General features: G+C 46.1%; 1 protein-coding gene across 3 annotated transcripts; it reads left to right on the top strand.

Moving 5' to 3' along the window:
• Positions 1-98,970: 98,970 nt before the first annotated feature.
• MDGA1 (MAM domain containing glycosylphosphatidylinositol anchor 1) lies at positions 98,971-241,006 on the top strand. Of its 3 annotated transcripts, none has more exons than XR_005626423.1 (18): positions 98,971-99,553; positions 100,220-100,463; positions 148,244-148,383; positions 151,127-151,301; positions 156,088-156,284; positions 159,102-159,234; positions 163,939-164,208; positions 164,603-164,932; positions 168,194-168,487; positions 193,317-193,586; positions 196,868-197,019; positions 214,127-214,304; positions 215,334-215,357; positions 222,767-222,919; positions 224,109-224,243; positions 238,568-238,698; positions 239,293-239,474; positions 240,611-240,647. XR_005626423.1 is itself a non-coding variant. In XM_039698060.1 (18 exons), exons 2-18 carry the CDS (start codon positions 100,337-100,339, stop codon positions 240,700-240,702), a joined length of 2,910 nt encoding a protein of 969 aa, XP_039553994.1. In that variant the 5' UTR covers positions 98,971-99,553; positions 100,220-100,336; the 3' UTR covers positions 240,703-241,006. The 3 variants fall into 3 exon arrangements, 2 of the variants coding, with proteins under 2 accessions (XP_039553994.1, XP_039553995.1); XM_039698060.1 differs by having other exon boundaries at positions 239,366-239,474; positions 240,611-241,006; XM_039698061.1 differs by lacking the exon at positions 98,971-99,553 and adding an exon at positions 99,889-100,104 and having other exon boundaries at positions 239,366-239,474; positions 240,611-241,006.
• Positions 241,007-288,358: the final 47,352 nt, after the last annotated feature.

Raw genomic sequence — 288,358 nt, 5'->3', positions numbered from 1 at the left:
TAGATTCCTGCACAAGTAATATTTTTCTCTTTTCCAATGTAACATATCTTTGGTGTTTTGGCACTGGAATTTGGTTACCTGAGCCAGTCATCTGGTTGCCTAGGGTCTTTCTGAGTGTCATTATCATAATAATTCTTACTACTCACCCACCTAAAAATTTGTGGCTGGTGCATTTTTGCTATTTCAGTTCCAGTCCTTTCTAGATTGTTCATAAATACAAGCAAATTAAACAGTGTGGAATCCAGAGTGAAACCTTGAGGCATACAATGTTTTCCAGGGTGAAAATAGGCCATCTGATTTTTTACTTCTTTCCCTTTATTAAAGTTTCATCAAAATAATAGTTTTCTTCCTTCTCTGAATTCCTACAGTTTCTCTTTTTTGTGATGTTTGCTCAAAATCATTTTGACAGTCTCAGTAGGTCATGGCTTTGTTCTGACATGGCCAGAAAATTATGAGAGATTTGTGAAATACTTTTGACTTCTCTGGCTGTCATTTTAAACACCCTGTTACTATTTTCTTCTCATTCTTAATGTTACTTTCAAGAAAGGATGGCTAAAACATTTCAACCAAGTGTAGCTTATCAGACTGCAAAAATCTTTTTCTATTACCATCCTGACCACACCACCCCTCAGCACAACCAGGTTTTTAAATATGGAGATCAGTAGTAATGGGAAGAGCATGAAAAAGGGCAGATTTCAAGAGTTTCAGGCTTGATTTTCCAAACAGTTTGGTACTAATACCTGGGACTGGAGTTTCACAGACCTAACTCAGTGGGAACAAAACTGTGTTGGAAACCTGACCCAGAGCTGTGCTTTGGCCCCTCTTAACAAGCTGATGAGTCTTCAAGGCACAATGCAGCTCTGTGCAGGTAACAAACTCAGCTTCCAGAGATCCAGTAGACCTTTCATGGCCCAGAAAATTAGCCTTTCAGTGGAGCAAAGCAGCTTCACAGCTATTCGCCTTCCAGTCTGGATGATAATTAGAGCAGAATTAGCTTGATGGCCTTTGCCCTGTGTGTGGTTGTACTAAGAAGACAAGTTTATACTTTGGAAGTCCTTAGAAAGTGCCTGGGAGAGTGTATATGCTCATCCCCATCTCAGACAATGAGGAACCCTCTTTCTGCAACCACTTTTGCATGGAGTGAACCCAAAACCTATGGAGGTTGCTTCCCTGATATGGAGATACTGAGGAAGTGAACATGTCATTGCCTCAGACATTCATCAAAATTCCCCTCTAAGCCTCACAGTTCCTTCGAGACTAGGGGACCTCTGAGTGAGTCTGCTCATGTTCCTTCCCCCAAGGAAGTGTAGCCTGTCCAGTGGAATGTGTCCTTCACTGCAGCTGGTCCTTCAGGCTATCATGACTAACAAAGTAGCCCTTGACTGGCTCACGTGGGCACCCCTGGTGTTCTGTTATTGCCTAACTCTACTGAGAAGAAATGGGTGCTGCATTTGACGACTTAGCCTACTCAATGGACACAGTTCCTGGAAGAAAAACCTAAGCTAAACAAAACAAAACCCAAAGAAATCAAAGCAGTTGGGAAATGCTGCTCCATATAATCCCAGCTGTCCTATCCTGCTGCTAAGAGGAGCCATGTGGCTGGTACAGACACATGCAGGAAAACGATGTTCTTAGAGGCATCAGGTATTTGTTCAGCAGGCTGTGGGATGCAGCCATTCCATGGGCACTCCAGATGTATTTACAGTATTAAAAGGTCAAACAATCTTTTTATTTCCCTGTTTGCTTCAGAGGGTTTTGTTGAACATTCTCATTATTCGTTGTGGTATTTCTTTGATTTAAGAGATTTCTCTACACAGCTGTAGTTATTAGAATGCAGTGTGTGTGTGTGTGTGTGTGTGTGTGTGTGTGTGTGTGTGTGTGGTGAATGTGCTATTACAGTAACAAACTTCTCCTTGTAGTAGATATTTATTTTGAGAGCAAAACTTTTAGTTCCATTGTGCATATGGCAGTAAAGACAAGATGCACCAGGTAATTTGGGAAAAGAAAAATGAGTGAAATTGAAAAAGACACAAAATTGATAGTTTAGAGTGATGACTTCTGTCCCTGTCTTTGCTATGGCCTCTGTGCCAACTATTAACTTATTATTCATTACCTTTTTTGACAGACAGAAACCCTGTACAACAGCACAGAGACCCTGAGAATGGGAATTTTCAAATTTTTCTCTTCACATAATTTCTTTTAATTGCAGGCAGGGCTTTTGGCCCCATGAATTGCAGAAAGTCTCTGAATCCCAGAGCAGTTGTTAGGCATCCTTCATGATCTCCCTCCAGAACTTGCCTGCTGTTCCTTGACCACAACACCCTTCCTGAGGGGGGTGTCAGAGAGGGGGAAGAGGCAGTAGAAAAGGGGGTTGCTGGAGTGGGAAGCAGCTAAATACAGCACACAAACCCTCTGATTTAGTGAGAGAAGGTAGAGGCAGTAAGGATTATCTGCAGTTTTAGGAACAGTAGGAATGCTGGCATTATCATACACAGATAATTAAAGATACTATAATGAAGGCAGGGAGTCAAAGGCATTATGTCATTATTTCCACTCTATATTTGAAAATCCACAGCATATGGACTTGGATAAGGCTGATTACTTCCCAGAAGAAGTAACCGAAGAGTCTGCTAAACATTATCTATTAGGACAAAATATATCTAGGAGTCTTGAGAGGGTTGGCTCAGGAAACATCTGTTTTTAATGAGCCTAGGAGGGCTGGCAATATTGCAGATGACTGCAAAGGTCTTAAGTTTAGTCAGTATTTTGCCACCCCTTCAGAGGTGTGTAACAGGAGCAGTTAAGACAGTTATAAGCTGAACAACCTGAAATTAATATCTGGCAAAATAGTGCACAGGGAAATATGAGGTTCTAACTGGAAATATAATTAATATCAGGCAACTTAGCTTTCAGGGAGGTAGAGCCTATTAAATAGAACAACTTTCATTTCGTATGTGATTACAAATTCAGTTGTCAACAGAAACTGCAGAGAGATAATGTGCTTTTGCACTGTGTTCAGCATGCCCCAGCACAATATTTTGACTTGAGTCAAAAGAGGTAAGGAATGCTGACTGATGGGAGTGAGGCTTTTAGGAAATAGTCTGTGTCCAGTGTTATTTCCATTTCTCTATTGGTGATCTTGAAATAAATATAAAATTGCTGCTGATAAAATCTGAGGATGACACACAAACTGAAGGAGTAGCCAGTAATGATGGGGACCAAGTGGTTATGCAGAGAGATAGGATGGTGCAGTCTGCAGTGCCCATTTCAATAAAATGCTTTTTAATGTTGCCAAATGCCAAGTCATTCACCTGGATTGCAGGGAAACCAGTTTTGATACAGTCAGCTCTTATTCATGGCAGCCCTAGTACATTATTTGTTTCCTTTTCTTTCCTTTTTTTTTCCCATCTTGAAATATCTGTTAGGGTAATACATTTGGATCCCATCACTGACTGTTTTGAAAATGTTTTTTTGCCAGCACAGACTGTTTTTAGGTGGTTGCACATGTTAGTGTTAGTCTCCTACAGGTGAGGGTGACAGTGTTGTACCAGCAGTGAGTGAATCAGAGTTGGTGGAGGTGACTGTGGAGACCTACTCTGTGCTAAGCACATGTCACTCTGCTGATGACAGTACCCTTCTCCTTGTGTGCTTTTCCTACCCAGGAGCAAGCTGATTAAAGCAGCTCACATCATCCCTGAGCTTGGTGCTCTGCTTGTGACTACAGATTCATACATTGGCTGATAAATTACACCGAGTCAAATGTGCATTAAAGTTACTTGAAGCACTTTCTTGGACAACTGCCCTTCCCAGGTCATTATTTGGGCAGTCTCATACCATCTGTCCAAGCCATGAGCCCAGCTTACTGCAGCTGGGTCTTCATTAATAGACTCTCAAGGTTCGGTCGTCATGCTGCGAGGTTTGAAGAGTGATTAGCATCTCACACTGTCTTGCGCAGGGTAGGGAAAGTCACAGTAGTAGAATTTCTCCAGCTTGTGCTTCCTTTACAGCACCAAAACCTCGTATTTCTACAGAATAATGCAGAAGATGATACAGAGGGTGCCTATTTCCAGTTAATTATTAGGAATTTCTTGATTTCATGCAGAATCTCGAGTGAAAGTCAAAAATCTTAACAGAGAAGTTGCACATATGAAAATGGATCCACTGATAGATGCTCTACTTTAGTAGTTTTTTCCTCCTTGAAATCAAACATCACTCTAATGTAAGTCCACAAAGTCCTGTGGAAACTTTCATGGTCACAGATTTAGACTACATTTTCTCCACATCTCTTTTCATGGATCACTACACCAGGCAGATGTCAACAAGGGTGCTGGGCTTACATCCTGACTTGCAGGACTGGTCAGCTCTCCCCCATCACTTCAAGATATGCTCCTCTACATGCTCATGGCACCCCACTGAACACATTCAAAAAGCTCCTACCACTAAGCTTGTGAGAGGTGATGAGATCACAACCTGGGAAAACAGCTTTATTAAAATAGGGTGTTGAATATTGAACCAATTTCTCAAACGTGCTTCTCTTGTTGTTCACCCTGACAGATCAATGGATTTGAATTTCTTTTTCTAACGGGCTTAGCAGGCTTTGATAAAAAACAAATGTATGTATGAACTATTTTCTCTTTCTGTCCAGGAGACTGCTTCTTGATACATCCCCAGTTATAAACATTACAGTGATTGTTAAGGGTTTTTTCCCCCTGTGATGGTTTCACATTGAAAGAAATGAGATACTGTTAATTGTACTAATTATGCATCTTTCAGAACTTATTTAGTGGATTATATACTGTCACCTCCTCCCCCTGCTGAGTAATCAATGACATGGGCATGCTTGCCTTTGGACTCTTTTTTTAACCACCTGAACCTGCAGGTGGTTCCCTTCTTGCTGCACTAGAAGGGAAAGCTGTGATGTAAAATGAATTTTTGTGGTGCTAGCAACCAAGGAGTTAGTCCCCTTTCCCTAGAAGTCCCCAGCCTATGGATCTTGTTTCAGGTCTATTTACAGGAGTACTGATGACTACAACAAGAGTTATAAAGGAAACATGAACCTGCTTCATGTGGTGATGCGGTGAAAAATTAGATGCCTCTGGAGAGCTGGACGTGAACGGCTGTTCCAAGGTTAAGGGGGCTCCATTTTGCCACTGCCTTCACCAGCCTGTGAGAAAGAAACAGGTACAATCTCTTTAGCAGGGAAGAAGTCTTTCCAGTCTGTCACTTATTCCAGCTCTTTTTAGCAGATGTCAAGGAAATTGCATCTGACCATCAGTACAGAGCCTGGGCCACTTCCTACACTCCACTCCTTCTCTCTGAAGCTGATGATTGTGTGGATGACTACCTCTGCCCTCTTCTCCCTTGGGATAGATCTGCCTGACCTTCTACTTAGGGCTTCTCTGAGGGACCTCCTAGGCTTCCTTTGTCCCTAATGACCCCCATCAAAGAGTGGAACAGGAGTCTCTGGGTAATTTCATTTTGCTGGGGGTCTTTCATTTTGCTGAGTTCGTGTCAGAATCTGGGCTTGGGCAAGGGTAGGGGAGAGGAAAGTGCATGGCAGAGGGACATGAGGTTCAGGTGACAGGCACATGACAAGTGACTTTCAAATTTACTATGCCCCCTTCTCTGAATCTTCTTGGGGCTCTCATTTCCTGTGACCATCTTGTACCATTTCAACAGTTGACACCCAGGCTGGGCATGTGGTGCTTCTGCACCAAAGGGGACTTTGTGTGCAGACTTGGGGCAATGAGAAATGAAGGATTAATTTGGCTTGTCCCCACAGTGTTAGTTTTTAGGTTGCCTCTCTGTGATAGAGAAATTTCAACATCTGTAAATAATTCTGTCCTCCAGAGAAGTGATTGCCTGTATTGCATTATCTGTGAAAAATTCTTGCCCCAAAACCTTATTTGTGGCTCCATTAACCTAAAGAACTCGTCTGAATGCTCCATTTGCCTTTTAAATAAAGAACAAGTGATTGCTGAGGACTCACATCCCTATCATTTTGTGTTGCTTTCCTCATTATGAGAGGAACATAAGGGTCCCAGATCATTATTTCTGACTCTGTCATTAGCAAAGGTCTGGAAAGCGTGTTTTCACTCCATTAGCCTTCAGAAATAAAAAGAATGATTGCATAAGTCAAGAATAATTATTTCAACCAGCTCTTCTCAATGTATTGCTGTGGAACAGGCTGGGATCTAAACAGGAGCTGACAAATTAATTTATATTATTTCTATTTTCCAGAAAAACCACCATGTCCAGGACTGATTTAGAAATACAAACAGCTCTATTTGTGGTTTAATGTGCCTTTCTGATCACTTATGACAAACATCAGGAAGCTAATATTTTCCTTCATGATGTCTGTGAGGATTCCTGTGATTTACCCCCAGAAGAGTGGTAGAACAAAGATACCCAGATCTGTCATGGTCCTTTTGTTTCTCAGAAGTGTGTGGATACTTATGTTAATCAGGATGGACCTCCTTCTGTAATGCTACCCTTCTGTGATGATGTTGAAGTTCACAGTTATATGATGGCATCTGAGTCCAGGCATGGTCCAGATGATCTGAATAGGGGACTTTCTATGTTCAGAGCAATTTCATCTTTGCTTTGAGGAAATGATGGGATGCCCCCACCCTTCTTTCTTTAAAAGACAAAAATGCAGCCATTTTTCTTCTAGATACAGTATTAAAACTTGCTGGACCTCTGATGAGATCTGTAATTCCTCAGCAAGGCACGCTTGCCACCAAGAAGGGCTCATGCAGGACAGGCTCTTTCATGGTGTCTTCAAATGCGACAGCGAGAGTGCGTAGGAGTGGGCAGTGAGTCAGAGCACTGAGATGGAGTCCCTCTGTCCCACCACTGCTTGTTGTCAGCAGGGACAAGCTGCTTCGCTGCTTCACAGAAAAGGAAGGCAACAGACAGTAGGATGATATGATAACTCAGTCTTGGATAGACAGTACTGTAGAAGAAGCATAATTTGTTATTTTGACTGAAAATGTTCTTATACTGCTGCAGATAGTAAAGTTAATTACAACGCAGCTGAGAGCTTGTAGTGAAACTGGATTGAAGGAGATTATTTAGTCCCCTTTTCCAACTGAAATAGACTTTTAAACCTTTTCTTACAAATTACCAATAAGCCTGTTGTCATGAATGAAAGCATCTCCTATACACCTGTGCAGCTCCTTTCACCACAAGTTTCTCAACTGGAGTCTTTGGTGGAGGTAGGAAAGATCACATTCTCCCTGTCAGTGAAAAGTTGCGAGCTGTTGTATTAGCTTTTTTTTTTTTCCAACAGGTGTATGGTTGCCAAATGAGATGTGGATTGCAGCTTGAAAACATAGGTATTCTGTGCACAGATGCCATTCAATAAGAGACAAAGGTGATGAGCACAGAAAAAAAAACCCCAGGTGATACTATGAATCATGATACTGTGCCAGAATTTTATGTTAATTGCACACCTTGTTTTCCTCACCTCTGAGTGTGCTAGTTCCTAGGAGAGGAAAGAGTTCAAAAGCTTGACTCCAGCAAACCCACAGAAAGCCTGCAGTCATTCACACTTCACTATTAACGGAAATCATAACCTGAAAGACAAAGAAAGATGTCCTCTATCTGACAGTGTTGTAAAACAATTATCATGGTCCCTTTCTCCTCTGAACAGTCTTCATGGAAACCTAGCCAGAGCATCTAAGATAGAAGAGTCTTCTAACCAGTAGTGTAAAAAAGACAGCATCAATCCTAAGACAAGGAATTCATCTCAGTGACTGACCTGAACTTTAAAGGATCTGAGCCCAGGCATGCAAAGAATAACAATTGGTGTGTGCCACAGTGCCTTGTAAAAGCAGGCACTTTGGAAGCTGACATGACCAGCACTTTTGCTGGAAGATTCATGATACAGGCAAAGCCCCATAAAAATATCCCAGAGAAACAACGGGGTATGCTGGGGAGCTGTGAGATATGGCCCAAATCTATGTGAGATCTACACTCCAGAACTGTGACAGTGACACATAGGCTGAGGAGGCATTTGGGTGATAAGCCCCCAGAGCTTTTGAAGCATTTGGGTGATAAGCCCCCAGAACTCCTCACAGATATCAAGGCTAGAATTACTGCCAGATAAAGTAGAGTGGAAGTAAAAGTGGAAGATGAGATAAGGAACACCATGTTAAGGGTTTCTAGAAGGACTGTGACACAGACTGCAGGTTCTCATCTTCAGGTTGCAGGACACGTCCCTGTGAGCTTTCTCCACTGGGAAAGTCACACACTGGGGTGCTGAAACAGCTTGCTGAAATGTGGCTGTGTTGTAATTAATAAATACACTAATAGAGTCTTCATTGCATTATTAGGACATTTAGAATTTACTCTGGGAAACCTTTCAACTCCATTAAATCCACCTTTGTCACAAGATAAAGTGCCGCTCATAATAGGCTCATTAACATGCAGACTGCAGTTCAGCCCCATCCATTAACAGCTGGCAGGCAAGAGTTTCCAAAAAGACCCCAAGAAACATTTTCCCTGACCAGGGGCTGGCTTCTTAAGCATGCCTGTTAGTCCTGTGTGGGATGTTTCATGTCAGGGAGCTTTTATGCTACCTCCCTGTGGCATTTAAATGTGCTGTCAAGACCAGCTGTAATCAGTTAGGGATCTGGAAAAATCTGCCAGGAGTTCCCACCCTGCTGCTGGGGTCTTTATTTGACTCAAAACTGCCATGAGCAGAAGATGCCAGCCCCATGCAAGAGCCATGGGCATTTTCCATCTCTCTCCTGCTTGGCTGACTCATTTAGAGCCCAAGTGTCAACTGGTCTGATTAAGTGCATTAGAGCTAGGCGTGATGATTAACAGTGAATGATAACAATGGCATTTCAATGGTTGCTAATAGGCTTCCAAACTTAATCTCTCACGCTTTCACACAGATAAAGAATAGATAATTCTTCCAGCATCAATGACTACACAATAAAGTTTGCATTTGCTCTGTGCTCATGAGCTATGGTGCCTGGTTTCACCCACTGGCACTTTTGAGACCCCAGGGCTGGGGGTGGTGCCAGCTCAGGATTTTACGGATTTCCAATGTCTTGCAGGTCTGTCTCCTGGAGCAGGGAATTAATGTCTTTGTTCTTTCCTTCTTTCTAAAGCCCAGATCTCTAGACAGCAACTGATAGGGAAATACAGACTATGGAAAATTGAAGTTGTCCCTAAGTAATCTATTTGAGCTTACAGCTTTTGGACAAAACTCACAACTTTGGGGCACAATTTATTGATTTGAATTCTGAGGATTGTCATTCTGGGTCTGGCACATCCACAGAGAGGAGAGAGCTATAAAACTTGTCACTGGGCTAAGAGGCTCAGCAGAGAAGCTAGACTGGGCAGCAAGGATGACTTTCTAAATGCTGAGAGCAGCTTATCTGAATGAGATGAAAGCCTGTCAGTGACTGAGGTAAATGAGAAGCTTGACATGAAGATTTGAGACTTCAAGGTGCTGCTTTTCAGCAGCCTCAATGCCAGGACACTGAGACTTAACAGTCCATTCAAGCACAGATTCAGTGAGCAGCTGAGCTTCGATAGAAACTTTCTACTGAATAGGATCCATGGACCAAAGCACGCTGGGTTCAAGAGAGCAAAACTCCTGATGAAATTGTAAATGAAACATGGGCAGCCTGCTTGCTTTTAGGACAGTGCCTGCCATGAGAAAACCCTAATTCCCTCCAACCTGTCCATCATCCCATGGTGCCAACAGCAGTAAACTGTGGGCAAGGTGCTGTGTCACTGGAATGTATGAGTGTCCTACAGCCCTGTATTCCAGGAGTTACTGTTTGCTGCTAATTTCTTACAAAAGAAAAATTGTTCCTTTTTTTATGTCAGTCTAAGTGCTGCCTGTGCTGCTCTTGAACTGCCTGGCAGGAGATCAGCTCTTTCAAAGATGTTTCTCACATCCCTCTTGACCAGCCCCAAATTCAAGGTCTAGAACAAAAACTGTACAACCAAGAGGCAAATTCAGTGTGAAAGCTCTAGTTTCGGGGCAGGCAGGGCAGCAAAACAGAGAACACATCCCACTGCTAGAGAATAATGTGATTTAGTGGACAAACAGCAAGACATTATGGTTAGGTTTTACAGCTGCTAAATGTGTTAATCCTTAAACATCTAATGGGAATTTAGCCTTCATTATTTTGAAACATCAGGCTTCAGAGGACAGTAATTTTCTTATAACATCCAGCATTGTGTCTTCAGGATAAGGGATATTATTTTAAAAAGTGAAAACAGAGTTCATCCTGATGTATTAAGCTTCATTCAGTTTATATTTTTGCATTTTCCCCTGCACTGAATTCCACCTTCTTTGCACTCTGCCTCTGGTATCCCAGCTGTTCACATTTCCTTTACTCAGGTTTCATGAAATGAACCCAAGATGCAGTGAAACCAAGAAAATTTGCAATTAACTCCAGCTTTTTCAGAGAAAATATTATGTCTGTGTCTTGAACTAAGCTTTGTGTAGCAGCATGGCACAGCTCCTGTAATCATGTCCTACCAGTTTGTTGAGCCCCTATTTTTATATCAACTGTATCCCTATAGATCTCCCACAGAGGAAACAAAGATGCTCATTATAATCACAGTTGGGCTGTCCTGAACCCCTCTTTGAAAATCAAAGCAATTCAATTATTCTTTTTGCTCTTCATTTTTACCCATTTCTATATTGCTGGTTTTATCTGGGGTACAATATGGTCATCCAAATACAGATAAGGGCTGGGAATTACTCTAGGTTTATTTCTTGAAAATACTGAAACACTTCACTTTTGGCACTGTGTTATTCTCTCCAAAGAAATTTTTTTTTTTTCTTCCAGCTGTATCTAACATCTTCTTGCTTTGCAAGTATCATACCCTGAGTAGCTTTAACTCACTAGGATAGCAGAAACCACCCCAGAAATTAGGATCACATCCTCCCAGGCTAATGATTCATATAGCTCACGGAAGGGTTTCGTGGGCAACACAAATGGGCTCAAAGGGCCAGGAGAAGGAAAAGTTATCTCACAGGATGAGGGAAAGTGGAGAGGTACAGAAAGACAAGAGGGTGAGGAAGACAATCCCCTCCTTGAAGCAGAAAAGGCTGTATGGGCTCAGCTGACCATGTACCAAGACTTGGTTTCACCTATGACAGAGCAAGTTCAGTACCTCCTTCTGGACTCAAGGTTCATTTGGAAAAGCTATTTATTTTCCATGGGGAAAAGCTAATTTTTTAAATTTCTGAGATACTATTAGAGACAAACAGCAGTCCTACCTGCACACCCTTTTTCCCAACTCCCTTTGCAGAGTCAGAGGCTGTTCTTTTTTCCAGGTGGCATCTGAGAGAAGCCCTAAGGTCTGTGTGTAGAATCTGTTTAGTACATATAACTGCTCAGACTTTTCTTCACTCTAATTGATCTGCAATTCTTTTTTGTACAACGGGAATGCAAAATGCCTCTACCTCAATAAAACTCTGCTCCTCACACTCATTCCTCCAAGGTTTTAATTTATTGTCTGTACTTTGTTCCTGCCCAGGCTTGTCCTCAGCACCCCATGTTGTCTATTCCTGTGTATAAAAGTGATCTGAGTTGACACAGGACTGAGTGGGCACTTTGCATTATCAGGTCCAGCATTTGCCTTTGTGCTTTATTTCATGCAACAAAAGTGTAATTCACAGCAAGGTGATTTCCTGAAAGGTTTTCCACTGACAATTTGTCTAAAAAGAGATGCTGCTTGAGAACACAGAGAAATGTGTTTCTTCAACCCATTCAACAAAGTAACTGAGGAAATCACTCAAGGCTTTGATGTTACTGCTACGGCCTGAGGTGCATGTTGTTCCTGGGCTCCTGGTCCCACTGGTATTGCATGAAAGAAAATGAAATCTTGCTAATTCAATGAGTATTATTTTGGTCAGGTTTGGTCCACTTCACTGCACTTCATGTCATCCTACTCCATTTAATTGTTTTCACTTCATTTCAGAATATTTTTTCATTTCAATTGGCATTTATTTCATCATGACTCCTCTCCTGTGTGTTCTGTTCACTTCATTCCCTGATTTCAAGATTTTATCTCCTTTTGTGAAATGAAGAATTTTCATTTCATGAAAGGAAATGAAATCTTGCTATTTCTGTAAGTATTATTTCTGCAAGTTTCAGTACATTTCACTGCACTTCATATCATCACATTCCATTTAATTATTTTAATTACAGGAATATTTTTCTTCCTTTCTTTATTTTACATTGCATTTCATCATAACTTCTCCTCTGTCTGCTCGTTTTGCTTTGTTCCCCAATTCTGAGATTTCAATGAATGTCATTTCAGCAATATTTGGAACTTTTAACTGCACCTCATGATATCCCATTCCATTTATATGTTTTCACTTCATTTCAGAATTTTCTTTTTTTTTCTTTTTGATTGCATTTCATCGCAATTTCTGTCCTATGTGTTTGATTCAATTTGTTCCCTGATTTTGAGGTTTCATTTCCTTTCATGAAATCTTTATCATGAAAGAATCTTCATTTCATGAAAGGAAATGAAATCTCAAAATCAGGGAACAAACTGAAATGAACAGACTGGACATATGTTAGAAGGCAATGCAATTAACAAAGGAAATGAAATCTTGCAAATTCAATGAGTATCACTGTGGCAAGTTTTGGTCTGTTTCACTGCACCTCATATCATTCCATTCCATGTAATTGTTTTCACTTAATTTCAGAATTTTGGGGTGGTTTTTTAATTGCAATTTATGTCACCAAAATACATCTCCTGTGTGTTCATTTCACTTTGTTCCCTGATTTTGAGATTTCATTATGCATCATTTGGATAATTTATGGTCCTTTCATTTCAACTCATATAATCCCATTTCATTTAAACATTTTTACTTAATTTCAGATTTTTTAAAAATTGGAATTAATTTCATCATAATTCCTCCTCTGTCCGGTTATCTCACTTCATTCCCTGATTTTAAGATTTCATTTTTTTCCATGGATCATAACTGAGGCGGGGAACTACCCTTCTTTTCATGGTTCTGGGAGGTGTGGCAGTAAGCTGCAATGTTTCATCTGAGCTCTCTGAGATCACCACCACCAGTCTCTGACCTGCCCTGCCTTTCCTGCAGCCTACCTCCCACCTGTGCACACCAGGCTCGCTGGTCCTCACCAGCCCACGTCGTGCCACCCAAAGCAGGGACATGCTTGTTGTGCACTGCTCTCTCTTCTGCAGAAGCTGAGTTTTTCCACTGCTGGCTGAGCAGTTTTTAATTATCCTCCTTGGACTTTTGTGCACGATAATCAACAGTTAATTGCAAACAATCAGACAAATTGGTGATCTTGGGAAGAGTGACGGAGGGGAGCAGCGACTAAAGCAGGAGCCAACTCCAGTGAGGGGCATGGCTGATGGCAAACAGCTGTTTGGAGTAGAGGGGGCTCAGTGGAAGAGGGGCTGCCGTGAAAGCCAAAGCATCTCTTCTTTCCTCCGTCCCTGAAGCATCTTCACTTCGCAACTCACGTCTGGCACATCACCTCCTTTGTAAGACAATACAGCTTGGTTTTGCTGGCAGCATGGTTAGGTCCCACTAGTCTGTGGAAAAAAACAACACACTGGAGGATGGCAAACAAGGAGACTTAGAAGTCACAGCACCAAACCTTACAGAGTTCGAGAAGTGTTTGGACAATGCTCGCAGGCACATGGTGTGACTCTTGGGGCTGTCCTGTGTGGGGCCAGGAGCTGGACTTCAATAACACTTGTGGGTCCCTCCCAACTCAGAATAGTCTACGATTGTATTATAAGCTAGCAGCAACACTGCTATTTTCCCTGTAGTCATCCAGAGGTTCCCATCTTGGATTGTCCTGCCAGGCTGGAGGTAAGCTCCAGGAAGGTAAAGGCCTTGAGGAGGAGGCCCCAGCAAGCGGCGCAATCCCAGCCACAGAACAATCTTTCCAGGAGGATGAGACAAGCACAGGAAAGAGCTCCTGGGCCTAAAGCTGGTATTTTACCCCCAGTGCACAAGGGCTGCCATGTTTTAGGTTATTTACAGCTCCACGCTACCATTAGCAATGAAAGGCAACATGGGGGTTTGTGTCCGTTCAATTTGCATCACTTTCCGGTTGCCATGTTCTTGCGTGGGGTGGGTTAGTCCTTCTAATTAGTGAGGGAGGGCTCTCTTCTAAAATGACGGCGGCTTTTTCCAAGCACGGCGGCTCCGTTCCTGAGGGCGGCCTCTGGGGCCGGAGCTGCGGCGCCCTTGGGCCGGGCGGGCAGGGCGGCGGCGGGAGCGGCGCCGCGCCGGCAGGGGGCAGCACTGCCCGTCCCCGGGCCGCGCTCCGGGCGCTCCCTGAACGCCGGCCCCGCTCCCTGAATGAATTCCGGCCCCGCTCCCTGACTGCCGGCCCCGCTCCCTGAACGCCGGCCCCGCTCCTCGAACGCCGGTCTCGCTCCCTCAACGCCGGCCCCGCTCCCTGACTGCCAGCCCCGCTTCCTGATTGCCGGTCCCGCTCCCGCCGCCCGCCCTTGCGCTGCCTTCCCGGCGTCTGAAATATTAATTAAGGGAAAGGGAAAGGGGAAAAAAAACACCAACCAAACAAAAAAACCCCAACCAAACCCCAACCTTTTACAATGCGCCACTATATTAAACTTACAGCGCTATAAATCGGCGCCGTAAAACTGTAACCCAGGGGTTGGGTGTTAGACAAACCTGACACGGTGCTGGGGGAGCGGCAGAGATCTTAACAAACTGCATCGTATATAAGTTTCTGCAATGTACATAAAACTTACTATTTTGTACCCCTATTAGCTGGTTTTTACAACGTTTTCAGGGACCAAAAAAATAAAAATGGCAAGCAATAGAAACAAGCAAATCAATTCAGAAAAATAAAAGTTGACGTGAGCTTGCATCCAAGAAGTGAGTGACGGCTCAGCCTGTTTTATTTGTTTGTTTGCGTATCTTAGGTGGTTTGAGAAATCTGGGTTAATTTAAAAATATTTTCCTTTCAGTTTCTTTCATTGCTTTGCTTCCCGCAGGTCAGGATAGACACTGCTAGATAATGAGGGCACAGTAAAATTGGTTATTCTTGAATATATTTACAGTCTGATCTCCAGATTTCTACACCTCAAATGAAACTCAGCTGATTTGATCCCTGCTGCTTTTTCATGATCAAAGATTATCTCAAGGGGTGTATTCTCCTCATCTCTCACCCCTCCCTCAGTGGAAAAAAAATTCTTCTGGTTTGTCCGTTTGTTTTGACCTTCAAAGCCTTATCTCCTGTCTTTCTCCTCTTCACTAGAGAAACCCTGACAAGAACTTTTGAGACCATAAATAGTCATGTCATTGTAAAGCAGTAACATGGGCTGCAGCTCTCCTTCCTTGGGAAAGGTGAGCAAGGGCGTGCAGCTTGTTAGCTTCCTTTTCTGAGAGAGGGAAGGGAGAGCTGCACTTCATTTTGAAGTTTCATGCGACATCACAAATCAGGTTCCTTGGCAAAGAGGGGAAGCAAACACCAAATATGCTGAAGTGAGTAACTACCTTGAGTGAAGAGAATCCTTTAATGTGAGCACAGTGTAGGTAATGCAGTATTTATTTACCGCAGAAAAACTGTAAAGAGCACAGCATTGATTTCTTGGTTTTTCTTTTTCAGGTTGGTTTCATGGGGCTTGGTCTGTTGGGAGGATTTTCTGAGATGCATCTGAATATCTCATAGCTGGGTGGCTTCAGTTCTGACCCCCCGACCCGAGTGAGGTTTGCCACTCGCAGTATTCCTGGAATGACATAGGGGCTCTGGCTGGAGTCAGGCCAAGACATTAGATGAAACTGCTTTTGTGGCACTTTTGCATTTAATACCTAGAGGACAGATTTCCCACTGTATCTCTCTGCAGCATTTGACTCTGTTAACCATGAAACCCTTCATGTCCCTGCTGAGGAGAGGATTTGCAGTCTGGTGGTAATGGTTCAGTGGAACATACTCAGTTATTAGAGATGAAAACATGCACCACTACTACTAATGCCTGGATGTGGTGCTGTCCCACTAAGACCTATGCTTTTCCTCTTTTTTAGCTGCCCCAGCTGAACACAAAGTCATTGGGGTGTGGGAGATATTGCTGCAGTCTAGAACACTTCAATAGCTCATGCTGGTAGTGCCATTCCTTTCTCTCATGTTTTAAGATAATACATAGTCAAGTTCAAAGTCTCAGTCCTTGAGAGCCTTAGTAGTCTCGATCAAAGTATCTAAAAAAGTAACCTTATTAGCACCATCTGATTTATATGAGAGTCTTGCCATTTTCCATTGCAGGAAAAGGAAAGAAGTGGCCCTCTGATACCCTCCTCCAGTAGTTTTAAGCATTGCCCAGTGTCTCTCTGAAATGTGGGAAAAAATAACCTTACCTGAGACTGGCACTTACTTCTCTTACTGAGATTACCAACATGTACAGATTCCCTTGCACTTCACATGAACAGGGCATGTTCACTGCCTCTGGAACATGTGTCCCTCTAGACAAGCACAGGGCAACACAGTGTTTCACCAACAGAATGGCAACTGGCTCCTCAGAACAATGCCAGGAGCACAGGTTATCTGTGCAGTCTATAGTGTCTCTCCCTCAGCCTTTCCATGCACACACATTCCCCACATACATAATGCTTATCTTTAATTTTGTGTGCCCAAACCAGCCATACAATTTCTAAAGAGGGTTAAAAATATCAAATTAATTCAGAAGACAGAGGTGAAAAGGATGATTCTGATATATTCACAGGGTTGGTAGTAGTAACAAGAGAGACAGTTTCTGTCTTTTTTTGATATTGAAGTTAATTGCAGGCATCTAGGGTTTAAAGACTTCGTTATTGATGGGGGTGTGTTAGCAAAAGGAGGGACTCTAACATTAAACTGAAATTTAGAATGTACAGTAGGTTGTCAAGAGAAAAAAATAAGAACAAAGGAGACTGCTATTATCTTTTATTATTATCTTTTAATTCCCCCCCCATTTTCCTTCTGCATGCTCTCTCTCTGTCAGCCTTCTCTCTTTCAATAATTACAATAATCAACTTACAATGATAACAGAAATAATCTCCTGCAAGATAACTAAACAAACCACATGTTATCTGTACTGAACTGTGCTTACTTACAGTAGGTACATCACTTATGGAAAAGCCAATAAAATTTTAATTAAAAAAGCATGTATGTTGTCAGTTAAGATGCAAAGAGGGTGTGCAAACACATTCAAAGTGGTCCATAAATTCCTTGGTATTTGATAGACCAGGGAGGAGGGCAAACCCACCCCAAAGAGAACAAAACAAAACTAAAGCCCACCAGGTTTGAGGAGCTCTATTTATGTTGTTCTATACAGAGCACTGATTGCTTGGGAATTCAAAAGCAGGGGGAGGGGAGAATCCTCCCTTGAGCAACGATCACATCCACCCACCTCTACCAGTGCTGGGAGCGAGTGAGCAAAAGTTAATTAAAGATTTTGCATCTCCCCACTGCAGGGCTGTATTGATAGCTCTGGATCCTGAGATAAAGTGCAGCTCTCCCACACTGTATTGCTAATATGCCTTCAACCTTGCCCTGGAGCACCACCTCGGGGGGGATCAGATGTTTGGTTTCCCTGGTGAGGCTTGGCCTTTCTGCTAGGACTGAAACTAGGAGGACTGATGAATGCCAGCTGTAGGTAGGTGCATGTCGCAGAGGAGCTGGGCTGTAGGTAATTACCCAGTCATGAGTCACCGTGGCTTCAGAGGATTCCAGTCCTCTGTTAGTTGTTTGCTCTAAGCATAGGAAGACTGTTTCACATAAAGGCTACTTGGCATAGAAGAATTTCTGCAGAGGTACTGTGAATGCGAAACAGTTCTTGGGTGACTAAAGCAGAGGTTTGCTGGAGCCAATTATGACATGAAGGAAGTCCTCAGCACCACTCAATGCCCTAAGTTTGTCCTGCTCCTCCAAGTCGCTGTTTTTGTGGATCTGGTGTAAATGCTGGCAGTCTTTTCATGACCTCTGTGCTCCCATGGCAGGCTGGAAATGGTGGCTTCAGGGGTCCCTTTGAAGACAGAAGTGCATATCCTTCACCCAGATTTTTTTCTCTGAGCTGTTGCTGCAGGGCATCTCTGGGAGGAATTCTTGGTGGTGGTATGATCAGCATTGATCAACAGTTGTGCTTTGCACTGTTCTCACCGGGTGAGTAAGCAACCACTCCTGGGATTGCATTTACGGCCGAGAAGGCCAATTTGATACAGCATGATATGTGAGGATGTCCCAAGACAGTGTCTGAAATTCCTTCCTCTTGGTTCAACCTTCAGCTTCAGCTGTAATGGGCAGATATTGCTTGCACAGGCTTCCCAGGAGAGCCCTTGCATATAGAAAAAAGCAAGGCTGGGAGGTGGAAGGACCTATTTCCTTGGGGAACAGATTGCTGTGGTACACCCACTATTGCAGGACACTGAGTTTTGAGGCTATTACAGAGAGATAATGCTTATATTTAAAGAGATCTATGGGCTGTACCTAATTACAGAACCACAGCAGCCTGGTAAGGCAGGACAGCTAGAACCCACCTCCTTTTAAGCTAGAAAATAAGACAAAAGTATTAAAATGTATGACCAGGGTTAGAGAGATAAGGTCAGTAAGAAGGCCAAGGTTAAAACATCAGACTTACATATTCCCAGAGCTGTGCTTAACATGTGTCTCAGCCAAAGAAATTGATGTTAATGACGTACTAACCCCTTTCATCTGAAGATCTCAGTATGTTTTATGTCCCAATTTGCTTTCTCTATGCAGCTCTGTTGAAGACTGTTGGTCTTTCTTGGGGGAAAAGTGCAGGCTGCTGCATGCTGTACTATCTGTATTGCCTTCAGGTCCCTGCAGAGTGGAGATGGCTGGGGTTAGTCACCACACTCACTGGGAATGAGCTGGGTGATTGTGCTACAGGAAAGCAGATGCCATTGAGGGAAGGTGTGGGAAGATGGCTGGGTATGGGTTGAGATGATTTAGTGTAAGAGATGGTTCATGTGACAGGATAGAGTAGTACCTGGGATGCAATGGCATCCGTACAGGGAAGGGACAGCAGGAAACGAGGCTGATGGATTTGCCCGCTTTGGAGAGGGCTGGACAGACAAGCTGCTCAAGAAGAAAACCAAAGCTCTTCCTTGTTGGTTTCCTTGAGAGGGAACATTTTTAAATCACAGCTTTGTGCCAGGCAGTGAAGGAGAGGCAGCTGCTGGCTGGGCAGGATGAGGCCAGCCCAGTGTCCCACAGAACAGCCCATGAGAGGTCTGTGGGCTGGTGTGCCACAGTGCATATGGCCAGCTGCTGAGCAGGCTGAGCAGAGCACTCTGGCACCAGCATGGGTAAGGGTCCCTGGAGAGCTGACAAAAGCAAAGTGGGTTTGACTGTCTTAAATCTCATGTCTAGGGACTGAATACTGTGGAGGAGCTAGACTGTGGCAGAGACTGAGGGAGAGGATTAAAAATCACACGTGAGCTATAACATCTATGGCTCCACAGAGCCTGGAGGGGAAACTGAGGCATCGTGACTAGTACCCTAATGAGTCATGACCATGGGCCAGAGGGTCTTTGTCTCATTAGTGCTTTCTCTGACAATGAAGCAAGGCACCCTCTGGCATCCAGAATGTCATGGCCGTTAGCCACAAGTAGACAATTGTAAACTGTGCAGAACAATCTCCCAAAATGAAAATGGAGAGACATGTACAAGACTGAAACAACTGCTGACTGGCAAAGCAGGGAGGAGCATGGTACTGCCAGCTGCCACTGGGATTGCCATGGGCTCACTCTGAGTCCCACACAGGGGGTTTGCTTTGGGCATTCTCAGGGAAAACTCTACAACCTATGACCTTCCTGCAAGCTCTTGCATGAGGACACTCTATGAAGTGGGGGCAGTTTCCCCTGCAGCAGCCAGTGACTGGCAGCTCTGGCTTTTTTTTTTTCCCTCTCTCCATTTTTGATTAGAGAACTGCTCTGTTATTCTAGCAGGTCTGAAATTAGATACAGGTGCAAATTAACTAAGTCACAAGTGCATTACATTTCGTAATTTTTCTGTCAAGAGTCATGCTGAAGGGTTGCAGAGAATAGTAAGAGCAGCCGAGAGCCAAGTGGCTGGTCCAGGTGTGCCCGGCTGCTGAGTGTGCCTCCCTGGCAGTGGTTTGAGGCACGGGGTCTATTTTCACAACACAGGTTGTAAAATCACTGGCTTCCTGATAGTTTTCTACCTCTGATTTTTGTCTGCTATTCTTCTCCTCTTGAGCACTCAGCCTCCTGATTTCAGAGCTGCAGTTGTCATGGCTATGTTGTGGTCCTGGGATTTCAGAAAGACGGTAGAGCAAAAGCCTGGATCCTCTTCCTCCTCTTTTTTCTTATGGTGTAGGCCCTGTGTATTTTCCAGATGAAGGGAGAAAGTCTGTCAGTCTGCCCAGCTGTGACAGGTAGGTGGAGGAATCCAGCTCCATCTGCCACCAAAGAGGTGCACAAGCATCTGCTGCCCCTCGTCAACACCATGGCTGCCTCTCTGCAAGTTGCAAGAGTGGTTGTGGGGGCAGCTTCCAAGGAGCAGAGCTAATCCAACCAGTTGTCATAAGGCAACCTTCAGATGCTGTCTGAGGTGTGAGTATCTTGTGTAGAGCACAGCATAACTTGCTGAAGTGAGGTGGTTGGCAGAGGACAATAAAACAGTGAGAGAATGTGTTTTAAGTGTGTTATTCTGCTGTGGCTGCTCACAGTTGCAGAGTGCTCATTTTGTGGAGGGGCCATTTCTGGCTCCCTGTGACAACTTGCTAGTCATTTCAATTCCAAAGATGCCCAGATTTGAGCACAGGAACTGAGATGAGTCTCAGTACCAGCTGCACTCTGAAAACTTTCTGCCCTGATGCACAATAAAGGTCCAAGAGAGATTACGAGGTGCCTGAGCCAAGGAGCTGAGCTCCTTTCTACAACTCCTCAGATGAAGCTGTGCATTTATCTGTCAAATCGAGGTTGCAGTGTGCTGGCAGGTCAGCATGTGGATAAAGCTAGTCCTGCTGCTATCTCACAGATAAGTGGAGAGCTTCATTCACCAAGCAGTTATTCTGGAGGGTTTTCACTGGTGCAAAATCCATACTATTTATTTAAAGATTAAATGAATGGTTCTATGCAAAATTGCAAATTCGTTAATGACATAATTGCATCAAATGATAATATACTGCTGCACAAAGCTGGCATGAAACCATTTCAGGCCTGGATTTCCATTTGTTGTGGCATTCAGACAACTTCTCACCCAAGTGGAGCTGAGCTCTTTGCCTGTGATGGGGACATGCATGTGGCTGAGGCAGGGCTTCACCTCCCTCTCCCTTCCCTGAGGGCTGCTACATTACAAGGAATATTGCTTATAGCTGTACAGGGCATACTGTAAATGCCTTCCCCACTTGGCTCCTTAATTTGATATATGGGGAAATTGGCTTCAATTTTGGTCACTTTTTCTTCAAAAATTGTATGTTTTGTAACTGAAAAAATAGGTCAGCAGCTGCAGACCTAATTTCAGAAAGCTTTTCTTGGAAGTATCCAACGTAAACATGTGCTCTTAGTGCATGGTGACTGTGAACTGTTTATACAGTTTCCTTCTGTACTAAGATCTTCCCTTTCCAGCTTATGCAGTGAAAGCTGCCTTCCAGGAATGGATCAGGACACAACCATCCAACCAGCTGCTCTGGGTGAGACCCAAGAGCTATTTCACTCAGAATCCAGTATCTGGCAGCAGCAATGGCCTAGAGAAGAGTACCAGAAATAAACCACGAGACAATGAAGCTTCCCTGGTGTGCTCTGCTTGTCTGCCTGTGCACTGCAAGTTGTGTGACCTCCTGAGCCAGAGGTGGCCCTGAGGGGCAGTGACAGACTGGTTCCCATGCATATCCTATGTTATGCCCCATTTGTCTTTTGAAATAACTTTATTTTCTCCCTTTGCCCTTCCTAAAGCCTTTCTTATCCCAGTAGATTTTAGTAGATTTATGAAATATTCCCGCTTCTTTCTTCTTGGTGTTAAACTGCTCTCTAAAACATTTTAATTGTAGCACATGTGGGATATTGAAACTTGAGGATTTGAGAGCATTATAGGCAGCAGCTAGGCACCATTAATGCTGGGATCAACCCATAACTCCATGATGCAAAAAGAAATCACAATTCTCCTGTGTCTTTTAGAAATTAGAGCAGTAGCAGTCATCTTTCACGGGCTGAAGGGGTGTGCTTCGTAGGCACAGGAAGTTTGGCAAACAGTCACTGAACTTGGTTAGTCCATTACAGCTCCATATGGACATCCCAGCTAGTGCTCAGCTCTCCTGAGTGGTAAAACTGAAAAAGTTTCTAACTTCACCCCACTTTTGTTTGGAAAATAAAGGATAAAAGGGAGAAGGGGCAAGTGATACAGAGAGTGCTAAATCTGTGTAGTAAGGAAATAATAGCTACAAGCTTTTGCGTGGGTACACTCTAGGCTTGCTAATGCCTCTGGAATTGGTCCTTTTCCCACCATAGTTCTGTTTTCTGAATCAGTCTTACAGGGCCCCTCCTTCCCCCAGAGTCCCTTGGCCCCTGTTTATTAGCACAGAAACACTTCTGAGCAAACTAAACTCATTCTCTACCCAATGTCCTCGTTCCTGTCTTCAAAGCTGCAGCATTTCTCCTCTGTTTTCAATTCTGTCACTGATTCCACTGGGGCTCTTGGCTAATCACCCAAACTGTTCTGTAACCTTGCCAGCTCTGTCCATGCTGATAGCCTTGCAGCCCTCACTGACTTGTATCCACTTCTCACAGCCCTGGTTCAAAACTGAAAGATTAATCCTCCAAACCCTTCAGTGGTCACACCTCCTCTTGAGAAACACCTTTTCAGGCCATTCTCAACTGTACTATCACCGTGCTAGGAAGAATGTAGAGAGATGCCCTTTTAAGATAATGGCATTAAACCTTAGGTCTAAACTCATTTTACATGACACAGATTTTGTTACTGCTCTAGCAGAATTTTCCTATTGATTTTTCTGAAGCATCTCAAGGCATTCTTACAAAAAGATTTACGAAGGTGGAAGAATGGAAAGTTTTCTTGACCTTTCTGACCATTGCTCTCCTCTGAGCGTGCTCTCTCTAGGTAACTAGTCACTAGGACACACTCATCTGGACAAAAGGTCACTTAAATTGTGTACAGCACTTATACCATTCTAAATGATTGTGTTTTACCTGGGGACATGATCTACTTGAGCAGGAGTTTGGGTCACTGGCCTTTGTTGCAAACTGACAGTCTCAATGGCCTTGTTCCCAGTAAAGAGTGTCTTGCTGCTAAAGTGAATGGATTATAACCCCGTGACACTGCAATTACACAAATATTTAAACTACCTCTTATTCTAGAAAGAGAAACATTTACTACCTATCCATTCCCTTTTTATGACAATGTTTTCACAATTTTAATATAGCACCGATTAAATAAAACTGTTCTTTGGCTGTAGGCCAGTAATGAACTGGGTGTGTGTATGGAAGAATATTATAATACCTAAACATGTGTGTCAGAGACTCCCACAGCACAGCATCTTTTATCTGTCAAGAGTAAAAAAATGGACATTTCAGAAAATAGATAAGACCAGTATAAGTAGATAGTGATAGCTCCCCAAGTCTTCTCCAGCCTTCAGCCTCCTGTGGCTCAGCCTTTCTAGTGCCAGATGTGCTTTCTATATATTTGTTAGTTTTGGTAAACTGAAATTAATAGTACAGTCATTTCAAAAAGAGCTCTGAGACATTTCATAAAGGAATTTATTACTGTACTGGGGACTCTTTCTCAGCTGTCCATAGTGTCTGATTTACCTCAGTGGTAGAGAACTGAGTTTTTCTATGCAGAGCAGAGAAGACAGTGCTGGAATTTGAACCTGCTGCTGTGGGTAGCGTTGATGCTCAGCTGAGAAGTCACCTCCTTGACAGTGAATTAAAAAGCCGACCTGCAAATTAGCTATTCATCTTTGCTGTTAAGAGAATCATATTCATCTATGCAATGCAAGGAGATCTGGCAGGATCTTTACAGGTCACGTACAAAGTAAAGCTAGGATTGACTTTTTCTGTTTCTGAAGGTGTTTCAGGACAGAAACCAGAGGTCTGGAGGGGATAAAAGCACTGTATTTAACCTGTCCTCTGAAAAGACAAACCCAGCAAGTGCTCTTCTTAAACATAACCTCCCTTTCTGTTCACTTGCTTTTGGGAATATAATGTGAGCATTCAGTGGACTAAGGGAATGACCCACTATCCTGAAAAGCTGAATCTCTGTGCATATGTGACCTAAGCATTTTGAGAATACGTGTTTTCCTTTGAAATGTGCATATGCCCCAGAGTCTGGGCCACAGGTCTGCACTGATACAGCAATTTCCATGTTTCCCTTCCTGCTGTTTCCCCGTGTTCTTTTGGATTTTCACAAGGACCAAAGCAAGCCTGTCTTTAAAGTCTGTGTAGTTAGCAGTTCTCCCTGGCATCACAAATTTAACTCTGTATATAAGGAATGCAGGTTGCCTCTTCAAACAGGGTAAAGCTGCTGCATCTTTAATCTCATGTTACACAAATGCCCAGATCAAAATAAGTATGTGTTTCCCCCTGTTACTTCTCTTTCAAATTAGAGCATTAGGGGCCAGCAACAAGGTTAGATCTTGGGGAACTTTAAAAGCCCCCATTTCCTTGGAGAGGGCCCTTGATTTTACAAACTACAGGATTCACACAGCAGCTGTTTAATTTCTAAAGTGTTAACTGAAATTTACTACAAATGCAATTTTATGCCAACACATTTTTTGTTGTTGTTGTTACTAAGGCAGCTATTCCATAGTTACTATTTTGGTTCCCATGACGACTGCACTGCTATCCGAGTTGGAGATGATAAAATTGGTATGTTGACAGACTCTGATTGACTGTTGATACCAGTTGGCAGAAGAAACGAAGGCTTTCCAATAGGTTAATATGTATATTTTCAGGAAAAAAGAAAAAAGGCATAAATGATTTTTTGATACAGTTATGTTTTACTAGCAGAAAAAATTAAAGTTCATATTAAAAAATCCCTGGCAGCCCAGAGCCTGGGGAGGGGGGAGGGAAGAAGAAAAGAAAGAAGGGAAGGGAGGGTGAGATGATAGCTGAATTTCCAGAGACCTCTGCCTGTCGCCCACCAGGAAGGCGGAAGAATGGATTGAGCTGAATAGTGCAGAAAACCCCAGAACACTGGAGGATGATCTACTACCAACTTACTGGGAAAGTGCTGAACACCAGCCTTTGATACACTAGGAAGCCACAGAATATCACAGGGATCTGAATATTGGCTGGTAGCCACAGCAGTGGCTGTGTAAGGGACTGTGGAAATAGCAAGAGAAAGGAAACAAATCTTGGGTGGGAGGCTGAAGAGAAGCCGCTGTGGGATGGTGACTTTTGCTATGTGACATCTTTTTGGCTGCATTGCCACTGTGGGCCAAGCTGGTCCTCACTATGCTGGTTCTCTTGAAGGGATGCAGACAATGGGCAAGTGTGTTGAGGGAGTCTTTTGTGTCTGGAAGCTGTGATGAAGAAATTCTGGCAGTTTTCTGATGTACCCAATTGTTCTGGGAGCCCTGAGGAGGTTTGCAGTGGACAGCTGCACTCCCCAGGTAGACAGGAATGGTCCCATAGTGGAGACCACTCTGGTATTCTCAAAAAGCTCTCCAGGCACAATTTTATTGCACTTAGACATTGCTGTGACTGAAATTACTGTTCAGTAATTCAGGGATTGCCTGGATTGTGGCATTTTCCCCTTTTTTCCTCTCGAGTGTGATTATGGAAATGTACTTATTCCCACATCAGAGTGGCCAAGCACATGAGAGGTGCCTGGGCTATAAACTGAGCCAGAAGAAAGGAGGCAAAGCATGCTCTGTGAGATGTGACTTGCACAGGGAACTTGTCCCCTACTTTATGCTTACAACTAGCTGGTCTTCATCAGGACCAGGATGGTGCACGCAGGGAGCCTGCCTGTGAGCAGTAGCACACGCAGTGCACAAGCAAATATTTGAGTTATGAAAGAGCCCAGGTCCTCACAGCAGCATCAGTGCTGGAGCTAATGCCAAGGTCAGGGTCATTGTATTAACAGTCAAATGGAAAAGGATGGAAGGATGGTGGGGGGAAGGGGAAGGTGGAAAAGGTTGTTGTCTCCCTGAAAAACATCTTTCCATGCATACAGTGCCTGGTGCAGCCAAGTTTTTGGCTCTTGCCCAACATTCCTGTGTTCTACCACCTTAAAAAACAGTTGGGAAAAGGGCAGTCTATGCCTGTTCTTCATGATTCCTGTGTATGGTAACACAGGCTACTGCTGATCTGTCACTCAGAAAACTTGCTCAGTGTTAATGCCAGTGTTCACCAGCATTTGTCAGAGTTTGGAAATTACTATTCCAATGTGCATTCACTGCCTGGACTCCTTGTTCCTTACAATCCTTGATTATTGTTCTATTTTCTGGTTTTGGTAAATGCTACAGTGCTTTGCTGCCTGCCGCTTCCAATCTCTTCCTAACCTCCCTGCAATCTCCTTGGCAGTGACTGTAATTTACTGTGAATTAACCTAGTCACCAGGGAGCTCCTAATGGCCATTCTGCAGGTTCACAGATTATCTTAAGCAACTGATATTTAGTGAAGAAAGAAGGAAAACTTCTAAAAGATTTAGTAAATGAAAAGTCTATTACAGAGCTTGGGGCTTTTTTGTTTTTTCTTTCCCCCCTCAGTGCTTCTTGGCTTTTCCTGACTCAGGTAGAGGCCAGCCTAGGCATATAATGAATCCTTGTGGAGAAAGGAGCATGAAGGAAAAAATGGAGGGAAACAAGTGTGCCAGCACAGAGGAAAGATGCTAGTTCCTCTCTTGAACAGTGGCAGCACAAAGGGGAGGTATCTGTTGCCTGCTGAGGCTTCCCCTGCACAAAGATGCCTTGTTGTTCTTTATCTTCCTCATGTTACTTAACAGCAGGGCTGGTTTGTACAAACCCAGATTAGAGCAGATAAGAAAATGAAGCTCTGAATTATTCAGCAGAGGAGGGAGGAGAGGATGTGGCTGGGGTTACTGGATAAAGCTGTGGCCTCCAACAGAGCTCCCTGTCCCTTGGGTTTTATATCTAAATCTATTTGCTCTGCTTAAGCCTGGTTGTAGAAGAATTAAGACGATGATTTCTTTTATTTAGAAAGAGGCACCTTTGACAGGAACTGCAGAAAAGAGGAGTAAAAAGGAAGTAATGAGATCTGCTGGCCCATTCTCCTATCCCTGCAGGGTTGGTTAGAGCTGGGTCTCTCCCACCAGACATGTGCCCATACCAGAAACTCCCCAGGCAAGGTTAGCTGTGCCAACATGTCCCTCTGGTGTTTCCCCTTCAGAAGCTTGTGGCCCTGAGCCCGCTGTCAAAGCCTCCTTAAATTCTTTTCTCTTGGATCTCCCAGGCCTGCCAACCCCTGTTTTGGGAGCTCCTCTCGTTCAGGGAAAGCACTTGGTGCTCATCCCTTGGTTTAGTTACATTGGAGAGCATTTGTTCAGTACCTCTCAGAGCTGAGCTAGGCAGGCAGCAGAAAGGATGACATTTGGATACCGCTTGCCCAAGAGGGGACTCTTTCATCTGTTGTGTGTCTCTGCTGATGCTTTGCAAAGAGAGGTGGCAATGTAGAATAGATTGGGGGTTTCTCCTCTTTGCTTTGCTCTCTTTGCTCCCCTCCCAGCCACTGAAGGATAATCGCTGTTGTGGTGCTGAGCTCAGTGCTCTCTGCAGTAGCTCCACACAATAGCTGCACCAGCTCTGATGCTTCCTCTGAGGGCTGCTGCTCCACAAGTCTTCCCAAAGAGTAAGGACAACTTTTTCCACCTCCACATTTCTTAGACAACACACTGATTTCAGGTGTCCTGGTCCCCCAGAAAAGCGTCCCCTCTTCTTAGAACTGGGAACATCATTTACAGGTCCCATATAGCCACGGCAGACAAAGCTTTAAATTATTTTCTTATCTGCTGCTGTTTTATGTGGGATAGCTTGGACTGGCTGAATTGCTTCTACTATAACTACACCCATGTAGGGAGGAACAGAGACATCCAGAGACAACAGAAACCTGCTGCTGCTGTTCTTGCTGGTAGGGTGTAATTACATCATAAGTTTCCTTTACTCGGAAAGCTGACTCAAGAAATTTCTGCTCTTGTAACATGTTTTGCAGCCCCCTCAGTTGTCCTGACACTGATGATTATAGGGCTGTGTTCTGTGTTTTGATAAGAAGATCGAAGTTAGCTTCTCCAGTCCTTTTCTGGAAGTCTTATTTTTAACCTGTGTCTTTTTGTTTGTTGCTGAACATGCCACATTGTGCAACTCCCACTTGAATGGCAAGTGAGTCTATCCTGCTCCATTCAGAAGAAAGGACATTCTGTGTTTTGATGCCTCATCAGATGCTAGATGCTGGGCTGTCACCCCTGGTCAGAAACGCTGCACCAGGAAAAGAAAGGGAGAATCCTGATAGCCCATTTCTCAGCTCTGCTTTCCTCGGGTTGTGCACAAAGCTTATCAGCCATGTCAGGTTACCACCTTATCCACCCTGCCCAGCTGCACGATGACTGACTTAGCAGAGACCTGACCAAGAAACCCAGCTATGGAAATTTGAGGCTTTTTTCCAGGCAACCATAATGCTAATGCAACTTAGGATGTTCTCTTAGAGACATGGTTAAACATTACTTTTACACTCATTCATTGCTTTTGGATTCTTTAGGAGGATCAGTCCCACCTTCCTGGCATGCAGTGCTGTCTTACTCCACTGCACTTGTTTCCCTCCAGGACCAGCCACCCTTCCCTTCTCAGCACAGTGAGGCATTCCTGAACCCAGTTTTGTTGAAGTCCCTTTAGGATCAGAGGCAGTTGCACTGTCTGAAACTCCTGCTATTACAGAGTCAGTCCCCAGCAAAGCCTGATATTCCTCACACTTCCTCCAGTTCAAAGTTTACTGTACAGCCTCCAAACTCCTGTGCAAGAAAACTGCTCTCAGCACCATCATCTATCTCCTTTTTGACATTGAAAGTCAGGCCAGGGCTTAATGGGTTGAAACACAACTCCTGCTCTCCAGCATCAGCTCTTCAGGGCCTGTTAGAGCCCTCAATCCACACATTGGAAAAGCATTGGCTTTCACTGCTTTTTTTTCTCCCTCGTCAGACACAAATTAATGACCTTCAAGCAGTGCAGTGATACTCCTTGAGCCCGCTACTCAGCTGAGCCACTTTGCTCTCAGCTGCACAGTGCATTGGATACAAACATTTTCAAATTTCCTGGGGGGTATCACGTTTGCCAGGAGCAGGGCTGTGAGCTCTCTCCCCACACCCCTGCTGAATTACCCTGTTGATTAATAGTACAACTTGCAGTCCTCTTGCTTCTTGTAAACAGGAGCTCAAGCCCCTGCCATTTAACAGGGGCGTGGGATATGCGAAAACCTGAAATGTCACCACATCACAGCACCCATTAATCATAAAGCCGCTCTAACCAAAAAAAAAAAAAAAAAAAAAAAAAAAAAAAAGAAAAGAGATATGAAAAGGAAAGAAGAAAAAGGAATTATCAGAAATATCAAGGAGCCAATTTAATTGAAGCAAAGACATGCGTGGCAGCTGCTTTTTAACTTTACCTACATCTCAATTAGACAGGGTTGGAGTTCTCTTTGTTTCTGCTTTTGAAAAGTCTAAAACTCTGCAGGTTTGATCAATGGCAAGGGACAGAGAGGAAATGAGCAGGAGACGAAAGGGCCGAGTTTCCCTAGAAGCTGTCATGATAATTTATGGCCCTGGCTGATAAAACTTTTAACTAGTCAAATATGAGCTAGGAAATAGCAAAAGCAAAATGAGCCTTGAAGGAACAATGCCTGCCAGGTAAGTCTTCTGGGAAGCACCACCTGGGATGAACAGTTTCTTTCCTGGGAGCTTGGGAAAACTGTTCTTGACTCATGCTCATCCCTTGGCTTGCTGTGAACAAACCTTGCTCTGGAAGACCCAGTGGTTGTGATTTTTTCTTGGTCAGGTCTGATTCAAGTGGTGACAGCAATCTCTCTGCTTGAGATATGTTGGCCAAGGTGGCTGGAGGGTGGTGTGACCAATATCAGCAAGAAAAAGTTAGTGGAAGAAGACAAGCATATGATGTCCCTCAGGGCTCTGCTTCTGACCTGTGCTACAAAGTAAGCAGCACCAGGACGTGTCAGTGCCCCACTATGGGAAACTTAAATGCTGTGGGAAATGGCACTGGTGTTTTGCTGTGTTTGTGCTTGCAGGAAACAGCCGCTCTCTGCTATTTGAATCCATAAAAGAGTTAGCAAGGCTTGGATGAACAGTACAGCTAGTGATATCTTTAATCCCTGGCAAATGCCACAGCATTTCTTCCTAAGACAGAGTACCAGCATCCTGGACACATTCTAACCCACTCCGTTTAGCTGTTTTCAGATTTTCTGGCTGGGAAATGTGCAGTGCTTTCATAGCTGCTGTGCTGTGCTGTGCCTGACCTCTGTCTTTGATGGTGAGGAGCAATGTATGTTTGCAGAATGAGAAGACCACCAACTGGACATCTGCTTTCTCTATGGGGAGTCTCAAGCCAACCTGTCCTTTCGTTTTGAAGCAGAAATCCATAAGAGGAGCAAGTTAATGGGGTCTCCTGGTCTGTCACCCACACCACTGACATTCATGTCGTCCTGTCACCCCAAATGCTGTGTCACATAATGACAGTGTTAACTCCATGGTGCACACCATTGGCCAGTGTGTTTGCACTTTACTCACCTTTTTCACATATCTGAGACTTCAGACAAAGCCTCTTTTTTGGCTGAAGGCTGCCTTCTACAAACTTAATGACCCTTCACCTAGGTTGGGAAAATCCCTTCTTCCTTCCTTCCTTTCTCTTTCAGCATCCCAGAGTCCTGTACCTGTCTTTTTCATGATACTCCAAGGAGAGAGGCAGTCAGGTTTCAGAGTCCCCACAGAGAACTAGAAGGGCAAAAAATACCACAGGCAGAGGAAGGCAGAAGGGTCAGGAAGGTTGCCCTTTCAGTCCTCAAAGCAGCTCTGTGGGTGTCTTGGGACATGCCAACATTCTGGACCAGCCTGGTCCAGGTCCCAGGGTTCCGCTCAGCACAATTTATTCAAGGTAGAAAGTTTCTCTGGAGTTCAGTGAGGGTCCAAGGGATGGGACACGGTTACTCTCCTCTCTCCATACCAATTTCTTTAGAAGATGAATGCATCATCTTGGGAACCTTTGTGGATCTTGGTCATAAAACCAAAATTCCTCCTAGCTGTGCTGGCCTACCCATCAGCAGTGAGAGGAGAGACTGCACAGACACCCTGACAGAAAAAGATGGGCTTTGTGGAGGCTGAGTTGTTAGAGAAACCTCTTGCTGAGCAGCTGTTGTTCTCTGACTCTTGACCTCTGCACTGCCTTCTCCTCCTCCAAGCCCAGGGGTCACAAGTTTGCACCCACAGGCATGAGGTGCTCCAGAGGGGAGTGCTGCCCGTGGCTGTGGCTACCTGTATGTAAGCTGGCATACACCAAACCCACAGTCCTCCAGTTTTAAGAGTGGTGATTAGCCTTACTGCTAATTTTTCATTTTTCAGGGGTTAAGAAAGTACAACTATTCCATTGCTCACAGTCCTGTCCATCTTCCAGCATGTTCTCTTTTCAGTTGGAAAAACACCGGCCTCTCTCACCAAATTATCCAACATTTGAGCCAATGTTTGATCCAATGCAGTTAATACATAAATCCCAGCGTGACTGGCAGCTACAGATGGGTGAACCAAGAAATTGCTTGACATATTTGCTTACACTGCATATGAAACTGCTTATCTTTTACAGGAAGGATAACTCTAAATTATCAGTAATCCACTGGGTCTTTGTGGTAGTTGAAACAAATTTGAAAGTATTTGCCAAAACTCCGGGATATCCATGTGTGTAAGTATATAGATTTATACATAGACATACACACTGTCAGTGAAGGTGTCACCTGCATGGTGTCTATTTCTCTCATGAGCCCAGACTCACATTAATTCACCCATGTGTGAACAGCTTGAGCACTCTCATCCCTGAGGGCTATCCACAGCCATAAGCTGGTAGAGGGTTATTTCTCAAATGTGCCTATCAAGGTCACATTTGCCATCCTGCCCTGTTACTTCCCTCCCTTTTTGACCACGGAATTTCTCCTTCTGTTCCTCTTTCCAGGTGCCTTGCTCAAAGACTTGGACCAGTGCTGTTCTGTGCTGTAGGGGAACACTTTGGACCTGATTCTCATTTACACTATAGCAGGTTTTACAGCACTATGGCAGTGGAAAGAAACCATGAGATGAATATAGATCACTCCAATTTAAAGCTCCTTTATGTTATAAGGGAACACCATGAAAATGGAAATTGGGTCCCCTATTTTTAAAGCCTGTCGGCAGGTGCCTATAAAACAACGAAAGATACTTTCATTGCCTGGGCAATGGGAAATTACATCCTTCTCTGCATTCCTCTTGGTTGTGCTGTGGGCCAAGTAAGGAGCAGAGTGCCTCAGAAGAGATCTCTGAATGACAAATTGCAGGCCAAGCCTGGGTACTACCTACCTGTCAGAGGGTGGGATGCATGGGAAGTGAGCTTGCTCCCAATGCAAAGGGCAGGTGCAGTAGCCATGATTTGCATCCAGTGTCACTCTCTGTTCCTTCTACGTGGGCAGGGCCAGGCCAGGGAAAATGCTGATTCATTGCTACAGCTGATCACATCTTGGCTTTTCTGATCGCCCCCATCACCACTTCCCATCTCTGCTGACTAACACATGGTGCCAGTGGCCATGGCTACCCAGAAGTGAGGCATTTCCACCGAGCAATTCCCTCACTGGCAGCAATCCCCAGGGACCAGTGCACAAATGCTCTGCAGTGTGGTGGTGAGGATGGTGGAGCTGGCTGTGCTTTGCAGAACAGACGCCCTCCACTTAGCCTTGCTGTCCGTACTCTCCCTCTGAAACAGGACTTCTGCTGTCCCTGCTTGCTCATTGGCCTTTCCTCACTGTCCTCTGGATTTAATCAACCCAAGCACTCCCTCACTGGCAGCAATCCCCAGGGACCAGTGCACAAATGCTCTGCAATGAGGTGGTGAGGATGGTGGAGCTGGCTCTGCTTTGCAAGCAGACCCCCTCCACTCAGCCTTGCTGTCTTTACCCTCCCTCTGAAACAGAACTTCTGCTGTCCCTGCTTGCTCCTTGGCCTTTCCTGACTGTCTTCTGGATTTAATCAACCCAAGCATGGGAATGAACCTGGGAAAGCTGTGTGGCAGATGGGGCTTCCTTGTTGTTCCCCACAGGAACTTGATGTCACCCACGAGTATTGCTTCCCTCTTGGGCGAATGAAGATTTACTTTGTTCTTCATGTCTCCGGGAGTGGAAAGTCTGGGCTTGGAGGCTGATTTCCTGTAGCTCCTCAGCTGAAGATTTAGGGCAAACTGCAGGAGGAAGGACTGCATTAATCTTCTTCTAGCACTGCTCCCAGCAGCTGGTGTGGGTCTGTGTACTTGGGGCTCACTGAGGGACTGGTGGGCAATTCATGCTGTCCATAAACAGAGGGAGCTGACAGAAAATGTAAGTGGTGGACAGAAATGCAGGGGATGGAAAACTGCTAACCCAAACAAAGCCAAAAATCTGTTTCCTAAAAATGTGGGTGCCATCATGGGTGAGGAGCAAGGAGCGGTAATTTAAGCTGTTCAGTGACATTGCTGTGTCTTCACTTAAGGGAAGGAAAAATGAGCTTTCCAGTGCAGAGAACTCTATGAAACCCCTCCAGTATGCAGGAAGGTGGTGAAGCAAGGCATAGAACAGCTGGAAATGTGAGAGGAGATCAACTATGTGGTAATGCCATGATATTGTTAGATGGCTTGCTTTTACCTGCAATATTATACTCTGCCCTGGAGATCTGTCCATAAAAGGTGGAGAAGTAAAAGGAACTGGAAGTCAGGAAGAAAAAGGGTGGAAAATACTGGATTTTTTAAATCAAACACAGGACATAAAAAAACAAAGACATAGTAGACCAGAGTAAAACAATAGATGGGTTAGACAAAGTGTACTGGAGGCTCATAATTATTTTCTTTCTCAGAGATGATTCATTGTATTGAAAAGCTGCTCATAAAAAGCTAGGAAATTATTTTTGTGTAATACATAGCTCCAGGTCTGAAGGAACTCCTTGCTCTCAAAAATGAATATGTTCAAAAAACAGAATGGGACAAAAATATAAAGAAATATGCATGAATATGTATTATGGAAATACCCTTAATTCTCTGGATTTGCTCATTCCCAGCTGAATGTGGGACTCTGTACACACTGGCTGTGCAAGCAGAAGGTGTCTCCCAGTCATGCTGATCTGTAGCCACAGGTCCAATCACTTTGGCAACTCCAAGGTCATCCCTCTGCCATTAATGAGGTAGTTACTCATCACCTAGGACGTAACTGGTGGGCAGCACAAAGCAGGATTTGGCCTGGGTAATGTAACATTTATTCCACAGGCTTTCAGCTTCTGCAGCCCTTGTGGGGGCTACTGTAGGTGAATGTGGTGCCCTTTCTGTTATGCTGAGGCTGTCGAGAATCCACTCAAGCGATGTAGCCAAGTTTATTGGAAAATCATTGGAGGAAATCAGCTTGCAGGTTGTCTTTAAAGGCAGACGAGCCCCATTCCCCTTCTCCCTCTTCTGTTTTTGGAAATGAGAACTGGCAATGCCGGAGGCTGGGGCAAGGGTCCATTTCCCACTCCAGCTGCTGACTCGCAGGCAAGTCTGTCCTCCTGCCTCCCCCCAGGCTCACTGTCTGTGGAGCTGAGATTTTACTTAGTGGTGAGCACAGTTCTTCAGGCAAAAAAAAGCCATCGAGCTGCGGTTCTCATGTCCCTGATTCTGGGAGAGCAGGCAGGGGGCAGCTGGCCAGTAAACTTGCAGAGAGACCCTTTGAAGTGGCCCAGCCCAGCAGCCTCACAGGCTGCCGGCTGGAGTCTTCACAGCCCTTGACTGGAGATAAGGGGAGCCAAATTACTGTAACAGCTAGGACCAGCGTCAAGTGCAGTGTCTCAAAAACCTCTGCAGCTTCTTTTGGGAAGCTGCATGGGCAGAGCTGCCAGGTCCCCCCAAAGCACTTTGAGCTGGGGCACTTTGAGCTGGAGTTCACATCCACAGCCAGGACCTGACTTTCCAGTCCCAAGCTAGGGAGGAGCCTTGCTGGCCAAAGGCAGTGGCTGTGGCTCGCCCCTGCTCCTGCAGCAGCCTGACAGCGTTGTTCAGAGCTGCTCCTGATGTTCCCCCATCAGCACCGAGGGGGTCAGTGGGGCTCTTGGGGCGCTGCTCTCATCTGAGGGATCAAGGCAAGTGGCCAGGAGGCTTATAGTGTGCTGTGCCTGACCTGACCAGTGTCACTGCAGAGCGTGGGCAGCTGTTGTTCCATCACCTGGGCAGCTCCAGCTTGGTGGCTCATTAGCAGGTAGGATATATTAGTAACTGTTGAAGAACTGGAGAGCTACCTTGTTGGGTGAATGGATGAAAACATTTTAACTCCCACTAAAGAGGGAGAGGTGGTGATTAGCTGTGAAATGACAATATGAAATGTCAGAGGCACAGACAGTAAGCACAACTGTTCATTATTATATTAACAGCTTTAATTTTCTGCCTTTAAACACCAGTTTCCTGTCAGTGCAATTAGATTGTGTCTGTGTGTTTAATTTAGATCAATATACTCCTGTGTTTGTAGTTTTTCTCACGCATTCTCTGTGAGGTAAGAAGCAGGCTAGCCAGCAGGAGCATCTTTTCTTATGTCCTTGAGGTGAAAACCAGTTTGTGAAGAGGGTATTTAGGTGATGCATGTCCCCACGGCAGGTGAGTGTAAGCTGCAGTGATTTATGAAATTTCCACAGATTGGAGTGGGGAAGAGATGATGGTATAGGAACACCTTGAAGAGGCAGGCGGTACAAACAGCACATAGTAATATTTTTACTGAATTATCTTGTAGACCACAGAAAATAATGGGAGGAACAGGGGGAGGGGAACAGACTTTCATGCCAAAAAATTATTGAAGGTCTGATTCTGATTGTGGTCACACCACTCTAAGTCTGAAGTTCCTCAGATGATGTTAATGCTGCCTTGATGCCTGTAAAAGTGAGATCAGTGTTGGGCTAGATGCTAAGTGCCAGCAAACACTGCATTTGGAAATGGGATTTCCCTAATTTCTCCTGTTTGAACAAATACCAATATTTTTACCTGCTAGGCAAGAGGAAGGAAAGCCCAAGAGAGTACAGAGCTTCCTGCTGATTTCAACCTGGATTTTCTCAATGTCAAGGAATTTTCAATGTCAGTTGGACCTGGTGCCACATCCCTGTCTCTTCCTGCAGACACAAGGATGCCCTTTGTGCTCACCAGGGCAGGATGATACACAGCTTTCATTGACACTTTGTGCCTTGCTGAGTGCTTGTGACAGTGACACTGAAACAGAGACTCCTGTGCACTTTCCCCCTCTCTCAGCTTTGGCCCAGGATTTCTGTACATCATTTCTCTGTACATTACATAGGGTATTTTTCTCCTGCATGGGCTAATGCAGTATGACTCAAGGAGCTTTATTTTGAATAGCTAGTCACGTTCTTTTGCTTTATAGCACTGATCTCTGCTAGATCTTCTCTCATTTCACTGATACTCCTGGATCATCAAGTTTTCTCTGTCAGCTCAAATGTTTTACTTTGGTTTCTTATCTACTTTAGTCTGGCCTCCAGAAGCTTTGTTGCTCCATCCTCATCTTCTGGACTGGGAGGAAGCTTACTGCTGTGGGGAGACTGACCTCCAAGCTCTCTGTATCCAACCCAGCCTGCTGTCCTCATCGTGGAGAGAGAAATAAACCTCAGAGGATGGATTGCTTTCCCCTCCCTCCTGGAAAAGGCTTCCAGGCATAAGAGGAGATGGTGTCCTTTCGGTCTTGAATGTCCAAGAAGTCCAGCGTAGGAATAGCTGAACAAGGGATCCCAGACCTGAAGGGGTGAGAGCGGGTGATCCACTAACCTTGACAGGAAACGTGAGCAGCCCTGCTGCAGCACCATACCCAGCACACACCACATTCTGACAGGATGCCAGAAAGACTTTGCCTGCAATGGAGACAGGGAAAAATGGCACTGCTGGGTCCAGCACCCACCCAGCAACTCCAGGCAAATATAGCAAGGAGTACAAGCAGGAGCCCCAGCACTTTAGCCTGGGTACCAAAACCTGGCTGTTGGGCTTAGGATGAAAGCCTGGGGTCCCTGGGAATGCATCATACATTACAGAACACAGGACCTGTCATGTTAGATTAAACAAATGGTTCGTCTGTCTCAGAGCTAGGCTGCCTGGCAGTGGTCAGCAGCACAAATTCAGCATCTAGAAATGGCCAAAACAAAACACTGGACCAGGATCCAGAGCTGGGCAGGGATCTGATTTTCAGTTTCTGAATATTCGGTTGCTATTCAGATGTCATATATATAATCTAAAAAGCTCTTCCTTATTCCTATCTCCAGGATCTACCGTTCCTCCTCCTCCATTTTGCTGAGACATCAGCAATTATAAGAAAATGACGACATCTGAAGGCTGCATCAGAAGAAAGAGCCAAGTAGCTAATAATCCTTTCTGCCTAGGAGTGGTGTTTGGTCCCCGCTTTTACCTGGTATGTGGCAGAACTGACTTTCCTTACTATCCAGTTTAGGGAAATCTAGAGTTTAGGAAATCTGGGTTTAATCTCTGATCTCTTCTTCCTGTAACACAAGGTAAAACATTTTCCTGGATATCTAGGCATCCCTCCTGCCCCGCCCTGAACCTCTGGCTGGACAGTAAGCCTTACAAGGAGCTGGTCTCAGCATTTCTTCAATGGCAGGCTCCTCCCTTCCCTTTCAAAGTTAACAAAGTACTTGAGCCTGCTCCTGTTAATTTCCATCGGGAGCATGACCCTTTCCACTTCACAGGATGAAACATAAACATTACAAATGAAATCTCCAATGGGTAAAGAAGGAACAATCACTTTCTTAATTTTTTTTTAAAGGCACTTTAGGGCTTTTATCAGCAAAGCATTGTGTCCATTAAGAAACAAATTAAGTAATTCTGCAGGCAAGCTAAGTACTGTTCCCATGCCAGAACTAATACTGCCTGTTTCCACCAGGAATGTTTAAGGGTCCTCCCCCATGCCATGGGATTACAGCTGCTTTTAGTTCATAGATGGAGGATTAATCAGTGGAGCTCCTTTGCAGAGCTCCTAAAATAGAAATCACAAATCAGGGAGACTGGGAAGGAGTCTGTGAAGTGACAAATGTGAAATTATGTTGCACTTTGTTTGGCATCTGTGCAGGGAAGATGACTGTGGTGACTTAGATGTGCTTACCTCATGTGGGATGCCTCTGGTTGCTTTGGAAGGAGACGTAGAGTTTGGGAGATGGAAAAGCAGGGTGGGGAGGGTGGAGGGGTGGCTGATCCAAACAAGAATTTTTGAGACTTGACAGAACCATGTGTAGGAGAAGATAGTGAGAGGCAGTGATTGAAGCCAACTCATTATTCTCTGCCATCAGGAGTGGAGATCCTGATTCATGCTGGTGTGACACCAGAAGAAGCTGTAAGTTTCCCATTCTTTTGGGACATTCTTGACAGAGTATCTCAAATCAGACTCTTCTAGATTCCTTTTCCTGAAACCCACAGATGCTGTCAGTCTGTCCTGCTAAGTGCAAGACCAGAGTGTGAGGTGGTCTGCCTTGTTAGTATCACCTGCCTACGCCTGAACACATTTTAATTTATCAGAAGGGTTGCACTATTCCATCCCCAGTTCATCCCCTTGTGATGTTGCAGCTGTTTGCATGTGATACAGGTGTGCAGAGAAGGAAAAATTAATGCAGTTAATTTTCATGTAAGCAGTACCATTATAAGTCCCTTTATGCCAGTTAAAGTGTGACTGTGGAGAAGGAGGGAATACTACTTTAATTACATTGGCTTTGAAGCTAATATCATTAAGTCAGAATGAAAAATTATGCACAGACTATTCCTAAGGGTCTAAATTGAAACAATTCCTATTGAAGAGAAATTCTAATAGAGAAAATCATTGACAGAATGGTGTAAAGGGATAAACCTTCTCTCAGCTTCACACTCAGTACATTTTGCCCAACTAAAACTGCTGTATGTGGCTATGTTGTGGAGCTGAACTCTGATAGCTTAGCTGAAGGGAACACAACTTGACAGAGCCTATCTTGGACATTTATTTTGATTTTATTTTGGCATTTATTTTTATTTTATTTTTTATTCCCCTGGGGTATTACTTAAAGAAGGATGAGGTGAAAGCCTAATAGAAAAGATGCACTGCTACAAAGATGCCTGAGCTTGCTAATTGGGACTCATGATACTGTCAGGAAAGTCAAACAACTGCTGCTCTTGATCTTTTGTCCACCCTGTACTGGGCCACAGCATTTGTCCTATTACAGCATCAGAGGACTTTTTCATTACTTGTTGGGTTTCCCCACAAACTTTGTAGAATCATAGTATGTTTGTGGTTGGAAGGGACCTTAAAGATCATCACCTCCCATGAGACCAGCTTGCTCAAAGCCCTATCCAATCTGGCCTTGAACACTGCCAGGGATGAAACATCCAGAACTTGTTCCAGTGCCTCATGCATTTATGAACATCTCTCAGAAAATCCAGTAATGAAAATTTTCCAAAATTATTCTGTCCTCAGGGTTTTATCAGTGCGAAGAAGAAAAAAGAAAATTGGTAGGAATTGCCCTCAGTTTCTAACAGTCTAAACTGCTTATGTCAATGGATGCATTAATATAACCCCTTGTCTGGGGCAAGAAGGTATATTTGAAACATCTCCCTTCCCCCAGAGATGGTTTAGGCACAGAACCAAAACACCTCAGTGTGTGTGCTGATGGCCAGGCACAATTCCACCCTGGGTCTAAGTGCAGATGCCCCACCTAGCCTTGACTGCCAAGGAACTGGAGGCACTGTGATGTGCTCTGTCAGCTGCTTGGCACACGTGTCCATGCTGGGTCATGATGGGAGGCTGCAGCAGTCCCCATCACCCCCCTTTCCTGCAAAGGACAGTGGAATCTAGCTAGCAATGCCCAGTTTTGCATGGGGGAAGATGGCCTGCCTCTTCCTTCTCCCCAGAAGCTCCCCTTTTAAGTGCAGATATGAGACAGGGGCATGTCACCCCCAGCAGAGACTCTCTCGCACAAAAGTCATGGCACAAATGCAAAAGTTTTATTATTTTTCATGGGCTGACCCTCTTTAAGGCAGCTGAGGTGTTTTTTTTTAAACTGTGCACATTCAGGCCAGTAACTTCAGCACATCACTTCAGGGAGACCTGAATGCACCATGCCCCAGAGCTGCCTTGCTTTTGACCATGTTTTCCTTGCTGTGAGAGATGCTTTCCTGCAAGAGGAGCTTCAAAAAACATGTTCCCCTGTCTCTGAAGCAGTCAAATATAGGGACAGAAGGGGAGAGCTTTCTTTCTAGCCTATATGTGAAGATATTAAGCAGAGGGCTGGTCCCCTGCTGCCAGACCCACATGACTGTCCTCTTAGACTTCTTTCAATCTGTTAGACAGCTGCCATCCAACTCAGACCCCAAATATTTATCTTACTTCTGAGGTGTCATCCTCAAAGCAATCTGTTTTACTGACAAGAGCACTAGGGAAAACAGCCCCACACTGACATCAGACACCAAACTCTCCCACCCCAGCAAGCCAGCAACAGCATTTGACCTTTGAAGATTTGTTGCTTTTTTTCTTTGTAGCTGGAGACTTGGAGAAGGGTGTGAGTAGTGAAAGGGGGGCAGGGGAGTGGTGCTAGAGCTCAGCTCAGCTGGCTGCTCTGTGGAGCTGCTTTTATTTAGGAGCCCTGAAGTGCATTCCTGCCCTCTCTGGTGTGGGAATGTCCACCTGCCTTTGTAAATAGCTGAAGGAACAGTAAATATTTTTATTTGCTTTTTTTTTTTGCTAAGAATATGAAAAAAAATCTAGTTTGTTTGCTTCTTAAGAGGGTGTTGGAGAAGGGACCCTGTGGAAGTCAAATATAAAAACCATGAATTTCCAAAGGGGAAAACTGAGCTTAAACATCATGTTGTACCGACAAGAGGTGGCTTGTATGGTATGGAAGAGAGGTAGAGGGGCAAAGGAGGTGAAGGCTGTCTCACACAGATCACTCAGATCCCCATTATCTCTGCACCGTGTGCAGAGAAGGAAATGACCACACATAGAGGAGAAGGGAGCACCTCTGAAACATACAGCTGATCTGAGAGAATGGACAGTGTCCACCCCAATGGCTGGCACTAGCATGCCTTTGTACAGCAGCGACACCAAGCTGGGCACTGCCCGGCTCTTTCCAGAACACTCCTGAATTTCATCACAGAACTACAGCCTCCAAAGCAGCCTGACCATTTTGAGTATTGAATTTCAGGTGAAGGCTTAGTAATGCTTCCCATTTCTGACTCTGTTTCCTGATAAGTTTATGTTGCCTCTTCCTCCATTCCTTCCCCACATCCCTCTTTGCAGTGTTGGGAGGGTGCTACTATGGGTGGAGAGCTTTTGAAAGCTCCTTGGTGTTGCTATTCCTACCTGCTGAAGGAGGTAGAGAGGAAAATCCCAAGAGAGAATTATTTCTGAGGCCACAAGAAGCAGCATGTCCTTGTTGGCTCCACAGCCACAGCAATGAAGCATACCTGGGAGCACAGGACATGTTTATTACCCACTATGTGCACCATCTGGGAGATTTGTTCATGCCAAAACAAAAAGTGGGGTCAGGCCTAAGAGAATGGGAGCTGTGACCTATGGATGCATGCCCAGCTTCTGGGATTAAAGGATTCTTGTCCTCAGCAACTCTGAGCAAAGACTTCTCAAAGGCAGAGACAGGTGAGGCACTAAAGCAGCCACCCTCCATAGCGACTGGTTCAGTTTGGCTGACCCTGCAGGGAGTTTAAGGAGTCTCCTATCCAAATGTGCCAGAACAAAGGACCTGGGTTGGCTTGACCCTTGACTGGAGTTGACTGTTGACTGGTTCTCGTGAAGAGACTATTTTAATTTTTATAATGCTATAAATGTACACGATGCAATGCTATTTAAAAACATGGTTGAAGTTTCACAGTTTGAAGCAAAGGTTTCCAGGAACAGATCCCTGTTGCACAAGTGCTGATCCTCAAGGCCCAAAGCGAGTATGGCCTGGGCTGTGCCTGACAGCTTCCCAGGAGGGAAGGTTACACTTCGTAAGTAATACCCGTGATTTCTAAAGGAGCATTTGTTTGAGGACCAGCTGTACTGTGAATTGAAGTTGGAAAGAAGCAATATAGCAGCTGCAGTCTTGTGAAAGCAGTGCAGGCAAATAGTGTTAAGCGAGGTTATAGACCCAAGTTCTGGTTTACTGGTTCAGTGGTGGCCCCCTGGAGGTGTGAGAAGCCCAGGCACCTAGCAACCCCCACAGTCCTACATATCCTTGGCTAGGTAAAGGGGCCTCATCAGCTCGTTTTTCTGCTGGTTTTTTTTTTCACATTTCAAGAGCACCAAAGACTATGTTAAATAGTACAATCCCCTGGTAGTAAAACTTACTGTATCTCACTAATGGTGTTTAACCATAATGAAAATTGGTCATTTGTTCCTCTTGATTTTCTTTTGCTTTGCAGTTTTGCTCTAGTTTATGATGTTTCTTTGCCTCTAGCTACCTAATTTATGCAATTCTGTCTTAAGAAAGACTTTGTCAAAAGTTCTGTAGGAATCCAGTAGCCTGTAGCAACCAGCTCTCCGTTGCCTTTTTATCCAAAGTCCAATCAAACAATGAAACATGATTTTCCTGTGTTGAAAATTTGCTTGTTAGACCTTAACGTATCTCAATCAGTGGCACTGTAATTATGTTTTAAATTTTCATTACAAAAGTTGTTTATCAGAGTAAGATGTATTGATTTGCATGGAATGAGTAATCCTAGTGTTTCTGAAAATGGTAGACTTGGTGTTTCCTGTCTTTCAGCAAACTAATTTTATTAAGAGATTATGTATTTTCCTCCAAAATTTCTTTCTTAGGTGCCTTCAGAATTTTTTAATCTAGGCCATCAGAGAGTGGTGATTTACAGCTCTTTAATGTAGTGCATTTATTCTAACAATTTTTCTTTTGACACATCAGTTCCTGACAGTGCCTCATCTTTACGTGCAGGTTGTTAGACTCAAATATAATTAAGCTTGTCCAGCACTTCCCATCATAAGGTCTTACTTTTCAATATGTAAGACTGTTTCTGGGCAGAGATTTTTCATGGTTACTCACTCTTCCTTTTTGGGATACATATATTTGTTACATCCAAAATGATGTAACAGTTTGCAAGAACGAAGCCAGAAAATAATTATGCCTTTGTGCACATTAAGAAATAAAGGTGACCTTTTCCTTTAAAAGTTCTGTGTCCAGCATGCTGTGGAAACAAGACCTGAAATTGAGCACTTGGGTAGCCTCTGAGTCAGGAATGGCCCCTTTGTGAACCTGCTTCAAATGTGGTCCCCCAAAAACTACAATTTGCACATGTCTACTGGGAATTACTTGGACTGTAGAAGCATCATTTCCCCAAGAGTCCTTCTGTCCTGAGCCTGTTTGGTGCCTCAAGCTGTGCAGAATTTACTGTTCAAGGTCTGTAGCCTGCTTTTAGTGGCTGCTGGGGCAGCAGATTTTCACAGGAGCCTGGTGAGATTTGGAACTTCATCTGGGTAAGAGCAAGAGGGAGGGAGGGAAGCCAGGCTGGGATCTGGAGAAGGGTGAAAGACTGAGACACAACGAGCAAAGGGACTGGGCCTGGAAAATTATCTGTGTGAGGGAAGTGAGATCAAGGGGTCAGACTGGGACTGAGATTACAGAGGCTGAGACAGTGTCTAGGGGACTGTGTGCTCTCCCCCTCCTGGCCACCAGTGTGGCATTCGACTTGCACAGCTTTGCAGACTCTATTTCTGTTTACAGCCATTGGCACTCCTAGGGAACATTTCAACTGACCTATATTAAGTGCCTGCTTAGGATGAATCATGCCCCAGGACTGCTGTGTTTTCTCTGCCTTGACAACAAAAGGCTCACCAGATGATGACACCTCTGCATCTGATCAGATGGGGCCCAGGCTCACAGCCTGTGGGGGGACATCAGCTGCTGAGCCCTCCAGGTGATTTAAACCTTCCCAGGCTAATGGAAGATGGGGATCTGCCTGTATTGCAGAGCACTGGTCCCAGGCTGGCACGAAAACCCTCTGCAGGGTGTCTCTCCGTGTCACATCCCAACCCCTGCAGCCCCTGGATGCAATGCTGACTCCTTGCTCCTTCCCCTGGGATTGATGGGGACAGGAGGGGTAAGGGTTGTATGGGAGGCCAGTCCTCAGTGACCAAGGTTGTGTGGGTGGGGAGATAATAGAGGGACCCTACAGAGACAGCAGCAACCCTTGGAAAGGAGTTGAAGAGGATGGAGGGGAGCAGAGACAAATGTGACAGGATGTCTTGGAGGCACTGATGGGAAAGAGCAGCAAGACTTGGTGTTGTGCCTGTAGAGGGGCTCTGGACTGGAACACCAGCAAGGGAGGGGAACATGACTGGGAGCACAGGGACCGAGAAAGCAGAAAGGGGCACAGGAGATGAGGAACCCAACCGTGAAGGCAGCAGAGCAAACACCAAGGAGAAAGGAAATACTGAAATGCTATTTATTAAGTTTGTGCTGCCTACCTTGTGCAGTGAATGAAACAGGGCCCTGCGGGGAAAACACTGTGTAGCCACATAGTTAATGCATAAGGGAGCAAACTAATGGTTGCCTGAAGATCCCTGCCTTTTCCTAATTTTTCAGTGTTTGACTTTGTACTGTCATTTTAATAAGTTTTGTTATGTGTCAGATGTACATACTCTGCTATAATGTTTCTGGAATGAGTGATGTGCATCCTCATTTTCACCCTGTTGCATCTCACAATGTTTCTCTGTTAAATGCTTGGCCCAAAAAGCAGCTTACCCCTCCAGCCTTTTCCTGCTTTCCTACTAGCAGGTATGAGCTTGAAGGAAAATACAGACCTTCAATGCTGCTGCCTAAAGGCAGGAACATTGCCCACTGAATTTCACTGTCATTTAATGCCTTATCCTGGATGCAAATGCTCACGTGGTTTACAGAGTGTACACTAGAGCAATAAAAAACAGGCAAGGAAATCAAAGATGTATTTCTGTTCTGTTTTTGTGTTACTGGTTGTGTTTAATGCAGTGCACTTAAAGTGCCTCTAGAATACATTAGAGTGGTTTTGATGGTAAATTTAACTGCCAAACTATTGCCTGCCTCACTGGGATTCCTTCCCATCTTCAAATCCATATACTCCATGTCTCACTTCACTAATGGGAGAAGGGTGACATGTGCTGCCAGCCTAGCAAGAGCAAAGCCTGAGGAGTTTGGAATTGTTCCTGGGTTGTTCAATATCACCCAGGAGACAAGGCTCATGCCTGTGCAACGAACATCGCCAGGTTAACGCAGAAGAACTGACACTGACCTATTATTTTCTTCCTTGGCAGATCTCTCTGAATCACACGGCACAGAGGTGAACCTGGTGATTTGAGAATTAGCGGCTGTGATACCAAGCATGGCTGACCAGAAATGGAGATAAGAGGCTGTCAATACCTGTTCTTCCCTTCATGAACATAGAAAGCCTGTGATGAATGTTTTAGATTCACTGACTGTGGCCCAGGGGCCACCATTTTGAAGGAAGTTCCAAGGCTAGGGCTTAACCCTCAGTCCAGGTTTTTCTTGCCCAATAAATAACCCAGACCAATAAAAACATAACACAGCAATTCATTAAAAACTTCCCATGAAAGAAATGTTCTTAAAAACAAGGAAAAATCCCCTTTTGGAACTTGCAACACAAATGTAACTCTGTTAGTGCACAAAATTCAGAGTAAACCTGACTAGAAACTGAAGTGAAAGCCAGATGTCTGTTTCCATTGTCCATCAGAGAGAAATGCCAAGGGACAAGGAAACAGCAGAATGTAAAAAGCAAATTGGATTATAAAAAGCCTTGTAAGGATAAGCTTTTGGGGGATCCTCTACAAATCTGAGTACACAGTGTTTAGCATGCCAGCATCCATTCAGGTTAATTAGACTGGAGTCCTGTTCCACAAGCTGTGTGAATAATCTAAAATCACAACAAATGAGTGAGTGGTATCCACGCGTCATAGGAGAAAAAATACAAATGTGAGTGCAATGGGGCTGGTAAGGTTTGCACCTTCACAGAAAAGAAGGATGATATCTGCATGCAATGGTCACTTGATTTTGCAGGAAATGTTTCTCACATGTACAGCACTTTTAGGAGTCCCAGAGACCAACCTTTCAGGCTGTACTGGTCACTTTTTGCCTTTATTATTAACAGATGCATTAGGAATTGCAATGGAGAACTGTTCTGCCTGGGTAAAACATCTGTGAGTGGCAGGGAGAGCCTGTCTATGGCCATGCAGAAAGCAGGGTGTAATGCAATGCCTCTCTGAGTGCCAGAGAGAGCTGAGAAGTGGCAGGACTGGATACCAGGTCTTGAGGGACTCTGCCGGGCTGCCCAGAGATCTGAGGTGGTGGACTGGGTCTGCCACAGTAGAGGGGGAAGTCACATAACCCAAGGATCTTCAGAAGCAATTGTATTTTAGTTAGCAATGAGGAAAGGAATAATGTTTAAAGAAGTTACTGCCTTCATACAGTAAATAGAGTTTTAATCATCTTGGAAGTAAGGTGGACAGAAGGACTGGATAGCTCAAGGAAATGGTCTGAACTGAGTCAAGCTCAGCAATGATTAAAAGCTGCTACCACTTACAGCAGTTCAGGGGATATTTGAGATGAGCCGATAGATTTCACACCACAGGCATTCACATCTTTGCAGCAGCACCACCTAATTGGCTCCCATGTTGGCAGTCTCAGCAGTGATGCCGTAGTTTTTAAAGGGGTTGTGGGGAGTAAATCCACTGCTCTGGGTGGGGAACAACCTGGGGTGCTCTGGCAAAACAGGGCATGGAGGCATAGGTAAGCTTGTCATGCCACTGGCTTTTTTTTTATTGCTTTGAGGAGAAATAAAAGCTCCCAGCAATTCCAGCCATCAGCCCAGTACTGCTCAGAGAACTGAGATCTTTCCAATAAAGCAAGCCAACAGCAAGGCAAGAATTTGTAGCCCTGCTCCTCTAATTGCAAGGCTCTTCCCCAGCCCCATTAATTTCCTGTGAAACGGAGAAGTTTAGTCAGCATTAAATCTGGGAATGTTGCCTTCCACTGGGGCTCTCTGTTACACAGCAGACAGGCTTACATTTTTGCTGTGACAAATATTTTATTGACATTGATACAATATATACATTGCAAAAGAACATTCAGGATAAAGTATTTCTCTGTTTCAGTGGGGAGACATGTTTCGTATACAGATGGCTGGAATAAATCTGGCCTCACAATTAAAATCTGTTTAGAGTTTGTAGTGAAGTGACTGATGGATTTGGCTCAGTGCTCCATCAATCCCCCCTCCCCATGTCTCTCGGTAGAACAACATTGATGGCAGGTCATAAATAGCCATTTGTACAAAGTGCAGGAACTCTTTAAGTATCATTTTATAGCTGGTATATATATTCCAAGTGGCTGGCAAAATGCAAAATGGTTGGGGTCTTTAAGTAGCAAAGGCAACAGACCGTGGGTGGACAGCAATACCTTTCTATTTGTATACCAAGGGTGCCTATTTGAACCTTATATTTGTGCCCACTGTGGGAATGAGGATGTTGTTAATATTCTGGTAAATTCTTTATTTGCTGCATACACAAAATTCAGGTCCTTTTCTAAAGAGAGAGAGGTACTAAACAGGGTTTTCCTGTCCACATTGAGGCCTGTCTAAGTATACGATTGTTAAATCTCCCCAACACTTCAGATTAATGCAGATTTTCATTTTGCTTTTTGTCCTATATTCTTGCATAATTTTAGTGGACACCACAAACAGCCACTTTTTTTCTTCTCCACAAGTTTTTTGTCCCAAGGCTGGAGGAAAATCAGGCCCTGTTGGAAGGTTCTACCAATTATGAATTATTTCAGTGGTGCTTAACACTGTGATGGAAGGGTCCAGTTGATCATCAAACAATGTGAAAACTAAAAGCTGTATAAAAATGTAAAATACTAAGGTAAAAGCTCTCTGCAGTAATGGTAGCCACATGTCATGGATGGGGGGTGGTAGCAGAGGCATGGAGCAGAACCGTGATGCAGCCTCTTGTCTCACCAAGCAGAGGAGCATCTTGAGCAGCCCTGAGCAGGGAGAGTTGGCCTGGGCACCTCCCTTGCTGCAGCAGGACTGCTGTGTGTTCTCACAGGTGCCCCTCTAATTATCCTGTTCCTAAAGGCAATCTTAGGCAGGAAGGCATCTTGGCAGTGCCCCCGTAGCATGGCAACTTCAAGCACAGGACCACGGGCTACTGCTGTGCTAAAGATGGGTGCTAGCAGTGCGTGTGTCTCCCCTGGTGGAACACAAGCCAGGTTCCTGAGCTGAACATCTTCTGTCCTGCTGTACAGAGACCATGGAGAGTGCCCTCAGCTGCCAGAGAGAAGCCTGCAACAGAGGAGGTCGAGTACTCTGGAAACCTCTCCTTCCAGAGTTCGCTGTGCAGTGGCAATGTTCACATGGATAGGAAATGTCCTTGCACTCACCTGAGATGTGAAGCCAAGAGTAAACTTGTGGTGATCAGAGCCTGAACAGAAGGGAAGGAGCTTTTCGAAAGTACCTATGAAGGAAGAGGGCTGTGGGTACCAGCAGCTTCTGTTTCCAGCATGATAGAGGAAAGGAGAGCTTCAGAAGGAGGTTGTGGTTTGGATCTCATGGCTTTGGTGAGGCAATGATCTTCTGTAGAACACCCCCTCACTCACTAACTCCTCCATGCTTCTTCATGGAAACTTATGGGTTCAGCTCACAAGCTCATTGCTTCCAGGCACATTGTTTCTGCATTTGCCCCAAAAGCTAACAGTGACCTTAACAGGTTCCCCATTGGGTAACTACTGAGGGGTCTGAGGTAAGAGAAAACCTCAGGGAAGTTATGAAGATTTTCATGGCTTATAAAGTAGTAATGATATTCCAATCATTTGTAGTTAAGAGACAGAAATTAAAAAATACTAAATTAAAAAGGGAGGAAAACATCCTTTTCCTGGAGGAGAAGGAGTCCTGCCATTTATTAATTTTCTGTAACAGTGAGTATTATTTTCTTTGAGGCAGAGAGAGAAATTTTCTTCCCTGACCTGTTATGGCCTGACAACAGCAGCAAAACTTAGCTGAGGAATAAACAAGGAATTACTTATTTGTTCTTCATTCAATTAATTCCTGGCTTGGAATTTCAGTGCAGAAATCAGGCTATTTTCACATGTCCATTGTAGTAAAATGGTGTCAGGCTGAGCCATTCCTGGCAGTACCTAATGCCTGAAAATTAGGAGGGAACCACTGTATTTGGAAATAGACAGAATCCTGTTATGGCACTGCAAAATACATTCCGCTTACAACAGGATGCAGAAGACTCCAACAGTCAAAAGCCTGGGAAACCTGATGCCAGGAAAACCCATCTGCTTTCCTAGGATTCCAGTCCAAGGCATAATCATGGCTGAGGTTAAAAACATATCTGCAGAAAAACATGGAAACTGAGTTTTAGGTCCTGTCACTTTTAATAATTTTAGCCAAGCTCAGCTGCTCAGAAACACCCTGAAATCTGTCTCCAACAAATGCAACTCTTTTTTAATTTGAATATTTTTATTTTAAAAGGATCACTCTTTTTATTGGTAGATGAACAATTCAAACACAGATGTGGGTGATCTCCTCCTTACACACCTCGTTACAGAGAAAGCTTTAGGGATGATACCCATGTGTGCAAATGTCTGCTGGCAAATACCTTTCTCGTATGAGGAGGAGGATGGTGAGCAGAGGGCTCCATTGCTCCAGTGATGGCTTTCAATTACAGGTGCTTTTGCACCAAGAACCTGGATTTACTGTTTTTCCTTGATGTGAGAGTGAAAATCAGATTGCTGGTTTTTTATCCTACCAGAGTCAGCTGCATTTTAGTGAGAGGAAGAAGTAGGGAAAAAGAAGGCGGGTCATGAAGGGACCAAGTATGAGGAAAGACTCGTATAAGGACAGGCTGGGAAGCCTTCCAAGCAAAAGTACAGATGTATAGGATGCACACTCACCTGCTGCTTTGGTTAACAGACAGAAAGCACTTAGTCAGATGCTGGTCACCTTTAATTCTGCTCCCAAAGCATAGAGCAAAGAAAAGGCTATGTGACACTGACCTGAGCACTTCCAGCTATTGTAGTGAGCTGTCTTAATGAGACCTGGTAGCAAAATGGTCTCAAACACTAGAAGTTTTGGAAGTTCACATAAAAAACAAGCATCCTAAACAGCCCCTTAGGTTCATCTTAGCTAAAACAAAACAAAACAAAACAAAACAAAACAAAACAAAACAAAACAAAACAAAAAAAAACCACAACACATTAAAAATGCTGGCAACTCTGGATCTGTGCGTTCTGGATGGGTCACTTGTCCATTGCTATCACTGAGGTAGCCAAACCCATCTTAGAAACAGTGGCAAATTTGGGTCAAAAAGGCTTTGGACAGTATTTGCCACTAGGTATGTTGCTTCATTTTTTTTCAGCTGATAGACACTGCAGGGACCAGGGCAAGGCTCACAATGTTGCTGCTGCTGCTGTTCCTTTCAGGCTATTAGCATGAACAGCAACAGCCATTTCATGCTGATGCCACAAGATTTTCAGCCATCTGTAGCATTTAAGCCTTTCTCAATCCACTATGAAAAATAGCTCAGGGAAGACAGGTAGGGGAACAAATCCTTCGGCTCATCATAACAGCTAGGAAAAGGTGATAAGGCTTGGAAGGAAGGACTGCAAATGCTCATCTCTCCTGTAATGCTTCACTTCTACCAACCCACTGGGGCAGAAATCCAACTGAAAACCCCTCTAACATTCACAGTTTTTAGAAAAAAGGTCATCTTTCCATCTTGTCAATTCCCAAGAGACAGAGCTCCAAGGGATGAAGGACCCTTTATTTTGTGTACTTGGGTAGAGGAGGAAATGACTCTGACTATTTCCATTTTTATGGATTCCCTACTCATAGTGCTCTTTCTGACAGGGCAATAAACCACCATTACCTGGGATAATAGATTTGTAAGATAAAGAAATATTGATTTTCAGTTGCAGAAAACATTTGTGTTTGGGGGTAACAATTAACTGCCCACTCACCATGTCTCCCTGGACGCAGGTAACAGGATAGAACTGCTTCTAACGTGGAGCATATCGTGTTTACTCATGTCTTGCTCCTCACCTGGGAGTACCAAACCCTTGATTTCATCGATCTCAGTCCTTGCTTGGCTAAGCACTTTTAGCTTTCATCCTCTAAGTTTTTGCTGCAGAAGATATAAATCAAGGAATTCAGTGAGCCAACAGAGATGGAAAGCTTGACAATGACAGCTGTTAGACTGTAAGGTGAAAGTTGATGGTCAGGGCACTGTTAAAGCAGAAATGACTCAGGTAAATCCTCTCTGTATGAATGCTAACTGGAGTGAATAATTAGCTGGATTAACTTTCAGACAGCAAAGGCAGGTTATTCTGTGGGAACCTGGCTGGTATGCCTAGTCATGAATGGAATGTGGGAGTTCGCTGTCCAGAAGCCCTGAGGACATCTTCATCAGTGTACAAGAAAGTAATTTGATGAGTTGACTCTGTCATTAGGGATCCTGCAAAACTGGGGGTTGAAGTCTCTGCTGTACTGGTACTCTTGATTTTCCTCAGATTGTGCGTGTGTTCTTTCTCTAAATAAGATTTTTGCTCTTCAAGAGCTAGTGTCAAGGGCCAGAACTTTAACTTTATGATCACTAGGATTGCAGTGAAAAACTGGCTTCTTTTGGAGGTGCAGATTCACCACCAGAAGGAGGAAGAGGGCCTAGTGCCAGGCAAGCACTGGCCGGCAGCAATGGTTTCCTCCTTTTAGCAAAAGATCCCAGAAGGTGTGACGTGAGGAGCTTTTGTCTGGCCTCCAGGGCTGAAATTCTGGCCAGTCTCTCAACACTTGATATTACACATGGTCAGAAAACATCGCTGAAAATGTAGGAAATCTTGCTTTTTATTACCCTGCTGTTTTTGGTAACAACTGTGCAGTAGCCCTGGACAGAGACATGTGGTTTACAGTAGAAAATCCATCTAAATAGATTTTTCTTTTTTCCGTGATTATTTATCATATTTGTCCTTTTTTTTAGCAGCACAACCATCAGTTGTAAGCAATGTAAAGGAGCAGGTAATAAAGTGCCAAGTGCTATGCTCTTGTCTTGCCAGCATCAGGACTGCTAATGGGACCATCTGGCTCCAGGGCCCTGTTTATTGCACTAGACACCAAGGGACACCTCGGGATGAAGGTTAAAATCCCCAGTAATGGACAAGTGTGAAACAGCAGGGCTGAGGAAGGATGGTGGCATTCCTGCCCCAAGCCCTCCAGGCTCAGAGGTGTGATATTACAGAAGAAGTCACTGATCTGTTCTCCCCTTCTGCCCTTCAAAGACTTCCACACAGCATCTCTAAAGGTTGATATCATCCACAATTCTGGTAGTTTATCATTCAGACACTGCACATTGCCGTTAGAAATCCCAAGGCAAGGTATCTCAAAACAAGCCCATTTTTTCCACCTTCTACTGCTCATTTAGTGGTTCTTCTATCCCAATTTTAAAAGGTCACATGATCTTTCTGCTTCTTCTCCACCATTGTCCAATTCTTCAGTGAGGAGGTCTCTTCCATTCATCCACACTTTACTGGTCAGCTGACAAGCTTCATGGCTCCCAAGTCTTAGCTCCATGGCTCACCAGATTACAGGAAACCATCTCTGCTGCCCTCATACCTGTCTGTTTCCCCTAGGAAACTAACTGCATTTCTAGGAGTCTGCTTTTTATGCAAGAAGATAAGGAGAAAAGAAGGAAAGAAGGAAAGAAAGAGAGAAAGAAGGAAAGAAAGAGAAAAAGAAAGAGAGAAAGAAAGAGAGAAAGAACCTCAGTCTGTGTGTGACAGAAAGGCTAGTGGTACTTTTCAGGGCTACAATACCAAAAACAGAAGAAAGAAGTTAGATCCATATTTGTTTGTTGTTTATTTTTTCCACAGTTTTTTCCAAATCTCTTGGGAGACTTTCTGTAGATATGGCATTATCCTGGTGACCTCTGGATTTTGGTGTCTTTAACACCTGTTGTTCTTAGAGCTCTTCTGCTTTCTTGTGTGTCCACACCTAGACTTTCCTACTCATCCTCCAGTCAGGCCAGTCTTACTGCCACAGTTCTCTACACTGCAGCCACTGCACCATTTTCCCCCCAGCATCACCGGGGCCATGTCCTGTTATTCATGTCCTGGAGCAACCTCAGCCAGTAGCACAGCACTTTCTACCACTTCAGTCTGTGGCTTCCAGGCATTCCTGGAGATGCATCCTTGCTACTGCCTGTCCCGATTCTCTGCTGCTCAGCCCTGAATCTTTCTAGAGTAGAGATTGCCACCATGATGGTTTATCTGGTGTCCATTAGCAGTGGTTGAGATGAGACCTGGCTCTGGCCAGGACCCATGTATGCAGAAGCAAAAGACATTAACCTCTCCTGGCCATGAGCTGACTCTCATTGCAGGCTTGGTTAGAGTTGCTACAATGTCAGGAGGTGAACTGTCAGTTTGCTTCCCAGCTTCCTCTTGATCCCCAGCTGCAATTTGCTGTTTGTTCAGAAGGACAAAAGGAACCAATAAACAGACTGATATGAGAAGAGGCAAAACCCCAAAACACTATACAGCCTGCCTGAAAATAAAATTGTGGGTAATTAAATTGGACTCTGGGAGAAACACAGAGACCCAAGATGAAAAAAGTAAAACCAACTGAAAACAAAGGTAGAAGACTGCAGGAAACATTGAGATAATAGGGGGGAAAAAACTCCACACAAACCAAAATGAACCCTGGAAGCTGGAAAGGAAGGGAGAGTGCAAACTCTTTGATTCTGAAGATGCTTCTGAAGATAAGGCTTATATTTGCTGTGCTTGTAAGGTCACTTCCCAGCTTTCTTTCTAAGCGTTCAGTTTTGTCCATTGATGTTTCTCTGTGGAACATCAGTTGCGAGACCAAGAGGAACATTTGATCATAGTTGTGGTGTTGGTAGTGCAAGCATAAGAGAGAGTATCTCCAGGAAGTTTGGGAGAATTGCTCTGGCTTTACATCCTTACAAGTAAGAGTAAAATCTTGCAGATGGAGACTTCATACAACAAATGGTTCCATCTGTGAGTCAGATGCTAGGCAGGAGGCAGGTGTGACATACATCTGAGCAGTGGCAGACAGCCAGTCTTTAGGGGGAGAGGGTTTATCTGCCAACAAGGGAAGAGAGAAGACCAGAGTTCATTTTAGAGATCTAAGAAATTTCTGGGAATGGGGATGAGCTGGGGTAAGCCCCAAAAGAGAGAAAGAGGAAGACTTGAAAAAAGTTAGTCCGGGAAATCTGGGTGGGAGAATACTGAGAGAAACTAATTCTAGAAAAACAACATTTTTATGATATTTTATTTACCCTTAACTGACATCCCAAAAATCTGTTGGAAAGCACCTTGTTGTGACATCTCTCATGCAGTATCACATGAATGCACTTGTGTTTCAAAACTGGGCTGAGTTATAAGCAGGTCTAGACTTGCACCAAGCTGAAGGATATTTAGCTGATTTGGCTGCAGATGCAAGTAAGGGAGGAACACATTCATCACTGTACCTATTGCTCCTTGAAGAAGTGAATGAAGTCCTGGAGGCTTGGCTGCTAAAAGATCTGTGTCCTTTTTTTTGTGTGTACAGAAACCTTGTTAGACAGCGCTGGTGGGAGGAAACCACTCTTGACTAGAAACAGGCTTTCTTTCAGGGTAGTAAAGTGAGATGTTTGTTAGCTGGAACTTCTGTTTTCCTCCTCCTGAGAGTCTCCTCTCCTCCATGCAACGTTGGTAAGGGAGGAAGCTGTTTTGTCATTTAAAAGAAAGAAACAGATGGAATATGTGGCAGTGTTAAAAAGCTCCAGCTTGTTGCCACGGTAACTGAGGGGGATATATTTTATAATTATTATTTAAAATTCTTCATTGTCTTCATTAAAGGTAACAACGATAGCAGAGAATAAACAAAGTGATGCCCTGCTGTGCAAATCAGTCCTGCAATAAATAAAATTAAAGGAGTGCTTTGCATTGCAAATGCTGATACAGTCACCAGAAGGGTGGAAGGACTGCAGGTTATCTGAGGATGATGAATTATACATGCTGGCACATTAAGGACACAGCAGGGTCATTTGGTACCTCTACCCTTTAACTTCTGTTGTGTGGGTTTGGACAAGTCTTCTGGAGCACTGGACAGAGACTCAGCCAGCTTGCATCATGGAATTGACTGATCAGCTTCAGGAACCCCCAGACATTTACTATATTGCCCCAGCAGGCAGATGCAGTAGCTGTAAGGTCCTTGTGAGCCCTTAAGCACTGGCACTGTGGGATGGAGGATGTCTGACATCCTGAATTCATTGTCTAAGGAGCTGTGTTTCAGTGAATGATGAGTATCTTCCACCCAAGATGTCTAACAAACTTCACCAACTTATTACCTACATTCAGGTGGCATTCTGCCCACACTGTGGTCTAGTCACAGCCTTGCTGTGAACTACAGCAGTTGCCTTTCAGTTCTTAGATACACATCAGTTAAGAGTATGAAGGAACGAGTTACTCTTGGCCCTCTAAGACAATAGGATAAATCCAGCATGGACTGCAATGCTTCTGAATTGGTATCTGGTTCAGGCACAGAAGTAACAAGATAGTAATCAGACTCAACAGTGGTTTTTATGGGACATCTCACATTAAAAGACAGCATCTCGTGTTGCTTTGACCTTACTTGTTGACTCAGAGAGAGTAAGGCATCAACAGATTAAAGAGGTAAAGGGCAAAGTGTTTAGGTGGCTGATTAAAGGACACAGCTGTGACCAGCCAACTTTGAAAGAAAATTTTGTTCTCTTGATGAGCCCAAGGTCAGTAAAGAGAATGTGTGAACACAGCTCTAATTTGATCGAGAGATTACATTTCATGATAACAAGTTCATACACAGCAAAATCCCTGTTATTACTTCTTCTGGCCGTGTTTGTTATTGCTGATGGAACAGATTAAAAATACATCCAAGCCTGAGGAGGTTCTCCCTGGGGATGAGATTGCACAGAGGTCCTCCAGCTTTTCTGCCTTTGCCCCCAGTTCTTTCCCAGACTTTCTGTGTGCCCAAGCACCCAAGCGTGAGAGAGACAGCTCAGATGTGGAATCCGGGGCACAGGCAGCTGCTCACTCTTCCTTCAGACAGCAGAAATGAACGTCGTCTAAATTTAACACTGCTTCTGCTCCCTGTGTTTGCAGTGAAGTCTGAGTCTCCTGGGGCTGTGGAGTTGCCACCAGCAGGGACAGGACAGCAGCCCCAGCTCTCCCCAGTCTGGGTTTGCCCAGCAGCTCGAGGCAGAAATTCTCTTAGTTAAATAAATGGACAAGGGAGGCCATGACCTTCTGTATTTGCATCCCCACTGGGATGAGAGTGAGTAAACATCAGTGGATTATCATCTCTTCCCCTCTGCAGATTATCTTTATACTGGCAGGACCAGGTCAATTATAAGGGCAGAAACAGTCTTTGGAAGATGATAGCTATTTCTGAAATAATGAAAACGAGAATGAATCTCATAGTTTTTACTGGCTTTACTAGTGAGTGACCTGGCTTTTCCAAGTACAAGAAGGAGACAGAGATGTCCAAGGCTCCTCTTCAGCCACTCTCTGGGTCCTACTGTATTCACCCCTATAAGTGGCCACTACCCTTTAAGCAGAGAGAAAGCATCTCTAAGCTGCTCTCCTTCCTCCAGGGACAGAAATGAGGAGGGATCTGTCTGCTCGGTTTCTCATGACTACAAATGCATCAGCCAGCCAGACCATATCACTCTGGGAGTCTTCCTGTCGCAAGGGGAATAGTATTATCCATTTTGTTAGCTGTTCACATGTCATTTAATCCTGACTCTTTTAGTAAGTCTAAGTATAGTATTAAGCATAAGAGAAAGTAGGAAATATTATACAATAATCATTAGGAAAGGAATATGATAGGAGTATAGGTAGTAGTTTTGCACGTATGAGTACCCATTACCAAGACAGCTTTTGTCAGCTCAGCATTAGGCAGGCTAAGTGGAAGTTAAATGTCCAGGAAACATTGGAGGTGCAAGACAAATGATTTGAGGCTTTCCACAAGCAAAAGGTCAGAAGGAATGGCCTCATTGCCAAGAAGCAATTTTTCACTAAAGTTATAAGTGAGGACATAGTTTAGATAAAGATAAGATGGTCTGATTGTAATTCTATCCCATTGTTCCTGATTTACTTGTGGTATCACATTGTAAGATTGATAAATATATTTCTTTACATGAATTACAGGAAATCCTGGTTTCATAGAGGAATTTCTTTCACCCCTTTGCTGCTGATATCTGTGGGGTCACACAATGTAGCTGGATCCAGCTCTTCTGAATGTAGTGACTGTCCTCACACACAATCTGCTCCTCTCCTCCCCTCTCCTCTCCTCTCCTCTCCTCTCCTCTCCTCTCCTCTCCTCTCCTCTCCTCTCCTCTCCTCAATTTGATTTTCACCTTCTACCTTGTAGTTTTTGAGAACTAGCTCAAGGAGTGGATTCAGCTTGTATCCTCCTCTCCTCTCCTCTCCTCTCCCTCATTTGATTTTCACCTTATACCTTGTGGTTTTTGAGAACTGGCTCAAGGAGTGGATTCAGCTTGTATCTGTGATGATCAGGTCATGGTTGCTGTGGGGCTCATCCCGCAGCTACTGATGTGCCCATTGCAGATGTCACAGCTTCTGGAGGTAGGTGATCCAGCTGTCAGAAAATGGTATCTCATCCTCCCGGCACCTTCAGGATTTTGGAAATACCCCTGCTTCATGGGAGAAAAAGAACAAAAAGGAAAACTTCCATTCTATCAAGCATTTTTGGTGAGAGCTACAGACTGGGAGTGGACACTCAAAATAGCTCATGTTCAAGACACTACAGCACTGACCAGAGATGAGTAAGACTCAGGTCCCGGTTTTCAAAGTCAATTGGAAAAGCCATGGTTTTGACAACTGGCCCTTCCCATTGAGTGCTATCTTGTGCTGAGCATTCTGAGCATTGCATATATTCACTTGTACTGTTCCTCTCACAGAATACTTCCTCTTGGAAATGTTCCATTTAGAAGTCTCACCCAGGTGACAAGAGTCTGCTTCTGAACCTGGGATGTTCTCCTGGACAGATTCAGTTTTTGAGAATTAATAATTTGTTACAAAAAAATTTGGAGTTGCATTTATTCATCCCTCCAAAGGCTGATTTGAACTTTGATACTGCTTTAGGAATTGGTCTTAACTCCTGCAGGGTGGAAAAGATCACATCTTTTTCTTTCTCTGAAGCTAGCTTTATTGTTTATCTTATGCATACATGTTTAACACGTCTAAGACGTATGAAACACACATTATAGAAAAATATAGTACATATCTAAAAAAACCCCTATTTATATACATGTACAGTAAATATGTATAAACACACGGAGTCCACACTGAGATTGCCCCGAAAAGATCACATCTTTTTCTTTCTCTGAAGCTAGCTTTATTGTTTATCTTATGCATACATGTTTAACACGTCTAAGACGTATGAAACACACATTATAGAAAAATATAGTATATATCTAAAAAACCCCTATTTATATACGTGTACAGTAAATATGTATAAACACACAGAGTCCACACTGAGATTGCCCTTCCCTGAGATCAGCATACGGTCCTCAGGTTTCAGCATTCCCCTGGAGCAGTGGAATAAGCTCTAGGGACAGAGATGGATTAGTCTTGATGTAAATATTTTTCCTGGTCTTCATTTCCTGGAAGGCCCATCCTGTGCCTCCATCTGCCCTGTGAGCTTGAAATTTTCCGTGTGGATTCATTTCCCAGGTTCTTCCAGAATGGTGCTTACAGGGAAGTGCGAATGAGTGAGCTGAGAGAAGAGAATGCATTTTTGATCTCTTTTTTCCCCTGGCCAATTTCAATGAAAGAGCAGTTTTTGGAGGGTGGAGCATCTGACCTGTCTAATTTTATCTGTAGGCATGCAGATCCATCTTTTCAAAGCTGTTTTCAAAGTGACTCTGATAACAGGACTGCCTACAGATAGGGCTGCAATGATTATTCAGAACATTAATCAGGGAAAAAAATTATGCCAGTTACTGATTAACTAATTACTGCAATCAAATATTCTCTTCTCTCTTTGGAACGTTGGGCACGGCACTGGGAAAAGGCAACAACAACAACAAAGCCCCTCAACACAGAAAATAGTTTCTTTATTCTTTTGTGAGCTGAGGGGAGAGTTCCAGCTGCAGGAGACAGGGGGGTCCCAGAAGACCCCAGAGGGGCCCAGCTGGGGCCCCTCTTTCCCTGTTTCCATTCCAGTGCATCTTTGCCTGCTCCAGCTTGTGATTTAATGAAACACCAGGAAGGAACAGCCAGCGTTTCATTAAGGGAGAAGCATTTGAAAGTGACCTCTGATGATGGCCATGAATTAAGATTCAGCAACACCACTCAGCTCCCTGCTTCTGCCTCCTGGAAGCCACAGCAGGGCCTGCATCATCCCCCTGCTCTTGCAGGGAGGAAACTTTCCAGGAATCTTCTTTTGTCCAGATTTCCCGCTGTGCCCTCTGGAGGGTAATGTGGAATAAAGCAGGAGTAGAGGGTAAAGGACAACCAGCTGGAGTCTGTGTCACTCTCTGAAGGCATTGCCAACACCCCAGCTTGCTTCAGAGGAGGTTTGGAAAGTACACTTGGAGGTAATACGTGAAAGAGGGGCAGACTGTGGTTTCCTTGGAGCAGGCAGTAGCTGCTCTTGGTCTATTTGCATCACTTGCTTGGTGAGGTTAATGCATTTTAGGATCAAGTGGGCTGTGGTACTGCTTCCTCTTCAGGAGCAAAACTTCCATCAGTCCTCCAGCAGCAGCACTTTCTATTAAACAGAGGTTAATAGTGGAGTGTTTTGTCTATTCCAAAGCTTTCATATCTTGCTGAATACCAGTCCAACAGCTGCTCTGCAGGCGGTGTATCCGTTCCACACACATCACTGCAATAGTTTTCAGTCTGAGATCTGTAGATTCCTGGAAGTTCACAGACTGCTCCCACAGGATGTTCAGATGATAACAAAGAAACATGAATGCAGACTTACATTTGTTCTACAGGAAATAAATAACACTTACACTGGATTTTTTTTTAAGGAGCTCATAAACTGAAAAGAATGGTTTAATTCACTGATGTGGATGTTTCATCTCATGTTCAAGGCTTTTTTTTCTAATTGTAAATGTTAGACATACTGACTGAAGACATTAAGGGAAGAAGATGGGTCAGAAAGGATTTTCTAGTGAAAGGAAAATATACCAACTGAGAATTAGGGGGTTTTTAATTTGATAACTACATTTTCATTGGTTTTCTGTGTTATGTCTCTTACATCACTATCACAGACCTGGAAGGGTAACCTGAAGCTCCAGCTCTCCATACTGCATTTTCACCACATTATCTCCATCCTGCATTTTCACACTTTCCAGTCTTGGTTGGGGCATCCCACATCTGCTGCTTCAGGCACAATTTTGAGACTTAGCATATGCTCTTGTATCACTGTCAGTGAGCCACAGAGAGTAGAGTTGTACCACTGGCAGTAGAACATGGTCTGCAAAACTTTGCTATGGGTCTTATTGTACAAACAAGGGGATAAAAAGTCTAAACTTGACAGTGAGGCACTAGAATGAAAAGCTGAAATACAAATCAGCTGCATGTCAGTACAAGATTTGGCCATGAATTAAGATTCAGCAACACCACTCAGCTCCCTGCTTCTGCCTCCTGGAAGCCACAGCAGGGCCTGCATCATCCCCCTGCTCTTGCAGGGAGGAAACTTTCCAGGAATCTTCTTTTGTCCAGATTTCCCGCTGTGCCCTCTGGAGGGTAATGTGGAATAAAGCAGGAGTAGAGGGTAAAGGACAACCAGCTGGAGTCTGTGTCACTCTCTGAAGGCATTGCCAACACCCCAGCTTGCTTCAGAGGAGGTTTGGAAAGTACACTTGGAGGTAATACGTGAAAGAGGGGCAGACTGTGGTTTCCTTGGAGCAGGCAGTAGCTGCTCTTGGTCTATTTGCATCACTTGCTTGGTGAGGTTAATGCATTTTAGGATCAAGTGGGCTGTGGTACTGCTTCCTCTTCAGGAGCAAAACTTCCATCAGTCCTCCAGCAGCAGCACTTTCTATTAAACAGAGGTTAATAGTGGAGTGTTTTGTCTATTCCAAAGCTTTCATATCTTGCTGAATACCAGTCCAACAGCTGCTCTGCAGGCGGTGTATCCGTTCCACACACATCACTGCAATAGTTTTCAGTCTGAGATCTGTAGATTCCTGGAAGTTCACAGACTGCTCCCACAGGATGTTCAGATGATAACAAAGAAACATGAATGCAGACTTACATTTGTTCTACAGGAAATAAATAACACTTACACTGGATTTTTTTTTAAGGAGCTCATAAACTGAAAAGAATGGTTTAATTCACTGATGTGGATGTTTCATCTCATGTTCAAGGCTTTTTTTTCTAATTGTAAATGTTAGACATACTGACTGAAGACATTAAGGGAAGAAGATGGGTCAGAAAGGATTTTCTAGTGAAAGGAAAATATACCAACTGAGAATTAGGGGGTTTTTAATTTGATAACTACATTTTCATTGGTTTTCTGTGTTATGTCTCTTACATCACTATCACAGACCTGGAAGGGTAACCTGAAGCTCCAGCTCTCCATACTTCATCTCCACCTTGCATTTTCACACTTTCCAGTCTTGGTGGGGGCATCCCACATCTGCTGCTTCAGGCATAATTTGGAGACTTATCATATGCTCTTGTATCACTGTCAGTGAGCCACAGAGAGTAGAGTTGTACCACTGGCAGTAGAACATGGTCTGCAAAACTTTGCTATGGGTCTTTTTGTACAAACAAGGGGATAAAAACCTCTAAACTTGACAGTGAGGCACTAGAATGAAAAGCTGAAATACAAATCAGCTGCATGTCAGTACAAGATTTGCAGGCATTTGACACTGCAATGAATGACAACCCACAAGTGGTCAGCGCTTGTCAGTCCAGGAAGATAAAGCAAAATCTCAAAGCTGGATAATGTGCTTTGGATTTTTTTTTCATTAGTGGTGATGTAGAGATCTTGACATTCTCTTCAGAGGTATTTGAATTTCAGAATGGCTGAAGTTTGTCAGTTATCCAGAAGTTGGGAGGCAAGAAAAAGAAATTAAAAGAAATAGAAAAGCCTTAGATGTTAATTGCTATTTATTCAAAATGTAATAGCTGCAGAGCCTGAAATTCATACCAGATTCAGAAATGAGAACATGCTTCGTAGTAATTGCTATTTCATACTGCTTGATCCTTAATGTTTTTTATTTTAAAAAGCAGTAAGAATTCCTTTCTAGTGTTACTGACACCCACTCAGCCTCCTACTCACATCCCACAAGCATACACACACAATTGGCCCTTAAATTTTACTGGACATTTGAAAGCTCTTCCCTTTTTGTAGCTTTCACACATTAATTATTTCAAGTATTTTAATTTTTTTTATTAAAGGGAATTTTATCTGACACTCAGCAGTAAGTTTTTCCTTTTCTAACATGCATGCAGTGCATAGTGCGGAGCTGCAGAGGACACATCCATGGTGTGCATTTATTAGGGGCAGATCTGGGAAGCTGAGCTGACTATCAAAGTGGGGGAAGGGATTAGTCCCTCTATTTGGCACTCATGAGGACATACCTAGTGTCCAGTGCCCAGTATGAGATTGCTCTATGAAAGAAGGAGCTTGGCTAACTGGAGGGAGCCCAGTGCAGGGCTGCCAGGGTGGTTGGAAGCTGCAGCACACAGTGCAGAGAGAGAGGCTGAGGGAAACTCAGCTTAGTCTTAAGCAGGGAAGACAAAAAGGAGATCTAACTGCTGTCTGCTACTTCCTAAAGGTATTGATAGTGAAAATGACTCTTCCCAGAGGCCAAAAGGCACAAGGCAGTCATCACACATGAATGGCAGCACACAGCATTCCAGCTGAAATAAGGAAGACATTTTTCACCAGGAAGTGAAAAGAAGGAAGATCATGACGTGATAGTGAAAATGCTCTTCCCAGAGGCCAAAAGGCACAAGGCAGTCATCACACATGAATTGCAGCACACAGCATTCCAGCTGAACATAAGGAAGACATTTTTCACCAGGAAGGTGATCATGACAGGTGCCCAGCAAGGTTGTGGGAACCCCATCCTTGAAGATATTCTAAATTCACCTGCACAAGGCCTTGTATAACCCAACTCAGCTTTGAAGTTAGCAGGAGTTAGAAGGTCACTTCCAGCCTGGATTATTCAGCAATTCTTTATTTTGCTCCTTTCTCCATCCAAGGTTGCCACTACACAGTGCTGTGCTCATGGTTACATGGAAACTGCTGGAAAGATGCCTTTCTGAAATGCCATCCTGTCTTCATCTTGGGAGGCAGGACCTGAGACTGAGTTGTATAAAACCACCTTGAGACCACCTTACAAAGTGGGTGCTTTCTCCATACGCATGGTTGATTTTGCAGAAAATTGAAAAAGGTTATATAATCCAGAGAATTTATGAAGAGAATGTGGTTCCTTTGTCCAAGTCCCTGGAAGCTAACACAATCCCCAATAAGCCTATCAGATCCCAGAGTGAGATTTATCTGAATCCATCCTTTGCAATTGGGATTTCTTTTTTCCCAAATACACTCAAGTACTCTCAGAAGCAGAGATGCAGCATGTTGGTAACTTCTTCCCTCTCCTGCCAGTTGCTTGCAGCTAGCTTTTGACTACTAAGAAGGAAAATAGAGCAGGTTTGCTTTTAGAGAGGGAAGAAGGCTGCAGATGCTCTGCAGGTGGCCCATTCCCTGGTATATATATCTATGTGTCACCTTTTGTTCACAGATATTACCTGCCCAGTAGGAGAATGCTTGTTAATTTTGATTATAATCACAACTGTTCATCAGACAAGGGGAAAAAGTTTGAAAATCAGACAGTTGAAATCCTGCCCTTTCTCCACACGCAAAGACAAAATGTTCCCACTCCAAAATATCCAGCACATATCCCAGGTGCTGGCTCCAGCATCCTCCACTAGGAACACACAGCTCCTCTGCTTGTCCTTCCCTCCCTCTGGCCATTCCAATCAACCAGCAATATGTCTGTCCTTTCCCACTGTCTTCAATTCCCCTTGACCCAGCCTGGACATCAGTATTTTTCATACCAGCACTGGTATGTGCTGGGAATTCCTGAGTGGAGCCTGACACCTGAAAATGCCTGGGCAAGAGGAGGACAGAGAAATTGTCTGCGTAATGCAGAGGTTTCTTGAAGGGAAGCTGTGATCAGTGCACCCTCTTTCCTCAAGAAGAGTAACTTGCTGAGCCCCAGACAGACAAGGACAAGAACTGTGTTGCAAAAAATGTGAACTGGTTTTTTTTTTTTCAATTTTACTGTATTCTAAATCCATAATCTCTGCATGATCCTGCCTGTGCAGTCAAGGGGAGTAAGAATAGGAAATATAGCCACAGGTACGGCTTAAGCAGAAGATGTCCTTCAACAGAACTCTATGGGGTTACAGCTGTGGCTGCCTCTGACAGGACTCCCTCATGTCCTGGGTCTAGCAGCACTCTTCCCATCCCACTAGGGAAAAGGAAGGATCTTGGCTTGTTGGAGCCACATCTTGCATCTGCCCTTTATGCACTGCTCCCTTTTGAAAGGCACTGTAGAAACATTAGGGATTATTAGAGAGGATGAAACTGCACGAGGGAGTATTAAATATTTATTTCCTTGTATTCTTCATTTGGATTATTTGAGAATTCTTTCCCTAATTGTCTTATTCTGCTCTCAAAAGTAGGGCTATGCTGCTGGCTGTGGCTCCCTCTTTACTATTGTTCTTCCTGGTCTCTCCTGTAGAGCAAGGCCTTGGTCAGAGCTGGGGCAGGCTGCACAGGAGACCCTGTAGATACAAATAAGAAGACACTGTCCTTTTGCTGCTGCTACAACTGAGACTATAAAAACAAACAGATGGAGCATGGCAAAAGGGGTCACAATGTACAATCAATGTGATCAGAGCTGTTGCTGGCAGCCACAGGGGCAGCATAGTCATAGGCTCCTTTTGCTTTTTTTTCCCCCCCTAAAGATACATTTCCATTATTTCCATTGCCCACCATTTGGAGTGTTTGCCTGTATTGGTCAGAGATGGAGAAGGATGTACAGGGACACTTGGAAGGACAACAGCAGACAGAGGAGATGGCAGGAGCAGGGAGCAATGGTCAGGATGAGGTGACCAGCAAATGGACAGAGCCAAGGAGAAATAAGGCCATGTTCCTGCTGCTGAGATGGGTGAGGCAGCTGAGGGAGTGGTGTTGCTGGGCCTGCAAAGGCTGAGAAAAGCTGCCAGGTTCAGTAGTCATTCTAATGGACTTCAAAGTCCTGGAGTCTCCATTTCATGATCCAAAGCTTTTGGCCAGAAACAAGTGTGAATGTGTGAGCATTCTATAGAACAGCTACCTGCATACAGCTTCTTCTTGACTCCTGGCCCAGGATTATCAAGCACAGTGACACAAGCCCATGAGACTGCCTCCAGTTGTGTCAGAATGTGCAGGAGCACCACAGTCTTCAAGCACAGTGCTGTGCATGGGACAACATAGACACAGGGGGATGAAATAGAAGGGAGTAAGGAAGGAATAAACTTGGCATTAACCCAGGTGAAAGCAAACATCTGAAGGAAGGAGGTAAAAGGGCATAGAGAAATCACACTGAGGTGAATGGGAAGGCTCTGCACTCTCACCCCAGCTGGGAAAGACTGGCAAAGTCCAGTGGCCAGGAGCTGAAGAGGACAGTGAGTGGGAAGCATGAAAAAAGCTGGAGAGGCAGAAGCTTACTGCAGTAATAAAGAGGAAAATGACAGATGAAAAATAAAGCCCTAGAGAGGGATGAACAAGTTCTTTAACTAATCAGCTTGTCCAGATGAGCAGGAGGGTTAATCCAGCTATGATGGAGTGAAAAAGCTAAATACATGGGGCAGGGCTAGCCTGGCTGGAGAAGCACTGTTTAATTCCCCTCCAAGGGAGAAGATAGTGGGGAAGGCAGAGCCAAGGTAGGGCTGTGAACAGCTCAAAGACCAGAAGCTGGGGGTCTTCTTCTGCACTCTGAGGAGCATGTGGCTGCACCGTCACTGTGTGGCTATGGTCCTCCCTGCCTGAGCAGCAGACAATGCAGAACTTTTCTTCACAGCTCGGAGAAGGTGTTCCTCTTCTGGGCTCTCTTGTAGCTGCTTTTCTGGGTTTGTTCCTGGGCAAAACAGAAGTTACACCTTCTAAAATCCACCTCATGTATTATAGGGTAAATGATGTATTTGCCCAGGATATCTGGGCGGTGCAGCTGACAGAGCCCTTAATTCTCTGTGGTAGCTGGAGGTAGCTGCCCATGGGCTGGGCTACCATCCCAGCTGCTTGTACAGGCATGGCAGTGCTCAGGTAACTCCAGGACATCTCAGTTTGGTGGTTTCTCATTTTAAGCACCTAGGACATGTAACCTGGCAGAAGGGGAAAAGAGGGATAGGTTAGAGTAGTTAACAGTGGATAAAATAATAATTGTTCTCACAAATGATAATGGGTTTGGTTTGGTTATTCTCCTTTACAGAGATCCCCTTCATTTCCCCAGAGAAAAGTTCAAGGACATAACCTCAAGCTGCACCAGGGGAGGTTCAGATTGGACATCAGAAGGAATTTCTTCACAGAAAAGGTTCTTAAGTATTGGAATGGACTACCCAGGGACCTGGTGGAATCACCATCTCTGGGGTGCTTAAGGAAAGACTATACACGGAATGCAGTGCCATGGTCTAGTTGACAAGGTGGCATTTGATCATAGGTTGGACTCAATGATCTCTGAGGTATTTTCCAACCTAAATGATTCTGTGATTCTGTGAAGCTAAAGGGGTCCTATATCAATCACCCTGTTATCACTTCATATTGACTTTAGATTGGCATGAGGGCTTGGCTGCTTCTGCCAAGTGGAACAAAAACCAAAGGTAAGAGCACAGGAAGGAGGAGTCTCACAAGACAGAATGGAGAAGGGAAAAGGCACTGCCTTTGGAAGGCCAGTTGCCAAAGAAGAAATCTGACAGCCAGTCAGTCTGCTATTTCTCTGGCTCTGCAACAACCACAAGGAAGAAATCCTCCAGCAGGGAATGGGGAAGGAATGGTTATAATTTTGTTGGTCTTTTGTTTTTTCTTTTTTCTCTGATACCTATTATCAGCTGTGTTGAAAAGGCAAAATTTACAATCCTGACTCAGGATATGGGCTGCATCCAGGTCCATAACTATTCCTAATGCTGAAAGGTAAGATGTAGGAGATATAATTATTTTGTATTATGGTATTTTTTTGCATTTGCTGCAGGAGATGTGTCAGACAACTGGAAGGCTGAATTCTGCTTTCTCTCCCCCTGGAATATATCCATCAATTCCCAGCAAGACTGCTGCCCATCTGCACCACGTTAGCAGGAGCAGCTCGTTGGTACACAGCATTATGGCTGGAATGAGATGGGCAGAACGACACAGTGAAGGAGAGGAAACACTGTCTGCAGCAGCTTGAAACAAAGTGCTGGATCTTGGTGACCCGAGGCTGCACCCCCTGTGTGCACAGAGGACAGGGCCCCGTGGGTGACTTTTAACACGCCAGTCACTCACCAGTAGATAATGCACAATTTTCTAATAATGGAGCCAGAAGCCATACACAGAAATGTTTCTGAGCACAATGGCATGCTTCTGTAGTTGCAGCCCAGGAGGCATGAAGCAGTGAATTAGGATGAGAATCTCAGCAAGAAATTCTCTCTCTGGAAGGCAGGCTGCAAGAGAGACAGATCCTCTTATTGCTGTTATTACAGCCTCTGAAAGGTTATCAGACCTGCTGCATGCTGTTGTCCTGCCAGAGGGGATGGGTACCTGACTGATGAGGAGTTCCTCACACCCAGCTGGCACAGGTCTCATGTATTAAGTCGTCAACCCCAGACCATCCCTGGCACTGAGCATATGAGGGATATAGGAAAAGTGGGAAGTCATTGTAGTTTCACTGTTCCCTGCAGGTGGATAATCCCTAAGGGATTAGATAAATTTGCCATTGTTAGTGATCCCCAGGATTTTTTTTTCTCTGCTCCAGGACTACAACCAGTGAAAACTTGGTTAGAGAATTACTATGGTTTAGCCTCTCTTTCACTGTTTGAGTTGTCAGAGCTCATCTGCAAACCTGGGTCAATACATTACCTGTCCTTCCTTCAAAGTCTCTGTAGAGATGATACAAGCGATGCCATCCTTTTCTTACAAAGGGAAAAACAAAGGGCACACTCTGTGTTTTGTCTGATGTCAGCTGGGAAGCTGGTGACAGGGCTGGGAAACAAATTTCGCAGTCTGGATACAACTTCACCATCCTCATGACATGGTCCTTGCACTTCAATTAGACATGGCAGACAGCAGGTAAGAGGAATGAAAGCCACAGGGATTTCAAAGGAAAAGCTCCCTGTCTTTGCATTTGGTCTTCAAGATTTTTGTGACAGTTAAGAACAACACAGAGGTAAAAATGCCTGGACCAGCAGGACTGTGCTGCACATGGATCTCTGTCAGTTTTGTAGGCATAAAGAGGTTTAGAAGAGTACAAGTATGGGATGGCAGGAGATGGGTCACAGGTTGGCAGTGGAAGCTGCATGGCTATAAACCACTCACCGACAGCCAGTTAAGAAATGCAGCTGGACAGGTGTTCTGGAGCTGCCCAAAACCAGTAATCTTGGGTAACTAAGAGAACAAGGAACAAGTATCTATCCATACATAATACATTTGGATGTAATGTGGGGGGCAGACCAGTGAAAAAAGATATAGAAACAGATATATAAAATAGACCCCAACAGGACCCTAGAGTGAGGAAGAAGGAACCATCAACATTAACATCACATTTTTCTGATGAAGCACTCCAGATGTTGAAGACACACCATGACAAATCCTGGCGCCTCCCACCAGAGAGAAGCCACCACCATCAAGACCTGGAAGAACAGTGAAAAGGGGAGCACAGGAGCAGGAAAAGGGGTGCCAACTCTGAAGTTTTAAAGTGCTATTACTATTATTGAGAGCATTTTTCTGTACAGAAGTATGCTTCCTTTTTGTGTTGCAGTCAGATCTGGAGTGTTATTCTTGGATTACACTGTTAAGACTTCGATTATACTAGCAACGGATTCTTGGGTTTAAATACATATATAAAAATACATGTACATGTGCTCGCATTTCCGTTGTGCCTATAAACAAGAACTTGCATGTAATATTTGATTTAAATTTCCTGCAGATGGAAGATTTTTCTGGAATTTAAATTTAGTCTGTTTGCTACAGTCTAACTAATGCATTCAGCCCACAGGAAAATCCAAAGAGATATTACATCACTAAAAGAAGAAAGCTGGAAACTGGAAAGAACTTAAAAGGTAAACTTTAACTGCTCCCTTTTTTTTTAAGATAATTGAATAGAAAGTGCGTTTCAGAGTGACCCCTGCACTTTCGCTGAAAAAAACATGGCTAGATCTAGGTGAACAAGAGCAAAAATCATCTGCATAAGAGCTCAAATGGAATAGTCTCCAGCCTTGTGCAAATTGAAACATATGCCATTTAGCCAAAATAAATTCCCTAATACTCCTTAGTTATTTTGACATTTAAATCCCCTATCTCATGCTTCTGAGAGTTCTTCTATCTGGTGCTGGGAAGAGCCCAGCTACATTTGAGCAAGATATGCCAGAGTCTGCAGTGGGTTTTCCAGGACAAAAGTGTCTTATATAAAGATTTTGCTCTGTTGCATTTCAGTGACTGAGTAAGGGTCTGTTTTTGAATAAAGGAGGCATAACTACAAACACATCCAAACACCAGTGCTTCATTTAAGATTGTTCTTCTAGATTACCTCATGAGTGGAGCATCCTTACTGCCTTGCAGGAGGCTATTCCCTAACTCAGCTCTCTCCCAAATCTCCGTGGTTCATGAAGTCTGGATGGATTTCAGTGCTGTGTAAACTGACTGCAGTGAAGGCAGCGACTCAGGGCAGGTGCACTTTTGTTTCTCCAGACTCTCTCCTTCTCGAGCTGTCTGCCGAGGAGGCAAGGGCTGTGGGGGTAATCAGATCTGTTTGCCCTCCATCCTCCGCTCCGCTCCTCCTTGCTCTTTCCCTGGCTGTGCCCTTGGGCACGCTGCAGCCCTGCCGCCCCTGTGTGCGGAGGTGCCCGGGGGTCTCTGGACGTGCTGGGTGCCCGCTCCGCCGCTCCCCTCTCCCGCCGGGAAGCGCCAGCCGGGCGTTCCAAGCGCGCACCCTGTCACCGCAGCTGTGTGTGGGAGCGGGGCAGAGGCAGCACACAGAGTGCTGGGGCTTATCCGAGACACTCGGTGCGGTAGCAGTTGGAAGGACAGCGTTTGTACACAGAGTGAGCACGCACGCGTTGCGCTGTGTGCATGAACCACGGGAGCAGGGGCATCCCAGGGGCTGCTGGATACCGGCTCGCTCTCCTGGAGAGCTGCTCTGCCTCTTCCTTTTGAAGCGTGTGGTGGGAGGCTGTGGTGCTTGGTGGCCAACAGAGCCAGGCAGCAGGGGAGAGTCAGACTCTTCCCTTAGCCCAGCTGCTGACTCGCTGAGTGACTTGGGGCACTCACCTGCTCAAGAGCATCCCTCAGTCATCCAACTGCATCGTTTTGGGGGGCTGGCTACATGGAACCCCGGTGCTTCCCGGGTCTCCTTCCTTTCATACTGGACAGCCACTGCAGCAGAACCTGGGCTTTTTAAAATAAGCCTTTCTCTGTGTGCCACAGTGTATCACTTGTGAGCCAGCTTGAGAGGGAATGAGCACTTTTCAGCACAAAGTGCCTTCCTGGCAGCTTGAGTGCATGTGTGCATGTGCACAGGAAGAGCTGCTAGGCAGTAGCTTACACTACTCAAAAGAGAAGCCATGAGCTACCTCAGAAAGGTCTCCTTAAATCTCTAGGTAAATAAAGACTCTAATGCCTGTTATCAGACTTCACAGCCTTTCAGTTTCATTAAGTTAATAGCCTCCATCAAGGGGCCAGCCCGGATGCTTGCAGTTGATTTAAAATGTGTGAATTCATCAATCTTAAATTGCACTTCAAGCAAAGTCAGTGTACTACACCCTGGGGAGACATGGAAACCCTAATGCTCAGTGCAGGACTTTGATACCAGCACAACAGGGACCAGATAACCAGGGTCCTTTGTGCAATCTTTAGTTGGGCTTCTTCAGCTGAGAACTTCCCTTGCTGTGCTGGTTGGCCACGTTTTCCTGGTAGACAGTGGGGTGTTTTGTCTTTGCAGGCAACATGCTAAGCAGACATTCATGAGGGGGCTGTGCTTGGAGACAACTACTTTGGGAAGCATGAGCAGAGGTGAACAGGTCTGGAAGATGGGTCAGGTAAGCATTTTCTGAGTCAGCTTTTCAGTTTAGATCTGTCCAAATTAGCTTTGTGTCTGACAAATATAATGTTTTCTTCTCTCACCACATAAAGAAGGCTAAGGCACCATTGTATTCTGTACAAGCTTTGAGAAATTATTCCTGTACAGATAGCAGTGTGACTCCTTGTCATAGGATTTCTATGGAGATGCAATTGCTGGGACCTTGGACAAGGGACAACAAGGATCCTAGAGAAACCTTGGAAAGACTGTTATTCCTGGTTTAGCTAGACATACCAACAACACAAACTACATGACCTTTGGATAAAGCTCTGTACTTTTAGATCTGGACCAGCAGGTGAGGCCACAGCTAGATTGTGGTGACCCACAGACACCAATATCTTGTCAGGAGATCACAAAAACAATTGGCATTACAAATCCCTTTCTTAGCTCATGGCGAGGACTATTAGAAGAGAAGGCAGGCTTATGTATGGATACATAGGGTAAAACATTGATTATAACTGACCCTACTTATTTCAGTTCAATGAAGATGATAGGTTTCTGCTGACAAGCCTTGTCCTAACTTGACTGAGACTTAACATTTTTCACCCCTTCACTTCTGTATGTGCACACGTCCTTCTGACCAACTGGATGATTGAGACCTAGAAGAGAGGTAATTGCAGTCTCAAAAATCAAAAAGCAGAGGTCCCCCCTGTTGACACTGAGGCATTTTGCTACTTGTACATGAAGCTCATACTGCCCTATCAATGCTAGGGCTATAAAAGTAATCATTGCTTTGTCCAGATCCTTTCAGGATCTATCTCTTTTGTAGAAATTCTCTGCTTTCAGTCCCACTTCACTGCATGGATTCAGAGGCTCAGTCTGGGTTTCTGGATGCACTGCAGAAAAAGAGTCAAACTGCAGACAGAGCAGAAGCTCTGGAGTGACTTTAATCCTGGGTCCCTTGGGCTATTGATATTGCATCTTTCAACAGGAACAGTGAAACAAAATCTGAATTGGAAGAAGAAGGAGATAGAGAAAGGGAGGGAAGGGGTGAGAGACCACTAATTTTGTATCAATCCATGTGCAAAGCTCATTATTTGGGCTACAGACAGTTTCTGAATATGTCCAGGCAGAGGAGAAAGAAAGAGTGGTATGTGCCTATGTTTTTACCCCAGCTCTTTCTAACTTGTCATTTGTAATGGTACATTTTTTATTCTTGGATGCTTTCCCTCCTTGTGGAGTCCTTGGTATTGCCTGCATTTCATAGCAAGGTCCTCATCACATCAAGAATTCATAATCATCTAAAAATATTCAATAGGAATATAAAATATTTACATGTGAAAGACTGTAAGACAGAATGAGTCACTTGTGTTACTCTTTTGGATATCGTTCACTTAGAGAGGGCATGAATTTTGCCAGGGCACAAGACAGTGCGACTCTGGATGAGCACTGTGGGTGTGGTGTGGATGAGACCCCAGGGTGGTCCTTGCAGCTCCAGTGCTTGGCTGCTCTGTGGTGCGTGAGGGTGGCTGGGAGCCAGGCCCAGCATCTCTTCCAGGATGGGGCAGGCTCCAGGTGTCTTTGCACAGCGAGCCAGACCTTGTTCTGCTGAGCGCAAAGTAACACTATGAGACAGAAGGAGGCCAGGTGGCCAGGCTTGAGTCAGATATCTGACACAACCCGTATTTGCCACCCAGATTCTCACCTTCTTTAAAGTGCCTTGCTGATTCTTTTGCAGCATAGGTTCACTTCCAATATCCTTCATTTCTTTGATGAATCTGGCCCATGCATGTACCTTTCTCCTGCAGAGTGAAATCCCAACAGAAGCTGTCCCAGTCTTAGTCCCTTTTTAAGCTCTATTCATGCCCTCTCTTGAGCCAGCCCTTCTCCTGTGAAGGCTCCTCAAGATTGTTGCATCCTCTTGTAATCACCCTCTTTTTCGATAACATCTGGATGCTGCAGTGTTGTCATGGCATGAGCTGGGAGGAATAAAATGGCTTTGGCAAGTGACCTGAGGGCAAGTCCACACTGCAGAGTGCACTGCTGTGCTGAAGCGCTGAGCGAGCCCAACAGCAGGGAGTGGCATGGAAACATTAGGTCAGGTCATGGAAGTGGCATAGCAATGCCAGCAGACTGCTCCCAGCAGGACTAGCTCCCTGGAGCCAGCACCACACAGTGAAGCTCCAGTGCCTTTGAAACCAAAGTAAACTCATGACGTGCAAGCCTGGAAATTTCCGCATGAGATGCACTGCGTGATGGACATATGCTCTGTAGTGTGAGAGCAGAAGATGCCCTCTGTTTTTGGGCACGCAGTCTAGGATCCATCCATGTGCACTATCACAGCAATAAATAAATCAGTTGTAATTCCCTGACTGAACACACTTGGTTACTGCTTGACACTGGCCAGCTAAGATCCTTTTATAAACCAGATGTATACAGTTAAATGGCAGGAACCCAAATGCTAATCAAACTGGGTCATGTCTGGGACAGTAGTCTTGGCCATTTTATATACTGGTAATGCTCTTCTGAAGCTAAGGGTGTTCAGAGTGGCTCTCTGGAGGAAGCTATCTAGCACAGGTCTGTTCCAGTACAATAACTGGTAGTCTGAAAGGAGTCTGATAAGAAAGGGTGTATGGTAATTGCTGCTGACTATTGGAATTATTTGTAAAGAGATTATTTCAAAACAGAAAGAAAATGCATATCTATAAACTGGTCATCTCTAGTGTAGTTCCTGCTCCCACTCCCATTCACATACTACATAGTGCAAGGGTGGTGAGGCAGCAGAACAGGTTGCCTAGGAAAGCTGTGGATGTCCCAACCCTGGAAGTGTTCAAGACCAGGTTGGATGGGGCTCTGAGCAATCTGTTCTAGTGGAAGGTTGCCCATGACAGGGAGGCTGGAACTAGATGGTCTTTAAGGTCCTTTCCAACCCAAGCCATTCTGTGAGTCTATGACTGTACAAAGGGAAACAGCTGTCACAGTTCTTCTCATGAGGCCATGCAGGCTCCTGTTTTCATCTGTTGGTTTGACTTTGACAGAGAGAAGGATGTATTCTGGAATAAATACCCTCATGTTACAATGTGGAGGCAATGAATCCCATCGACATGCAGGGGGAGAAGGGGCTAAGAGGAGATCAGAATTCCCAGAAATCCATGCTATGCGGGATTTGAAGGACTCCTCTGTTCCTACTGCCCTGGTATGGGACCAGTATCCTGTCATGGACAAAAATTCATCAATAGTTGAATTTTACTCAACCAGTCTCCAGGGAGGGTTTAAGGGCTTGGTCTTGAAAGGAGGAGACTCATTTCTCCCACTGTAAACTTGGGCAAGTCGCTTAATCCCCCTGTGCCTCAATTCTCACCGTTTTAACAAATACAAAGTTGCTGTGATAAGTTTTAAGGGTGGTCTGCTGGTAAAAAGGTGGTGATAATTCAGACACTGTCTGTACTGCATTAGCATCAGAGCAAAGTAAAGAATGTTGTTTTTCAGGATGCTTCTAGAAGGAAAGTCATTGTTCCACAGAAATTGCTATCTGATATTTTCTCAGCATCTTCCCTGAAGATTTCAAACTTTCTTGTTGCCCTTTCTCTAATGAAGTCTGGGAGCCTGGAAGATGCACATGCATATCTTCATACTCACACACATAGGGGGTTTTTCCTACAATGTCAGTAAAGAAGAGACTGTGCAGCAAAATGGAAAAGACCTAGGGATTTATATTTAAGAGCAGCAGAAAAATAGGGGTGGTGGAAATCACTCAAGAATATATTATAACGAACAATCCTGTGTTGACAGAGGGATGAACTAGGTGACCTAATAAAATCTGTTGTTACAGATTTTTTCACTTCTGTCACATAATAGAGGACTTCAGCCTCCACAGCTGTCAATCCAACAGCTTTCACTGGCAGAAGTATTCACTCAAAAATAATCCCGGTGAAAGGAGAGAACCTCAGTTAACTGCTTGCCTGGGGCAAGTAGAATGCAGCCAGGAGGCTTGTTCGGCAAGTAATTATAAATGCACTTTTGCTGCCCAGGTGTAGGAAGCACAGCTTAAGCTTTTACTCATTAACATCATTAAAATTTCCATTTCAGCTGTTGCTCTGGCATTGACAGTGTTTGCAAAATTGTGACCAAGTCAAGTCAAAATTGGCAGTGAGGCTGATGCTGGGCACCATGAGTTCAATTGCTTAAAAGAGCCAAAAAGCCACTGACAGAAATGTTAAATGATTCAACTGCACCTCCATGCACTTTAGATGACAGGAAGGTTGGCCTTGATGACAGAAAGAAATAGAGGAAAAGAAGGTTCAAGAACACAGGAAATGCCACGTCTGATCTGAAAAATTATTCTTTTTTTTTGGTATTTTGTCTTTGATATTGATGAGTACCAGAAGTTACAAAGGAAGGCTCACAGAATCTCATGCTGAACAGTTAAGGATAACCATTGCTTAGGGAAATAGCTTTCCTAGCACCCTCATTAGTGGTTGTCTGACATGCTGTAGTGTGAAGCTGTGAAGCTTTTATGTTCATCATTTGTATCTTAACTTCTATTGTAAATCTGGAAAATTTCAATATCCACAAATATCTCTGTCTTATTTGAATCCTTCCACACCCAGCACCTCAGAGATATCTTGTAGAAGAGATTTCCACAGGTGAATGAGGACGCCTGAGGAAAAGTATTCCCTTTGATGGAATACTTTCCCTATCTCTCAGTTTAATGAGATGTGCCTTTGGTGCTAGAGTGTGAAAGACAAGGTAAATAGGAACATTGAATTTTCTTTTCTACATAATTTATTTTAACTATTTTGAATGCCTCTTTTATTAATAAGATTTCTAAAATAAATACACCTGTGATTTAATTTGCTTTGTACATGGAAGTCATGCTATTCCTTGAAACAATTGTGTTGACTATTTCTGGATCCTGTTGATTTCTGCTATAATTTTCTTTGAATGCAGAACTGAACACAGCATTCTGGACATAATGCTCTTTCATACCGAACTCACACCATTTTCAGTAAGAAACTCCACCCTATTCTCTATGCATGCCCCAACAAATGGAGAGCACTGCTTGACCCCAGAGGAGCATGGTGCTACAAGGATGTAAACTGCAGCATTGGAGGACTTCAGATCCTTCTGATTTTGAACCTAGGAACAGATATGAATACTTCAAATGGATCCTTCCAATGTGCATTTGTTACCAGGAAACTCTGTACCATTATGTGGTTGATTACTCACATCTTTCTCTAGGCTTGACAAAGAATATTTACCATTTGCAAGTATCTCCACCTTACTGACTTTGCCATTACCACATTGTCCATTAATCTACAAACCAACAGAGATATTTCTCAGAGATAGATGCATGCTGCTACTAGTATTCTTCTGCAGTGGAAATGGCAAACTTTATGCTAAATTACAAAGTTGTTTTTTTGGATGCTTAGCCAGCTTGTCTGTTTGCCACGGCATGATGTCCTCATTAATAGAGTACCTGATTGCCTACTCTCTTGTTTGGATCCTGTTGAGAATGCTTTGAAAATCCAAGTGAAAACAGTCAGACAATTATAATTTGTCCCATGTTTGCTGACACACTCAAAGAGTGCTAATAGATTGAAGTGGTTTTGCAAATGCCCTTCCAGAGTCCCTGTTATATCTGCAACTTTCAGATATGTTGTCATTCGTCTTGTTTTCATCACAGGTAACTAACACTTCCTGCTCTGCTTTCCCAAACACCTATTTCAGAGGGCTGCTGCAACATCTGCCAGCCCCTGATTCTCCTTAGAGCTGCTATCAGACAGGCTGCATACTTTCTGCAGCAACTTAGCAGCTTCCTTCGTAAATTCATTCAGACCATTGGATATACTGCTTGACTCTTGTCAAATTGTTTAACTATTCTGTCTTGCTCTTTCCCCTCCTTCCCCTTTGTATAACAAGGGACAAGCAGTTATCTCCCTGACAGTGGGTTGGAAAAAGTTCCTTCATTCATTTCTGTAAAGTTCTTTGAGTTCTCCAGAAGGAAGTACTTTGCTACAATAGTGCAAAGTACTATTATTCAAGGACTTACACTGTATTCCTAAAAATATGTATTTATGTATACATATTGGAACATTTCAGTCCACCTTTAGAAATGCGAGTGAGTTCTATATGAAATTATTCTGATCAGCTCTGTTTCCAATGCATTCGCATAATACTATGCTTAGGAAAGAATTGCCTCTATTTGGATGGATGCTCTAGATTAATTGTTTTATCCTATCCTTTCCCTGCAAACATCCCTTACATATTAATATGTAATAACAAAGGGATTATGATCTCAGGCCAACAGCAACCTCTGGGTTCAAATTTTTTTAAAAGATATAATCTTTTCCTCTTGTTTAGGGTTTTTGGTTGGTTTGGGTTTTTTGCTGTTTTTTTTTTTTTTAATTCAATTTTTAATGCCTTTCCTTTTCTGTTATTTTCTGCTGCTGGGTAGATTATGTGTTTTCCCCTCTGAATTTCCAGGGAAGATGAAACAAGAATATGATTTTTGCATTTGCTTATGCCTAAACTTTCAGAGCAGCATCCATGACAGTGTTCAGGGAACAGGGTTTACTCTGCCACTGTGCACATTGGTTCCTGAAAGTTACTCTAGCCCTAATCAACATCCCTCCTGCAGAACCTCCTCATATTATTCTTCTGTTGCTAATGGCATGTTCCAATAATCCCTCCTTTGTATTTACACATTGCCAAACAACTACTTTTTAACCCCAGGAGAAATTTCTTTTCTGTTGTCATCTCTACTTCTCTGATAATTGCTGTGGTAATTTTTCCTGAGACACCCTCTTGCTATGTAGTAGAGACACTGATGACCATCAGGTCACATCCCTGAAAACATACGGCTCATTAATCAGATGAGTAGGCCTGTTGCCATTCTCTGAGTCTCAGACAGATGTCCAGCCAGTATAGATGATCTTCCATCCAGCTACACCCATCTCTGGGGCTTCTTCCAGAAGCCATTTCTCAGCTGAAGGCTCTTAAAACTGGAAAAGAACTGGCTTGTTTGCCCTGCAGTCCCCTCACTCTGTCTGGGCTATTGTCCCCAGCAGCCACGATTAACTGTGATTAACAAATCGCATTGGCACTGCCCATGTCACAGCACTGCCCAAGACCAGACTGCACTTTAAGAAGTTTGTTCCACCCTCAAGGTTTAGCTTGGTCCTTGCTCCACAATAGCTTAGCACTTTGATTTTCCTCCAGTGCTCTGCAGCAACTTTCCAGACCACATGTTTTTTTCCTGTTGCTTGAGAGGGGAAGTTCCAGTTGTTGCATCGAGAGCTTATGTGCTCAGATGCTCTGGGCTGGCTGCAGGGAGACCCTCTGCTCCTGAGGTCCCTCTGCCACATGCTCTCCTTTTCACACCCAGCCAAGCCACACAATCCTCAGGGACTGGCCAGCATCAGCTTAGCAGTTGCCTTTTATAACTTTTTTGTGATAACTCAGTTAATAATATCTTCATCCAAGCTCCTTGAAGAAATGTTTCCTGATCCATCTATGCCTCTTGCAAGTGGGATAGATGGAAGCAGGAAAAGCCAGGTGCCTGTGCCACCACGAGGCAATCTGTGAACTGTATTTTGTCTGTTTACTTGAAAGCACAAAATTTGTCACTTGTGTGAGTAATTTACTGCTAATTATGAGCTTACAATCTGCAGATAGAAAAATCAGAGCCAATGAGCATTTTCAGAGGAAAAGGAAAATTACCCCAAGTACTATGTAATTATGCACTTAGCTGGGACTTGCTCCTGAGCCTTTGTAGAACATTGGTTTTCAACTGGAGCAAGCTTACATATAATTGCAGTAACATGTATGTGGGAAGGGAGGGTAGCATATGCCAGAGAGAGCGAAAACCCAGAAGACTAAAGGCAGAGAACACAGAAAGATGAAGCCCATGGTGGTAAGCAGTTAAAATTTCATTCTCAAAGCCCAGCAGAGCAGTAATTCTTGGCTGAGATCAAGCACCACTGTGCACCACTGCTGTACATCCTGCAACCCATTCACCTTTTGCTATTCCAGCCCTTAACTCCTCACTGCACAAGTCTTCCCCCTCCTCTGGCCCATGCCATAGCCTGTTTCTTCCCATCCCAAGGTCATGAATGCACTCTGCTAAACTCAGCCCCATGTGTTGTACCTAGCCTGTGAACACAAACAATAGAAAGTAAAACCTCATTTTCATTCCTGCATTCATTTAATGCAGCATTGAACTGGGGTCATCAGAGCTGACAGACCAGCGGGCTAATCTCCTGCAGCACACAGCTGTGCAGTCAGCAGCTGGGCCCTGCTCATGCCCTAAACTACAGCTGCATTTTGTGTCTCCTTTGCAAGAAAGAGAGAATCCAAAATGTTTCAGTGGATTAAGTCACACGCCTACTGAGTTAATGGTGTGAGGGCAAAGAAGTGGGAGCCAGAGAGGCAAGAGATGTTTTCAGCTGAGATTTGAAATGGGATGAAGAGTCAGTGAGGCAGGGAGCTACAGGAAGGAAAATGTTAAATACTTAATTGAATTTGTGTGAATGATTCCTTAATGATAAACTAGTGAGAGTCGAGATAGGAAAGGAGAGAAAATAGAGATGGAAAAGACTTACTAGGTCCTCTACCCCCATAAAACAGTTCAGATAAAATAGCAGATAAAATTTCCTGCTCTCACATACCCACACTGTGATTCATTATTGCTCATTGACCAGTTTGTCTACATATATGAATACCCTAGATTTCACTTGCATTTCAAACCTAATGGAAATATTTTCAGAGGTTTATATTATTTATAATTTTTCTTTAAATAAAGAGAATTTTGTGCAAAATTAATTAGCATCCTTGGAGATGGGCGTTCTTTGCTTATTCTTACTACCAGAGCAGAAGCAACATTATTTGTGTCTCCTTGGCTGTCTGTCCCTTCTGCTGCAAAACAGCTTTCCCTGGATGTGGAGTGGAGACTGAACTGAGCAGGAGCCCCGAGGCTGCCTGTTGAGATCCCTGGCTTGGCAGGCATCTCAGTGCCAAACAGGGCTTCTGTTTTTGCTACACAGACATTTATCTACCTGGAAATGGGCAGACAACCCAGACAAAAATCATTAGGCACAGGCCTCTAAGAGCCATAAAATAATCAGGATTAAGGCTTCCTGCTGAGTCAGTCACAGGAATGGTTTCTGGGCACCAGAGCTCTGTTGTTACGCAGGGATCATCATCCTTAGACCCACGTACAGCTCTTGCCAACAGCTCCAGCCACTCAGAGAAATCTGGTTAACTTTTGCAGAGGTTTTATCTGGGAGCCTGTGGGAAGGGCTGTGCCAATTCTCCTGGGCATCTTTCATGAGCCAGAGTCTAGCTGGGAGGCTCTGGGTCTGCACAGCAGAGCACATATGTTTGGGCACTTAGCAGAATCTACAGGGATATTATTGTTTTTCCCAAGACAATAATCACCCTCTGGATAAAGCATCATCTGCCAGGTTTCACTGCAGAAATATGAATGACTTAAACAGTTCTTCTCCTTCCCACTCCTCAGAAGGGCAGTTTGGAACAATGCCAGCTTCCCTGGGGACAAGCTAACACAATAAGCAAATTTTTCATTAACAATGGTCTGAAATTTTTAATGAATCTGTTTCATTCATGTTCACTCTAGTTTTGCCTTCTACTTTGTACCCATGCAGGGTAAGTGGGGTAAGCTGCCAGGTCTACCTGGGCAAGAAGAGATTTTAAGCAATTATTGCTGAAGGATTATGAGATGTTAAATTTAGATTCATAGAAAAAATACTTGCGGAATTAGACTGATATCAGAAGCCCTCTGGGAGATGGCCTCCCCATCCAAACCTGCTCCCATTTTGTGCAGTGTCTTCTTTCAAAAAACTGTCCACGCAAGGGGGACTATGGACCAGATTTATTCCAGTAACTTCAAACTGTAAGTGCATTTGAGAAAAGAACAATCTGCCCATTAATGGCCTGAAAGAAAGGACAAATTAATTGAATGAATGATTGATTATGAATTATTCTCCAGTCCTTCAAATCTCCAAATGCAGTGTGAGTCCTTTCTAACCCAATCTCCTCATCAAATCCTCTCCCCTTTAAAAAGCTGTTGTATTATTTGTCTAAATTATTCATGTGCTGAAATAAACGTGCCAGTTATGGAGTTTCCCATCTCCCTTTCCTTCTGCTGAAAATATTATTTAACTTTAAGGTGACAGTTATATAATTTAACCCTTGCCTTTCATTATTAATGAATTTTAACATGAAATATGTAGGCTTTTTCCCTATTCTGCCATATAGAACACTGGCCGTAATTATGTCAGACAGAATTTTTTCTCTTTTTTTTTTTTTTTTGACGAAGTACCTATTAGAAACTGTCCTCCATGGTGCTGACAGAGGAAGTTTAAATGCATGAGTTATTCTGCCCCCTTATTTTTAGCCTTCTTGTTGGCCATTTTCAATAACAGACCTTTCCGGTGCCTTATGGCTTGTTGGCTTCAGTCCTACTGCTCTTTCTGGGGTGATGGATCTCTGCCCCTGCAATCTGCCCCAGTGTGCAGACACAACAGTGAAGGTGAGTTTGGCCAGACCCTTTCCTGAGTTCCCTCATTAATTTTCTTACTTGAGACAAGGCTGTGGTCCATGCTTTGCATGTCTGAAATGGAGCATGGGAAAAGGATGCGCACACTCACAGTGCTAGCAACAGCACCTAGGATTTCTTGTGACCAGGCCCCCTCTCCTCATGAGACCACCCTCCTTTTCCCAGCTGTCAGTCCTCCCAAGACCTGGAACCTCCCCCACTGATTATCCTTTCCACCCCTGGTGCCTGTGTGCTGCCAGACTTTTCCTCTGCTTTCTAATGTGATTATTCTCACTCCTGTTTGCACACATAGATGGAGCTCAATGGATCCCTAATAGCGTCATTTACTTAATTAACATGCAATTAGCTTAATGAATATTTTAACCTCATTATGTAGTTAGTAATTTTTATCTGTTGTGGATAAGTCTAGTGCCCAGCTCTGGACTGTTTATAAGGACAAACCAAATTAGTCCAGTTCTCCAATTATATTCAAGGGGCCTCTTCATACAGTCCTTTCTCCCTCCATTTACATACCACATCTATGATGGAAGGGCATGAAAGCAGAACATGTCTTTTTCTTCATCTTCCCCTGAAGAAATTTCCTTAGAAATGAGACAGAAGCAGAGGGTGGTGATATTGAATCTTTTTGAGTGGGCACATGGTGTTTCTGCTGACTTGGTCTGGATGAAAGCTCTTCCTATGGGACAGGCTTTTCCGGCAGAGACATTTCCCAAATGTGTGTCTTTCTGTTTTCAGGCTGCTGGATGGTGTAGTGCTGTGGTGCTCACTTCACAGCTGGCAAATGCCCTTCTCCATCACATTCCCCACACTCAGGAGTTGTACCTTGGCAGAAGCATTATCTATGCCATGCAGTTTTGGGATTGATGCCTAGAGAGACTGACCCAGAACAGAGGCTAGACAGAGTTCAAGCAATAAAGTAGGTATTTATTAAAAGGCCTTCAAAGGATACACCTTGGGCAGTGCAAGAGCCTGGCCAGGGCTCTGCCCCAGGTGGACCCAAGATGAACACAAGATGCACGACCAGTCACAGAGTCTCACACTTTTATAAGTTTTGGTGTATGTACATATTGAGGTTAATTGTTCCAATTACAGCTTCAGGTTATGAAGTCCCATCCTCCCAGACTGCTCTCCTCAATTTGCCCACTTTTTGGGCCCAAAGATGCGACAAAGGTGTCCTTGGTTCTCAGGCTGGAAAAGGATTGTTTTGCCTAACTAAACTGTGAAGAGAACTTGCTAACACCCCACATGAAGTTCAGAGTTACACACCAAGGCAGTACAGAATCTGAAAAATACAAAAGCTAAAACTTAAGGCATCAAGATATTTGTCTGTCAAGCCACTGACCAGCATGTGGAAGCATGCCTGAGGTTGGCAAGGAAAACACAGTCCTTTGGGCTCAGACGAGGGAGGAGATAGACTCTTGTCCAGAAGTTCTGTAGCAGGAATGGAATGGAAGGGTGCCTGCCTTACCTCCAGTGATCTTGTTGACACATTTCACCCTATTCATCCAGGCAGGTATCTTGGCAGAGTTTGACAGGAGCCTGCTTTAATGTGAAGTTCCTATCACTTCCTTCTCCAGGCAATGAGTTTGTAACTGCAGCTAGGGGTGAGGGGAAACAGGTGTGGGTGGGGAAAGAAAATGTGCTTGAGTCAAGAGTGACCTTTTGAGTTGACTGCAAAGCAATATGAAAAAGAGACTTGTTCAGTCTTACTGGATGGGCAGAGCAATATCCTAATAGATGATGTCGTCCTTTCCTAACTGGGACATGTGAGGGAAGATCTCACTCCCACCATCTTCTGGGAAGAAAACAAAACACATCTCTGTGTTCACTTGTTTACTGCTGTCAGCTCAGCAGCCCCCTCATTGATTCTTCCTTCTTGTTATCACCTGGGGAAGGCAGCCATGCTTCCTACCCCATGGAGGCCTGGGGAAGCAGACTGGGAAGTCATTTGGTCTCATGGGAATCCACACAGAAAGAGAGGAATGGACTTCAAAGGTCTTAGCAAAAAGAAAATATCTCTGGGAAAATGCTATTGGAAAGTTAAGAAAGCACTGAGCACTATTTCCTTCAGGCTATGCTTTTTGTTGTTTTGAGTCAGCAAGGTTAACCAGAGAAATAGAGCAGAAAGTTGAGATTATTGGGAACGGCTACAGTCGAGTTTTCAAAGCCTTCCCACATACTTTAAAGAAAAACAACAAGCTTCATTCAAGCAATGCATACTCCTCCCTTCTTAACCCAAAACGGGCTGTGCAGAGCAGAAGAGAAGTGAAATACTAAGGAGGTGATACCAAAGAACAAGAACAGAAATAATGAGAGATGTCTTAATGAGCTCCTCCATAATGCCAAGGGTCCTGTCCGTCAGGGCTGTCATGTTCTTCTTGAGGCTGCATCTTTTGACAGGATGTACCTTCCTGCCAAGGCAGGCCCCGAGCTCTCAGTCAGCTCTTTCCATGTCTGACTTGGCATGTCATGTTCGAATTCTGTCGAGGTATCACCAGGCTCCTGTCCTCACAGAGCAGCAGCCGTGTTCAATGAGGTAATGAGCTGAGAAGATTTGTGGGTGTGCATATTGCAGCAGGGTCAGCCCATGCAATCCATGTAAAGAGCACTAAGTCTGCATTATTTGTCTTAATCTGGTGCTCTTACAGAAGCAGCTGTTACGGAGCCTGAATATTTTATCGAAAGGACAAACACAGCTAGAACAGGCATCCATCCCAAAGTCAAGTGGACAGACTCCTATTGCTGTGACTGCTGAAGCCTGAGAATCAGGTTAACATTTGTTTGTCCTCATCCTTTGGCTTGACTGAAGCAGCCTTGTGTTGCAGGATTAATTCAGTCCCCACTTCATCCTGTAGCTGCTGTGAACAGTTCCCTGCTCTTCCCCAGAATTAGGGAGGGGAAGGCACTCTGTGCCCTCACTCAAGGTGAAAGAAAAATATCTTTCCAGAGACAGAAGTGGTAAGTGATAAGAACCATGTGTTGCAAAATTTGAAGACCATGATCTCTTCTTGTCATTGACTCCTACATGGGGCTTCCCAAAATGTTCCTGCTAATGTGGTGTACCTGAGACAAATTCTCAGCCAGGGTAAACTGAAGTAGAACAGTCAAGTGGCTGACTCCAGTGGACTTGAGACGCTTTAGTTCCAGGCAAATATTTTTTAACTTAAGATACAAGGCAGGACAGCCTGCTACAGTTGGGAAAAGGACAAAGTGTGTTGCTGCTGGAGACTGGGCTGTATCCAGCTGGAAATATTTGTGCATGTGCCAAAGGGAGCAAATACCTCCACTCTTCTAAATCAAGAGAGTAAAGGCCTTCATTTTGGGTTTGAAGATCCCACCATGAAAAGTGTTTCATGATCCTTGGGTGTGACTCCAGAACCAGCTAGGTGATAGAACCCTTGTGCATGCAGCACACGTGAATCTGACCCAACAGACTTGCTGCCTTTTTAAGTGATTTTAGGTTGTCTTTGTAGAAATTTCACAGGGATTCCACATTCATAGCTCCTCTATACATCAGCTGGCAGGCTCAGAAGTTGATGAGGGCTGGCATCCTCACTGCTGGCCCTGGCTGGGGAATAATGCCAGAGCCCTGTGTGAGAAGCTGTTCTTCTCCTACCCTCTTGACAGAGAGATGATGAGATTATTTTATTCACCAGGGTTGTCAATCTAACACCTTTCAGCAGCAGGAATTCTGTTTAGAATAAAACAATAGACCCAAAGTTGATAATCAGATGCAAATTATGTACCAGTATGCAGAAGATAAAGATAAGATTTGCATAAAATGTTTGTGTGACAGCAGCTAAGTACCCCTAATTTTTTCCCAGAAGGTATCAAAGAACAGAAAACAATAATTCCTCATCCAGTTTATCTCCTCTCCTTTACCACAGCCCTCAGCCTGCAGTCCTTCATTTGAAGGCAGACACCTTTATCAGAGAGGTGCCCCCTTTCCTTCCCAGCTGCTGAAGGGAGCAGCCTGCTGCAAGGAAGCTCAGGTCAGGCTTGGTGGTAGAGATTGTTCGTTTCTTTCCTTAGGAATCTCTTTTCCAGAAGGGGAAGCCATTAGCTAAGAAGGCGAAATGAATTTGCTACTGCTCTTCTGTATTTACAGAGCTTGTTCAACAACTGCTCTCTGTGGAGCAGCTTAAAATAGTCTTTTGAGGATAGGAAACATCTCAGCTTCAATCCAACATCTATGTCTTCTGTAACAAAAAGCAATCCAGGGTGCCAGTGCTGGCATAGTTTCTCTTTTGCAAGCAGGCAAGAGCTTCTCACGCTGTGGATGCTCTTTGGATGCTCTCACACTGTGGATGCCGTGGATGTTCTTTGGCCAGTCTCCAGCTCAAAACACTCTCCTGCTTCCACTGTTTTGTTGAAGTTTTGGGCCAGGGTTGCTCAGGGTCTGCAGTGTCTCCCAGAGCCAAAGCGGACTATTCACCAGTGCTAACAGGTAACCTACAGGTTTCAGTGTGTTAGCCAAATCCTGAGGCTCTGCACTGCAGATCCTTGGGTGCAGGTCTTCCCGAGGAGAGCAATCAAGATGGCTCCAGCGTGGGTGTCCTCAATGGCTCCCTCTCTGCATCCCGGCTTCTGCTGAGGAGTTCTGGTGCACCACTCTGAGGATGCCAATATCACCCTTGACTGGAGACTGTAGAGGTCCCTCCTGCATGATGCCAGCCAGCCACACGGTGCAGGTCAGGGCTGGCCACACCTTGGACGCTGGGAGGAGTGCAAAGGAAAGGGTGTTCTTAGGATGTAGGGGCTGTGAGACTCTTCTCAAACCCTGAAGCAGTGTCACACAAACGAAAGGGAAAAACTGGGGTTCTCCAGAGATGCCTGTGCACACACGAGTCTGACTCATCTGTGGCTGCCCAGGGGCCCCTCTGTCAGATGGAAAAGAGCTGAACTGTGGCAGTTGCAGCAGCGGCTGCAGCAGCAGCAGTGCCCTATTCTCGTAATTCATCGCCATCTGCTTCTCCCAGTCAGAATCCATAGCTATTTTCCCCCCACCAGACGGCTAAAACCATGCCCTGATTTTTATCTTCCATGCAGTATTTTATTTTTGATAGTTCTGTGTTTTGATAGTTCTATCTTAATTATAGTTCACTAAGGGAATTGTAGAGCAGTCACACCTTCTCCAGGTCTAGCTCCACGTAATTTTCTTCTGGCAATTATAGATATGTGTAGATGTAGCCTCTCTCTTCCCCTCCCTTTTTTTTTTTTTCCTTTCTCTCTCTCCCACTAGATGTGTGTATATATGTGAACCAGGGAAAGCAACAAAAAAGCTGATGCTTGAAACAGATTAGTTTGCATTACACAGCTGACCGGCTGTCTTAGCAAAGGCTGGATACTGGGAATTCAGCATTTCCCCTTTGATTGATTGTCTCTGTGTCTTGGAAGATTAGAATTTGGCATTTTGAGTCACTCATGACAAGTCTAAAAGTAACAAAAATGCACCTCTGACATAAAATCAGGCCTAAGATAACTTATCCTTTCCTCCCTTGGCTTCATAAATGTGCCTCTGTCATTTGCATTGCTGTTTACTTATGTAAGGCAGACAGGGATTGTGGCATTTTTCATCACAAAGCATTTGATAAAGTACTTTACAAGAGGTAATGCAGCGGTTTCCGAGGATGGACAGTGTGGCCAAGACTACAAAACTTCCATTAACTGACACTGTCTTCCAACAACTCCACTGACAATGATTTTGTATTCTTTCTGCCACACAAAATATTTTTAGATTGGTATTAACCTCTCTGTGCTTGTGTGGGTGGATGCATGTGTATGTGTATATTATTACCCTTGGTATTAACAGCTGCAAAATGCACCTGCTTGTTTTGCTTTATAAACAAGCAGAATGTACTGAACATCAGTGAGCTCTGTGCTGAACACAGGACAGGCTCTGTACCTGTGAGGAACGAGGAATCCCAGCTATGAGGAATGTGTAGTCATGCATTCATGCTACTGCTTTGAAAATGTAAGAATGAGGTTACAATCTGTTTCTCTTTTAAAGGCCCATTTCAGTCCCTCTACAATTTTGTCTTGTGAAATGTGTTTGGCTTGAAAAAGACCAGGCTGGCTCTGAAAACAAGCGAGAATATTTGTGCAACATCTGAAGGAGAGCTTATCAAACAATATTGGAACAGTAGTTTATTAAAGATTTAACCCCTTTGACATTTTCATTTTTGTTTATTGTTTGTTCACGTCCTGCTAGCTCAAGGATATACTGTTTATTGTCCTTCAGATTTTCCGTATCATTAATTCTGGCTGGAGGCTCCAGCAACAGCTGTATTTGAAGAAACTAGATTATAATGGAGAGAAATTATTAATGATTGTGTTGATGCCCTCTTACTTTCTTATTGATTTCACTGGAAATCATCATAATAGTATTCCCATGGAGCTCAAATGGAAAGGGGTCATATGTGTGACTGTCATGATCTCCTGGAGTTTAGCTGTGTGTGCCAAGGGCACAGAAGTCCTCTCCTGCTCGGGGTGAGCAAGCCACCCCCAATTCCCAAGACTCCCCTTTCCACCCTGGCACATTGAGATCACATCACATGTACTGACTGCATTTTATAGGGCAGAAGAATTTGTTTTCTACAAGATAGCCCAACTATCTGCATCCTTCCATTGAAGTGGGAGGCTCCATTTGCAGCTATAAGATAATGATTCCAGACTCAGCTGTGAAGATATGAGTTTCTCTACCTTATTACAGCCAGGGCTGGTTTCAAGCATGGGCAAAGCTGTTGGCTGCCCAAGGCAGGAGCCTGCCATGGGCTACCAGCAGCCTAGTTTGCTTGGCTGGAGGAGGTGGGGACGGCTGTGGCTGCAGCAGGCATGACCCCACTGTCCAGCCTTTCCCCTCCAAGCTGCGTGCTATAAAGAGGATGGAAAAGAAGAAGCACATCTAGGGAGGGACCCACTCTGCTGCTGCCAGGGAGTTGACTTGCTTGCCCAAGGGTGAAGTGAAAAATCTTTGGGCTGCAAAATTAAATTTTACCTACCCTGCTGATAAGCCTTGAGCCAACTCTGATTAGAGGTATCTTCACCTTCTTCTATCTGACTACAACGAGAGGCTTATTTGATTCTGATCCCTGTTAAGAAAAAAAATAAAGGAGGAAGACAACAAAATTCTTCTTGCTTCAAGATTTTAGAGTTAAGTCTTACTGGCAATACAATATTTTCTGAAAGTGTTACTTGAGGAGGAATATTTTGAATCTAAAATAATTTATATTACCTCCACTGCAATACGTTCACCACTTTTTCGTGAGCCTCTCTGAGTCCAACATAAACACATTATCCTGCAAAATCTTAAATAAAGGTAGGTTAGACATTGTTTCCGCAAGAGGCAATTTGCTAAATCAGGGATGATAAATGTAGAACTGCAGTTTGAAAATGAAATGTGATCCTCTAGCCAGACAAACAAGGGGGAGAAAAGTGCTCATATGAGAAATTTTTATTGGTAATTTCTTGATTAACCAATGCTTATTTTCCAGAGAGAAAGGCATCTATTGGTTCCTGTAAAATATTTTTTCTCAGACATCTTTTATCAATATGTCTGCTATTTTCAGGGACTCAGAGGTACATGGGGAATACAGAAGAGTATTTAACGTGAGACAACTCACACAGGATGTTTGGAGCAGGGATGAGCTCATCCCCTGTCAGCTGCAATGACCCGGCTCCATGTTACTCCCATGACCAGGTGTGCCCAGGACAACTGGACTGGATCTTCAGGCACAAGGAAACACTTTCCACCTTATTCTTTCCTGACTCCCCCTTCATATCAGCCCTTCCAGCTCCACTGGCTTCATTGCAAAGTCAGGACTGTAAGGGAATTAAGGCAGGGTGTGAGGGAAGTGGCAGGGTGCACAAAGGTGGAAAGGAGAAAAATAAGGGCTATCTGGGCAGAAAGAAGGGGCAGAGCTGCCAGGTCCTGGGGACCCTGCCCAGCCTCCCCCAGCAAGCCTCCCCTTGCCATACCCACGGCCCAGGACCACAATTCAGCCCAACCAGGGGCCACCAGTTCCTGCCCCAGGAAGCAGTGCCTTCTTCATTCCAGCTTTCCCCAAGCTTCAGTTGTCTACTTGCTCCCAGCATCTTTCCAGCAGTCCTTGTTTCTCCTTCCATGCTTCAAGCAGCCCCAGTGCCCCTCTTTCATCTCTCCCCCAGGCCATATTTCAGCCCCTCCTTTCTCTGTCTACCCCATTAATTTCTGAGTCAGTGCTGCCTGACTTCCCGCTAGCTCCTCCCTCTCACCTGGATTTTGCTGGCTCTTCCAGTCCTCCCTGAAGCTGGGTGGAGTGTGCACCTGTCTCCCTCATTCTTCACACCAAAAACCAGGAAAAATCAGACTGGGAAAATCAGATACATCAATTCTTCAGTGCCAGCATCACATGCCACGAAACCTTCCAGCAAGTCAGATATTGTGGTCTACCTGCAAACCTGAGGGCTGCTGAAGGGCTGTAAATCTGACTCCAAATGGGTTTTATTCCTTCACAATACTGGTTTGTGCATCCTGGTGGAATATGGCACTGCTCTGTGTGAACTAGAAATGAATGGTATATTATTGGCTTATCAGAAATCAGTACTGGAGGTTGTTCCTCACAATGCACTTTGATTAGAACAGGAGATCAGCAGTGTTTCCTTCTGTCTCTGTAATCTAAATTATTTGGTCCATCTGAAAATTATGCAATTTCCCACTAATTTTACTGATTGACATAGCTAATAGGGAAGTCTGTTGCTGCTGCTCAAATCCTTTGACTGATCTGCCTGGGGAAGTTGGGATGCAGGGGCTGGTTCAGCAGGGAGAAGCGCCTCACCCTTCAGCAGAGGGCAGCCACCTGGGGAGCTGCATGGACAGACTTCTTTGGAAACCCAGAGGGTGAGTGTGCAACACTTCAGACATGAATTGGTATGCCTTAAAACACTGCAGTGACTGATGAGCCCCTAGAGGGAGGTTACAACAGAAGGGATTATGTTTTTAAGCTTTAGGAAAGGGTCACCTAAACAACAGGTAAGTCAAGCCCTGCCTTGGCTCCAGTAGCCCTGTATTTGGCTTTATCTCAGGCTGGCACTCAGTATGGTAGTCCTCCCCATCTGTGAGGTACCAAGCAGTGGTTTGTGGTAAGGCTGGCTGCTCCCAACACCTTCAAGGCTCAGTACAAGATCACCCATGTGCCCAGCACATCACTTGGGAAACAGCAATAGCAACAGCCAACAAAGTCCCTGACTTTAGTATCAGGCTAGCATGATTAGCTCTTTTCCTCTTTCTTCTGAGGACTAGATGTAACTGAGAAATCAATTAAACTTCAACCTCTGACAGCCTATGAAGGGTGCAGAAGGTGGAGGCTCCTAGCAGGTTGTATGATCTAGCATTTCTCAGGTCTGAAAGGCAGGAAGAGGAGAAATGTCTTTGTTCCACATTCCCAATAACTTTCTTGGCATAATGAGCTAGCCAGCTAATAAGCAAGTAATTATACATTGGAATACACAGTTCAGTGGCAATGCTGTCTGTCTGCAGCCATGCTGAGAAATGAGGCAAGAAAGTACTCTGTTCCAGCTCTGCTCATCTCTCTGCCTCGCTGTCTGAGTTTGGGTGAGTCACACCTTGGCTCTGTGCTTCAGCCCCTCCTCACACAGGGGAGTGCTCCTTCATGCCCGCTTTTGATCAGAGTTGCAACTCCTGGCTGAGACAGCCATGCCAGCAGAAGGCCTCTGTGTGAGTGCAAGTTCCCTGGTTGTGTTGATTGGAAGCAGTGAGGAGCTGGGTGATCCTGGCAAGAGCAGCTCCGCTGGTAAGCTGCCTCCCCAGGAGCAGTGTTGCAGTGCTACACAGAACTCACACACCTGTCTTGTGTCCCCATGTAGCTCCAGCCACAGCCCCAGCTTCTCTAAAATGATCAGAGCAACTCCAATGAAAAATATGTTGGTAAATGGGGTTGGTTTTTCTATAATTTCCTCTCAGTAGGGTTTTTCTGTTAATTCCTTGCATGTAGCATCTAGTGTTACTTAGTTTTACAGTAATGGTTCTTCTAACTCTGAATTGCTGTACAGTTGTATTACAAACATGTGAAGTTTAAACAGGGTATTTCACCATGGATTTACTAAAATGGATCCATCTACAGAGGGAAAACAAGGATGCTGCTGTGCCTAAAGGTTGTGAGAATATTTAAGCATAGAGGCAACATGGAATTGTGTTTCAGACTCACCCAAAGGTAAAGAGGGAGCAGCAATCCTTGGTGCATATGTGTGTGTGTTGTGTTTTACAGCCTTTCAGCAGTTCTGAACATTTTCTCTTCTTTCAACATTTCTTTTGCAACTTCTGGATTTGTGCAATGAATTTTAAAGATATTTTCACTTCAACAGGCAGTTTGTTAAAAATGTAGCTGCAGTGTATCACTGGATAGAAGGGAAAAGGATGTGTGTGTGTGTGTGTGTGTGTACATAGCAGCTAACACAAAAAAAAAAAGAAAAAAAATCAGTGGATCCTTGAGTCAAGTACTGCAGCAGAGGCAAACAACACCTGAAAATGAAGAGGCAATAGCAACATTTAAGGGTAGCTCATAGACTATGTGTAATATCCGACAAGGAAACTACTTCTGCGCAAGTTAACTGTAGGGGTTTTATTCTCAAACTCATTTAAAGCAGCTGAGCCTTCTGTGCTGCTTTTACACTATGGGCTAGATTTGGGTCATGAGAAGGGAGTGGCTTTTAGATTAAGTCAGAGGGGCCAACTACCCATGACTTTCTTTGTGTTCTACATTTCTCAAAGCACCTGGACTTCAGGCATTCAAGTTTTCATAATGTAATATGGGGTCAAAACACTGAGATTAAATAATATTTTTATACAAGTGATGTATGTGCAGAGACTGCTGAGGAGCACAAATGAGAGCTGAGAGACCTTGTCCTCGCAGATGAGCTCAGAGTATCCTCTCTCATGGAAGTAAGATTTGCAGCCCTCTATCCCTCTAGACCTCATCAGCTAACAGAGCCAAAGCAAGGAAGTTCAGTGGCACTGAGACATGCATTGCCCAGTAAGGCAGCTCTTTGCATTCTCTCCTTAAGCCTGGAAACCCTCTGATGTATTCACCTGCCACCCTGAGCTATAGGTACGAGCAGAGCAAGGAATGACAGTGAAACAGGCCATATAAGTCATTTTGAATTAAAACATAAGTGTCCACATCCATCTCTGAGTGCCTCTGGAAGAGATAAGTATACAGGGACCACTATATTTCCAACAAGAACTCTGGCCTCAGGATTTCCAAAACTCAGGTCAAAGCCGTGTTTATTTATAACACTCCTGGAAGGAGTTTGGGCAGAGGGAAGATGGGTCAGGCTTGGATAGTGGATTTGTGGTAGTGAAGAAAAATAGCAATTGGCTGGAGAGCTGCCAAAAAAAGAGTAGGACGCAGCCTCCATCAGGCACTGGGCTGACTCGGGTATCTCCTGTCAAAACAGCCAGTGATGGGGACTGCACACCCATTCTCCTGGTGCAACAAAGCCCATCCCAGCAGAAGTCTGACTGCCCAAGCTGCACATTGGCTTTGACAGCTACAGATTTCAATTCTTTTTTCATTGTTGTGTTGCAGTGAGAGGCTGGTGGAGAGCTGTACCTCTGAACAGCAGGGTATGGTCCCCCAGGAAGCAGTGGGGCTCCTTCAGGGATTGAATGGGATGTTCTTCTCTGCAGCCTGCCTGGCACACTGTTGGATCTTTCTGCAACCAGCTCTGCCAGCTTTTGTGGTCTGGGATGGATAGTGAAGAGGGATTCTGGCAGAAAATTAGTTTACTCTGCAGTTATCTTTTAATCACCAAAATACAAATGCTCAATTCTTGAAGTGAGGGTGGCTCTCTCTAAGGACAAAAAGGGACTGAGGAGCTTCTTATGTGTTATTTTAAGTCACTCTATGCTGATAGGATCAGCTTCCCACAAATGAGTGTGGCCACTGGGCAGCTGAAGTGAGAACACCAGCTGGAGTGTTTTCTCACCAACTAGAGGTGTCAGGACATGCGAGCCACAGCCTTACCTGAGTGCTTCCACAGAAGTGACTCTGCAGGATGGCTTCCTCCTCTCATCAGGGAGACATGGTGTGCTGTCTGTGGCCAAAGGCTGCCTCCACCAAGGCCTAAACAGGAAGGTGCCACCCAAGAGTTGTATGAGCCAATAAACCGTCCCCATGCTGTGAGTGGTTTTTAAGACCCCTCAGGGGAAATTCAAATAGCACTTTCTCCTGGGAGTGCTGACAACTGGTTCAAACACAGCCCTCTGGATGGACGCATCTACTTCAGGAGTAGCTCCTTTACTGTCACCTGCACCACCACCTCCACCTCAGGGCAGGGATCGCATGTTTTGGATCAGCTGCCTGGCACTGACAAAAGCTGCAATCGATGCACCTTTTGGTTGTAGTGGCAGAGGGCATGAACACGGGACAATCATGCTTGAACCCTTTGTCTCTGCTCTTTGTGAAAAAGTATCCCTCTCCAGCGCAGTCTGGGAGATGTGGACTAGGAGAGGGCACCGAGGCAATAAAAGGAAGTGGAAGAAAGGAAGAACAGGTTCCTTTGACCAGCACCAGCTTGACATTTTCTCAACTTGCTTTTTACACATGAAAGGGAGGGTGGGAAAGAAGAAGAAAGCATGAATGTAGAAGGAGAAGCAGGCAGAAGAGAAAAAAGATCAAAGAAAAGGTGAAACAAGAAAAGATGTTCCCAGTGATGCTGAGACACTTGTCTGCGCCCCTATACCAGCCCAAATCTGTCCTAAAGCATAAGAGGAAAAAAATCCAACCCAGCAGGATCTCTGTCAGACTAGATATATAGGCTAAGAAGCATAGAGATTGGTAGCAAATATTGTGTTAAAAGCCTCTGGGTTTAGTGCACAAGCAGGGAGGGGGGAAGCGGGGAGAGCATGGGGTGAGCACTTGAGCTAGGGAAAGAAGAGTGGCCACACATTGAGATCACAGGGGCAAGGGATTGCAATGGCTTTCAAATAAGCTTTAACCAGGAAAGAGAAGTGAGTCAAAGTACAGCTGGGTGAAGGCAGGAGGCTGGAATAGCAGAATCCGATACAATAGCAACCAGCTGCCAGAAATCCCGGCACAGCCCCGTGACTGACAGCATCTGGGAAGTGCAGGGAGGAAGGGCCGTGAAGCTCAGGTAGGATGAACACCTTGGGTGAAGAATAGAGATGGACTCCCTCTCCATCACTCCTTTCAGTACCAAACACTATCTGTGCCGAGAAGAGATAATCAAAAATGCAGAGAATATACAAGAGGCTCAGAGGTACCACTAGTGGTGTAAAATGCATCTGGGAAGAAAGTGAGCACAGCATAGGTCTATTCCCTGGAGTGGAGATGAGGAGAACTGAGGACAGCAAAGCAGAACCCTTGGGATTTATAGCCCTATCTTGGCATGCTTCATACTGAAAGCAGGAGATACCCAGGAGAATCTAGGACTGCAGCAGCACCAGCTTGGTGTTATGAATAATGGGAAACACTGCTCTAGGCCAGGGGAATGTTTTTGCACAGAGATTCTGATTCCAGCACTTCAGAATGGCAAACCAGGATTTTTTTTAATGCATTTTTTACCGTTTTCTTGGGAAGAATTAAACAGAAAGAAAACGGACAGCAGGTAGCTCAGCTGCATCCTGTCGTCATTGTAGCTTTGCCCAGCTTCTCATCTTCCTGGAGTTTGCGTGTTGCAGAGTACTTGGTGCTGCTGTGTCTAGTTTGTTTGCAGCAGTTTGAGGGGGCTCCCCTTCCTCACACACACTGGCTTTCCCTAGCCTTTCCCAGTTCCCCCTCTTTGGCTCCTTTGCTGCCCGATTTCGCTGCCTCAGGTCAGACAGTTGCCCTGTTCCACACTGCTGCAGAACCTGCTCCAGCTCAGAAGCAGCACAGGAACAACTCTGTATGCTCAGCTCCTTGATGCAGACCTACAATGCAGTTAGAATCCCCTTGTTTTCCCATCTCCCTGCTAACACCTCTGCTGCAGCACTAGAGTCCTCCAGCTTTCCCCTTCCCAACTCTCATTTCTCCTGCAACATTTGGAGTCACCCTGGCTTTGCCCATTGCCTCTAAGGTGCTCCATTATGTTCCTTTTGTATTCCTACTTTCTATTTCTACTCCCTTTCAGTAGGCATAGCAAGGGAAATGTTGCAGTAAAGCTTCCATATTCGTGTGGAAGGAGGGAGAGGAGGAAGAGATCAAACTTCATAGATCCTGGAGACAATCTTGGATGGGTTGCTGCGAAGAAAATGAACAGGAAAGAGGTGATAGAAATGTCAGGCCACAAGCTGAAGAGATCACCGGGGTCCAGAGACAGTTACATCATCCCAGGAAAGAATGAAATGACAGACTGCACCAGAGTACAGCATGAAAACATTGACACAGAGATAATTAATGTTCGTGCAACTGGACCTTGGCCTCACATGGTTCTTCAATCGCTTCCTGCCTGGTGTCATGCTTTATGTGATTTGCTCTCTTTGAACACAGCAGCTGTCCCAGAGACTGTCTACCTCTTAACAGAGCTGTGAAATATAGGTGATGGAGTGTGTATAAATATTTCAGAGACAGGACTCATTTGACAAGTGGGGTCTTGAGAAGTGACCGGAGACACTGACTCCCAGATGGAAAGATGGGACAAATATGTTCCATGGAAACAGTCAGGGGGGAGGAAAGGCATCCTTCATCTTTGCTTTCTGACAAGTAGAATCACTACAGGGTATGGTTTCCCCATAACAAGTAGCTTGCTTAGCAAGTGTGCATGGGAGTGCTGCCTTGCTGTCACCCATTGGAAACGCCATAATTATGAATGCTATGATTTATTAGGCCTCAAGCAATAATTATTAATTACCTTATTTAGCAAATGCAGTTATGTTCTTGGGTTTTGGCAGTATTTTTTCCTACTCAGAATGTACTTTGGCAGTTTACTTTGAAATTCATCTTTCATAAGCATTTGTGCCAGTGAAACATGAGCATGTGCATTGAATAGTAACACAAAAAAAGGGGGTGCAAAGCATACATTTTTTGGATTTTTTTGACTCATTAGTCAGATACGTAATTCATACTCATTCAAACACTGAGAACTATTCCATCATTTAATGAGAATCCCTGAAAAAAAATAATGGAAGGGCTACAAAATGCCACATAAATATCCTTATTTCAAGATTATGCATAGAAAAGAACAAGACTCATGTCTCCACAGTTTTATTTTATCACCACGAAGCTTCCTGGATCTGCAAACATCTCTTCATCTCGTTTTCCTTGGGTTGCCTTCAGCCTCCTTTGTGGAGATGTAGACAATTTTATTTTGTCTCATTATCATCAGCTCCTGCTTCTTCTCATGCCCAGGAGAGGATCCACCTGTCCTTCTGGTGCTGGCTGCCTCCTTCTACCCATGCACCCTTTACTAACATTGCAACCACCCACTGCAGGAAGGATTAAATCCTTCTCAGATAAGGGTTTATTGTATTAAAGAATAAATTTGCTCACATCAGGTGCTTTCACAGGTGCCCTGCTCTATGCCATCAGCTATGGAAAAGGCACGGAGCCTTTGTGAAAATAACAGTTTGTGAAAATAACAGTTTCTTGGCGAATTTTCCCTTAGTTGTAGCAAAAAGAAATACAAAGGGGAAAAAAAAATCCTAAACCACCACAAAAACAAACAAGGCAGTTTTATACTGGTGGTACCCTGATAAGTGATAGAGTCCAGTGGGAAATTGCCTGCCATGGCATCCTGCATGGATGCCGGGCCCTGGGGGGACGCTGGGCTCTGGGCTGATGCTGTCCTGTATCGCTGCTCTCTGCCTGGGGCATGCTTGTGCTTTTCTCTTTCTGACTGAGCACCGTTTACAATAGGAATAACTACTTGCTAATTAGGGGCTATATCTATTAATTGCTTGTTTGTTATAGAGCAGGACTGAGCAGCCAGCCGCTCTTTGGGCCATATCTTTTGACTTATTTTTTTTTAATTACATTTTCCTCCAGGCAGTGACCTGTTCACATGACAACTCCCGCACCCCTGGCCAGCTGCGGCGGGCGTGGATGCAGCGCCGGGACCCCCGGGGGCAGCGCGCCCAGCCCACGCGTGGCCCAGGCGGGGGGCCAGCCCCGAGGAAAAGCCGGAGAGGACTCGCTGTCGCTAAGGGACACCCGCATCAGCCCGTGCCCGGGAGCCCCGGCTGAGGCAGCGGAGCCCGGCTCCCGGGAGCAGAACGCGCCGCTGAGAGCGTTTCCACGGCGCTGGCTCCGCTTTACGGTCTGGCTCATCGCTATGGACCCGGGACACGCACGGGTGGGCTCGCCAGCTCGGCGGCGAGCAGTCTAGGCTTCCCAGAAGCAGCGTTTTATCTCCCTAGCAAAGCAGACGGAGACAGGGATGGTGAAGCAGGGCCCCGCGTGGCCCGCGCTGCCGCTGGTGATGCTCGGGGCTCGCTCAGCATCCTCCTCCTCCTCCTCCCGGCCTCTCCCGGGCCCTGAGCATGCACAGCTTCCCCGCTCCGGGTTTCACGTGGGAGCATGGCCAGGGCCGGGCCGGGCCCCGCACGGCACCCCCGCCCCGCCGCTCCCCAGCAGCATGCACAGGGCAGCCCCGCCAGCCTGCCACCTACCTGGGGGGGCCCAAAAACTTTGCTGGCACCTGCGAGCACCAGCACGGGAGACACCCCGGAAACCTGCGCTGTCCCCCATCCCTTGGCATCTCACGTCCCAGCCGGGAGAAGCCGACCTTGCCGCGCGGGTCCTGAGGATGAGAGCACCCCGGACTGACAATCGGTCTCCCGCCCGAAGCAAGTCCCTCTTTCTCCCATTCCTGCGGTCCTGTCCATGACTGGGCCGGGGCGAGGCGTGGGGAAGCTCGCAGAATTGGGCAGGAGGCAGGGCTCTCCCCGGCACGCCCGCTTTAATTGGCTTTTTTTTTTTTTTTTTTTTATGCCAAGGGTAATGAAATGGTGAAGAGGGTAGGGGGAAAACCTGGAAAGCCAAGCGAGTAGGAAATCAGGCGCGGCGGCAGAGGCGGCAGGCAGGCAGGATCCAGGGCCGGGCCGGACGCCCCGTCGGGGGCGGTGAGCGCGGAGCCCCGGGGCCGCCGGGGCAGCGGCGGCGTTCCCGGCAACTTGTGCGGGAGATTGTGGCGCTTCAGGAAACAGCGGTGGGGTACAGACCTCCCAAGCGGTTTCCAGCTGGCGTCTGACGGCAGTAGCTCAACTTGGTCCGTCTTCCTGTCCCTCATTGCCGGCTACCTTCCAGCTGCAGCCCCTTAGTTCCCACCAGGAGCTCCGGCAGCCGTCCCGGGCAGAGACACGGGCTCCTGGACAGCTGCAAATCCTCTGCGAGGCGGGCGGAGCAGGCAAGCACAGAGGCGACGCACCCACCCGAGGCTGGCACACAACATCAGGGAAAGTTTTGACGGGCGAAGGACCTGGCAGGCTGGGGAGGAGGCGAGGAGAGCCGGGCTGAGCTGCAGGCGCTGCGAGGGTGCGTGTTCTGTCTGCTCCTCGGCTGCTTCTCCCTTCAGGCTGGTTGGGGCGGTGCAGTGCAGCTGGGGGAGCTCTTGGGAGCCGCTTAAAAAAAAATTTAAAAAAAAATCCTTCTGGATTTGATTAATTACAACAATCCCCTCCTCAGAAGATCTGGAAAAAGAGGAGCGAGAATCACCTATCCCTTCCTCCGCCTTTCAGCAGCTGGCTCCTACCCCCCACCCTCGCTTCCCCCCTTTTTCTCCACCTCCTTCTCCTTCTCCCCGTCCGCTCCAGGGGCTGCGGCCAGAGCCTCGTCAGGAGGAGGGAGGGTGAGGACTCACTCAAGTTGGCCCCAGTTGGCAGCACTTCGGGCAGCGCGGGACTTGGGGCAGCGCTCGGCAGCTCCCGCGGAACAAAGGAGCCCGGGCTGGCCCGGGTCCTGCTCCTGCCCGGCCCGGTGCCGGCCCGGTGCCCCCGGGCTGGCCTTTCCCCGCACCCCGAGTGCGGGTGCGGCTGCCTGTTCGCCTGGAGATCCTCGAGCAACCTGGAGAGGGGAAGCGGGAAGCGGTACTCCGCGTTTCTGCCCTCCCTGCCTCCTTCTCTCGCTCTCTCCCTCCTTTCTCTCTTTTTTTTCCTTTTTCTTTTTTTTTTTTTCCCCCTAAATTTTAAATTTTACCCCCAGGTGGCCCCTGTGTGGGGGTCCCTTCCTCCGCCCGAGGGGCGCCGGTGCCCGGCGCGGAGCGGGGCGCATGGGGCGGCGTTTCAGGAGGCTCTCGGCTGCTCCTTGCTCCCCCGCCGGATGCTGCCTGAGCTGTTTTGGCTGTTTTTCTTCGCCGGCGATGAAGGCTCTGCCTTGAAGATGGACATGATCTGTTTTTTATTCCTGTCTCTGGTGCCGGTGTACAGCAGGGGACAAGGGGTGTACGGTAAGAGACGCTGTCGCTCTTTGCCACGGAGGGGTGGGGGGCGAGGGCGCAGGCGGCGGCGGGGGGATCAAAGTTAAAAAGCACCTGCAGGAGAAAGTAAATGATGCCGCCGAACCTCGGCTCAGCCTGAGCGGAGAGACTGACGCAGCAATAGGGCTTCCAGCGCCCGTAGCTACTTCATAATTTCTGGCCGTAACCTCTGGCCGCCTCCCGTGTCCGAGTCCGCCGAGCTGGCGCGGAGGGGCCGCGGGCGGGACTGCGGCCGGGGGAGCGGCTGGAGCCCCGGCCCTGCCGGCCCGCTCCCCACCCGCCCCGCCTGGGGACGCCGCGCTGGTGTCGGCGGGGGCGGCTCTGGCAGCACCTCCGAGTTGCATTTTCTTTGGGGCGGGGGGAGGACGGAGGATCCCTTCTCGGCGATGCGCTTGCGGGTTTCCTTGCTCTCAGGACCACCGGCACGGGGAAGCGGGGAGAAGAGAAGGGCGTGCGGGCTGCCCGGTCTCTCCCTGCGTGCCGGGGGCTGCCCGCTCCCGCCGCCGGCACGGCTCCACCCGGCACGGCTCCGCCCGGCTCGGCTCCCCACGGCCAGCCCCGCCGGGCTGCCCGGGGGGGCGAGGCGAGGCTGGTTTTGCCCTGTGGAACTTCGCGGCTGATTTTCTTCTTAAGGTGATGGAGATGGGTGGGTGGTGGTCTGTGGCAGAGATGATGCCGAGCTGCTTGATTTTATTTTTTTTTCCTTTTTTAATATTATTATTTTTGCATTTACGGAGCTTACTTCCTCTCCTTGTTTGCAGGCAGGGTGGCAAATGGCGAGCTCGGGTGGTCTCCTCATGAGAGGTCTGGCTTCCGCAGCCCCCCAGTGCGAGGGCAGAGGCGGGGGATGCCACCCCGTGCTGCCGAGCACAAGCCCCGGGCTGAGAGAACACCCGGGGTTTACTTTAGCCAGACGTGCAGCCCCCCTTTCCCTCTCCCAGCCCCCTCTGAATTCTTGCTTTACAAGATCTGCATTTCCAATACACTGGGAAAAAATAAATAAAAGCAACCCACAAGACTTGTCTCTCATAACAAGCCGGCTTTATCTTGGCTTACAACTCAGTTGTGCGTTGCTGTTAAGTCCTTCTGGAAGGCATGCCACTGCCTCTAACAAGCCAAGCTCTCTGAGCTCTGAAGAGAGACCCCAGTGAGAGAGTCCAGCCCCCCCTCTCCCTCTTTTTTAACAGCACGCAGCCAGTCTCTTGTGTGAGCTCTGGCAAAGATCAGTTCAGTCTCACTGACTATGGGTAAGTCTTTGTAGGTCACTTTTTAATGATGTATTTCTTTAATGGAAACAATTCCTCCTTTCTCCTTGAGGATTGGGATGTTAATTTGAGTTTGGGTCTGTTCTGTAAAATAACCGTTTTAAACAGAGGGTGTTTAGCTTCCTTTATTTTTTTCTTTCTTCTTCTCAGTCTATGTGCTTTCTCACAGTCTGCATATCCAGACGAAAATTGTATGACCCTTGAAAGGCTGGAAGGATGAGTAGTAGAATGAGTTTGTGGTACAGAAACCTGGTCAGGGCATATAATTTAATCTTTTAAAACAGGTGATCTGCTTCTAGCTGAACTTTTATTGTTTCACTTCAGTGTTTTTGCTGCTGAATAGCTAGCTGTCAGTTGCTGTAGAATGGACTCACTGCTTAGAATTGTAGCAAGAGGGACAGAGCTTAAAACCAGGTTTGCTTGAATGTGCTTTAGAGGGTAGCCTGTTGTATTTTTTCATACACTTCAGTGAACTTGCATTTGACAGAGTTGCTGCTATTAGATCTTCAGAATAACTTACTGATGTTTTTGTCTTTTTCTCTCAGAGAGAGATTGAAGACGCTGTGTACAAAAGAAAGCACAGATGCACACATACACTAAGATGAAGGCATCCTTTTAAGCCAAAATCGTCCACTACTTCTATCTGTTCTCTTACTTAACTACACAAAGGGGAAATCTAGTGTCTTCCTTCCTCTTTCCACCCCTACCTCTTCAAACTATCGAACAACAGGAGCCTTAATAGGCAGTTGTCGCTGAGTGCAGCCCAGAGCAGTGTCTCGTGGAATCAGCACGCTGCAAACTTGGACGGTGACTAATAGTTTTCATATTGTCCTTACCAATTCTGCCTTCAGTCCACTACCCTGGGCTGATTTCATGCCTTCTGCAGCCAGCACTGTTTCTTTGGATGTGAGGTTGCTGTTACTGATGGCTCAAGCAGAGCTGGATTAATATTGTTATATGTGTAAGGATAAATAAAAAGCAGGGTTAGAAATTAGTCCCACTGCCCCCCCCTCCACTTGGGTTTTTCCTCTGTATTGGTCTCTTGCCATAGCTTCAAGCTGTACTTCAGCATTCTGTGTTGTGAATGTCAATCTCATGTGGCACCTAATGTAAAAATTATGGGCACTCATGTGTCACGGTTCAGATCTCTTTTCCTGCCTTTGCATATTGGCAGTGGAGACTGGGGAAGGCATCTGTATGGGTCTATAAATATATTTTACTTTAGCAAATCTCCTGAGATTAAATCAGATTAAACAAGATAAAGTATCCATGTGATGTACCCTTTAAATAATACACCCACATGGATGTGCACAAAAGACCTCTGTCTGGGAGAGCAGAGTCGTTGGAGAGGTTTATTGAGATGAATGGTATAAATAAAATGTGGATAAGGGGGGTTCTGGGAAAGAAGCATTTGCAATTGAGGTGCAATTTAATTAGGAGTCAAGGTGCTTTTTGCCTACTACCTGAAGAGGCTTGTTATATAAATTGGCATTTGTTGTAATGACTGAAGTGTGTCTGAAACCCTCTTCTCATTAGCTGATCCCATTCTTTCAGCCTTGTTTGTTGCAGTGAGACAAGGCTGGCCTGATGGGGAAGGCAATTCAGCAGGCTGCCAAGAGGCAACTTTTATCAGCCTTTTGTGGTAGCCTATTTCCCAGACTGCATGTGCTTTTCAGTCCTGGTGTGTTAATGCTGCTGGTCAAGATGAGAAGCCAACTATAATAGATCTCTAGAAAATGTCAGAATTGAGGAGGAGGAAGGAAGAGGTAAGGAGACAGGGGACTTGCCCTTCAAGGCTTGTAGTTATCAACATTTAAAGACTGTAAGTTTTAGACTGAGAGGGGAGGATTGGGGCGTGGTGGTGGCATTCAAAGGGAAAAGCATGCCTCTTTACTCCTACTCTGCTTTCTGGATTCCAGGACTTGGGTAGCTCTGGTTTGGTGTGCACAGTGCTGCTGCTGTGCTTGCTCCATGTGCACTGTATAATTAACATTTCTGGGTTGTCTTGCAATTAGCACAGTCCCAATGATCAGCAGCAGCCTTTCGGGCAGAATAAGAAAGTGAGATGTTTTGTTCCCTGCCTCTCCTGATTCAACTGCAGAAAAGACATTGCAGGAATGGGCATCACTGTGTGTGGTGAGGGTGATGGAAATGTTTGGGCTGGGCAGCCAGGAAAGCTGCCTGGCACCATGATCAGAGGGACTGGATGGGCTGCACTTGAAACTGGCAGGGTGAAGCACTTGGAGCATTGGGTGGTCCTGCCCGGGCCTTGCAAGTGGGGAATAAATGACCTGTAAAGACTCTTTGTTTTAAGAGACACCATCACATTGAATCATCCCTGAGATGCCACTACAGACAACAACAAAAAAAAAACACCCCAAACTAGTGGAAGGCTGTTTTCTTGTGTCTGTGATGGAGGAGTGTCATAGTAAAACATATCCGGTGTTTAGGCTATAAACATCCACACTTTTTCATTTCATGTACACATGACATGATTTGTTTCCTGCTCCTTTTGCCCGTTTTTTGTGTTTGTTTTGAGGTTTTTTGTTTGTTTGTTTGTTTTTGTTAGGTTGTTTTTTGTTTTTTAAGTAAAAAAAAAACCACTTTTCCTAGAGTTTTTTTCATGTAGACTGCCTCACACCCTCCTCACACCCATATGCATATAGGTTGGATATGCAACCTATATGCATCCATATCTTCTGCTGACAGGGGCACAGACACTCTAATGTCACCTGGAGCCTGCTGATCTGAATCCATCCCTCTCATGCCTATGCCTAGAACTATTTTGCCAGCAGTATCAGGGGGCCAAGACATGGAGCTCTTCAAGTACCTTGCTGTCATCTCAGTGTACCCTGTGTCTTCAGAAATGGCTGAAGAGATTGCTAGCTAAAGGAATGATGAAGCTGGCTCCTGTGAGCCACTTCTTGGCAGTACTTGAGCACAGTGGCCCTCAAAACTAAATATGTGTGTTTGTGTGTGTGTGTGTGTGTGTGTACACATATATACATGGATGTACACACATCCTTTGTGCTCAGTAATTTCTCTTTGCTGTCCAGCTCTTAAATCTGTGTTGGCCTAGGCTGTATAGTCCTTTGAGGAATGAGTTTTCTAACTGGAGTGCCATAGGACTAGTTTCACCAATGGACTGGGTTGGTTCAAGATTTGCATAGTTCTTGATCGGCTCTTATATGTCAAGGCATTAAATCTCTCCAGCTTCAGAATACCTTGCTGTTCTTCAGTTGTAATGTGTCACATTCACTCTTCTGTGACACTAGAGCCTCTGGTTTTAGGTCAGGTCAGTAGCTTCACACACCAGATAAGCCCTCAATTGACTTTAATATGCGGTACTAGAAAACTGACATTATCCTCTTGACAGGTTGTTTGCAACTTGCTGGGTGAAGTCAAAATATTTCACTATAGGTGTCATCAGAAACCACCATCCTATGCTAATTTTTGTGGGAACATGAAGACAGATGTTGAATAATTTGACATGAGCAGCACAGCTTTTAAAATTATCACCGTGTCAGGTTCACACCAGAGTTTCTGAAATATATATATATATATGATTTAAGATGAGTTTGAAAGAGGGGGGAGGTGGGTGTAGTAAGTGACTCCCCATAAGTGGAAGGTGCAGCAGAAGATGGCCCTGGAGGTTCAAGACAGTAATTCAGTAGTGGCAGTAAGGGGTGCTGTGCTGCTGAGGCTGCTGTTCTTATTTTGAAGTAAAGATAAAAATGATTTCCATGCTGGTAACTCAGTGATCTTGTGACACTTCCCATCAACCAGAAGCCCTACAGTTTTGCCTGTGTTTTGATGAGTTACTGCTATTCTGCTTGCTTGAATAGTGCGGTTTCAGGCTTCCCGTCCCTCCCTCCATACACACTGTGCTCTCTTGGTTCATTAAGCATAGTCTATTAGCATTAAGCTAAGAACCATGCCTGCATGGCTATGGCTTGTTATCAGGAGGGCAGAGGTGGGGGGGGAGTGGGGGAAAACTGCCTTCTGCCCAGTGCCAGTGTGCGGATAAAAGCAGTAGAGAGAGGTGCATTTCTGCTAGTGAAAGACAGCTTGGGGTGGGAGGTGTTTCTTACTCCATTAATAGAAATGTCCCAAACCCTGCCTGCAAAAGGCTTCTTTAGGTGGCATAAGGGAAGTCCACAGGCAACGGGTTTGCGTGTGTAGCTCTGGGGAGACAGTTCACTGGTGGAGTTCTCCTCAGGTGAGATGCTGGTATTTTTTTTGTGCAGAGGGGTTGCTGCGTTGTGTTGTCAGAAGGGCTGTGCTTTGCTGTGGGGAAGATGAGCCCTCTAGACAAGAGACAGTGGATAATGTTGGTTTGTTCTTGGAAAGGCAGTGGGTGCCCACATCTGGCAATACAAGATGTGTTTCTTTAGGCCATACCTGGTAGCCCAGATCTTAGGTATGCTGAAACTGTTAAGAAAACTTTGAGACCATTTCTGCTCTCAGGCAGTCAAGGTGAACACACCACGTGCCTGTGTCCCAGTCACTTTCTGCTGATCATCATCCTCTGGTGTGGTGCAGGTTTAAATTCAAAGGGGAAAAATGTGCCAGTGTGCCCTGAGCTTGTGGAGGAAAGGGGAGAGCTATGGCATTGACACCACACAGAAGAATGCCGATCTGGGAAGGCCTTCAGGATCTACCAGAGAGAGTGATGTGTTGAGAAGTGGAGAAGGAGAATTTGTGTATTTAATGTCTCTGTGCCCATGTTTAACTGGTGAGATCTCTTGTAGAATCCAAACTACTTGGATCTGAAAAGGAAAAGAGCTCTTATCTGCCCCTCATTTGCGGAAGGTGATTGAAGAAACAACAACAAAAATTTGTTTCTTATAGCTAAGCACTTGCCTACTGCTTAAAAGAAGAAATTAAATGTGTGAACATCCATGGAGCTGAGACTCAAAAGTGCTGCATTAAAGAGCTAGGAAAGAGCTGGAGAAGTGGAGGAGGAAAAGGAGATCCTGGGCTACAGCTGATCTGGTCTCAACGAAATTCAGGCAGGAGAAGGGCTGTCACCACCAGGTCAGCTGGGACAGCACATGCTGCGAGGCCGAGAGCCTTTGTGCCCAGTGTCAGGTGTTCCCCGGAGCAAGGTTTAGACTCCCGCTTATTTTCTGTGACTTCTGCCCACGCAGCAAGCGCCGCCGCAGGCGGTTCCTGCTGCTTCCCCTCCCACCCGAGGAAAAGGCTGCCCGTCCTTCCCGCCCTGCCGGCGGCCGCTCTCCAGCTGTGGCTGCGGAGCACATCTGGGCGGCGGGGCCGCGCCTCCGCCGCTGCCCGGCAGAGGGAGGCGTTGCGCGGCCCCGCGGGGGCCCGGCCAGCGCCCCTTTCCCGGGAGAGGGCGCCGGGATTTCCCCGGGACACGCTCCCGGGATGTCCCCGGCCGGACACGCGTGGGGCGGGCTGGGCGCGGCCCCGGGGCCGGGCTGAGCGCAGCTCTTCCCGTGGCCGCCTCGGCGACTTCGGGCGGGACCCCGCTGTCATTCCCGGCGTCTTCGGGGAGGCTGTGTGGGAGCGAGTGCCCGGGATGGATGGAGCTGCCGCCTCCGGGTTTTGGGGCTGGCTGCCTGCGTGTGGCTTTGCATCTGTCCCGGGTTTGTTTTAGGATCTGGAGCTCTGTCAAACTGTACCCAAGCACTACATAACTACCCCACTCCCCGTTTTGTTTTGTTTTGTTTCGTTTTTTAATAATTTTCTCTTTTCTATTTGTTTCCCACTCTCTCCTGGATTATGAATGTGCTATTCTTCCACACCTTCTTGTCCATTTCCAAACAAAGATTTTTCAAAAAAGTGAGTGCAGGCCTCATAAATCCTTAATTAGGTTTTCCCTCGTTCCTCTCCCTCTCCCTCTCCCTCTCCCTCTCCTCTTTTTTCCCCTTAACATATCTGTCTAGTTGTTGATTGGGGATTTGTGTTTTGTTTTGGTTTGTTTGTTTACACTTTGGTTGGTTTTGGTTCTCAAAAAGGTAGGATTAAAGAAATTTGAATGGATAGGAGGGAAGAGGGATATTCACGCATGGCCTTGCTCTGGGAGAGGAAGAAAAGACACAAGGTGATGTCTGACTATCGGTCTTTAAAACTCTCAGTTGAGGTCATTAGTGCTGTGATATTTCTGTAGCCTTGGTTCTGTGGCACAGCAGAGTCTGAGTGGCCCACAGCAGAGGTATAGGATTGATGCTGGTTCTTTGGCCCCTGGAAAACATGGCTTATAGGAACCTTAGCCTAGGGCAACATTGTCTTCTGAGCATTGTGGCTACGTGCAGGGAGTTCTTTGCACCACTGTATTTGCCACGCTGTATCCAAGGCCAGCTTCTGACTACTGAAGTTTTCATTTTAATACCCAATACTATGGCCCATGGCTGGCAAAAGGAGACACCCAAAGTTAACCAGGGAAGTAGAGAGGCAGCTGAATAGAAATAATTAGTTCTTGAAATTTTCCATTTGTTCTTCTAGACTAGGCAATGTGGTTACTCCAGTGTGTGCTTGTGACTGTATTCCCAAAGTGAAGAGAGAGCTTTATGGTTCTGGTAATGCTTGAACTCCTCTGAGAAGGATGCTCCTTCTGCAAAGCACTCAGTGTTCTCAGTACTGTGCTAGCAAGGAACAGCTGTGTAGACACAGTTATGCATTTCAGTGGTTGTGGATGGAGCAGGACAGCCCACTGGGGACAGCCATTGTGCTGGAGTGGCCTGGTGATGTGCAGTCACCGGTGCTGCTCTGCGGGCAGGTCACGGCCCTGTGCTGGGCTGCAGAGCTCCAGGGAGAGGGTGCATCGAGGCGGCAAGCAAGGACCTCAAGCAGCTTTTATTGCTCTAGCCAGCCCCTTGCTTTCCTGTGGCTCCTTTTTCACTCCTGCTGCAAATCACTGATGGCTGTTACCCTTTGCTTCAGCTTGCATAAGGGAGACACCGCCAGTGTAACTAAAAATCCTCCTGGCTGTGATCTGCTGGCTTGTGGTTTCTCTCCACTGTGAGCTGTAGCATAGGACAAATGGCATCCAGATACTTTTGCTGGGCTCCTTTAAATGGAAGTGGCAGGGTGAGGATAGCAATTGACAAAGGTGCAGTAAGAACGGCAGTTTCTGAAGACAAATAAGCAAATGTTGCCTAGAGAAGAACTGACAAAACATTGAAAGCTGAAGTCAAGCTGTGAGAAAAGCTTTAGGATGTCTGCAGGTGGACATTTAATACAAGAGTAACTGCTTGCTATTGCTGCTCCTGTTTCCGAAGGAAATGGTCCTTCACTAATTAGCGTAAATTGTTTTAAAATAAATGTGGATGAGAATCTTGTGCATCTCTTGTGTGCCTTTGTGATGAAATAAAAAGGAAAAACAAAGATGTGATTCAGACAGATGTTTGCAAAACGTGTCAAAATGGGTTTTGCTTACAAATACTGTTTCACCTTCTGGTGCTTGTTGCATACCTTGCATAGCAGAAAAAAGGCGTTTGTAGATTTAGAGTGAAGAATGATTGTCTTTTCCTAAGTTTAATAAATGGATTATTCTAACTTGGAGCATTCCTCAAAATAGCAGAACAGTGAGAACTTGAGGCTCGTAAAAGTAACCTGAGCAGCAAGAGCCAGCTGGCGATGGGAGACTGAATTCCTCTGCCAGTCATGGGAATCCAGCTGGGGTGTTCAGAATATTTAAATGGTAGGGGCATCTACAGTTGATAGACCCTGAAAATCCCTCTCATGGTGTACATGTAGGATTTCTTGTGGGCTTATGTGTCTCCCATCCCTTTAATATCTATGAGCTTCCACCTTTACAATGCTTCTGTTTCTTGGTTATTCCACTCTGCGTGTGGGGAAATGAGATGGAGATAAAGTGATTTGCCGATGGCAGAATGGAGAATCGAACATCAGCAAAGTTTTAACCATCCTTTTCTCTCTGGTAAAATGCAGTTGGTATTAAGTGCAATCCCTGTGGCTGATAGATCCAAGGTAAATACATCCTAGAAAAGAAGGCACAAGACATTGAAAATAGGCTCTGATCCAGTTATCACCAAATCAGGCTTTTTTAGTAAGAAAGCAAAACCATGTTTTGTCGTTCACTACTAATTTAGCTCATCTTTGGCATGGGTTCGAATTTATTTTAGGACACCCTTTGGAGCTCTTCTAGAAGTTAAGCACCAGAGAGGCAGAAATGTTTCAGTTGTGGGTACACACGTGGCTTTGCTGTGTTTGGAGTTGCAGGAGGATCAGTTTTGGAAACTGTTGACTCACTGCAACAATTTAAATTATTTTGCACTTGATCAAAGAAGCAGTATTTCTTGCTATGGAAAACTTCTGTCATGAATGGACGAGGTTAAATGAATATTGATGGTACCTAGTAGAAAGACAGAAAGGATTTGTTTGCCATGAAGGAGCAAAGTTTTGGGATGGTTAGAAAAGCAGGTACATGATTAGGGACAGTGCCTAGGACAAAGGAGAAGCTGTGATATCAAGTGCTATGACTCTAAAATATGGCTGGGTGCCAGAGCAGAGCACAGCTTTTGAAGAAGCAAAAGGGATATATGAATATTCCAACACATTTTTGTCATTTTAGGTATGTGCTAAACTGTATTCTTAGTTTTCTTTCAAGTGTGAAGACAGGGAGAAATTTCTAGTGTTTGTTTCCCAAATGCTAATGAAGACCAAAAGGACTTGGTGTCAGTGGTATTTGTTTGACAATTTGACTTACAGTGCAAAAACACTAATGCCTACAGAGAAGTAGGACTGTGACTTGTGGTTGCACTCTTGAGCTAGCTTTAAATTCACAATTTTGGTTACTGATGTCAGTGCAGCAGTAAAGCTCAGCCTGGCCTGTGCTCCAGCCACTCGTGCAACATCCTGAGTGATCCTGTGGTGTGTGCTGAGCCCCTGTGCCTGGGGTCACCCAGCAGTGACATACTGCACTTGACCTCTCAATAAATAAACTCTGGGGCACCTACACCAGGTCTGTGCTTCCTTTTGGGTTGCAGTGCAAACAAGTAGAGTCGACTCAACTCCTGCTTGTGCCACTGCATGAGAATCCTGTAAATCCAGCTGGCTGGCTTATTGTGGGGTGCAGTTGGAAGTTTGATGGCTGCAGCAGCTTAGCTGCTGCAATCCCACAGCTGCAAACTCCAGCAAGACAAATACCAGTGTTCTTCTTGATCTGTGGTGTCTTTCAAGCAAGCATAGATGCAGGAGTGTAAATTGGCTTAATGCAGTTTGCTGCATTAAATGGTGAAAGAGAACCTCTGAACAGCAGATCTGGAATTAATCTTTAATTTTGAAAAGCTATTTCTGAATAACTCCTTGCATAGACAAGCCCTGCATTTAGCTGTGATTAAGTTTCTAAATTGTTTTTTTAAAATAGGATAGTCAAGCTTCTGTACCATGTCACTGCATCTGAAGATGTTACCCATAGAAACTAAGCCCCAGCTTTGGTTAAAATAGCACAATAATAGTTTGTATTCTGGCTGGTCAAACGATAAGCAGCTCAGCACTTTCATCCTTATTTCAGCAGAAAAATGCAATTGACAGTAGAGAATGACTGTTTACTATGATGTGCATGATTAATACCATAAATCTTTCATGTTGGAATGTTGGGTGAGAGGCATGAATATCACCACAACAAATTGAAAGAAGCAATTTGTTATGTATTTACGGTTGGTAATCAGGCTTGGAACTCCATGTAGAAGAAGAAATTAGCCAAAGTGAATGTTAGTTACTGAAACCAGAAACCACTCTGGCATTTGCTAAGCCTTGGCAAAGATGCCATGCTGATTTTTGCAGATCACAATGAGCATATGTACCTACTTGTGGCTGATGGTTATTCCAAGTGGCCAGCAGTAGTGTGTGTGCTACTTGACAAACAGTTCTGCTTCTTGGATTATTATGGAGACATTTCAAAGTATGTTTGCAGCATATGGCTTGCTTAAGGAGATGGTTTTAGATAGGAGACGTTGGGTAAAAGACAGTAGATCAGCTGCTTATCACTCAGCTTCAGTTGGGTCAGCAGGGCATTTTGTACAGACACTTAAAAGAGCAGCAGAGAAAAATGAGGAACCAGCCCCACGCTACAGTATCGCAAACTTTGTTTCCTTGCATAGAACAGTGTGCTGTAAAGCTCCAGCAGAACTGATACTTAATAGATAGAGGTTAATTTAAGAATTACATTTGATTGTCTCAAAGCAAGTCTAGAGGAAGCAGAAAGTGAGGATGTTGGGGGAAGGAAACCATGCTTATGAGCTTTTTGCTTGCTAGCCCTAAATCAAAACTTTGCAGAAGGAGGAAATGGGAAAATGCCAAAAAGTACAAAAGTAGTAGGATCTGTGATGTGCTTGGTGAGGTGGAAAAGGAAATGAGAAGGAATTGTTTCTAGCTATTGTTGGATGAAAAAAAAAGAAAATAAAAGAAAATAAATAAATGGATGCTGTTGACGGTGTGTAAGTTTGAGGGGAAAAGGAAATGAGAAGGAATTGTTTCTAGCTATTGTTGGATGAAAAAAAAAAAAGAAAATAAAAGAAAAGAAAGAAATGGATGCTGTTGATGGTGTGTAAGTTTGAGAAATGTGAATTTTGCTTTCTTTCATTGATCTCATGATAATACCCATGATATTGTTGCTGTTGAAAATGAAGGATTGGAAGAGCAAGTGAGAACTGCCATCCCCATCTGCAGAAGCCTTCCCTAAACAGGATTGCACATCTGCCAGAAAGCAATAGCTGTAAGTTCAGGGTCATATAAAAGGGGTATTATCCTAGCACCTCCATTGCAAGAAAACGGAGAGTAAATGTAGCATTTGCATATGTACCTCTAGACACTTTTTTTTAGGGTCCCAGATGCCCTGTGAGCATTGCTATTGTCTGTGGGTAAACACAAGTAGGTGACACCAAGGCTGGAGCCCAAATCCCAGGGTGGTGTTAAACGGGTGATAGTTTGTAATTAAGGGGATCAGTTGCTGAACTAACTGATTTTTCCTGCATTGTTTTTCTCCCTCTTTGTCTGATCCAGTGAGTCATTGTAGTTAGTTTTTGATGCATGTTTGGCTGATTGGATTTTTGTTGATATCTTAGCTCTCATTTGTGGTTTGTCACACCTGCTCACCTTGATGACACGGGTGACTTTTTATTTGTTAGCCCAGAAGTGAAGCTGCTACGGCGGTGTGAGCAGGCAGCCCTTGTGCCTGTGATCTGTCAGCAAAAGCTGCTCTCCAAACTCTGACTCAAGCCTCTGCTACTGCCTGACCAGGAGAAATGCTTGAGTTTCCTCAGATCCTCAGGGAAAAAAGAAGTTAGAAGCAGGGTCGAGGAAATCTTAGAGGATTCACTTTCCTGGATACAATTTTTGGCTCTGCTATGCTACTCCTGTAGATAACGTTTTAATTCTAAGACAAGGGAGTTAAATCCAACTGAGCTGTTCCTCTCCTAAAAATGCTGGCCTAAAATGCTGCACATAATGACTTGGATCCTGTTACTGTCAGTCTTTCTTTATGACATTTTTATTTTAAAGACTTCAGTGTAAGCCAAGTAGAAGAAAATCCCAAAACATAACAACTGGCAACAAATAAACAAACATTACACCACAACAAAAAGTTAAAATCTGTTGTTTCTTCTGCCCTTCTGCTTGTGTGAATGGAAGGTGGTGTGCCACTTGTGTGCCTCAGACAGCGATTTTGGAGATGAAGTTGGTGATTTCAGTGAGGTGATTTCATCAGGATGTGAAGGGAGGGGGAATAGACAGGGCAACCACAGTTTTTGTGTGGTGTCCTGCCATAGTAGTTTACAGTTTTCATGGACATCTGTTTGTTTGTGTTTTTTCACCCTACCCCATCACCATTAAATTTTCACTCAAGACATTTTTAGTTTTAAACTTCAGTTTAGTTTCCACTTGGCTGCACTGGTGAGCATCTTTTCATCACTGCCTGGTTGCTGTGGTCACTGCTCTGCTGTCACTCAGGCACTCCCTGAGCTGCCTTTGGTGAGCTGCTGCTGGAGAACCTGACCACAGATCTGTCATCAGAGCTCAGAGCATCCTGGAGTGTGATCTCCCTTCAGAAAGTGCTGGCTTTGTCTAACCAGGGTGCAGTGCCTCGAGACTTAGCTTGCCAGGTAATGTGCTGCCAGAGAGGCCAAGTGCTGTAGTCAATGGTTTTTGGATCTGCTTTCTGAGATGGTCATTTCTGCAGGGAGATTTATTGTTTCTCTTGGCTTGAAAAGTGTCTGGGCACTTGGCTTTCAAACACCACTACTCTGGAGGACTTGGATTGTTCTTTTGATTATTCCAGAACAGGATGATCCTTATACTTGATCTACAGAGCTTAACTCTCTGCAAGTCATGCCCCCACAACCATTGGCCAATAATAGGAAAAGCAGTCTTTCCTACCCCAAGAGTATTTTGGCTCTTTTATCTGATATGTGATGCCACTCAAATATCCTTTTATAGTGACTGCAAGCCTATCTCTCCTTGATGCTTTGAAGTGAATTGGAAGTAGCTGACAAGACTTATTTGGATTTTTTTTTTATTTTCTCCATCCTTTGCTTTCCCACAGGATTGTTATGCCAGAACAAGAGGAAATTTTCCTTTCTGTTGCTTAATTTCACTACAGTTGTTGAAGTTTTTTCTTCTTGCCTTTGTCACTTACATTTGTTCCCTAACTTTTCTGTTGTCCTTTAAAATGCAGGTAGAAGGAAGGGACATAAATAGAGCCAGTGTTCAGGATCTCACTTTGTTTTAGAGATAAGGGCCTGCTGGGGGGAATCTTTGTCCCATTGTCACTGCTGTCTTCCCATTTGCCTTCTCTCTTTCCTCAGTTCCTGTTGCTTCACCTTCGGAATTCTTCCTGAATTCACTGTGCTTAAAATAATACTTGTTTGAACAATAAAAACTGTATTAACGGGGTACATTATTTTAAATACACATATTGGCTCTGTGAGAGAGGAGTTTGCAAAGGAAGGGACTGTATGCTTTTGCACATAAAGCGAGTACGTCAACAAAATCCTGAAAGAGGTCTGCAACTGAAGAAAACCCTTTTCCCTTGCTTCCTGCATGCTAATTCCAGATACAATGGAAATTCCTACAGCTGAAGCAGCAGCAAAGAAAACTTAAGTGATGCCTTTATACTGAGTTGCAACACTGAAGGCAAGCAGCAGCTGGAAGCTTGGTTTGATCTTTTTGTATGAAGAAGATTAAATAGCGGGCATGGTGCTCATGAGGGGTATTTTCCTGACCCTCTTCCACAAAGCTTTTGAACACTTGTGGAGAAGCACAGAGTGTCTTCAGCACCTGCTAAAGGAATGGTGACTAGAAAGCTCAGCACAGCAGAGAAACAGCTGAAAAAACCTAGGTATAATGTGTTTAGATTGCCCTGCTGACCAGAGTGGATGGACTTCTCAACTGTGTCCATGTCTCTCCTTTTCTTTCTGTTAATGTTTTTGTATTTGTTTGTACACTTTTGACATTAAATGTCTCATCTCACTGGGGTGAGAACCTGGCTTGGTGCTCGTGAGGGAGCTGGGGGTCTGGGCTTAAGGGCCCCTGGGTCTCTTGGGGACTGTGTGTGAGATCAGATGTGATCTGAGGCAGGGCTGAAGTCTTCCAGGGCTGCTTTTGTAGCCCCAGCAGCAATCTCTGCTGTAGTGTTTGCTGCTGTGAGCTTTCATCACTGCTTCCATTTTAGAGTAAGAGAGAGAGCAAACTTACTGTCAGCTGCTTTGGGTTGTTTTTGGTTTTTTTCTGTCAAATAGCTTTTCAGATTCCCAGTGCTCCCTTATTCTGCCTTCCTTCCTAGAGACTTCTTTCCAGCTTCACCTTCTTCCTTGTCCAAATAAATGGGTTGATTTATGTGCACAAATTCAGGTCATGATATTCCTAACACAGGCAATTATTGCTGCTGTTGCCTTTATTTTGTTTTTAAAATGTTATTATTGCCTCTTTCTTGAGCAGATACATTCCCCTATCACTTTTCCATCATCTCCAAGAAGAAAAAGAAGAAGTGTGGGCTCTAGGTCTGTGAGTGCTTCTGGAGCTGGTGTGTCCCCTGTAGCCATGCCCTGCCTGGTGGGGCTCAGCTGGGCCAGGTTACCTCTCAGCCCAGTGCTGATGCTGGAACAAAGCCAAAACTCAACTTCCACATGTTCCAGGACAGAATAACCCCCAGACACTAAACTTCTCTAGGTAGAGAAAGAAGCTGTCTCCTCAAGATGCTTTTGTGCTCTTAATGTTCGTGGTGGCTGGATCAGTGTATTGTTGTTTCTTGGGTAAGCAGTGAGCAGAACATCCAGATCTGCAGCTCTTCTGCAGCACCTGGGGATGGTTGGGCTGAGTAGCGATAAGTGCAGTCCTTTTCGCTGAGGAACAGAATTGCATGAGGCTCTCACCTACTTCAATCACAGAATGGCCTTCCTTTTTTGTCTTTCAGGAGTCTCAGGGATGTTACTTTTCCCCTTTCATAGCTGGTCTGTTCTTCCTCCCCAGTATTTGGAGGCTCTCTCCCGGGAGCGTGCGGCCCCTCGGATGGCAGCGGCCGGCTGCCTTGGGTGAGCAGTGCAGTTGTAGGCACTGCGGCAAAGGCATCACTCATCCATTTGGGAATAACTGCTTTTGTCTCTGATAATCTGCTAGGTTTCTCTAGAATCCCTGCCTGGGGAAAGCTGTGACATTTTGTGTTGTGTTGGGAGCTCTGTGGCCACCTTCCCAGAAGCTCTGTCTGGGTTTTATGGTCCTCAAGGAGAGATATGGTAGAGTAACTTCCTACTGGGGGAAATCAAGACTGTAAACAGAGCAGAGAGGGAAATATATGTTTGTTTTTAAAGGAAAAAAAGTTCTGTTTCATTGGGACTGAGCTTGCAGCTAGTTAATGGCAATTTTCCATTCCTCTTCAGTTTTTCTGGGAGATAGCAAGGTCCAGAGATTTAAATCTCTGGAGATTTACATCTCCACCAAAGTAATGGTAATTGAGGCCTCAGTCTGAATCTCAGTGAAAGGACTGACAAAAATTCCTACTGCCTGAATTGCAGCCTGGTTTAGAGGACCTAAACCATAAAAACATGTGTTAATTTCTGATAGCATCTGGAATAATGGAACAAATCTTAAAAATCAACCAAACCAAACCAAGTGAGTCAGAAAACATGTATGCTAACAAGTCTGATGTCCATGATAGTCCTGCTTTGTGGTTTTGGTGTTTACCTTTTTTGATACATCGCCAAGTTTACACCTGTTTTGTATGTGGTTACTTCATGGAATGATTGAGGTTGGCAGGGACCTCTGAAAGTCACCTGGTCCAGCCCTCTGCTCAAAGCTGAGCTATTTTGGTGTTAGAAGTTAAGGCAGGATGTTAAATACCTCATCCAGGTGAACTTGATCTTCCCTGAGGAGGGAGGGTGTGCATGATTTCTGGGCCCCCTTCTGGTGTTTGACCAGCTGTATGGTGAAATAGATTCTGTCTTTAGAAATGCAAATTTCCTGTGTTGTGTCTGGTGGGTTTTGCCTTTCCTTTACCGTGCACCACTGAGGAGAGTCTGACTCTGCATCCATCTTCCCTCCATCCAACCCTCTCCAGTTAAGCAATACCAGTAAGTTCTGCCTTGTCTTTTTTTAAGACTCAGGAAAAAAAACCCAACAAACCAGCCAACCAAAGAAACCCACCCACATTTTTCTCAGCTTTTCTTTGTATACCATATGCTCCACCTGCCTGGCCATTTTGGTGGTCCTTCACTGGACTTGATCCACTATCACATGCTGTAAGTGCTGCTTTCTGAAAAAATGTCTTTTCTGTTTTCTTTCGTTGAGGTTGTCTTTGCTCACTTGGTATTTATGGCCTATCCTCCTCTTCAGAGTTCCTTGATTAGCATGCTGTAATTAGCAAACTCCTGCTGTAGTCTGCCACAGACAAAGAGGGAAACTGAAGATGCGCTGGTAGACATTTGTACATATTCCATTATGTGCAGCATAATGTGTGGTGACAGCTTACTTAGTAGTCTTCTATGAGTGTAACGTAAAGATGAAACAAATATGGGGTTAGAGACAGTGGGGAGGGGTATTAAACCCCTTGACCACATATCACAGTGAGTAAAATAGCTCTGTGTGTATGTATATATGCACTTGCATGTGTATTTTGCACGTATATATATATATATATATATATATATATATACTTATTGGACACACAAGTGATTATGCAAAGTTGCCCTTGGGATACCCAGTGTGTTTAATTGAACAGAAATTAGGGAATGTCCAGCAGATGCCCTGTGCTGTTTGCCAAGTCAAAAGGAGAGGGTCCTGTCCCCAGTGTGTAGCAGTAAGTGTCTGGCTAGGAAGAAAGACATGCAGTTTCTCAGGGAAGCTTTATAAAGAGGATGGTGTGAGGTTCTGCTCAAACTGTTTAGTTCGAAGCCGCTTGTGGTGCGTTAATGTAACAGGGGGACCTCCTCTCACGTTGGATGCTCCAGGGTTTCTTTGCACTTGGAGCTCTCCATGGGTGCCCGGCTGGTGGCTTTGCTTCACAGCATGATGTGCAGGAGCAGGAAGCTGCAGATTGAGTCGTGCTTTCTCTCTTCATTTGACACAGTTGTGGGTGGCACGAAGAGTGGGATGCTGGGGTAGGAAGTAGAAGGAATTATTTTACTCCCACTGAATTTTATCTGGGCAACATGCCCTATCTGAACAGTTGGTTTGGCAGCTTTTTTTCTTCAATGTGCTTAGTATCTGTGATCTGTTTCTCTGTCTCTCCCCTTCTTGTAGGGCCATTCCCAGATTAAAATGAAACAGGCTCTAAACCGGCAAGAAAGGATTAGGAAGTTGGAATGGTTCATGTGTTCAGCTGTCAGAAACACAGCACTGAATCTCTGTGAAAGGCAGCATTTTGCTTGTCCCTTTGCTGGTGGAGTCTTTCAAACAACAGGATGACTTCTGGTGTCTGTGTAGCTCTCTCTGCATCTGAAATATAGCCCAGGTGTGGTTACACATCCCCGTTGCCACCAACACCAAATAAAAGGAGTGAGCTGTTGTTAATGTTGTTGTTGTTGTTGTTACTATTATTATGTTAAATTTCTGGCACTGAAACCTTGCTACTGACCTCGTGGGTTTTCTGAGAGGGAGTGTGCAGCTGAGTCTCCATCCTACTTTGAAGATTTTTATTTTTTTTAATTGTTTGCATATGGCTTTTTTGAGGGGGATGTATAGAAATCTTGCTGTTGCTCCTGAACTATTCTCCTCTGAGGGAGTGGTAGCGCTGCAGTGTCACTAGAAAATATTAATGCATGTAAACATTCTTCAAAAGGCATTACATCTTCCTGCACGTACTTTATTATATTCCCACAAATCTGACTAGATTTGATAGATAGGTAACCAGGGAGCAAGGATGGGGGAAGCATGCTAGAGAGGGAAGGAGGGAAGAGGGAGTGAAATAAACACAAACCTGCTGTAATTCAAAACAAGGTAAAATCAGATTGTGTGCTTTGGCTAATTTTCTTATTCAGGTATCGATCCAGTGGCTGCTCCAGAGTCTATTAGCAGTCAGCCAGTGAAAATATTTCCCATCGGGGGCTCTGACCTGAGACGGGGGTGAATCTATAGCAATTTGTTCAAACAGAGGAAAGCTTTTTCCTCTGATTTGTATTCCAATTTGCACAGCCTACAGAGGGGGGCCCCATCGTGGGGGTTTCCAGGGTGGTGTTTCTCAAGTGGGAATCAAGCTTGAGCCAGGTAACTGGCTGGGGAAAAAGTCTGGATAAACTCTGAGCTGGGCACCCTCCGTGTGTCTCCCTGGGCTGTGTGGGGGCTGCAGCAGGCTTGCCTGAGAGGACAGTGGGACAGCTTGCTGTATCCCCCCAGCACGGGGCACACAGGCCTGGCACATCAAAGCTGCCCTGGAAAGGAGAAGGCTGCCCTTCCTGCAGCCTTTTAAAGAGATGGGGAGAGAGGGCAAAAGTGGTTTCTGCCTCATGCCTGTCCTTCCCTCCACGTGTGGCCAGGAACAGGTTTCCTGTGAGGATGGCTGGATGGCTCTCTGCACAGCTGGGTTTCAGCCTGGTTCAGCTGTGCTCTGTGAGTGGTTTGACCCCAATCTTCTCCTCCTGGGGAGGGCCAGTGTGAGTGGTGCTTCTCAAGTTAAGAGCCTGCTACAAGGGTTGCTGGATCCCAATGCTTTCTTGGAGTCTGACAGAAGCTGCCTGCTAACAAGAAGCTTGAGGTCTCAGCTTTCACCCAAAGCTGTGCTGAAGGTGCCATAGAGTCATGGAGCTCCCCTTCTGACTCCTCCCTGTTGGCTGCCTGTTCCATGATTGCTTTAGAAGTAAGCCAGACAAGGAAACGCAGTCTCAGTGTCCCTTGAATCCAGATGTTGCGGCTGTCAAGAGCTTCCAGAAACCTTAGTGGTGAAAAAAGCTGAGGTTAGGAAGAGTCATGGCTTCCAGTGCCTTTTGGGTCTGCAGCAGGCCTGATGCCAAGTGCTTCCTGCCAGCCCCATGCCAGCTTGGATATCTCCAGGCTTGGTTTCCCCTGTCTGTTGTGGCATCGAGGCAGTTATAGAGTTGTGGTTGGAGGGATGTGCAGATGTTTTGGAAAGACCTTTTATGTGCATACAAGCATCCACTCTGCCTCTGAGAAGGTCAGAAGCATCAGTGTTGTGTCTTGAAATACATAAGAAGTGTTTTTCACTTCTCAACTTAGCTCTCTGACCAAGCTCACAGTCCTTAAGTCTGTATTGGGCTTCCACATTAATGTGTGACACCACGCTGCCTGTTTTCCATTAACTGCCCAAATGTGGGAGCATGAGTTGGAAAATCTGTTTAGTAAAGGTGGGAAGAGAGGGAAACCATTCTTTGTATAAAATATGAGGATAAGAGTAGGAGGGAGTAACGGGGTGGCAGAGATGTTGCTTTTAGCTTTCAAAATTAGCTGGAATTCTCCTCAGTCTTGTTTATACTTGCTTTAATTTAGTGTTGGTCACAGAAACACTTAGAGGGAGGAAGAAAGCAGGAAGGCAGAAATAAATAATGACTTTAAATCTTAGATCTGTGCAAATTTTAAACCACAAATTTATTTTTGACTTCGCCATAACTTTCAGGGAACCAGCCTGAGTACCAGGGAGAGCAGTAACTCCAGCTTTGAGAAAGAATGGGAAAGTTTATGAGATTTTAAAGCAGTCAGGAAGAGATCCCTGCAGTTGATGGCATGAGGGGAATGTGCATGGGGACAATGACAGCAGCATTTTGTAATATTTAGGAGAGTATTTGACAGTATTTGGGCTGTGGAATGAGCTGATGCTGCTTAGCAGAAGGCTTGTTACAATGCTGGAGGGGAGGGTTGGCAGGGAACAGGCTCCTCTGCCCAGCTGGCAAGGGTGCTGGCTGCTGCAGAAGGGCTTCCAGTCTCATTCCCAAGGGAAGCAGAGCCCTGTTCCTCCAGCTTGTGTCATGGACAACAGGCAAAGCAACTGCTGTGCCAGCTTTTTGAGCAGGCTACAGGGAGACAATTAAAATCCAAGGTACCACTTGCTTGACATGCACCAGTGATTGGCTCCCATTAGGTGCTGGATTTTATGCCTTTCATGCCAGCTAATTGGTCCAATGCCTGCCCCAAGCATGACCAGTGCCCCAGGCTTCAGCAGAAAGGGGAATGACTCATGAAACAGAGCTCTCAAACTACAGGTCCTTGGCCTTGCTTTGAATGTGTTGCCCTTTCATTCCACTGTCTCCTTCCTCCTGGGCTGTGGCACGGGCTGTAGGAGGGAACTGAACTGTCTCTGTTAACTGTTAATTTTGCAGTTTTGGTTCCTGTGGCAAAGCAAGCAAGCTGTGCTTTGGTAGGGTGCTGAGGAGATGAACTCAGCTGGTATCAGGTTGTCTGCCTGCTCCCATGGGGGGATGTGGCACACAGCACCAAGCAGCAGCCTGACAGGAGAGGACGCTGGGACAGCACCAGGCAGGAAGGTGCCTGGGGGCTGCCTTGCCTTGGCTGTAGGGAGAAAATGCTGGGAGTGACCCTTGCTGAAGGAAGGGGGCTAGGGAGGGGTAGTGCTCACAAGTTATCATAAGGACTTAGGGAAACTTTTCTTCAATTAATATTTAAAGTTTTGTAGCATATATTGTGGTGTATGGCTTGGAAATGACTACTGGGAAAGTAATATGGGGTGTGTATAGAAGTCAAGTGTGTTCCTGGAATGCACAGCACAGTTTGTGACAGGTCCCCAAAATAACACCCTCTTGGTGTTCCTGCTGTTGTGTAAGACAGATTCATTATATTTCTCCTAGAAAGGGTGTCAGGCTCTGTCTGGTTCAGTACTACAGCAAACAGCACCTGCTTCCTCCATCACCCCTGCAGATGTCTATTCATGTGTTCCTTTTAATGTCTTGTATGGTGTATTTCTTTTTTACGAGGTGACACCACTGGCAGGGTTATTTCCCCAGGAACAGGAGAGGAAGTCTTCCTTACAGGCTCCACTTACATCTGCCTATTTATGTGCTTGCCTGCCCACATTGCTGGGGGTTGGTGTGACTCGGGGAGGGCACTGCACGACTCAAAGTCTCTTCCAGTTCTGAGTCTCACGCTGCACAACGTATGTATACACATGTGGGGCTGCATCTCCCCCCTGCCTGGGTCTGATGCCATGGCACCAGGGTGATCAACTCCCTTCAATGGCCCTTGCTCCTGACCCTGTGCCATGATTTAATCCCAGCCTACAACTAAGCACCATAAAACCACTCACTCACTCCTGCCGTGTGGGGAGGTAAAGAGAGCTGGAAGAATAAAGGGGAGGAAACTCATGGATTGAGTTAAAGGCGGTTTAACAGGGACATTAAAAACTGTGCATGCAAGCAAAGCAAAACAAGGAAATCATTCAGTGTTTCCCATGGGCAGTCAGGTGCTCAGCCATCCCCAGGAAAGGAGGGCTCCATGTGCACAGTGGTGCCTTGGGAAGGTGAAACACAGCAACTCCAAATGTCCCCACTTCCTCCTTCTTCCCCCAGCTTTATATACTGAGCACGATGCTGCATGGTGGGGAATGTCCCTTTGGTCAGTTGGGGTCAGCTGTCCTGGCTGTGTCCCCATCCAGCTTTGTACACACCCCCAGCCCCATTGCTGATGATGAACAGGGAGGACCTTGATGTTGTGCACTGATAAGCAATGAAGAAAACATCCCTGTGTTATCAATGCTGTTTCCAGACAAACCCAAAACAGGTCATACTAGCTGTTATGAAGACAATTAACTCTATCCCAGTCAAACCCAGAACATTCTTCATCCCTTAAAGGTACTGTTTGTTGTGCTCAGGTCCCATACCATCCAATGCACCCCCTTCCTGTCTTTTGGTATATTTCACAGTATCCATTCCCATAAGTGAAGGACCAGCCCCGTGAAAGGTCTGCAGAATGTCCATAAATATCTACTAAATGTCCATTGAGTTCATTCAATCCATGACTTCTGGCTCCATCTGTTACAGTGGTCACTTGGGACAGGAGATGTGCTGTGTTGCATGGACTTAGTGGGCAACAAAGCCAGCTCAGGTCATGGCACTGCTTCATTTGCCCTGCTCCTTGAAAGGCTTGTCTTCCATTAGTTCAGGTGGTTCTTGCTGTAGTAATTCCTCTAACATACAGCTAGAATAAAGTTACCTTTAAATCATCGTAACCCATTGTATTTCCATTACAATCCCCACCAGAGCTTTTTGCTCCCAGCTTGGATGCCTCCTGCTTCTTCACCAGCCTTGTATCTGCATGAGAGGCATGATTTAGTTATGGAAGGGATTGCGGGCATGGAGGGAAGAAAAAGATTTGAGAAATGTAATCCAAAGAAACTTAAGGCAATTCTCATGCTACAGGATGAAACTTGCTCTTTATACCACAGCTATTCTTGTCTTAGATACAGAGCACAGAACTGAGTTTTAACTATTCTCTTGTCTTTCAACAAAATATCATCCCCCTGGTGAGCAGACTTGCTTTTCCCCAGGCAGGTCTGATGCTGCTCCCTGTTGTTCTCTCTCTGAGAGTAACCTTAATTCTCTCCAAACAACTGAAGCAGGCTATTCTTTTTTTTTTTTCCCTACTCTTTGCTGAAACTACCCACTCATTTTCCAGCCTCATTTGGGCTTGGCAGCCAGCGGCATTAGGCAGGAAGGTATTGGAAGGAAAGCAGCATGTATGCCTTCAGCCAGATGAACCTGGAATTTCTACTTGTCATGGTGCCCTGAGAAATCTATTTACAGACCTGAGGCTAGTCCTTCCCAGAGCACTCACACACCCCAGGAGAATTAACAGCCTAGGATGGGGCTGTGTCTGGGCTAAAATTCCCCACTGGCTCCCATCCTCCTCAACCCCTGACACCATCCCTCCCTTAAAGCTATGGAAAATGTGCCTTCCCTGGGTCTCTAACTCATGTCTTTTATGGGGGAACTAGTGTCATGGTATCTGCCCAGCAGCACGACTGCCATGGGTGCGTAGGTGAGGACACTCAGAGCCTTTAGCCATTAGCTGCCAGGTTGGTTTTTTCACCCTTTCTTTTTTCAGCTGTATGAATTAGAACAGGAGATACAGCAGAAAATCTCTGGTTTGGGAGAAGATGGAAGCATCTTCCAGTGCTTTGGTAGCACCAGTGGGCAGTGAATGGTGAAATGCTGTCTTGCTCTCTGTGTTGGTGTGACTGTCCAGCACTGCACTAGTCTTTTGGCATGCCTGGTTACCTAGAGATTAAAAAAATACAAAAATCCCTCAATGGGTTTATGTTCTGCTCTAGGCTTTATTTTTTATGACTACAGAAGGATTTTCATTTCTGATGTGAGATAATATTTAATGTTCCTCCTTCTCCTGCCGTATTCAAGTGGTGTTTGGTACTGCAACAGATCATTAAACTGTGTCTGGGCTCTGCCCCCACATGGATGCATTTCTGTGGCAAGTGGGCTGATTTGGGTGAGACAGACCATGAAACAGTCTACAAGTGTCCAATTGTTCAAGGAAGAAGGGAGCTTGGAAAGGGAGAAGCAATAAAGGTGAACAAACAAGGTTCAGTCTCCAGTTTGAACCTGGCTCAAGCAGTGAACAGGAGAAGATCGCAGGTTGCACGTTCCGTAGCCTGAAGCCCGTTGTTGAAGAAGTTGTGTGGGAGACCTTGTGCTCTCCCTGATGAAGGATGCAGCTACTGTAATGAGTATTATTGGGTTACTGGAAGGGCAGTGCTCGTGTTTGCTGTGGGGCATGGCAATCCCAGCAAGTTCTCATGGCTGGGCTGACCATGTGTAGGTAGGTAGCTCCTGCATCTCCAGCTGCCCTTTCCCCTTGTGTCCTTCCTCCCTGCCCCTGGGTGTTTCAGACAGTGCAGCCCTTCCTGGCAGGCAGCATGGCCTGCAGAGCTGTGGGGATGTGAGGCAGGGCTCAAGGAGACTGAGGGGCTCCATGTGTTTGGGCAATTTGGAAGTGAAAAACCTGCAGCCAGGTGAGCTCCCACCTGGCATTCCTGCAGGAATCAGGGGTTTGCACCAAGAGTGCTGCCTTCTGCCTCAGGGCAGTGCTTTACTGCTTAAATGCCACCACTGCTGAGGAGGTGACTAGCAGGCACTATTTTAATAAACACCAAGGCTTTCTGTCTCAGTCTCCTACTGCCTGCTCATCACTTCTCTCCCTTGTGTTATTCCTCAGGGGCTGGATTTCTCCAGCAACAAATCAGGTTGCTTATGAGTGGAGTAACCCCCCCATCTCGTAGCACCTCTTTTTCTGGGCCTTGGGGTGTTTTGGGGTGTGAGCTGTTGCAGTGAGCGTTACCATAGGAATGCACCAGGCAGCCTTTGCTAACCTGTGTTGGATACCAAACAGAAAACAGACCCTGAGGGCCCTGTTTTTTCCTATACTGTGATTCCCTTTGTGGAAGGCTGGTAAACGTGTGACTGGGCTGTTGGACTGGAAATTGCGAGGATGAGCACCAAAGTGGCTGTTCCGTGCTGTTTGTTGCTGAAAACTGCCATAGCTGTGGGAGCAAATAAATACAGTGAGCTCCTGGACTGAACAGCTGACTCCCTGAATATCCCCATCACAATCCTTAATCTCTCTGTGCACAGTTCCTTTACTCGTGCAGCTGCTGACCAGCCTGCCAGGGGGGCATAAGCATCTGTCCCTTTCCAAAGGACAAGGGACATCTGTCCCTTTCCAAAGCCTGTAAAAGGCTGAGAGGAAAGGCAGTGATCTGAATCCCTCCGGTCTAAGCACTTGCCCTCCAGAGAGGAGAGGTGATGTGCCTGTTTCCCTTTTATCCTACATTCCTTTCTCCAGGTGTGACACAGGCTCCCATGAGGTGCCAAAGTACCTCTTTCAGTAGCTCCTCTTTTGGAGAGGAGCAGTAGGTTGGGAGCAGGGTTTTCTCTCTGGAAGCTGCATCCACTCTTGTCCCAATAGGCCACCATCACTGTGGCCAAGAGCCAACAAAATAATGCACAATGATGCAGTTTGTGACCAGAGTGCTGCTAAACAGTGTCATTTCTGTGCAGCAGGAACAGTGTTGTACAAGGTCCATAGGGTCCCCTGGGGTGGAGTTACTGCAAATGGACATGGGATGCTGAACTGAATGCAGTTAACACTCCCTGAGTGCTCCTAAGGGAGGAGGAGAGAGAGGCTGTGTTCTGAGAGGGAACAGGAATTGCAAGAGTGTTCTTGCTTGAACACTCTTAATTCATCTTTAGGACTCTAGGACAGCCTTTAGGTCTGGAACAGGCATTGCCATGGGATTGCACTGCTAAGTGAGTCCTGCTGAGCTCCCAGACTGTTGGTCAGTGTGGCTCCAATTTCAGCTCCCCACTGGTGCTATGGGGATGCCTCGTGCTCTTCCAGCATGCTGAGTCTTTCCATCACACAGAAAAGAACAAGTATTTCAGGAGAAAGTGTGTAGATGCTTGTCCTCATGCCTCAGGTTTTTTTTTGCTCTCTCTATCGAACTCTCTCAGCTGCCAGGCACCCGCTGGCTCCAGCAGCAGCAGCCTCTTGCCTTTGACTCGTGCTCAGAAGCTCAGCAAGGGGAGTGCAAAGAGAACACAAAGGGGAGCAAAGCTGAGGAGTCTTCCCATTTCCCAGGAGTACTTTGATCAAGGTGCCAGGATCAACTAGTGAAGTGTATCTCTGTGACCTTTTGTAGCCCCCGTCAGGCACTTCACAGCCCTCAGTGTGGCACCGACCAAGCTGCCGAGCCATGTCTCAGCAGGTGACAGCTGCTCCTGCTGCCTGGCTCTCTCTTTCTGTCTGGTAACGGGATCTCCTTCCACACACCGGTGCGTTTTCACTGTGACGAGCAAAGCTTGCACTCTAAAGTCAAACAGCTTGATGGGAAGCTTGGGCTCAACTCTTACATGGAAGTTGTAGCTCTGTGTACACATAATGTCTTTTGCATTTTGCCCAGGAGCAATACAGTAGCGATAAAAATATCCCTTAGGTGGCAATTCTCATGACGTTAGTCCCTAACCTGCCTGGAAACGTCCTGATCTGCAATGCTTCTGGCCCAAGGTAATTTAGCAGAAGCTTGTGATTGCACTGAGCTCCAAGCACATCCGAGCTTTGCTCAGCGGAGCAGTGTTTGCGGAATCTCAGACTTCATTATCTTGGGGTTTGCTGGATTTTTATCTGAAGTTATGTCAGCTGGAAATCTTGCAGGTCCAGGCACGTGGGATCACAAAAATCAATCTGTCTGTCTATTAAATAGGTGCAATTCCCATCAACTGCAGTGAAAGTTACCATTTTGCAGCAGAAGATGGAATTGTATCCATGCATATTTGACACGGAAAACCCATCATTAACTTCCACTGGGCCTTTTTCCAAGGTCGGTGCACTTTCTAAGTGTCTGTGATCAGTGTTTCACTCAGTCTACAGTGGACAGTGTCTCCCACCACCCTGCTTTACCATGAAGTGTGACAGGGTGGAGAGTAAAGGCTACTGCCAATTTATTTTGTTCCTTTGTTTCTACATGGGTTTTCAGTGTTAAATGTTTTAGTTTCTGGCAGTTTCCATTCTGTGAAGGCTTTGAGGTTTTTTTTTTTTTAAATTTTTTTCTGGATTATATTAAGCATTAAAACTGTTGAAATTAATTCCTCCTGGCAGACCTCCCTATCCCCCCCCAAGCTAGCTTCAATCCCACCTGCTCTGTCTTTTACTTCAGAAAAGAGCAGCAATGTTGTCAAAGCTTTGTGACTGCTGCTGAACAGCAGAGATGGTGTTGGTGTCCTTCCTGTCCCCTTGTAATCCTTCTAGTAGAGGACTAATCTTCAAGCCCACATTGGCATGGCACTTGCACTGGCTCTAGCTTGCAGCATCCCCCAATTTCCCAGGGCTTAAACCTGGTGCTGGGTCATCTGGCTGTGGGCACCTTGCAGCAGTAAATCATGGGCATGAATTTCTTTGCAGATCAATCAGCCTAAATGCTCCATCAGCCCAGCATTAGCTCTGTCCTTGCTGTGTAAGAGTGAGACAAGGCTGACATTGAGGAGTGGATGAAACAGGCACTTGGCTGGGGCAGGTAGGAATGATGAGGGCTGTGGCCTTTGTGCTCTCTTCATGCCTATCAAAGCTCTCAAAGTTAGGGCTGGCACTGGCTGCTGTGGGAAAAACCCTCTCTTCAGGGGATCAGGAGAAGTGGGCTTTGTTCTCCAGGGCCTTCTGTACTCTCCAGCTTATTCCTGCCGTGTCTGCAACAGGAATAGCGAAGGCTTCGTCAGAGCTGTGTTTCTGGGTAGGCTGAAGCAGGGGGACCAGCCTTGTCTTTACTTGTTCACAGATACTTGTAATGTTGGAGGTGGAAAAGGAGCAGTCTGGCACTGCTGACAGCTTTTTCCAAGCACTGTTTTAGCTATGACCTGTCCCATATGTGGACTTCATGTGAGCTGCAGGCAGCTGTGCAGTGTTTCAGACCTGTGTGGGAGTCTGTTCTGTAAAACAGACCGGGTTTGGCTTGGATCCTTCTCACAATTTGTAAAATACCAGGGAAGCTTCAAAGTAGCCATGTGCCAGAGCTAATGAGAGTGAAATCTTTCCTGCCTTGATAATGCACACTTTTCTGGTCTCATCTGACTGTACCTTAGGACTGCTAGGACCTGTACCAGCATTGCTTTGGGGATTTGGGGTTTGAGTGAGCCTTTTGCCACCAAGACCTTCAGCCAGGGCACAAGCCTGGCCAGTGCCACTGTCCTGTGCCGTGTACCCAGAGCTGTGCAGCTGACACCTGGCCTTAGGAAACCTGCTGTTCTTGCATGGGTGCTTTGTGAAAAGCGTTTTGGTGACAGATACGGAATATTCTGAAAAGCATTTGGCTGCAGTAGGTTGTTAGTGTGTATTTGACTTACTGAAGATTTCCTGGAGGATTTCAAACATAGTGAAGTTCAAGGATTGAAAATCTGCGCATTCCAAAAACTGAGGTCAGCTGTGCAGTGTGAAACACTGTGTCCTCTATAGCATAGTGTCACAACGTAATCAACAGCTATATTGGTATGAAGCCAGTGCATTTTTCCTAACCTCAAAGCTGCTTCTTAAAGAGCATTGTTAGTGTGAACAAAATCAAATGCATACCTGCACCACTCTGGAAAGGAATGGAACACCAAGTTGCAATTTGTTTGGGTTCGTGAAAGACCAGAATCACTTTTTTTTTTCTATTTCCCATGAGTCATGGCCAGATTCCAACTTAGGTTATTATATTCTGTTCCCTAATTCCCTCTGAAGCTTCAAATCAGTTTAGATTGCTTTTCCCTTTCTAGCCTGAGCAATTAGATAATGTTCCTGAGCCCTGTAACCAGCTGTGTTCCACCTCAGAGGAAGCTGTGTTCTGTTTCTCATGAAAGCGGCCCCTCTTCCCCAACCTGTGCACATATGAACTATTTTTGATATGACAAATGATAGGGAAATGTGAGGCAAAGTGACCACTTCTCACAGCTGGGGTGTCAGGCATCTCCACACTGCTAGGGCCGAGCTGCAGAAGGTGCTGAATTCTCTCATGGCACCAGCTGCCCGGGGTGGTTTTGATCAGAGTAACAGGCTCTGTAGCAGTGCGATGGGAAAGTGGGGGACGTTGTGTTTCTGGGGTGGAAATGGCATTTGGGGTAACAGGATGCAGAGGAGACAAGAGATAAAGGCACTACTGAAGGGGAGTGCAGTGCTCATGACATGGGAATTATGAGCTGCAATATGGGGAGGGGGAGGTGCTTGAGGCAGTTCTTCCTAATGGCTCCACACTGCATATATGCATCTAATTTTCCTGGTTGCACGTTCCAGCAGAGCAGCTGGTGATGCTAATCCTTTGCCCTTATTGCTCATGTATAGCAAGGATTAGGAGAGCTTCCTGCAATGAAGCACACCCCCTCCAACTTCTCCCCTGTAAAACCAAAGATGGTGAAGGGACCTTTGGCTTGATCCTTTGCACAGGGCACGGAGAGGAGGTGTGTTGCACTGCTCTGTAGCACCAGATGTTTTGGATTCCTTTTGAGCCTCAAGTGAGTCAGTTAGTGGCTTCTCAGGATTTAACAGTGAGTAATGAGTGAAGTCCCACAGGTGAGGAGGGGTGTTTGTTTAGTTTCTTACGCTCCCACCCCCTCCCATGAACTCCTGAGTGGCTGCTGTCTTTCTTGCTGTGGTGCAATTTGCTTCCCATCATCACTTGATGCCCTCGAGAGAAAGGATGCCTGTCTTGCTTGCTGTGGTGGTGTATGAGACTACCAAGGTTATTGGTGTAATCACACCTATTGCTCTAATACCTGATGTGAGCTCAGATCCCCTTGCTGTGTGCCTTCAGGTGATAAGCAGAAAAGATGTCTCCTACATGACAGGTGCTTTGGGTGCTGTTGTTTCAGCCTGTCTTAATCTTCCCTCTGTAGGGACAATTGGGGCTGAATGCCACAACAAGTTCCTGATGCAAATGTGAAAGCAGCTGTGGAGATGCTTCTCTGGAGACATTTTAAAGCTTGGTCAAGCTGAACACTGTGGAGCAGCCTGTGGGGAAGGCTTGCAGATGACCTGGCAGTATGGTGGGACTCTGTCTGAAATATGTGTGGTTCCTTGAGCTCTTTCTGTAGCTTCTCTGAGTTTTACTGCTGGCCCATTTGCCTGTGGAAAGTGTTGGCATATCTGTATGCACATATTCAGGGGAAAACCAGTATTGCTTTTGTCCCTTTGGCATTAACCAAAGAGAATTGGCACCAGAAGCCTGTGGCATGTGGGCAAATGCAGTAAATAAGAGCGAAGCCTGATGAACAGTTGCACAAAAAAAATCTGCAGTGCTTGGACATCCTGTTGATTTTGGAGTCTGCCAGGGAGCTACTGTTGCAAGCTGTGTGTGTAAAGGCAGGATAGCCCATATCATTTTATAGAGTATATACATAGTGCGTGTACAGTATATAAATAGTACCTATACCATCCCAAATACAAGGATGTGTGATGTGAACTCAGTCACGTGAAATACCTGGAGGGCTGTTACCATGTATGGAGACACTGGGAGGGAGATGCTCAGGCTGCATCTGCTGTGCTGGGGAGAAAGTTGGTACTCCAGCAGTTACAGCAATTGCCAGCAATTTTTCCTTCTCTGGTGGTAATTGTTCTTCAAGAGACTTTCCAAGTGCTTCTCCATCTATGTGCACTTGGAAGTAGCTGTACTGCAGAACACTTCAGCAGCCACATTTCTCATGCTGAAGAAATTTGAGAGTATTTTTGCAGAGCCACTGAGCTTCTGGCTCTCCATGCATAGGACTGGTAGCTGCCGGTGCTGCAGGGGACTTGAGTCCTGCACAGCCTCAGGAGTGAAATTTCTCTACACCTCCAAGCTAGTGACTGGAAACCAGAACTTTGGGTGTATGGGAGTGGGACCCTGGGGGTTTGCAGCTTTCTTTCAGCTCTCTTCTAGGTCTCCGAGCATATCTCACCTGGTTGCTGTCTACCCCAGGCAGCAGTTCCTGTGTAAAAATTGTGGGGTCAGAGCTGTGCTGTTTAGATGTGTTTGCTATTTCTTTGAAAGTGTTTCTGAGTTGCTAAGAGTTCTGGTTACCTAAAATCAGCCTTAAATTGAATGGTTATCACCAGACACAAGAAGATACTTGGCAGTGTCTTGGAGACAGATGATTTTGGGCTTAATTAAAGGAGAGCAGTCTGTCCTCACATGCATCTGTCTCTGCTTCCTCATCCTTCCTATCGGTATCAGCTTAGGTTTGTTTTTAATTATTTTTTAAGTGTTGCACAGAACAGTAAAACCCACGTCAGATTACTGAGGATATTAATCCTTCACACTTCTCTAGCACATTACACTTCATCCGATAACAGAGATTTGCTTTACAAACATTAATTACAAAGCTTCATAACCCCCCTGTGAGGAAGGTAATAATCACAATAAGACTTAACATTTATGTGATTTTTGCATCTTCAAAACATTGTACAAACACTAAGCCTTAAAGTACCCTGCATGACATGGTAGTGCAGTTGTTCAAATAACGTGTGGTGAGACAAAGATGCACCAAAAAGGGGAGAACCTGCTTGCCCAAGTCACACATCAAGGCAATTACAAAGTACACATTATAGATTATTCTTGGTTTTGGGGTTTCTTTCTCTCTGTCTTCCTTGGTGTCATGGCTGAGCAGGGATATATGAGGGTGATAGTGAAGACCATAATCTGAACACCATTAGGATCATGGAAGTGAGCAAAAATACAGGTTGCCCTGTCTCCTGGATGGAGTTGGGAAGGCTGAGATAGTTTGAGATTAATAGGGTCCTGTAGAGGGTGAGGGTGAAGACCATAATCTGAACACCATTAGGATCATGGAAATGAGCAAAAATACAGGATGCCCTGTCTCCTGGATGGAGTTGGGATAGTTTGAGATTAATAGGGTCCTGAAGTGCTCACATCAGTGCTCGATGGTGACTGCTGGTTTGGAACATTGCTGCTGCAAATGAAATCCTTTGAAGTGCATTGAGCAGCTCCCCAGCTACCTCGGATGACTTTCTGCCTCCTCTGTGGCAGGCATCAACACAGAAAGCACACAGCTGATAACAGCCTGCTGTTCCCCACATGTGTTAGGATATGATCAAACAGGGAGAGAAATCTGAAAGCATGGTGGTGGTAAGATGTGACAGAGTGGCTCATTTTTGGGTGTTCAGCAGCATGTGTGCTTGTTGCTCTGTGGAAAGAGCAGAATTCCTGGTTGTACCCACTTCAGGAGCAAGACATGACTTGTTTTTTTCTGCCCTAGTCATTTTCCTAAGTTTGTCCAGGCCAACTTCTGTCCCTCCAGATGAGGATTAGCAAAAGTGATTTGCAAGACTCAAAATGGTTCTTGGTCATTTCCCCAAAATTTATACCAAGCAAACTTTCATCATGTCAGGCTTTGAAATGCCCTAAGACAGGCTTGCTGTCCATCTCAGTGAAACCCACTGGTGGTGCCTTGGTGGTTGGTGACATGTCTTGAGGGACAAACTCTGGGATGTAGCTTCACAGTCCCTGTCGGCCATCAGTTTGGTGGACTGCTGGAGAGGTGTGCTCCTCTGGGGCATGACCAGATCCAGAGTCTTTACCCTCAGTGCAGAATTGGAGTAGACTGATACTGGGGGAAAAACTAGAGTTCAGAAAGTAAACCAATTCTTTGCCTGATGGGCAGCACCCAAAAAAGGATTTGCTCATCTAGGGGATGGAAATTCCAGTAAATACACGTTTTCAGAAGCTGTGCATCCTTTCCTCTGCAGACATTTAGTCTTTTAAATGGGAAGCCCACTCCCTAGTTTTGTGTTCATTTGTCCCAGCGTGTTCTGCAGTAGGCTGGGTTGGTTGAGGTCTTCTAGGAAAGGAGGCTGGTTGCAAGACTTTGTTCTCTGTGTGGGTTTGCTTTTCTCCTGTCCCCTTCAGAGACCAAGGGACCATTTTGTTCTCCAAGGGGTGGATGACTCTGTGTCCACATGCAGCTGAAGGACCAGAAGTGTTTTAAATGAAGTGAAATGTCTTACTAATATCAAGAAAGTATCAAATGGAGCTGAAGATAAGTGATTTCAAAATATACTGAGGTCTTAGCCTGCCCTTGGCCTCACCTAAGTAGGCCAAAGCTTTTTCCCTTGCAGAAGAGAGCTTGAGAACAAAAGTCTTTAAAGAGCTTTCCTCTTCAGAGATGCTTTGGCTTTGAGGCTGGTGCCTGTCAGCATTTTAGTCTCTCATAGCTTTATTTCCTTCGTGTCAAAGATCATCTTGCTTCCTTTGCAAAGCTGTCAGCCAGACCCTGGCTGCTTTGATACGGCTGCATTAGTCCCCGAGTCCCCTGTTGAACAAGCTGCTCAACAATGTTTGCACAAATGCATGATCTTGGGTAGAGAATTAATCCCTGTTCTTACCCCCTGTGCAGTCAGCCAGCTGAGAAATTATTTTAAACACCATCCCATGTGGATTAGTGGTTTCCCAATTTCCTCTGCAAGTCACTGGTGTTTCAGACGATCTTTTGACTCTGCACAGACGCAAAGTAATAAATTCATAACCTTGCTTTGTGGAACTTTTTTTCCTAAGTTCATTGCTGTTGGTCTCTCACTGGGGAACAGCCAAGCCTTCATCAGCCTGCCTCACTTCTCCTTCCCTGTGTTAAAGCCGTAATCAGATTTTTTTTTTTTTGCAAAACTCTTTGCTAATCTGTTTTCATTTTCCCTTTTTCCCCCCTCTTCTTCCCCCAGTCTGATTGTCTGAGCTGCTGCAGCTGTTTATCAGAATGAATGCCATCAATATAGCCAGGATGTGGCACTGCCAGAGTTACCCTTATTTTGCAGGCTTTGGGGGATGCTCCTGAGGCCAACATCTGGCACTTGGGTTTGAGGAGAGCTCTTTATAGTAACAACCCAAAGTTCATCCCATCTGCTGGAACAGCCTTCCAGTAGTGTGTTAGTTAATCACAGTAGCTGCAGTTAATTAATCACATGTATATCGAGGGTGTGGCCCCATCTCACTGGGAATAGCTGCAGGTGGAAGGGAGACTACTGTTATGATCCCACTTTTCACATGAAAATAATGTTATGATACAGCAAAATAGTGTCAGCTTCTGATTATTAAAAGATGCCTCTGCCCAGATTAAGTTGCAAAAGGGACTATATGCCAAAGTCAATAGTATGGGTTTTATTTAACTGTAAGTGTGAGGTACAGAGAGAGAGGAAGGGGTGTGGGGAGGGTGTTAGAGATAGACACATTGTAGTCACCACCACATGGGTTCCTGCTGGTCTTTTCTGTGGTGGCTTCCCCAGGTTCTGGATGTACCACTTCTGTGCAGTCCAGGTCACAGGTATCCAAGAGGTGTATGTGCCACAACTTGGCATGGCATGTCTGAAAGCGGCTGCATCCTTTTCTCACAGTTTGCCATGATGGGAATTTTTGTCTGGCTAGGGTACCCAGATCCACCTTATCAGGCCTGGCATCTTTGTGTTGTTGCCATCTGCACTTTCACCCCAGTATGCATGGTGGAATTTTGTCCATTGTGCCAATTCCAAACGTTTCACATCCATGCAGGCCTGAAATTAACACCCTCCTGTTTCCCATCTTGGCCAGTTGTGGTGGCTTATCCTAAGGAAACTTCCTTATTTGACAGTGCTCTGAGACAAGTTAACTGCATTCTCTGCGTCCTGACAACTGCACAGGGCCAGAAGTGGTAGCTCAGAACTGAATAGGCTGCAAATGAACTTGTGTTTTATCACCTCTGAGAATGCCCTGGGCATTTGCTCCCTTATCACCTCCTAAGCCTCCTGAGCAACAATAAACAGAAAACTGGAGTAAGGAGTGCCTGCCCAGGAGAGGCAGTGAGCCAGATGTGCTGCACAGCTGGAGTAGGTGGATATTCTGTTAAAGGGAAACAATGCAAACTGTTGTTACAGTGTCAAGAGTATTTCAGTGCATGAGCTGCATGTGGTGGATGTGGAGTGATGGAAAATGCTCCCTGTGCAGAGCCTTACAGAGGCAAGGGGTGGTTCCCCATGTTCTGCCAAAGCAGTGGGCACGAGGTAACCAGAGTCCAAGGGGCTGTAAAAGACCTTCTGCTAGATTTTGTGTGCAAGGGGAGATAAAGTAGCAGCTCCTGCAGCCAAATTTCACCATCTTAAATCATTCATAATGGTGTAATGGGCTGAGTCTCAGACGTGCACCGCTGCCCTCTCCTGCGTGCAGGGGGGATGCTGGGTGTGAGCGAGGCTGGGTGTGCTGCACACCCCTGTCACTTCTGGACAGGAGGACCAGTGCCCTGCCCTCTCCCATGATCCTGGAGTCCTTGGGTGCCTTTGCATGTGAGGACATCCTTTGACACGATGTCCTGCCTGGCAGCTTCAGAACAGTGACTCAGTGTTTTGTGGAAATTCCCCTAGCAGATCTGGTGGTAAGGATAAACTCAATTTTGCACATAAACTGGGAGTTTGATATTTTTGTTACATGTGAAAATGCAGCTTACCCTCTACAGATTTACAATGCATAGTCCTCCCTCAAAGAATGAATTTGCACAGAATTTGCAAGTCAATATATTAATTGACTTGAATTAAGATTAATTTTTTTAAGTATTCTCAGTAAGGAATTTAGTGTTTGTCAGTCTGTTTCTTTGTCTGGAATTAATAATGTAATAACACAGGCTCTTCAAACATGGCATGTAATTAGAATTCATTGAAATCTTATGTCTAGGCTAAATTTGAAGAAAATAGGTTGTAATTAAACTAAGTTATTAACAGTTTCTATATCTAATTATTGTAACTATGTGGTTCTCCTCTGGGTTAGGTGGGAAATCATTATCCCAAACTCAAACCGACTGAGGACTTCAAGTGAGCACTAATTCAGAGAGGAGGTATGCACAGTTAAAACATCCCAAATAATAACAAGTCTTTTCAGTTATGGTGATTCACACCAGCAACATTATGACTAAGATGTATTACTGCCATCAGCTCCAGCTGAGATGGAACTGAGGTTTAAAGATACCATGTATTTTCCCTCTTATGCTGAACCTTTGGCATAATGAGCAGAAGAGAAATGAGTGCTCCCTTACCCTGCTATATATGGGATTTTTTTTTACCAGCGTAATATTCAATTAATTTTCTGAATAAGCTATTCTTGCCCCAGGGAATAATTGCAAGATTTCTGTGCTGTTTGTAATTCTTCAAATAGCTTTGTGCACTGCTACCTTTCAGCTCTGTTTTCACCTGGATGCAGGTCTTGCAATGATGTATCAGAAGGCTTCTGCATCCACATCTACAACATGTTGCGTGGATTCTAGCACTTCTTATGGGGAAGGATTTTCATTCTACCCTATGCCCCTCCTTCCATTCCCCTCTGTCTTTATTGGGAGAAGAGGGGAAGGCAGAGAAAACGAAGAGTTGACAGAGATGAATATGCTCTATGAATCAAAGCTTCTGGAAGTGGTTCTGCAGGTTACTTACCTTCCTGGTGAGAGTAGGAGACTTGTACAAAATTTCGTTGAACTATTCTTTTCCATCCCTAGAAAAATGCCAAAGAACTTGGACAAGAGTATTTTAAATGGCGTCTATCTAGCACTCCTTTGTTGCCTATTTTGTTACAGCTAATTAAAAGAGAAAAGCCTTTTAATATTTAAGCACCATTAACTCGGCTGAATTATTAAATGTCAATTTGCATTATATGCATAAAAGGATCAATAAACAAAGAGAATAAAGCAATGGAGGTGGCTGGGGCTAGAGAGATGTCAGCTCCTCTTATCGGAAGCAGAGGGAATTGCTCGCCTGTCTGCCAGTTTGTGGTTGTTAATTATTGGTTCTCCAGAGGGAAAGTACCAGGGACTTTCTAGGACTCAGCTCACCAAAGGCACCGCAGGGACGTAAAAGATGCTGTCAAGATAAAACATTACTTGGCTTGATTTCCAGGGGTGTCACTCAGCCTCTGTTGCCTCGGTTCTGTTGACAATTTGCTGGCATTTGCTTTTGATGCTCTCTCCCTTCCTTTCGGGTGGAGCTTGGCCTTTGCATTGCAGACTGGAATTAGGTATGGATTGATCCTGGCTGTGCTTTGGGCTGCCTGCCCAAGGATGGCAGAGCACAGTAGCAGCCCCCCCTGCCTGGGGGATAAAAGCTTCGGTGCTTTGTGAGCGCCTCCTTTGGAACTCGTTCAAGCACAAAGGCTTCTTCCCACTGAGGGGCTGTGTCACAGGCAGCCTCCATGTATCATCAGCAGCGTCTCCAATCCTTGATCCTGCTGGGAGCAGATGGGTACCCGGCAGAGGAGTGCCAAGTCTCTGTGGTGCCCTGGTCCTGGGCACCTCTGCCAGGCTTGCCAGTGAGTGGTTGTGCTGGGGTTGGTGCCACGGCTGCCTGTCCTGTCCCATCAAGTGGCTTGGAGCTGAGAGGGGATATTGTGCTTTGATCTCCTGGGAGGCGACTTTGCTGCAGGGGACCTGGGGTGTATGTGGGATGGGCACCACTGTTCCTAGAGCTTTGAAGAGAGACAAGTCCCTGCTGCCCACCATTTTTCAGTAGTAAAATTGGGCTTTAGTCAATTTAATTAAGGGGGTAGGGTTTGTACTTCCATATCTTTCTATGTTTTGTTCTAAACAGGCTTTCAGTGGAATTTTATTTCAGTGGCTTTTTCTTGTGCCTCTTACCACTCTCTCCTGCTCTCATTCCCCTGTCCCCCCTCCTGCCCTCTGTTTCACAGTTGAAATAGCCTTTTGCTTTCTGTGGAAGATGGGGATAGCAGTAGGTAAACATGGCCATTTGTTGAATCTTTTATCTCCTGTGTGAAGAGAATGTTTGCACTGCCATCATGGCATGATTTCCCTCACATCCCCAGCTCACTCTGAGCCGTCTGGATGGGGTCCTGGAAGCAGTGGAGCTGTGACAGGTGAGGATTTAGCATTGATTCAGTGCTTGAGTATTTACCCAGCTTCACAGATGGGCTTTGTGGTCTGCACAGAGCTCTGTGCCTCTGCAGAAACTCTCCTGGCAGTGCTGGAGCTGCTTTGGTCATGTACACGGGGAGGTCTTTGGGAGAGTTGGGGCACCAGGTAGTCAGTGCCTTGCTTTGCTGTCACATGTCTGCCCCTCTCTGGGGCTAGCAGCCCTGAGTGTACATCATCCCCTTTGGCTCTCCACGCAGAGAGAAGTCCTCTCCTCTGAGAGCTCTTTGCCAGTCCTCCTCCTGCCCACTAGCCTCCAGTTTCCACCTCAATACTGAAGAATTTGCACCTCAGGGTTTAGCATTTTGAACAGCATCAGCTGGAAATGCTACTATTCTTATGCATTTTATGGTAGTGTACTTTGACTGCTTACTGGTTTGGTTTTTGTTCTGTTTCTTCTGTTTTGTTTTTTTTTGTTTTGTTTGGTTGGTTTTGGGTTTTTTGGGGTTTTTTTGTTGGTTTGTTTTTGGGTTTTTTTTGGTATACCTGGAGCTTGACTTTGTTTTTCTTCCTGTGTTTCCAGAGTGGATTTTAGCATGTGGGTGTGACTCTGGCGGAGTTGTCACCAGCAAAGTCTGGAGCATTCCCCCTGTATCCCACTAGCCAGGGAATCCAGTTTGAAGCTACTACCTCTGCTTTGCCTTATTTTTCATGATTCAGGAACAACAGCTGTCATCTGATATTTTTTTCTGGTTTTGATATGAAAAGGAGCCTGTAGTTATTCATTGATTGGAGTTCATGCACCTTTGCTTCTAATCTAGTTGACATATGATTAGCAAATTGACTTTTTTCCCCCTGTTTTGAAGGACTGAAGTGTCTGTGTTGTGCTCTCCTTTTATGTCCTATGTCAAATGATCCAGCCATGAAACAACAGATGAGTTTCAAAGTACTCTGGTTTAAAGATCTGTGCACATGGACCTCTTTGTTGAAGAGTCACTGTTGTACCAAAGGGGTTCAAAGTATAAAAAGGGAGAAAAAGCTGAAGAAGCAGCACCAGTGGTGCTTTGGAAATGAGCTAATCTTGAATTCAGGGGAGAGAGTAAAGCCCTTGGGACCATTCAAACAAAGCCCATTTGCCTGCACAAGTTATTAGCAGCAGATGGTGGGGACATCATCTGTTGGACTTTGCTACCCGTGTTGGCAAGCTGCAGCATGGCTCTGAAAGGCATTTCTCCTGTGTGAGTGGAGATATGCAGCTTCAGTGGCTCCTGCATGCCGTGACAGAGGCAGAAAAGGGGGAGCAGAAGTGTGAGTTGCACCTCCATCTGAGCATCTTGGCTCTCTGGTGAGCCAGCTACTTGGAGGCCCTTGGGGATGGGTGCAGTGAAAGCTAAAACCAAAGGCCAGAGGGTCTGCATTCCTTCTGGTATGCCTGTAGCTGTTCATGGCCCATCAGAAGGGTGGTGAGTACATGGAGCAGCTGGAGATTGGCTCAGGGGACTGGAGACCTGGCATGATTTTACATAAAGGAAACAAATGATCAAACCTACCAAGGAGCCTGGTGCTCACCTGTCCTGCAGTACTCACCTCTTCCTGCAGCACAGGGGTCAGATAAACAAGTGTCTGTGCTACCCATGTCCAGTTGAGTTCCTTTCTTTGTAGCCCTTCTTTCTCTGACTGGACTGTTTCATTTTTGGGTATTTTACCAGCTGACAAACAAGTCATTCTGTTAGTGGTCTACATCTTCTAGATTAGAGGATTTCTCCCCCAGGCTGCTTGCCTGATTTGTGTTTTCCCCTAAAATGAATGCTCAGGAAATTTAAGTGTCAACCAGAGAAGAAATGTGCAATATTTTGAGCAATCAGCTTGGCAGCATCACCTCACCCAAGTGTGGCTCTGTGGCTCATTAGGTTTTGCACCAAGATTTAGAGATACACGTCAGGTTCTGTAGCTGGCACAGCAGGAAGTGGGTTGGGAGGGATGATAAAGTCTCTTTTAGGGCCATTATGAGACAGGTATGCTGTTTTCATTTCCCAACCAAAGCTGGAATCTTCCAGGACAGTGTTGCTGAGGTGCAGGCTCTGACTGCCACTGTACCCGGATCCCCTAAAGACTGGAAGACAAGCTGCTTCATATTGCTGGCATTGAGTTGTCTACAGAAATTCCACTCAGGCATAAGAGTTAGGCAGTAATGTAGAGTTTATGCCGCCATAATTCTCTGTGTGTGTAACCTTTGTCACTTGATTTTTATCAAAGAAAGTTGCTGATCAATTTTGCTGTAAGTATACCACTCTTAAATTTACATGGACCTATATTTTGGAATATAAGGAAAATAAGAATGTTTTGGGAACATCTAGGAAAGCTAGTGAGCTGCTGCAGACAGTGGAGTTGGGGATTGAGGTGATCAGTGATGATCTGGTAACTGATACTTTAGTAAAGCACATAATCCTGCTTTGGTTTAAAGTTGAACAGTGGTCTCAGAAGCAGGTGTTGCAGTCACTGGGGGGTGTACCTGCTATTCATGACATCTCACATGATTTTGTTGCTGGCATTTTTCTAAAATAAACAAAATTATAGAGGTGCTTCAAGGAAGTGACATTGATTAAGCAAAAAGTTATTTTAAGGCTGTGGAAATCATCTAGCTGAGCTTTACAAAAAGAAACTTGGTTTCTGGAGATGCAATCAGACAGAGATGTAAAGACACAGTCTTGGTCTCTTCCAAGTGAAAAAAAATCCCATGCTATTTCAAGTAGCCAAGTGTCATGCTCTGTGATTACTTTCCACACTTCTGTCATTTCTCTGTGCACTTCTCATTGAAAATTTAATTTTTTTTCTTCTTACTCAAGAGAAGCTGTGAAGTGTTGTGTGGGGTTAGACATGGTTCTTTGCATATCTTGTGAGTAGATGGGTTTTTATGTGGGTGAATTTATATTTGTTTTTTCATAATGATCAGTATACAAACACCAAAGGAGTCAGTCACATTTTGCTACTGAAATATGATGTGTTTCCTGCACCAAATTTAGGCTAGGTGTACGGTAAGCAGATTTCTTTTTTGCTTTAGAGCATATGTGGCTTGGGCTACAGTGAAAACACTGAGGCATGAGAGCTAAGGAGCCTCAGTGGAGATCTGCCTTGTTTGGGGCTGTACCCCTTAGTGTCAGTAGGTGGGAGGGCTTCCTGGTGTCTCTCAGTACTGTGGTAGCACAGAGCTGCCCCGGCAGCACAAGACGTTGGAAGAGTCAACAGGAGGAGCTTGGACAAGACAGAAGTCCAAGGAGTGGGAGGAGACCCAGGACTGTGGATGTGCTTTGATCCTCAGCTGTCCCTGGGCCTTCTGCACTGCCTCTCTCTGTGCTGCGGGACCAGCCTGGCCGTGTGTTAGAAGTTGGAGTTGAAGCAGACCGAGCCCTGTAAAGCACCTCCTGTGGGGGAAGTTCCCTCCCTGCAGGGACTCAGCTCCCTTTGCATCTCGCTGGGCAAAGAGGCTGCGAGGGGCTGAGGTGAGGAGGAGGCCCCTGAGCAAGCACCAGGGAATGTGTTTGGAAAATGGTGGCGGCACTTGGTTTGGAAAGTGGGCTCCCCTGGGCAGGCTGCACAAAGACATCCAACGCCTGAGCTCGATTACACCCACCCACTGCCACCTCCCCTCCCTCTGCTCTTGTGCTGGTCTTAACTGCTGACTGATGGGTATGGCTGGTTTTTCTTCAGCCATTAATACAGTATTGATCCACAGCCCTGCTGACAGCGTTAATGGACACTGATTGTGTATTATTATTTCCATAATTGTCCTCAAGCTGGAGTGAATTCTCCTTTTCAAATGGCCCATCGATATCGTGCCCTGCATTGTGGGCTGCATCTGGCCTGGTTAATTTGTTTCGTCTAAAGTTTCAGAAAAGCCTGTGGTCTTCATCCCTGGTGGAGCAATCAATGAGACCAGCAAAGCAGTGCTGGAGCGCACATCAAGGCAGTTCCCATCCCCTTCCAGAGCAGGGTGTTTTGTTTGGCCCTGCAGACCCTTCCCATTCTCCTAGGCCTTCCTTGCTGCTGCCAAGTGTTGCCAGACATCTCTTCCCTTTACGCGTGCGCTGCCTTTCCTCTGTGCTCTGCTGAGGGGACACGACCCCTTCCTCGTAGGTCTCCATGTTGGCGTGTCCCTGCTCTCCAGGCAGATGTGTGCATTGCTGAACAGACGGGATGAAGCGCTACCTCCAGCAGTGACTCCAGGCCCGAGCTGCCCTCCGGGTGTTGTGCCGTGCGTGGTCCGTAGCTAACAGCGCTGCAGGGCAGTTCCTGGACAGGCAGACACTGACAGGGTCTCTTCAGCAAGAAATTCCATGTGTGGATTTCCTTAGCAAAATGCTTATTCAACCCCACCGTGGTCTATAAATACCATGTATTTTCCCATTTCTGGGAACTCCCTTCAAGATGCATCTGTTACTTGCCACTTGGTCAGCATGGGAAAGGTGAGGAAAGGAGACAGACAGGTTCTTGAGAGGTTTAGGCTGCAGATTAGCAGCTGATGCGCTCCTTGTTTGAGTGTAACTAAGCAGTGTGAGTCCGGGAAGCTTGTGAGCAGGAATGGGAAGGACCTTGGCTTTTTTGCCTAGGGTATGTGCAGAAGAGGCTGAATGATATCTGCACCAGATGCATGAAGATAAGTTCTTGCCTTGCAAGGAGGGGGGGCAGATTCAGGCTGAGGTTCAGCTCTAGGTGCAGCTTCCCTCTCTCCCCACCCTGGAGAAGGATGGTAGCAGAGGTGGGTGGATTCAGTGTCCCTGTGCTTTCAGCTGCAGGTTTTGGTCCAGCAGCTTTGGGGATAAATGTTCTCCATCCTTGAGGCAGTCAGCAGGACACGCAGATGGCAGGGGTAGTGGTGGGACAGAGTCAAACATGATGGCTGCTCTTAGAGTGCTGAGAGGGCAGCAGAGAAGTGCGGTAGGTGCTGTGCTGCAAAACGGGGGAGCAGCTGCCCCAGTGGGTGCTGACAGTGACTGAGGGAGTGTCACTGTCACTCACCATCCTCTCTGTGAAGGAGCTCTCATCGATGTAATTTTACTGATGAAATCTGAGGTTCAATAAGATGGATGGCTAGACCTGTAAACCAAATACAGATGACTCAGTCCTTTCCAAAAGACCATTTCTCTCTCCTTTTCTACATTTTCATGGTATTAGCAACCTCTAAGCACCAAGAGTCTCATAAAATTTTGAGGTTATGGTAATAATAACATTGTACAGTACACTGCACTGGGAATAAAGTTATTTTATTCACTTCAATTTCCTTTTGTTTTAATGTGTAAATATATCAAGTGAAAACATAGTAGAAAGTCTTGGTGCAGAGGCCAAATGCATTACAGGCCAGCCATTTTCTGAGCAAGGGCCTAATGCTGCATGTTCACAGTCTGATTTTTTTTCCCTTCTAAAGCATCTGACACTCAATATGTGACTGGCCCAGTTTCTCTGGAGGACTTTGTATTGAGAGCCTTCTCTAAATTGATCTCTTACCTGAAAGTTGAATAAAAGTGATGGTACCTCTATCCCACAAAGTTTCTGGGAACAATCTGTCCCTTCTTCCCCCAGAGAGGCCATTAGAGGTCTTTCTTGGACCTCTGCTTTGGGGTTGGCTGGCCTGAGGTGAGGGATTCTGCCCCAGAAGGACTTGACAGGGGAAGTTGTCTCTGTTCAAGAGTTGTTCTGTGTGGAGTCCTGCTGAGAATGGCTGTAGTTACTGCTTCATCTCAAGCCTTTCTTTGACTTCCTAAGGGCCTTCTGTGAAGCTGTTCCTCTGACAGGCATGGTCCTGCCATCCTGTTGTGCTGGCAGTGTGCAAGCTGTCTGGATGCTGGAATCCTCCAGGAGACATGGGATGGTGTCAAACAATAATGTATTCTTTCTGTTCAAGCACACTAAAAGTGCAATTAATCCTCGCAGTCTCTCTGCCCATCTGTAATACAGCATGGGGTGACTTTCCCAGCCTTTGTGTGCTGTGGCAGGCTGAGCTTGAAACAGAGGCCTTCCCAAGGCTCATCTTAATGCAGTCCCCAAAGAGCTGGGTTTGTTCATTGCTCAGCCCCTAGCTACTAATGTCAACATATAACCAAACCAGAGGCAGTGTCTCAGCTCCTGTGCCATCTACCTGAGTGCTTTTCTTTCCAAGACAACCCCAAGCTTTCTGAGTTCCCTTTTGAGACATCTGGGTTCACATGGGGTTTAAGACATGACAGCATGGTGGTTGTTCTGCTGAGGACCTGGTGCTGTTATTGCCAGAGAAATGTTGCAGCTTAAGCAGTGGAGGTTCCCTTAAAGTGGCGTCCCTTTCCAGTGGTTTAGCTGAAAGGTGTTAGGATGGTGACACAAGGAAGTTCAGGCACCCGCGAACAAAGCCAGATGTGTCTACCCTTGCTTGTCAGCTTCATTACAGCTCAGTGTATCCAGGGAGAATTTGGGAGAAGAGGACAAAATTATGACCCAGGGCTGCTACTTTGTTGTAGTCTAATGCCTTATAAGGATTAGTTTAAATAATGTTTCTCTCAAACTCAGGGACATGCCAGCAAATCACACTGAGGTATATTGGCACCAGAATAGTTGCACAAAAGCCTTGTAATCCTGTACCACTCTACCCAATGATTTTGCTGTGGAAGTTCCTCATTTGGAAATGCCTCTCGACAAGTGGCACAAAAGGGTTGCACAACACAGGTGAAATAATGGAAGTGGAATAGACAAAGGGAAGAGTGAAAGTTGCAATGCTTACTTTGTATACCATGTGGGGTACAGCAGAACAACTCAAGAGAAACATTAACTGGGAGCTAGAGCTGCAGATAAATATTCTGATTGTCCATGGGGTGTCTGGAAATTAGTTTTTACAGCAAGATCATGTTTGCAAAGGGAAAATAGAGCCACCAGCTGGCAAATGCAGCCCAGCGACTGTCAAGAGAGTTACCAGAGCTTTGCTGCTTCAGGGTGCCAGGACCCTGCTGAAATGCAGGCAGCACAGTTTGGGAACTGGGGGAACGTGGCATAGGATGGGAAGGGACGGAGTCTCTCTTTTAATCAGCAGAGATCTGTCAGCATCACAGCCTGTGTCTCAGCCCTATAAGCAGTGCTCTGCAGTACAGTGGGGCTAAAGGTGTTGTGGCAGATCTGCAGAAAACTGATCTGAGGGCTGAAACAGCACAAGGGACTGTAATTTGGATTAAGGTGTATTAGCAAAGGTTATGTAGGCTTCTGAATTCCTCTCCTGTCATTGGCTTGAAAAGCATTCATGATGTCTTTTCCTGATAAATCACTATTTTAATTAATGTATTTACATATCTGCATGTATGTCCACACATGTATGTGTGTACACACACACAGATGTGTGTAAGCACATATTCAGGTTTGTACTTTCTCCTGGATTTAACAAGACTCTCTGCCGTCCAAGCAGGGGAAGGTCACTCCCCTGCTCAGTCGCTTCAGTGAAGTTTTAACAAATTTGGCATTCCATGATGCCTGAGTGATGGCAGGCATCCTGATTTAACAAGACTCTCTGCCGTCCAAGCAGGGGAAGGCCACTCCTCTGCTCAGCCATATCAGTGAAGTTTTAACAGTCAGTTTTGGCATTCCATGATGCCTGAGTGAGGGCAGGCATCCTGGAGGCCTGCAGAAGGGGAAGATGGTAGAGGCTGAGTGATTTATCCATGTTTGTGCCATCATATTATTCAAATATATATGGGCATCCTGGGAGGCCTGCAGAAGGGGAAGATGGTAGAGGCTGAGGGATTTATCCATGTTCATATTATCAGATCATATTATTCAGCATCATATTATTCAGCATCATATTATTCAAATATATATATTGCTTCTGTTTGTCAACAATTTGGAGAGTAATAATAATTTTTAAAAAGTGCCACCATGCTGGAAAGATGGAAGAGATGGAAAATGAGAGATTAGCTTGAGTGGTGCTGCCTGGATGTTGGGTGGCCATGGCAGGCTGTAAAGCCCCAGCAGCAAGGGTGGTTTCTCACTAGCTCTGTGTCCACTCTCATATCCGTGCAGCTTGGTCAGGTGCATTGTGGTGACACCAGTTTATAAAGGCTGACCTCAAAGGCAGATCTTCTCCACTGCCTGAGCCAGCCTGCCCTGCTGTCTGTACTGCTGGTGGATTAAACCAGCAAAAACCTGAGCCCAGGTGATTTGTTCTAGGGGATTGAAAATAATTTTTAAAAAGGCAGTCGGATTAAACCAGCAAAAACCTGAGCCCAGGTGATTTGTTCTAGAGTATTTTGGTCATGCCAAGGGAGTGAAAATAATTTTTAAAAAGGCAGTTTTTGAAGCTCAACTTACCTTCAGGAAAAAGTGGGTGCTTGGCTCAGCTTTAACAGGTTGTGCAAAATTTATTCTTGCTTAGGAAGGCTCATTGCTTTAAACCCTTTGATCATCTCCTCTGTGGCTTGTTCATTTTTGTTGTATTTCACTAATGGGAGCTAGAGCTGTGACTCCAGAGTAATCTGAAAGCATTCTTGCAATCTGGGTAAGTATCCCAGGGGACTGTCAGTGAGACACCAACTCTTAGACATGTTTGTGGGTTTCTCTGTATCTTGAAGTGCAACTGGAGTTTCCCCCTCAAACAAGCACAGGTGTGCAGCTGGGCTGCACAGTCACCTTCAATGCAGCTCAGCCACTTCTCTGATCACACAAACGCTTTGGAGTAGGGAGCCAAAGGCTGTTTGCACAGAATTTCAGAGCTGAGGCTTTTTTCTTAATAAAACCCTGTTCTACTAGAGCTCATCTCTTCCTGCTTCCCATCTGGGCTGTTGTGGGATATAGGTGCTGTTTGGGGTTGTTGGACATTTTATAACTTTTTTGGGAACTTTCTGCCTATGTACTTTTCCACTGCACTGGTCTTCGCCTATTTTCCTGGCTGGACTGGCAGTAATTGGTCTCCATTAGCAGCCGTAGGTGGAGAAATCTGTACAGATTATGGGGTTCTCTTGTCCTGCAGAGGCTGCTTCCTTTGGCTTAGGGCTGAGACAGGCTGCTATTTAATATGGGAAAGGCTTGTTTTTCCTGCAGTGGTTGCTTTGCCTGTTCTAGGGATATGTGCTAATAGCTGTACAGAGCTTCAGGGCCCTTTCTTACTCTGCTCAGTAGTTATCCCAGCCCCCTGCAAGGTAAATCATAGTAATCAGGCTTATTTTAGACAGGCATGGAGCAATTGTGATTTGACCAGGTCCCTGCTATAGCTGCTTGCACATACTCCTTTCTGGGAGAGACGACAGCAGGAAACTTTTAGTCCTCAACCCATGCAGGAGGGTCCGCCCCAAAAAGGTGCCATATTCTGCTTTTCAGTGTCTAGAGCTGCTCATCCCTGTAGAACCAATGGTTTTAAAATAGTAGTTTATATTAGTCACTCAGGAAATGGGGAAAATTGCTTAATAATACATCTCCTAAAACCTCTGTGATTCATTCCCAGAACTGCCTGGCTCTTCCCCTCTGTGGTTTATGAGGGGGGAAGCCACCTTGGGCAGTGGGCATAAGGAGATGGGCTACTGCCCGTTTCCATCTTTACCTCTTCTTTCCTTTCTACAGCTCCTGCTCAGGCTCTCTGTGATTCATTCCCAGAACTGCCTGGCTCTTCCCCTCTGTGGTTATGAAGAGGGGGGAAGCCACCCTGGGCGGTGGGCATAAGGAGATGGGCTAATGCCCATTTCCATCTTTACCTCTTCTTTCCTTTCTCCAGCTCCTGCTCAGGCCCAAATCATCCATGCTGGGCAGGCATGTGTGGTGAAGGAAGACAACATCAGCGAACGTGTTTACACAATTCGGGAGGGGGACACGCTGGTCCTGCAGTGCCTGGTCACAGGACACCCCCGGCCACAGGTAAGCCTTCAGCCTTGCCTGGCACCTGTGCTCCTCCATGGTGCTTGTTTGTATCTCCACACAGAGAACTGTGGGTGGTGGGGTGTCCAGCTTTCCCCTACACGTTGGACTTGGGCAGGAGTGCCCCATTTTGCAAGCACTTAGCTTGTGAAGCTATGAAGCTTGCTTTCATGAAAAACAGTCCACAAAGCTTTGCAGAAGCTTACAAAGACCTTCCAGTTGTCTTCGGTATGTGAAGTCCCTCCAAAAACCTAAAGTCCAAACTGAAATCTCAAATTTTTAACACTCTTGCAAAACAGGAACGTTCTAGAAGACTCTTCCCATATGTGCTTACCTTAGAAGTTGGTCCTTCATGGTCCATCCATTTCTCAGCTTCTCTGGATGTACAGCCAAGGGGATGCTGCTTGGGGGAGTTCAGGAAGTTGTTGGTAGTGCACCTCACTGAGCCCCACACAGAACCTGCTGTTCATTGCTTTGTGGCCACCAAGCAGAGGCAAAGGCAGAGTCAGACTTGCAGCACTGGACACATCCGTGCTGTGGTCAGAGACACAGTCCACTGGGGAGGTGCAAAGCTGAGCTTGGCTGACGGCTGCAGTCCTTACTTGGGGTGCCCAGAGGTTTGCACAGCTTCAGGCCCGTGCAGCCACCTCAGCACCCCTCAGATACTCAAGCTGAGCAGTTCAGTGTTGGTGTGGAGGTGTCTGTAGAGGTACTGGCCTAGGGCATGGGTCTGCCAGCTCTGGGACAGAGCGTGGTAGGAGTGGAAGCTGGTGCACACTGTGAGGCTGGGTGTGCCAGAATACACTCAGGGGAGCCACCTGTGGTATGTGCCTCAGCCCTGTTCCTCAGTCCTGCCAGAGATACTTGTGGCAAGAAGCCATGCATCTTCTCATGCCAGTTAATGCCTCTGGGGACTTGCTTGTGAGGAGCTGCTTGGCAGCGAGGTGATGACAAAGGTGAGGATTTGAAATGGTTTTCCCATCAAAATATCCTGGAAACAATAAAAAGAAAATTACCTGAGCCAAGTCAGTAAAAACAACCAGCCTAGGCCTGCGACAGTGATAGGCAAATGATATCTGTGTGCATCAGAAATGGGGAATTTGGTAGCAGTGGCCTTGCCTAAGGTTGTTGAATGCATGGAAAGGTCATGGCAGGTCGTAGGGATTTGAGCCTGAGTAGCTAGAGAGATTTCTGGAGCAGAGCCTGTTGCAGACAGCATGCTAATGGGCAATACTCTGGTTTGTCATTTGTCCCCCTGCACAGGGGACACCAGAGCCTAGAACCAGGCATGGCCATGGAGACTGGAACCTGCACATATAAAATGTGACGTGGATCCTATTTCTGCCCTCTCTCCTAATGGATTGATTTCTTCCCCAGCTAAGCTCTTATCCTAACCTTTTTTTAATCTTCTCTTTCCCTTTCTATCAGCCAGTCATTAAAGCATGAAAATGTGGCCAAAATACTAAAATGAGATTGTGATTGGGAAGATTAAAGAGCTTGCTGAAGTGTCCTTCAAAGCAGGAGACTCCAAAAGTCTTGGGGCTCTCAGACAATTTCACAATGGCTGAATAAATCCATGGTCAATAGCTCCAAATATCTGCTCAGCCTGGTGCTCTGGGATGGGATATAGACACCCCTGCTCCTTCTAGAGCATCAGCACCAATCAGGTGATGTCAGTGAGTTTTGGGCAAAGTCTGGAAGAGTAGCCAAGGTATTTGGTCTGTCTTATCTATGGCCAATGCTGAATAAAAGTGTCTCTTCTTTCTTCTGGTTGATCTTGCTGGATCTCAGTTCCAGAGTCTAAATTGTCCCAGTGTAGGAGGCCAGCAGTCAGCAGCCTTTACAAGGGAGGTTGCAGATATAGAAAACCAATGGGCTGAGAAAAGCCATCTTTCTCTTTCATTGTGTGGAGTGCACAAACAGGGGGGAAGCTTGTACTTCTGCTGTGAGGGCTGTATCTCATTCCAGACAAAAGAGAAACCCTTCAGTCTTTGGGATTGCTGTCATCTTGCCACCATTCACCATGAAATGTCATGCAGCTCTGTTGCCCCTTCAAGCCAGGATCTTGAGACATGTAACATAAGGACAAACAAATGAAAAGGTGGCTTGAAATCTGAAGGAATTTTCTTTTTTTTTTTTTCTGTATCTTTAAAAACAGAGGAAAATCTTGTGTGCTGCGAAAGAATGACTTACAAAAATAAAACACAAAGGGGCTCCCAATGGGAGAGGGGAAAGAGTCAAATAGCAGCTGCCTTTTCTCACTCGTGGAAAAGCAAAAAGTAGAAATAGCCTTCCTGTCCAGAAGAAGATGAGTGTGGACTGCAGTAAAAGCTCTGTAGCTGTGAGCCAATGTCTGCTGTAGTGTCGTGGCCTACCAGCCACATGGGGTCTCAAGGCTGAACACTGAAAGTCCTGTGCTGTGCAAATGGTGGCATAAAACTGAGCAAGCTGCTGGGTTTGCAGGATCAGAGCAGGAGTGGCAAACATGCAGTGTGTGTCTGGGTGAATTGAGGAGTTACCCTGGCTCTTGGACATGGGGATTGGCAGTGGACCAGAATCAGCGGCTGGGCTTCTGAGACATACTGAGATCAGCACCTGAGCTTTGGCAAGTCTGGCAGTGCTGAAGGACCTCTTTATGGAAGTAGCTAGGGAAGAGGGGGAAGAGCAACAAAGGGAGTTCTGCTGAATCTTGGGATCTCTGTTTTGTGTCCCTGATTTCATTTCTTTTGTTTTTGTTATGCAGGTGAGATGGACCAAAACTGCTGGCAGCGCGTCGGACAAATTCCAAGAGACGTCAGTGCTTAACGAGACCCTTCGGATTGAGAAGATCCAAAGGCTGCAGGGGGGCCGCTATTACTGTAAAGCAGAAAATGGGGTTGGGGTCCCTGCCATCAAGTCCATTCGAGTAGATGTGCAGTGTAAGTCGTTTAGCGGCAGCCCCGACCTTCCCACAGTTCTACTGCATGTCTCTGCCTCGCTGCGGGGCCAGCAGGGAGCTGCATTGCCCTAGGACCATGTGCACCTGCTTCGGGAGCAGAGGGACTGGTGTGGTCTCCCCAGTGTCTGTTTTGAGTAGGAGATTAGATCCATCCCTGCAAAATACAGCTCTGCTGTCGTTGTGATTCATTCTTATCTAGGTGTTGTGATGTCTGACAACAGTGACAGCACTTGTCCGGGATGTAGCACTGGGAGTGGCTTCTGCTTTCATCTTCATTTTGAAGCTGACAGAGCTTGAAGAAAGCAATGTTTCTTGAAGCTGGTAGTGCCCCGGATGTTGGGGGCATTCCTGAAACCAGTGTCCTGTTCCCAGCATTGCTACTTCTGTAGCATGATGGAAACAGAGCTGAAAACTCTGGAATGCAGCTGATAAGGGTGAATGTGAAGGTGACTCAACATTTCTCTGCTTGGTACCCATCCTTCTTGAGTCCTGGAGATGCTGCTAGTGGTTTTCCACCTTGGCCTTCAAGTTTTGAGGGTTTCTCTTAATGTTTGTTTCTTGGACTTAGTGTTTATTCTTGGGTTGCTGTGATCAAAAGGGAGGGAAACTAAACTTGCTCCATAAGGCCCAAATGGGAGAAATAAAAGACTTAATGCCTAGGCAACTTGTTTTGCCCTCTTGGAGAAGGTTACCATTACATTGTCCTTGACTATCCACTATTCCAGTTTTCTCCAGCCCAACTAACAACAACATCCCTCTCCTCACTCATATTGTTTGAGAAGGCAAGAGGTTGATGCTAAAAAAAGTTGTAAAAAGCAGCTGAATCTGTCCCTGAATCTGTCATGAGCTGTTCTACATTCCTTCTAGATGTTCTCCTTCCTTCTGAGCTTAGGGGCACTGTGGTTGTCTGTCAGTGGAACAACCTCCAAAACCCCAGTACGTGCCTGGAGTCTGGGCAGACCTTTTTGCTGACAGCAGCTGCTGCCCGACTGCTTCTTTTAGTCCTGCTGTCCAGCCCAGCTGTGATGTGGCTCTCACAAAATGTGCCACAGACTTGGGCGTCCTTAGCTTTTGGCAGGTTCATGATCCACTGACGTACTGTATGGCTGGGAGTAGCTCCCATCTGTTCCTTCCTTGCCCTACCCTTTATTGGAGTAGTGTAGTGTGGGCACTATCCTATCTAGGCTGTGGAAATAGATTGCTTCAACAGCAGCCACTGTGGATAGGATGAGTGTTTTTTCATTGGCATTGCATCACTGTGTTTAGAAAAGTTCTGGCACCCACCCTAGATCTGCTTGGCTTCTCTGCCTGTTTCTTCTCCTACACGTAGTGGAGGCGTATGATAACCCTCCACTGCAAAGGATACTTGGTTTTCTCAAGGCTCAGTGTGATACCTTGCCAGGGCCAGCATCTCTAGGAACAGGACTGTGCCATGAAATCTCTTCATGCCCTGAGGGTGCTCCCGCGGTGCAGGCTGGAGCTAGAGTGATGTAGTGTCCTGTTGTCCCTCATGCAGCTCTGACCTGTAGAACTGTGGGGCTAGTGGGGTGGCCAAGGGCTTTCTCATACTAACATCTACTCTGCAGATGGACTTGGTACTGCACCTCTGTTCTGCTCACTTGGTTTTTGGAGAGGAGAGACTATTTTCTGCTAGTATTTGCAGTAGGTACAAGGGAACACATGGGAAAAGCCACAGTTTTTGTTGAACGCTCACCCAGGCAACCCTCAGCTGAATGAAGCAGAATTTGAAAACAAACCCCTTCTTTTCCTGCATCCCATTTTGTAGTTAGAGGTAAGTAATCACTCTCATGTGTACCTTGGTGTCCTTGACAGCTGCTGCTAGTCCTCAGTCATACTTTTAGTGTTTGGCAGTGAAGTTGTGCAGAGTCCATCGTTAGTGCCAAGAGGATATTAAACTGGAAACACTAACCCATGTGGCATAACATTCCTCTGCCCCGAGTGGGCATCAGTGAGGCTTAAAAGTATTGGTTGGGTACTGGCAGAGGGGCAGCTGCTCTTCTGAGGATTTCCATGTGGGAGAGAGAGAGAAGGTAAGGAAAAGAAAAGAGTGAGTGTTTACAAGCTTTTATTGTGCATGAAACATCCCATGTGATCATCTCCATGAACAGCCTTGGGCCAAATTTATCATTGGAGCAGCTCACTGACATCAGTGGCGATACTCATACATCAAGGACATACACATTGTCGTAGGTCTTGTTTTAGCTTTTCTCAGGAGGGCTAGACCTAGAGCTGACTTTTACAAAAGAGGGCTGAAGAATTCAAAGGAGGAAAGTTTTAGCAAGAAACAGAAAGAAGGTGTTGTTTTCTGTGTAGGGAGTAGCTGGGAGCCAGGAGACTGGAACAGTGAGCTGCTTTTTCACTTAGTAAGGCAAGTGTTTTACCTGCTGAGAAACAGTCTCAGAAGGATGGTAGCTACAGTCACTCATGTGAAGTTTGACCAAATAAAGTAAGGTTAAAGACAAAGAAGGAGGAAAAGAGGAGAGGTTGTACTCGAAGAATTCAAAGGAGGAAAGTTTTAGCAACCAAAAAGAAGGTGTTGTTTTCAGTGTGGAGAGTAGCTGGGAGCCAGGAGACTGGAACAGTGAGCTGCTTTTTCACTTAGTAAGGCAAGTGTTTTACCTGCTGAGAAACAGTCTCAGAAGGATGGTAGCTACAGTCACTCATGTGAAGTTTGACCAAATAAAGTAAGGTTAAAGACAAAGAATGAGGAAAGGAGGAGAGGTTGTACTCTGGTCCAAAAGGTCGTGGTCCAAAAGAATTTGATGTTCAGTCATCCTGTGGCCACATGAAGACAGCACTGTATGGAGAGGAGACTTTTTTCCATCTGCATATGTTTTCTCTTCAGCTGTGATTGTTTTTTAGTTGGTGGAGGTTTTTTGCTGGGATATATTTTGTTCTTGTCATTATTCCATTAACAGCTCTACTCATATCTCTGAGCTATGGTCAGTCAGACAAATTTCAGGTCGCATAACAATTGCTGTCTGCAGAGCATACAGCTCGTTAAAAGATGCAAACCCACAAGTTGATACTTGTGATTCAGCAGAGAGCATACGTTGTTTGGATGACATGTTAGCAGAAACTCATCCCTGCTTCCCTCTTCCTTTCTGGAAGTCAGATCTCCAAACTTACAAATCTGTAAAATAAAATACTGTCAAAAGTAGGTGGCATGGGAGGGCAGGAGGTGATGAACGTGTTAAGCATGTGCAGAGGATCATGCTGGCAGCACAAGAGGGTACTGGGTACAAGTACCTTGGTTTTCTTGCAGCTGGAAATGGGGTCATAATGCTCCTGAAAATATAGAATTGCTTCAGCTTGAGCTCAAAAGGTGCCTTATAGACATACTTGAAGACACGGAGACTGACTTCCATTTTACAGTGCCAGTTCTTGTCAAAAGGGATCTTCACATTTAAACTCAGTCTCAGAGTGGTTTTATGAGGAGAAAGATCCACTGCCTGGAGACTGACTTCCATTTTACAGTGCCAGTTCTTGTCAAAAGGGATCTTTACATTTAAACACAGTCTCAGTGGTTTTGTGAGGAGAACGATCCACTGCCTCTGAGGTGTCACCCATGCTACCTTGATGTTCAAACATTGATATCTGCTGTAACTTCCGAGAAAATCATCCCTTTTTAACAGGTGGGCAGTTGTAGGGGGGCAGTATGCTCTGTGTGCATGGAGAAAATCCTCTTCCTGCCAGGCTATTGCTTCTGTCCTTGCAAATGTGTCCACTGATAACCATTGATTCAGCCTTGATGTTCAAACATTGATATCTGCTGCAACTTCTGAGAAAATCATCCCTTGGGCAGCTGTAGGGGGGCAGTATGCTCTGTGTGGATGGAGAAAATCCTCTTCCTGCAGGGCTATTGCTTCTGTCCTTGCAAATGTAGCCACTGATAACCATTGATTCAGTCATGGTGGCTGCATGTCTGGTGCAGGTACAATAAGAGAATTGAAAGGAGCATCTTCTGTAAAAAAAGAGAACAAAATAATCTAATCAGTTTAGGGAGTGGTAATGGTGTTGCAGTGACTGGAAGCTGCCAAAGGACAGTTGATACAGACTTTGAAGAAAATACATGGAGGATATTTAATAGGAAGAGAGAGAAATTACGCATACCTATTACAGTGTTTTGCATCTCACGTTACTGTGATTCCTCATGAGATTTGCTCTGTCTAAATGACTTTCCAACTCAGCTCCTTGATCTTGTTCTGATTTTTTGTTTCATTCCTTGTCTTGAAGGTTTGTCATGTCATTTGTATGGACATCTCACAGCCCTGGGCTTAGTCCCATGATTGCAGGAGCGATTTGGAAACTAGAAGATGGAGAAATTATGATGGAACAGAACTTACTGGGATCCTCTCACTGAAGTAGAAAGTAGTGATTTTCTGTAGGGGGCTACCATTGAGGAATATGAGGCAGCCCACTGCTCTGAGACACATGTGGCAGGCAGGTGGGGTTTTTTTGAGGACTGCATGGGGCTCTGCAAAACAGAGACTGCTTTCTATTCTCTGAAGGTTTGTGTGGTGAGCGGGAGAATTCCAGCTTCTCCTGTGTGTTCCCTTTATATGTTGGTTGTACTACCTGCCCTCAGGTAGTAAAACTCTCTTAAATCAGCAGTTGCCATCAGCCAGATGTGTGGGACCTTCCCCTCTCCTCAGTGGTACCTGGAGCATCATCTGCTCTGCAGGCTGTACACGCAGACCAAGCTTTGCTAACAATGGCTGCGACCCTCCTTACCTCCCTTGCAGATCTAGATGAACCTGTTCTCACCGTTCACCAGACCATCAGTGATGTACGTGGCAGCTTCTACCAGGAGAAGACCGTCTTCCTCCGCTGCACAGTCAACTCCAACCCCCCAGCTCGCTTCATCTGGAAACGGGGAGCTGAGACACTTTCTCACAGTCAGGACAATGGTGTGGACATCTACGAACCCCTTTACACACAGGTGAAAATAAGCAAACCTCTGCCAACTTGTGTTGAGTGTCTTGCTGATGCAGGGCACTGTGGTGGGTGGTGTTTCCTTCCCTGCATGGATTATGATGCTGGGGAGAGGCTGCAGGCCACTCTAAGGAGTGCTGCTTCCAGAAGGGCAGGTGGACCTTCCTTCTCATGCAAATTCCCAGGGTACAAGAGGAGCAGAGCAGAACGAAGGAGTGTGGCTTAGGAGGACCTTTCCCTTTTTATCACCGTTCCTGAGAGCAGTGACACAGCTCTCCTACTGAGGTTATGCAGCTGTTGGATGGCTGAGACTAAGATCCAAAAAATCACAAGATTGGATTTTCTCTATCTCCCATCACTAATTTTTTTTCTTAACTGAGTGCCCAGGCTCCATATATTAGGGAAGGGCTTCCTCTTTAGCAGTGTGAGCAAATGGCAGGCATTGCTGTGGGATCCATGAGTTCTTCTAGTGGCCACAAGTAATGGGGAGCCCAATGCCTGGGCACTTCCTGACTTGTCCTAGGACAAGGTGTCCATGTCTTTTCACCTTCTCCTGCTCACCTGTGTTGGACTTGCCCTGCACAACAGGTTTTCCCTGTAAACACCACTTTCTTCACAGTAATTAGCCAGCCAATGCAATGGGGGATGGAAGGGAATTTTTCTTTTGCCGGGGCACTCTGAGCATGCTATCCTAAGCTGAGCTCAGGAGCTGAATGTACTTTAGATGCTAATCAGCCCCAGTACTTCCAGCAAGGCTGCTAGGGAGCACATGGCAGGGATGGGTGGGAAGGGAGGGCTGAAAGGGCAGCTCCCCAGGGCTCCTGTTTCATCCCAAGCACCTTCCTGCATTCCCAAAGCTGGGCCCAGAGCACATTCTGGCTGAGTTTGATTTCTGAGTAATGCCCCAGGCAACCTTTAAGTTAATGTAGTCATGTTCATATTTTATTGAAACACGCCATCTCTGTAGGTCGTGGAAATGGGCATCCAAATGGAAATATTCAGGGGGATGAGGAGGGAGGGAGGAGAGAGCTGCTGGTTAGTGGCAGATTTGCAGAAACACTGTAGGTCAGCGCTGCTGTTTGGCCCTGAAGACAGCTTTGTCTGTGTGCTATGTGGCTCCCAACTAGGACATCCCTGGCCTTGGAGGAAGCCACCATGGGCTCTTCCAGTTTTCACTAGGCTCAGTGTAATTAACGGGAGACATTGCCTAATGAGAGGATGTCTTAGGACTTGGGATATTTTCTCTAGCTAAACAAGGCATCTGGCAAAAATTCACCATGTTGCAGCATTAATGTTTAAATGACCCAGCACACTGCAGCTCCTGTCAGGCAATGCTCCTGACATGATGGGTCATTCCCAGCTCTGAAAGAGGGTGTTGGGACTGCTGTGCTCAGACAGGCATGCCCTTGTGGTCCTCTCCTTAACACCAGCACAAGCCTGTAAGTTTGGGTTGGTAAGAGTTGAAGTTAACAAAAACACACCTCTGCAGCACTGTTGGAAGGGGAAAATCTGGCTGGAATGTTTAACAAAGTACCCTTCACTGGAGTTTGCAGTGTTGTCTTAGAGATAAACCTCTATCAGTGTCAGGTTTGAATAGGCTTTTACATTAAAAACAAGATGAAGATTTCACTGTTTAAGCTTTTTAAAACTTACTTACACTGGTGGTTTATACCCATATACCTAAATTCACTAATCAATAAACAGGAGATACATATGACCCTGTAAGTTTGGAGATGAAGTGCATATTGTAAATGCCATAATTTGTGTGGCATAACAGCAATTCTCAGTGGACAGGACTCTCTTGTGTTATCGGTGCCCTAGGTTTTATCATTCTAATTTACTCACTCCACATCCTTGTTCTCTGCATATTAGCATTCCTGAGCTCATTGTCCAGTCCCTTGAGGTTGTCCTCAGGAAGATTTGTCATGCTGACACCTCCTCACACTTGCAGGCAGTTATGGAATGGTTTCTTCAAAAGAGATTTAGACAAATTCAAGGAGAACAACAGCAACAAGCTGTCAGCAGAAGACGTACGAGTTGCAGGGTGTGCAAACCATAGGATGATTCTCAGAGCTTTCTGCATTCCATAAATAAAAGTCTACAGAACACGTCTGTCGTTAATGTAACGAGTTGATTCTGTTTCTGTAACAAGCCAGTAACTAATGGAGTGCAGGCAGTGATTTTATTTGTTACCTTAGAATGAGAAAAGGCTATCAAAGTCTCTGCAGTCACTCTGGATTTACATCAGCATAAATGAGATTAGAATCTGGAGAAGAGGCATCAGAAAGTTTTGGAAGTTCTTTGAGTATTTCTCTGATTTTTTTTTTCCCTCCTGTACTGTAGATTTCTAGAGCATAACTGTTGAACTTGTCATATTTAGGCCAGTATTAGTGCCTCAATCTGCTCTGATTTACTTTGGTATGGCAATGTTGAGTCCCCAGTGACTTCCTTTGGGTTCCTACTGACATATCCGAGTTAGATCTCAGGGTCTGTTCTGCGATGGTTGAGGTTTGTCATGTTCTACAAGATGTTTCTGGCAGTAGTTAATGAGAAATTATGCCCAGACCTGTTTGGCAGTGCTGTCAGGTCATGTCGGTCAGTTGCTGGGTGTTTTGTGAAACCCTAGAGGTGAAATGACCACTGCAAACATTTTGTGTCTCCTTTGTATAGAGCTGAGGGGGACTTGAAATCTGCACAGTTCCCTAAGGCTTTCATGAGAGCTGCTGGTAATCTGTAAAGTTTGGGACAGGATATGGGCTTGGAATGATGATCTGTGCTTTGGACACTTGTGTCTTTTCTTGCCCCTATTTTTCCCAAATCCCAGGGTGAAACCAAAGTCCTGAAGCTGAAGAACCTTCGACCTCAGGATTATGCCAGCTACACGTGCCAGGTGTCTGTCCGCAATGTCTGCAGCATCCCTGACAAATCCATCACCTTCCAGCTCACAAACACCACAGGTAAGAGGGGACAGGAAGGGTCCCTGCAGCCCCCTGACCCTTCACCTCCTCAACAGCCATTACTCCCCCAGGAGGATAACACAGCACTCTGTCCAGGGCCTGCAGCACCTCGACCTTGTTTACGTGGCTGCTGGGATTACAAATCCTTCACATGGAAGTCTTGTGGCCAGGGCTGCTCTGGTTTCTTGTAGCGCTGCATGTGGCCAGGCCTGCCATGAGATCATTAAAACAGACTACGTGTAGGTGTTGAGGCACTATGTAGCTTCTAATTCATACACTGTTTTATTTATTTATAATTCTAAGTGACTTTAAAAATAGATTTCATGCAGTCTGGAGTGGGGCAGTGCTGCAGGAGTTCTTACAAATAATTCATCCATGTGTAACTCCAAGCCTGGTTTGCCAGGCTGTGCTCTAAGCACCTCCCAGGTAACGGGCTCTGCTGGTGCCAGTGTTTGTGGAAAGCACACATCTCCAGTGCCTTCCCAAAAAATACATTTTACACTCATATTTATACTGGCAGTGCTTGAGGGCACCTCCAGCTGTGAGCAGATTCACTTTGGTGCCGCCTGCTTGACGTGCAGTAAGTGAACGATAACTGAGTGTCATGTATCAAATACTGGCAAGCACTTGATTGCAACCTGTCCATTAAAGAAACCCAAATCAAAATCACACACACAATAAAAAATCCCCACCTGTAAAGCTCCCAAGTGTGTTGAATATTTGCAAATAATAAGTAAATGTCAGGAAATTGCTTCCAGCCCTGGAGTATTCTATGATCAGAGAGAAAGGCATTGCAGCTGTTTGAATTATTCACCTCTCTAATGTAACACAAAGCAGTTTGCATCCCTTGTGTCATCTTTGTGCAGTGGAAACAGAACTTTTTTTGATGTTGTTAACTGTTGACAGGATACTGTTGATACCATTTAAATTATGTTTATTGATCTGAGTGGAGTTCCAAGGTGCTGAACAATAGTTGCCTCATTTTATATAGGAAGAAGAAAAATAATGAGCTTAAGAAAGTGAATTTTAGATAATGTCAGAAAAAAAGTATTCTCTTTGTAGTAAGATTTCTAAACATGTCTCAAACAATTCACCCTATTAGCTGAATTTCTCTCAGGATGAGAGTGTAGCAAATGTTGAAATATTTCCTTTAAAAACTTATCTTCTGTTCATGATGAAGAAAGGGATCTTATACAGCTCTTCTTCCATGTGTACCTTTACCTTTGAAGAGTTAGAAAATCAAATTTTTCTTTATATCCATTCCCCCTGCCAGCCCAAGCACAGGGAAACTACTCCTCATTTCAATCCAGGCCCTGTACTAAGTGAATGGGGAAAATGTATTCTCAGATTGTACTTGCTGACAAGTCAGTGATATGACTCAATTTACACCAGCTTCTTAAGCACATCTATGTAGGGTTTTTTTCTCCTGTTTTTTAAATTATAAATGCATATTTATACATAGTTACAGTGGAGCCTGGTACTACAAGCTCAAAGGGCCATGGAAAATGTGTTCTTAGCAAATTGTATTAAAAGTTGGCAGAGAAAATGAAGCTGGCATTGCAGTGTGAGCAGGGTTTATGTTAAATAGCATGGCTTTATTTAACATGAAATATTATATGGGTTACTTGCCCTGTAGGTAGTATTGTGCATAGGTGAGGAAATATTTAAATGAAATTCTTTAATTCTCTCCTATTTTGCCTATGTCTTTTCTGTTCCCCTTGCTCTTGTGCTTTCACAGTTTCTCTAGACCTGGCTGTGCCCAGAATCCTGAGCAGCTTCATTCAGGATGCCTTTGCCTTTATAACTGAGAGGGGCCCAAAGGGTGCTGAAATGCTTGGAAATTTCTCTCTCTTAAATATTTATAGTCCAGGCACTGCAGACCTTGAGGTGAATTGGTGGGTCAGGTCAGGTCGGGCCAGGGGGATCTCCTCAGCTCACTTGTTGTTCCTCAGCTGGCTCCTCACTGTCCTTCGGGCAGATCATAGTCTCTGGTAAGGAGATGGACTTGTCCCAAGCTCTGCTCATCAGCTTGGGCCTTGCAGCAGGGCACGGGTTCTTTGTCTGCAACCTTAGTGGGAAGGAGATGTCCCTGCTCCCTCTCTGTTCTGCTGCTGTTGCCTGGCTCCAGAGCAGCAGTCTGGGTCCACAGAGCCACAGGTCCAGCTCACCACCAGGCTGCCATCTCCTGCTCCAGCAGGGTCAGCCTGACTTTTCCCCCTGCCTCAATTTCTGCAAAATTAAGCAGCCCAGCTGGTTAATTCTCCTGCAGTTTTACTGCAGCAAATTGGACTTCAAAGGGAATTGAAAGCGATTCTTTGTTTTTAATGGTCCCCTCGCTGCTCGGCAGACTCCGCCAGCAGGTTTTCTGAGCCAAGAACAAAAGGAATTGCCACAGGTTACAAATAAATGAGAATCATCTCCTGCATAACAATGTCTGCAGTCTGTTAACCTCTGTCTGCTGACGAGAGTGGGAGTGGGGAGTGGTAGCCCACGCAGGCTGCCACAGCCAGGGCTCCATTCTGGAGCATGTCGTGGGAGCGTGCTGCCTGGAGCTGTGGCAGGTGGCAGATCTGCAGTTTCCCTGCCTCATTCATGTGTGCACACACAGCCTGCCCTCATGCAGTGCTTGCACCAACATGTCACTTTTTCAACATGTTGCCAGAGCTGGGCAAGATGAGTGTGGGCCAGATATTTGCATCTCCAACCCTAAACCTGCAAAAACCCTAAATCTTAACCAGAGTCTGCAGGACCTCTGGTTTGTGCTGCCCAGCTCTGACACCTTCTCTCTGGACATGGGCTGGTCTCAGGCTTTCTCTGTCTCTGACAGGGATGGATGGAGATTCCCAGGCAAGATGCTGCATCTGCCAGTTTGTCTGTGCACTGTGAACCTCAGACCAGTTCAATGTCCGAGGGCAGGAACAGCTATTTGGTGTCAGCTGCACTGAGTTAGTGACAGGAATGTGTCCTGCCCAACCACGGTGAGTTGAGCTATTGTGTTTCTGGGCTACATAGTGTCTCATGAAACCATCTGGAGCTTGGTGAGGATGTACAAATCCTTCCTTTGCTATTTAATAAGCATTAACCCTTGCACACTATTTACAAGACTCCTGCAAAGAGATCTGACAAAGTCTCTTTGAGTTCAGGCTGTGGCCTTCCAAAATTCAAAGGCTCCAGCCACTGGCTTCAAAATGGCCAGAGGAGGTAGCAGAAGAGCCACCTTCTTCCTTAGGCATAGCTGGCCCCCTCTGACACAAATGGCATGTGCAGTGGCCAGGGAGGAGATTATATTCAGTACACCAAAGCAATATCCCAGTATGGCAGTAGTTGTGCTACTAAATTATGGCACCGGTGCTGAGGAGAGGAGAGTCCTCCTTGCCTTGTTTGTGTGGGCTGTAATTCAGAGATCCAACACAAATCCAGCACAGCTCATTAACACAGGGTCCAGGGAGAGAAGAGGCAGAAATAATGATGCTGTTAAATCAGGCTTCATGAATATGGAACAATGTCTTATTTTGCATTATTATGGCTGTTACTTAAAACATACTCCCTGTTTTTTTGCTGGGGACTGCTACTTTCTCAGCTCTGTCTAGATGGAGCCAGTCATAGTGCTCATAGAGGCTTTGAAAGACTTTTCATGGAATGAAAGGGAGAACACAAGGGGAAGGATTTTGGATCAGTTCCTGGAGGGGGCTGTAGTGAGAAGGGTGCAGAAATAAAATAAAACAAAACCAAAAAACAGGTACTAGGGCATTTAAAGGAGAGGTTGTGTAGATGCTTTGAATCAGTCTCAACTCAGCTGAATGTGAATTGCTCTGATTGTGATGGCCCCCGGGTGTACAGAAAAGCATATTAAACCCCTGAGGAGGTGAAGGAGATGAAGAGCCGGTTCAGAGCTGCTGTTAATGGTCTGTTAGGGTGCAGACAGACCCTGGTCCTCCATATCAGTCTCCAAGCTGCAAGGACTATCTGCTTGGCAAAGCCTTTGCCTCTCAAAGACATCTAGTTGGGTGTGAGAGATAGAGAGGCATATCATGGGATAGCAGAGGAAAGCTTTTTTAAATTCTAGACTTTCCCCAAAGCTTGCTTCTTGGGATGGGAACTCTGAGTGAGAGGAGTGGTTTAATGCCAGCTGTCCTTGAGCACAAGCAGTGCTTGGGCTCAAGCAGGCTCCTTTGAGGCTGTCCTTTCTCCTTCACTTCTACATCAAGGCTACAAAGGTTTCCATTGCCCTTACACCTGGCTGCAGTTGTTCAGTGGCCTGAAACTTCAGGCCTTGGGTTTTTCACTGCCAAATTTTGTCTGTTTGCCACCCCTATATGTGCAGAGTGGGTTTATCAGGCTTTTCTTTTGACCTGCATCCTAAAGCCATAGAGAACCTGCACTGAGCACTGATAAAATGTCATAGCTGCTTTGTGCTCCAATCCTAAGCACTACTGGCAGAGTGCTTTCTGGGGCAGTGTGAGGTCCTGCCTGCTCTGCTTCCTAGCCATAAAAGAGCAGAGTGTTCTCATTCAAAGATATGATAATGATCATACTTTAGATGCACAAACACCTCATATTCGTAATCAATTAATAGATCTTTCCAGCTGTCCCTACTCAAACCAGCCATCAACAAGAACAAATCATACAAAGTATGAAGCTGTGCACAGGCAAGTGGATGAGTCTTTCTCAACCTCTGAAGTGTCCCTCTTTGTGCTTTTCCAGCCCCACCTGCTCTGAAGCTGTCTGTCAATGAGACTCTGGTGGTCAACCCTGGTGACAACATCACCATGCAGTGCTCTCTGACGGGCGGTGACCCACAGCCAGAAGTGGTTTGGTCCCACTCTCCTGGCCCAATGCCTCCCAACAGCCTTGTGCAAGGAGGCAACCTCACCATCTGGAGGATCCGCGTGGAGGACTCGGGCTACTACAACTGCACGGCCATCAACAATGTGGGGAACCCGGCAAAGAAGATTGTGAACCTGCTGGTGCGGTGTAAGTTGCTGTTTCTCTCTGAGCATGTGTTTTCAGGGACTGGGGGAATTGCATTCCTCCTGGCTGTTCTTGTACAGCTGAGGGCGGATGTGATATTTAGTAGTAATTAATATTCTGGAGAAGTGCCTGTGCAAGTTTCTCTGCTCCCAGACCAACGGCTGTGCAAGCACCGTTAGCAGCTTCATCCTGGGCTGTAGTGTTGTCCTGAATTGGATGATCCCAGAGTGCCAAATGTGAGGTCCCTTGGGGCATTTTGTGGGAACATAAGTGGGAGAGGTCTTTGGGCAGATTTTGCATGAAAATGTTGCCTTCCTGAGGAGCAAAGAACAGTTTTCCTGTCCCACATGAGGTACTTTGATATCCCTAACTAGTTTTGCACTTCTGTTCATCTCAGCCATGAAGAATGCCACATTCCAAATCACTCCTGATGTGATCAAAGAGAGCGAGACCATCCAGTTAGGGCAGGACTTGAAGCTCTCATGCCATGTAGATGCTGTCCCCCAGGAGAAGGTTGTCTATTCATGGTACAAGAATGGAAAACCAGCCAGGTTCTCAGACCGCTTGCTCATCACCCGCAACGACCCCGAGCTCCCACCTGTGACCTGCAGCTTGGAGATTATTGACCTGAGATTCAGTGACTATGGCACCTACCTGTGTGTGGCTACCTTCCAGGGAGCACCCATTCCTGACCTCAGTGTGGAGGTGAACATCTCCTCAGAGACAGGTGAGCTCCCTCTGGCAGATGGGGATCCCAGAAGAGTGTTTGGCATCACTGGCTGCCCCACAGCCCTGTGCTACTGGCTTCTTTGAAGAACTTCACGTGCATATCTTGAATGCTAGTGGAGAAAGGTCTTACATCCTTAGGCAAGCACTTGGCTCAGATTGGAGATGGGTAATAGTTACAACTTATCTGTCAGATGTATTATGTACCAAGTAGATCTTCCTTTATGTTTTCTCCCTATGAAAAGTCCAAAGTGCACTCCAGCTACAGAGGCAGATTTACAGTGTGATTGTTCAAACAAACCTCCACACTGTGAAGGAAGGAAGAAGTGGTGGTATTTCAGCAAATTTCGAGTGTCCCTTTGCTTAGAAGAGAGTAAAAGAGAAAGAAAGCTGCTCTTTCTTTTCTTTGGCATTGTGTCCAGGATACAATTTTTGTGAAGATTTTTAATGTTTACTGGATTGAAAATGCAGTCTGTCTTGGGCCCTCTCTGTAGGATTGTCAGTGTTATAAATGCCTCCCCCCTAAAATCAGGGTCAGAGCTTCACCCCATGGCCCTGTGAGGACTGGACAAATATGTCAGTGTTTGTCAGTCATGCTGGGGACTAAAATATAGAGTCTCAGGGCTGTCTTTCTGTTTCTGCGGAAGTGGTGGGTCCAGCTGTGCTCTCCATTTCATCCATGTCATTGTGCTGCCTTTCCAGGACCATGAGGGTGCAGTACAAAAAACACTGCATTAGTAATCTGACGGAAGACTCCTCAGAGGAGTCAGCTGCCAACAGATTTTGACCTCACCTTCACAGAAGGTGACCTGCACCTTTTCAGTCCCTGGTTGTGCTGGATCACAGGCCAGGCTGAGCTCACTCTTAATTCTGGATGCTATTCACTTCAGCTCTCCAGAAAAAAGTGCTGCAAATAATCTTGATGCTTTGGGAAGCCCTTGTCTCCCATTAGAAATACTGGGGCCAGCCTGCTCCCAATAGGATTGCATCCAGTTCTTGTTGGCAGCCTGGAGACTGAGCCCTGACAGTGCCGTGGATCCACTCAACATTGAAGAATGGTCCTTCCTTTCTGAGGACAGCCATGGAAGGTAGGACCTCTCCATGCCAGCCAACACCAACCCTGTTATACCAACAGGGAACACAACTCACCAATCCTGGTGCAAAATTGGCTTTCCCAAACTGGTACGGCTGATACCACCTCGAACAATTCTTTTTGCCCGAGATCACTAGATGGCAGAGTGCAGTTGTGTTTAAGACTGCAAGGGTGGGAGGCTGTGAAGAGCTGGGAGACCCAGGATGATTCCACCAGGGGGCTTGGCAGTGTCTGACAGTGCAGGTGTTGGTCCAAGCACCAGCCAGTTGCTGTCTTAAAGGAGGTGTCTGTGGTGACAGCTTGCCCTGTGCCTGTCTGGAAGAGAGTGAGTCCCATGTGCCTGTGTGGATGCTGCCAATGAGGAAGGGAAGGAGGGCAGCCTGGGGCATTTTGAAGCCTCTCTTTGGCAGCCTGGGCCAGCAGGACCACTTTGTGTCCCAGGGAATGAAAACAGCCATCCCCACTGGAGCAGCCCTCCATGCAGCAGCCAAGGCTGTCCAACATGCAACATCCCCATAATCAGCAACAAGCCACCTCCAACATGTGATTCCCATATAAAACACCTTGCTCCACAGGATCAGAGCAAGAGGACAGCAGCACTGGATCCATGTTTCCCAATGAGCAAAACCTGAGCTCATCAAAGTGACTGCCTCCACTGAGCAGCTCCAAGGTGATAGCTTTAATTAAAAAAAAAAAAAAAGCTTCAAATGCAATTTGCAACTTTACCTGTGGAGAAAATTGCTGCTCACCAGGTGAGCGGCTGCTGGCAGCGTTAGCGCTGAAAGTGCTGCCGTCCTTTCACGCCGTGCAGGACAGGGTGTGATGAGATTCCCCAGCCCACGGGAGACCTGCAAATTGAAAATGTAGCCTCCGTGTTGCATAGGAAGGTCACTGCAGAGGGAGATTAGGCTGTATCCATCCTAAATTTGTTCATAAAGAGCTGCAGGCTGTAACATGTACAATTACCATAGCACACTCTCCTTGCTGGAGCTGAATTGATCTAATGTTGGTCAGACCAGCTTGTTACAGCTTCTGTAGTCCTATATTTTGATTTAAATGGAAACAAAGTACGTGGCCCTTGCAGTTATGGAAGTGTCAATCCAAGTGTTGCCACTGTCAGCAGGAAGGGCTGAAAAAGGAGCTTTCAGAATAGATTGTGACCATATTTACCTCAGCTGAACTGTTGACTCTAAAGTCTAGCACAAATAAATTGTCAATATTACATGTGGTTTAGCACAAAAATCCCCTTCCTGGGTTCTTGGTGGAATTGGGGATGTGAACAGTCAGCCTCTTCCCACTGACATCTCTGTACCCTGTATTCACTGGATTTCTCTTCAGCTTTGTTTATCAGCAAAGTTTTGGTTGTCAGTTGATAGCTGGATATTTCTTTTGAATGTTACTGTGCCTCCAACTCTAGCCTCAGCTTGGCATCATTCTGCTGGGTGAGCTCTTCCCAACCTCAAAGGGATGCCAGGAGTGATTCTTGCTGGGACCCATCTCTCATTCAGATAAGCAGAGGTTTATTGGTGTGAGAAATTCACAGTGCATTCACCAATAAAAACAAAATAAATAATAAAAGTAGAATATGCAATAAAAGTAAAATAAGCAAAGACACTTAAAAAGAGCTGACTCCTTGCTGTGGTTTAGGAACAAACAGGGATCTTGGACCTCTGAGAGGGCAGGAGATGGGATCTACAAGCACTTATCCTTTAAGTCTTGGTTTGGATAAGGTGTCTAGATACCTTGGCAGATATGACTTCTGTTTTTGGCCAAAAACCTGCAGTTCCACTTGAGAAATTCACTGATGAGAAATTGAGAAATGGATCAAAGAGTCTTTTGCCTTTGTGTTCCTTGATGCTATCCCTGCAGCTGGATAGCATTTTGCGAACAGAGGGATGGGAGCTGGAGTCTGCCCCAATACAACTGGCCCTTGGCATTGATATTGGGACACACTGTTGGAAAGGCTGGAATCCTCCTTGGCACCCTGAAGCTCCAGACCCTGCAGGATAACTTGCATGGACTGTGTGTTCATAGAGGAGTTGCACTGTGTTGAGTGGAAACCTCTGGAGTTCAAGGCTGTTGGTGTGACTCAATCAGAAGCATCTCGAGACTATTCCTTACTTTCTGAAAACACAGTGTAAAATGTTTGCCTTCTTGTCTCTCTTTTAGTGCCACCAACAATCAGTGTCCCTAAGGGTCAGTCTGCCATCACCGTGCGGGAAGGCTCCAGGGCCGAGCTGCAGTGCGAGGTTCGGGGAAAGCCGAAGCCGCCCATCATCTGGTCCCGGGTAGACAAGGAAGCCCCCATGCCTTCAGGGACAATGACAATGGAGACATATGATGGGAAGCTGCACCTGGAGAGTGTGAGCCGAGAAATGAGCGGGACCTATAAGTGTCAGACAGCCAGGTACAATGGATTTAACATCAGACCCCGGGAAGCCCTGGTGCAGCTCAACGTGCAGTGTGAGTACAGCCATACAGTGCTGGAGTGCCTGCCTGAATGCCTGTGTACACAAAAGCCTGGGGGCTAGACAGGGTTGACCTTTCTTACTGGGCTGAGCAGACACATCTCTTTTGTCTGGGGACCTTTGAACAGTTTATATTTAATTGGTCAGGCTACACGAGGCTAAGGGCAGGGTACACCATATGGCAAGCATGCTGCAAGTGGAAGGGAGAGGCTTTGTCTGGGGACCTTTGAACAGTTTATATTTAATTGGTCAGGCTACACGAGGCTAAGGGCAGGGTACCATATGGCAAGCATGTTGCAAGTGGAAGGAAGAGGTGTTGGATGTATTTGTGGACAATGGTTTCTATTTCGGTGTCTGGGGATGAGTGCAACTTTAGCAGGTGTGTTTATGTGCATTACATGTGTGTAAAATACCTTCAGGATATGTTAGTAAGTTTGTAAAGTCAAGAACTCAAAAGGTGGAAAATGAATGTTGTTTAGATCATTTCCACACCACAACACTTTCAACTTAGTTACCCCTGGATATGCCTGAATCATTTTGCCTGAAAAGCAGTGATAGGTAACAGGGAATGTATACTCCCAAATGGTTTTCATACAGCCAGGCTGTGAGTAACAGGAAGCTGATACTTAGCAGGTGTATGGGGTGATTTCAGCTATGGGTGGTTCTCCCAGCCCCACTTGAAGGCAGTATCTGTACACAGAGGTGAACACAGAGGGAGGGATGCTGCATTGGGTGACATCTCCATCCTTTCCCTGCAGTGATTTCTCCCTCCAGAGGAATGAGTGATTTCAGCTATGGGTGGTTCTCCCAGCCCCACTTGAAGGCAGTATCTGTACACAGAGGGCGGGATGCTGCATTGGTGACATCTCCATCCTTTCCCTGCAGAGGTTTCTCCCTCCAGAGGAGTGAATGCCTGCTCAGCTCCCACAGCTGTTGAGGTGTGTTTTGGCATGCAGCAGTCTGTGCTCTCTCTCTTACAAGACTTCAAATCAGACTGGGGGAAGGCAGCCAGATAGAATGCCGTGGCTCTCCCTGCAGCTCTTGTCCCATTAGTGCAGTGCAATTGCTGAACACTGGCAGAGTACTCTGAGCAGCGCAGATCTGGCAGGTGTGGGGCAGGCAGGGAACAGGTTAATTTACACCTGGGCATGCTGCCTGTGGGCTGTGACTGACAAGCCTCCAGACACAGCACAGCAGCACTCATTAGACATGCTGCCACACTTCTCCCAGGCTCGCTCCCCAGGAACAAGAGAAGTGAGACCAGAGCAGACAACCTGGCTGAAACCAACCAGACAAACTGCTCACAGATGTGAGCTGCTGGGAGCACAGCAATAACAGAGGTGTGTGAAATCCTGAAGGCACTTTGAGTATTTGAAGAGTCCCTTTTAAAATTATCTCTGTCTATCCAGGAGCGTGGAGGGCTTAGATGACAGGATGAGATAGGGAAATGTGTGAAGATTTCCATGCGGTAAGTATGTGTGGAGAAGCTTCCCTTAAGCAGGGTGAAAATGTGTGTCTTGGTTTGAGCCGTTGATGAAGACAGCCTGGTTCAGGCATACGGGACTTGGAAGGACATGGCAGGGAAGGTGACTCTTGATCACATCAAGAGACAATGACAGATACAGCAAAATTTCACTTGGGAGCAAAGAACCACGAGACTGGCTGGTGTCCCCGGTTTGGTGTTGCCTTTTGAAAGCTATGTGGACCCCGCCTGACCCTCACTGCCCCTGCAGAGGGAGCAGCAGTGCTGAGCTTGGATGAATTCAGTCATATTAGGTGGTCTGGAGTGGGATCACAGACCTGAATCTTGGGCTGAAGGGAGAGGACATGATTCCCCACACGAGAAAGATGGCAGGTAAAGATGGCCAGAAGCTGTCTGGGGCAGGCACTATGATGTGACCCTCAAGAAAGCAAAGATGTGATGAACTTCTGTGTAAAGGGTAGATGAACATGCTCTTCCTATAGCTCATCCCATGGCCAAGCAATGCTTTATTATGATTTTGCTCAGGTAATATAGTCCAAATGCCAGCCCACCCAAACAGCCCCCTTCCCTTGTCAATCAGTTCTGTGTACCCTTAAAGGAAACTGGGTGCATACTGAGTGTTTGTGTGCCTGAGCTGTCTCCTCCTGCCTGGAAAACGTGGAAGGCCTTCATGGTGGCACTGCCTGGTCTGTGCCTCAGCAGGCAGCTTTGGTTTCAGTGCTGTTGATTGCTCCTTCCATTAGTATGAAAAAGAAACTGCAAACCAAGAAAGCAGGGCAAGAATTGCTCTCGTCCCTTTTACAGCCTCCTCCCTTTCCCTTCATGCAGAAAACAGACCCAGAAGCAGCGCAGTCCCTGTTTATCCCTCTCCTCCTTGTTCACACTGGGGGAAGGATGTGGGTGCGGCAGGGGCTGCTGTGGTTAATTGAAACACAGCTTTCCAGCGTGGGCAGCTCATTAGTTCGGTGGCTTGCTCTGGAATTCTCATCTGGTGGGAGATGGGGATCGTGCGGCTGCTGCAGCCCCGGTGATGAGCGCTTCCCTGGCCGCGGCCGCGCGTGTGCGCGCATGCAGGCCGCCTGCTTGTGCGGGCTGCCCGTGCGCCGCTCCTCCGACTTGCTCCAGAGCCGGAGCTGCAAAATCAATACAGCAGATCTGATTAGATGTCAGAACCTGTTTCTGTGCTTCCCCTCTCCCTTGGTTTTCTCCCTTCATCCTCATGCATACGGTGCTGTGTTGTAACAAACTAGTCGAGAAATAGGCTTTTCCAACTGCACTGCAATAGTGGAAAGAGAATAAGAAGGCAAAAAGAAGAAGTCAGCTGTCAAAAAAGGTGTTTCAACATTTTAGGTTTTTTTTTTTGTATTTAGAAAGCAGAAAAAGCTGCTTTTCTTTTTGTATTTAGAAAGCAGAAGAAATTGCTTTTCTTTTAGCTTATGAGCTGAAATTATCTATCATCAGCTCTCTGACAGGATGGATGATCTGTTCCCTGGACTTCTTAGTCTGTAGTGTAGAGCTTTGAAAGATTAATAAGTTTATGAAAGTCTGTGCAGCCTTATATCTCTGTGTTTAAGATGAAGAAATGTTGTATAATGGTTATAGTGAGAGACTGGGCTTGTCAGAACTCCTGGGAATCTAAGTTGGATTGGCAATGTCTTGTCATTTTTTCCTGTACCTTCAAAACAGGAATAAAACTGACCCATCTAATCAAAGATTTGTGGAGCATAATAAACATAGCTCTTTGAAGTCTTGAAATAAAAATACTAATAGAGTGGCAGAGTGCTGTTAATAATATCAATGTTATCACTGATGCTGTTATCAAGGGTTTTTTTCAGGACCAGGTACTTGTAGAAAATCCCATCAGAAAAATGAATCCTCTGCAGAGGTATGTTTAAAATTAGGGCTGGGCCACCCTGTGTAGGGTAACTAGTCCAAGGCTGTGAAACACCGGGCTTGAAAATGTGCAGCAGTCTGGGCTTTGGAACTCAGTAGTGTCATTTGAGCTGCTGTGCATGAAAAGAGGAAAGAAAGCATGCTTGTGTGCATCAGTGAAAAGGATGCTACTTAGATACTAATTTAGCAAGTATGTAACAAAAAACTGAAAGACACGTGTTAGCCATGGAACCTAAAAGATTGCTCAAAGCAGTATTTGCAGGAATTACAAAGGTTAGTAGTGACTTTAAGCTCTGGCTGTTGCTAGAGGTAGCCCTTGAGATTATTGTCTTGCCATGGAGAATATGACATTTGCTCTGTTAGAGCCTCATAAAACAGTATGGTGAAAATTTCAATCTTACTACATTTTGCTGCTTGAATAATATTATGTCAGCTCTGATGCTTTGTCAGTCCTGAACAACATCTCATAAACTACTGCACGGCTCCATCCAAGTCCAGCTCAGCCCTGCACTCTCATCCCACCTGATCCTCAGTACATCTATTCCCATATTTTCCTGCAGATGGGTTTATCCTCCTTCACAGCACTCACTACTTGCTGTCTCAGGCCCACGCTTCACCATCTGAATGGCTTCTCCCTCTTTAGATAACCATCAAAGCCTGGTAGAAGAGCACCTGTGTCCTCTGTTAATTACTTCACCAGGTTCTGAAGATGAGATAAGCAGAGTTTTGCTGCTGCCAGTTTTGTCTTTTGCAGAGGTTTTGGTGTCTCTGGGTGCCCAATGAAAGAAGAGTAGGAGGAAAGGGTGATAATTATATAGGGCTGGCTGACTTTGTTTTCAATAGTCAAGTCTGAAAGTTGGCCCTGTTTCCCTTGTTGATATCACAGAGCAGGTAAAATCTTTGCAGGAAGAAAGACTAGAAAAGGAATTCACCTGAGTATTTCCTTCTTTGCAATAACATGGCCTGTGAATTTACCTCATCTGGATCTAAAGTAATAGCCCACAATAATCTGTGACTGATTTCTAAAGGATTACGCTTACTGCCCTTAGATAAAGTTCTGCCACATTAGGCAGCAGGTGGGTTATTGTGCTTTATCTTCAAAGCATAGTGAATGTTAGGAGTAATCAGGAAAGCAGACTAGCATTCCCTTTGGAGGGATGGTTATCAGGACTTCAGGAGCCATTTATAGTCCTAGACACAGGCATTGCTATAGGGCTGGTGGCTAGCAGGGCTGGCTCTGCCCTGACCTGGAAGACTGCCAGAGCACATCCTGCTGGGGCATCTGTTGCCACTGTCGCTTTGACTAATGCTCAGGTGGGCACAGATATGTTTTCCTATTCAAGCTCACACGCTGGCAAATGTTATTCCTGGTCACACACTGTTGACTCATTCCTCTTTAAAATCCTGCTGAAGCCATCGGCAGTGCTGTACATCAGGCAGGCGATAGTCAGCATCAATTTCCCACGTTATCTATGTAGCAAACACAAGAGCGGGGAGCAGGGGAGGGGGTGATACTGTAAATAAGTAAGAAACATTGCTGGCTCCATGCAACTGGAAATGGAAATGCATTAAACTGTTTCGATCAGCTGTTGAAGCCATAGCTCAATGTCAGTGCGTCTTGCTGGTGCCCTGCCCCCTCCTGAAATATAAGCTTGGATATTAACTGCTCTCTTAAAAGTGCTCTTGAGACGTGTTTTGGGCATGGAGATGTTTTTGCAGAGTGGCTAAGACAGAGCTTTTGGCTCCTAAGAGCTCCCTGCAGCTCTCCCTGCTATGAAGGGAGTCTAAGAGAAATGAGGCTGTCAGGGGCCAGAGCTGACCCCTCTGTCTGTGGCTGAGCTGGTTTATCTGTCGTGCTGCTTGGCCGTGTGAGCTGCACTACGGAGCCATCTGCTAAGAATTTTAGACCTGGTTGGTTTAATTTCTGAATGTATTTATTTATAGTGACTGTTTTTTCTTAATAATTTTCATTGGTGAAATTCATCCTGATACCCTCCTGCAAGCTGAGGAGCACAGTTCAGGGGCTAACTTGGGGGCAGAAGATGGTTTTTCTGCTCTTGTAGTGGCTGAAGCTTTCCTACTCTTTCATTCATGTTTCATTATTGATGTTCTCCACGGTACACATGTTGCTGGCAAGAGAGGGAAACCTTGGGCTTTCCTGCCAGCTAGAACTCTGGTGTGTTCTGGTTCATTTTACACCATCAAAGGTTTAAGAATGACCTGATGCTCTGGGGCAAGTGTGTCTGTATTCAAAGCCAAAGGAAAACTGTGCCTTCTGGAAGTTCAGTGTTTGCAAACTTAGAGACTTTAATTGGTAGAAAGAATAAAATAATTCATAGCAATGGGCATGATATTGAACCAGCAGTCTGAACAAAGCCTGACCTGGTAGTTAGGTTTCACTTTGACAGAAATCCTCCCTGCTTATCCCCAAATAAGTTGTATAGAGGTTTGTGTGACAGAACTGAAAGTATACATGTAATTTCTGCATTTTTGTCAGTACACAGCACCCCTCTGCTTCCCTTGTTAAGAGCAGAGGCTTTCATTCCTGATTGTCAACACACTTTTTTCTTGCAGTATCGTGTTTGGGATTAAGCTCCTTAGAGCTCGTGTTTGTGCACGAGCCCTGTCCTAGGTGATATGGCATTAGGATTGCTCACTCTGCTTCCCCATGCCCAGGCTGCTAACAACTAATTAGAGTTGTCAGTCTCAGGACAGGCTGAAGTTTTACTCTGTCATGACTGTAAACCCAAATGGCCACAGTTCAAAGCAAAGTAATAATCACAGACACTTACAGCTGGCCTCAGATTTGTCATAACAATTACCATGTATTGGTCCTGGGGCCTGATAGATGGAGGCTGTGACAGTGCTTACATCAGTTTAGGATTGGGTCCTCACAGGGGCTTGTGCCAAAAGTTACTGTGTAGGACTCATTGGTCCTGCCCTCCTGCCAGCCTCATGGATTTATGTCTGGCAGGCTAAGGATGCTTAGCCAAAGCCTTTTTCTTTGGAATGCCTTTATTTTCATGCAGCAAAGCCCCAGGACTCCCAGTGCTGGGTTGTTTTTTGGTTTTTTGGGAGTTTTTTGGGTTTTTTTGTAGCATTTGTTATATCCAGCTTGAAACAAAAAAACCCCAAAAACCCAAAAACAAACAAACAAACAAAAAAACTCAACAAAAAAGCCCAACCAACAACAACAACAAAAAAAAACCCAACAAAAAAACCCAACCCATATACCACAGGGTAAAGCAGTTGTATGAATTTTGGCTGTTCTTAATTTGGGTCTTACCGTGCAAGAGCTGTGCCCTCTTCTCTGCTTGCTGCCTTGTGGGCAAGGTTCCCATGTGCTGCCACTCACTCAGATTTCTCAGGGCACAGGGAAGCCTCCCTTGTGCCCTGAGAGCTTTTCTGATTTACCTCTTTGATTGAAATTGGTCTGACAGAGCATGTCTGCACCCTGTGGTGGCCAGGAGATGCAAGAGACTTGAGACATGAAGCAAAAGGCCCAGATGGCAGGGGGATCTCGGAGGCCGTGGAGCAGATTTTGCAAAGCTGGCGTGTCCAGTCTGTGGCACCACACGTCAGATGCAAAGTACAGTGAGGCCTCCTCGCTGTGCCCTGTGTGAAAGACCATGAAAGGAGAGAGGAAAATCCCCAGATATGCACATCAGGAAGGTGGGAGCCCGCCTTAAAGCTGGAACCTGGGTCTGCTATGTGAGATTGCAGCCCACCTGCTCTGCCATTCAGCTTCTGTGCAGCTCATTGCTCATCTCTCAGCACCTCTGTGGCTGCAATAATAGGCTGAGTAAAAGCTTGTGTGAGAGCTCATCGCCTAGAGAGATGAATTTGTTTGTTCAGAAGAGAACTGGTTTAAATCGGTTAATCCATTTCTCAGATATTGTTGGGAGAAACAAATACACGTTCCATAATCTGCCATTATCCTGGTTTTTGGCCAGACTCTGCAGGAAGAGCAACTTAATTTTATTGAGAGAGACAAATTCAAGCTGTACAGTTTTGTCAGGGAGGGAGAGACAAGAGCTGTATAGACACAGTGGATGGCAGACAATCTTGGTCATCTCTCTGTAAATATTTGCTCACCTGCGGCCCTTTCAGGGCTGAGTACCAAATCTCACAATGTTCTAATGCAGACATTCCTTCTAAGGTTTTCCTGCCATGGCAGCTATTTTCCCTGTAGGACCTAGGTATATATCAACTTGTTGGGATAAGAAACAGCTCCAGAATCCTCTCAAATGCTTTGTGCTGAGCATCCTGCAAGGCTGTGCATGTTTGGGTCTCACCCACACATGTGCTTCTCTTTAAGTCACAGGAGCATGTGTGCAGAGGACTGTCAGACACTTTCCCAGTGCTTCCCATCTTGCCTTTCTGAGGAAACTGCTTTGCTTTTGAGTCCTGTTGTTATCTAGGCTTGGACCATGGGTAAAACCACCTGTGTCAAAGTTCTCCAAAGTGCAATACAGCTGGTGATTCCCAGATTGCATCAAGACAGCCTAGCTGGAGGAAGAGGTAGTCCTGGCTCTGCTTCTGTTTGCACAGGGATGTAACATACACTGTGAGTACTTCTGCCATGTGCTTTTCTCCAGTCAGTAGGTCAGAGACAGAGTCTGGCACTGCAGCTGTTGCCTCCTCTTTGGCCTGTGCAGCACCAGTACAGGTCCAAGAGACATGGGAACCTGGCCAAGGCAGAGAAAGCTTTGTGGATCCTGGAATGTGAGCTTTTGGGATGTTCTCTGCTAAGGGTGATAGATAGGACTGCTATCTGAGTTCAGAGGGAATCTCTTAGGGATGGAAGGAAGAGCCAAAAAAAAAAAAAAAAAGGGTAAAACTTGTGGAATAAGGTAGGAACAATTTAGTGATTGAAATAAAGTATTATATTAGGAGTAGTGATAGTAATGTAAAGGAGAGATGGGAAAAAAAAAAAAGGAGTAAAGCTCAAGAAAAATAAGTGAAACACAGTACAATTACTTACAGCTCGCTGACCAATGCCCAGCCCATCCCCAGGCAACAATTGGTGCCTCTCAGCCATCCCCCCCCAGTTCATACACTGGGCATGACATTCTATGGTGTGGAATATTCCTTTGGTTTGTTCAGGTCAGCTGTCCTGGCCATGCTCCCTCCCAACTCCTTGTGCACCTGCTCACTGGCAGACCATGAGACAGCGAAAAGTCCATGAGTTAAAGCACTGCTTACCAATAACTAGGACATCAGTGCATGATCAAAATTATTCTCATCCTAAGTACATCACTGTACCTAAATAAAAAACAGAGCACCATACCAGACACTGTGAAGAAAATTAACTTTTTGCCAGCTGAAACAAGAACACACTGGCTTCAGCAGTCATGAGGTAAGGGAAGTGGAAGATGGAGCAAATTAGAAACCTGCTATCAGCTCTCATGTTTTGAGCCTGGGGTCACAGGACAGGAAAAGAAGAAATGGCTTGTCCCTATCAAGTTCTGCCTCTTCACGGTGGAGAGAGAGAGAGAGATGTCACGGACCAGAACTCGCTAGGAAAACCAGGAAGTCACCAAGCAAACAAAAATGGTGATTCATTTTCTCATTTTAACTCTCAGCCTCTGCACAAGGGCCTGAGGCACAGAGAAGTGAAAACAGCTGTGCACACCTGCAGGGTAGCATAGGCCATCAGACCTGACACAGGACCTGTGCCACGGAAGCAGAGATCCTTTTCCCCCAGCCTCTTTTCCAGAGAGAGCTGTATGGTGCTATGGCATTGTGCATGTGCCTTTGCTTTTCTATCAGTATTTTTGGGCTGTGAACCATGTCATGCAGTACCTATGACTGTGCAGGAGCAGAATCCCATGCTACCCTTCACATGCTCTCTGGATTCTGGCATTGGAGCAGAGCCATTTCCTCAGGCCCAGGAGGACTGGAGTATTGTGGCAGCCATGTGGAAGCAATGCACAGAATAGTGGTGCCACTTTTGAGGAGGGGACTTATGCAGGGAAGCCCCTGAGACATTCCTGGTATGAACAGAAGCCCCAGTAGAAAACTGAGCATCCTGGATGTATTTTGAATTAGCTGTGACCATCCTGACCCCAAGCTCTGGAACAGCACTAATTACATTCACCCCTACAGGGAAACTGCTTAAATGAGAATTAAACTTCAGAGGTGCTCAGGCTTCTCTACATCCCAGTGAGTCTCCCTGTTTCCAGTTCTGTGCTAGGACACTTTACAGTGACGCTTAGGGCTCTGTTTACAGGGAGGCTGAGGTCATAGAACTTTTTGGAGCTTTCTGTGGAGCTGCTCAGTGACTAGTTTTGGGCTTTTCCACTTGGGCCAGTTTCTGAGCAAGAAACTGTTTTTTCTTTGAAGCCAGGAAATAGTGTTTTCTCAAGGAGCAGAAATCATATTTCCAACACTCACCCCTTTCACCCTATTTCACTTCATATAGTTCCTGATTTCCATTCTTCTTTGCATCTCTATTGCAAACACAAATAAGCACAAGTGTGCACACACTCCTTCCTTATGTCAGCTGTTATTTCTGATTCAAATATAATTGGCCTCCATTACTCGAGGTAGAACAGTTGGTTTTCTTTCATGATCCCAGTAATGAACCTGCAAATCCATTATTGGTGCCAGGAATTTACAGACATGCCTACATTTCCTATTTGAATGCCTACCTGTTGTATTTTGTTTAATTTTGGAGTCCTTGTTTCTAGGGTCACGTGGTCACAGGAAACCATGGAAACTTTTGTTGCTGTTTACTGGGAAGAAGCTGACTTCTGAGACTGTTCATTTAGAATCGTAAGATTGGAAAAGACCTTCAAGATCACCTCTGGTCTAATACCACCATGGCCACAAACCATATCACAAAGTGCCACATGCAATTATTTTTGGAACACTTTCAGGGATGGTGAATCCACCACTTCTTTGGGTAGTCTGTTCCAATCTTGACCACCCTTTAGGTGAAGAAATTTTTCTTAATATGCAACCCAAACCTCCCCTGACACAACCTGAGGCTGTTTCATCTTGTCCTATCACTACATGCCTGGAGAAGAGACTGACCCTCATGTTGCCACAGTCTCCTTTCAGATAATTGTAGGGCTTTCAGGATTCAGGATTTCACCTGAGCCTTCTTTTCTCCAGACTGGACAATCCCAGCTCACTCAGTCACTCCTTGGAGGACTTATGTCCTGGGCCCTTCACCAGCTCTGTTGCCCTTTTTGGACACTCTCCAGTGCCTCAATGTCCTTCTTGCAGTGAGGGGCCCAGAACTGAGCACTGGATTCAAGGTGAGGCCTCACCAGTGCCGAGTACAGGGGGACAGTCCCTGTCCTGCTCCTGCTGGCCACACTGATGCTGGTCCAGGCCAGGATGCCATCAGCCTTCCTGGTCCCCTGGGCGGACACTGGCTCATGTCCAGCTGCTGTCAATCCCAGGCCCTTTCCTGCTGGGCACTTTTCCAGCCACTCTGCCCCAGCCTGTGGTGCTGCAAGGGGTTGTTGTGACCCAAGGGCAGGATCCAGCACTTCATGTTGTTGACCCTCCTACAGTTGGTCTCAGCCCATTGATCCAGCCCGTCCAGATCCCTCTGCAGGGCTTTCCTATGCTCCAGCAGATTGATACTCCAGCCCAAACTGGTGTGTCTGCAAACTGACTGAGGGTGCCCCCAGTTTTCTCATCCAGATAATTGATAAAGATTAAACAGAGCTGTCTTCGACACTGGGCACTCGGGAACACCACTTGTGACTGGGGTTTTTTTGATTCCTGGAAATGCAGGCTTTCCAGCTCCAGTATCCCTGGACCTGTAGGCATTTTTTTTCTTTGAACCCTACCACTGATTACAGCTTTGGACAGAGCCTAAGGTCACCAGTACCATGGGTGACACAGATTAAGAAAGATCAATGTTGGTGCAGTGTTGTGCTCTACTTGGCGTGCCTTTTCCAGTCCCAGTATCCCTGCAGCTGTAGCCTTCACGGTTCTCTGAACCCTAAACCTACTGCTAGACCAAAATGGCAATTTTGGATTGAGACTGAGATCTCAAATTCTACAGGTAGCCCAGATTGGAAAGAGATGGAAGGAAAAATAAGACTGTTGATCTGTTGTGACCTGCTCTCACAGGTGATGAAACCGGTGCTGCAAATCTCATGCAAATATGCTACAACTCTGGGGCAAATTCAGCCAAGCATTTCACAGGAGGAATTGTTGGGAGTGCCAAAACTAATAGAGGTTCCCAACAGTGGCTGTGCTTGAGGTCACGAGAAGAATGAATGACAGTAAGATTTGCACTGAACAGGGATTTGCCTTACAAAGTGCTGATGGCAAAGACATACTCCGCTGTCCTAATCACAAGCTAGAATACAGTATCTAATAACTGAATGCAATATAGATGAGCTTAATAGTGCTAAGTCTGCTGGGATTTTCTGAGCAGTTCATCGTTTATGCATAATACAGGCCCTTCAGCCAACATTCTGGTATGCTGTAAAATAGAGAAATGGGGCTTGAGGGAAAGTGAGCAGCCCTCCATCTAAGATGGGTTGCTGGAGAGACTATAGTAGATCTGAAGGGATAATAAAATGGCAGCAGCTGGCTTGATCAGAGAAAAACAGAGCAACTCAAAATAGGGTTTTGTGATTTGGAAATCTTTATTTTCTGCTTTGGCTGCTAGTAATGAGGCTCTGCAAAAGTCCAAACTTATGCATGGAAGTGGCTTAGTTTTCATACTAATTCACTTTCTAGGAACAAACTTACATGTATAAATGAAAAAAATGCAAATGAAATTATTTTAAAGAAAGGAGGAAAGAGTTGGGTTTTGTGTTGGGATTTTTTTGGGAAAAATAAGCTTTAGGGAAGCTTATGTGCTCCAATCTGCTTATCCAAAATGCCATGACTCCAGCTTCCCAATCATTATGAGAAAACAAGAGCTCTTTGAATCTCTTTCTAACCATTTTGTGTTGTTTGTCTGGATAGGAGACTTATTTATATGCCAGGCATAGTCCCTATTACTGATGGAGCTGAGGAACAAGGAGAGTACACCTTTGTGCATCTAAATTTGGATTATTTGTACATTTTCAGTGCAGCATCTCCTCATACCCTGAAGTGACAGAGAATTCAGTGTGTTGCTCAGTAAGTTGTTTCAGTGTTTTTTTTACTCTCATGGTTCTGTTGTCATTACTTAATCTAAGCCTGTCTCATTTCAGTTTCCAGCTACAAGCTCTTTTTATGCCTTTGTCTTCCCACATAACGAGCTATATGTTATCAGCAGTCTCTTCCTCATGTAGTCTCAGACACCAGAACAAGTAATCTCTTAGCCTTTTCAGTATGCAATCCAGAAAGAGTCTCTTTAGCCATTCACCACAAGGCATGTTTTCCAGCCCTATATTTATTTTTATAGCCCTCTTCTCATTTTTTCTCAGCATCATTCTGTCAGCATGGCCACATGTATTGAACAGGCTTTCAAAAATTATCTCACCAGTGCAGATGTGATGCCCATCTCACAATATGCTTAGTGAGCTTTGGCTTAATCATCCAAGGATTTGGACATATTTGGACCACAGAATTAAGCTGAAAGCTGATGTTAATAGGTTACATTAACTCAGGCTCCTCTTGAGGTCATTGTCTCTTTCCTTGTAAGAGCCACGCATTCTTTCCTCAACAGTTTTCTTTCAAGAACCTTTACATTATAGCCTTTAAAGGTCCCTACCACCCCAAATTTTTCTATGGATTTGCAAATGTCCAGGACAAATTGAATGAAGTTCCCAAAAGACTATTCCATCAGGCAAGCTGAATTGTCCTGCAAGAGGTACTTCTTTAGTTTGTCATTTACTGCTTGTAATGATACATGTTTTGTATCATCTAGAAATGTTGGTTCTCATATTGACACAGGCACTTAGGGATGGTGATTGTCAGCTATCACTGCCTTTGTGTGGGAGGGAGGGAAGCACAGCCCAAGCCACATGCCACACATGTGCCAAAGTGTGCACCCAGCCACACCAGCTGCAAACAGATGTGAGGTCAGTCAGACACTAAAGGTGGTTATGTGTGATGTTGGCTACACAGCCTGAACAGGGTGCTTTAGAATTGAGATATATATATATATACTTTAGCTTTGCCAAGCTGCTCTCTGGACCTTGATGGAGATGTGAAATAGTATCAGTTTAAGAGGTTCATGTGGGTTCCTCCTAGAGATGTCTTCCTAGAATAGGCGTTCCCTCTCACTAGAGAGATCCCAATGGTGCGTGCAGCCATTTAAAATTTCTTTTTGAACTCTTTCAGTTAATGTGTTTTTAATCTGCTTAATGTGGGCTGCATTTGAGTAGTATTACATCTTCAATTAGTCTGTCGTGTGGAAGCAAGCCAGGTTCTTTCCAAAGCCTGAGGATGTTATGACAAGAGAGTTACTTTTCTTGTTGCTTTCTCAAACACTACCCGGTTTGTCTGCCAAGACCCATAAAACTATATTAATCATCATTCATTTTTAACCTGGTTGCATCCCACATTCATCTTCCATGAGTTTTTTTACGGAATCAGTGAGGAATAAAAAGGTTTATTGCTGTTTGTTCTGAGGTTTCATCTGCTTAGGTTGACCCAAGGATTTGGTTCGTACCTCCATAGGCAGTGCTTGCATGGAGGGTACAGAATAATTTTATCTCCTTTGGTGTTCACAAGATGCTATCACAAACTTCCCCTCAATGTCCCAGCTGGATGAAGTTTTCCCTTTTCTACAGAAAAGATCCCTTTTCTACAGAAAGTAGACATTTTACTGCTTTCTGTATAATTTTAAAGATTTTCGTGCTCTGCTATTGGTCTGCCATTTTTGCACTGATGAATTCAGATCAGGATACATAGACCTAGCCAGAGTCTTACAAACAGCCACAGGTTGTCTTTCCAACATCTCTGGCTTGTATCACAGATTAAGCCACAAATACTTCCAGATATAAGTCCACACAGGTTCTTTCCAAAACTGTATGCAGAATTATGTTTACTTCCTGCCTACTACAGTGGGATGTCTCAGCAAACGTTGCTGAAACTGGTTTAAAATGTCCTTTTTACCTGGGATAGCTGATTTTGGGAGGCATTACTATTTATTGTGGAGAGGGCAGAAGGAGCAGGGTGTTGTGTTGCAGTGTGTGCTGGTGTAACCCCTCAGAATGATGATTGCTGATGGATTGACTCAGGCCAGGATCCACTTTCAGCTCTTGATATGCAGTGGGTCAGAATGAGAAGGTAACTTAACTTTTGTTGAGTTAGGAGAGTTGGCCATTTTTGAAAGCCTGTTTGATACATGTGGCCAGGAGAGTTGAGAATGAGAATAATGAAAACTTACGGAACCAACTTCAGATGTTTATGTGTTGGACCAAAATCCAAAAATTGGAAGAAGAAATAGTGTATCCTTCCCACTTGTCCTGCATATCACCTTGGCTGCAGCTGAAGCTCTCCTCAGCCAATGCGAAGTGTCTGTAGGAGATAGGCAAGTGACCACATTGCAAGGATGCTGCTCATCCAAAGAGTTCCTGCTGTACTGGCCTAGTTTGAGTTTAGTCATGGAAAATCACGTCAGATCAGATTTATCCTGTGAATGAGACTGTTAATAGACTTCCCTCTCCTGCTCCAAGTCCAGAGGAGATGGGACAGAGCCGATAGCCAGATGGGGAGGTTGAGGAGCAGGCTGCTGTCCTTGAATGGTTGCCAGTTCTCTCACTGGCCTCCTTTCTGTGCCTTCTGCTACAGAAGAGACCCTGAGGCCTGAAAAGTGATTTCTGGGAGCCCACAGCGCCTGTGAGTGTCAGAGGTGAAAGTGGTGTCCCTCATGCAGGGAAAGACAGGGGCTACAGGACTGCACCTGCTTCAGCAGCAGGGCTGGTGTGCCTTGGGAAACACGGAGCCTGCATTGAGAGAAGACAGGAGGTTTCCAATGCAGGAGTAAGTCCTCTACATCTTGAGTCTGTATCGTTCTCGGTGGGTGATATCACCCATTCCTGAAGAAATGGGACTGCCAGATCCTCTGCTGTCTCCAAAGGCAGGCAGCATCTTTTGGCATAAAGTGCAGGGAGATGATTCTCTGTGACCAGCAATCTGTTGAAGATACGTTCATGAAAAGCTATGACAGTATTAATAGGACAGATAAAATATTTTTTTAGTAATTAATTAACAGAGGAGGACTTGGGCAAACGTCCTTATGGATGTCACACATTTTAAATGCGTGCAGGTAATGGTGTGAAGGATGGAGGGGAAAAACAGGATGTACAGATGGCAGAGATTGTGGCTGTTTGGCACCTGGCTTTTTGAAGCCAGTCACTGTTCTGAAAGGCCTCAGCCATTTCATCTGAAGACCTTCTGAACCCATCCTCATTTTTCCATCCTTTGCCCATGATTGATTTTATCTACCTTGATTCATCTGAAAATGATGATGACAATGATGAAGTGGTAACCATCCAGAGAATGACAGTAAAAATGCTTACAGTAAAAAATGTTCTTGCCTCTTCTTTCTCTATGCTATATATACTGATCCCATGTTTTTAAATTGCATGCATTTCTTGAGTTCCTGTATGCACTGCCCCCCTTGTTACATTAATTCTTATGGGAAAAATTGCTTTGATATCTGTTGACCTCAGCTGTTTCATCTATGAGCCTGAGCGTTTGCCATAAATCTTTTAGTTTGAGCATCCTTTCAGCCTCTTTCTGAACAGTTACGTTTTCATTGTCATCATCTTCCTCAGATGAATCAAGACCAATCAAGGGTGAAAGATGGAAAAATGGGGTAATGATGGCAGTTAGTAGAGCAAGATATTAAACAACTGGCAGCAGAACTCTGAGGTAGCAGATAGCGAAGTGATGGAGAACTGAGCATGGCTCTATGCAGAATTCTTTATCCTTGGTCCAAATTCCCTGCTAGACCTGAAGGAGAAGCTGAGGAACAGCCCGTTTTGTGTGGGGAAGCTTGTCTTCTTTCCACTCTGTAGATAAATGGTGAACCACTGTATTAACTCTTCCTGGTCTAGCTTTGCCCCATGCATGCCTTCTGTTTATTACTGTGAACAAAGATTTCAAAGTGAACATATTAAGGAGTGCTTAATATTAAGGTTAGTATTTGATTATATTAATTGCTTTGAATGGCCTTCCTTCCCCTACTGGGCTCTTTCTGACTTGGATCTCTCTCCTTTCCAGCTCTGGTCCCACCTCACCAACATTACAGCAGGTCTGATTTTTTAATCAATGTTTCTGATTCTGGGTGTGCTGCCTCTCACTTTGCCTGCCTGTTTGGAAAGCAGCTGTGGAGGGATTGTCTTGTGGTCCCAATTTAGTTTTCAAACTGAAAACAGAAGGTGAGGTAGTGCTGTGGTCCAGCTGTGAGCAGAAGCCTCTGATCCCCTGCAGCCCTGACAATAACTGCATTTTTAAAGCAGGGGCTTTTCTCTGTTTTGGCAGGATTGCAGTCCTCAGAGGTACTTTTCTCCTGCAGCCTCCCTGCTTTTACATTTCAGTTCTTTTATTAAAGGGGTGTAAATATATGGAAGAAATTGAATTGTTATGGCAGCTGGCAATGGAACAGGAGCTATTGGATTGATGCTTGGAATCAGCAGGCATCTCTGCTCAGTTGCTCCTCTGGCTGGGGGTGCTCTCACCTCCAGGGGACAAGAGGGAATTCAGACAATTTCTTGTAGGAGGCAGCTGCGTTCTCTGGACATGAGCCCTGGTGGTGGCACTAGTTGGACATTTCCTGGAGTCCAGAGATTTCTCAGTGTGTTTGCTCTGGGGAATGTGCAGGCTGGTGCCTGTTTTCCTGCCCAGGTGAGCTCTGTTGTGGCACGCAGCCGTTGGAGCACAGGAGGTGTCCTCTGTCCAAAAGCAGGATATGCTGCCCAGGTTTCAGGTGTGTGTTACACTCAGCTTATTGATCAACTCACCAAACAAGGTGCACTGGGAGTTCATGAGAGGTTCATAGGGAAGGGGAGCACTGGCCACATCAATGCATTTGCTTCACTCTGCATTCATCCCACCTGGCAGAGCTGGGAGGGATGGCATCACCTTAAGCTCCCTGTGCAGGTGCAGGACAGAGGCTTGTATGCCAGCTAGGAATTCCTGCCATCTGAAACATCCTCTGGAGAAGTCCCTCTCACTTAATAGCCTTGGAGGGAGGTGGCATTCCTAAGATGAATGTTTCAATAAAAAAAAATGTGATAAATTTGGGCTTTAAAGTACTGCTTAAGCTAGCACCAGGTTTGCTGTCAAACTTGGGGAGGAGAGGTTATCAGTCCTTTCCCAGTTGTTCCAAATCTTTCTCAGGAATGTAGAGGGCCTATACTAGGATGATGAACTTCATAGATTAGCTGTTTTCCCTCTATTTTCCCTTCTTTACACCCTGGGGATAACACAGAGTTGATTACTAGGACATGAAAACACCTATGGGGAGATCTTGCAGTAGGCTTAAACTGCAGCAAGGGAATTGGGTTAGATTTTAAGAAAAATTACTGATACACTCTGAAATAAGAGGAAAGATGTGGATTCTTTGCTTTGGAAAAACCTCATTTATTCTTTCTTGTGGAGTTGATTTTGGGTTTTTTTTCTTTTCCTTACTTTGCACTGGCAATGAGTTGCTTTATTCCCAGAACTGCCCAGCTGAGTAGCTCACCTATGAATTATTGAATGGTAAGATAACTGTTTCTCTGCCAAAAGTTAATGCATATAGGATGCATTTGGGGAAAGAATATAATTGGTTGACTGTTCATGAATGTTTGCATCTAAACTATTTATATGCTGTTGGGAGTGGCGTGTCACTGCCAGCCCAGTTTGTTGAACAGAGGCATGTAATAACAGATGCATGAGTATGAGGTGACACCTTGAGAACCTGAGCGAAGCGTTGGTGGTCTGACACTGCTACACACAGGAGGGCTTCCCTCTTGTGGGTATGTGCGTGGGCAGGAGAATGCAGGCTGGGCAGATCCACCCTGGCTGTCATGCTGCTTCACCGTGTTATAATTAGCAAACTTGGTTGTAAGCTATGGAAAATATTTTCATGTTAGTCTGTGGAAAAAACAAATCTAAGTTTGGGGTAATGCTGTTGGTCTGGCAGTACTTGAAGGTATTCATTTTGAAATGTCCACTCTCATCCTCTGTATTTCTCCAGTGAACAACTTGGCTGATTGGGTGGTGTATGGGTGGGGGAAGGCTTAGCAGCATTCATTTCACATAGAAATAAGTATGTGTTTTCTGTACATGCAGCATCTTTTTCTACTTATCTTTTTCAATTAGGAGAGTGTACTGTTTTAAAATGAGACACTAGAAGGTAAGTGAGGCATGGGAATGAGGTGGCCTTACACTGCAGAAGAATACTTGTCTTTGTAGCATCTTGTTAGTGGGAATTAATTGGGCAGTGAGTCTGAGTGGCATTCCAGCATGTCTGGGACAGACCTTTTTTTGAGGAGGCATCTTTGTGAGGCTAAAGGTCTGGAAATTCCCACCCAGGATGGACTTTCTCCAAAGTACTCTGTAAAGTGAGCAAGGGGTCTCATGTATTAATCAGCACAGTTCATCATGCAGAAGAGGAAATCCTTTAATAAATCCCTCTTTATTAATAGGTGAAGACTGGTTGAGTTAATTGGCTTGGAAAGTTCAGGGAAGAGAAAAGCAGAAAAGTTGGTAGTGAATACATTTCATTTGCTCTTCTTTTAAAAGCAGTCAACTTTTCTTCTGTGAGTCCTGCTTCTCCAGACCCTGCACTCCCCTGTCTAGCAGAAAATTTACTCAAACAAATTTGTTTTCTTTGAAATAACAGTATTTGCATCTTGGCCTTCAAGCAGTATGCAAAAACAACACATTTTATCTCTTCATACATGGAGAGACTGAAGTGCAAAGGCAGAAGTCATATAAGATAAAAGAAACAGGTTGAGCAAGCCTTCCTGGATCTCCCTTTCTCTAACTACTCAATTATATATTAAACAAGCATATGAGACTGGGCTTGTAAATATGGGTTGGGTATTTGTCTCCACATGGGAAACTGTTGATGCCTAATGTGTGTTCCTAGGGTGTGGGGTGTAAGTGCAGTTGCAAGGAACAGAATTGCTCAGCTGTGATTTCCCAGCCTTGTGACAATAAAAGAGCTTCCCTCCTGTTCAGGTAGAGTGTTCTGGTCTCTCCTGGAGCCGAAACCATGGAGTTTTCTTCCTGCTGTGAGAAAAGAGTTGCAGTATTTTTGCTGTCTGTGATATCTTTATTACCCCAGGTTATGGGGTTGGGGGTTGGAAAAAGGGAGACATCCTTTGCTGAGGTTGCTTTGAGAAGATTAGGGAAGACTGTATCCAGCAGTCTGTAAAAGAATATATATAAGAATATACAAAAATAATAGAATTAAAAGAATATAAGAAATTAAATGGATGCTAGATAGACTCATATAGGTCTCATAAGGTCCAAACAGCTGCCTGTGCTGATTTGCTTTCTAGAGAAAAATGACTTCCTGTTGTCATTAGTTTCTTTGGATAACGAGACACAGCTAAGAATTGTAAGTAACCACTATGTGCAGTCTTTCATGCCACATTATCTGTGTGTTGTTTGCAAAGTTAATCCTACAAATGGATGGTCAGTTGGGTCTCACCAAGGGACATGGTGAAGACCAAAGTCAGGAGTCCCACTGGAGCTGTGATGCATGGCTAAGCTTTGAGGTAGTCAGTCGGTGGGGTGGGATGAGAGCTGCTGAAATTAAGCAGCTTTCTAATCTAGCACAGCTTGCTATTTTCGTCATTTGTGTTATGTACTGCACTGTCTAGATTTAAATAAAAATTTAAAGACTGGCTCTGAAGGATAGAGGAGTGGGTGTTTCTCACAGACAAGGAAGACTGGCCTAAGAGTGAAAGGACCAGGATACAGGTCCCAGTATGGAAGGTATTGTGAAGGTGAGGATGAAGGACTCCTGCACAGCTTTTGTCTGATCTCTCTGTGTGTGACCTTGATTAGGGCATCTTTCTCTTCATGCCTCTCCTTTTCCCCAGGACATAGCTGTGCTGTGGTGCTCTTTGCAGCAGAGGAAGTGTTGTGGGAAGTAAATTCCTGTAGCAAAATAAGGTGGCAGCCCATGGCAGCTGCACACACTAGTGGTACGATGCTGGCAGCTCACCACCCACAGAGATGGCTGTTGTCAGCTGTACATGGCTACATGGGGGACAAGGCTGCTTGTGAGTCAGAAAGCAGATTATGAGAGAGCTCCCTAGCTCTGACAACCTCTCCAAAACAAGCCAGCATTTGAGATTTGGTCAGGTTATGCTGTTCACTGTTACCAAACTGCAGTGGGGAAGCAGAATTTGCATGTGTCTTGCATAGTAGTGTTGTCCTGTGATGTCTAGGATGTTCGACCTTCTCAATTATTGCCTGAACACTTTGTGTGAGGTCTGTTCGCTCAATGCTCCCCTGTTCTGCAGATCCTGGTTTGTCTTTAAGCTTGTCACCGATTTCTGTGCATGAGTCCACTTGAACAGGAGCTTTTCTTTGTCTTTCATCCATACTGGATTGAGCAGCCTCATGACAACATTGCCAGTTTCTAATTTAAGGGAATTTTTTTTCTATTTACCCCATGAGTAAAATGCTTCAAAGTGGCTATCTTGGGATGGTCTGACTTCATCACTGGTGAAAGAAACATCTCTGCCTTCTGGAAGCATCTGAATTTGATGGGAACCTGCAGCAATCTGACAGCATTGCAAGGGCCAAGTATCCCTTGCTGAGCTATGCCCAAGCAGGACAGCACAGTGACAGTGAGAGGAGAGACTGTGGTCTCTTCATTGAGCTCTTTGGCTCTTGTAAGGAAAAGCCCTAGTTTAGTTTTACCCTTTCTCAAGGCTGAAACTAAAAACCAAGCAGACCTAACTCTAAACTGTGAGAAGGCACTTCTCACTCACCTAGCAGGGATAAGCATTTCCATTCTGGTTATTTCCAGTAAAACGAAGAAGATAAGAGGTTATTGGGACACAAAGCAACACTCCTTGGTGCTTAACATCTCTCTGTTGTACTTCCCTCGCTGCTGCCCTTCATCACTGTGAGCAGCGTTAGTTTCCCAGCCCTTTGGTGCAGAGCAGCTACTCTGGCTCACAGCGAGGAGCTGCCTGCAGCCCAGCTTTGCTTTAGGGTGCCTGGCACACTGGAGTAGGTTGCCTGTGTTTGGCTCATTGGAATTGCTCCTAACTAGCTAATTCTGCTGCAAAGGCAGACTGCCCTGCCTGCAGCAGCGGCGTCTTAACAAGGTTGGTGGAGGACCCTCACTTCAACACTGCTTCTTTACCTCCTTCACCACTGCTGTTGCCAGCAAGCTCTTCCAGAGTTAAGCTGTGTGCTGAGAGAGAGCAGTAATTGTCTGTATTTGTTTGCTGTGCTTCTTGCCAGGGGATCCTGAAGTTCTCTATGTGCACAGAGGGTTTTTTTACCCTCTGAAAGCCTAGCAACTTGCTGCGTGCAATGTGCAGGCTGCTCAAAAGAGCACTTCTGATAAAGGTGCTGGATTTCAAGGGAGACACAGGAAGGGAGACACAGGAGGGCATTTGAGGAGCCTCACCTTTGGAACTGGGCTAAAAACTTAAAGAGCATCATAGCAGCTTAGCAAGCCAGAATACCCAAATACAACTTCCTTATAGCCAGCAGAAATGCTGCTTCCCTGTGACTATAAGAAGCACCTTGAAAATCATTATCCTTTTTGCAGCTCCCTAAAGGGGTCTGTGCAGGGCTTATATCACAGGTCTCTCCTCCAAGACAGCCCCTATGTCCGGTGTGCTGGAGCTGTTCAGTTCCTAGTTCTGGGAAGTAGCAGCACCAGCTCATTTAAACAAGCTTTCTTTTGCCTTTAAGCCAGAGAAAAAGAACAGAAACAGAAAAGGCTGTGTTGTTAGCGGTGAGGTGTTACGGCCTGAATCCCTGCCCTTGTGGTGAGTCTGCCTTTTGTGTTCAACCTCCTTGAACAAGTGTGAGCTCCCCAGTAGGCATTGGAGGCCAGAGCTGATGTCTGGCTCTGTAATTGCTGTTGATCTTCCTTTGTTTTCATATCCATTGGGAACCTTGGGGAATAACTGGCCCCTGGTGTAGTTCTCTATATTGTGTAGTGATGGGATAACCTGCTTCAGGTCTCTCTCCAGAAAACCAGGAGCTCCAGGAGTACCTAGAGCTCTAGGCAGAGTTAATATTCATTGGGTGTTTTCTAGTGCCAGAGAAAAAGGAGAAAATATAATCAATTTTTAATTGACAGACACTTTCAGACATTCCCTTTGCAAGATGGTAACATAGCCCTGGAGCCTGTCCCAGTGCAAATCAAGTAAATCCCATTTTCCAGCTGAAGAAGATTAAATATCTTCTGCATCCTTGGCTGCCCTGCTGTTCCAGTGACCTAAGGAAGCCTCTGGAGCATCCCAGCCCTGTTCCTCTGTGGCCCTTTACCAGCCCCAGACACTCCTGCAGTGAGGCCCAGGAGGGCACTTTCCTTGCAGCATGTCCTTGCAGGTGGCACTTTGTCCATTTTCAGACCTTTTCCTCTGTCCCAGCCCCATACCTGGCACAGTTAGATTCAGTAAGGGAAGCTGCTTCCAACCCTTCTCTCCCTTCCTCAGGAGACAGACTGCTCTGAGTACATCTGAGTGGCTGTGCCATTGGGTTTTTTTGAGCCTTCTTTTTTTCTCTTCTCTCCCCTTTTTCTCTTTCTTTTCCCTATATCACCAGCTGGCCTAGATTATAATGTGAGACCCCACTGGCTTCAATTAAGGATCAGATGTGACTGAAGAAATGGGATAGCAGCTAGGTATGGAGATGATACATGCATGGCACTAGGTCTAATCAAACAACTTCTCACATTATTCTCACTGTGAGGTGGGAGACGTGTGAGCCAAAGGCAAGTCAGCACTCGAAGCACTTGCAGAGACACATCCCCAGGAAAGACATCCGTAATGAGCTGACCGTGCCGCTCAGCACGGCAGCCTCAGCTCAGACAAGGGCTGCTTTTCATCCACCTCAGCACAGCAAAGGGCCCAAAAACTCAGAGCTGAGAACAAGGTACCTTGAAACGATCAGCCACATCAAACAAAGGCTGCCAGGTGGAGGGGCTGATGGAGATAATTGTACATGGGATACCCACAGATGCATTTGTGCCCCTGGAGATGGGACACTGCATGCCCACCTGTGGGACAGTGCTGAAGGTAGAGATGTCACTAGTGTCACAGAGCTGTTGGGTCTTGCTGGGGTCAGGCTATGGGAGGAGACTGGTGTGCTGAAGCTCTTCGCAGCACAGCCCAGTTCAGGGCAGCAGGGATGCAGAGTGACCCGTGGCTGTTGGTGGACCTGTGTCTGTGGTGCTGCAGATGCTGGGTGTTGCATGTTTTTGGGCCTGGCTGTGCTTGGCAACTCCGTGGACCTTTAGAGAGGCAGATGCTCTGTTGATCTGTAGAGCATAGAAACTGTGGAAGAGCACTTGCTTTGAACCTGGAGAAGGTCAGCTGTGATTGTGCTGAAGCTGCTATAAATCAGTTCTCCCTCTTAAATTCAGGCTAACAGCTGTTTTGTGTTCAGGAAGCTTTCCTCATTTTAGATGGAGAGCTTCTGTTTATCCCCATGCTGTAATGTTTTAATTAAGAGTTTATTGCAAGTGAAACGTGTCTATCAGAGACAGTGGGGATTTAAGTCCTCTTTCATTGCACTAAAGAAGGAATAACCCAAACAGTACCAATCCAACTTTTTCCTTGCTGTACCTCAACCATGCCCAAATCATGAGGTTCCCATAAATTTTTCAAGTGCTAAAGAACTGCAAAAAGACATAGTAGTCTCCCTTTGCTAAGGAGGTGACACACATCCCCATTCCCATTCTCACACTGCTGGCAGAGAAGCTGACATGGATAGATGTGACTCACCTCCCAACATCAGGGAATTGTTGCTAGAGATAAAAATAGGACCCAGCGTCCCTGTAGCCAGTCTGTGATGTATTGTATTGATATATTTGGGAGAGGCCCTCCAAAACTCCTTCAGGTCTGTGGGGAGAGCCAGTGCAGATCCCTCCACCTAAACACAGTGTCCTTGATAACCCTGCCAAACACTGACAAGAAGAAATGACTGCTTGGGAACTTACCTGCCTGCTCAGGGAGTGCATTTTGTGCTGTACAACAGGACCAGTCATTCTGATTAGATCTGAGGATTGAATCCAAGCTGCGATACAGCTGCTGGCATTGCACTTCTCACATGAGAGAGCAGAACTTGGTAGCTCCTCCAAGCAGTGCTCAGTGTGGGATGAGTTCTTGCTAAAGGTTATCCCTACCTCATAAGTGGGAGATAGGTAAAATGTGGCCCCTGCCCAGTCAGAAGGGAATGTCAGACAACTGTTGCTTTTGGTGTGATGGATCCTGGCTCCAACCCCTTGGAAATCATAGGTACCTGTCTTGTCAGAGGTGGTCAGGGTGACCGTGCTGGGTGAGGCAGCTGCTCCCTGATGGCATCCCTGTCTGTTGCTCTGTTGGGTCTCCAGTCCCGCCCGTGGTGGAGCCGGCCTTCCAGGACGTGCGGCAGGGCATGGGGCACAGCGTCACCCTGCGCTGCACCATGCTCAAGGGCAGCCCCATGAAGGTGGCCACCTCCGTCTGGCGCTTCAATGGGAGCCTCCTGGCGCAGCCCCTGGCAGAGCAGCAGGACTACTCGGAGCTCAAGGTGGACAGCGTCAGCCGGGAGACCAGCGGGAGCTATGAGTGCAGCATTTCCAACGACGTGGGGGTCTCTGCCTGCCTCTTCCAGGTGTCTGGTGAGTCACAGAATGCACATCGGAACACGCTGTTGGATGGGGTCATGGGAAGCTTGCTCCTCATAAACTGGTGCCACTACAGTGCCTCTCTTGCTTCCTCTGTGCCCAGATTTGTTCAGGAGGAATAATTTGCCGTAAGCCAGCAGGGAGACCTGTCTCCATCATTCAGGCAGGTGGACCTGGAGCAGCTAAGTGCTAACCCCTGCTAGATTTTAGCAATGTTTGACCGCTTACAGGACTTAAACTCAAGGCCACAATCAGCTTTGAAGCTTGGACAACCTGTATCATCGATAAGTGTTGACCAAGGGGAAGTGAAAAGCTCTGTACAATCCCTCCAAAAGGCTCCAAACCTTGTGATTTCCTCTTTAAAAGCAAACAAACAAAGAAACAAAAACTGTATTATGTATTCCTGTGCCTTCTCTATGACTCCTGTCTGTGTCTCACAGTGCTTTCCAGCAAAAACATGAGCTGGGAATGGTCGCTAGTACACAGTGGATTTGCTGCTCACAGTTTTCTTTGAATCCATCATCCACCATAACAAGCCTCCTCTGCAGCACCTGCAACTGCACAGAGGGATGGCAGACTTATAGCATCTAAAACTGCACATGTGACCTGGCCTCTCCAGCTGATCATTAAATTTGCTTTTCCCATGACCCCAGAACTGACTTGGGCACAATTTTCTCAAGAGCTCTCCCATGAAGTTGTCTTAATAAGCAATAAATTCAGTTCAAATACTCAGGTTTGAGTCCAGGGCCAATTTATAATACTTTTCAAGCCTGGGTTGAAAAAAAATGAGAATGATTAACATCCAGAGAGGCCTGATTTTGAAGCAGGCCTTTCCTAGGGTTTGGGAAAGCTGAGGTATGCTGTGACTCTGTGGTGCTTACAGAAATGGGAGAACCCAAACTACTTTACTTTTTGGGTCCCTTTTCAAGACCTAGTTCTCACCCCTTGAGATTTCCTGGCATTTGTCTCGCAGCAAATTTTGCTTGAAAGGTTTGGCCCTCTCTACCCTCTCTACCCTTTTCATATGCTTGTAACTCTCACATCACTAAGTGACAGCAAACCATACCCCTCTAAGAGCCATCACAGAAAACTGCATCCCTGTCAAGCCTGGGAATGCTCCCAGGAATTTCTCACTGGTGGTAGCAACAAATATGTATTGGCACCTGGTGTGCCATGCTGTGCCTGAGATAGGATCCTCTCAGCAGAAAGTAGGATTCGTTCCTGGAGAGCACTGATCAGGAAAGCAGCAAGCCTTTATTTTTCCTGCATCCCTTCTCCTTTTCCAAGACATTGATTGTAGCTGTTCAGCTCCAGACATCTCTGCCTGTCTCCCAGACAGTTACAAATTAATTAGATCTTCTGAGCCTGTAGAGCAACCTGAAAAATATTCCAGTGACTAGACTGCTCTACTTGGACTCAGGATTGCTGGAGTTTTAATTCCCATCAGCCACAGCCTTCCTATCTGAGCAGAGAAAGTGGCATGGTCTCTTTTTGTTTCTGTTTCTTCTCTGTGGGAAAAAATACCATAAACCTTCCTATGGGACAGAAAGTGACTCATTTTTGTCTGTGGGACGTTCAGGTGCACTGAAAATAGAGTACATGTGTCTGACCAGGATGGGATTATTTTCTTCTATGGATGAGTGATTAGCTTTCCAAAATGTTTTGGAAGGATAGTGAAACATCCAACCCATTCCTCTTGAGAAAGTTATCAGGGGAGCCCATACTGTTCATCATCTGCTCCCTCACTAGCCGGAAGCACAGAAGAGCCTGAAAGAGAGACGTGGATAATATTCAGCTCTTTCCATCAGCTGTAAGCAAAAGACAAAACTTTCCAGCAGTAGTAAAAGCTTCCAGAAGGAAGTTCTGAAAGTATTTTGACATGCAGCATTTCTATCAAAAAGCACTTGTTTTTTCTAGCTTCTATTTCCATCTTGGAGTCAATTAATAATGAATTAATATCATGCAAGATGATGATTATCATCAGTTCTGATTTTATTTCGAAATCCATTATAAAGCTTGACTTCCATAGTCAATACAAGTTGAATAAGCAGCAATTAGTCTCCGAGGTGGTTCTGAACTTCTTGCTTGCACAAAAATTCAAGTCAATAAAAATAATAAGAGAAAAAGGACTTGGAAATAAATATCAATATTATACATCTGAGTTCATAAAAAATAAACATTGAATCCTGTCGAGCCTAATTATAACCACACAGAATGGCAGGGCCGGTGATTCAAGTGGAAAGGTGCAGCAGACATCCTGAGGAGATGGTGTTTATTCCTGCTCTCTTGCTGCCCAGGCATCTTTCTGGTCTCTGCTGGTTCAGACTGGACCTGAACCCAGACACTCGAGCTTTCATTCAGGTCCAACTCCCGCCTGGCTCAGGACAGGACCTGCCAAAAATTGAAGTTCACTGGATGAAATGATCATAATTCCAAATAGGGCAAAACCAGTTGTGGGTAAGACCTTGAGATGCCAGTGCTCCCTGTGCATTAGTCCTCCAGCTGCTGGGCTGCATGGCACGAGCCTTCAAATTCTGTTTGGTTGTGGCTCAGGACAGAAACTGCTGGGGAAATGACAGGTAGTCCCTTCTTCTCTGAACTGCTCGTTTTCTCTTTGGTACGTCTTTCCTTCTGTGTTTCCCTTCTCCTGCTGCACTTTGTTTTTAAGGAGAGACGTGGGTTTGAAAAAGACATCTCCGCCCCTGCCAAAGCTCCCACTGCTTTTGCCCAGGCTGAGGTCAGTGTCCTCTTTGCTGCTGAGGTGACTGTTGTGTTACAAAGAGGCTGGAGCACTGTGTTGCCAAGGCAGGGGAGAGGCAGAAGGAGCAAGGTCTCCTTTTTAATGCCATGGTCTCTGTGTGATAAATAACACTTTTCCTGTGACCTACTGGCCAAATGATCTTTCCTCAGGGTTTGTTAGCAGGAGTCTCTGTAAAGCAGCAGATGAAACAGGAGAAATGCCAGTTTAAAGCTGTTACTTCAATCTAAACTACAAAGCAAGAGAGAAAAGATTAGAGCTGGTTGGTGCTGGTCAAGTACCACTGGTGTTGCAGGGCTGCTAATCCTCCCATCAGTTTAGGCTGTGAAAGCAGTAGTGATTCACAGAAAACAGTGGCACATTTGTGCAAAGTAAAGGTGTCCATTGTGTTAGAGGCAGGTCGATAAGCTGGGTGAGTGGAGCTCTTCCACTCTCACCACATCTCTTTGTAATTTTTGTTCCCCTTGATCCAACTCTTTTACTTGCCTTCCTCTTTTTTCTTTTTTTTCCCCTCCAGCGAAAGCTTATAGCCCAGAGTTTTACTATGACACTCCCAACCCCACCTTGAGCCAGAAGCAATCCAAGAATTACTCTTACGTCTTGCAGTGGACCCAGAAGGAGCCGGATGCTGTGGATCCCATCCTCAAGTACCGCCTGGAAGTCCGGCAGGTAAGGTCTGCTCTCCTGGAGCTCCAGCATATCGCTTTTCAGGAGGCAATTACACCAATGTTTCCTTGCTGATTAAGAGCTGAAAGTGATGAAATTGGCAGATCCTGATGGTCTTGCACCTTCCTCACTGAATGGAAGAGACAGGCCAAGTGCACAGCGTGGTGTTCAGTTTTACCTCTGGGGTTGGGTACAGTCGAGGTCTTTCAAAGCCCTGCAGCCCCATTGGGCTGTTCATGCTCAGTGTTTTGAACGGGGTTTTAGTGGGAACAATGCTTCATAGTCATTAGTCGGTGGTGTAGATTTTGTACGCCAAAGATTCAAACGAGTGGAATTCCATCCTCCTCACTCATATGGAAAAAAGGGAATAAGCTGAAGGGCTCTCCAGGCAGGAACTGCAGGAAAAAGTCAATGGCTGTTTGTGTTGCAGAAGGGCTTTCATCCTGTCACACTAACTAGGCTACTTGAACTGTATGAACTCTGCTGGGGAAGAGAAGTGGGTTTCAAGGTTTCTGAGTTTGAAGGAAAATCATACTGGGGGTTGGGGGCTGGGGTGGAGAACTGAGTGAAATCTGAAGACATCACTGGTTGGAGAAGGTTAGGGAGAAGAGTTTGATGTTTTTAAAGAGCACATTATCTTAGCAGGATTGCCAGGTGCTTTCATCCATGCCCCAAAAAGCACCTACATTCAACATTTTTGAAAAATAAGGACATGTAAAATTGGTGGCTCGTGCCATTCACTGGTAGCTGAGAAGCAAATGCGTTTTGCAAGGAAAATTTTGTTTACTGTAGGTAGAAAACAAAATAATTAAGAAGATTCAAGTGTCACTTTCCTCTAGTTCTGCACAGTAGGCTCCAGTTTTATGTCTCCATTTGATTGTGAGCTCTCTGGGGTGGGACAGCCTTTGTTTGTTACTCACACCGTATGGAGCACGTTGTCAGTACTTAATAATAATACAGGACCCGGGGGAGCCTCTAATAATGAAGGCAGTTTGTCATAGTAGATCTTCCCTCTGAGCCAAGTTTTGCTATTATCAGCACTGCAACTCAATGAACAAATTTGTGGGTTTTATCCTTCTCCAGTAAGTTGAGTTTTTTTCCTTTTTGCACAGTGTCTAATAGTAATCTTGGTTCTATCCTTTATTGAGCTCCTACTAAAAGGGATCAAGAAAAGGGAAAATCACTTTTCTGCTGTAAGTTACAACATGGAGAGAGATGAGTGCCATGCAAATTTAAACACACACACCCGGTTTGGTTCATACCCCATTGCTTACTGCTGTTACTGTTTTGCAGCATCACGATGTAGCCGTCACTATTGAGTGCTGTGTTTTAAAGGAGCGTGATACTGAGGCCCTGCTGTAGCCCAGTCATTTCTGTGGGAAAGCTCTTAGAAGTGGCTACAGGTGTCATCATGGTGGCCTGGGACTGAATAAGGAAAGGCAAAGGGAGGAGGAGAAGAGGGAAGCTTTGTTCCCACTTCTGTCAAGCACGAGAAGGAAACACTTTGTTGTGATACTGCTGTAAAAAATGAACCCTACCCTGGCCGAAACTAAGACACATTGGAGAAGGTTTTCATGGTATTGCCTCCTCCTGGCTTTTCTCCAATGAAAACAATTGCATTTCATGGTGAGGTCTCCACTTCCATGAGCCATACTGAGGTCTTATGGAGCCCTTTTCATTTCCTTGTTCCAGAGGATTACATCCCCTCTCACATCCAGCCTGGTGCTTCCCTCTGTTCATGTGCTGCCTTCCCAATGTTTTCACTGTGATGTCTCACTTGGGCTGCAAGCAGCCTTGTGCCACCTTCTGACCTTTCACTCCTTCCCTTGCTCCATCACCCTCTCCCATGTCCTGCAGATTCTGCTGCTTTATCACACTCTCTTCTCTCTGCTAGGGCCCCTAGACTAAGCTGTGCATCCTTCTGTTCCATTGTTGGACTGCAAAATATAGCGGCCTTAGTGAATATAACTGAAAAGCTCAAAAGCCTAAAAGTGTTCCTGACTGGAGAGCTCTTAAGAACAGGGATTTGTCTGCCTGAGTGTGGAGCTGCTGTTTGCCTGTGCACACTCCTCACTGGATATGCTGGCTTTCCAGGCACTAGCTGTGGTGGCACAAAATTCCTCCCAGAGAGCTCGGATTGGAGTGGAATATTCTCCTTAGGTGAAAGAGGCCTTACACGTGGCCAGACACAACTGATGCATTGCAGGCATCAAGCTGGGGAAGGCTTACCCAGCCAGCCAGCCAGCCCACCTTCTCCCCCAGTCCCGGGAGCTCTGCAGCCCCAGTGGTCATGGCAGGGGCTCTTCAGGATGAATGAATGTGGCAGCCTGCAGTCTTGGGTTAGTGAGGGGCTGTCAGGGGGAAGAGGGGATGAAAAGAGGAGAATTAACTCTTGCTGAGCTGGAATCCAAAAGGCAACCTGCTGGGATGCCCACTGGTTGCAATTTAGTTTGCTGGTTTTCATTTCACACTCCCTGGTTTGCTCCAGGAGCTCTTGGCATATGTAATGTGAAGATCCCCAAGTAGCAGGATGCTTTGCAAGGCACCTGGGAGCGCTTGAATTAAATTTGCTTGCTGCAGCTGCTGAAAATGGGGCTGGGTGAGAGTCAGAGTGCTGCTTATTAATTGGCTGGCGCCATGCCTCTTCCAATTCTTCCTGTTCAGAAGCTTCCTAGGGCATTACTGGGGGGATTGCAAGCAGTCTGGGGGAATTTGGTTTCCTAAGCAATGTGTGGGGGCTCCCAGCAAGATGGGCAGATGCGCTTCCACCAGAACTGATTGTTCCCAGTGCTGCAGAGCAGGCTGAGCAGCACAACAGACACACCGGTTCCAGCAGAATAAGAATTAACTTTTGATTAAAACCATATAAGCAGCTTGACAGCTTGGAGCCACTGACCCAGGCAAGTGCATATGATAGCAACTTGGAGCAAGCTTCTTGTGAAGCCTCTACTCCATATCCCGGCAAAGAGGTTAGAATTTCCTGGAGGGTATCGTTCAGGTGGGCTTCGGCAGGAGCATTGCTGAGCAACAATTCAGAGGGCAAAACATGCCCACTGAAGAACAGCAGGAGCCTCACAGCCGTTTGTCCTGACAGCATGGGAGGTTTTTCTTTTCTTGCTGCAAGGCAACTGATCCAAATGCCAACACCTAACTTCACCTTAGCCAGTGACCTTAGTGAGGTCACAGCCTTGGGTGGTTTGGTTGTGGGCAGATGCCACAAGGCTTTTGGGCACTTTGTTTGGTCAACTTTTTTTTCCTCCATATATTCTTGCAGTGTAGAAAAGGCTCTCAAGTACTGCATTCCAACTGAAAATTATTTTCATTGCTTGGGGATTCAAAGCAGCCTCCCCAAACCAGATCTTTGCTTAAAAAATAAAAAGCCTTTTAAGTTGCTTGTTTCTCTCTGTGTATTTTATATCCGTCCCAGGGCTCTGCTCTAACATTAAAGAGAAATGAAAAGCCATCTAATACTGCAAGCAGGTTGCATCATGGAGGAAAGATCTAAGTTGGGCTGGTGGTTACGTTTTTGGGGGATAGTGGCAGAAAAACTGTGCACTTAATGAGCCAGAACCCATCTGTGACCTGAGGCTGCAAGAGAAAGAGGAAGGAGAAACTCTTGGTGCAGTAAGAAAGTTTAATCTTCATTGTTCCCCTCAAGGCGACCTGAGGCTGCTGTCTCCTCTGTACCTTCTCATACACAGGCTCAGGCCAGAACTGGGCCAGCTTTATATATTCCCGGCTTTCCCTCCTCAGAGCAGGCTGCATCTACGTGCCAGACAGACCCCTGAAATTTGCACTGGGCCAGGCCCCAGACCCATTTGCTAAATTAACTCCCTGTGTTGTCACTTCAGATTAATTCCTGTCAGGGAGACCGTCTAATGAGGCCCTGTGCAATGCCTGAGTAATTGTATGGTCTCTCTTTGTTTGTACTTTCATCCCCTCCATGTTGGGTAAACATTCCCTGCTGTCTACAAAACTCATCTGGGCTTGGGAGCCAGCTGCCATTTGCCTCATCAGCCAGCCAGAGCAGCATTAATGAGAGCTGTGGCAGTGGGGAGCCTGCATACCGTGTGGGGAGGTGACAGACAACAGAGCTTTGGGACAGACACAGGACAGGGGCATTAGCAGGAATTTAATGACTGTGATTAGAGTGGAAGGTTAACTCTGCTGATGGCCATCCCAGCACAGCAGGAGAGGTTTTATGCTGAGGTCCACGGACTACGGATCTGTATCACTTCATTTCTGCCTCAGAGTTGTTCTTTTTCTCTCCTCTGAGCCCACTTGGGCAGTGTCTGTCTGTCTTTGACTTCATCGGCTCCCGGAGCGGCCCCCTCATCTCTCCTCTGAGCCCACTTGGGCAGTGTCTGTCTTTGGGCAGGCAGTGTCTGTCTGTCTTTGGCCTCATTGGCTCCCGGAGCGGCCCCCTCGCAGGGCAGGGAGGTCTCTCCCTCTGCACTGAGCAGGGCTGGTACCCCACGAAAGGGAGGATGAACGAGCAGCGCAGCTGCCCGCACTTCCCTGTGAATGTTTGCTTGAGAATGCCTTTGGTCCCAGATTAGAGAGGGCTGTGACTGCAGAAAGGTGATGTACTCGAGCAGCGGTGGCTCTTGCAGCAGCCCAGCCGCATATCCTGGGAGGTGAACAAAATTCCTTTTCTTCTGCACATGTAACCTTGGCTTCAGGCAAAGATCGGGGAAATGAGCAGCTGGCGCCTTGGGGGTGCCTGGGGGCTGCACCTCGGAGTGAGGCTGGGAGGAGGACAGGACACCAAAGGCTTGGTGAGGAGGCAGCTCTGCACAAGGCAGAGTTCAGGGTGGCCAAACTTGCTTTACAAAGGCTCTGACATTTTGCTGGCTCCACAGCACAGTGCTGCCATTGCCAAGGCAACCGCTGCAGACTAGGTTGGGTCCATAGCCCTCATTCCAAGGCTCTCTGGTGCATTGTGACCCCACTGACTCCATTCTGTGCATTCCCACAGTAGTATTGCAGTGAGGTTTTCAGCTCAGGGATGCTGCAAGAGCTAAGGAGGTGATCTCTGGTTTAAGACTTAGCTAAAAAGCAGTCAGGGCTATCCTAGTTTTCATACCAGAAAATGAAAAGCTTAAAGAAGAGTTGCAGCTTGTGAGCTAGGGTGGTATCCATCCTGCTCTGGATAAATGTGCTATGTGGTGCATTGGCCTGGTGTTACCTGGAAAAAGGGAATCTCATGCCACATCCACCAAAAAATCCTCCAGCTGACAGGGTGCTTAATTGGACAGGCCAGTTTGATGTCCAGGATGGGACACAGACAGGGCACATGGAACAGGGATGTGTGAGTCACTTTACCCAGAGCATCACAGTCACAACTGGCTGCAACCAGGAAGGGAGTATGGCTTTTTCTGAAGCAGCACATGGTGGCCTCATCATTGCACTTGATACAGGCTCTGCTGGTCCTCTCTCCCTGGTGTTGGGACTGGGGACTCCAGTGACTCGACTTCACAGTGTTTGCCCAGCACTGAATCTCAAAGCAGACCTTCTGTTACAGGAAGGCTTATAAGTCACATCTGTCAGAAAGCTTCTCTAGTCCTCTCTTCTTCTTTTGCCTACCTTGTCTGCCAGTTTGATGTTTGATCACAGGCTGCTGTCATATGGGATGTCAAATCAACACAATTCCATCTACCTGCAGAACCATCCTCTGTAGTGGAAATGGTCTTTTTTCAGCTCTAACTATCCTATTTCCCTACTGATGCTCTTCTTTTTTTATTTCAACTTTTGTTCAGGCAGTGAGAATGGCCAGATTATATCTGTGCTCTCAAGACAATTACATTCAGTTGTGCTAGTGGCCTACGTGATGCTGGGCAGGATTCATCCCTTAGGAAGAGGTGGAAAAGGATGCAGAAATAAGCCAGTGCCAGTGGGAGGTGTGCTTGGTGGATGGTTTGAACAGCCATCATGATGCAAAGCCAGGGAAAGCAAGAGGGGGGAGAGGAGGCGCTACCTTTCTAGGCTGCAGAGAGGGAGGGGTTTGGGACTGAGTGTCAGCTACATGCCCGTGGAAGGAGAGCTGGCTGATCAATAACAAATGGTGGACAAGCAGTGCTTGAAGGTTAATGAGATTGTTGTGCGGGACCTGGAAGTGAAGCAGTGACTTTGCCACGGGCGTGTGGGAGTGAAGACAGCAGGATCTTACCACAGCTGTGCTCTCTGCTGCCTGGAAATGGGACACACCATCAGTCACTGCAGCTGATAGCACATTGAGCCATCTCTCTTTTCATCCCTAGCAATCTGTCACAGAAGGTGCTGCTAGAAAAAGGTCTTTTCCACCTCTGTTATAAGGGAAGATCCCAGGATAGCTGAATGTTTGGTGGGTGTGGAAACAAGGATCATTTTCTATGTTTCATGTTTGTACTCTGTGTTGGCTAAGTCAACAACAGCAGAGCCTCCACCAGCACAAAGGAAGGGAGTTTTCCCCTGGCCATCACTCACTGCAGGTGGAGGTGTCTGCCTGGCCATGGCTGCTGTTGGCTCTGTCAGCCAGAGGATCAGAGTGTTTTCTGCAAAGGTGGCCAGGAAGCTTGGCACAGGCCTGACCAGCACTGACGGGTCAGGTGTGATTTCAGTGGAAATGACTGGTAGCCATGGGATAAGGTTTCCCCCTTCAATAGTCTTAACAGTTTCCAACACCACAGTTGGGATTTCTTCCCTTTGCCCATGAGAGCTTAGCAAATGATGCTTAACTACTGAATTAGTTTGATTAATTCTGTCTTTTTTCATTCACAAATTGCTCTTCAGTATGATATATGGTTTTCCTGAGCTGGTTTTCCCTAGTCCACAGGTCATTTTTAATCAGTTAGCTGGGAAAATTAGTAATATGAGCAGTGGCAGATTAGTTGTGCTTCAGTCTTAAGGTATCATTTCTCTTCTGTGATTATCCAAAGTGTAGTTGGTTGACCTTGGCTGGATGTCAGTTGCCCACCAAACTCTTCTATCATTCTCCCCTCCTCAGGAGGACAGGCGGAGAGAAAATAACATTGAAAAAACGATGCGTGTCAAGATAAAATCAGTTTAATAACCAACATCTAAGGCCATGTGCAGAAGCAAAGGAAAACAATTGATTCACTACTTCCCATCAGCAAGCAATGTCCAGTCACTTTGTTGGAAGCAGGTCTTCAGTACATGCAGCAGTTGCTCTGGAAGACAAACGTCAGAGTCATATTTTCATATCCCTTTGGTCAGTTTGAATCAGGAGTCCTGGATATGATGTCCCCTCCCAAGATCTTGCCCACCCCCAGCCTACTGGTGAGGGGAGAGTGTTGGAGAGGCAGCACTGGTGCTGTGGGAACTCTGCTTAGCAGTAGCCAAAACACTGGTGTGCTATCAAGTTCCTTCTAGCAGCCCACACAAAGCACAGCATTGTGAGGGCTCCTATTGGGAAAATTACCTCTGCCTCAGCCACAGCCAAAGCGTAAGGTAACTTGCCCAAAACAGGGTAGCTGACAGTGTTACAAGGTGTCTGGCCATTCATCAGGTGCCTCGCAGAGAGATTTTGTCTTAACATCAGCTTTGTGAAGGACTGCTCCTAATGCCGTTCAAGTACTTAACTGGGCAAGAGGGAAAGCAGGATTTTGTTCAGCTTGCCTAGTACAAGGGAATATTTCAAGCACATGTCCCAGTTTAGCTGTGTTCAGAACAGTTAGAGCGACTGAGAAGAGCAATTCAAATAATCTTGCTGGAAAGGCTCATACGATCTTAAAACACATCTAGAAGGAAAATCTCCTATCTTTCTAGCTCCTAACACCACTGTTCAGTGTTCATTTTGGGTAAGAAAAATGAGAGGGAAGAGATAATCAGATTCCCCAAACCAATAGACTCCTCATAACAGCTTTGCAGGATACAGATGTTGTTTCCACACCACTGTGCTTGTTTGTATCCAGCAGGCTCTTGGTTTGTGTTTTACAGAGCTGAGTACAGCATGAAAAATTCTTGCCCAGTATCAAAGTCAGTCCTTTTTGTGCATCTCTTACCCACACTCCTTCGGTGGCTTCAAGAGGTACATGCTAGTATTGAGTCTTTCTGAAAGTCCCTGTTGATAGGCTGTGATGTGGCTTCCTCCTCTTTATTCTGCTCATCTGTTATTTTTGGTAGTCAGTCCATGCTCCTCCTGCTGCTTCACTGTCTTTTCTTTGTGGAACTTTGTGCCTTTTCCTGCTCCCCTTCCTATATTCCACCTCTTCTCTCTTTTGCTTCTGTTTCCTTTTTTTGTTTTGTTCTTCTTTTTGTTTCTTTTTCCCCTGGCTCTCACTTCCTAGAATACATTGGAGATAAGAGATAAAAGTATGTGAAGGGGAAGGGTTTGGAAGAAAGATGTAGTCTCTCCCATAGCTAGTCTCAAATGGAAGGAGTAGGCACTAGATGGATGTTTTGGCTGTGTATCATAAAGAAATGAAGCGGGCAACATGGAGCAATGTGAAGGGCTTTATGGGTCTCCCTGCATATCCTGTGCTGCCTGTGCCTCTTCTTTATAGACAGCCTAGAGGCTCTGGAATGATACTTACCTACAAACCTTCGTTACAGGTACCAGACTGAAAAGTTCAGAGTCACACAAAAAGGCTATTTCTGCTCCAGAAAGCATCAGCCCCTTCCTTTATTAGTTGTTTTCAAGGGTGAAGCTGCCCCAACAGAGGGCTCTGCCAGGGTCTGTAGAGAACTGAAGAAATGAAGCTCCTCTTGGTGGAGCATGTCCTGCTTGCAGGTTACACCCATATTATTGGCAGAGTGGCTCAGAGCTCAGCCTAACTGCAGCTGGGCAGACTTGGGCTGTGCAGAGCCAAATTGCTTTTGTTTTTCTTGGAGCCAGAAGTGCTGACAGCACAGAGCAGACACATGCATGGGTCTGGCTGCAAGCAGATGTGTCCAGTGCAAGGAAATCGGTGGAGGAGGAGGCTGTGCTTACTGATGGAGGGATGGGTATAAAGTTGGATCAGTAAGGCACTGAACAGTGCTGATTTTCAGATGTGAGGCTCAAAAAAGTCTGAAACCATTGCTCTGTGCAAGAGGGAGATGTGGAGGAACTTGAGAGGTATTGTCTCTTATCCAGCTCATGCCCATACAATAGACAGAGAGGTGATCTCAGGCTCTGCCATGCACACTCAAGAGTCAGCACAGGTAGGAACTTGGAGTAAGAGTTGAGAGTTTCCAGTCTGAAAGAGAAGGACTGCATGTGCCTCAGGGTTGAAAATAAGGCTGTGAGACAGTAGAAGAGAGGCTCAGTTAAGGCTTGTGCTTGACTGCCTCTCTGACAGAGTGAAGGCTAGGTCTGTTCTTCCTTAGACCAGGGAACATACGCTAATAAAATACATATTGCTTTCTGATCAGATCCTAATGAAAGACATTATTGAAGAGTGTGGAACAAGCACTTACAGTAATTCATGACAGCACCAATTTGGCTTCTCTAGGAAGCCATAAACTGCTGCTCTTGGCACCTAATGAGGATGGGCAGCTGATTGCCTGTGCAAGAGGAAGAGAGAGAGACTGACTCCCAGCCTTGATGGCTCCAGCTGTCCTCAGAAGCCACTGAAGGTTGCAGTTGCTTCTCTCTCTGGAGCTGGGAATGTTTCAGCTGAGAAACTGGGTCCCCTCATAAAAGACAATTCAGTACAAAAAGCTTCCAGGACTCCTCATTTAGACTGAATAATGGGTTTGGTTTGGGCATCCATCCTTGCTTAATCCCAGAATGTGAACCTGTGTGCTTGGCTGATGAAAAACATAGGCATGAATTTGAGTTCACTGATGTGCTTGTCTGGGAAATGCCAGCTTTGTGCTTGCAATATGATTATTTGTTCTGGAAATCCCTTAGGAGTTATGGTTATCAAGCAATGAAAATTAAATAAATCCAGCTTTAAACTTACCTTAACCCTTTAATTGATGAGGTTAATGCTTGGCATCATTTCCATCCAAGATGGTGATTAAGTACTAACCAAAGAAAATATTTTAATTCAATGTGACAGGCAGAGAAAGTTTGATGAGAGATTATAAAGAAGTATGACAATGACTATCTTCATATCCAAACCAAATTTCTTAACTCCCAAAGCTTACCCAAACAGTTTTTCCAGAGTAGGCAGGCATCTTCCCTGCAGCGGATACCAGCCAGAGCTCAGAATCCCCTATTAGGATTGTGCTCTTGAAATTTTGTGCAGCTGGGAGACAACTGGGAGACAGTGCCACCTTGGTGAAGGATTAGGGAGGATTGGAAGAAAGATCTGAAGGATGGAAAACTATTTGAGTGGTTCTGGTGGGATGAAATGCAGTGGTACAAAGGCAGGGTCACAGATGCAGAAGGTGCTGTGGCTGGAAGCTCATCTTTGCAAAATGAGTGCATTGCTCAACTGAGTTGACTTCAAGGAGCTGCTGATGAGATGCAGGTGTGAGAAAGGGCAGACGTACTCCCAGATGAAGCTACAGGTACTTCTGGGCAAGGTGGAGAAGTGCCACTACATCCTACATGCAGGATGGGCCACTGAACTCCAGCAAGTGGGAGCATGCAGAAAAACATTGTAGAGTCAATCCTGGAAAGTGAGAGTCTGTGTTACAAGAGCAGTCACAGAGTGCTCAGCCTGCTCAGCTCAGCAAAGCAAAGGCTGAGAGGTGGTAGATTCCTGTCTGTAAAACATCAGGGGGTCAAGCAGCAGCGAGGGAAAAGAGCCACTGAAGCTAAAGGACACTACTGGCACAAGATAAGTGGGTGCAAGCTGCATGAGAATAAATTCAGTCTGGAAATGAGAACATTAGGGCGGTCAGGCTCCGGAAGAGATGTCCAGGGGGAGGAGCAGGCCTAAAAGGAACAAACCACTTTTAAGATAAGATGTGATACATACATAAAATTAATAAGCATAGGCAGCCCCTCTGGTGACAGGGGGCTGGACCCTGCCAGCCAGGAGTCTATGTCCCCTGCTGTGTCCTAGATTGTAGCCATGTTTTGTCCTTTTCTGAACTCTTGGGCAAAGGGATTTTATCCCTCTGCCAAATACAGAGATCAAGCATCCAATTCATAGTGTTCAAAAGGAATGTCAAAGACATCTTCCTCTGCTCTGGCCTGTGGTGCCAAGGTGACATCAAGGATCACAATCTCAATCCACTGCTGTGTGTCAGAGTGAATAGGAAGAAGGGGAAAGAAAGGGCCAGATTTATGGCATATTTTTCCAGCTGTGTGAAACATATTGGAACCTCATGTTCAAGAGAGTTCCCTAAAATTTCCTATCCCCACCTCCCTTCTGACCCTGTTTCTGAACATTTTTCATTCCTCTTTCCCAAGAAATTCCTTCTACCCATGGAACTTACATGCTAATCTCTCATTTTCCAGCAATGGAGAACTGGATCATTTTCTTTCAATCTTTGGTACTATAAACTCCAGCACACAAATTCTGTAATCATATTTCTTTTTTTTTCTTTTTTTTTTTTTTTACTTTAAGAAGTCCATGGCTTCTAAACTCTTTAAGGTTGCCTCTCTGCCACATATGCTGTAGCTTTGAAGGCACAGTTGGGACAGGAATTGAGGACAGGGAATGTCTGATGAAGCAGCAGGAGGTTTGGCATTGCAGAGCCCCATGTTCATCCCAGGAGCTGTTACCAGTGCCATGAACAAGCTCAGCCCCTTCCAGTACCTTGGGAGTATCTGTCCTGGTTGTCCCATCATGGTGAGGGCAGTGGTGTGATTGTTTCTGGTTTTTGTGAGCAATACTCCCTTAGGAAGGGAGCAGCTGTATCTTAGCTGGACTTTGTTGGGATGAGGTCATTGCAGCCAAAGCCACTGGGGAAATCTGATAAGAGATGATGCCTGTAGTGCTCTGGGACAAAGCTATGTAAGGAAGCCAAGACACTGCAAGCAGGCTGAAATGATACAAATGGGAGGCTCTGTCACACCCATCAGTGAATTGCCTGTCAGAAGAGAAGTGCCCTTCTGCTACTCTCACGTTCTCCTGGCCCTTTCTAAACAGGGATATCCATGGGTGCAGAGAAACTGGACAGCTTGGCACTGACCTTCGAAGACCACCTTGATTGCTGATTGCTTGAAAAGTAGAGCCCACCAGCTGCACAGGCAGCTGAAGATTATTGCGCCATGCTTCTTTTCAGACCTTTGTGAGACACCTGTGCTTTTTGCACCACCAGGTTCTCCACAGCTCCTAGTCTGGTGGATGTCTGCTCTCCAGAGTGTCCTGACACTCACAGATGAGAAAGGAGAGGGATATTGGGGGAGCTTAGGACACCCCACCTGCACACAGAGACAGCATTTATCTGGTGTGCAGAGCTGCACAGGGAGCAAGGAAGAGCCTGCCAGAGGGATGGAGCCTGCGTGCAAGGCTGCTGTGCCACAGTAGCCTGCCTTTATCTGCTGCCTCCTCTGCCTTCAGCTGGGCTGGAGAGGCTGCAGATGGAGCTGGGAGCTGTCCCCACAGCCCATATCTGCAATTAGTGAGGTTGGATTGGGAATGCAGGCAGCCATCCCTGTCTCTTTTGTGCTGCAGGAAGGAGTAGCCAGGGGAATTTGAATGAGGCTGAGAAAAAAAGAGTGTAAGAGCGAGCATGTGTGGAAAGGATTTGAATGGAGATATTGGAAACCAGAGCTAGTGCTTCTGCCCTGAGCTGAGAAGTTGCTGAAGAAACAGGACAAGTAAAGAGAGAGCATCAGGAGTGAATTGCAATGCTGGGAAGCTGGATGCCTGCAAAACAGTTCCTTTGCTCCAATCAGCTTGTTGGGGGTCTACATGATTTTAATGTTCATTTTTCTAGACGTTTGTTATAAATACCTTGGGGCTTGGTGATAAAACAGATTTTCTTTCTAATTTCTCCTTTCAAACAAGCATTAATATGCAGTTGTGAGACCACCAGTCTCAGCACAGGTAGGTTGTTGTGGTGGTGGTGTAGAGCAGACCCACAACCCAGTAACACTTGGCAGATGTGTTTATTAATATCCTTCAGCTTTATTAAGGCTTCTAGCTGGTACATATCTGGCATAAACTTCATTCAGTCTGAAAACATAATCCTGGTTTTTTTCCTTTACTAGCCTATATAAACAGAAAAGGTAGGTGTGTCAGTGTCATACCTCAGGCCCTCTGCTATGGCAGTGCTCCAGCTGGGAATGGGAGCAGGGTCAGGGGTACTGTGGCATCCTGCTTTTGTCTCTGAGACTCTTGGTGTGTGTTCCTGGTCCATGGGCCAGCTCAGCTGGCTACAGTGGGACAAGAACTCTGCCAGCATCACATGCTGGCTCAAATGACATGACAGGGGAAAGGGCAAACAGTGCCCCCCAGCAGGGTAGGTGATGGTGAGGAATGAGGAAGGGCAGCCCTGGTTTGCAGCTCCCAGAGGTTTGGTGGCTGAGTGCATGTGAGTGAGTTCTCCCCTGGTTGCTAATACTGCTTACAGTGACAGGGACAGGGACAGGGAAAGGGACAGGGACAGGGAAAGGGACAGGGACAGGGAAAGGGACAAGTTGTATACACTGCACGTGAATACAAACAAACCACATGGGGCTGACTTTACCCTTTGTAAGGTGTTTCTAGAGCACTCCTTCTACAAGAACATTCTCACTTCTGCAGCCTGTGTAATATTCACAGCCAGCTGGTAGGAGTTGTGGGTTTGTTTGATTTTTTTCCTTTCCCATCCCCTCCCTCAGATTATTGGGAATGGAAGGAGATAAAGGGAGAGGCGAGTGTGTGCTTTGCGCAGTGCTCTTGTTCTGGCCCCTGAGCCAGCTTGCTGAGCCTGGTGATGAATGAGCTTGTAGCATGAGCTCCTCCACTGAGGCTTCAGCGTCTCTAATAAGGTGGTCAGTGTTTCCCTGTCCTCCGTGCTGGCCTCTGCTTTATTAACTGCACTGCAGCAATATTAAACTGGAACACAGGGTCAACGTGATCCAGAGGAGAGATGCAGAGAAGGGGGTGGAAGGAAGAAGACACCAGGATAGCATAAGAACCCACGGAGCAGGAGAAAGGGAAACAGCTGCAATTGAAGTGGATTGCAAAACAGGTTCCTGCTGGACTGATGCATGCAGCTCTGCACAGACCTGCTGCTGGCAATCAGGGGGTGGAAGGAAGAAGACACCAGGATAGCATAAGAACCCACAGAGCAGGAGAAAGGGAAACAGCTGGCAATTGAAGTGGATTGCAAAATAGGTTCCTGCTGGACTGATGCATGCAGCTGCACAGACCTGCTGCTGGCAATCAGGAACACAGAGCATGTTTAAGGAGGGAGATGCAGAAGCAGACTTTGGCCTTTATGTCTCTGTCTGCTGGACCTGTGCTAGTGACTGTAAGCCAGCACCTGCTCCACGTGCACACAGCAAGCAGCTGGCTGGAGCTGCCCCCTTTCCTCCCTTGCACTAATTTCATGCCCTTTAAACTGTGCTGGCAACGCACCTGGCTCTTTCTACTGACAGCTGCAGCTAGCTCAGGGCCCATGCTGCTTTTCACAGAGAAGCCAGTCTTTCCAAAGACATCCAGGGCCAGTTCTGTTGTGATGGCAGGACTGTAGAGACTGTAGTAAAGATGTGCAGAGGGCAGTCTTGCTGGCAGCCAGTTTCTGTGTCAGTCTAAGTTGCATATTGGATAGAGACAGGACATACCCTGGGAGAAGATACAGCTACAAAATATTTGGTAGAGGGAAAAGACCTCTTAAACCTTTACCTCTGAGCACCAGGAGGAGACAGATAAATACTGAGCCTTGGCTGTGCCTTTCCCATTACCTAGTGATCCAGGTCTCTTCTAGAAAGCAGGGAAATTGCAACCCATAGGAAGCATATGTGCCTTTAACTATTTTTGTTTTACAGCCAAACCTGGGTGGCAGCCAGTTATTTATTTGGTTACACAAGTCCCTGAGGATAGACTCAACTAGGGAATCCAGAGCTTTGCAGTCCACACTAGAGGCTGATTTCTCATTTTGTCCTGGATTTGATGATGTGGGAGAGTATGTGATTTGACCTTGCTCCCAGAAGCTTTAGATACCCAAATTCCACCTAACTCCCAGCTGAGGTGGAATTTGCACTGTCTGAATCTCACCCTCAAGCTTCTCTCTGACTCTCCATTTTGTTTCTCTTCTAAAGGTTATGTCTAGACAAGGGAAATGGCTCCTGACCTCCTCTTATTTGCTGGCTGCCTTCCCAACACCCCGGCAAATGGCAGCCTGTGGGGAGGAGCTGCTGCCAGCCCTCCCAGTCACACTCTGCTCCCCAGAAAGTCCCATGCTAGGAGCTGTACCACTCCAGCCTTCTGCTTCTGGCTTCTGACTGCTCGTCTTCTCCCAGATAATTGGGGGTCTGGTGCTAATGAGCCCAGCTTAAATCCCTGCCCCTGGGAGCCAGCTCTGCCACTGCTTGGCCAGAGCGATGGTGTGGAGGGCTGGCAGATGGGAAGGCTGAGCAATAGGAACACCAGCTGGGTCAGAGCCCAGGTGGCATGTGCAGGTAAGGCGTTGTTGATGTGAACAGATCCTGGCAGCATCCTGGTGCCTCTGGGGACCACTGCCCTGGTCCTGCCCACTGGGACTGCTCCCTAGGGCAGCATCAAGCTGGGGGAAGGTGCCAGAACAGCTCCCAGCTCTCTGCTCCATCTTGCCAGAGGAGGAGGAGGAGAGTGCAGCAGGTAGTTCCTCAAGCAACTTACAGCCTGATGTGTGCAGCTGCAAAGGTCTCCTTTGGGTGCAGTCTGTAAGGCAGGTGCAGAATTGTTTTTCGCTGAGAGAACCACATGCGAAAATAGGTTCCCAGGGACCTGTCCCTGCCCCTTCCCTTAGGACCAGCGTCCAAACTGTGGGCAGATCAAGGGGGTGGGTCAGTGGGTTCTGACTCTGTTGGAAATGAATGGGGCTTTGGCACGGAAAGCTCTACAGTGGCAGCCATTGCTTCTGGGTTTGAACTCAGAGTTTTGTACATGAGAGCTGGAGACAGGCAGAGGAGAGATTGCATGAACTTGTTTTCACTAAGCACCACATCAGCATTGCCCCCTGTCCTCCTTGGATAGTGGCCTTCGCTTCTGCTGTGCCCTCATGCCATCTTCTTGCCCCACTGGCAGATTTGCTGTAAAATTTCCTCCATGTATCCTGGTTCCAGTAATCCTGCAACTTCAGAGTTAATGATGAGCACTGAGACTGCCTGGTAGGAGAACTGCCTTTGCAATGGAAACTTCAGCCTAGAGGATATATCAGAGGCAAGGGAAAGCTTAGTTAACACTGGACTATCAAAAGTCCTGCCAATGGTCTTTTTACCAGCACCAGCATCCCCAGTAACGTGTCTTGCCACAAGGATCCAGGCACTGCACAGCGACAGGCAGGAAATTGTATCTTCACAATGCAATCCTCGTTCTTGTTCTTTCCCAGCCAAGCAAGCATGACCATGGCAGAGAAGTTTCACTGACATGTAATTCATCATTTTTAGTGGTGGTGATTTTGATAACGATATTTTCCCCGTTTTCTTGAAACTTCCCTGCTGCCTTAGCAAACTGAACAGTGTTTAGCTGGTATGGTTCAGCTAACATAATTCAGCCCCTTCCAATGGGAACCAGAGGAAGAGGGAGCCTGTGAGTGACCCCAGAGAACCATCAACTTGAAATAAACCCCTTGCTCTGGTCTGTGGAGGGAGTCCAGTGATGGACCCTATGGAAGGTTTCTGAGAAAGTATGGTAGGAGATTCCTTGTAGTAGTGAGACACCAAATGAAGTGTCACATGGCCCAGGCAGCAAGTTAATTAATTCTGCAGCAGATTGTGAACTGAAGGGTATCTTGGTGCAATGCCGTGCTGTGTTTGCTACACAGGACCTGGGTGCACTAACAGGTGAAGTGGGTTCATTTTCTCCCTCCGGAAGCCATTGCTTCTGACACAAAGTTGCTTCAGGACCTGTAGTTCAAATTGTCCCTCCCTTAGAGGGATGAAGGCTTCCCTTCAGGGGGAACTCAGGCTCCTGATCACTGTTCTGTACCAGGAGTGGCAATTTTCAAACCAATACTGCATGAAGATCTCATGGAGCAACTGAGTGTGCTACACAGAAAGAGGAGGAGGAATAGGGTGTTAGATGATGGATATGATTGCTCAGGTTTTCAGTTTCTGGATTTTCATAACACTATGGGTTCTTTTTCTGTGCAGCTGTCTCAGAGAAACACCATCCAAACCTTCATTCCTGTGAAGAAAATGGAGAAAGGCCTGTTGCTGGAGCACATCTTACCCAACCTGAAAGTGCCTCAGAGCTATGAAGTTCGCCTGACGCCCATCACCAGCTTTGGGGCTGGGGATATGGCTGCCCGCGTCATCCGGTACATGGAACGTAGGTGTCTCCTCTCCTCCTCGCTCCTGCCTACCAGAGCAGGTCTGAGCCTCGGGCCTGGGGATGGGGGCATGCAGAGAGGTGGTCTTCTGTGGCCCTCGGGTGGGTCCCTTTGCTCTGAGAAGTTCTGATGGCACAGCACTATCGCATTCCACTGTATTTTGGATGCTGCCATCAATGCAGAGCACTAGAGATCTCTGAAGGTCAGTCTCCACTCATCCTCCACTCAGCAGCTCTGACTCACACTCTGCAACCTGTGGGCAGGAGATCCCCAAAACCCCAGTCAGGCCATGCTGCAGCTCACTGTGGTACAGTGGCTTATAATACAAGATAGCCACTGGATGCTGTGTATTAATAACACACCTATAAAAGTAAGAGAATTTCAGGAGACTTGTTATTTCCAGAGCTGAACACATGATTCCTGTCCTAACTAGTCACTCCTAAAGCTATAGCTCTGTCCCATACCTTGAATCCCATATTATCTCATTGGGATACTTTGACCATACTTCTCTTCCCATTATCCATCAGCTCATAGCTCTCTCTATTCTCACAACTCTATGATTCCTTCACTCTCCAACAGGAGTTTGGACCCTCTATTTCAGCAGAAAGTACAGATCCTTCTCCTGTTAGGTTTGCTTGTCCCATGGATTGTCAGTGTGTCCAGTGTCCCCAGCATCCACAGTGCATCAAACTGCTTTGATGTCCCTCTTAGATACAAAGCTTTGGTATCTAAGTGGATGCTATCCCACTTGGTGATCCAGAATCCAACTACTTGGGTTGCCAGCAGAGTTTCCCTATGACCCCAGGATCACCCCTTAGGTGGGGTTTTCTTAAGGTCTCTTGTTGCTTGGGTTAGAGTGTCTGCATCCTTTTCCATCACCAAAACAGGCACCAAGCATTGCTTTCTCCCAGGGATGCTGCCAGGAGACTCGTGCGTTTGTGACCTTTCTTGATGTGTTTGTTTTATTTTCAGACTTTGATTATGATTTGTACTTTTGTTTTGACTTGTTTTTCTATTTCTTTTTCCAGCAATCAACTATCCCAATCCAACAGGTAAGCAACAAGACCTTTGTGTTAATGCTTTGAATGTAATGTATGTTAGTCAAGTGCTCCAGCAGATCAGGCAAGACAAACAACTGGAATACACAGCCGACTTTGTCAAATCTTTCTTCCCCAAAAGAAGATGAAATTGCATACACTAAAGCTTCCAGTAAATACTGTCATTTGTTGTACCTTGAGTTATTGCCAGAAGATTTATGCTAGGGATATGCCTCTCACTCACACCTGGTATCTTTGTGACGGGGCAGACTGTGATCTTGAACACCCACAACCATGCCCCAGAAAGAGCAATCTACTTCCAGTAAGCAGGTTACTAAACGTTCCCCAAAATATCTGTGTTTAGGGAATATTCCCCATCCTCTTCTGACTAGGAATGATACCACTTGGTATCTCTGCAGGCTTGTATGGAGCAGTCTCCAGCTCAAATCTGTCTCTTCCTGCAAACTCTTTGAGCACAGTCCCTTTCTTCTGTCACTTCAGTGTCACCACTGTTAACTTGCTTTTTTACCCTCTGGTTATTCTTGGCAAGATACAGGCCCATCTGTATTGAGCATCCAGAGTTCCCATTGATTTTGAGAGCTGCATACACAATGTCTAAGAAAAATGTTCTCTAACACCAACATGACAGTGTTCATTGAGCATAAAAGAGGAATTCTAACTTGCTCTAAGTAGTGGGGGAATGATCCCCAGGGTATCCAACAAGGCCCTTTCACTCTGATTGTAGGATGTAAGCCCAGGCAAAGCTCTTGGGCAGAGATGGGCAGACTACTTGCTAGTGCTCCATGGAGAGCATGGGGCTGTTTCTGTTTCCAGCTGCTGAGTCAGTATTCAGTGGTTTTATGTATTACTCTTTGTGTTAGTAAGTGCTACTGCTGCACTGTGGGGTAGCAGTGAGAGGAGAAGCCAGGATTAGGTGATAGCAGAATCAGGATAGGGAGCACTCTTGTTAAGGCAGCCACAAGGAGTTAATTCTTGCACGTTCACACTCTGAGGATGGTTTGATGAGCCATACTCTGCCTGAGAGTAGGAGTTTCTTACAGAGTCAGAGGGATTGTGTGGCTCTAATTCCTGATTCCATTTGTTTTCTTTTCCTCACTTCCTGATCTGATTTAAGTATTCACCATAGAAGACTCACTGGGAAACATGGAGCATATTGCCAGGGATCTACTCTAGAACGTGTCTCTCAGTGCTTGCTGGAGGAAGCAAGCGTCCCAGCCCACAGGTGGAAGTGACAAAGCCTGGCCTTTTGCCACTTGCTTTTACACTGCATAAATCACTGGTAAACCCAGAGCAACTTCAGTCCTAATTATGTCAATCTCTTGGGGTCTTTGTAAATTGAGCCTTCAGACTGCCTGCCTGGGGTACCTTTGGCAGCCTTATTCGTCCAGAAAAACTGCAGGAAATTTTCCTATGGTGGAACATAACTCAGCCACTCGTGTTTTTTATGCAGTAAACCCAACACTTAGGATTTCCCCTTGATATAAATTGCCCAGTCTCTGGTGAATGTTGGGACCTCTGGGCCAGTTGTGAGGGCCTTGCCCTTGCATTCACACCTTGAGACTGACTGACTAAAATTGAGCCTACCACACTTGCTTTCAGATATGGCTTTTCCTTTCAGATCTGCAGCCAGTGAAATATGAGCCCAAAGGCCTTTAGCTTTTTCTTTGGACCACACCCTTTCACCCCAAACTCTTCACCCCAAAAAAGAGGAAATCCCTCCTGCTACCTCTTGTTTTCATACTTCCCCTGCTACCGTCACCCCCAGGGAAAAGTTCACACTAAGCTGCTGAGCCAAATTCTGGGAGCAAACATTGAAAGCTCTGGAGTGAAAGGCAAAGATTAGATGATTAATGCCTCTGGCAGCCTGATCCAAGGGCATGCACAATGGTGATTAATTTACAAACTCTGAGAGTCACTTAATACAATTACTTCTTCATGCATTTTCTCTCTCAGCCTAATAAGATGTTAATAACATTGGGGCAAGCATGCGTGTGGCATGGTTGCAGAGCCAGGTGTTGGGTTATAAAGGAAAAGCAAAGGAAGAGCACAGGAAGTGAACAAAAGACATTGGGAATTTCAAATATTTAGAGATTATCAGTAAGACTGACTCTTAAAAATCAGTAAATCTGGTTCTAAAAAGCAGAATTTTTATTTTAAAAACTGCCTAAGAATTATCTGAATTCTGAGATTTTACCTTAAAGTTCTCTTAGAATAACTGATTGTTTTAATGTCATGACCACATTCCAGTGCTGGGGAATCTTCTCTATCCTTCTCTGCAATTTTATTTGGATATAACATTTGCTTTCCATGGAGTGCTGCCCCGCAAGCCGTTCCAGCTCCTCCTCCCTGGGTGTTCTGGTTTCCCTTGTTTTACCAGATGTAACCTTGTAACCTTGATGAAGATGTCATCAAGAAATGTATGGGATAGTTGGGGGTTTTTTGGGTTTTTTTGGCCAACCTGTCTTGCCCTTTCAGAGCAGCAACACTGTTTCTCACATACCTGCAGTCTGGCTGTGTGCAGTGCTAAACCCACATGATTTTTGTACTTGCCCATGGTCCCATGATTTTGGGACCATGAGCAAGTCCAGTGTGTGGTGATCCATGGCAGATGTTGGTTGTTGCAGATTAGCCTGGCTTGTTGCTTACCATCTATTGCTGGTGTGTCTGGTCTCTGATAATGCTCAGAGTCCAGAGGAATCCAAGTTTGTTCAGGTAGGAACATGTGGGAATGAGATGTCAGCCTGTGTTTAGAGTTGGATTACTTGAGTTTGTGCCCATTCTTCAAGAATGTTTTGTAATGCAAAGGTTAAAAGAGGTGACAGTTCCTTGTATCCTGGTGGCAAATAGGATGGCAAATAGGATGGCAAAGCCACTTACAGCATTGTGAAGCTTTCTCCCATTATTGGTTATAAAATCCCTAGAAAATTGTAATAGGAGAGACTGTTAAATATTCTTTCTTACATCATTACTACTTTGAGGTCTCAATACATTTCTCATTATCTTCATTTTCTAGATGGGGAAACTGATGCCCAGAAAATGATAGCCTGTGGGTCACACAGCAGGTCTGCAACTGAGCTGGGGCTCAGAGCATGGCTCCAATCCAGTGTCAGTTGTCAGGCCACAGCAAAATGATGAAGGCAATTTTATTCAAGTGCACTCCATCTGCTATTCACCCATAGTCTGCAGCTAGAATAGGAGTATTATTTTTTGCATTCATCTGGCAGTCAGAATATCAGAACCAGGGATGGCTTTCCCCTAAGGACTTGAAAGGAAAACCTCCATTATGTTTCTCAAGAAGGCAAAGCAACAAGAAATGCTAATAGCCACAGTAGAGGGTCTCTCCCCTGGGAACACATGAAGGTGTCTGTAACTGAGGGCAAATATCTCTGCACTCTGAACTGCCACCACTGCAAAGCCTGCCAAGGAAATCTGTGTGGTGAAGACAGCACTAAATCCAGCTTTGAGGAGCCAGCTCCCCTGCCACCTCCACCTTACTTGTAACAATCCAGAGAACTTCTGTGTTCAGTATTTAAATCCACTGTTTAAATTTTAAACAGGAAGCTTCCTTTACTCCTTGAGGATGAACCAGAATCCCTGGCAAATGACAAAAGTCTTCAAGAAGGTTTGCATCACATAGTCAAGGTCAAAAGTCAGATCACCTCTGTGGTCTCTGAGGGACAGCAGATGATTTAGAGGTTTTTTTCTTGGCTGGATCTGCCAGGTTTGTCCTGGTGAACCTTGTTGATAACCACCAAGGGGTGACATGCTGGCAGTGTCCCAAACCACATTGAACACTTCCTAGTTATTCATGGCACCTCCATTGTAGCTCAGAGAAACCACAGAGCTTTGCTTTCCTGTGGCTTGTTTTGTACCAAAGAACCAGGAGTTAGAGCACTTGGGTTCTGTTTCCAGCTAGGCACTGCCTGCTGTGACCCTAAATGTGTCTCTCTATACTCTGTGCATCTATTTCCCCACATGTAATGCAGAAGATATGTAGAGAGAGGCATTGCTACACTACACAAATTAAGAAGCCTTGTTCATTAGGTGTTGCAAAGTGCCTTGAGCTCCCAGGCTAAGCAGAGGTGATGTGCTGGAGATTCAAACTTCTGCACAGCAAGTGGTGTGGCACATAAGGTGGATCATGTTGTTGATTAAGCAATAGCATTGCTTGATCTGTGGTGCATGGGAGCTTTCTCTATTTTATGCACTCTGCTAGAAGTGTTGCCTTCTGGAAGGAGCTGCATTTGGGTGAGAAGATAAAATGCACTCAGGGCCCTATGTGAATGTCAAAAGAGCTGTCTATAAGACTTTTGAGTCAACTTCTCTGAGTGGTCTCATCCCATGTGTGTGGCTTCTTACAAATGAAGGCACAGTAGTCCACCAGGCTGGCACAACCAGGCCTTGGTGCTAAGTTTGGAATGCTGTCCTCAGGTCCTCTTGTCTTGCACAACTCTTTCTGATACCCACCTGAGCTTGTGCTTTCTCCTTAATCTGCCTTTCCTTTGATTTCTGTGCCTCCTCATTTATGGTTTGTTCCCTCTCAATCAGTTGCCTGGCTGACCTCTGTGTTACAGCTTCCAACTCTGCTTTCCACCTGATATTCCCTGTTAAGGTAATTCTGTGTTGGAGAAAGATGTCATCTTTCTTTTAAAGTCCATGTTCTCAGCAGGGTCAGAGGTGCAAAACGCCCTGGTGCTTTTGCAAAAGGACAGTCCTTGTGGACCCTGCTGTGTAAGATAATGCCATTCTGAGAGAAAATGTGCTTCTTTTAGCTGCAGCTGGCAACCCATGAGCTGGAGTCATGCAGATGTTTTTGGTGCAGTGGAGAGAAACCAGGGGTATTACACCTTCCAGCAACATCAGCAAGCTTGTGGGCTCCAGCGTCTCCTTTGGGGACTGCTGGGGATCTGGTACAGCCATGAACTCCCTTCTCTCAGCCAAAACAGCTGAGGAAGGACCCTTAGGAGCCACCTTCTGACTCTTTTCTCCTTCCATCTCTTTGTTCTGGGGATGAAAGAGGCCCCCACATAGCTACCCTGTCTCAGACCCTGCAAGCATCTGCCCTGTCCTCTGCTCCCTTCTCCTTCAGCCCCAGATGCCATTGGGGCTCCTGTGTTAGGCACTGCAGAGCAGTGGCTAATTTGGATTTGCATGCTAATTAGAAATGAGCAGATTGAGTGGAAAGCACTTAGCCAGGGTTAATCAGCAGTTAAGTGCCAGCCCAGACAAGCTCCCGATGGCTGTGCTCAGCCCAAAGGAGTGGGCACGCAGCGTTTCCCGCTGAGTTTACAGGAAACCCAGCTGCCCTGGTCTGTGAACCAGGCCCTTGGCTTGCCACACATTGTCCAACCCATGCTGGCAAAGACATTTTTGCAGGTTACCTCAGGAGGCTGCATCCTCTTTTCTCACTGCTTTGATGGGATGCTGGAAAGAGATGGGCAAGAAAGGGGAACCCAATTCCCTACCCCACGGGTGTGCACACCTTTGATGTCCATTTGGATTACAGTTGTTTTCATTTCCAAATGGGAGGGGATGGGGAGGATGCTAGCCACCAGAAAGTAGGGGAGGCACCAGAAGGTGCAGCATCTCAAGATCAGAATCTCAAGATTCTGTTCATTTCATGGGTAGTCTCTCTTCTCTGGTACAAGAGAACAGATTTTGTTGTGTATGGTAGATGTATGAAGCTCCTACCATCACATTGTGCTGCATCTGGAGCCTTTCGCCCTGGCATTGCAGAAAACTTCCCTTTTGTGTCCCATCCTTGTCACCCAGCCCATGTCCTACATGTCCTGCCAGTCATGCACACTAGGAGAAAAAGCCTCCTGCCCAGGAACCAGAGCAAGTCATTACTGAAGATACAAGAATGCAGGAGCCCCAGGAGGCATTTGGGCTTCCCTTCATCTAGGCGTGATAAACAATTGTGGGAGGTAAACCCCAAGAAGTTGAGTCTTGCACCAGCATGCCATGGATGAGGTTCCTAGCACATTCCAAGCCCTCATCGAGAGCCTACTTTTCCTTTGTGTATGTGTTCTTTCATGGCTTTATCTTTCAGTTTCACAGCACACCTCCTTGCCCTTACTTAAAAGCAGCAATTAAAGATATCTGTGCTTGCTATATCTACATCACTCAGAAGGTCCAAGATCCCACTTCCAATTCATTCTCCAGCTCTGGTTTCTGCCCAGGTACCTTTCAAAACACATGGCAGTTTTCACATTGGTTCTTGGACCTGTTTCCTCTTTCTTTTTTGCCTGTTTTATCCTTCCCTCTCCTATTGTGTCAGCAGTGTAAAGCAGGTTCTTGACCTTTGCTTTTGTGACTCAAAACTACCTTTTTAACACAAAGGTTACAATCTTAAGCCTGGTCATGTCCAATTCATTCCAATCTCTGCAAGTCCATATTGGGTTATGTCTATGCACGAGATTTTTCATCTGTCTTACAATATTGCTGTAGGGTGTAACTGTCTTGTGGTAGCAATAAAAGTGAGCCCTATTGCCCATATGGTTGATCCTACATAAAAATCTTTTACCTATGTGTTTTATTTTGTTAGAGGAACCAGCATAAGCTGCAAAATCAAATGTGCTTTTTAGCTGGTGTAAATTAGATGTACTCTGGCTAAATGACACGTTTGTCGTGCTGAGCTGACCTCTTCTCCACAGCTGATTTTTTTTCATGTGTGTCGTAGTTTAGTTAAATATATAGCCTGAAGGGGGGTCATCTGCTGCTACTTTTTCCTCTCTCCTGGGGAAATTATTCTACCATCAAGTTGTTCTGATATAAAAGCCCTTGTATCCAGTTTGCCTTTGGTGATCTTTTTACCTTCCTCCACATTTGCCCCTTCAGATCTCTCAGAGAATCTCTTTAGCCATAATAGCCTTTTTTCATTTTGTCAGACCATCACATTTATCAGCCTGGATTAACACTTCTGTAGTAACACTGATCGCTGATGTATTATGGGTAGTGATAGGAAAAGGGGGAACATTTTTAAATAAAAGAGGGGACATTTAGATTCAATTTCAAGAGTAAATTCCTTACTCAGAGATTGGTGAGGCACTGGAACAGGCTGCCCAGAGATGTTGTGGGTGCCCCATCTGTAGAAGTGTTTTAGGTCAGGTTGGATGGGGCCCTGTCCAACCTGATCTAGTGAATGGCGTCCCTGCCCATGGCAATGGGTTTGGAACTGAATGGACTTTGAGGCTGCTTCCAGCTCAGCCCATTCTGTGATTTCTCTGATTTCTCTGATGCTTTCCTTTTCAGCCTCCTCCTGAGGTCGGGGGCTGCCCGTCTGCCCCTGGCTTGACACAGAGCCTGAGTGGTGACACAGCCCTGCTGTGAGCACCCAGGCAGCTTGGGGAGGGTGTTGGAAAAGCTGCAGCTGAGCAGCCCTTCCCTTCCCATCCCCACAGATAACACCTGCCGCTTTGAGGACGAGAAGATCTGCGGCTTCGTGCAGGACAAGATGGACAACTTTGACTGGACGCGGCAGAACGCCCTGACGCAGAACCCCAAGCGCACCGTCAACACGGGGCCCCCCACGGACATCAGCGGCACGCCAGAGGGTCGGCACAAGGCCGGGTGTCTTTTGGCTCGGCAGGGGAGGGGAGGTGCACACCGTCTCTTGTCGGGAGCCTTACAGCTCCGGGAGCTGATGGAGGGCAGCTCTGCTTTCTACTTCACATGGGGTGCAGGGAGCAGGCAGTTCATTTGCATGTTACTGATTGGAATTAAACACACAATTAGAACACCCACAACTTTGTTGAGGGGAATAGTGTGAGCATTAGTTCTTGTTGTCAGCTAATTGCCTGATGCCTAATGCTCTTGCACTGTTTGATGCTTGTTTTGAAGAAAAAGATGGATAAACAAGTAGGAGAATATCTCTAACACCTAGAAATGGCCCTGTAGGTTTTAGCGAGCTGTTTCCTCAAAGAATTATTCAGGGATGTGAACAGATCTCCCTAGTACCAAGCACAGAAGCATGAGAGACCAGACAGGAGCTGCCTTTGGGGCTGGAGGAAGCCTCACCTATATCTGGAGGAGGCTGGTGTTATGTATTGCTCACCCTAGCTGTGTGTGGAGCACATGCTCCCAGTTTAAGTGGATACTATGTCCCTCTTTCTCTAATAAGAAAAGTAAATTTGTATGCAAACACATATCTTTGAACTCAGAAAAAAACGGGAAACATCCAATGGCCCGCTAAGGAAATGGTTTCTCCCATTAGTGTTCAGTACACCCAACCTGACTGAGCATTGAAAATGATGTTAACAAATTAAATGGCTAATCTCTTCCTCCCTGGGCTGTTAACAATTGCTTTGGTATTGTTCTTTTCAGACAACATTGTTCAGGCTAGATGTACCGAACCCTCTCTCCCTCTACTTGAGGCAGAGAAATTAGTCTGGAATGTTTTCTCTTTCTGGTGTTCTCCTTGCACAGTGCAGTCAGCTCTGAGGCTCTTTGTGCACCACACGGATGTGCATGTTCAGGGGTTCACATGCTCCATGTGCTCACAGCAGCTCTCCAGATGCCTGTCTCTCCCACACTTCCATAAATACTGCCGAGGCAGGGGAGGCACTGGGGCTATCCTGCAAGTGTCTCTGGCCGGGATCACAGAGGGTGCAGAGCAGTTGGGCACAGCAAAGCCGTGTCTCCCTGAGGAGGTGTGGTCTCCCAGCCACACTGGCATCCCATCATTTGGAGGAAGGGAGACCCAGTTCCTGCTGCCTTTGCCCATCTTTCCCTCTCGTTCTGCAGGTTATTACATGTTCATCGAGGCGTCCCGGCCCCGGGTGACAGGAGACAAAGCCCGGCTCATCAGCCCCCTGTACAACATCACTGCCAAGTATTACTGTGTCTCCTTCTACTACCACATGTACGGGAAGCACATAGGTGAGTCCCTTCTGCTGGAGGGTAACTCAGCCTCATGTGGGCTCTTGGGGAAGATCTCCAGCCTCTTGCTTCAGCAGCTGTGCCTGCGACCAGCAATTCCAGAGGGTGGGAGTCCTACTCCAGTACTCCAGGCAGTAGGGTGGGCTGCTGCACTCAAATGCTTGTCCCGTAGCCTAGCAGGGTGTCAGGGTTGCGAGGCTGTCACAGCCTATCCTTGGGGCAGCACTTTACAGTCAGTCTGTCCATTCGGAGAGTGAGAGGGGACTTTGTGAACCAGAGAGCTCTGGGGTGGCCACTGCTGCATTGGGGTGCAGGATGTGTGTTCCCCCAGCTGTGCCCAGGGGCTGCCTGCTCTGCCTGGCTCCTGTCAGCCTCAAGTGCAGCGAGCACCACTCGCAGAAGCGCCTGGCTCACTAATGAGTTTCCATATCCAGTCAAGGAGCAACTGCTAATTCGTCACCTCTTGATTATAATTTCATTAATTTGAATAATAGATGCACTCTTCGCACAGCACACAGGGTTATTAATCACCTGCTGGACTAGAGCCTGACTGAAAAATCAGGGCCCAGGCAGGAATGTGTCCGCCCTTCAATAAGCAGGGTTAATTAACCTCTCTCTGCTGAGTACTGCAGATGTCACTGGGAGGGAGCATGCTCCTGAGCCTGGCCACATCTCTGTGCACATGTGTCACAGCTGAGAGGTTAAACTGCAAAATCTGGGCAAGGCTGAAACCTTGACACCATGAGTGTCGGGGCTAGGAGCTGGGCTGCAGTTCACTGAGCAGGTCTCCATCTGTGTCTGTGTTTTGAGGGTTCATATTTGCTCTCTGTACTTGGAATTGGGCTAGGTCAGAGGAGTTTTCACACATCTGGATTCCCCCTGGAGACAGGCTGCTCCATGTTGTGGTCATGCTGGCGGTGGCAGCTTGCTCAGGCAGAGCACTGTCATTGTTGGCTCAAATCAGATTTTCCTGGAGCTGCTGGTCCTGCTTAGCTGACAGAATCCAGCTGCTGATGCTGTCTGGCAAACTCATGTGTTCCCTGGAGCTGGCCCTTATGGTAAGTCAGCTCTGCTGCCTAAGTCCTGCTTGTCTTCTCCTGGAGGCTGGGAAAGGGGTCTCATTCTTTGATGAAGACTGGTCGAGACTGGTGGGAGACTGGCAAAAAAAAGAGATGTGGAGAGAGGAGACCTCTCTTGCTTTTTTTCTTGTGTCAGATTTCCACCTTCATTTTACAGGTAAAAGCTCATCAACCCTTTCTTGATTTTGGAAAAGAGCTTGGTTTAACAGCAACTTCCCTGAAGCTAAAAAAACAGTTAAAAAAAAAAAAAAAAAAAAAGAGATATGGAGAGAGGAGGCCTCTCTTGCTTTTTTTCTTGTGTCAGATTTCCACCTTCATTTTACAGGTGAAGTAAAAGCTCATTAACCTTTTCCTGATTTTAGAAAAGAGCTTGGTTTAACAGTTCTTTTGTGGTGGTCTATCTGGAGATGGGGTGGACTGGACATGCCAAAGAATCAATTCATTACAGGTTTTTTTTCTTCTAGCATTTTAACTCTTTACTGATTTGCTCTACCCCCACATTGCCCAACAGTGATGGTTACTCATGAGACCTAAGAAAGCCTTTAAGTGCCATTTTGTGTTCCTCAACTTCAGACGCCTTTTACATGTTTTGGTTTTTCCTTTCATACCAAATGTTATGGGCCCTTTTTGATCCCTGTTTTTCCTCTTGTTGTACAGAGGTTGATACATTTCTGTGAGGTGTATAGACTCCTTAATAGGTTGATACATTTCTGTGAGGTGTATAGACTCCTTAATGCCATATGATTTTCATGGTGGGTGCTGCTGAGCTGAGAGCAAATTTTAAAATTAGACTGATTAGACAGATTGAAAGAGAGTGAAATGAGAAAAAAGTTCTTTTTCTCTTGGCCTGTGAAATACATGACTTGGTCCAGCAAACCCACCATATATCTGCCTGCAAATTGAAACTCAGTGCCTTGATACCAGGCTTGATGCCACTATTGGCTGAAGTCCTCCCAGAGTTCTTAGGGCAAAACAAGTTTATTCAGCTCTTCTTCTTCAGCCCTAGGTCAGAGGAGGGTGAAGGACTCAGTAGGACTTCCCCTGTGAAAGGAAGAGACAGACCCTGCCCTCCCATCCATCTCACATGTGCCAAAATGTGAGGGCAAAGGTGGGGTTGCTGCAGTCCTGAGCCATGCCTTGCTTCCATAGACCCAGCTATCCCTGATGCCTACAGTCATGGCCACAGCACCTGGCTCACCTAATGCCAGTGCAGTCCTGCCAAGAAACGTGCCAGCAAGAGTATATCAGAGTGCTCCTGGCAGCAGAAAATGCCAGCAAGAGAGTGTCTCCCATCCCAAGCCTCTTCTAGCATCTCCAGCTCCATCGTGGAGCAAACTGAAGCTCTGTCACTACAAAAAGTAGCCGTATAAAATCCCGACATTTATTTATTTTTTTAATAACTCTTTTATTACCTTTTTTTCCCCCACTACAGAACTTGAAAGCTGGTTTGCTCTCACTATTTGACTATAAAATATCCGTAGCCATCCAGGCAAATCTTCCCTGGGAGATTTCCCAGACACTACTCGTTTATAATAGATATGACGAAAGAGAGAAACAGAATACAAATGCACTGGTTGTAGCCATGATATAAAATATTCAGTGACTAGCAGAGTAGGATGCTGTTGAATATCTCTCAGCTGATGAGAGAGCAGGATGAAGGGGAGCTCCCTGGAGGCGATCGCCATTCTTCTGAAGTTATTTGGTCATCTGTTTTTCTTCCTCTGGCCCCCTCTGTAGCAAGCATTCACATTGCCCTATGATCCTGCCAGCCCCAACACAAAAATCAGGGGGAGGAGAAGAAAAGAAATCTCATTTTCACCAAGCATTCAAGAATGAGTGTCTTACTTGCAGCTGGCGTAGAAATGTCAAATGAGGCTCAGTTGGTTGGAGCCTGGTTCTAATGATGCCATTGTCATGGCTTCAATCCCTGTGTGGGCCATTCACTTAGGAGCTGGACTTAATGATCCTTGTGGGTCCCTTCCCACTCAGAATATTCTGTGATTCTGTGTTTCTGAGGAATTGCTAGCTTTCTTCAAGGGAGGAAACTAGCCATGGCAGCTAGCAACTATTTGCCGTTCAAAAACCCTCTTTGTCAGGTTTGCTGGGGTCAAATCCTCAAGTCCTTGCTTCAGCCATCAGACTCCTCTTCCTCCCTTCCCAGGAGCTGCCTGGGAGGGGGATGCTTTAAGAGGACAGTTTCCCTGACAGGCTAGTTCCACCACAGTCCCCTGCTGTCTTTCTCTCATGCCTCCTAACTCGGTGGTGGCCAGGTTATGATCAGTGCAGCCTCCTGCTCACTGCTGGGTGCTCCTGCAAGCAAGAGATGTCTTCATGGTCAGCTTGCAGCATGAAGGCTGATGAGAGAGATGTGGAAATTTCAGCCACTGAATGGAGAGTTAAGGATGTGATTGTTCCAGTGCTGACACAGACCTTATCTGACCACCCAACTAAGTCTGGTCTGTGTATAATCAAGATGGGGAGCTTCCAATAAAATTATAAAGTACTCATGGCTTTCTACAGCTTCTTGTGGAGGGAAATGATTAAAAGTGCCAATCTATGATATCCCATGACAGGATGCATGGGAATGTTTCAAAACTACATCAGGGGAGGATCAAATTTATTTTTTGAAAGGGTTGTCAGACACTGTAATGGGCTTCCTAGAGAGGTGATCAGAGTAGTCAGGTGGTTGTATGTAGCAGGCTTACTGGCGCCCGAACAGGGACAGTTGTAGGTCTTTTTCAATTTTTCTTTCCTTTCATTTCCCTTTTCTTTTTTTTCTTTTCTCTTCCACACTTTTCTAAGATCCCATGAGGAGCAGTGCTGGGGACTGATTGAGAAGGATTTTGGTTCTGAATCACTGGAAACAATGAGACCTGATCAGATTACTTGCCACAGCATCTGAGTTCAAGAAAGCCATGGCTGTTTCACAGAGGGAATTGGGTTGTGGACAGGCCACTTACACAGGCAGTGTCACCACTGAAGCCCTCCTGCTGAGGAGGAATCACAGGTCTGGAAGGCCTGCCAAACTGAATTGCTTCTTTACTTCTTCAACTCAGATCAGACAATCAGTGCAAAGGTGTGTCTAAAAGGCCATGGTGGATGATCACACATAGGAGCCGGCGGGTGCCATGTGGCTTCAACTTGTTTCTGACAAGTGACTTTAGTCAGAGCTGTCAGGTCACACAGATGGAGAGGTACTGGTTCTGTCAATGCAAAAGCAGCTTGAACCACAAAGGCATCATTTTCGTGAGATTCAACATCATAGCTCCCTTATTCCTACCAAAGTTTGTTTATGAGCACAGCACCCTGCCACTGCACAGTAATACAGGTGGCACCCTGGAGGTAGCTGCCTTCTTTTGGATACATGAAGTTTGCCTTATATAGAAATGTGTCGTTCATTAAATCCATGCCTTTATCTCCAGTGCAATTACTCTACACAATAGGGATTACATCACTGGATTGATTGAGGGGAGGCTGATTTTCCTGATGAGTATGATTCACTTCCCTCTAGGCTCTTGGAAACAAGCTGCAGTTAGAGTTAAGTGAAGAGTTTGTAATGAAGAAGTGTATTCAATTTTTTTAATATTTTAATATATTTTTTCACTTCTTCAGATATGGTTTTGGCCATCAATAAATATGTATTTTACTAATGATCTGTTAAGAGATCCAGCACCTTCCTGTGGGCTTTGGTATGGATCCTTTGGATAGACTGGGGTCTCTTCCAGTAGCATCTGCATGGTTTTTTTAGGAGGTTAGTCAAATACCATGATCATGAGCAGGGATTATAAAGACCTAGCAAGAAGACCATGTATTTGTAAAGTGTCATTCATCCTCTGTAAGTTCAATACAGTGGCTCTGAACCAAAGACAGATTAAGTCATTGTTTCTCTAAAGAATTCAGTGAACTTTGTTTAGGCATAGATTTAAAGATTATTAAGACCCAATGCTACTGATTCATCATCTAATCAAATTTCCTGCATAACCAAGGACAGAGAATTCCCTTCAGTTACTTTTGCTGGAGCCCAGTAAATACTATGTATCTATGCTTTCATTAGGTGTTTACTTACAAAGAGCACCAACGGCATGCTTGATATGTGGGATTGGATCATCCCTAAGACAAAGAGTTTAACATCTAAAGAAGACATGGAGACAAGGGAAAGGTGTTCAGATGTGGGTTGGCTACATGTCATTTTCATTCCACAAATATTGTGTCTTCATGTTGACGCAGGCATTCTATGTAGTACCTTGGATGTGGGTTCACTGATTCCTTTTCTTGCCCCTCACTAAAAGGGCATCACTGAATGAAGTTCCTAGTGCAGATAGGCACTGAAATGCTACCTTCTTCAAAAGTCCTCTTACAGTTGAACATCTGACTACTTTCCTGCTGCAGGTTTTGTTGGGAAGGCTGTTGGAGCACAGATTGCTGGCACCCACTCATTTGCAGATGCCCTGAATCCCCATAGATTTTCTTTGCTCCTGATCACCTGATTGGAGACACAGTTTTTCCTCTGGCGGACAGTTGCTGTGATTCCCGCTCCCTTCATTCAGCAGAACATACTTCCATTCAGACTTTAATCACAGCAGCAGCCTTGTGCAAAGTTGAGAAACTGTAAGGATACACTGCAACCTGATCATCTCCTGAGACATCAGGTGTTGCATCAATTATTCAGACTCTGAAATTGATATATACCGAACTTAACAGACACTGAAGAGGAAACAGGAGCTCTCAGAGCATATCCAGCTACTTCCTTAGCACTCCCTTGTCATGCTTCTATTCTCTCCATAGACCATTAATTATTTCACTGTTGGTCATTCCAGGTGCACTTCTGGACACCCCCCTGGGTGTTCTGGCAGGATAAAGGCTATGGGGACAGAGTGCAAACTATGAGACACTACTTGTGCATCCATCCCTATCTGTACTTGAACTTGAACCAGACATGATTTTGTAATATATGGAAATGTGTCCCAGAAAATCAAAGTAATGTTCAACAAGTGTCAGTCACCACCATTACTTCTAGGAGTGACTTTGTCTCCCAGAGAGAGCTCTGCAATGATGATGGGCACCCCAGCACTTGAAGGAGTTTGCAGTTTCAGGTTTGGAGTCTCACTGTCTCAGCTAGTTGCCTTGAAATTTTGTGGTGCAAGTAAGGCAGGCATGAAGTGGGAAAAGTCTCTTGCTGTAATGCATCCTATAATGCATCCCAGCTATAATGAGCTCAAAGCTGGAAACACAGCTTGTTCTAACAAACAGCCTTCCTGCAGCAAATCACTTTCAAGGCCTGAACCATTCATCCTTTCACTTCTCCCTGGGTCAGGCAGAGGATGAGGCCAGAGAACAGCTTTTGAGTGGTGTCCTCAGTTCAGCAGGAAGAATATGTGATCTCAGCTGCTCCTTCCTGCTGTCTCGCTGGCTCCAGCATTGCAGTAAAACAGCCCATCTGCTCCAAGCCCTGCAGCCGTGCAGCTGCTGTGCTTGGCTCTCGGGACTGAGACACCACGGACAGGGTGCTGATGGGGAAATAGGGAAATTGTTAATAGGGATAGAGAGGAGACTGGCAAAATTTTCCTCAGCATAAGTACATCCATGTCTGCAGGATTTTTGTCAGCTGCCCTTTCACACACATCTTTTGTGTTTTGAGGGCTCTGGGAGGCTCCCTCCTCTCTTGCTGAGGTTTTTGCAAAGCCTGGCCATAGAAGGGAGACAGGCAGAGTCCCTTGTCTGGCTGTTGTGCTCTTTTAACCATGGCAGTGTCTATGAAGCAGACTTTGTTTCTGCTCGTCGGAGAGCGCTGAGCATAGTGCGTGCCCTCAACCTGAGAGCTGAGCACATGAATTCCGCAAAGGACCCAGCTGTCTCTGGTGCCAAAGATCAAAGGGCCCGTTATCAAAGCTGGGAGGAGAGAGAGCATTGCCTGAAGGCATCTGGGCATGTCATGAAACAGAGGGTGAACAAGGAGCAAACAGACCTCACAAATGAACTATGATTCACTCTGGTTCTTGAGTCTGCAAAATTGGTGGGAAAAGTTGCCTATACATGAACTCCTTCTTGCTAGGTTTACTGTCTTGGGTTGAAAAGACAGGTGACTGTTAAGGAAGGCAGGAGCCTCTCTTGAAATGGAAAATGTAAACCTCCCTCCAAATTATTATAATTTTGAAATTAAGGGGCTTTCAGGCAAAGATATGGGAGTAGGAATAACAGTTCTTTATTAGGAAAAATAATAAAAGAATAAACAAATAAAAATGCAGTAATACCAAACAACACTGACAGAGTCAGAATATGACCTGACACCCTGTGGGTCAGAGTGTTGGTAGCAGTCTGATTAGATGGTGGCTGCGATTCTGGAGTGACAGATGTGGTTCTGTTGGACAGTGACCCTGTAGAAAAGTGGAGTTTTCCTCTGAGGGTCCAGTGATGGTGCAGACAGGCCTGGTCTTCCTCTGGGAATCCAGTGGAAAAAGGCAGCTGCTCCTCTGGGAATTCAGTGGAAAAAGGCTGCTCTGGTGTTCCAAATCTCAGATTATATCCAGGTAGGAATGCTTGGCTCCTCCCCCTGGGTGGAGCATCTCACAATGGGATGATGTAATTTTATTAGTCATGCAGTGAGACTCAATGGCCCATTAACAGAAGATGTCTCCCAGAGGGAGGATGGGTGGTAGAAGAGATAAAGAAAACTGCCCCACGTCCAACAGATGGCAACAGAATACACACCCCAGGCCACATCTTGCATTTGCAACTGAAGACATTATCATACTCTTATTTTTAATGGTTGGACTTCATATTAAAGGTATTTTCCAATGTAAACAATTCTATTATTTTCCCCCAGGCTGGCCTTTCCTCTCTAAGGTAGTATCCAGCACTTCTGGGGACCAGCAGCTACAGCAGGAGAAGGAGCTGCCCCCATCAGCGTCTTCCCATCCTGCTTGCCAGCAGCTGCACAGAGAAATGAAGGAGAGCATCCATTTCCCTGCCCAGCACCTGGGGCTCCCCCAGCCCTGCCTGGAGCTGAGTCTGCAGCAGCACTGGGCTCCTATACAGCCATGGCCCCAACAAGTGACCAGCTCTGAACCTACCCCTGAGGCACTCTTCATGTGCTCTCCCTCTATTTTGTTCTAGCTGCATATCAGATGGGCCTTTGTTCTTCTGAGATAGCATAAATTCAACATTATGGAGCATGCAGATCTTTTTTCTCCCTCTTTTGAATTTCTTAAACCACATCCTGTTGTCCACACATAGAAAGCCTGCTACTGCCCACAAACAGCCTCTCAGGGAATTTTCCATGAAAAGGGGTGCCAGGATTTTGTTCTATAAACACAGTATCAAATATGGAAGTCTTGTCTCATTCATCTCTCTATGCTAACAGTTTCTCTAATTAGATTGGTGGATCAAATGAGCAAAGGAGCTCAAGCATAGCTCCATTGTGAGTCTGCTCCTGCCATATCACCATCTGCTCTCTATGTACACAGACAGGTGGGGATATGCTGGAGAGAAGGAGCTATAGCTGTAGCTTGCCTGCCTTCCTCCCATTATTCCTCATCATGAGACAGCCATGACAATACCAATGCACTTACCTCACTGTCTGCAGGGCCCAGGCTCCCACTGTCCAGTGTGTCTCCCCCGGAGCCCAGCCATATGTCTGTTTTGCCTTTTTAGAGTGTTGTTGCTTCTCTGCTGGTACATTCCCTCCATCCCGAAGTTCCCATACATGCCAGACCGGTCAGATAGATAGTGATGGATCATAGATCAATCTGTGCAATTGGCTTTGCCATGTCAGGGAATATTGCTTCAAGCCCAGCCTCATTTTATGATGGTTTAGGAGGTCAGAGGTGGAAATGTGTTTGTTTCTTTGGGTTTTTGAAATCCACAGTTAACTCCAAAGAAAATTCCCTGTAGCCATATATAAGTAATTTTCACAGGTTTGCTGTAGGGGAAACATTGCCAATCAAAACTTACTTTATTGCTGTTTATATCCCCAGAAAGTCCTAGACACAGCAGGAGACAGGAGGCTTTGATTCCCCTGATTGCTTTCTCCACAGCCTCCCTACTGAGCCAGAGCATGGAGTGTCCCACAGCAATCAGCTGGCAGCGCAGGCTGAACCTTCTCCATGCCCCAATGCAGATGCTTTGTGAGTAGAGGTAGGATCATGGTGCTTTCCAAGCTCTGACCAGGATGAGCTCTCTGAACCCTCCTGCTCTGAAGTTAGTGAAGTGGTGGCTGTAGAAGGAGGTCTGTGTAGTGACCCTATGACTGTTCAGAGGGGACCCTGCCCCCCAAGGTGAGAACAGTGAAAGACATGTAGAAATAAAAGTTCTCTGTAGTCAGAAGTGGAAAGCAGCCCAGAGGCTTTAATTGTCTTACTTCTCATATGTTAATGTGTAAAGCATCCTGAGAGACTGTGAATGAGTAAATACATCCTACCACGGCACAAAGACAACTTACATTCCTAGAAATTATTAGTCAGTACCACTTGGTATTATTTCTGCATCTCTATCTGTGCTACAATTGTTTTTCCACCCTCTGCTGTCTAGCTCTCAGAGCAATAACTTTCTCCCCAGTTCTGTAACCAGCCTGATGCTGATTGCTATTCATTAACATCCATTTAAATGAGAGGGAGAGAGACCTGTGTTTGTTGTGGAGATTATAAACAGTAATAGATTCTTTCTGGAGACTGTCATTGGCTCCTGGTATTTGCCTGCACTGAGCTTTGGGCTTTTAGTTTCTGATCAGCGGCATTAACATTCAACACTCAAAGAAGTGTTCAGAGCCCCTGTTAGAAAATGTAAGAGCTCTTTTCTCCCTGGATTGGTTTTAGCGCTCATTTTGGGTCTACAGGTGACTCTGCTAAGCTGTGCAAGGTCTGAGTCCTCTCCACACCGTGAATCTCTTTCTAGCTACTGGATATCTCTTGCAATCAGTCAGCTTCTTACCGCAGTCTATCTTGCCTGCACTGGAAATGCCATGGGAATTTCCATGGGAGCTTTCAGCCCTGAGTTCCCAGTTGGGTGCCAAATCTAAACTGGAGCTGCAGCTGGGAATTCTCATCAATAGCTGATCTCCTGAGATTGCCCCATACTGGAGCAAGGATCTTACAGGAGTGTAGCAGGCAGTTGCAGTGAGACCAGGCTGCGTGCCAGCTCCTGGCTGTGGATCCAACAGCCTTCCCTACCCATCCCACGGAGTTCTGCTGCACTTGGCATGGCACCCCATCTCTCAGTTTGTAGTGTCATCCTCCCTTTGCTTCCTGACTGCTCCAGCTGCCTGCCTTTCATATGAGCCATGTAAACTGAGCTGTTCCTTCACTTTTTCCCCACACCATCACCCTGCATTAACTCCCCAAGAGAACTCTTGAGGAAACCTCTACCATCTCTGCCATCCCACACTGACTGTGCTGATGGCCCTGCCCTAGGGGCTCTGCATCCCTCCCACTGCTCCCTGCACCAGCTCTTCTGGAGCTACACCACAATTCTGTGTGACAGTGAAGTCCCCGTCCTGTGGATACTGAGTGAAGACTTTTTTTTGTTGTGAGAAGGTAACATTTAAAGGCATCCCTTGGGTTATTCTATCTGGCAGCACAGCTGGTCTTTTGTGTGAGTGCCAGTCTTTTGAAATGCCAGCTCTGCTCTTCAAGGCAGCCAGCAGAAGGTACAGCTGGCTCTGCCTGTAATTAATTCCTCATCACTCATCACTTGCCTTTATTCTCCCTTTTGACTGGGAAGGAGGAATAATACCGATTACAAGACAAATGCAAAGATTGCCTTGTATGGGAAGAGGTAACAACAGGATTCTTGGTGTCCTGGGATTTCCCTTTTGTTTGTCTTTCTCTGGTCAGCTGGAGAGATATAGCAGCAGATAGATGGTCTAACTTTTTGTGTGCCTCACCAGCAGGTGCTCTTGGAAACTGCCAGGCAGGGGAGATGGGGAAGGGGCAACAAGAAGAGAAATAGGGAACAAAACTGTCCAGCTGGCTTTGGACTCTGATAGAGAAAACCAGGCATAATTGCAGTGTGAAACCAGACAAAAAGGGTGACTGCAGCAACTGGCACTGGAGACCATCCCAGATGGGTCTTTCTCGTCTCCACTGATGAGGAGTTGGAGAGCAGGTCACACTTCAATTCTTCAGTTTTTAGCCACTGAAGATGACTTGGAGATTCCCATAGTCCAAGTATGCAATGTTTTATGGCTCTGCCTAGAATGCAGATCTGGATGTTCATTTATCTGGTATCTCCATCACAGGCTATGTGCCCTTAACTTTACTGGCAACTGGTGGCAGACTGACAGGTGGCAGAAGGGAGTAGAGTAGAAGAGCTGCACAAACTTTAACATCTACAACACTATGGACTCAGTTCAAATGGGATAGAGGTTTCATTACAGTTTCACGTCCAGGAGCCTCTTCCATGCCTCCCAGAAGCATATTCCCAGTGACAGTGTCACTGGCAAATGGAGATATTGTAGTTCCTTCCCAGTCTCAGGAAACCTCTGTAACTTAGCGGGGATTGTAGGTAGGGCTGTGGGAGCTGGCTGCCCTTCACAACTCTGACTGATTTCTAAGATAGCCATGGGATTGCTGCTCCTCTGTTTTGACCTTCAGTTTTCCATGTGTAGACAGTAGCGGAGCACTGCATGTTGTGAGTAGATAAGGGAGATTCCTTTCCAATTGTAAACCATTTGAAGAATGCCTGCTCACATTCAGTATTGTTGTATTAGGGAATTCGGGGGCCAAAAGGTTGTTTTTCCTGATGCTGCAAGGACACAGAGCTGTCAGCCAGGATGTGCTCAGGCTTGGTTTGGGTTTAGGCCAGGCATTCACAGCCAGTGCTTTGGAGGCACTAATTTGCATTCCAGATGCTTCTCTGGGTTTCTTTCTATCTTGCCTTTGCTTTTTTCCTAGGGCATCAAAGTTCGTTTGCTGCGTGATTTGTCCCAGTGCTGACTACTCAGCCAGGCTATTGTGCAGCAAATCCTAGCTACAAGTCCCCAAATGAGGATAGAATAGACAATGGTTGTTTTTAATCCTTGCTTGCTAGCAGCTTCATATTAATTCTTCATTTGCACTCAATCCCTCACCTCACCAGCCCTGGTGTCTGTAATTAGCTGCTCTGAACACACTCCTGTTGACATTGATCTATGGGGTTATGTAGTTCCTGCGTGAGCTGTCAGTTTGGACAAGGGGCTCCATGAGGACTAAGTATCCTTAGAGAGACTTTCCTTCATAGGAAGCTGCTGAGGGCAGGGAAGATGCCAAGAAATCAGCAGCTGGCTTTGCCAGAGATTCCTATAGAGACTCCTTTTCTTATCTGTGGCACTGTGTTTCCAGGAGGGAGGTCTCACTGCCTTGGACCTCCCGAGGTTGTGCAGTGCCAGCTGGTCTCAAGAGAGAGAAAAACAAGTTATTTTTCTCCTTGTCCTGGGTAGTGGTGTGCATCCCAAACTGAGTACCGCCAGGGAAGGGGATTGGACATGCTGTGTCCTGTCAGGCCTTCATCCAGTCTTCTCAGCTTGCCTTACAGCTAGTGCTTCTGAATATTTCCAGACCGCAATGTGGTTTCTATCCTCATTTCACTAAATTATATACATATTTCATTTTTAACCTTTTTTTGTAAGTAATTCACTAAGAATCTAAACATTTAATTATCTTTATCATGATCTGAACTCCCTGCAATGTGTCTCTCAGTTACTGACAGCTTGATGGGAGTATTTCCAGGTCCCTGTCCTTCACACAGTGCCCCTAAGGTGGATGTGCCAGGAATGAAGGATTTGGGGAGATGATGTAGGAGGGAGGTTATACAGGAAAGTCTTGTTTCCCTGTCTCTTCCCCTGACCCTTTTCTGCTGCTTTTCCAAAGGGCATAGCCATGTGGGAAGGCAGCATCCCAGTGCAGATAGACTGCAGATGGATAAGTAAGGGGTTACTATTTCGTCCATACTCTCAGGTGTAATATATCTGTGTATGGAGACCAGAAACCCTGATGAGCAACAGCATGGCTAGAGTTGTGATTGATTGATTTCTTGAGAAAAAAAAGTATTTCAGGTCAACCCTGACTGAATGTTTAACTTTTTTTTTTTTTCACTGAAGCAAAAAAGGAAAATAAGTAATCTGAGGGCATGCTAACAAAATGCTGCAGTAAGACAAACTGAGATGGTTTTGTGTGTGGGTGTAGGGTAGGAAGCTGTGACACTGTTTTCAAAGTGAGAACTGGAAATGCTTTGAGATTTGTTGGCTTTGATTTTGGTTTAATGATAGACAAAACCTTTTGGGAATTGCTTTTTTTGAAAGAAATTTAAGTCGGCATTGATTCGCAGGATCTTTGTGAACCTCTGAAAATGCTGGTCTGGGATGGTACCAGGTGGTGTGGAATACTGTCTGGTGCTTCAAAGAACAGCTGCTCACTCCAAGGCTGCTCCCAGGGCAAGTGGTGAATGAGGACACTGGTCATGTTTCCACAGCTGATGGCCAGGGTCAGAGCAAGGAGAGCCCTGTTAGCTGCATTGCATATTTCAGGTGTCAGTGGTGAGCAAGGGGAGGCAAATATGAGTTCTGGGCTCCCCATTTCAAGTGGAATGTGAAGAAATTGGTGGGGCCCAGCAGAAGGGCATCAGGATTGTCAAGGACCAGGAGCAGACGTCCTTAGGAAAAGTTAAGGGAGCTGGACTTGCTCAGTCTGGCAAAGAGTAGGTTGCTATCAGCCGTTGGCCCCCAACTGTTTCAAGGGCAAATTCAAGGGTAATGGGAACCAAAATCTTTTCATTGTAGTAAATTATATTATAAGGAACAGTGTCCACAACTGGTAGCGCTGGAGGTTCATACTGGACAGTAGGAAAACTTGGTTTCCTCAGGGAAGTTCAAGATTGGCCAGGCAAACCCGTGCTGGTCTCATGTAGAGCAGGAGACAGCTTCAAGCAGGAGGTTGGATGGGATGCCTCTGGAGGTCCTGGGCAGCTGGCATTTCTTCCACCCCCTTCTCATGTCACCCCAGCCATGCTGCACACCGCTTCTTCCTCATCCTGCCCCTGGGATATATTTCCCTAGGAAAGGCCAGGTGAATGAAACATTGCCAGTGACACCCATGAACATGGGAGAAAACTGGCTCCCTTCAGAGATGACAGCTGGGGCTCTGCAGGCTGTCCCTGGGCCAGCTGGGGCTTACAGCCGTGGTTCAAGGCTGAGCCCAGAGCTGTGCCCAGAGCCAGCCCAGCAGGCAGGCTTGGCTGCCTGCCCCAGCATGCCAGAGGCCTGTTTTTCTCTTACAGGCTCCTTGAACCTGCTAGTTCGCGTGCGGAACAAGCGAGCCATCGACACACAGGTCTGGTCTCTCAGTGGGAATCGGGGCAATGTGTGGCAGCAAGCACATGTCCCCATCAACCCGCCTGGGCCCTTCCAGGTAAGCCAAGCACACAGTCAAGGAGCCACCTGCCCTGTCCATGTGCCATGGATGTAGATTTCCTGGCAGACATCTTCCTCTGAGGCACAGGGGCCAGTGGGGCACAAGGGAGGGCACTGAGAGCTCTTGTGAATATGAGCTGGGCACTCTGCATGTGCTCATCGGGTTGTTCATGTGTACCCAGACAGTGAGCTGCTTTCATGGCTGAGGTTTTTACCCAAACAGTGGGCTGAGGTTTTTCCCCTACTTTGCTGTTGTAGGGCTGTTTGTGAGAGCTGCCCTGTTCAGGCTGGTTAAGTTGTGGCACTGTGGCAAAATGCCCAGTGTGCTTTTGGATACTTCAAAATAGTAAATAAGAATGTAGTTACTCTTGCGAGTTCTGTTCAGTATTGGTTGGCTTGTTAGAGCAGGACACGTAATAAAACAGTGCTCTAATGCTCATTTATTACTGCACAGACGCTCAGTTCAAAGAGGTTGGTCCCATAAACAGTGGGATCTGGCTTTCCAGAGCCTATGAATATTGGAGAAACGGGAAGGAAATAATTCTCTTATGGGCCTGATAAGATCTGGTCTGTGTCCTGCTCACCTCTGCAGAGCCCTGCCGAGCAGGAAGGGCCCTCCACACCTGCAGCCTCACGCTGGGCTCTCTCCCATGCTCTGCTTGTAGATCATCTTTGAAGGTGTCCGGGGCACAAGCTACGAGGGGGACATTGCCATCGATGACGTCACTCTGAAAAAGGGAGACTGCCCAAGGAAGCCAATTGGACCAAATAAGGGTGAGACTGTGTCTGCCTCAGAGGCAACAAGTTGGTAGGGGTGCATTCACAAATGCGCATGCGGGGGCTGCGCAGCTGATTTCAGAGCACGCTGACGTATTGGTGGGACTCAACAGGATGGTCGACCCCACCAGCAGAAGTCACCAGAGGGGCTGTTAGACTCTTGGGCTTGTTCTATACGGTCAAGGGTTACCAAGAGTCAAAGGAACAACCAGGAGGTGTCATCCCAATAAGATAAGGACTTCTGCAATATCTCATTTCCTGGAAACTCTAGTTACAGAAGCTTTGAAAAGAGAAGGACCTTCTGCAGGTGTTAATGGCCTCTGTAGTGTTAAGTCAGTCCTACTCCAAGAAAAAAAAATCTGCTCTTTGGGGTGTGGAACAAGGGAGGACTGTGCTTATTTCCATTGCCATCTGAGCAGAGAGGCACAGCCAGGCTAAATCCCACCAGCCCCTTTGAAGGTGTGATCACCCACATGAACTGATGCCAGCACTGCAGAAATGGAGACAACTCCATGCTCTCTAGGGTGCACTGTGGATTGAAGGCATGGCGAGGTGTGTGCAAGCACTACGTAGGCATTGGGTGGGAATCACTGGTGTGCCATCTGCCGTAGTCCTGCCTGTGCCCTCGATAACATGCCCCAGCTGGGCCAGAGAGCAGATGTTCGGGGTGTGCAAACCACAGCCTGACAGGCACTTGAGGGCAAGGTTCAGTTTGGTTTATTTATTTTTGAAGCAAGAAAATCTTTGGACTTCTAGCAATTTTTTAAACTCCAGAGATGAAGGGGGAAACAAAAGTCAGAACACTCTAAAATTTTCAAAATTTTAGGTGCAGTTAAAGGTCTCTTTTAGCCTAGGATATAACCACAACACAATGAGAGTCTTTTGTTTGACTCAGGCTGAAAGTTCTGGGGAAGAAAGGACTGGATTGAAAAGAGTCTAAGACTCAACCTTTTTTTCCAAAGTTAGTTTTGAGGAACCTTGAGAATGTCCAGGAAAGGCTCAAGGTATCTTCCAAAAGATGGGGGAACTCTCTGTCCTTCAGGGTGGGAGAAGACATAGATGTGTGCTGACTTGTTTGATGAGGTCTGTATCTGTCCCATCACCAATTCTCTTTCTCCCTTCTCGGCTGGCAGCTGTTGCTCTTCCAGGAAGCAGTGTCCCAGCCCTGCACAGCCCTTGGCTTTGTGGCCCATTGACTTTCTTCCTTTACGTGCTGCTGAGATGATGGCAAGTGAGCGCTCCTGTCTTCGGACCAAGACATTCCTGCTCCTTTCCTATTCAGCCACCTCTGCTCCTCTTCCTCCCCTCCTCACTGGCACACCAAAGTGTCCATATGTTACCAAAGACTGACAGGCATGACCATGCAAAGGGATCTGGTTCAGAACTGGAGCACTCCTTGAGAAAGTCATAATGTCTAGAACAAAATTTAAAAATAAAGACAAAACTTTTTTAAAAAGCACGTGCACGAGAGAGAGTGATAGAGGGAGAGGGGAAGGAAAGAAACACATATGGAGAAAGAAGGAATGAAACGCAAAAAATGGGAATGAAGAAATATGAAGAGCAAATGAAGGAAGAAAAAAACCACACCCATGTTTCCTTGGGAATGTCGGACAGGGCTTCCTCAGGGAAGTGCGAACTTGTTTTAAACAAACAAACAAAAATATATTAAAGCACAAATTTCTACCAGAACAGTTACCTTCTTTGCTGCAGAGCCCACAGCTTAGTGGATGATACCTGCAGTACTCCCCTTGTCTCCTCATGCTTTCCCGCTGGCTGGGGCTGCCCTGCTCCAGCTGCAGCTCCCTCCAGTAACACCGGCCTCGTCTGTGGGGCAGCAGCCGCCCCGCGCGCCGGCGGCCGGAGCGCCTTTCCTCGCACCGCATGTGCTCCAGTGTCTCCATCCATCCGCATCTTCCAGGCTCTCATGTACTTAACTGCCCCTGGTCTGGTTTGCTTTGGCCTTTCCCCACCACTCTGTGCTTCTCCTCATCCACCCAGCCTGAAGAAGATGGAGCAAGGAAGGGACCGATGACACGGACCACGCTGAGTGGTGAAGTCCTGTCTGGATCCAGCACGGGCCTCCAAGAGCCTCTTTCTGTCTCTCAGCGCTCTTGCTGGATAGGGATCAGGTCTGAGCTGCAGACAGAAAATCTGGTCTCTCTGGGGCTGAGGGATGGGATGTGATGGGATGGGACTGGAAGGGTGGAGCAGTTGCACACATTGGCTTCCCCCTGTGAATATTGGGATGGCAACTGCCTCAACCCTAAACACACAATTGCTTCTCTGCTTGTATTTTGTTACCTATTTATTTTGGGTTTTATTCCATTTCTTCCTCCACCTCAAGTTTTCTGGATTATGGGAAGAGTGAGGCATTTAAATGTTCTTCAGCCAGGCAGCAAGTCCTGTGCTCATGGCCCAACGCTGGGCTGGCAGTTCAGGCAGCTCCAATGCTGCCCTCTCACCTCCCAAGGCCCTTCACATGCACAGTGCATTCACTGCGGTGTGGGCAAAAGGTGGCAACAGCATCACTGCTCAGGGCTGAGGCTGCTGAGCATGTCAGCACATGCAGCCACACAGGCACTCAGCTTCCCCTGCCAGGGCAGCGGGCAGAGGGGCTGAAAGGCAGAACAGGCAGGAAACTACTCCAAGAAGGATGCAGGCAGGAAGCTGGCCCAAAAGAGGGGCTAGTGCTGAGCTGTGGCACTGTTTGCTGCTGAGGAACAAGGGAGCAGGGATGGGGGAAATTCACCTTTTTCTTGATGGTATCATGAGTGGGTAAAGCTGGTGTTCCTCTTTGCTGCAGACCTGTAGCAGGTCTGGCGCTGCTGAGGAACAAGGGAGCAGGGATGGGGGAAATTCACCTTTTTCTTGATAGTATCATGAGTGGGTAAAGCTAGTGTTTCTGTTTTGCTGCAGACCTGTAGCAGGTCTGGTCCAACCTCCTCAAGGTGGAGGCACCTGCTGCTCCAGATGAATCCCCAGGATAAGGATTTGCCCTGTACGAGCCAAACAGGAGCTGTGATAGTGTTGATGCATCTGGAAGCAGCTCTGGGCATGACTTAGCTCCCTAAGGAGCAGGGCAGAGTTAGCCCCACAAGGCTGTGAATTGGGGTTTAGTAGCCCACACTCGCAATTAATTAAGTGTGACTCTTCCTCCTAAGGAATACTCCATCCAAAATCCTTATCTGGAACACCACAGATAAGATAGCTGTTTCACTGAAGACCCAGTGTCCATGGCACCTTACCCATTTCTGATTAATGTATCAGCTTCTCTAAGACAGCCATGTTTGTCTGAAATCACCTGAATGTATTAACTGCCTCCTGCATTGCTCAGCTTCCAGCCATGGCCTCATTGCCTTCACTGATGGAGGGGGAATGCTCTTACTTAACTCCCAGGAGATCCAGCCACTATCAGAGAGAGAAAGGACATCAGCTCTGAGGGCCAAGGGGACCTTCTTCACAGGAGGCCTTGCAGGACAGTGGGACAGGACAGGTCTCCCCAGCTCATTCTGCTTTTCTCCATTTACAAGAATTACAACCGTGTCTTTTCTGTCTCCACTCCTCCCTCCAGAGCCCAGGCCTCAATCACAGTGTACATTTGACCAGGAAACACATGGCTGTTGTCCAGGGCCAGGCAGTGTCATGGGATGCAGTAGGTGCCAACAGCAATTCTGTGTCTTGCTGTCTGTTGCCATTTTCATGGGCAGCCAGTGCTACCCTTTTGTAGGCTGAGCTCTTTCAGCCCTGTGCTCTTCTTTTCCTCTGTGCTTGTTGGAGATCAGAAGTCATCACCCCACTCCTGGTAAGAGTCCACTTCCACTCCTAGGAGAGAGACTGTGCTTTCCAGGAGCACTTGGGAGCTTCACAATGGCTCCTGATCTGCCAGCAGCAACACAAAACGTTTGTGTTGCCTTGCTGGTTGCAGGAGGCTTCTGCTGGGCAGAAGGTGGAGACAGAATTATTCCCCATTGATAAGAGATTGACCAGGGCAATCATCACACCTTCGGAGACAGATGCCTTTGTGGGTTTGCTTCTACAGACTGCTCAACCCAGGTTGCACAAGCACCCAGGTTTTGCTGGTGTTTAGTGGACATCAGACATGCTGTGGGGCTGGGGAGGTGCAGCCTGAAGGTTCAGGATGATGGGCAAAGCATTACCTGTGAGGCAAGTGTCAGGAAAAGGGCACCACACTTTTAGAAAGGGATGCCTGCAGGGAGGAAGTCCATGCCCTGTTGCCAACCCCTGCAAGGAAGGATGTAAGGGCGCCTCATCACACCAATCCATGGCACGGGGTAAGAACCCTTTGGTGGCTGTAGGTGCAGGGCAGAGCAAGGAGGTTGTTGGAGGAAGTCCATGCCCTGTTGCCAACCCCTGCAAGGAAGGATGTAAGAGCCTCATCACACCAATCCATGGCACAGGGCAAGAAGCCCTTTGGTGGCTGCAGGTGCAGGGCAGAGCAAGGAGGTTGTCCCAGCCAGAGGTGAAGCCTTCTCCTGCTGTCAGGTGTCCTTCAGCTTCAGTAAAAGTCTCAGGAAGCCCCATTCCACTTAGACCTCTGCTCTTTTGTCTCTGGCTAGAGAGCAGCTGGTGGTGAGTTTGGGGAAAAGTCATTAGCCCAAGTGCCCCTGCTTCTCAGAAGTACTGAGGACAAAAGGAAAGAGTTTCCCTGGCAGATGTGCTGCAAGACAGTGTCAGGGGAAAGAGGCACTTCAGCAGCAAGGATGGGAAGCTGTGCACTGATGGGGTGGAGGGGAGGCAGGGTCCCTCTTCTTTGAGGGTATACCGTGGTACTTGTGGTTTACTAACCCATGCTTGAGAGGCAAGTCTCCTTGTGGAGGGGATGCATCCCAGGTGAGATGTAAAGCCATGCTCCTTACCCCTTCCAATTAAAGATCCCTTCACATTTTTCACACTGTTCTGGCTAAATTACAATCCTTAAACTTAATTACTGTCTGTCTTCTTAAATATCTGTTGCAGTCCCAATGTTATGTTTCTCTTCCTGATGTTTTATGTTGCTCTGTGCCTATCGAGTAGCTGCTTTATTCCACTCCAGAAGTGGCTGCATTTCAGCAATGGTGGATATTATTCCTGTATATAGTATGAAAGTCCCTGCAGAAGAAAAGTGCAATATAAATTTAAGAGACTGCTTTTATTTACAAGGAGACCTCTGCCTGGTAGTTGTAGAAATACATTAGGAAGAATGCTGTGTGGGTGTTAGCCGATATATACTCAATTTCATTTTTTTTTCAGGGTGTAGAACAGAAAATATGTGAGTGTGCAGGCTCCTGGGTATAAGTAGATAAGTAGATATTAGAAGTAGTGAATGCTACTGTGTAGTTACAAGAGGGGCTTACAAAGAAACTTCCATTTGAAACCTCTTTTTGTAGTTGTTCATCGTATTCTGAAAAATATACTTTTTAATTATAATTTTCTACCGTTCAGTGCAAGTCCAAATAGCAGGTCATCAACAGAACTTTAATCCATGGCTTTTAACAATATGAACATCAATTCCTGCTGCTTGCCCTGAAATGCAGTTCCTGGCTGGTAATAATAATAGACTATTTTTCTTCCACAAAGATCAGCCACTGGAAAGCAATGGACCTAATATGTTCCATTTGATCTGGAGTTAAGTAATTAGGAACACCTGAGTGCAACTCTTCCCAGCTGTGTGAGAGTGAAAAATTGTTTCATGTGTATGAAAAACTTAGCAGAGTGCACAAATGGTTTGGGAACTGCTCATGGGTCCCTTTCAACTCAGCATATTCTGGGATTCCATGATTGGCAGGCATGCAGAGCTGCTCCAGCAGAGCTGCACAGTGTGCTGCCTGGAGAACAGCTGGAGCAACAGTGATAGGGAGCCCTTCTTCTGGGAACTAGTTTTCTTCTGGAAAGAAATATGGTAGCAATCAGGGGAAAATTGCTAGGGGGGGGGCTTCAGGTATTTAGGCTGGTAATTTTTTTGCAAAAATAATTTAGAGATATGAGAATGAGTGTAGTAAATATGATACAAGTTGTATTTTATTCCCTATTGCTATCCAAAGTATTGAATTTTAATTTCTATCTCTACAAAATCCTCTGGGTGCACTACTCCAGAATTACAAAAAACTTACTTCCAAAGGGAAAGCAGAGTCTGGATTCCTCCTCCTCAGCCTGTCCTTATCACTCTGTGCCAAAAAGCTTTTTGTTTGGTGCCAGGTGGTTCTCAGCCTCGGAGGGACAGTCAGTGGTGCTGGTGGGAGAAGCATCCCTCCACCACTGCCCTGAGCCTTGTCTCCAGCATGGAGTGGTCCCCGTGCAAGGCGCTGTCAGGAGCAAGGCCTGCTCCCCATTAGCTCTCAGCGAGGCTGAGGCAGGGAATTTTACCTATGGGAATCGCGAGGGGGTCCTGATGCTGCCCCAGGCAGGGACAGACAAAGGAATCAGGACAATTTCCCTCCTCCATGGAGTAAATGGTCACCTCACCCCACTTGAAGAGACAAACCTTTTAGTTAAAGCAGAGAGCTCAGGAAGCTGCTGCTTCAGGATGTTGCTGTTTTAGTCACCTTTGTCTGTCAACACCACGCAGATATCCATTTTTCTCTGGAAATGCTGCAGCACCCCTTTGCCTCCTGGGTGCCTTTGGGTGTCCCAGCAGTGGCACAGAGGAGCATATCCCATGGGATCTATGCCTCGAGCTGGGTGTGGTGGGACATGGTGTCACTGCACCTACTGATGCCCAGCTCTTGAAGGACCCTGCTTTTCAATGGTGACAAGGAGTTGCATTGTGAGTATTTCCTGTGCAAAGGATAGGCCTGGCACTCCTGGCTTTGGGAAAGACCACTCTTGGTCCTTTAAACTGCCCCGATATGTTGTCTTTTCCAGTCTGCCCTCAATGTGGGTGCATCCCTGTTCATAACGACAAGTGTGCAGCAGCAGGACCCTCTGCAGGCTGTTGCCATAATTTGTATTTGCTTTGGCCCAACTGATAGCTGCTCATCCTGAGACAAACAGCTTTTACAGTAGAAAAGTTCTCGAGAGCTCTGGATATTGCATTTTAACCTGATCAAATTCATACTCCATGGTAATAACTGGCAGCTGTTGGTTTCCAGCAGGGAGCTGAATAGCCTTGGTACACCCAACATCCCAAATGATGTGGGTGTTTTCAGTTCTTCCCTTGGGATTAAGGCACATGTCTGTTTGGCTGACCATCTGCCACCACCCAGCACACCACAGGGGATTTTGGGGTCTTCTGATGGCTGCCTGTAGTTTGGTATGCCATATCAGACCACTTGTGCCCTGGAGGCTTTAAACACCCCAAGGAGCACTGTGGGACAGCCCAGGGCCACTTTGACCAACCCACCATTCCAGAGAGGAGGAGGATGCAGCTTGCAGGCAACTGTAGTCTGCAGGACAACCTCCGGGCCATGGAAAAGCAGTGCCATCCCACTCCATTTTGTCTGAGATGTGACACTGAATCACCCTGGGCTGTGATTCAGGTGCATGCTCAGTGGCTTTTCCTTCAGGCATCCTTTCTCAAAAAGAGAGAGACAGACAGCAAGTTAGCAGGACTTAGTGTGTCCCTGTGCGGGAATGGGGGCTCGAATGGGGGCTCAGTCCAGATCACCTAGATCTGCTCTGGCACCTTCTCCATCTTGCTCCCTGCAGCCCTGGCAAAGCCTGAGGGGCTGGTGTGGCTGCCTGGGTGGTGGTGGTGGAGCAGGAGCATTTCAGGACATGTGTTGGCTCCATCAGGGACCTAGTGTGCGTCATGTCCTGGCTTCATCAGAGGCAAAGGAGGGATCAAAAACAGTCCCATGTGTGGCTGAAAGGATGGAACAGAACTTGTCTATGTTCTCTGGAAAAGGAGAGAGCAAAGATGAGCTCCACAGTGCATTGTCCTTTGTTTCACTGATGGCAGGCAGCAGGCTCTGACCTGAGGATTCTCAGATGCTGGGCAAGGAGACTAAAGAGAATCTTGATTTCCCAGTAAAATGCACTAGTCTAGTTCCAGATCCTCAGCACATCTGTACATGAAGAAGCCAGGCAAGCCACCATCCTCCCATGGGTGATCCCTGAGGAAAGCTGCAAAGGGCTGGTCCCAGCTTGTGAGCACTGTCCTTCTGTCTGCTGCCTTTCGTGTTGAGGGTTTTCCAGCATGGGACAGAGTACAAGGGAAAGGAAGAGATGCTGTCTTTACTGTTGCAAAGGTAGAGCTGGGTGATTAGAGATTTTTGTAGAGAGCTGTGGTAAATCCAGGTTTTTCTGGCATTTGTTACGGCCTATAAACAATTTGCTCCTGTGGAATGAGACAAAATTTTGTGCTTCCATTAACTATTGTTCTAAAAGGAAATCGGGCTATGAACATATGAACATTTGACTTAGAGTGGCATTTTTACCCCCAGGATGGCCTAAACCCAGTATAAGACAGGGCCAGCTGGTCAGCTGTCATACAGTGCCGGTCCCCAAGCAGTGCCAGTGCCCAAAGCTCATAGTGATGGATGTGCCTTATGCTGTAATGGCTGGGCCCTTGCCTGAAGCTTTGAGCCAAGTGAAGGGTACCTGTCTGCTCTGCCACCCTTGTGCATCTGTCCTGTCTGCCAGCCAAGTCTGCAGGAAGATGAAAGCCCCCCTGCTGCTGCTGCTGTGAGCCAGTGGGGATCTGCTTTGGCTGGGGGAGATGGGCTCCGGTCCTGCCATTTAGGCAGTGAAGTGGCTTCCAGTTGTGTAAAGCCCAGCTGTTACAGTGGAAAGATGCTCCAAGATCTTCAGAAGTTGCATGACTGCAGCTACAATCTGCAAGTTACAGTTTTAATCTGCTAAATATTGCCAGCACACAGTACACATTTTAACATGGCCAGATACCAAATCAAACATCTTAGAAAAAACAAGATGGGAAATACTGATAAAATACAGCAGTGACTTGAAAAGCAGCACTTTAAAAAATGATACAAAGGTCTTGGCTAAGAGTTCCTAATGGTGAAAAGGGGACCTGTCTAAAAATGAGACAGTAATTCCTTTTGGATTTGATGCTGGTATGGCCCACGTGCCCTTTGTAAACATTCACCTTTCAAGAGGAATGTTAATAATCTCAATTCATCAGCAAAGGCAGGCCCTGGGTAGGAGCAGGAACGTGCCAGATGTCAGCAGTCCTGCTCTGCCACTGGGTTAGCTGCCCCTCCTTTGTTCTCAGCATTCCAGCAGCTCAAGGCTGAGCCCAAACTAGCCAAGAACAAGTGCAACCCCACTTCCTCCTCTGCGTTGCAGCCTCTGCAGGCAAGCACCAACTGGGTTTCTTTTGGTGACTCTGATAAGCAATGTGGTGCTGAGATGAAGCTGTTTCCAGATGTTGCTGGCACTGTAGGTCCAGCACTGGTGTTCATCTTAGCAGCTTGTAAAGGGATCAAAGCTAAAAGCTGATGTGTGGGTGTGTTGCAGCTGCCAGAAATGCAGCAGGGAGGAGATAGGGCCCCTTTTGGAGGTGGAGTCCCCACCTTTCCCTTCCCCACAGTCCATGCTCCAGCTCAGAGTACCTTCAAAGGTGGGGCATTTGGTATATTATGTCTCACTGGGCCTTGCTGTCAAGAACCAGCTGTGGGTATCAGTAAACAGAGTGACAGCCAGGCTGTAGCAGCATGGTCAGCTCAGGCAGCACCTAGATTGTGCTGAGAGGAGAATATAGATACCATTTCTGTCTATAAAATGCAACAGGCATTGACTGTGCATACCACACAGAGGCTGAGCAAGGGACTGGTGAGCACTAGACATTTCCCTGGGAAAATTCAGATGCTGATGAGGAAAGGTATTTACAGACATGGAGCAAAGAGGCTTTCCCATGCATGTAGCATCCTGAGACAAAAAGACTCTCTCAGAGTTTGCTGGAGGTGACCTTTTCCTCTTGTCAAACTTTGTTCTTCTCTGCTGCCCATCCCCAGCTTCTCAGCACATTAATGTAATTGTTGGTGTTAAAGCTGGGTAAAGTGGCCTAGTGTCAGTGCTTTCAAATAGATGAGTTTGGCCTGCTTTCCAGTTTTTGGGATCTTCTAGATGTACCATCTCATTCTACAGCAGGGGGTTCCACAGCATGCATTCATCTCAAATGAAAAACAAAAGCTGTGAATGCTACAGATACATGGCTCTTCTTTATGGTTTTAGTCACAGCCCTTGTCTGACAGCATGGAGACAATCTCTAATCTCTAGATGGAATGGGAAATTTGGTGCCAGCATGGTTTTGCTTGGGTCCTTTACACCGGTCAGAACCATCCTGCCTGTATCACAATACACGTAGCAGAGGAAAGGGGCCATCATCCAAGATACAACTGGCTCATGGGGAAACAGCTGTGACAGCTGCCTTTGGCCAGAAGTGAACATCAGACAGTGATTTCCACACTCTTTCTCACTCCATCTCCCTGCTCCTTACTTACCCTCACCGAGTGTTTCATTTCCAGCCTGGAGAGACAGCAGCAGACTTCATCCCTGGATCCCATAGAAGCGGATCACACCAAAATCCCGTCCTCAGTTTCTGGGGTGCAGGGAGAACCAGCTCAGGCCCAACAGTGAGCCACTTCAGTGGGATCTAGTGCCAGTGGGACTGCATCGCCTCACACGTCCAGGTCACCAAGGCCAGTAAGAAAGTGTTGGTTGACCTGACAGAAGTGTTTGGAAACAGCCCCCCAAATGGAGTGACAGACAAAGTCTGTGTGTTTGGGGATACTGTGGAGGAGGGAGGGGGGTCCTCTGGTGTCTCTTGGGGTTTTTGCTATCAGTATCCTAGGTGGGGATCCTGGGACAGAGCCTCATCTCCACCCACCTCCCTCATTGCCACCATGTCTTGTCCCATCCCCATCCACATATCATTGGCTATCATCACCACTGAGTGGAGCTGGGACCCTCTTGCCACTATGATGCCAAGCTGTCCACAATGTTAAAAGCACAAAACACAAAGGGACTGAACTGAACCTTTTAAACAGGGTGAGATGTTTTATAAGCATTGCCTCATCCACCATCCCCCCCAGCCCCAGTGCACCCGCCGTGTAACCTACAGACTCTCAACGTGGATTGTTTCATTCAAATAAACTGCAGTACTCGAGTGGGTGAGCCTGTGTGTCCCTCTCTGTGGGGTTGGGGTGACAAGGTGCAGCCTGCAATTGGTGCTCACAGTGGCTGGGGCAGGGAGGAGCTTGTATTGCTGCCCAGCACTGAGGCATGTGGCGGTGTTTGACCCTGAGTCTTTCCCAAAATATGTGATTAGAAGTGCCTGGGGAAGGCTTCTCAGATTTGCTCAAACCCCAGCACAGGGGCTGGGCATAGGACATGGTACAGGCAGGTTTAGTGCTGGGGAACCCTTGTGAAGGGAGTGCCTCAGAGCCCTCCCCTGGTATTCCCTTACCCAGCACTCCTCCTGCATTTTCTAAACCTCTCCTTCCTATCCCAGACCTGCAGGTGTTGCGGCTGCTGGCATCTGATGACACCACTCAAAACTGATTATTTTGTCCTTTGCTCTTGACTTCTCCCACAAGAAGATGAGCCAAGGCAGCAGCTCCAAAACTAGGAGGTGTGAAACAAGCCAACAGCCCTGAGCTGTCAGTGTAGTGCCAGGGCCCCTTTTCCTGGTACTCCCCTCCACCCCAGGGTCTCCAGCATGGGTCCAGCTACTCTGTGGACCCATCAGAGAATGGACAATGCCCGCCATGACCCATGTGATGCCTAATATGTTCTTGGGTGAACATGTCTTCTCTGCCTAGAGATCTGCAGAGCTACTCGGCTTAGACCCTAAGCTAACTTTGCTTCATCTGAGCCCTTAAGAGCAACACTTAAGAGAACTGTGTGCAAAAGCCAAACATAGATTTGTTTTATGTGCCACAAGCTGCTGTTGGCTGAACCTCACCAGATCCTAAAACAAAAACAGTACCCAGTGCCTACTCTGGCTGTGGGGCAGTGGGTCACTTAAACTACTGCCATACCCCTGACATTAACACTTCAGCTGGTGTTAGTGATGATGACTCCATCTTGAGCCTAGAGAAAGTTTGGGAAAGTTTGCTCAAAGCAATGTAGAAGGGTCTTCCAAACTAACCCAACATTTCTGCCTCCTATGCTTTCCTCACAGCAAGCAGTTGTGAAACCCACTGGCAAAGAAGATGTTTGGTTTTATGATTCTATGAAAGTACTCATGCCTAGTAAATGCTTCCTTTTTCCCTCTCATAATGAAAAATAACTGTTCCAGATGGGAGTCTGAAGGGAGCTGGATACTGGAATTACTGTGGTGATTCAGGCCAAAATACTGGAAAGCACTATTAAACAAATACATGTATGTATGTATGTATGTATATATATATGTAAGATACATATATATTATATATTTGCATATATATGCATGCACATAGCACTCATCTCTGTCATTTCTGCCCAAGTTCAGCTCACTCTTGTCATGCACATGTTGAGACACAGAGTCCCACTCTGCCATGACCCCTCCTCAGAGTCCCTCTCCCTTTGCAGACAGGCTGGAACAGCTCTGAGGCTGGACAGGGAGTGGGCAGGAAAACAGGCTGTATTTTGAAGGAACATACACAGGCTGGGAGGGAAATGAGGTAGAGAAGGGCAGCCAAAGAAGGAAAATGTAAGACTGTTTAAAATCACGCAGAGAGCTAGAGTCTACTCCAGCCACTTACCTTTTGTCCTAGAACTTTGCATTTTTGTCATTAATTGTTAATTCTTGCTGTTCTAGTTGTCCCCACACTAGGTCTGCTTTACAGAAGCACTCCAATTTTTTAGTGTGTTGTCAGCTGTAAAATGACACATACTGTAAAAGCCTGGGCTCTGGCTCTCTCAAACGGGGCACCACCACTGGGGATTACCTCTGATAACCCAGAATTTACTGTTTAGTTTGTGTTTGCCTGACACCCCATCTGTGGTCACTCTTGCTACCTACATACTAATGCATTCCTGAGCTTTATGTTGCAATTCTTCCCTAAGGGAGAAGAGGATATGCTGGCAGATTAGAAACCAGGCTGAGGTTCAGGCTGTTCCTGCAAGGTGCTCTGTACTATTGATTGTACAGCTGTTACAGCTCAGTCCCTCCTGTGTGCACTGCAGACAGCAATATCACCTCCAAAGGTAGAAGCAATGCTAATTTTGTTAAAGCCGGATCACTGGGAATGCCCACCAAAAGGGCCACAAGGGAGCAAGCCACTTTTGTCTTTGGCTTGGTGATTTGATGCTGTGCAATAAATAAAGCCTGGAGCCAGACAGTGAGTGATGAAGATCGAAAGGAGTATTGACTGCATGCTCAAGTGAGTTGAGTCCTTCGTGTGAAACCTGCAGAAACACGAGCTGTACAGTCATTAAGAAGAGAACTGTAATGCAGACACAAGGATGCTTCACTGCGTATCTGAGGGGTCCAGGCTAGTTGAGCATGGAGTGCTGGCCTTGCACCATCACACACGACTTTTTGGCAGGTTCCTGATCCCATGCAGGGCAGTCCTGGTTCTTGGCAGAGGCTATTTACCTCTGTGCCAACACATGAACCCAACTTTCACAGAGTCTCTCCCACTCCCTGGGCAGGCAGCAGAGGAGAGGTGCTGCTTCTGCCAGGGGAACTCCCACTACCATCTTGCAGGAAGGGGTGAGGAGCACAGCCGGGTATGGAGGTTGCTGAGAAGTAGCTCCTGACACTGGGGAGGGTGTAAAGGCTCAGAGCACCCAGCTGGGATGGCAGAGACCAGATTTATGTGAGTGGACATGCTTGGCAAGGGAGAGGATGGGAACCACTTGTTTCCTGCCAGATGCCTGGGATTGGATATGAGGGTATCAGGGTTATAGGTGGAGGGACAAGGTGTAGCTCTGATCTGTGCAAGGCTGTGCCTCAGTGAAGAGAAGTGGCAGGTGCCAGCGAGGTGCTAAGTGTGTGAAAGCAGGGAAGGTAAGGCTGCCTGCACGTAGGTGCATCCAGTGTGCCACACGCATGCATGGAATTGTACATACATGCAAGGGCTCTGTGAGTGGCAGATTATTTCATATCCTTTGGAACCCCTTTTTCCTATTCCTCTCTTCCTACAAATCCCTAAGCAAGACTGTCTGGCCACAGGTCTGTGGCATTTTCCCAGAATGTAATAGAACACTTGTTATAAGCAAAAACCACAGAAAATGCAACAATCTGGATTTTAAATATTCTGACCCTGTTATTTAACAAGACCAGAGAAGAAAATAAATTGTGCTGACTGTAGAGGAAGATTTATGGTTTGTAAGACAAGACCAGGATTTATAAGCAGAACAAAGTGACCTAAAAAGCAGAGAAGATTTAGAGATGCAGGCTGCAGCTGCAGCCCACCACATTAGCATCCTGCCTGCCCCATGTGAGCCCCAGAGCTGGGTCCTGAGTCTGGCTGGAAAAGCCTTGTCCATCAGCTCAGTGGGGACAGCAAGGAGGAGACCTGTTGCATTAGCATATGCTTGGATATCTGGTGATGGAGGGGGCACCTTCCTCCAGCTGCATTTCTCCACACTGTCACACTCTTCCATCAATGTGTGGCCCCATGTACATGCCACACAATCATCCCCATGAGGGCTCTGACTGAACCTGATTCCCTACCCCAGCCCTTTTCTGTCAGCAATATCCCTGTGCTGATGCCAGCTACAGATTGTTCCTGGGTTTTTGCTACCACTGGACCTCTCATCTCCGGGAAACTCTTCTCCCTCTATGGCCTACCAGCAGCACTGTCCCACCTTGTGTGAGGACAGCACCTTGACTCCCTTCAGCTCCCTTGGCTGCACCTTGATCCTCCTTGCTGCACTCAGGATTCGTAGTGCAGGGAGGCAGACGGTGCAGTCTGGTCCCCTGGGCTCGCTGCCCTGTAACCTGCTGCACCGAGGGCTCGGGGTGCTGCAGCCTCCTCCTACATGGCTCCACTCATGTAGCATAGGGCAAGATCTCTGCCTGTGCCTCTGGTTTGGCACCGAGCCAGTACTCCTCCCTGCCGTGGAGAGAGAGTGGGGATCAATTAGCTAATCATTTCACACTGCCTTGAGAAGAGACAGGCTAGCCCAGAGCCTGGTTCCTTGCAGTGGTGGCTGTAATGGGGGATGCCAGGGCAGGCCGAAGGTTTTAGCAGCTGGAGCTCAGAGATGACCTATCCATCCCTGCAGGGCTTTTTCACATCCCACATGAGCCCCCGGGATCGAGGGAAGGCAGATGCATCACAGATTGCTCCATGCAAAAGCCAGGCTGACATGCTTCTGAAGGCTTTTCTTGACAACAGACAAGTCGGGGGCTGTTTCACCCCTGACTCCCAAAGGCCAGAGCTGCAAGGTGCAGGGCTGCAAGTGAAGCCTTTCAGCGGACCACAAAGTAGGTCAAAGGTATCACCTCCTGCTTGTGCAAGCATCAGAAAATGCTCCACACTACTGAGAAGGAAGGGGGTCCCATCCCATGCCTGAACACTGAGCTGCAGCCTCTGGACAGGCTCCTGCCCGGTTTCAGCCTGGCTGGCACCTCACCTATTCGAAAGACCAGGACCAGTATTTGTGTTCTCATGGGCTGCCCTGGATGATTTCAAGTTCATCTGCCTCTGAGAAGAGCTACACTGCAGAGGAAAATCTCTGAGGTATCCTTCGTCCAATAGATTTACACTCAGAAGTCTCAGCCTCTTCTAACCCAGTGTCCTGAAGGCTTTGCAGCAAGCCAGAGCCCTGCTGTCAGTACACGAGTAGTGCCTAAAGCTCACTTTATGTCCCTGTGCAGCTCCAGCTGGGCCTGATGTTCTGAGTGAGAGCCAAAACCAAAGCCAGAGCCAGGCAGTTTCCTTCAGCCCCAGAGCAAGGTGCAGTCAGGAGGCACACTGGCTCACAGCTGGGGGGACTGCCTCTCCTTGCCCCAGGTATTTCTGAGAGACCTCAGCATTTAACCAGAAAGAGCTGAGGGTTCCTAAGGAGATATGGGAGGCTTGGACAGCTGCAAGTGGACAAGGATCTATCTGCCTGCTGTACCCTTCAGGCAGTTAGGCATCACACCTGCAGCACAGCACAGAGATACCAGAGCTGACCACAAGCACCAGGGCTCCAGCAGCAGAGAAGCCATAAGTGCCACATGGGCTGCCCAAGGGAAAGAGCTGCAGCAAACCTGGCTTTGCAATCTCCCTCCCAGCTACCTCAAACAGCCCCACCTTTCACTGCAGACAGTGCTGTGGATTGACCTCCCCACCTCACCAAAACCTGCCTTCTGCTTTTGACAGTGAAAATAGTGCAGTCCCAAATCCTGGCTGGCCCCCGCCTCAAACATGGGTGGCTCCTGCTATTTTGGTGCCCCACTCCAGCCCTGTCCTTGCCTTTCACTTTTGCCCCGCAGCCCTTACCAAAGTTGTTTCACCCCTGACTCCCTGGCCTTTGCTCTTATCAGGAGCAACCTGGAATTCATGCCTGGGTCTTCAGGATATGGGAACTTAAAATCATTTGGTCCTTTCTTCTGATAAAAATGACAGCACTGCCATAAAAAAGAAAAATTCTTAAAATAACACAATGTGTAGTAGCTCTGTGCCTCTGATGCCCACTGTCTCTGTCTCTCTCTCCTGGCATTCCTGGCTGCACATACTCTTCTCATCAGCCTTTCCCATGACTGTCTCCATGATTTATGGTCTTAATAACTGAGCCTGAATCCTGCTGCCCTCCCCACTGGGGCTCATAACCAGCCGCCTTTCAAACCTGTTGCATGGCGTATTCTGTTGCAGTCCAGAGCATCTTTTCAGAAATGCTCTCGACTCATTCCTTTCTGCTCTCCCCAGGAGGAAACACCTTTCCTGCAGGAGAGCTCTGGGCAGTTTTTTTCCCTTCCCTTTCCGTAGGACACTTCTGTTACTGTTTCATGTAAGCCACCATCAGCCTGCAGCAGGAGGGAAAAGGCAGGAGGGCTTCTCCATGTGGATGCACATGTTCCTCCCCTGCAGCACACTGGCAAAACAGCAGCTTCCCTCACATGCATAAAGGTCTCCCCACACATGTTTCCAGGGAGGAGAAGGTACAGAAGAAGGCAGGTGGTCCCTCACAGGTTGGATGAGCATTGGCCCAAGGACCTGGGCACAGAGATGGACATGAACAGGGATCAGGGAGTCTCATGCAGGCTCTGAAAGCTGTGGATGTGAAGCCTCCATTCTGGTTGCCATTGCAGGGTCTCTCTCCAGCCACAAAGCACCTTATTGAAACCTAGAATCATTTGGGCTGGAAAAGACCTTTAAGATCCCTGAATCAAACTAATAACCCAGCATTGCCAAGTTCTAACATTAAAACCTGTCCCTCCGTGCCATATCTACATGTCTTTTAAGCACCTCCAGAAATCGTGGCCTTACAATTCTCTGGACAACATATTCTTCCAATGCTTGACCACCCATTCAGTAAAATTTTTCCCATTACCCAATCTAAAGCTCCACTGGCAGTGCTCATCGCCATTTCCTCTTTTTCTGCCACTTGTTTATTTGGGAGAAGATGCCAGCCCCTATCTCACTACAACCTCCTCTCAGGCAATTGTAGAGAGCAATAAGGTGCCCCCTGAGTCTCCTTTTCTCCAGACAAAGCACCACAGGTCCTTTTCTGCAAGGCAGCTTTCCAGATGCCCTTTCCCCAGCCTGTAGCACTGCATGGGGTTGTTGTCAGCCTTGGTCTTGTTGAACGTCATACAATTGGCCTTGGCCCATCGATCAGCCTGTCCAGAGCCCTCTGCAGGGCTTTCCTCTGCTCCAGCAGATCGACACTTCCATCCATCTCGGTGTCACCTGCAGACTGACTGAGGGTGCACTCAATGCCCTCATCCAGATCATCAATAAAGATTAAACAGAACTGGCTCTGACACTGAGCCCTGGGGAAGAGCACTTGTGACCAGCCACCAGCTGGTGTGACTCCGTTCACCGCCACTCTCCGGGCTTGGCCATCCAGACAGTTTTTTGCCCAAAAGAGTGCACCTGCCCAAACCACGAGCAGCCAGTTTCTCTTGGAGGAAATAGTGTCAGAGGCTTTACAGCAGCCCAGGCAGATACATCCACAGCCTTTCCATCATCCACCAAGTGGGTCACCTTGTCACAGAAGGAGATCAGGTTTGTCAAGCAGCACCTACCTTTAATAAACCTGTGGTGGCTCTGATTGTCCCATACATGCCACACGGTGTCATTCAAGATGACGTGCTCCATGACCTTCCCTGGTACTCAGATCAGGATGACAGGCGTGTATTTTCCTGGATCATGCCTCTGACTTTTACAGATGGGTGTCATATTTGCTAATTTTCAGTCATCTGGGACCTCCCCAGTTTGCCAGGACTGCTGGTAAATGATTGAAAGTGGCTTGCTGACTTCAGGGCCGTGTCTCCCAGGTCTCTTTCTATTACCCCTAAGGCTCCAGGGACTTGGTAAAGCCATGCTGACTCCCTGGAAAAATAAGCATCTGTTCTCATGTTTGCACTCCAGAGTACATTGCTGAGAAGCAGCTAAAAGGAGGTGAAAGACCCCAATTAGTCTCCAAAGAGTCTGCTTGCAGCTTTGAGAGCTGCTCCTGAGGTCTCTGGCTACTTGGAGGTAAGGCCAACCTCTTGTACTAATTGACAGCAAGGGAGAGGCACAAGACAGTTCCCCCATCTCTGATCCAAGCCGCACTCCCAGCTGCCCCTGGGAAACCACATTTCAGCTGTGCAACAGCAGTTCAGCAGCTGGTGCTCCTCCTGCCCTCCCTTCTTGCAGATTAATGACTGTCTAATTGTTCTTTATTTTGCCCTGGCAAAGGTGGAGTCCTCTGCTCCTCACAGGGGAGAGGGAGGAGAGGAAAGGCACAGGGGCGTCCCCAGAGAAGCAGGAGCTAATGAGCCATCTGACTACAAGAATATGCTTTGCTTGTAATACCTGGTAATAGGTATTGCCTTGGAGGCTGGCTCAGGAGAATGAGGCATGAAGAGGGGTTGAGGGTATTATAATCTTCTGATTTTGAGCAAGTGCTGTTTTTACAAAAGCCATCACCACCCCAATGAGCATGATGCTTTGCTGAGCAAAAGAAACAAAAAAGCCCCAGCCACAACATGGAGGGTGATGGGTTCAGCCAGAAATCAACCCCTGAGATAAGAGGCTGCATGTCTGCGATGCAAACCATGAGCTCCTGCACAGGCAGGAAACATGCTGGGGGAGCCTGCCTGTGCTCTGCAAAGAGAACAGCCGGTCCAAAGGGGAAAAGAAGTCTCCTCGGAGGTGGGGGTGAAACAGAAGCAGATCCCCTACAAATGGATTCTCTCTTTTCCCTGAACACCAAGTCATGGTGGGGGTCTCCTGTCCTCCTTACTGTCACCCTGCTCAGGAGGGGTTTCTCCCCAGAGCCATACACTGCTTCCCCGGGGATGCTGCAGGTCCTGAGCTCCTCAGCTGCAGCAGCACAGGAGGCAGGCAGCCAGCTCGAAAGAGTTAACAGCTCTCCTCAGCCACCACGTCGTGATGGATGAGCCCTGCCCCACGGAAATGTCACTGTCTGAACAGAGCATGAGCTCATGGCTTTCTGCCTCCCATCTCAGCAAGGAGCCAGCTGGAGGAACAACCCCTGTTCTCCCAGAGTGGGCAGTCTGGCCTGGCCTCCCACCTTTTGATGACAGTGTTCCAGCATAAGAGACGAGAGGAGTTTTCAGGGTGTAATCCCACTCACCCCAAGGCCTGCTGATTAATAGGAGAGGGGCTCGCCTCCACTGCAAAGGAGAGGAGGAAATGCAAATGGATGAAGAATGATCTGGTCAAGCACTGAACCTTGTTATCTAATTTGAAAAACGGGCAAATGAGGTAATTATGGTGAGATATCGATTCATAGCAACATGCTCCATAAATGCCATAGCAATAACTCTCAGTGCTGCCACGCTACTCCCCCAGCCCCTCCTCAGCTGCAGAAGGCAAGTTCAAGCTTTTCACTTTAGCCAGTATTAGTCTGAGAGACAGAGCCAGCCAGTGTAAGCAAGGTTAGGCCACCTTCCACCCCAGGATGAGCTGGTCTGCTGGTCCCCACTGGAAAAACTTCTTCAGGAGCTTGGCTCTGATGGTCTGCTTTTCTTGTGTGTGTTTTCAGCCAGATCCAGTAAAGGCAGTAAGTGAAGAAAGAGGGAGTCACGGTGATGGAAATGGTCAGGAGGTAAGACAGAAGCAAGCCAGAGGCTTCACCAGCACAGAGGCTTCACTAGCCTCCTACTAGGCTAGTAGGTTGTGGCCAAGCAACTTAACTGTATCCTGTCCAGTTAGTGTCTGAGCTTTTTCCCACTGCAACAGGAATGTTTTAAACTTCTGCATCTGGAGACAACCTTCTCCACAACTGTGGAAAGCTGCCTTTTTGGAAGTTGTCTATTGGATTGATAGCTCCCAGATAAGTTTCTAGTAGGCTTCTTAAAGATATACACAGAGATAGGTTTCCCTATCAAATTTCCATTTAAATCTGTACATATTGCACACAGTACAGCATAGAGAGCACACACACTGTGTCACCCATAGCTGTGTGGACCTGTGCCCCTTTTCTTTGGTCTGGTAGCTTAAAAGTCAGCCTGAACATCAGTTATAACCAGAGAGAGGTAGCAGACCCCAAATATTCTCCACACTTTCAGATCACACCAAACACCCTTGTTGACTTTTGAGTTGCCCACTGTGAGCGAGTGAGAAACCAGCCTGGTACCTGGGAGTGAGGGGAGAGAGAGCTGGGGTTCACCCATGTAAATCTATTTCTCAAAAACAAGTCTGCAGCTTGAGCACCTCCAAATGGTGCTGGGATCCAGGCCACAGGAGTGAGAGCACCAGAGAACCTGCCTGGCACAAGACTGAGCCTGCTTGGTTCTGGCCTCATGGTGTCCAAATGTCTGTCTTCACATCACAGTCGTATCAAGAAGGTTCAACAGGTACCCCTTGGCATGCTCCTTGGGATGCCAGAGGCTTTTCCTGGCACCTGCTGCAACTTTTTCCTTCCCAGCCACTGGCTTGGAAGCTTGATGCTGAGTGATTACAGTCATGGCTCTATTCACAGCTCAGGTACTTGCCCTCTATTTCACCACCTGCAAAGTGGGTGAATATGATAATCCCCTCCTTCCTTGAGGACACAATGAGTCAATGAATAAATCACAAAAAGGAGTGCTTTGAGATCTTTGGGTAGAAAATATTCCAGGGCTGTTATTGTTATTGGTAATGGTGCATATTTATTCCACTTATTGGTACTTCAAGCTACATTAAAGTAATTCCCTAGACACAGGAGACTTAGAAAATAAAATGCATGACCTTCTGTTCCACAAGTACTGGCACGTGTCAGTTGTGCTGAAGCAAATATTACCTCCACAGGCACTGTCTTGTGTGCCCATTTTTCAGCAGTTCCTGGGCTTAATTCTGCTCCTCCAGAGTGTCCTAACCCCATTTTCATGAACAAATCTGAAAGCCTTTACCCCTTCCACATCTTGCCAGTTTTCTTCACTGTATCAAATCCTCCATAGCACTCTCTTTCTCAAAAGCATACCCTCAGTCTTTACCCTGTGCATGTGCCTCCTGACTTCTCTGTTTGTTTCCTCAGTTGGTTCTTTAACATATATTCCTATACTCTACTCCCCTGCCCCTTCTTCTGCAGAGAATGTGGAAATTTCTGAGCTATTTCATCATGGGAATATAGCATGACTAGTTCCTGGAGGCAGTTTAGGATGCTGCAGAGACACAATATGCTGATTATGCTTTGGAGCTCTAGCATCATGCCCTGCCTTCCAGAGGAAAACATAAAGGATTTGTGTTTTATGATCCAAAAGGGTTGTCCTGTTGCACAGGAAACTTCCTGAGAGCTAAAGGATCTGCACTTGCCTGATCCCACTGAAACAGCCACAGAAAAGCAGATGGATGCACTCCTCCACTGCAGACTCTACTCCTCTGCCAGGGAAGTCTGTCCTAAGGATCTCAGGTGACCTCTTTCCCTGGACTCAGACCTGTCAAGCACAGACAGCTCTGTGCACTTTTGCTGTCCATCTGTGTACATGCCTGGCCACTGCAATGTCTTTTCTCTCTTACTGTCATGTGAACCTCAACACAGCCATAGCAAACTGCTTAGGATGCACTGCCAGCCTATATACTCACAGCTTCTGCTCACCATTGTCCATTTCCCTACTCCATACAGGCACAGCACATGGATACTCTGCCCCCAGTCCCTCTGTCCTCCTCATCATCCAGGTCCCAGTTCCCCCAGCCTTGTCCCTCCCTCCTGAGGAAAGGGACACATTTCTTTACATGGCTGGCACAAGCTGTTCCCACTGGATTCCTGCAACCCCATTGCCACCAAGAGATATCTTCTCCCACCCAGTAGCTCTCCTGTGGGCCATGCTCTAATTTCTGTGCGGGGACATGTCAGCAAACTCACAACTCCATCTCATACTAGCAGGGCTTTCCTGGGGAACAGCACAGGGAGAGGCCTCTTACCTCTCTTCAGATGTCTAAAATTCAGACATTTAATCTGGGATGGCCACCAAGGTGCTCTGTCTTGATGGAGAAACAGAGGAATCTTTGGCAGAGGGCTGGCCTCACCTCTCTTAAACACTGTTTGGGAAGGAATGAGCGTACTTTTCCTCCACTGACTACAGCAGGAGTGCTGGTCTAGCCTCTGGACAGCTGCTGCAAGGGGGAAGGAACCCACACTTGCCACCCAGCAGGTACCCACAGCCTAGAAAACCTTGTGCAAATACAGTTTCTACAGTAATTCTCCCCACAGAAATTAAACTACCAAAAGGAAAAGGCTGGAAACTGGTTCCCTCAACATTACAGGGGTGAGCACAACATTTACTCAAATGGTTATGCTCAAATGCCTCTTCAAGCTCTTTAGACACTGCCTGATGTCTGCTATCTGAAATTTTAAACCTCTAAACACTGATTAAAAACTACCCACTGGCAGAGAAAATATTTGTTAGTTTATTCCAAGTTTATTAGATGTTAGACCTAATTAAAAGTTCCAATGCATGGTAAATGCTTCTTTAATTACAGTGAGACAGGAACATTAGAATTGTGGTTTTGTGGAGAAAGTACATCTAATTAGCCTGGTTATTTAGGGCATTATTTCTATCTATTTGAAATACATTGCACTACAAGCTGCTTATTCCAGCCAGAGCTTTACGGAAATGTGTTCCAATCAAAAAAACACTTTTAAAAATTTTGTTTTGTAATTTTTTTTTGTTGTTATTAATACTTCATTTATTCTTAATGAAAGAAACTAGACTCAGAGTCCCTGGAGTATGAATTCTTTTGTTTATGCACAGAATAAATAACAGGCACTGCATGGATCACTACTGGGATCTTTGTTATGAGCAATTTTGGAGCTACAAATCCATCATTCAGTCCTCCACCCCCGTATGTGCATCAGGAACATTGGAGGCAAGCTTTTTGGACACAGACACATATTCTGTGACACCGAGATGATCTTACTCTATTCAGCTAAACGCATTTCTACATGGTTGTATTGCCAGAGGCACAATTATGCCCTTCTCCCATGTCTACCTTTTCTGACTTCCTGAGTATCCAAGCTCAAAATCCAAGGTTTTGTTTCCAACTCTTTTCATAGAAACAACCTTCACTCCCCTGGCACCTCTGCCCTGCTGCAGACCTTGGAGAGCAGCAGTGTAGAGCTGGCTGGTGCAGTCCCTGAGCTGTGGAACTACATTGTGTGGATAGTGGGGATATCCTAGCTCCAAACTGTGCTTTTACTTTGGGGAAGGAAAGGAAGGAGGGGTAGTTATAATCTATATGAAGGGGAGGATATTTTGTGGGGATTCTCTTAACCGTGTAAGGTTTACTTCATGAATCTGTGCTCTGTATTAATGGCAGACACTGCTCTTGTAAGGAGGAGTGGTGAAGCACAGTGTGCTTCAGTAACCTCTGTCAGCACATAGCTGCCTTTGCATCATTTGTGGTTTTCCCAGCCTGATTAAGGGTTGCTATTTTTTTGTTTGTTTGGGAATCAGCTTAGAAATAAGCATTGCTACCTCTAAAAAACAAACCAAACCAACACAAAAGCAAACAAACGAACAAAAAACCCCCAAACAAACCCTAAACCACCAACCAACCAACAAACCAAAAGTATTGAAAAAAAAATTACATAAAGTGGGGATAAAGTCCCCAAATCTCTGTGGACTGGAAAGCTCCATGTTGACACTGTGAAAGTGTTACTTTAAAGGCAAAGAGTGCAAGCATTCATGTGGTCTCCAAGTAAGCTTTGCTCCCTGCTCTTCCTTAGGCATTATAAGCCACACTGCAAACCAAGTACCAGAAACCACAAAGCTCACATCAGCCAAACCAGGAGCCATTAGCACTTCAAGAAATATTACCTATTGGTGTCATCTTGAACTTAAAGGAGCAGTGTGCAGAGCTGCCACTGCTCCCAAGGAAGGGCAGTGTTACCCATGGAGAGCAGGCTCTTGCTGAGGCAGTGCTTTGTGTGCTGTCTCTTGCATGAGCACTGTTGCACTGAAGAAACTGTGAAAGTACAAGTGTGGTGTCCCAGCAGCAAATAAAAAAGAGCCTTAAAAAATCAGGCAGCATAGGCCTAAAAGTGTGAATTATAGATTTCAAAAGTGTCCTTACTTACCTCTCTGTGATCCTGAGAGTTCACCGCAAAGGCCAGGAGAAAGGAGAGGGAAGGGGCTAGTACATGGAGATCCTCCCTGGAGAGCCGTTGATTTATCTGCCCATGGATTTTGAAGCAGCTGGAGTGCAGAGCCAAGTCCCATGTGCTGAAAGCCCTGTGAATGACCTGCTGTCCTCAGCTGGTCTCACATGGCAGGCAGTGACAAGGCACGGCCAGCGCAGCCGTGACCCCGTGATGCAGTGGGTCAGGGAGCGAAAGCCGCCTCCTCTGGGGGCTGCAGCGGGACACGGAGGGCAGATGGGAGATGTGGAGAGGCATCCAGAGAGCTGGCAGCAGTGAGCAGCCAAGTGCTCACTCCCTGGGGCTCCTCCAGGAGCAGGCACAGCGAGGACAGTGAGATGCAGCCCCTGCTGGGGCTGTAGTGGTGTGAACCCAAACACACTTAACAGGCCAGGGGGACCGTGATCCATGGTCAAGGATGTCACAGTAGGGACATCAATGAGTAGCAATGAATTGCAGTGTGTTCCCCAAAATCAATTATCTGGGGGAGGGCATAGGGAGTAGAACAAAACCACTTCTTCTGGCTGGGTGTGTAATCCTGCAGCTGGGGGAAATCACACATTCAAGGACCTGGAAACCACTGGCACTTGTGCACATGTATGTATGCGTGTGCATGCAAGGGGCAGGAGGGCTGAAAACAAAACCCCACAGCTCCCACTGTTATCAGCAGTCTGTCAGAGGAACAGAACCAGCTGAGAGCCAGGAGGCCCCTGTGGTTTATGCTGCAATTCCCACGCAGTGCTGAGGAGAGGGAAGGTCTTTCTGAAAGCAGTCCCAGGCTCATATTTAATCACATCCATGGGGAGGACTTAGCCCAGAAAATCTGTTAGATCAGAGTTTCACCACCTGTGATTTTTGTGACCACCCAAGCTGCTGAGAAATTCTCCAGAAGAGCATCATATGCAGAGAGCCAGGAGCAACTCTCATTTACAGCCAAACAAAATTTTTAAAGCTCTCGTATTCCTTTTTAATTTTTCTCTCTCTTGTTTGGTCTCCTTGTGCTTTGAGTATGAACAGATAGCGCGGGTTTTCCATTAGGAGATCTATGTGCAATAGGTCTGTAGATTATACTCTGGCATCTTATGGAATGTCATCTTAGGGCCTGTCAAAGATCTCTCACGATCTCAGTGCTGCACTCCATCAACTTGCTCAGCAATTGCCAATAAATCCCAGATCAGCAACTGTCAGTAAATCTCAGATGCTTGTCCTGTGCTCTTGGGATCCTTCCTCAAATTTGTTTCCTCTGTTCATCAGTTCCTGCCATGTGCAGAATGAAGGCAGCAGACTTAATGCCTCAAGCACCTGGAAATGTTGGTATACACCTTCCAGATGGGCCGTGGAGCATTGTTGGACCTTGCATTACTTCCATGGCAGTGGTATGTGGATCGCCTGGTTTGTTCTTCACACTCCTGCAAACCCATCCTTCAGGAATGGCCCTCCACAGAGGGAAAGAGTGGTGGCATGCTGTTAAAAAGTATTTAAAACAACAGGATGAAGAATGGGTGAGCCCCCAGTCCACGGCAATTAGATGGAGCTAGAAAGGGTATAGTCCACCTTGGGCTGTGCTTGTCTGCAGGAACACGGGGATTGGGGACATAGCTCATGGGTCTGCACTTGCCACAAGGGCTGAGGACCCCAGACCACACAGAGGACAGAGCAAGTGGGGAAGGAAACCAGCTGGGCTATCAGGCTATATTAGTGAAAGTCCTTCTGCTGCAACATCAGCCAGAGCAAAACTGACAAGAGCTCTCAGTCTTCTGATTTCCATGTGTAGGCTGATCAGCAAATGGGGTCGGGCAGGAAGAGCCCCTGCGGGGATGCTATCACACAGATGCCCAGATGTGTTATGAAGATAGTTTTTGCAGCTTTCGCTGGAGCATCTGATATCAGCCACTGTCAGGACTGAGATAAGGGCCTAAAGGGACATTCATCTTGTCCAGTGCGGCACCTCCTGTGCTCACAGTGACCCCCTGTTCCCCCTTCCCTCACCCCTTTTGTTTACTGCTCGGATTCACGGCTCACGTGTTTTTCTACGCAGCAGTTGTCTCTCTGTGTGTCTGAGCAGGGCTGGGCACACAGTGAGCTTTACTGGGGTGTGGGTGTTAGTCACCTGCTCCATACACCTCCTGCAGAAGGAAGCACTGCCCTCTCCCACTGCCGTCTCCCTTCCCCCCGAGGGCTCATGAGTCCCACTGCTCCCTGCAGATCTCTGCAAGTCTTCCTATACCCCATCACCTGTTCCACACACCTACAGCTCCTTTCCACCCACAATGTCTTCACCCCAGCATTAATTCCCCAACAGCAATGCTCCTTCCTCTGATTCCTAAGGCCTGTGTTGCCTTCTCTTGCATGCCAGTGCCTATGGCATCACATTCCCAATCCAGCACAGCCCTTTTTATTTCACCTTTCTTTCCCAAGCCATTTGTGCTAAGCTAACCCTCTCTTCTGGAGAGTGTTGACTTCAAAATTCTCCAATTTAATACAAAAATAATGTTTGCTGGGAAATTTGCTTTGGATGATGCCATGATCTGGAGGGATGCCTATGCTCTGGGAGCTCATTTTCCATCTCTTCTGCCCTTCAGGTGAGAATGTTCAGCCTTTTTGCAATAGTTTCTCTTCCCATATCAGACATACAACCTCTCTTCTTCAGTTGTCAGCAGCTCATCCTGAAAGGGTTATAATTTATTTTGAGGACAAGGCTCTAAATGGACAATGTCCAGCTTTGAGAGTGGTCTCAGTTCTTGATGCACTATAAAACATTCAGCAGACTCAATAGCTGCCTTTCTGCTCAGCTGCATCATGGCCTGTGGGCTTCCCACAGCTCAGGTGTGCTCTGCTTTAATCCATCTCTCCCAGGACTCCAGGGGCCTGAATGGTTCAGCAGAGACAACTTCAGAGCAGAGAGCTCTCTGGAGGAATGCTGGGACTGGGATGGTCAGTGTAACCTCATCACCACTGTCTGAAGACCAGCAGCTGAGAGACATCAGTAAAGCCCTTCTCCTCCTGCTTCTGCTGCTTCTGCCTGAAAGACCACTTGGCCATCCCAACACTTCCATCTTACAACACGGGAGTGATGGGATTTTGTGTCCAGCTTCTTTATACTGAACAGTATCATGACTCCTAGGCCCCACCCTCTGCACAGGACACTGAGGACTATGGATCTCACATTCACAGACTGCTCTGTCCATCCAGCTCCTCCTCCTGTCCCAGTGCCTCCATCCACTGAACTGACTGCAAGCTGCAGAGAGCAGAAAGAGGAGAAGAGCTGACCAGGAGAAAAATCCAGCTGTCAGAAGAAGTGTCATGTGAAAACAATGGTATCAGAAGGCAGAGAGTTAGAAGACAGTGAGAGGATTTGGAAGCTCTCCTGGAGTTGCGCTAATTGGTTGAGCATCCTCAGATCCTCATCAGCCAGCCTATAAAATTGACAGAGGCAGGAAGCTCTCTCCTGGTTGGAGATGTCCAGGCTCACAGAACAGCCACAGGAGCCAGCCAGCACCCAGCCTTCAGACAGAAACCTCGGCCTGGGGAAGGAGGAGGTACAGGCAATGCCTCACCTGCTGAGTTTGCAGCCACCCTCTGCTTCAAACATGGTCCAGCTAAGGCAAAAGCCCACACAGAGCTCACCAGGCTGCCATTTTTCCAGCATGGAAGTGTCAGCATCCTGCTAGCAAAACCCAGCCTTCAGACAGAAACCTCGGCCTGGGGAAGGAGGAGGTACAGGCAATGCCTCACCTGCTGAGTTTGCAGCCACCCTCTGCTTCAAACATGGTCCAGCTAAGGCAAAAGCCCACACAGAGCCCACCAGACTGTCATTTTTCCAGCATGGAATGTCAGCATCCTGCTAGCAAGCTGCCTGCAGATTGGCAGTGTTTGAGCCATGGCAACTGGGGTGCCAGCAAAGATGAGGGTGCTGGCCCATGCTGGTGCCAGTAGAGTGGAATTCATTTTTTTCCCAGTGGCTGGTATGGGACAATGTTTTGGATTTGTGCTGAACACAGGGCTGATAACATAGAGATGGTTTGGCTATTGGTGAGCAGGGGCCCCGCTGGTGGGGGAGTGAGTGAGGGACTGGGTGCTGCCTTGCTCCTGGCTGGAGTTAAACCAAAACATGGTCCATGCCATGCAAACCCATTGCAGGATTTGGCAGAGATTCTGCTGTAACTTTGCAAGACAGAAAAGATAGAGGAAGACCTGGGTAGCAGCATGAAAGGTGAGGGCACAGTTCTTCCACCCATATGGGCTCTTTGCAAAGAGATGCACAAAATCATCTCTTTGCAAAGCTGTGGATACAAACCAGCCCTCAGGACTTACAGTCATTTTCTTCCCATCCATTTTTGCAGCTCAGCTCAATCCTGTTTCTGGGCTACTGGTAAACGAGGAGAGCCACAAAACCCCCTCATACAGCACAGGGAGCTGCACAGAGCAGGTACAGCAATGCAAGGAATCCATCCATGCAGAGGGCAAAGGAGAAAGGATTAAACATGCTCAGCTCTGGGCAAAACAGGCTTTTCCAGTGTCTTGGGAGAAAATTGCTCACCCTATGCTATGAGACAAAACAATGCATAACATCTAAAAAAATTGTGGCAGTTTACTCACCATAATGGTGGCTAAAATTTATAATCTGCTGCATAGTTTAACAGTGTCTATTAAATCTGCAGACAAAGCATTTGCTGAGATTGTGGAAAATTCATAAAATCACCTATCCTCAGAGTCATTGGAGATGATAGAGCAGCTCTGTTTTTATAAAGAGAATCTGAAAGAAAATGAACATTTCTGAAAACGTGGCTGGAATAGAGAAATGGCCAGAGCTTTGCCAGGGCGCAGGGAATATAAATGATACATGAAGGAACTGGGTACTCTGTGTTCAGGGAAATAAAACAACCCCCAACCAGTGATTATAGAGTGAGGCTGATTTGACCCCAAACCTGCTCAAGAAATTGGAATATCCCCAGAAACAAGCACTAAAGATGCCAGGGATTTGTGACAGTATCGTATGATCTGTGTAATGCATTAAGCAAGAGTCTTGCAAAAAGCATAGCGTGGACAACTTTCTAAAGCAAAAGTGCTCTCAGTGCAAGAAATGATGCTAGTAGGAATGGCTGGGGACTGTGTCCAGGTGAGTGCTGAAAGCATGCAGTGATAGAAGCAATTGGCTCTGATTGCAGATCCCCAAGCTCCACTCTTAAGTTTAAACCAGCCAAATGAAGGCTCTCAATGGCAACAGCCTCACTGTATAGAAGGAAAATATCCCTGGCTTCTTGCTGCTTTAATCCCAAACCTGCAAGTATTGTGAGGAGGAAACAGGGGTTTTTGTGGTGCTGGCTGCAGGGAGCAGCAGTTGAGTGCAATGAAGAGGAATCAGACAGATGAGCCATCCTCTTGTCATCATGGAAAGGCTGCCATGAGGAATGCTGAGGAAGCCAGAGTGGGCTCTGCTAGGATGGATGAGATAATGTCTGCACACTAATGACTGCCTTTGTCTTTGTTTGGAAACAACAGTTAAGTGTATGTCAAGGTTGCCTAATGCACAGTGCCAGAGCACATCATTCTCTAGTGCTCCAGTGCTGGGTGTCTGTGGGAGGAGCACAGCCAGGAGTTTTGTGTGGTGGCCACAGACTGACATGGGAATGAAGAAAATGCCCTGCTGGAGTCTGGTTACCCCCAAAGTCTCCATACAGGGGTCCCAGCCCATATGGCCACCACCAGGACACGTGTCCCTTGCAGCTGCCTGTGCTTCAGCTGGTCCAGCACACTGCATGTACTGTGGGCATCAGGACTTCGGGAAGAGAGATTCCTTAGTGGGCTGCAGCAAAGTGTAGCAAAGGCACAGGTACCCTCTCATAGCAGCTGACCCTGAAAGGATGAAGGAGAGGACAGGTTCAGCAGGATGTTTTGTAGCAAGATCACTATGGAAAAGAAGCTGCAAGGAACACTAGGGATGCACAGGACTCGTGATCTTCCTGCAAGTGATCATAATAATACAGAGTAGAAAATTGCTTCTGTAGCAATAGTCAGAGAAGTGGAATTTCTTCCACACGCTGGTGCCATCCCTTTAAGGTGTTGTTGATGGAGATACTGTACATCTCCTCTCTGAGTGCTTTCATCTTCTTGAACAATTGCTCTATCCATCCTTTTCCTAGGATGATGGCTTTGGAGGTGAAGTATCTCCCACCATAGCCAGCCCGGCTTCAATGCTCTGACACAGTGGCAGGGAACATCAGGAGTCCAGAAATGCTAGGACAAAACACCCTTTCTCCTGGTCTCAGGGCCCAAGGCCTGTTCTCTGGTGAGGAGAGCAAACAGCATGGTGTGGTGCTGACATCCATGCAGCTAAAATTCCTCCTAAAGCAGGATGGCCTCATGCATGCATCCTGCTGCCAGCAGTCCTGAGGCCATGGTGTTCCTTGAACTGAGCACAGAAATGTTTTAAACCTGTGAGCCCTGCTTATTGAAAATGCAGAAGAAATAATATCTGAGAGACATTTGGACTTAAGAGGGTAAAAGTCAAAGAGAAAAGGAAAGCAGTGCCTGGAGCTGACATTGCTTTTGGAGTCCTACCAGTTTTGGAAGTTTCATTGAATTAAAGGCATTTTTATTTAATAAAATGTATTTGTACTCAGGCTGCAAACAGAAACAGACATATGGCAGAGAGGGAAAGCAGCTGGTCCCCAGCAACAGCCCCTCTTGTGCCACCATCAACACACTGCCATGGCATCTCCCCTCTCAAGGAACTCCCAAAAGTAACAGGGTCCCTTTGTGTTGCAGTGCAGCTGCCCCTGGGGTGGACTATGAGGCAGCGCTTGCAGAAATCAGGCAAGCAGCAATGAATACCCCAAAGGGAACTATGGTGCAAAAAGCAGTTTCACAAGCTTTGTGGTATGGTCATAAAATCAGCGCTAAAAATTGTCAAGGCATCAGTGCAGTTGGCATTTCAGGATTTAACTACAAGACTGCTCATCCTGCATGTAAGCCTCCCTTCATGTCACACCATGTCAGTGATGCTGAAAGCCACTGCTCTTTGTTTTAGTTCTTTGCATGTGCCCTGCAGGCTTCCCATAGGGACACTGACCAGGAAAATCCTACTTATTTTAGGAAATCTGGTGAAAATCTGGCTATGGTAAGACCTTCTGGTGAATTCAGAAGGCTAGAAAGACCTAGTTAGCCCTCCAAAGACAGAGAAGGGAGCAAGCATAAGTAGATTCCCAATCTATTGCCTTAGCCTGAGATATGCAGTCTCTGCAAACTGGCAGGAAAACAAGCACTCAGCACAGAGTGAGGAGATCCTTGATGGCAAGGCAGGACTGGCAACAGACACCCACACGAATTCAGAGCTGTGATTCTGCTGGCCTCCTCAGAGGCAAGGGTGGCAGGGAGGGGAGAGCCTGTGCTCCACACCTTCTGCACCCATGGCAGGAAAATGGGCTGTGGATCAGATGCAGGCACACACAAACCTCTGCACAATGGGATCCCTCAAATGAACTGAGCCACTGAGAAGCTCTTGGAAAACATTTTGAAACCACCCTTGCTTCCAGGAGAAGCTGAAAGCTCCTAGGTCTGAGCAGGGACTCACTGGTTGGGTCTGTTCTGGAAAACACCACTTTGGTTCCTGCTTTACAAGGCAACAAGTAGAAGAGTTGGGTGACAGCTCTCATCTCTGTGATCTGCTTCTGTAACCAGGGGCAAAATCTGGCCCCTCCTGCTCACCCTCTGCATGTCTGCTGTGCAAATGCCTCCATGTGAAAGATTCACCCCAGGATCCTTTTACTGGAGAAAAGCAATTTTAAGGGCAAGAGAAAAGACAGATGAAGAGAACAGATGAAGCAACCACTGAAAATGCTCTTTAGTTCAATGAATAGCACATTGTGCTATTGAGACCTTGTTTCTTGTCTTTGTTGTAACATATTTTTTTCTTTTTCTTGATGCTATGTGGGGTCTCAGACAATCCTGCTAAACCCAAGAAATAGTGTTCCTTCAGATGGAAGGAACCCAAACAGGACCTATATGCGGGGGGGTGGGGGGAAGAAGTTTTGGAACCAGATGCAAGTTTTGAAGGAGATTTTGAGGTTCCCAGCAGGGAATACCCTGATGTTCCTTCTGGACCCCAAACTTTTGTTCTAAGTGGCTTTTGTTCAACTGGGAGCTCAGCTGAGGAAAAGGTCTGCAGAAAACTAACACCATTGGGACACATGGCACAGGTGGCTCTGTTATTGTGGAATAATAAAATGAATAATGAAGTTTTCTTTTTTTATTGCTGCTTGGGTTTTGTGATGAAGACCCTTAGTTATCAAATATAACTCAGGTGATTAATAAGCCAGCACACAGGTACCCAGAGGGACACACAGCTAACAGTCAGTGCATGTGAATAAAGAAGCACAGTCTAAGAGTTTTCAACTCATTTGACCCACAGAAAGAAGGGAAGCAGACAAAAAGATATCTGTGGTCTCCAGTGACCCAAAGATAGTTGGGTCACTAATTATTCCTGTACCTATTAGCATACCCCCACCTGGCAAGGGGGTATGCTAATAGGTACAGGAATAATTTGGAAAACTGTAGTTGAAAATCCAAATCCTACATGAAACTGCTCATTGAATATCTGAATTGCCAGGTCCTGAGCTGGTGTCTTCAATCTATACAGCAGATAGTAGTTGAGCTGTTAGGTAAATCTCACACTCCTTTGGTAAGATGTAGGTACTTGGGATTGTCATAGATCCACTCCAGCAGGAGAAATGTCCTCCAATTCCAGCCACAGACCACAAAGAGGTCAGTGCACACCAGGCATTTATTAACTTGTTCTAACATCAGGCTCTGGTTTCTGAGCTCCACCAACATTATTTTCCATGCTTTTTCATCATGCTGTAAAATTTTCTGGTGTTGCTTATGCACCCTACATTCCCTAGGCTATCTCAAGGGAATCTCTCTTCCTTGCTCCTGGTCTTAAGGCTTTTAAAACCTTAATGTAAAATCAGAAGAAGATTTCTCTCCTATTCCCTTGTCTGCTGTGGTATTCACTCCCTGTTGTTCCCTGTTGACCTTGAAAAATGATTCAGGCCCACTGTGGACTCCCAATCCCTGAGCAGACTTTCTGAGCTCTCTTGCAGCATACCTATTTAAAACTAAAAGCAAAACAAACACAAGAGTTCACAAAAGCTCTGTGTGTACCTTGCTACCTAGAAAGCAATTAAATCCATTATATTTTCTGCATTAGTTTTAACGTGCTATGTCTCAGGGGTTAGTGCAATGAGCATTAGTCATAAGCTAATCAGAAACAGAGGTGCTTAAATAATTCATGGGCTGCCTTTCTTCACAAAGAACCTCAATACACAGCCCTGTCATACCATGAGTGCAGTGCTACCAAAAGGCAGCTCACTTCACAGAGGGTGTCAGTCAGCTCAGAGAGGACAGAGGCAGTTTCTGTGAAAAGCCATACTCACAGAGATGTCGAATGACCCAGGAATGCCTGCTTGGGAAAGAACATCGTTCTCCCAGAGGAGCTAGGGGAGACCTCTGCTGCACTTTGCTCTCCCCAGCACTTAAATGCCTCCCTGAAACACAAAAACAGAACAAAAACCTTTGGGTAAGGACCGAGGTGAGGCTGCAGGGATCACCTACACCTTGGGAACTGGGAAGGAAAAGAGGGAGCTGCTCCCAGATGCAGCACTTAGATGGCATTAGTCCAGGTCTGTGTGGAATGTCTTGGGAGGCACAGCCATGGAGCAGTGCCAGGCAGGAAAGGGAGACCCCTCTGCTGCCCAGTGCAGGGCTGGGGAGGGACCCCCAGCTGGTGTGGGTGTGAGCTTTTCCATGCCAGCCCAGCATAATGACCCTACACCACAGCATCCCTAATGCCTAATTAAGGTTGCTTGTTTCTGAGAAGCCTGGCTTTTTTGATGGCAAAATATCTGCTTGCTGCCAAGAGAATAATGTTTCTGACAGGGCAGGGACACTTCTAACCTTATGGGAAGAGTAGCTGTAAGAAAAAGTAATGCTAAAATTAGACATTAAGCTGAAAAGGAGTGGGTCCAGCTGTGACTTCTTGCAAGGAGGGGAAGTCTCATGCTAATGGGCATTCCTTGGACTGTGTCAAGGGAAGGGATGGCGGGAAGTGGCATCTAATGAGGAGAGGCCAGGGAGAAGGGATCATGGCATCAGAGAGGTGACAAGGACACAAATGATGTGCAGTGGAGGGGAAGGAAAAGACAAGAGCCCAGCTCACACCAGGGAGCACTGCCTTGGATCTGGTGTGCAACCACAGTGACAGGGCTAGGAAGGAGGCAGCCGAGCAGGCAGCAAACAGCATCTGTTTGTTCCAAGCTGACGGACAATGTCTGACAAGTTCAAAGTTTGGGATGAGGGAGCTGGGGTGTACACAAAAATGGACAAGGAGATTCTCCCAGCAGAAGGGTAGAGCATACTTTTGACTGTCAGAACTGAAGAAGGTCACAAATTCTCCCAAACAACAGCCAGGCTGGTTAAGGGGCTTGACCTGTAGGATGGTGTTGTTGGATTTACTGACAGCTCTGGGAAGGAAAGAAATCTCATAGGCTCCTGTGAGCTGCATTTCCGATTCAGGGTACATCAGCCAAGCAGCATCCTTCAGATTAAAAACATTTGTTACCTCTCTAATCCCCTGCTAAAAAATTAGTGCAAATAGAAGTATGCATATAGCATGCACATAGCAAAGATGTATGTGTTCAGCAGGCTGAAAAAACAGCTGAGAAAACCCCCTAGACCAAAGAGCTAGAACAGAAACTCCATCTTAGTCCATGGATCAAAAGATTGTATTACTACACATGCTGGTTTGTCTATCTATATGTGTCATCAAGATTGGTTAAGTTATTCTCACCATTAATTTCTTGTGTCAAGGAGTTCCACAGCTTAGCATGTGCTGTGTGCACCAGCACAGCTTGATTTGTGGTAGTGCCTTGCCTAAAAGAGCTGAACTCGCTCTTATTTACACAGTGAATTCTCCTTATTCTACACATGCCAAGAATAAAGGTGAATGTGAGACCTTTAGCCCATGAACCCTGTTGGGCATCACAGTGTAATGCCCTCAGACCTGCTTGCTTCCCAGCACTTGCAGAGCAAGGGCAGCAAGGAGTTTCTGCAGGCCTGCTCTCATTACACGAAGATGCTACGTGCAGCTGGATAAAAGCCTCCATATGGCGTTCTCAGCTAATCATACCAGACAGCCAGTACTTTCCTTAAGAAGCACCTTTCAGGCTGTAGGTTCCAGTGGACTCTTCCATAAATACTGCTATTTTATCAAGGACCAGAGTCATCCAGAACTCGGGGACAGGCCGAGTGCAGTCCCCAAGTTTCTCTTGTGAAGGAGCTGTGTTAAGTGTCATTCTCAGTGCCCAGCACATGGACAGAGGGTGCCTGGGGAGCCAGGGCAATCCCATCCCTGTGTGCTCATGGCAGGGTCTGAGGCTTCAGGCACCCCATGGCTACACCATCTGTGGTTCTCTAGGTGGAAGAGGATGGGCTGAGATGTTGCTTGTGAGCACTTCATGACTACCTGCAGCATCTGAACACAGCCTCAGTGGGACGCTGTTTGTCCTCCTCTTGCTGAGCCCACCAAAAATCCCAAGCCTGTGCCTTCTCATTACAGCATCCTCTCTGGAGTCCAGCTTCCTCTCTGCCTAATGTCAAAGTCAGATTGATATTTCAATCCACACAACCTATAATGGACCTTGGTAAAATCAATCAATACACATTCCCTCATTTCCCCATGTCCGCTTGCTTAATGGAGGAAATAGTTGCTGCCCAAGACCTTGAAATTCAATGGGTCTTTTGTCCCCTACAAATGTACTTGACTGTGAATTTAGAAAAAAAGTAAAAGCAGATCCTCATAATGATGTTTTTTCCTTTCTGTTTTTCAAAGGAAGACTGGAGCGGGCAAAGTAATTGGTAGAACATGACTACAGATCTTCATTGGGGTAAACCCAGCAGGACTGCTCAAGGATTTTCCCTGCAGCCATCAGGTCATCAACCTGAAATCCCTCAGAATTAAGGAACCAGGAAAGTACCGGAAGTTCAGCAGTCCAGAGGGGTTTGCAGTTTGCCTTATCAGCTGTCACCTATCTCAGAAGGGTGAGTGGCAAGTTCTTCACCACCTTTTTCTGTAGTGTGGAAGAAATATGCTTATAGGGATGGAGACAAAGAGAGGTTTGCAGCCCTGTCACTGGTGTTTCTTATCCTCTGCAACTTAATTGCTAGGACAGCGATAGAAATCCCTTTCCTGCTTTGTAGAAACACAGCTTGATGACAAATCAATGGCAGGAGTGAATATACAAGAACAAACCACAAGCCATAGGCATTAGTCTGTGCTTTGTTGGGTAAGTCTTACACTGAACAGTGGGATATGCAGAAGGATAGGATAGGATAGGATAGGATAGGATAGGATAGGATAGGATAGGATAGGATAGGATAGGATAGGATAGGATAGGATAGGATAGGATAGGATAGGATAGGATAGGATAGGATAGGATAGGATAGGATAGGAGCAAAGCTGTCAGATCATGTAAAGCAATAGAGTTAAATTCTGAAATATTTGGAAAATTCAAAGAAATTCATGGAAGGCAAATGCTAAGCCAAAATGCTGGCTCACGCTGGACCTCATAGCAGGCAATACAGCAGACAATAAAAAATCAGCATCTATGAATTAATAAAACAGCAGAAGAAAAAGAAAAGAAAAGCAATGTAGTAAAAAGGCTTGGTGAGCTGCTGGGACTAACAGAGGGGATCCACATCAGAAGAATGTGATGTGCCCCTGCAGGGGTAAGAGGATGATGGGACCACCAATGTCAGCTCAGCCAGGTGCCTGCTGAGGCTACGTGTGCAGCCATGGCAGCAGGATTGTGCAGATGCTGTACACTGAAGGCAGTGGCTCCAGAGATTTTTATTTGCACAGCTCCTACTTTTCCCATGCCTTTTCATCTCCACCCACAGGGTGACCTCTCTTACCATCCCCTTTCTAGGCCAAGAAATGGTTTATTTATCCAGGGCCATTTGATGCCTCTATCCACATAAATTCAGCTTCCCTTTATTCTCTTGCACTTCTTCATATTCCCATTAGCACAGGTTTGAAGCAGAACATCAGCTCTTATAGCTCTTTACCAGGTTGTTTACTGCAGGATCTCTCTGAAGTCAGAGAAACGGCAGCCCTGGTGCCAAATTCCATTTTAACTACACAATCAGTTATCAGCCCATTACCATAATAAGGAGATTAAAAGCGCTGAAAAATGCACAGTTTACTCATGGCTGGGGACTTTGCTGCTGTCTTCCCTAGTCCCACCGGTTCCATTTTGTTCTGCTTGTCACTTTTCTCCAGGATCCCTGGGGAGGGTAGCAGGGGCTGGAGATAATGAGCAACACCATGTTCCAGCCAAGGCTGGGGCAGGGGATTCCTTACACCCAGAGCCACTCAGGTGAACCAAATCAGGCCAGGCCACCTATCTTGGGCCCTTGAACATTTCCTTTCTTCCTTGAGTGTCTAACTGGAAACATTTCTCCACTGGCAAGGTTTCAGACATCTGTTCGCCCTGCATTCATTTTTCTGCCTATCATTCTTCTGGGACCAGACTGGGGATCTTTTCAGCCATCCAGAGTAATCCTGTCTGGATCCAACCCCATTTCTGCCTCCAATCTGCAGAGGGCAGAAAATAGGGTTTCAACAGCAGATACTAATTCCCATGTATTTCTATTTCTAAGAGGCTCAAAGGATATTTCTGAAGTAACAGATGTGCTCCATCACAGCAGGAGGAAGGCAGGCAGAGATGCTGATGGATGCCTCCCGTGAGCACTTCTCAGGAGTGTGCAAGTCAGACCTGTCTCCAGACTGCAGCAGCTGAGTGCAAGCACAGAACAGAGCATTGGCTGCAATTGTGAGTCACCTGCCACCAAAAGCAAACATCTCATTGAGACAAAAGCAGTACCTGCATCGACTCCAAATTTATTCATGTGGCATCACCAGGAAACCTTCAACCATTACGTTGAAAGCCAAGCATTTTACAAAAGCAATTATCTAACCACTTATTATCTAAGGTTGCTGCTATTTTATGTAAGATCAGTAAAAGCCAGATTTAGTTCCTCTCCCCACTCTCTGGTTTTATTTTTTGATCAGCTGCTGTCTTTCATTCCCACTGCCCAGACCAATTGCTAATGACTTCAGCTGCTCACTCCATGAGGCAGGGAGCCCTCTCTTCAGGGATGGGAGGCTGCATCAGGGCAGGAAGGATGGACACTTTTCCCTGTCTGGGGGCTAGTAAAGCTGCTCAGCTCCCTGCCCAGGTTATTGACACAAGCAAGCCAGGTGAGCTGGCAGCAAAGGCTCTGTGAGTTTCTGCCCCTGAGGTATCTGAGCTTGGGAAGAGAGGCTGGAGGTAGCAGGGATTAGGGGAGGCAAGGGCATTTATGAAGCAAACATACAGATCCAGTAACTATAGCAATGGGAACAGAACTGGGAGCATAGGAGACACAGCCTCTAAATATTGACCTTGTGTGTTGAATCTTTTGTGGCCTGCAGACCCAGAATACATTTCTTGCTACAGCATGAGAAAGAACAGCATCATCTCACAATCCAGATCCTGAGTCAGGATGGGAGTTTACATTATATTGCATGGACAAAAGGAAGCATTGTAACACTGCTCTGCTGCAGAGGAGGCACACAACTCCAGCTGTTGGTCATCACTAAGGACCCCTTCCCAGTTTTACAGTATTTTGCTTTGCTTCCTGCCCCGCTACCTCCTGTCCTGTCCTTCCAAATCAGCTGCTGTGCTTCAGGCTGTGGTCAGCCGCATTTCAAGAGTTAGAATAGCAACCCATAAGCACACTCACACACACAATTGCTGTGCTGACCCAGAAACTTCTAGCTTTTCCTTCTAGCAGAGTTTGAACCTATCAGCACCAGTCATACAGTGCATTTCTACCACTCCCAGAGGTGGTGGTAGTAGGAGACTCTTACACTAATGAGAGATCCAGGAGAGGTTTCACTGGAAAGTAAGGCTGCAACCAGCAAGGTGGTTAAGATGCAAACAGGTTACAGGCCCTGAGCCAGGGGCTTCACAAGCCTCAGCTACATTACCCTTACACACACACGCGCACACACACACAGGTTTTTACTCTAATCTCACCCCAGCAGTGTTTGCCTTTCACTACTGCTGTGAATGCAGTTTCATTTCCCAAATGCCCTGCAATGGCTTGAGGCTTGGAGCATTCCTATGAGACTGCAAACACCCTCTGAAAGCAATGTGATAGGGTATCACCCCAGAGAAGAGTCTCTGGGTGAAAGACACTTGGAAAAAGCACTGGGTATGGATGAGCTGTTTATGGTTGTCCATGTAATTGATATGAGACAGCAACAAGTCAGAGGGAGGGGAAGATTCTTCCAGGGTCCCTAAAGAACATGGCATCTGCTGCATGTCTCCCTCTGTCTGGATTAACCGCTGCCTGGTCCCAGTAAAGGCTCAGAGCTGGGGGTGGGGTGTTGGTGTTCCCTGGAGATATTTTCCTCCTGCACCTCTCTAGTTAAGATATCAGAAGTGAGATTTGTCACTTAACCATCTGGAATAGGAGATCACAGGAGGCTGCTGCTCCTCAGTCTGTCACACTCCTTAACTGTGCTAATGTCATTCAGATGTTTCACAAAGCAGCCCTGACAAGCAGGCATGAAATTAAGATGTTTGTGGAGCTGGCCAACTGGGAAATGACAATGGCAGACTGGGGAAAGTCAGAGGAGGGGGGCACATTCAGAAGGAAGAAGCTGTGCTGGAAACTATTTGCTTCCTCTTTCTCCCATGGATCTGCAACAGCTTGGACAAGCTCAGACAGGAGGGATGATGCAGGGAAAATACAGGGAGCAGCTCCCCTGCTTGGCTCTTGATGCTCTCCTGTTGTCCAGCCTCAAGACTGCACCCAAGGCAACCACTCATGTTCTCACTGAACTGGGATTTCGAGTAGGAGAATTTCTATGCCAGGGAAGTACACATATCCTGTGGGACAGTTCTGTTTGGAAACAGGCTGAGGGAAGATGAGTTAGCCACAAGCAGAGGCCACCCCTGAACCCCACAACACCACTGCCCTGGGGGCAGCCTGTGTTCCTGCCTCTGTCCTAGCAATGCTGCAAGGTGCTGGAGCAGCTGGATCTCATTTCACACTGCAAAGCAGTTTTATCAGCAGGGGGTTGACACAGGGCTTTAAAACACTTTCTAATTAAGGAGCAGGCCAGCCCGGAGAGCAATTAGGTTTGACGCATCCCGTATTTGAAGAAGTCTGTGTTGCAAGCTCTGGAAAACATACTGAGCTTCAGCAATTAAACCTTCCCATTCCTCCCTGGCCTCCTCATTTGCAGAAACATCCTTGTTGGACAGCTCTCAACCAGTGTGCCCACTGCCCTGAGGGCAAGGGTGCAGCTGGCACTGGGGTGGGACGCAGCTGGAGCAGGTGAGGTCAAATGTACTGGGTGTGGTGGGGGAAAAGCACGGGGCAATTTAGCCTGGAGGGAGGTCAGTGTTTGTAAGGCAAAAAGGCACAGCTGCCTAGCTTAATCCAGCCCCTCTCCCATTCCCCCACCCTCAGGGCAAGAAAAAACTTTGGTTCCCTCTGCCTCCTGGGCTTCACAGAGATGTTGAGCTGCTGAGATGAACGGGATTCATGGCCAGCAGGGAAGTAATTTCAAGTGTGGCACTGCCTGCAATCCAGGAATGATGCTTCACTTTCCTACAGACTCACAGCTTGCCTTCGAGTCAGCCCATGGAGCTGGGCATGTCTCAGTTTCCCCTGCTAAAAAACAGCAGTGAAACAGCTACAGTGAGGTTATTTTGCTTTGTCTATTCAGAATGCCAGCAGAATTTGTTAAAACTATCTTTTTTTTTTAATCTTTTGATCTACAACCACAAAAAAAGATTACTTTCTTCAAAATAATCCATGAAAATACTTCACTTTTTCAGGCATGCAATTATTTCCTATGTGGGAATAGAGGAACACAAGAGAGTAGATATTTGTTATATAAATTTCTGATTTTCCTCCATCTACAAAGCATAATATCTGATAGAAAAAAACAATCTGCTAACCCCCTCCCCTCCCCCCCCCAAAAAAAAAGTGTATAGGAAAGAAGGTTTGGGTTTTTTTTCATGAGGAAGTATTTCCAAAGAAAACAAGTGAATTATTTCCAATTAGAAGTTCATGGGAGTACAGCCTGTGATGCTAAGCTCACTCCACTGCTGGTCAGCTCCTTTCCTTGCTCTGCAAGCAGCTGCTTTTGAGGGCAGGGAAGCAGGGGATGGAAAAGACTTTAGGATTTCAAAAGCAGGGAGAGACATAGAGAGATGGAGGGGGAGAGAAGGAAAGAAAAATGTAAGGAAGAAAGGAAGGGAGAAAAACAAAAAAGGAGAAAAAGGAAAAGAGGATGAAAGGGGGTAACAAGAAAATAAAGAAAGAAGGAAAATAGAGAGTGAGTGAATGAGACCATGCTGCTCTCACTGCTGTTAGAAATTAAAATAAAAACCTCCAAGGTTAAAAATCTGCCAATGCAGGGGAGGGAGATGGCTGCAGAGCACTAACTGAGGAGGCAAACACTGGGAAGGTGACACAAAGAGCAGGATAAAACAGAGGGAAAAGGGGTGGAAGAAGCAGGTAGCCACAAGACCTGAGCACACACCTGGGAAAAAAGCTTGCAGTCCTCCTGCTCCTTGCTTTGGTAAGTACCAGGGGTTTTTTCCTCATCCTTGGATATGGGGATGGTCTCCCTCCACCCCACCCCCCCGCCCCCCATCTTCCTTGCCCACTCTTCTTTCTCTCTGCTCTTTCTTCTTCTTTTTCTACTTTCCAGATACTTCTCCTTCCTTCCTTCCTTCCTTCCTTCCTTCCTTCCTTCCTTCCTTCCTTCCTTCCTTCCTTCTCCTCTTCTCCTGCCTCTCCCTCTCTCTCCCCCACCACACCTCTCACTTCGTCTTCCCTCCAGCTCCCTGAGGAATTCTCTAATGACTTAAATGAAACTCCAGCCTTCCCTATCTTCAATAACCCTCCTTGCTGGATCCCCAGGAGGACCCTGCCGTGCACAGCAATTAGGAAACCGGTGCCTGGGGCTGCTGCATTTGCAGTGTCAGCATGGAGACCCTCTCTGCCCTCTTCAGGAAGAGAAGGAGGTCTCCATAAAGTTGGGAGCACTGTCAGCACGGAGACAGAGGCTACTGCAGAGTCTCAGGAAGGCTTTCCTAAGCCATGCAGGTCCCTTTCCCTCTGTTCCTGCCCTCCCTCAGGCTACCAGCACGTCTCAGCCCAGCAGCAGTTCTTGTTGTGTTCCTCACACCCAAAGAGCCCCACCAGCCATTAACCCATGAGGGGATCCAAAGTCTGCTCCCACTTGGGATGGAAGCAGTAAGACTCCCTTTCCCTCTGTTCCTGCCCTCCCTCAGGCTACCAGCACGTCTCAGCCCAGCAGCAGTTCTTGTTGTGTTCCTCACACCCAAAGAGCCCCACCAGCCATTAACCCATGAGGGGATCCAAAGTCTCTGCTCCCACTTGGGATGGAAGCAGTGAGTAAGAAAATGCTTTTCTTCTGCCCTTAGAGATGTGGGTGGTTTGAACAGAAGTCCCTGGGACCATCCCAGATATGCACAAGGTTGCTCCCTAAAGCCTCTGGTTCCCTAAAAACTCCTCCTTTCAACCAAGCTATCAAAACCATCAGCAATGAATGTTCTGAATTTCCAGAGAACTCGGCTCCAGTGTGACCCTTTCAGCTGTGGCTCTCTCCAAAATCTCATCTCTTTGTGCCCTCGCTCCTCTTGGTAAAGCACCCCAGACAAAGGCAGACAAAGCCAATGCCTCTCTTGTGCTGATGAAAAGCATCTTTCAAAAAGCCTCTTGGGAAACGCTTCCCATTAGAGTTAATTCTGTTGTTCTTTGTGACTACCTGCCCCTCTCCTCTGCTTTGTCTTGCTTAGCCTCTATTTGTGGGAAAACAAGATCTCAGAACAGGATTCATTTCACTGTTGTTTTTCTTATCTCAGCAAGTAACCCTGTGGTCTCTGCTTGGTCAGGTGAGGAAAATAGACTCTTCCATGACATCATTTGTCTCATACTAAGGTCAGTGTTTAAACTAAGTCAGACAAAGCAGGTCCTACAAGCACCGTGTCCTCTGCCCTAGGGAGAAGGGGAGCCAGGGGCTCAGGGACTGAGGCAGGCAGTTTCCTGAGGACCTGCCTCAGGGTCTGTGCCCCATCCACCCTGCCCCTGGGAGTCTGAGGATGCTTGTGGGGGGAGAATGGATTTGCAAGGAAGAGGCCAGAGTGAGATAGGGGTGCACATGAGCACAAGATGTAGGGATCACTGGGAGGAAAAAATCTCAGGAGGAGAAAATGAGCTACACATATTCCCAAACCTCAGATCCCCAGGAGCCAGCAGCCCCTCTCCACAGGCTCAACCTGTGCAGGGCTGGAGAAGGCAGCCTTGGTTTTACTGTAGCAATAAGGCTGTCTTTCACAAGGCACAATCTGGTCGGGTTTTTTTTTTTTTGGTATTTCATGTTGGTGGGTTTGTTGTCGTTGTTGTTGTTTGGTTTTGTTTTGTTTTGTTTTTTCCCTGCAGCTAATGGGTCATTTTGGGGGGATTTAAGACTGGGCAAGCCCTCTTTAAAACAGGTTTTTATCTCCTGCATGCCTTGGCAAAGGGAGGCAGCAGGCTCACTGCACACAGGCACTCCCTGAGCAGCCCCGGGATGAGCAACTAGGCAGCCACACGCCAGATCGGGATTAACCACTTCCCTGTTAGTCCTGAGACCTTTCTAATTGCTCTTCCCGATGCCTCTCTTCAGTCTCCCTTCATCCAAGCCCTCATATCCCATCACTCTTCTCACCTCAGGCAAGACCCCGGGTGCCTGGACAAGGAGTTGAGGAGCGCAGGTGACACCCCAGTGCCTGCCTTGCAAAAAGTGCCCTACGTGACAGGGGTGGCTCTGCTGACGGGTGTCACTCACTTGTCCCCAGCCCAGAAAAGCCAGGGATTTCAGGGATGGCTCTGGCATGCAGGCACTCAGGTATTCACCAACAGAAAGGTGCTGGTTTCGTCTGGGGGAGGGCAGAAAGGAGGAATGAAATCCCTGTTTCAGAAGCTCATTGTAGGGTAATTATCAAACAGCAGCAGTAGGCTGGGATGCTTGCTAATTAGGCCACATTCTTTATGACTAGTTATTCTAAGCTGTAATTTGACAGACTTGGGAGGGGGGGAGGGAACGTGCACATAAATTTGGTTTTAATTACATTTGGTATGCTAATTTCTGATATAAAATAAATATTTACCAGAAGCAATATTTCTTCATTTCACGCTGGCTGCACTCTGGCATTTATCGCGGGTTACAAACAGACTGCTATCACCCAGCCCTTCTTGCTGGCAAATCTTCCCCTTCCCTCCCCTCAGCCTGAGAGGGAGAGGGATGGATCCAGCTGTGGCTTGGGAGGGGAAAGAGGAAGGAGAGGGAGTCACAGTGTCTTTCCCTTTGTCCAATGGAAATGTGTCCTTTTTCTGCCAAATGGCCCTTTGGACTGGGAGCTCTTAGCCAGCTGCTGGCTACCACTCCAGGGCTGAGAGCCTGCCCAGGCACTCCTCTGAGGAGATGGGAGATATTGTTCTCCTGACAGGCAGCCTGGCTCTTGTGTGGCAAGAGTGCCTCTCCAACAGCTCCAAGGCTACAGACCTTTATTCATGCAGCCTCTTCAGTCTTTACAGTTTTCAAGGCTTTTTTTTTTGTTCTATGTATGAATTAAGTAACATTCCAAGAATGGAAAGCTACTGCAAACTGAAAGCCACAAATATTTCACTGTGGTTTTGACAGTCGAGGAACTTTTCCTTCCCTACAAATGTATGTTCTTGCACATTTTTTTTCCCATCATTGAAGTCAGCTCTTATTGCTGCACACTCTGGATTTCAATAAACTGGAGCTTTCAAATGGAAAACACCATTGTTGTGGCACTTCTTGATCAAATACTAGCTCAAACTGCTCAGGTTATTGGAAAGTGTAGTTCTATCCCAATCACATAACTTCTGACCTGGTGCCAAGTACCATCTCACTGCTTGGCCTGACCAAGTCTGTCCACCTAGAGCCAAGACAGTCAAGAGACACTTGCAGACCCATGTCCTGATGTTCTGGTGATACACCATGGAAGAAGTTGGAGTGACCAGGGTTTCAGACATTGGATCACCTGGGGGTGGGTGTTACCTCCACCAATCCTCCAGATGGATCATTCCCATCACTTAGGTCACTTTGAATTTTTTTGTAAGGTATGGACTTCTGTGGCATAAAGGCAGCTCATACTACCACTGTGCCATGAAAAGCATGTCAAATGTTTTGAATTGCCCAGCAACCATTATAGCCAAAGAGCCCTTTTTTTTTTTTTTTTGTATATGTGAGCCACCTCTGAGAAAACTCTTGTCCTTATGCAGTGTCTCCAGATGGATCATTCCCATCACTTAGGTTACTTCGACTTTTTTTGTAAGGTACGGACTTCTGTGGCATAAAGGGAGCTCATACTACCATTGTGCCATGAAAAGCATGTCAGATGCTTTGGATTGCCCAGCAACTGGAGAATGACCCCATTATAGCCAAAGAACCCAATTTTTTTTTGTTTGTGTGTGAGCCACCTCTCAGAAAACTCTTGCCCTTTTGCAGTGCCGACATTTGAAATTAAACCCTTCAATAATTTAGCACCTCGAGGCACTAAGGGAAAAGACACAGAGTTAGGGTGTTGAGAAAACTGTGTATGTGAGGTCAGAAACAGTGGGAGGAAGCCCATCTGAGGAGCAGAGCTCTGGGGATGGTTTTGCCTTGCACTGTGTTCACAAGCATTTAATCCACTCTGTTGACACAAACTAGCGCTTGGGAGATCTTCCACTGATTAGCAGTTACGTGAGTTTGTACACCCAAACTGAAATTTTTCAGAAGTGCTTAATGGCTATCTATTTAATATTTAACACATGTTCTTCCTTCCCTGGCAGGTTAGTTGCATTTGGGCTGATGGCACAAGCTGCCTGGTTGCACAGTGGACAGGGAGCAGGAGTCATGAGGGCCAGCAGCATGGAGACAGGCAAGTCAGCTGACATTGTCCTGCCTTGTAGCTTGGCACACAGACTAGAGTCAGGGCTTGGTGGAGTTCTTCTTTTAATATCACATTCCCACAAGGACAGCCATTTGTCTCTTCAGCTTGGTGCTTCTTTATAAGTGGAAATTGCATGATGGAATGCTGTAATGGAGATGACCCGCTTATCCCATCTGGGGATCCTATTCCTGGTCATCAGGGCACGGTTGTTCCTCAGCAGTTCCACTCTTATCACCAAGCACCCCCAGAGAAGTATCCCCATGTCTTCTCCCCTCAGAGGACCCAGAGAGAAGGTTTCCAGACTGAGTGACCACTATGACAGGTAGTCATTTTTCTTTGCTCATGGTGACTCCCACCGCTCCAATCCTCCCAGTTTTCCCTCTTCCTTTCTGGCTCCAGCTCATTCACAGCCTTCAGCAGAGTCAAGATCTTCCTCAAAGCCTTTCCCAAGTTCTGCTCATGACAGCATTTGAGTGCCACAGGTATTAATGAATTATTCATCAGTGCTTTCCCTGTTGAATCTGGTGGCTTTATTATCTTCACACCTGATAAACTGAGGGACAGAAAAAAAAGCCAAATTCATTCAAAATTATCATTAATTTGAGATGCTAGATTTGCAAAGATCTTGAAGTCTGATTTTTCAGGGTTTACATGGGATTTTATGTGTTTGAAGCATGAATCCATCTGGTTATAATAAGGAACAGCACAAATCAGGCTCATTATTCAGGAAAGGAGAAATGAGTTGCTCTCAATGAATGTCTTACCTTATGCCACCTTTCCCTGACAGCAAGGAGCAGAGTGACAGAGGAAGAAAGCCACTCTCTTGGGGTGGGCAGCATGAGATCATTCTTCTGCATATTGCATTTCTCTCTTTCAGTCCTTCCTAATATTCACCAGGAGCTGTAACTAAGGCAGCACTTGGAGGGGGAGCCTCCTCCAGCCTTACCCTCACCTGCATCCCAGGGAATACTCCTCTAGAAAACAGGGAAGTGGGGAAACAGCTCTCAGCAGTTGTGCTGTAGGATGCTTTGTGGACTGAAAACTTTACCATGATACAACAGAGTAACAGCGGCATCAGGAAAATCGCCCTCTAGCAGTGCTCTCAAATTGGGCTGCAGGAGCTGCAGGAAGGCAGAGCAAGTTCAGCAAACACAGGTGCTTCTGAGGACAGAGCAGTCCAGATACAGCCAGTCTCTACAAAAAAAATAGATGTGCCATGGAGTTTGCAAAGATGCATGGCTTTTCATTGGGGCAGTTCTAGTTAGGTTGAGTGGAATTTTACAAACATTCATTTTACAAACATACATTTGATTCCTGTCTCCAGCATGTAGGCTTGCACTTCCCAACCACCCATCTGTCAGAATTTTGCTCACTGTGGTCAGAGCAGTGGTGTTTGTTTTTTCCCTAATCTTCTCTTCAGAAATGAATGACCCAATTTAGATGAAACATTAAAACAGCCCAAGGCATATTTTCAGCTTTGAAAACCCCAGCTTGCACAGTTAACATATGGATCAACTTTGGAGCAGGCACAGAGGAATCAAGGTTTTGAAACTATTGGTTCTAGTGTAGCAATGAGTCTGGATGTAAGGAAAAGATACCAGAGCTAAGCTAGTGATCAAGCCACAGGATTTCTAGCTTCTCTTTTTGTTTTGAGTACCAGCATGCTGCTTTTGGAAATCACAGCAATGACACAAGACATGTACTGCACCTGAAGGCTTCACTGGCAGACTGTGGAGATCCCTGAACACTCTTCCCTTCCTCCCTCCCTCTCCCAAGGCCAAAGGAAGCTCCAGCTTTCTTGTGCTTCAGCCATGGACTTTTCTTTTCTCTGGAGAAGACTTCAATATGTAGGCGAGACCTTACCATACGGATTCTCACACTCATCCCTATCTTCAAATTTCATCCCTTACTCCTTATAGAAACCCTCTAATAATCAGAATCAGACAACAAGCCTTTATCAGAAAGCACCCACTTTCTCCAGGCTCCCCAGCAGAACTGTGAGGCCCCAGAAAACCTCTAACACAAGAGCCCTGGCTCTACCAATCTTAACACTTTAAGCACATTCTGAGGGTCCACACTAAGCTGTTTGTTGTTGTAGGGTAGTAAATGTGAGACCTGTGTGTCAGCTTCAAGAAGGGAAATCTGAGTCTTGCTTCATTTTTTTGGGAGGAG

The sequence above is a fragment of the Passer montanus genome, unplaced genomic scaffold, assembly GCF_014805655.1.
Source record: "Passer montanus isolate IOZ18808 unplaced genomic scaffold, ASM1480565v1 scaffold12, whole genome shotgun sequence".
In the NCBI taxonomy this organism is placed as follows: domain Eukaryota; kingdom Metazoa; phylum Chordata; class Aves; order Passeriformes; family Passeridae; genus Passer; species Passer montanus.
Note: the sequence above shows the minus strand (reverse complement) of the source record. Positions and strands in the feature narration are given on the sequence as shown.

Excerpts from the sequence above, each read along its gene's own strand:
- MDGA1 (XM_039698060.1), top strand. The coding sequence starts at position 100,337 with ATGCTGCCTGAGCTGTTTTGGCTGTTTTTCTTCGCCGGCGATGAAGGC. Across the intron at positions 193,587-196,867 it reads CTGCCTCTTCCAGGTGTCTG|CGAAAGCTTATAGCCCAGAG; the intron begins GTGAGTCACAGA and ends TTTCCCCTCCAG. Across the intron at positions 197,020-214,126 it reads ACCGCCTGGAAGTCCGGCAG|CTGTCTCAGAGAAACACCAT; the intron begins GTAAGGTCTGCT and ends TTTTCTGTGCAG.